We start from the raw sequence: 288,358 nt of genomic DNA, 5'->3' as shown, positions 1-288,358 counted from the left end.
CCAGGCTCACCTATGGCTGCGCCCCTGCCCAGTCATGTGAAATCCATAGATTAAGGCTTAATTTATTCATTTCCATTGATTGATTTCCTTATACGAACTGTAACTCAGTAAAATCGTTGAAATTGTTGCATGTTGCGTTTATATTTTTGCTAAGTATATAAATATTGGATTTCTGTGGTCTGAATTTCATAATAACTTTCGTTTTCAGACGTTTTCCGTTGTTAGGCCTACCCATGTGTCTCTCCTCACTCAGAAAGCCTGCTCACTGATGTCAATACCAAAGCTGATAATTGTGACTTGATTGAATTGGAATGATGTGAATAATGATACTGATGATGATGGTGAGAGCCCAGTATAGCCTAACCCTTTAATCATGGGCTATTGTTACTTTGTGTCTCTAAAATCACAATGTTTCCATTTCTATAGTCATGTGACAAAGAGTTTTTATTTTTATTTGAAACATCCAAATGTTGAGTGCGCGAGGGAGTCTGTGTGCTGCATAGTACCTTCCACAAAAAGTTTTGCTTGACAAAAAGACAAGTAAACATTTGGGACGCAGCCCAAGACAGACCAATTAAGTCCTCTTAGCTACTGAATCCTGAGCTCTCATGATGGTGTCATTGTGAAAAAGCACAGTGCGTTTCGGCTTTCCCCCTCAATATGATCTGTAGAGGGGACTGAGTATAAAGGGGTGGCTATGGACCCAGTAAAAAACAGACCAGAGTCCAAGAGGAGTAACACACAACACACTCTCAGCATTGTGTCATTGTGAAAAAGCACAGTGCGTTTCAGCTTTCCTCTGTCTGGGCAGTTATTCGGAAGCTGAGACTGAAAATCATCACCCTGGTCTCTTCCCACCTGATATGTTCTGCTCTGCTGGACTAGAGATTTGTCAATGTGACTGAGAGACACTATGCAAGAGCCTACTCTCCCTGAACTAAAGAAGTCTGAGATTAGAGGGCAGAGATCACAGAGAGACACAAAGTTCAGAGGGTGGCTGCAGAGCATGAATAGAGAGAGAGAGAGAGAGAGAGAGAGAGAGAGAGAGAGAGAGAGAGAGAGAGAGAGAGAGAGAGAGAGGCCTGTGGTGTTGATGGTATCCTCAATGAAATGATAAAATATACAGACCACAAATTTCAATTGGCTATACTTAAACTCTTTAATATAATCCTTAGCTCTGGCATCTTCCCCAATATTTGGAACCAAGGACTGATCACCCCAATCCACGAAAGTGGAGACAAATTTGACCCCAATAACTACATTTTACATTACAGTTATTTAGCAGACGGTCTTATCCAGAGCGACTTACAGTTAGTGAGTGCATACATTTTCATACTGGCCCCCCCGTGGGAAACGACCCCACAACCCTGGCGTTGCAAGCGCCATGCTCTACCAACTGAGCTACAGGGGGTGTCACTACTGTGGGATATGCGTCAACAGCAACCTTGGGAAAATCCTCTGCATTATCATTAACAGCAGACTCTTACATTTCCTCAGTGAAAACAATGTACTGAGAAAATGTCAAATTGGCTTTTTACCAAATTACCGTACGACAGACCACGTATTCACCCTGCACACCCTAATTGATAAACAAACAAAACAAAACAAAGGCAAAGTCTTCTTATGCTTTGTTGATTTCAAAAAAGCTTTTGACTCAATTTGGCATGAGGGTCTGCTATACAAATTGATGGAAAGTGGTGTTGGGGAAAAACACAATACATTATAAAATCCATGTACACAAACAACAAGTATGCGGTTAAAATTGGCAAAAATCCCACACATTTCTTTCCACAGGGCCGGGGGGTGAGACAGGGATGTAGCTTAAGCCCCACCTTCTTCAACATATATATCAATGAATTGGCGAGGGCACTAGAACAGCCTGCAGCACATCGCCTCACCCTACTAGAATCTGAAGTCAAATGTCTTCTGTTTGCTGATGATCTGGTGCTTCAGTCCCCAATATATTCAGTCCCCTATAGCAGCACCTAGATCTTCTGCACAGATTCTGTCAGACCTGGGCCCTGACAGTAAATCTTAGTAAATAAAAAATAATGGTGTTCCAAAAAAGGTCCAGTTGCCACGAACACAAATACAAATTCCATCTAGACACCGTTGCCCTAGAGCACACAAAAAAACTATACATACCTCGGCCTTAACATTAGCGCCACAGGTAACTTCCACAAAGCTGTGAACGATCTGAGAGACAAGGCAAGAAGGGCCTTCTATGCCATCAAAAGGAACATAAAATTCGACATACCAATTAGGATCTGGCTAAAAATACTTGAATCAGTTATAGAACCCATTGCCCTTCATGGTTGTGAGGTCTGGGGTCCGCTCACCAACCAAAAATTCACAAAATGGGACAAACACCAAATTGAGACTCTGCATGCAGAATTCTGCAAATATATCCTTTGTGTACAACGTAAAACACCAAATAATGCATGCTGAGCATAATTAGGCCGATCCCCACTAATTATCAAAATCCAGAAAAGAGCCGTTAAATTCTACAACCACCTAAAAGGATGTGATTCCCAAACCTTCCATAACAAAGCCATCACCTACAGAGAGACGAACCCCTAAGCAAGCTGGTCCTGGGGCTCTGTTCACAAACACAAACAGAGCCCACAGAGCCCCAGGACAGCAACACAATTAGACCCAACCAAATCATGAGAAAATAAAAACATAATTACTTAACACATTGGAAATTATTAACCAAAAAGAACGAGCAATCTGGAGCACACAGCGCACACAGTGGCAGAATACCTGGCCAGAATATCTGACCACTGTGACTGACCCAAAATTAAGTCAACGTTTGACTATGTACAGACTCAGTAAACATAGCCTTGCTATTGAGAGAGGTCGCCATAGGCAGACCTGGCTCTCAAGAGAAAACAGCACAATGCCCACAAAATGAGGTGGAAACTGAGCTTAGATTACAGACCCACAAATAATTTGAAAACAAATCCAATTTTGATATCTCCCATATCTATTAGGTGAAATACCAGTGTACCATTTTTATTTATTTTTATTATTTTGACATTTAGCAGACGCTCTTATCCAGAGCGACTTACAGGAGCAATTAGGGTTAAGTGCCTTGCTTAAGGGCACATCGACAGATTTTTCACCTTGTCGGCTCGGGGATTAGAACCAGCAACCTTTCAGTTACTGGCACAACACTCTTACCCACTAAGCTACTTGCCGCCCCGTCACTGCTGCCATCACAGCAGCAAGATTTGTGACCTGTTGCCACAAGAAAAGGACAACCAATGAAGCACAAACACCATTGTAAATACAACCCATATTATTTATTTTCCCTTTTTGTACTTTAAATATTTGTCCATCGTTACAACACAGTACATAGACATTATATGACATTTGAAATGTCTCTATTCCTTTGGAGCTTTTGTGAGTGTAATGTTTACTGTACATTTCTGATTGTTTATTTCACTTTTGTTTATCATCTATTTCACTTGGTTTGGCAATGTAAACATATGTTTCCCATGCCAATAAAGCCCCTTGAATTGAATTGAAATTGAGAGAGAGAGAGAGAGAGAGAGAGAGAGAGAGAGAGAGAGAGAGAGAGAGAGAGAGAGAGAGGAGGAAGAGTGTGTATTAGGGATGCACGATATATCGGTAAGCATATCGGAATCGGACGATATTAGCTAAAAATGTCAACATCGACATTGGCTCTATGTATAGTTTAACGCCGATGTGCAAAACCGATGTCAAAGCTGACGTGCATACCTGTATAATGTAGGTAGATGACGTAATGACGCCACGAAAAATACAGCGCTACACGTGCAACACAGCATTCCTAACCTAGCCCACAATGTCTGCTGTGTGGATCTATTCTGAAGTTTCAAAGGAAGATAACAGAAAGGCCATATGCAACGTGTGTGCTGCTATTATTTCCCAAGGAGGGGAGAAAGTGATATCTTTCAATACCACAAACCTAATTACTTATTTGAAAGTGCATCACCCCCAGACATTCAGCGACTACTTAGAACAAAAGCAGAAAAAAAGTCGAGCAGTCATTTGAAAGAGTAAGAAAATTTCAGCGTGACGACTCAAAGGCCAAATCCATTAACGCCAAGATAATGGAATTCATTGCCCTTGACATTCTACCGTTCTCTGTCGTGGATGATGTTGGCTTTCGCCGACTGGCCGAGCACCTCGAGCCCCGGTACACACTACCAACTAGGCGCTATTTTTCAAACGCACATCCATGAGCTACTTGCTATGGGCATCACTGCTATTAGCTTCACGACCCAGCCCCATGAGCATGCTGAGTCTGACAGCACAGTGGGTCGACGAGGATTTCGTACTGAGGAAAGCCGTATTGCATGCTCAAGAATGTGCAGGTTCTCATACCGCTGCTGCCATTTCAATGGCATTTGAGAACATGTTTGAAAGTTGGAAAATCCCCAAGAACAAAGTACACGCTGTGCTACGTGATAATGCACGTAACATGACAAAAGGCTTTGGAAGAATGCGGAGTCGCCAGTTTGCCATGCATGGCACACACGCTGCAACTGGCTATGAACGAAGGTGTTTTGGCCCAACGTAGCATATCTGACACAGTGGCAACAGGTAGGAAGATAGTGGGTCATTTTGAACACTCACAGCTAGCATACAGCCGCCTGCAAGCAATACAGGAGCAGCTTGCAGTGAAAACGAAAAGGCTTAAGCAAGACGTTTCCACCAGATGGAACAGTACTTTTTACATGATGGAGAGCCTGCTGGAACAAAAACGAGTGGTTGGCGTGTACGCAGCCGACTATGAGTTACCTGCAACAATCAGTACAAACCAGTGGACTCTCATTGAAAACGTGAACACACTCCTAGCTCCATTCGAAAAACTGGCTCGAGAAATAAGCTCATCAACTACGTCTGCAGCAGACGTGATACCCTCTGTCATGGCATTGAAACGCATGCTCAACAAAACTGCCGACACAGACCGTGGGGTTAAAACTTGCAAAAGTACTCTACTAGAGGCTGAACAAGTGACTCGGTGGCATTCTCTCTGAGCCTCTTTACTGTGTTGCCACCACGCTCGATGCTAGGTACAAGCACTTCGATGCAGACAAGAAACAGGGTTTACGTGAAATGTTACAGACACAGCTGGACAAGATGGAAACGGACACAGTGACAGTGTCACAGAGAGAGAGGAACCACGACAGAAGAGGCCACGGACAGACAGAGCTGAAACTTCACTGCTTGACATGTATGATGAAAAATCCTGGTTGAGAATGGAATGACTGAATAAATGAACAGCACAGCAAGTAAGTGAAATAAATAGGTTTTGATGATGTTTTACTGGTAATGGGGTCATACGTAAATGCCAACAAAATAACTTTTTGGTCAGTGTGTGTGTGTGTGTGTGTGTGTGTATGTATCTATGTGAGAGAGAGACGCGTTGTATTTTCATTTTGCCAATGTTGATCTATGCCAAATGATCATTTGGAATGCAAGAATAATGCAATATGTTGTATTAAATGTACTAAACCCCCCACCCCCCTTTTCCATTATTTGCAGATACTAGCATACCTGACAGAACCTACTATTCCCAGGAATGAAGATGCACTTGGATACTGGAGAAGTAACAAGCACCGTTTCCCCAAAATATTTGTGTCATGAATATTTGTTGTGCGATAAAATACCATGGATTTGTCATTTTTCTCATTTACAACTTATTAAACAATCTGTTCCTAAATGAACAAATGAACATATGACACTTTGTTTAAACTATTTAACTGTACTAAAATGCTTAAAAGACAGCTAAAAGTTTAAATATCGGTTATCGGTATCGGGTGTTTTGGCAAGGAAAATATTGGATATCGGTATCGGCCAAAAATGTAATATAGGTGCATCCCTAGTGTGTATCTGTGAAAGAGAGAGAGCAGGGTAAGTGAAGAAAGAGGGGCAGAGATGAGAGAAAACAATTACCAGAGAAGGAGAGAGAGAGCAAGGCAGCTGTGAAAAATATTAAGGTGACTGCTGGACTGGAGATCTTTAGAACAGCTGGAGGATCACTCAAGTTCAACAGAATGTCCTTTAAGGGGTTGGAGTCCAACACTCTGACCCCAGAGGTTGGCTGTGTTACATGGTCCCTACTGAAGTCCTCTGCAGAGGGGTTAGGCAGCACACAGGGTTTGAAAAATGCCTTATAACCTTTGACCTTAGGGTCTTAGTTCCTGGCTACTGTTTCTCTTTTGACCCCGGGAGTTCAGAGGGGGTTTGCTTTGCTGCAGTGAGTGAAAATTAGCATAGCAGGTCACAAGTTATAGCAGGAGTTCTAACTTCATCAGCCATTGGAGAGTGGCTCAGTCAGACATGTTACCAAGGCAACACAACCACAAAACAAAGATGGCCGCTCCACCACATCTCTGCTGTGATGTCACTACATCCTGTTGAGAGTTTCATAGAGAAGTGAATGATTTCATATCCTATACTCAAAGACATTTTCAGATAAATAAACCCCACCTCAAAAACATGCATACGTTAGGCCTAGGCTAAATCATGTGAGTCAGTCCAGGACAAAGCAAGTCAGCCAAGGAGAAGAAACTAGGAAAAGTCAATCATTATTCATTCTAACAATAGTGCAAGGCTCAGCAGAAGCAACAGTAAGAATTCACTGAAAATGGTAGGCTAATATAGGAACACAGGAGGCTGGTGGCAACTGAATTGGGGAGGACGGGCTCGGAGCGGAATGAGTGGAATGGTATCAAATACATCAAACACATGGTTTCTAAGTGTTTGATGCCATTCCAATTTCCCCGTTCCAGCCATTATTATAAGCCGTCCTCCACTCAGCAGCCTCCACTGTATAGGACATAGGATAAGCCTTGCTTGAATACAATGTAATCTTCTCTATGTTATGGTAATAGACTCTTGGGCCTAAGGGCAGATTCATGCAGCCCATATTGTAGTAGAGCTCTATCCATGTTAGAGGAGACTGTTCTGCAGTGACCACTGACCAGTGGCCAAGGACATAGGAAAAAGACTCAAGGGAGAGAGAGACTCAGTCAGCCAACATGTTAGAGAACCACCAGGTCCCTCTCTAGGACTCTCGCTCACACACCCTGCCACAGTTCAGTGCACAGCTGTAAGTGTGTCCCACCTGGCACTCCTCCATAATTCCATTAAAGGCAGAGGGTCTTTGTACAGCTGTCCAGGGTGTTAGGGAGTGAGGGGAGAGGACATGCTCTACTTTAGATCAACTACTTCCCTTTCAGCTGGTGCACAGTGATTCTCCCTCTCTTTCTCACTCCTCCCCTCCCCCAGTCATTGTTCTGTCTCACACACACGCACACGCATGTGTATTCATATACATGGTAAACAACATAGTCGCTGGGCCTCACAATCAGCTAGGTAGGCCCTGCTGCCTGCTCAATTCATTACTTCTAGCAGCTCAGAGGAGAGCAGCAGCTTCCTGTCATGTGCAACAGGCTGGGCAGCAGTGGAACCACAGAACCAGAAGATACAGTTCCATTGCGACAGAGATTGTGTTACAGAGAGACAGAGAGAGAGAGAGAGAGAGAGAGAGCGAGAGAGAGAGAAAGAGAGAGAGAGAGAGAGAGAGAGAGAGAGAGAGAGAGAGAGAGAGAGAGAGAGAGAGAGAGAGAGAGGGGAGATATAGAGAGAAGGGGGAGAGAGAGAGAGGGGGGGAGAGAGAGAGGGGAAAGATAGAGAGAGAAGGGGGAGAGAGAGAGAGAGATTGAGTTCTGGCTCAGCTCCTTTAGAGAGGAACAGCCTGGGAGAGAAAGAAACAGAAAGAGAGAAGAAGAAACACAGAGGAACAAAGGAAGAAGAAGGGGTTAGCTCTGGTTGGGGCGTAGCCGCCTGCCCGCTACATTCGCCCATACAGTTGAAGTCGGAAGTTTACATACACTTAGGTTGGAGTCATTAAAACTTGTTTTTCAACCACTCCACACATTTCTTGTTAACAAATTATAGTTTTGGCAAGTCGGTTAGGACATCTACTTTGTCCACGACACAAGTAATTTTTCCAACAATTGTTTACAGACAGATTATTTCACTTATAATTCACTGTATCACAATTCCAGTGGGTCAGAAGTTTACATACACTAAGTTGACTGTGACTTTAAACAGCTTGGAAAATTCCAGAAAATGATGTCATGGCTTTAGAAGCTTCTGATAGGCTAATTGACATCATTTGAGTCAATTGGAGGTGTACGTGTGGATGTATTTCAAGGCCTACCTTGAAATGTGTAGACCACCACAAGTCTGGTTCATCCTTGGGAGCAATTTCCAAACGCCTGAAGGTACCACGTTCATCTGTACAAACAATAGTGCGCAAGTATAGACACCATGGGACCACCCAGCCGTCAAACCGCTCAGGAAAGAGACGCGTTCTGTCTCCTAGAGATTAACATACTTTGGTGCGAAAAGTGCAAATCAATCCCAGAACAACAGCAAAGGACCTTGTGAAGATGCTGGAGGAAACCGGTGCAAAAGTATCTATATCCACAGTAAAACGAGTCCTATATCGACATAACCTGAAAGGCCGCTCAGCAAGGAAGAAGCCACTGCTCCAAAACCGCCATAAAAAAAGCCAGACTACGGTTTGCAACTGCACATGGGGACAAAGATCGTACTTTTTGGAGAAATGTCCTCTGGTCTGATTTAACAAAAATAGAACTGTTTGGCCATAATGACCATTGTTATGTTTGGAGGAAAAAGGGGATGCTTGCAAGCCGAAGAACACCATCCCAACCGTGAAGAACGGGGGTGGCAGTATCATGCTGTGGGGGTGCTTTGCTGCAGGAGGGACTGGTGCACTTCACAAAATAGATGCCATCATGAGGAAGGAAAATTATGTGGATATATTGAAGCAACATCTCAAGACATCAGTCAGGAAGTTAAAGCTTGGTCGCAAATGGGTCTTCCAAATGGACAATGATCCCAAGCATACTTCCAAAGTTGTGGCAAAATGGCGTAAGGACAACAAAGTCAGGTACTGGAGTGGCCATCACAAAGCCCTGACCTCAATCCTATAGAAAATGTGTGGGCAGAACTGAAAAAGCTTGTGCAAGCAAGGAGGCCTACAAACCTGACTCAGTTACATCGGCTCTGTCAGGAGGAATGGGCCAAAATTCACCCAACTTATTGTGGGAAGCTTGTGGAAGGCTACCCGAAACGTTTGACCCAAGTTAAACAATTGAAAGGCAATGCTACCAAATACTAATTGAGTGTATGTAAACTTCTGACCCACTGGGAATGTGATGAAAGAAATAAAAGCTGAAATAAATCATTCTCTCTACTATTATTCTGACATTTCACATTCTTAAAATAAAGTGGTGATCCTAACTGACCTAAAACAGGGAATTTTTACTAGGATTAAATGTCAGGAATTGTGAAAAACTGAGTTTAAATGTATTTGGTTAAGGTGTATGTAAACTTCCGACTTCAACTATATATAGTCACTTTCTCATCTCTTTATGGGACTTTACGTCACATCGCTTTTTCAACTCAGCTATCAATCTGGCCCCGGACACTCCAAACACCATCACTGGCTTTGGCTATAATGTTAGCGAGATAAGTACTTTTCCAGATTTCTGTGTGTCTTATACAGTTCAGTGGAAAGACAGAGGAGAAGTCTATCTCTAGCAGATGGGCTTTACAACTGGCGTTTATGTGTGTGTGTATACACACGCACGCAAACACACACAAACACAAACACACACACAAAAACACACACACACACATGCATCCACAGTTCCAGTGTCCTCCCCCTGACCCCAGTAAGTGCTTTAGTCTGTGTGTTTACTGTGAACACAGACTCCCCATTTCCCACAACCCTTGACCTGACCTGAATTTAGTAAATACACAATCTTATATGTATATCTTTCATCTAGACTAGATCAAAACAACACCTCTTGAGACTCTTCAGGAGCTTCCTTTTGATCTAAGAGACCCTAGTCACTTATAGTAGGTTCCTTTCAGCTAACATTCAAAATGTCTCAATGTCTTATGAGCTGAAAGGACTGCAAGTGAAACTGGTGGGCCTCAGTAATATGCCGTTATTACTAGGCTAAGACTTTTAATTGAGCTTTCAGGTCACAGAGAACTGGCCTCAGAACAAAGGAAATACCCAGCCCTCCAATTGAATGTAGGAAAGGTCATTTCTAGACACACCAACTGGGAGATACAGGAATATGGAAAGAGCAGAAAACGTTTAATTCCAGGAAGGAGAATAAGACAGCAGCCCCATTGACATAAGTGACACACACACACGCACACACACACACACACACACACACACAACACACACACAGGAAGCATAGTTGGAGCATGCCTCCAGGGAATCCCCATGTGAGAATGCCAGCTCTGCGACCTCCACAAAAAAGCGCTTGTTCTCCATTACCACGGCGACCATTACCCTGAGGATCATCTGCTCAACCAGACACAACACACTTCGGAACCTGTGTTGCCTAGCACACGTCAGGCAGCGTCAAACCTCATCACAAGATTACTAGGCCTGTTGACCACTCCCTCACTTGACTGGAGATGTTTGCAAACAAAAAGATCTGGGCTAAGAGGTCTGCAAAAGTCCACTGAATATTTTCTTGGCTGGGATTTGCATTGGTTGTATCATATGAGAAAGAGAGAGAGGTCTGGTGAATCAGATGACATTGACAGTGTGGGAGAGTTTACAGTGGAGAAACATCATGATAGCAGTCATGAGGTCAGACACTCCTAGAGGTTGTACACACACACACACACACACACACACACACACACACACACACACACACACACACACACACACACAGTCTTGCGCAGCTAACCTTGTGGGGACATACAATTCAGTCCCATTCAAAACCCTATTTTCCCGTAACCCCTAACCCTAACCCATACCCTTACCCTAATCTTAACCTTAACCCAAAAACCTAACCTTAACCCTAACCCTAAATCTAACCCTAGCTCCTAACCCTAAAACTAACCCTAATTCTAACCCTAACAATAATTCTAACCTTAACCCTAAACCCCCTAGAAATAGCATTTGACCTTGTGGGGACCAACAAAATGTCCCCAGTTGGTCAAATGTTTCTTGGTTTACTATTCTTGTGGGAACTTCTGGTCCTCACAAGTATAGTTAAACACGTTCACATACACACACACACACACACACCAAAGAGAACCCAAAGGAGCCCTGTGTGAGTGATTAAATCTCAGTGCCTCATCAGCATTATATGCAATTTATCTCTAGCCATACCCTGCATCATCACACGGTTTCAGGCCAATACTACACACAGTCCAACTGTAGCACAAAACCCAACCAGTGCTCAAATCATGATCCATGATACATCACTTACTATTATCCTTTCAACAAAGAAAGAGGACATGCTTCTAACTAGATTGAACTGTTACTGTAGGCACAGCTATAATCAAAGACCACCAGGATCCATAGTGATACTTTACATGCCTGGGCCATCAAATATTCAGTACTGGGAAAAGAAAGGACCAGAAAAGAAAGGACCAGACTACAGGACAGGGAAAAGGGATAGCTTGGGAAACCATGCAGTCTAGCTGCCCATTCAACCTCAGAACTGGCACTGCTCAAATCCTCAAGCGCACAAAAGCCGCCGCTGGAGCTGAAGCCAAGAGAAATGGAATACCATGTGTTCTCTCTTCTGCTCTGCCTGAACAATGTCACACCACTAGCCGCAGGAAAAAGACACACATACTGCAAATACGATACTCCCTTTATATGGACATCATCCTGTTTCATTATGGTCATTTTCTGCCAACCGTCACTGCTTAATTACCAACTAATTACGACGTCATACGCAAGTTTACATTTTAAAGAGGTAGCTAGTAGCCTAATCAAATGTAGCAAGCTCTGCTCAGTGGGTGACGTATAGGAAACGGTGAGACGCTGACACGCGTCTTCGATAAAACTAGAATAAAATTGTCCTTCGATATTCAGACATTCAAGTAACGTTATGAACTAAAAGTACACAGGCTTTTCTGGATGAAACAGAATAAACGGACCGGAGCCTCGGGCTATGGTTTCGTGAGCGGGTTTGGACAGCAAGGTAAATTAGGCTACCGTTAGCTAGCTAAAGAAGAGATTATTAGCCATCATCATACTAACCACAATCACCGATGTCCTCACAGCCTCCGAGACACTTTGCCTGAGTTCCGCCGCCGTTCCTGGTTTACTCAACCTTTTGGTAAATTTCCGTACCTCCGACATAGCTATATTTCTCGTGAAAACCACCACCTAAATCCGGGTATAACTGAGGGCATGCCACGGAGCTCAAGCAGCTGCAGACAGTTGTGAAAGATGCGGATGGACCAGGCAGGCAGCGGTGGCGTAGTGAGGCGGGGCTGTTGCTAGTGAGGAGGACTGAACAGGATTGTCGAGCATCTCGCGCGCCTCCTGCCTGTGCCATCTCATTCGATAGGGGAACAGGTACACACCTCAAATACCTGACCAACCACTGTTAAAAATAGTAACCTACAAATTGCATGAACACCTGTACTAATATTCCTGGGATAAATTCATAGAACAGTTTATTTATTTATGTGTTGGTCTACTATGAATCGGAGATTATCAGTATTTTGGGTAGATTGCAGGTGTGAATTCTTATTAGATGGGTTGGTTGTTAAGCAACACAACCGAGGCATACTCAACTCTGGGGCAAAACAGATGGAGTTGGTTTAGGTTGTTGACAACATGTAAACTATATTTCGTCTCCAATGTTTATTGAAAACATAAATAATTGTGCACAATGAGCACTTGTTGTCTCTCAAATACATCCTTACAGTAGTTGGGTAGCTAGCTAGTAAATTTTTTCCATATTTGACATGAAATAAGTCAAAACACCTCAAAACAAGACATGGTATCAAGTACAAGATGCAACTAACTGCAATGAGCCACTTACGATTCCCCACATGGCAGTTTCTTGTCATTGTTGCTATCTTTCCATCCAGAATCACAACAAAACACAAGGACCGCTGCCTCATGAAAGCGTGCGCATCATTTTCGTGACGTTGTCAGCGAATCATCAATAACTATCCATATTATAGGTGAAATATGATAGAATGCCGCACTCTAGTGGACAAGGATGAGAACCACAGCAGGTCATCAAGTTCAAATTCTGTAGGGATTTAAACAATTTCTATTTTCTCTTTCAGACCCCCAAATTATAAATAGAAAAGTTACATTGATTTGCACTCATAAATTAACAAATAATAGTTAATGTTTATATGTAACCTAATGATGATGATAATGATGATGATGCAACTGTCATAAGGGGCCAACAAACCACATGCCTTACTCTACAGTAATCAGATTAGATTCCGGAACACAGGGCCTGTTGTTCTGAGTTCTGAGTTAGCCTGTGTCAGATTAGCCACCATTAAAGTCAAGGCAACCAATACACAAACAGTTAGTTTCTGGATAACATTATTCAGAGAAGTTTGTGAGCCACAACCAAATTCTGATTCCATTAAGCCTTGTCATCATCCATCTATTTATATCTCTGGGCTGACTTTACTAGAGATTTACTAGGGGTATAGTAGGTTCCTACCCACCCAAACCATGTATTTGCAAAAGAAAAGTGCACTATACAGCCACCGGGCAACAAGCAGTAAAGGGTGGGTAAGTGATGAGATCTTACAGACTGTACACTGTTCGAGAGGTCATGGGTATTCTCCCTATTTGTTCGATCTAGGCACACTTTTAGATAGGGTTTACTCATCTTATGGCATATCTACAAATGTGTTTATTTGCCACATAGGGGCCTAGGATGAAAACCAAGAGCATGCTGGATATGCAGCTTTTATGCTATGGTGGGTAAATTCCCATTGAGGGTTAGTTGAACCTGTACTATGTGGTCCTCTGTAGCTCAATTGGTAGAGCATGGCGCTTGTAACGCCAGGGTAGTGGGTTCGATCCCCGGGACCACCCATACGTAAAAATGTATGTGCACATGACTGTAAGTCGCTTTGGATAAAAGCGTCTGCTAAATTGCAGATTATTATTATTATTGAACCTCTGCTGGACACAGTAGTACCCGAGGTACTAGCTCTAGAGAAGTGGAATGAGACCCTTCTCTGTTTCCTGTCCAAACCTCAAAAGAAAAATGATTTCAGTAAAAGTTTCATTTCTCAAAAAAAAAGAAGCAGCCGTATCAAGCCAATATTTGACTGGGCAGGATCCAGTAACTCTGACTTACTTTACAATGTCTTCTTTAAAAGTTTTTTTCCGGGCTGTTCAAACTGTGCTAAGCCAGAGGACACATTTCTTAGATTGTAGTCAGCCAATAAAATCTCTCATTTCAGTGTTCCCTCCTACTGTGTGACGGCTACATGTAAAGTGTCATCATATATAAGGTGCCCCACTGTCAGACCCACACACTATACAGTGCAGAAGGGACTGATGTAAAAATGATGGTCAGACACTTATTTTTGTTTTACATCAACTTGGGTAAGTGTAAGGCATTTTAATTGAGTTCCTTTTTTAATAATTTTTTGTAGTATGTAGTTTGAATATGATAAGTGAAGTGGATGTTCTTTCTGTAATGGGTAGAAATGGTTTATCCATGTCTTTGTCTTTGATCCATTTTGTTTGCTTTGACAGTTTGTGCTTTTACCAAACCAAACGTAATCCAACCAGACCCTGTGATGGTTACTGAGCTGGGAGGCACTGTGACTCTCACTTGCTTTTGTCCCAACGTGTCAGTGACCAGGTTTGATTGGTTCAAGCAGAGTTTTGGACAGAAACCCCTCCGCATGGCATCATCTCTTTATGTTGGCCAAGACAGTTATTATTCCAACAACTTTATCAAGGACTTTACTGAGACCAAACGTTTGGGTGTGAGGAGAAGAGTCTACAGCTATAACTTGACCATATCCAAGACAGAGCCAGGGGACTCAGCTAAATACTATTGTTCCATTACAGCCATCTATGAGCAAACATTTGGAGAGGGAACTGTTTTAATTGTCAAAGGTAACTAAACATTTGCTTCTTCAATTTAAAGTTTTCAGTGGTGTAAAGTACTTAAGTATAAATACTTTAAAGTACTACTTAAGTAGTTTTTTAGGGTATCTGTACTTTACTTTACTATTTATATTTTTGACAACTTTGACATTTGCTCCACTACATTCCTAAAGAAAATATCTACGTTTTACTCCCATAAATCTTCCCAGACACCCAAAAGTACTTGTTACATTTCGATAGCTCAGGCAGGACAGCAATATGGTCCAATTCATGCACATACATGTATCAATATAACACTTTGTCATCCCTACTGCCTCTGATCTGGCAGACTCACTACTGGGTTTGTAAATTATGTCTGAGTGTTGGAGTGTTGGAGTGTGCCGTCTAGTTTGCTTAATATAAGGAATTTGATGTATAGCATTTACTTTACAGTTGAGTACTTTTTCCCTCACTGTACTTAAGTACGTTTAAAACCAGATACTTTTAGACTCTCAAGTACTCAAGTAGTATTTTACTATGTGACTTTCAATTTTACTTGAGACATTTTCTATTAAGGTATCTTTACTTTTACTCAAGTATGACAATTGAATAATTTTTGACCATTGCATATTTTGTGGCCCTGTATGTTGATATGTTCGTACAACTGGTTCATCAAATGCTAGTAATGAATACATGGCTTTTCATGTGTTTCACCCACTTAGTCTTACTTTAATTACTCACTCTCTTCAGACTCAGAGTCCAACAGCATGTCTGTGCTCCAGCAGCCTGTGTCTGAGTCAGTCCAGCCAGGAGACTCTGTAACTCTGAACTGTACAATACACACTGAGACCTGTGTAGGAGAACACAGTGTCTATTGGTTCAGACATGGCTCAGGAGAATCCCGTCCAGGAATCCTTTACTCCCATGGAGACAGGAGTGATCAGTGTGAAAAGAGCCCTGAGACTGGGTCTCCTACACAGAGCTGTGTCTACAACCTCCCCAAGAGGAACCTCAGCCTCTCTGATGCTGGGACTTACTACTGTGCTGTGGCCTCATGTGGAGTGATACTGTTTGGGAACGGGACCAAGCTGGACATTCATGGTAAATCCGATTTAATCTGTAAATTTAAACTATACTGTATATTCATGCAAACGGCATACCTCAAAACAACCCCATACATTTGTCTCAACAAGCTACACAATATCACTGTTAGCTTTTGATTCCATATTTTACTGTTTGATGGTCTTCCTAAGCGCTCATGAATACAATATGAATTCCCTGATATCCTTTCCACAGTTCCAGAGCATGATTCTCCATTTGATCTGAGTCCTACTGTTCTGGCCTTGGTCGTCTCCAACATCGTTCTGGGGATAGTGACCCTTCTACTTGTCTGGGTGCTGTGCAAGACTCAGAACAGAGATAGCAGAGGTAGTACTTTATATCTAATGCATCCAATGTATCTAACGTTATAGCTGATGTATCTAATGTTTCATGCATCTCTATGCGATGTACCTTCTGTAAATATCAGTTAAATAACCAAAGTATAAGCATTGTTAATTAACTACATGAAGTTAAAAAGAGATAGATTGTCATAAAAAATAATAGCTGGCCATCCTCTATTTCAATCTCTTTGAAGGGAGGACAGATGTCCCAACGTCCCAGGGTAATCAGGTACATTTGTCAACATTTATAAATACAGTATATTTTTCGTTTTTACAAGAAACTGCCATTTAATTTTTCTTACAGCTAATATTCAGCTTATTTGTGCTTTTTATGTTATGAAGCTTTCTTGGAAGTAATAGGTCACTGTACTAGATGAAGCCTTCTGATCTTTGTGATCGTTGTTAATTTTTACATGGAACTTCTGTCTGTCACTGTTCCACTGACTGTCAGGTCATTGTAGTGGGTGTACAGTCTGAACAGTCATGTCTTTTGTAGAGTGTTTTCTTCCACAGGAGAATAGAAACATTATATAATAGATCACGCTATCATCATAATGTATTTTCCCATGGCTCCACCCCCCTCAGAATCAAGACAGTGACGTGTTGAACTATGCAGCTGTGAGTTTCACCCCCAAGAAGAACTCCTCCTCTAGAAGAGCAAGAGAGAAGACCAGCAGAGAGGATGCAGTGTACTCTGAGGTCAGATACCTGCAGCAGCAGTGAAAGATATCACCACTGTCACAAAGACTATTTGTAGCCTAATGAAACTGCTTTTAGTAACTGAAATTAGTATCCAATTTTCAAAGTAGCAATGAAAATGTATTTTTAACATTGTCTGTATGTTAGAATTATATAATGATCCTGTAATGCCTTAAATAGCCATAACTTTTTACAGCTTTTTATTGTAAGAAATCATCTGATAGAGAATTCAATTTTTGCTTTATGACTGTGTGTTTTTAACATAATAAACCATTAATTTATACACTCCGTACATCTCTATTCTCTGTCTACAGTACATCTCTGCTACCACATATACAAATATACAATATCATTAAAGGGAGTAGCAGTTTAGCTGAATATGTATCAGGCTCCATCACACCATTAGAAATGGAGGAACACCAACACACATCTATTTCTTATCACAGAAGAGGTGCTTTTTATTTAACCAAGTGTAGAGTTGCTGAGATACAAATACATTTTTCAGGAGAGACAATGAGAATCTCTCTGACTCCACATACCGCAAACGTATATGATTTACAATAAATGCTCTCTTTGTAAGAAGTGCAGTGTCGGTTTACACACCTACCAGGCAGTAGCGGTGCATGGGTAAAATCACTGGGGAAGCCAAGCCCCCCCCCCCACCTCCCCCCAAAAAGCCATATTACAACCTATGTGTTGTGATAATTGCGTTGTTTGCTCTATAACCTGTTAGTTCATATGCCTTGCGATCGTGATACATAGGCCTAAGGCCGAGACAATAAGAAGACACAGTGGCAGAATAAATTCAACCACACCTTTGTTTTATCACAAAACAGGATAGCAACCTCTGTCCGGTGAAGTCCACTATGCATATTGCATGTAACAGACAGCATGGTTAAGCAAGTTAATGTTTCGGACATTTTCGGACTACTAAACAATTATTGATTTAGAACCACAGAGAGTTACCGCAAGTCGCAAAGAAAACAGGAGCTACCTCCACTATTCCAGCACCATTTAAACTTCAACATTTCAACATCATCAAGTCACCTCTGCTTAGTCTAATACAGTGACAACTAAAAGATACCAAAAACAATTTAGTCCAATCAACGTAAGCTACATTAAATATGATGTGGCTGTCCATGGTTCTGATTTCTGTGTGTGCATGTGTGTGTGAGTGCGTGTTCGTGCAAGTAGAAAAACATGTTGACTAACCTTACGCCAATGCCATCCTCCTCTCTTTCATGTTGACAAAACGGTCTATCACTCTGTCATACAGTACACGCTTACATTTTTTGTTGTCCTAGGCTACCTGGCTAAAATGCTTGCTCGTTAGCCTAACTTCCATTCATGGGCAACATTAGCTAATTAACATTAGCCTTCTACATCTACCTACATATTGAACTTCCATCCTCTCAGGCCAGGGTCACAACAATGTATGAATTAATGGTTGGATCAGAATCTCCGTTATAATCATTGGCCAGTATGGAGAATTAAGTAAAACCACAAGTCCAATTCCCTATCTCCATCGATGGCTAATTTAGAAAAGGGACAATTTTAACTAGCTGGCTAGCTAGCCACCGGAGGACAACAACACAACGAGATGCAACAATTCAAGTTTTTCTGTCAATGACATATGCTCTCAATGGGATTTGATAGAAGTGACGACAAATCCAATCTGGCTTCCCTTGACAATTTATTTTGGTGCGCCAGGAACATTCACAGTTGAGCTCGCTCAGTTTAGCTCAACGCTGATTGGCTCATTTTTAATACTTTTTTTGCTGGCTTCCGTTGCCTTCAATGCTACGGGCGGCAACAATGTCATACTAAATTAGTTTGGACCAGACAGCATCAGATAGATGGCCTACACGTAGAGAGACAGAGGGGCACTGTTTCACTCGCTCGGATGCTTTCTCCTGTGAGATACATTCGGCCTCTTGCGAATTCAAGGAAAATTATGAAACAAAGAGAGATGAAAGATACATTTTATTAATCAATTTTTTGGGGAAGCCTGGCTTTCCTTGGCATCCATGAATACACACCACTCCTACCAGGAAGGGTGTGATTTGATGTATCTCCCACCAATCAGAGAAAAAAGGTTCATTTTTCTGTAACTGTCAGGCAAGAAGCCTACTGATGACATTACTGCACCAGTCCATTTGGTTCAGGGCAGGGGAGGGTAACCACTCAGGACGGACTGCAAGATGACACCACTATTCATCTGAATGGTGATTCTGCATCTCACTTGTAGACTGCCTAGTCCATTTCTCCTGTGTTTCAGTAGCTATTTACTGTAAGATAACTGACATTGTCCTGTACCTTGGCTCAACTTATTAACATGGCTTTACTGTAACTCTTATGCAAATTAGGATGTGAATTGATTAATTTTACGCATACATCAATTAGCCAAACATGAGCTCTTTACCTCTGGATGATTTCAAATCAAATCAAATCAAATCAAATGTTATTGGCCACATGCACCGAATACAACAGGTGCAGACATTACAGTGAAATGCTTACTTACAGCCCTTAACCAACAGTGCATTTATTTTTATTAAAAAAGTAAAATAAAACAACAACAAAAAAGTGTTGAGAAAAAATTACAGTAGGGAGGCTATATATACAGGGGGGTACTGGTGCAGAGTCAATGTGCGGGGGCACCGGCTAGTTGAGGTAGTTGAAGTAATATGTACATGTGGGTAGAGTTAAAGTGACTATGCATAAATAATTAACAGAGTAGCAGCAGCGTAAAAAGATGGGGTGGGGGGGCAGTGCAAATAGTCTGGGTAGCCATGATTAGCTGTTCAGGAGTCTTATGGCTTGGGGGTAGAAGCTGTTGAGAAGTCTTTTGGACCTAGACTTGGCACTCCAGTACCGCTTGCCGTGCAGTAGCAGATAGAACAGTCTATGACTAGGGTGGCTGGAGTCTTTGACAATTTTGAGGGCCTTCCTCTGACACCGCCTGGTATAGAGGTCCTGGATGGCAGGAAGCTTGGCCCCAGTGATGTACTGGGCCGTACGCACTACCCTCTGTAGTGCCTTGCGGTCGGAGGCCAAGCAGTTGCCATATCAGGTGGTGATGCAACCAGTCAGGATGCTCTCAATGGTGCAGCTGTAGAATTTTTTGAGGATCTGAGGACCCATGCCAAATCTTTTCAGTCTCCTGAGGGGGAATAGGCTTTGTCGTGCCCTCTTCACGACTGTCTTGGTGTGTTTGGACCATGATAGTTCGTTGGTGATGTGGACACCAAGGAACTTGAAGCTCTCAACCTGTTCCACTACAGCCCCGTCGATGAGAATGGGGGCGTGCTCAGTCCTCTTTTTTTTCCTGTAGTCCACAATCATCTCCTTTGTCTTGGTCACGTTGAGGGAGAGGTTGTTATCCTGGCACCACACGGCCAGGTCTCTGACCTCCTCCCTATAGGCTGTCTCATCGTTGTCGGTGATCAGGCCTACCACTGTTGTGTCGTCGGCAAACTTAATGATGGTGTTGGAGTCGTGCCTGGCCATGCAGTCATGGGTGAACAGGGAGTACAGGAGGGGACTGAGCACGCACCCCTGAGGGGCCCCCGTGTTGAGGATCAGTGTGGCAGATGTGTTGTTAGTCCAGGATCCAGTTCCAGAGGGAGGTGTTTAGTCCCAGGATCCTTAGCTTGGTGATGAGCTTTGAGGGCACTATGGTGTTGAATGCTGAGCTGTAGTCAATGAATAGCATTCTCACGTAGGTGTTCCTGTTGTCCAGGTGGGAAAGGGCAGTGTGGAGTGCAATAGAGATTGCATCATCTGTGGATCTGTTGAGGCGGTATGCAAATTGGTGTTGGTCTAGGGTTTCTGGGATAATGGTGTTGATGTGAGCCATGACCAGCCTTTCAAAGCACTTCATGGCTACAGACGTCAGTGCTGCGGGTCGGTAGTCATTTAGGCAGGTTATCTTAGAGTCCTTGGGCACGGGGACTATGGTGGTCTGCTTGAAACATGTTGGTATTACAGACTCAGTCAGGGACATGTTGAAAATGTCAGTGAAGACACTTGCCAGTTGGTCAGCACATGCTCGGAGTACACGTCCTGGTAATCCGTCTGGCCCTGCGGCCTTGTGAATGTTGACCTGCTTACACCATGGGCAAATATTTCCCTCTCCAACTATGTCCTCTGTCCTGTGTGTTCCAGATGGTACCTTGCATCCCATTGTATCTCAGCCTGTGCTGACAGAATTGATGCCCCTAGGGGGATCTGTGACTCTGGAGTGTTTCTCCACTGTAGAGTCAGTGTTACCCTGGATAGGGCTGAAACACACACCAGGACATGGACTTGTACCCATGTAACAACCTACTATGAAAAAGTGCAATTCCAGGGAGATTTTGCAAATACGTCTCATTTTGAGCTGCAAAGGATGATTTGAGTTTTAATTTGACCCTATGGAATGTTGCCCATACTGATGTTGAATCGTATCTTTGTGGAATATTCTGGTAAATGAATAATATTTTGGAGAAGGTGAGTATCTCATGAGTCAAGTTAAGTGAAGAAACAGAACGTTTAGTAGCAATGTATGAATGCCAAACAATAATACACTAAAAATATATATTTTTTGTTTTTTAATTAGGGGTGACCATGGACACTTCACTCACAGTCCAAGTGAGTAATTTGGCAATATATTTTTTCTTGCCGTTATGCTGCTTCACATTCTCAATACAATCTCATGCTTCATATAGGTCGCTGGGGTACGTATCTCTCTTTCTTTATTTTAGAATCTGAACATGGACACAGAAAATTACGCTGCACTGAGCTTCTCAATAAACAAATCATAGCATGGAAGTGGGAGAGGGCAGGGTGGAGATGTTTCGGAGACAAGTTGTGTATGCTCCCATAAAGCAATAACCGCGAAATACTTACCATCAGAGTATGTTAATATATAATACTGTATTTAAAGCGTAGTTTTGTCAGTATTGAATACAAAATTGATTTTCAATAAAGATTCATTTATTTAATGAAAGTCTAAACAGAAATATAAAAAAAAGTATTACAAGCAAATCTGCATCATCAACATGTGGGCATTTTACCTTGACATTGTCAACTAAGCTGACGAGCACTGAAACATTTGAACAGACAGTAAACCACATTTGTGCTTGTAACAGCTGAAGGATTGAGAAACTGAATCATTGAATTGATCTATTTCCTGATGAGGTAGATGATGAAGAGGATGGTCAGACAGCAGAGGAGGGCTCCAGTTCTTATGATGGAGAGGAGGACAAGGATCCTCATATCTGCTTCAGTCGCCACATGAATGTCACCACCTGAAAGAATTAAACCTTTTATATTTCCCATTTTTGTATCATTGTATATAATATAGTATTGGCTATCCTGGATGGGATTTTCCTGAGCCATGTCTGAACCAATATACACTGTGTTCTCCTACACAGGTCTCAGTGTGTATTGCCAGTTCAGAGTCACAGTCTCCTTGCTGGTCTGACTCAGACTGTCCCATTGTCACATTGAACCAGTTGTAGTAGTTGCTAAGGTCCCCAGTGATGAAGTATTCCAAATTAACTGTGTCTCAAGGGATACAGGTCTTCAAACATCAGACTGAGGAAGAGCAAGAGACAAAGAAAGATAAGTTTTGATTAATCGAAGACCTCAATATTAATCTAGTTCATGCGTGTTCAGGTACTATACTGAAAATTGTTAAAAAGTGTAGTGTCGGACAACATATATTTCAATCTTAAATACATAGGCATGATCCTCCGTTTCAATAGTACATTTCCACTATTACAGATGGCTCTACATGCTCCAAATAACTGAGAGATGGCCAGACAGAGTTTAGTCATTGTCCCCCTCTGTAGATACATCCCCATCATGTATCTACCAGTGGAGGCTCCTCAGAGGAGGACGGGGAGGACCATCCTACTCAGTGAATTTCAGAAAAGATAAATAGTGAAACATTAAACAAGTTATCCTTTTTAGATAAAACTATAGTAAATATATTGTCACCAAATAATTGATTAAAATACACTGTTTTCAATTAAGTTCTACAGTATTCTCAGCAGCACTCTGTAGGGCAGCACCATGGTGTAGCTGGAGGACAGCTAGCTTCCGTCCTCCTCTGGGTACTTTGACTTGAATACAAACCCTAAGAGGTTCATGGTTCTCACCCCCTTCCATAGACTTACACAGTAATTATGACAACTTCCAGAGGACGTCCACCAACCTATCAGAGCTCTTGCAGCATGAAATTACATGTTGTCTACCCAATCAAAGGATCAGATAATTAATCTAGAATAGTACTGAAAGCATAAGCTACAGTTAGCTAGCACTGCAGTTCATAAAATGTGGTGAGTAGTTGACTCAAAGAGAAAGACGATAGTTGAACCGTTTTGAACAAATGTATTTATTTTAAATTGAAGGAGAAGCAAGAAAGAGAGCGAGAGAGAGAGCGAGCTAGCTATATTTCGAAGTATATTTTATTTCACTTTCACTTTCACTTACTTAGCTAGCTTCGAATGCAGCTAGCAAGCTTAGCTTACTCAAACACCCGGCTCAAACAGAGAGGGATGCTATGTTAGCTAGCTGGCTATGGCTATCCAACACTGGAACTCTCCAGTCAAGGTAAGCTTTTGGTTTTTATAAATGTTTGCCACCGGGGCCCACCAGTGTAACAGCTAAACTGATTGCTGCTGACTGCAGACACTGTCAGAGCTGCCAACTCTCACGCTTTCGCCGTGTGACACACGTTTTTGCCTGTTTTCACACGCACTCACGCCACACATCCAATTTCTCACGCAAAAAAAATCGGCCGAGACTCGTTCGTTCCTTTTTTCAAACTCCCCGATGGTAGATGGCGCTGATGAGCGCCACTGAACCATATGCGCTGCACCCCGAAGTTAGCGACAGAAGAAGAGATACCATTGCCGCGAATGACAACAGGAGAAGAAACGGTCACTACCTCAAGAAGTCTGATATGGAGCTGAGACTAGGTATGTAACAATGAAATGTCGTCCAATTGAGTACTCACTCTCTTAAACTTTAAATCTTGAAATACATTATTTGTTTGTGTGTGTGAACATGATTTAGTGTGGTGAATGTAAACTCAGCAGATTTCGAACAGGTAAGATGTATTCCAAAGAATTTAACATAAATACAGGAAATGTGTGCAATAGAAGTAGGTATGTTTTTGTAACTGAGAGTAGAGTTATTAAACCAACATGACCATTTGAATTGTTTAAGGTTTCAAAGATGTCCCGTAAGAGAACTTTGCCAGGACAAAAGTGAAACCTTTTATTTTATTTAAAGAACCAGCCAAGTGAGAAAAGACAGACAAACACACTGACAGAACAGCCAGAACGATTGATAGAAACGACAGGACAACAGACAGAGGAGCAACACAAAGGACAGAGAGAGCAGGAGACAGGACAGACTGACAAACAAGCAGAGGAGCAACAGACAGGACAGATTGACGCACATGCAGAGGAGCAACAGACAGGACAAATAGAACAACCAACAGGGCAGATGGAAGGAGACACAGAGGGACAGACAGAAGAGGCCCCCCCAATCCAACAGCAGGGCCAGAAGAGTCGTGCTCTGGCTGGAGCAGCAACATGCAAGCAAGATGTAGTGCGCCATATAAAAAGCAAAGGCCACCAAGATAAGCAACGAGCTCTCCAGTCCACAGCCACAATATCCCAATATGCAATGGCCGTTCCATCTGTTGGGGGTATGTCTGCACAAGAGGTTAAGGTATGATATGTGTAATGATTCTGTCAAGGTTCAGTCAAGAGTTTTGTGTTCTAGTTGATCACGGTAAAGACATGGTTGATAGTTTTGACTAATTTGTGGTTTGTATTTCAGTGTAGTACAGTCCAGTTTTCTTAATTTGAGATCTTAGTTGCTGAATGTGTTTTTTACCTGTGCCCTATTATCGCAGGTGTCTATTTTAAATAAACTATGGTCTTTTGGGAGGATTTATAATTTTTAATTTCTTACAGACAAGAAGGGCTGAGGTCAATATGACAGCTGGGTTAATAGTTCACAACGTCCCCCTAGCCTTTGCGGACCACCTGGGGCCTCTCCTAAATGAATGTTTCGGAGATTCGAAGACAGCGCAGGAGTACAGGTGTGCCAGGACTAAGTCATCCTGCATTATCAATGAAGCACTCGCACCATATTTCACACAGGAGCTTGTGAAGGAGATGAAAAAAGCCCCGTATACCCTTGTTACGGATGGGTCGAATGACACTGGTATTTCACAAACTATTTGAGATTTTTCTCCTCTGCAAAACATGTGCTTTGTGCATTTTTAAACATCTAATAACATGAACATCTGTATGATTCTAACTTGTCATTATAGGAGTGGAAAAGATGAACCCGCTTACTGTCCGGGTCTTCATGGGCAGAAAAGTTGTCCACCAGTTTTTAAATATGTGCACAACAAGTGGGAACAGATGTGGGACAGCAAGTGAGATCTTCACCAAAATTAACTCCACCATAGAGGAGCATGGCATCCCTTGGGAGAACTGCATTGGTCTCTCAGTTGACAATGCAGCTGTGAACATTGGACCACGTAATTCCATTGCCTCTAGGGTGCTCCAGAAGCATCCCAACACCTATATTCATGGTTGTCCTTGTCATGTGGCACATAACACCGCCAAAGCTGCAGGAGTGGGATTTTTTAAAGTGAGTTAAGGCCTGATTTATCTTTACATGTAACTTTTTATTTGTATCCTAATTACGTGCATTGACTGAATGTGTTATGATTGATTTATGCATTGCAGGTGTCCGGTTTTGATTTGGAGGATATGGTAGTGGACATCGGTTACTGGTTCAAGGGTAGCACAAATCGGAAAGGATACCTGACAGGTATGCATGTTTGATACTATTAAGTGTAATACTGAAATGCTGAGCTGTAGAAAATATATGATATGGATTTAATGTCTAAAACAGAGTTTTGTGAGCTCCATGAAGCGGAGTACATGGAGGTCCTCCTGCATATCTCGGTCCGTTGGCTAATCCTTGAACGTTGTGTGACCAGGATCCTGAGGCTGTATGAACCTCTGGCCAGCTACTACAAATCTGCTAGTATGGTTATTAGGGGTGTAACGATTCGTTTTAACAACGATTCGATTTGTATCACGATTCGTGGTTGTCGATACGATTCAAGGACGATATTGGTTCATTTAGAACGATACGATCCGAAACGATTCAGTGACTTGAAATCGATTCAGTAACCTTTTAGCCAAAAATTCAACCAGTGTGACTGAAATAAATACCTGGATACTGGACAGTGCAGGTGAAGTTTCCTAGATTCCTGTTTCTTGTAAGGACCGCAATGGTGGCTTGATAATTTCTCGCTCGTCGGCTTCTCCTCTGTCATCCGCCATGCTATGCTTTGTTGTCTTGGCGCCTTTGCGCTGCTGCTGGCGCGATGACGTCACGGATAGGCAGACTGAATCGAGTAATGTTTAAAGCCTTTATCATTAAAAGTGCTAAGAAAAAACATCCATATAAAGTCTGACGTGCTTAAATCCAATGGGTTATTTCCTAGTATCGATACAATCGATTTATTACATTTTAAAACGATGTTAGATCGATATATGTTGTCCAAAAGGCCAACTCGCCGAGCACAGATCGATGTAGTTGGATCATAGGAATATAAATCGATACATCGATGTAGTAGATGGATCGTTACACCCCTAGTAAAAACACTCCAGTGCGCAAAACAGGGGCACTGGAAAATACAAGGCACACAGGGAATATTCCCAGCGATACAAAATACATGGAGCTCCACCGAGCTTCTCTCTCCTCCACAATAAACAATCACACACAAAGACAAGGGGGCAGAGGGAACACTTATACAGGTACTAATGAAGGGATATGAACCAGGTGTGTGTAATAAACAAGACAAAACAAATGGAATGATGAGATGAGGAGCGGCAGTGGCTAGAAGGCCGGTGACGACAAACGCCGAAGCCTGCCCGAACAAGGAGAGGGGCAGCCTCGGAGGAAGTCGTGACAGATACTGTATATTTTTGAAAGAATACTATATTTCCCTTGACAGAGTAATGCTGAATGTAAAAAATGGCTCAACTTACCCCACTCTCCCCTACACATGATGTAACATTTGTTTACGATTGACAGATAATGTTTAAATGCAAAACACTTTATTTTGTGATGGGGCCCTGAGCTCAGTTTGGGAACCTTAATCCAGGCTGGACAGCAGGAACTCAACCTGTATTTCTAGATTCCCCATCACCTCCCCCGAGAGCCTCTCTGGGCTTTCATAGATTGACTCATTGAGGTTGAAGATGGATTCTAGCCATGCCTTCATCTGGCCCTGTTGACAACAGACACATCATCAACTATTATTGAGAGAGAGAGAGAGAGAGAGAGAGAGAGAGAGAGAGAGAGAGAGAGAGAGAGAGAGAGAGAGAGAGAGAGAGAGAGAGAGAGAGAGAGAGAGAGAGAGAGAGAGAGACAAATGTACCTTAACGAGGAGGTAGAAGTTCCCAGCAGCCTCTGTCCAGGCTCCTCCAGGAGGGTGAATCCTCATTATGACTTGGAGGAGCAGATAAAGGAAGCTACCAGGCTTCTGGAGAAGGAACAGGGGACATGAGTGAGTGTCTACAGATCTGATATGACAACAGTGTGTATAGCATAGATAAACAACAGGATGTTCCATTCTTAGGGCCACTTACAGATATAGGAAGAGATGTCTTTCCTTCTAGAAGGCTTAGTAGAACCAATTCATAAAAAACATCTGCGAAGTTGATGCGGTCGATCTGAAGTCAAACAAATAGGATAATTACATAATCTTCATTGACAAGCACTTTAGAAAGTCTCATTGAGTAGATGTTAGATGAGAAGACGGTGCCTGCAGCTAACGCTCAAGCTTGCATGTAGACCTACTCCTACGAGAGCCATCTCCTGCTCTAGTCGCTCCCTGTTTGCTGGCTCATTAATGAAGTTCACCAGTAGGTCGTAGGCCTGCTGAAACTGCCTCACATCCTCAAAACAAAACAATCATAAAATTCCTTAAAACTTAGATCATAAACTCAAAGATTCAGGTCTGTAATTCAAAGGGCCTCCGATTGTTTGGCTAGTATGACGTTGAAACTTTTCAACTAAACCCTATGAATCACTGTTGCCTAAAGGTAACCCACTGTGCAAGAACTGTTTGAATCAATGTCGTATCAATAAAAAATGTCAATGTGATGATGTTGAATCAAAGTGGGAAACTGATTGGATTTGAAAGAAGTCATCAACGTAAGGGAATTTCGTCTTTTAACCTAAATCCAATTCCGTTAATGTTTGGGGGGATTTCACATTGAATTCACATTAATTGACAACTCAACCAAATGTAAATCAAAACGAGACGTTGAAATGACATCTGTGCCCAGTGGGAACTATATATCTGGTCGTTGCACAATATGTAATTGGTTACCTGCTGGTTGAGCTCGGATAGTCCACTCAACACCATCCTCCCAGCGTGGGTGAGGTAATTGAGGGAGGTACTGTCTGAGGATGTCAGAGCCTGTGAGAACAAGACAGTACATTTACAAATAGTCCAGAAATGTTCATGAAGTGAAATACAAAAAGGTGCTAAATTCACATTTTCTCACCTCCATAGCACGTCTGATACCGGCCAGCCTCAGAGAGAAGTTGGTTGTCCCTTGGTTTTCAAAGTAACGCCTGTAAATAGAAATGTTCAATAACAAATGTTCAACCTAAGAAGCTAAAACATCAGTGCCATGAAATTAAGAAATAATTGTATGTTAGCCTATATTATAACTGCAGGATTCAGAAAGACCATACCAATGTAGGATCTTAATTTGATCACTCTTTTGTTGCTGAGAATTTTCCTGCACGGCAGGAAATGCAAACTTGTAGCGTATTTGGAATTTTCAAGTTTGGAATTTCTTAATTTTAGACTCGATTTGCCCTAACGAAAAATGTATCCTGTTGCTGCAGGATTATTTTCCTGCTGTAGCAAACTGTCTCAAATTAAGATCCTACATCTGTATAACTACAATATTGGGCAGATTATTTCAAAGCAAAGGTTTTTACTATAGATGAACACATGAAAGCGAACCCACCGCAACTGGGGCACATCTGCAGCATTATTTTGCTCCTCCACAAACTCCTCCTCAAACTCCTAAAACAGACATCACATTAACTTAAACTACTAAACTGCATTTAACCTGCAACATCAACTGAAGCAGACAAAACATTCAGTGACATCATAACAATACTTTCATCTTGACCTAACAACTTGACCCTTGACAGACAACACAAACCTATCGATACCAAAACAATGACACACACCTGTACACACAAGTACAAATGAAATAAGAATTATTGACTGTAGAAAGAGTTTTACCTGAGGAGTGCTGTCAGGGGTCTGGTCCTGGTCCTGGGTGGAGTGGTAAGGTGGAGGGGGACTGGGAGGGGAATCGGAAGGGAAAGGGGGAGGCGGAGAATTCTGGGGGAACTGGTGAGAGGAGCCAGAGGACGGCTCATGAGGGGTGGTGATGATGTCAGAGGTGGAGAACTGATATGCCATCATCTCATCCCCCCTCTCCTGGTACCCCTCCACTGTGGTGGAGATATCCACCTGCTGTTTAACACACAACATGTGACACTGTCAGCCCAACACTGAAAACCACCGTATTGAAAACCCCTCAACCAAACACTGAAATAAATCATAACACAGAGAAAAAACGGGGTGTACCTGGGCATCCTCATAATAGGTGAACTCAGACCTCCTCTTGACAAGGCAGGACATGAGTCCATGGATCCTTCTACCAAGGAACTAAAAATGAGGCAAGAGATTAGAACGTGTAATTTCATTTTCTGTCAACATGTATTTATTCAAATAGGTAAATGGACATTTGCCACTTTACATTTTTTCTGTGAAAAATTGCCTGACTGTACCTTAATACCAGTCAGCTTCTTGTTGGTGAGGACCACCTGGACGAGACCCTTTAAAAGAGACAGAGAAACATTACATTTCATGCAGGAAATATAAGTAGACCTATAGCATGTGCGTCATTTGACACAAATCAGGTGCATTTGAGACGAAAGACCAGTTGAGAATCTCTCACCCATGGGTCCAGGATTTTTTCCTGGATGACTCTGCTCCACCACAGCTGCTTCTCCACTCCCCTCACAATGCACAGGTGATGCATGTCCTCTTCATTTTGCTATAAAGAAAAAACTCCTTCAGTCTCCAGACCTCTCTCTATATGTTAGCTGTAGATGTCTATAACATTTGGCAGGCGATTTCAGTTCTGAGTATAATCCCTGGCAGTGATATAGAGCCTACATGATGTTCGTACGACAAGTTTCCCCTAGGTTTCAATTAGGGACAGACATACAAAAGAAAACCCAGAGACAATTGGGAGTTCAAATACACAGGTGTGTTCATAAATGTTAAGAATATGTCTGAAGTACCTGCACTCGTCCATAATGGATATTCCAGTAATGGAAATGAAACGAACCCCAGTTCCCAACCAGCTGCAACTTCTCATAGGGAAAACCAGAGTCTTCCCTATTTGGCTGAAAAACAAAGACATCCCCTAATTATAGAGATTTCTCTGTGATTAATAAGACACACAATTGTGGAGATAGAGGACATGGTAATGTGTACTATTACTAATCAGCTATGACTGTCTAATAATGTGATAGACTACCTGTGAATGGCTATCTGAAGGTGCTGACAGTTCGTCAAGCACTAGCCTCCCAGCTTCAGTGAGGTGAATGGTAGGCTCCTCAATAACCAATTTGGAAGTCTGTGAAAAAAAAGGGAACAGGGTCAAGTAAATTCTCCCTATAAGATCAGATGAGCTTTGGTTAATAATGTGTTTGGTTACCTGTGTGTTTAACACTGCAAGCTCTGTTACCAGCATTCTCCCAGCACGAGTTAGGTAGTAGACTGGTTTGGCCTTGGAGAAGACAGGCTATGAAGACAAGGGAATATGTTTTTTCATTATGTGGTTTTATAGAAAACTAGTGACTTGATGTTAATCTTTAATATCCTCTAAAGACCAGAGAGTATCAGAATGGATAGACTCACAAAGATAGGAACACACAAGGGTCCAGACCAAGGGATTAAAGCCAGACAGGACCGGTGCCCAACCTCCTCATCCACATACTAAGGAACAAGACAGGATTAAATTAAGAGTCAGTTTGAATGATAGACAGGTAGCCTATAGGACTGACAGACTGGAATAGGGAGGATCGCAAGAGGAGGCCACTGCATGATAGATTCTGAGACACTACACAGGTCTGTGTTGAAAGGTTAAGGAAACATCTGAGGTACCTGCATATGAATGGCTACCTGTTCATTTTGAGAGGACAGTTCATTCCATACCATCCTCCTAGCAGGAGTGAAACAGATGAAAATGGGCTGCTCCACTGTGAATATCTGTGAGAAAATGAGGGAACGAACATCAAAGTATTTCACTACCGTAGTGGATACTGAAGGTAATCCTGCCTATTAGATCAGATGAGCTTTGTCCAATAATCTGCATGGTTACCTGCGTGTTTAACACTGCCAGCTCTCTCACCAGCATCCTCCCAGCATGGGTAAGGTAATATGTTGGCTGCAGTTATAAAAAATAGGGAATATGTTTACAGAAATGTATTTCCATATTGTTCTTCAGAAAACGTCATGTTTATGTTTAAAGTACATAAACCAGTTTTAAGACCAGAGAGAAGACCAAAGAGTATCAGAATGGATGGACTTACAGAGCTGGGAACCCACAGAGGTCCAGACCAAGGGATTAAAGCCAGACAGGGCCGGTGCCCAACCTCCTCAACCACATACTAAGGAAGAAAATCAGAATCAATTTATGAGTCAGTAAAATTACAGTTTGAATGACAGATTGTTATTGAACCAATCCTGCTAATGAAGCAGTATTGTTATAGCCTGGGTGCCAGTCTGTTTCAGCTCTCTGTCCACTCCTTATGGGATTGTGATGCCAATATCATATTGCCACGATGGAATTGGCAAGAGAGCAGAAAGACTGGCACCCAAGCTATTGATAGGCCTGCAGCATTCTTACCTGAACAAGGACTGGGTCCTCCTGGTCCAGGGTGGGCTCATTATCTTTATGAAAAACAATAAAGGATTGTTTTCTCTAAGTTTAAGAAATACTAGCTACAAGACACCAGACATCTGTCCATGTAGTTAGGCTGATCATATATTTACTTGTGTTTTATATTGTATGACATCAAATGTATTTATGTGTCTGCATAATGTACCAACATGTTCAATTAAACCTAAAGCAACGGTTTGGTTTCAAAGGAGCAAGTTTGTTTGTTGTTGTTAATCTAGGGCTACACTGTAAAAAATGTCATCACCATGATTGCTACCTAAATGACACCCTATTCCCTATTTAGTGCACTACTTTTGACCAGCGCCTTTTAACCATATAACTATGGGTCCTGGTCAAAATAAGAAATAGGGTATTGGGTGGCATTTGGGACTATTACTATTTAGACATTGTCAAATATGTAAACTTACCCTCCTCAACCGTGACAACACGGTCCACGCTCTCCACGGTGGCCAGTGCATCCTCACCGATACCGTAATATTTGCTATATGTGGTCCTCTGTAGCTCAGCTGGTAGAGCACGGCGCTTGTAACGCCAAGGTAGTGGGTTCGATCCCCCGGACCACCCATACGCAAAAAAAATGTATGCACGCATGACTGTAAGTCGCTTTGGATAGAAGCGTCTGCTAAATGGCATATTATTATTATTATTATGAAAGTAGACTGCCGAACCGGTCGCAAACAACAGGTCAGCTGCACACAGAAGCGACCTCTCGCGGAGGAATCTCTGCGGGGTCGCTTTCAACAAACGACTGAACATAGACCTACTCATTATCGCTCTACATACTGCAGTGATTTTGACTGAGTTCAAAACCATCTGACAATTCTTTCTTAGAATTACAGGGTTTTATAGGGACCATTAATACGTCAAAGTCTTCCATAAGTCATGGTTGGCTATGTCACAATGGGATAAACATGTTTATCAAACTGATTAAAAAACACTCAACAGTGACATCAATTAAATTGAATTTTGAGCATGATTTGGGAGTTTATACAATTGTAAACTATGAAACCATTGTTTAGAGAACAGTAGGAGTATAACCATTTAGAAAATACTGTATCTATGGCTCTGAGTAGGAGTAGAAGGACAGCGTCACAATGCGCTCGCCATGGTTCTGAAAAAGAACGTTGCTGCGTTCATCAGCTCTGTGATGTTCTAGGCGGAGACACTCACTGAACCACTCACTTTCACGTTCAAGGTGTCAAAGCGTTCAACCAACATGCATTGGACTAAAACATCATTCAAATAGTTACTAAAAAGCCTACAGATATGTTTTACATTATTATTTTAAATCTCCTGCATAAATCAGCTGAGATAGCCTACTCTTCTCATCTCTTCGCCCTCCTGCCCTGGTGGTTATATCAGAGCGTTTTGATAACTGATTGATAATTTGGATTATTCATATCCAAAGTGAAATGCTGATTGTGTCATATTTATAATGTAGGCCTAGTAGCCCACGTTTCATGACATAACCCTAATCCTAAAATAGACTAAAATTGAAACCCTGGGCGAGCACACAAGCTCTGGCTGTACAGCCGGCAACAATAATACATCCAAAGAGGGTGGCTGTTAAGGAAAACCAGTACACCAACACAAATCTTCATTAGGAGATAAAAGTAATCAGAGGCTAAAAGAAAATGGCAGACAATAGAAATCGAATGCGTATGTTACGGCTGGTTAGTGTTTTAATTACGAAGGACTCCCACAAATCTATTGTCTCTCTAAAAAACTGTAGGCTGCATATTGGTGGTCAAAGTGGTCGAAACGGTGTAGTGATCCTCGCTAATACAGTGAGCCACATTACAATTCTGACCAAGTGGGTTAAATCTGTTGGAACGATGCGTAGGGTGTGTGCCTTTCACGCATGTAACCTGGGTTCGCTTCCCCGCCCCTTGTTTGCTACACTATTTTAGGAAAGGGACATCTTCATGACCAACAATCTTACTCTAAAAACGTTTGTGAAAAAAGTTTGGTCAGTCTGTGAAAGTTATAAAGGTTGGTTAGTCTGTGAAAGTTAGAAACTTCCAGCAGGAATTGACAGTCATCAGTCAAGGTGGTTGGATTATATAGCTACAGTGGTGCTATGGTTCCAAAAGTGCTGGTGATAAAATTAACATAACTGGCATACACATTTCAAAACAAAAGCCTATGATCAGGTATGGAGTTTTGGAAATGTTGTTAAACCCAACAGTCTATACTCTATAGCACAAAGTGTGATGACCCCAATGATAAAATTGCATGTTACTCTAATTGTGAGATGTGTTACAGTTTACAATAGGCTACTTGGGTCTACTATACCTTCATCCTTTATTAAAGCATTCGGTTGCTAGCATTATCTCCACAAGCAAGGGTATCCTGGGGAAAGACAAATCTTCTCCTCCCAGTAGACTAACTGGATCAAAGCCAGTAGCCTCTAACATTACTGCTAGATAGCCATGTAAACACGAACCTCAGGGGCAGAGCTAAAGCTCATCTGAGATCTTGCATAGGCTGCTGTTTACCATAATCAGGATATTTTTTTACAAACCTTGGCGATACTTTCTTTGTTCTCGATTCGGAAGAAACTTGTCTCTTATGAACATCTGTGTGCAGTTGCATTTGGAACTCCAAAAAACAAAGAATATTCAGAAAAATATTAAATCCACTTTTTGTATTGAGCGATAAATACCGCTTTCATATGTGTAGATCTTTCTTTTGGTCGCACTGTGGGAAGTGCTGTCATTAAGGCTACTTCTACAAGCGGCCGCAGCCGCTTCGCATAGAAACGACTAGTTACTGCAACGGTGTTGGGAAATGTGAGATGTGCACAGCTAAAATGCCGAGGACTGTGCAAAAGGTGGATTTAATATATTTTTTGTCGAATTTTCTCTAGTTTTTGGAGTATGCTACCTGTAACTGCACACAGACGTTTATAAGAGACACATTTCTTCCTAGGTTAGGGGTCTATAATTGTAAAATAAATGTGTTTGATTGAATAACTAGCCTAATCTAACTATCGTGGTCATACATCTGGACACTTCATCATCATCATCAACACTTTGAATTACTAAGGAATATTCCTATAGCAACTGGTTGCTAGGGGAAACGAGACACTAGCATTATCCTCTTGTTGTGAGACTGAGAGGGAGGATTGGAGAAGTGCACGAGGAGGGGTGGGAAGCAGAGAAGACGAGCATGGTTGAAATTCCACCAAATGGATAAGAAGAGGCAGACAAAGTTTGACACATTTATGTTTTCAGTGGTTGACCGACACGAATGAACGAGTAAACCTTGTTTTAGCCTAGTGAAGTATCACAAATTAATACCTCAGTATTAATTATCCACTGCACGGAATCTCCATGAGGGCACAAGTCTGCATGACGATTTTCGCGTAAAGAGAGGCAGCGCGGGAGAGCTGACTTGTCGCCTGGGAGGTATGTTCTGCTATTTTGAATAAAGCTAGCCATACAGCTAATATAAGTTTTAGGCTATTATTAATTTCGTATAGCTAACTAAATAAATGAAGCTATCTAACAGCAATGCTGTTGTGGGCTTACACATGTAATAATTACAACCAGGAGCCTATAATGAAGGAAGTCAGATTTTCAGTCAGTCCTATCATTTATATTGAAAATAGGTTATTATAACACAAGGTAAACACACATTTACAATAATTGTTAGGTCTATGTTATTAGCCAAAAATTTACTGATACAAGTACAGAAACATTCATAGTGTTGGGTTCTATTTTTCTCATAATTGGATCTGTATGTGATGAATAGCTTGGAAGGAATGCATTAATGAGGAGCACTGTACTGATATGGATTGTTTCACATAACCGCCTGTTATTCATGTGGGGAACGTTAGGGGCTAGGATGAGATAAGACTTGTATTTCTCACAGATACGAACACTCTCTCTTTGTTGTCTGTGAAACTGTCCTTGAACGTGGGTACATGGAGTACAGTGGAATGGTGTCTTTTGGGTGCTGACTCCACAGGTTATTATGATAGCAACTTATGCCTGGCAACAGTGTGCAATAAATGGAGAAGAGGAGTTGGGACCAACCCCTGCGCCAACGGATTGGCTAAACCACACTCAGTCCTTTACTCTGATTGGCCAACAGAAGAGGTGGGAACTATCTGTCAGAGTATTTGAGAAAATAACCTGTAAACAGTTTTTTAGTTCTCTGAGTGCCCTGCGTGGTATTTCAGTGGACCCGTATACAGTGAGGGAAAAAAGTATTTGATCCCCTGCTGATTTTGTACGTTTGCCCACTGACAAATAAATTATCAGTCTATAATTTTAATGGTAGGTTTATTTGTAAAGTGAGAGACAGAATAACAACAAAAAAATCCAGAAAAAACGCTTGTCAAAAATGTTATTAATTGATTTGCATTTTAATGAGGGAAATAGGTATTTGACCCCCTCTCAATCAGAAAGATTTCTGGCTCCCAGGTGTCTTTTATACAGGTAACAAGCTGAGATTAGAAGCACACTCTTTAAGGGAGTGCTCCTAATCTCATCTTGTTACCTGTATAAAATAACACCTGTCCACAGAAGCAATCAATCAATCAGATTCCAAACTCTCCACCATAGCCAAGACCAAAGAGCTCTCCAAGGATGTCAAGGACAAGATTGTAGGCCTACACAAGGCTGGAATGGGCTACAAGACCATTGCCAAGTAGCTTGGTGAGAAGGTGACAACAGTTGGTGCGATTATTCGCAAATGGAAGAAACACAAAAGGACTGTCAATCTCTCTCGGCCTGGGGCTCCATGCAAGATCTCACCTCATGGAGTTGCAATGATCATGATAACGGTGAGGAATCAGCCCAGAACTACACAGGAGGATCTTGTCAATGATCTCAAGGAAGCTGGGACCATAGTCATCAAGAAAACAATTGGTAACACACTACGCCGTGAAGGACTGAAATCCTGCAGAGCCCACAAGGTCCCCCTGCTCAAGAAAGCACATATACAGGCCCGTCTGAAGTTTGCCAATGAACATCTGAATGATTCAGAGGAGAACTGAGTGAAAGTGTTGTGGTCAGATGAGACCAAAATCGAGCTCTTTGGCATCAACTCAACTCGCCGTGTTTGGAGGAGGAGGAATGCTGCCTATGACCCCAAGAACACCATCCCCACCATCAAACATGGAGGTGGAAACATTATGCTTTGGTGGTGTTTTTCTGCTAAGGGGACAGGACAACTTCACTGCATCAAAGGGTTGATGATGGACGGGGACATGTACCGTCAAATCTTGGGTGAGAACCTCCTTCCCTCAGCCAGGGCATTGAAAATGGGTCGTGGATGGGTATTCCAGCTTGACAATGACCCAAAACACACGGCCAAGGCAACAAAGGAGTGGCTCAAGAAGAAGCACATTAAGGTCCTGGAGTGGCCTAGCCAGTCTCCAGACCTTAATCCCATAGAAAATCTGTGGAGGGAGCTGAAGGTTCGAGTTGCCAAACGTCAGGCTCGAAACCTTAATGACTTGGAGAAGATCAGCAAAGAGGAGTGGGACAAAATCCCTCCTGAGATGTGTGCAAACCTGGTGGCCAACTACAAGAAATGTCTGACCTCTGTGATTGCCAACAAGGGTTTTGCCACCAAGTATTAGTCATGTTTTGCAGAGGGGTCAAATACTTATTTCCCTCATTAAAATGCAAATCAATTCATAAATTTTTTGACATGCGTTTTTCTGGATTTTGTTGTTGTTATTCTGTCTCTCACTGTTCAAATAAACCTACCATTAAAATTATAGACTGATCATGTCTTTGTCAGTGGGCAAACGTACAAAATCAGCAGGGGATCAAATACTTTTTTCCCTCACTGTATACGAACCTTCATACCTATCATACATACATTTTGCATATAATAAATTAAGCTTGGATTGAAGATCTCTTGATTCTTACTCCAATACCAGATTTGAATTACGCAATTTCTAACAATAGCCAGAGGCAACCTAGGCTACACTGCAATTAACACTATACTTATTATACACGCTATGTTCTACAGTGCTGATTCTAAGAACAGGGTTAATTCCCATAAAGTATTAGTATCTCTGTCTCTATCACATACATGCATGGCCAAGGAAGATAGGTTGCATAAACAGATACAAATATAGAGCGATAAGGCGCAAGGGGGACAGGGGAAGAGAATAAACAGTGAGAGGGAAAGAATTGGTGAGTACGCTCTGTCCTGCAAATGCCAGAGCACATCAGCGCCGGAGCTACATCTAGTTTGATGTAAGGAAGTAGCCTACTCGATTGCCTATCCAGGGGCCTTGTATGTGATCAGACCTGTTGAAGGTGGGGTTCGTGTGTGAATGTGAGTATGAAAGTGTGAGTATGTATAGCTGTAAGTATGAGAACGTATCAGTGTAAACTAGGGGTGTAACGATTCGTTTTAACAACGATTCGATTTGTATCACGATTCGTGGTTGTCGATACGATTCAAGGACGATATTGGTTCATTTAGAACGATACGATCCGAAACGATTCAGTGACTTGAAATCGATTCAGTAACCTTTTAGCCAAAACATTCAACCAGTGTGACTGAAATAAATACTTGGATACTGGACAGTGCAGGTGAAGTTTCCTAGATTCCTGTTTCTTGTAATGGAATCAGGTATCAATTAATTATGAATATAAATAAACAAGTAAACAACAATGAATGGCAAATGCATTCACATTTTATTTGAATAAAGTGCAAACAACACTTTAGGTTGAATTAACAGGAAGTTAAAATTGTCTGATCTCATTTTCAATATTCAATACATTTTCAATAAAAGTACAGTAAGTGCAACCAACATTTCAACAGTAGGTTTACCTGCTACTTCTGCTTTTGTTTTTCAACATAAAAATATTACAATATTAATATCAAAAATAAAGTGCAACCAACATCTCTTCAGGTTGAATAAAGAGTAGGTTTACCTGCTACTTCTGCTTTTGTTTTTCAACATTACAATACAAATACAGTATTAATATCAAAAATAAAGTGCAACCAACATTTCTTCAGGTTGAATGAGCAGTGGATGAACCTGCTACTACTCTCATTTTAATAAACAAACAATATTCAACAAAAGATCAAGTGTAACCTACTAGGCTACTCTTCAATGACTACAGATTTTTTTTCAAAAATATCAACTGATCAACATGATCTGGCTGCAGAACACTTCTCTGTGCGTTCACTATGTCGCCAGCAGTACTAAAAACTCGTTTTGCTGGCACACTGGTGCCTGGAATGCACAGGTACCGTTTAGCAAGGGTGGAAAGTACAGGTAGCTCTTTCTCCTGAGATCTCCACCACTTCATGGCATTTTCAGTCAAAGGCAACGCATCTTTTGCTCGGTACTTTAACACCTCTGCTCTGGCTGTCTCGCTTGTGGATTTTCTTTCTCTTTGGGTGAAGGAATCGCCAAACAGCGCATCTAAGGCTTTCTTCTTACAAGGAGGTGACTCATTTGGAGCTACAATATAAGAAATATATTTCAAAATATAGTCATGTTTCTCATTAATACAAAACAACAACAATATTTTATTGGTATCACATGAAACACACCTGTGGTCTCTTCATTGAATCCTGACAGCTTTGTGCTTGAGCTTCCCTCGTCTTCCTCCTGATTTCCCATTGCTTGCATCTATTGATGTAAGAATGTGTGAACTGTTCAAATTTCTGCTCTGTAATACTGCACACATAAATTTAGAGGAAGATAAAGAACAGATGAGATTTGAGAGAGGACAAATGAAAGGGGAGAAGAGAAAAGAGCAGAGGAAAGAGGAGAGAAGAGTTACCTGGTGGGACACTTCTGCCTCAAAAACCAGTTTTGTGTAGACCTGTTCTCTGTCCTCTTTTTCCAGGTAGGGCAGTTCTTTAAATCGCGGGTCCAACGCTGATGCTGTTTAAAGAACAAGAATATTGCATTCATTGCATTATTAAATTAAGTTGACCTGAAATTGCAAGTGATGACCACCTCCTCATACACAAAATAATCAGAAGATTAAACTTTAGTATGTTTAAAATAAATGTGGCACAGTGATGATATAAAGCCACCATGAACTAAGAATTATATTGCAGATATCTTGTTTACTTTTCCATATGAAAAAACAACTCAAATTCAAACTTGAAAACGCAAAGGTGTGGCATTTTACAAATTAATACAGTCTAATAACCTAAAATATTAACCAAGTTGATTTTAATTAAGACTCCAAATTAATTACCTATGTTGAGAGCATCTTGGGTGCCTCTGTAGCGTGTGGAGAGGTCACTGGCCATCACCCTCTTAATCTCTGCAACCAGGGTTGAGTCGTCTTCGCATGGCTGTAGGTGTTTCAGCAGTTTTGCTTGAAGAGGAGCAATTACAGAGAGAGTTGGCTGGTCTTCTTCACACATCACAGTGGTTGCTATTTTGACAGGACCCATCAACTGAACAATGTCATCCATGTTGGCAATATCACTCTCACTCAGCGTGCCTACATCTGTGACCCCCTTTCGTAGATCCTTGGACATCAGAGTTGCCATTATAGCTGGCTGTTGTTCCAAAAAACGTTCAAGCATTTCGAATGAACTGTTCCATCTGGTGATTATGTCTTGGATCAGTTTATGTTTTGGTAAATCCATCAGAGTTTGTTTTTCCTATAGGGCGTGACATGCAATCGGGCTGCGGTGAAAATATCCAACAATTTTTCGCACTTTCCCCAACAACCTGGAAGCACGGTCCACCCCCAAACCCTTCTGCGAGGCAAGGTTGAGTGTATGTGCGAAGCAGGTAATGTGTGGACTGAACTGGGCTTCTGCACCGGCCACAATCATATTCCTGGCGTTATCTGTGACGATGGCAGGATTCTTGTCGTGGATTTTCCACTCCATGCAGGCTTCACGCAGTAACGCGCCAATATTTTTACCAGTATGGGCTTCATTTAAAACTCTGGTTAGCAGAACAAAGGTCTTCATTTTCCACTCCGGATCAATGTGATGAGAGGTAATTGTCACATACCCTTGATTTGAGCATGACGTCCAGCCATCTGTCGTTATCGCTACTCGTTCAGCTTGAGAAAGCGACAGCTTCACATCATTCTTAGTACTTTCGTACAATGCAGGAATAACCTTTTCTGAGAAGTGTGGTCGGCTTGGTATTGTGTACCTTGGCTCCAATGTTTGAATCATTTCACGGAATCCCGGATTTTCAACCACATTGTAGGGTCGCATGTCTTTGCAGATAAACTTGGCAATTGTTGCCGTGATGTTTTTCGCCCGAGCTGAGTTTTGGCCTCTGACTAAACATGCAGGCGAGACCTGAGGCTTCTGCGGAGTTGACTTTACCTTTCGCTGCTGTAGCAGCGGGAACGCTGCAAAAGGTGCCTGGACGGTCGGTGTTGTGTGAAATCCCATGGCGCCTTAGTAGGTGGTTGGAGAGATTTGTCGTGTTGCCGTTGTACTTTACTTGACCTTTACATATCCTACAAACAGCGAGCGACTTATTTAGAACATCTCCGTCTTTGCAAAAGCCAAACTGTTTCCACACACTGGACCGCAATGGTGGCTTGATAATTTCTCGCTCGTCGGCTTCTCCTCTGTAGTCCGCCATGCTATGTTTGGTTGTCTTTGCGCTGCTGTTGGCGCGATGACGTCACGGATAGGCAGACTGAATCGAGTAATGTTTAAAGCCTTTATCATTAAAAGTGCTAAGAAAAAACATCCATATAAAGTCTGACGTGCTTAAATCCAATGGGTTATTTCCTAGTATCGATACAATCGATTTATTACATTTTAAAACGATGTTAGATCGATATATGTTGTCCAAAAGACCAACTCGCCGAGCACATATCGATGTAGTTGGATCATAGGAATATAAATCGATACATCGATGTAGTAGATGGATCGTTACACCCCTAATGGTTATCAATTTTCAATTTCATTATGCAGCAACTACATGGATTGTTAGTCACATACTTGTATTAATGACAACCTCTTGTTTTGTGTTATTTATTGATTGATTCAAGATGAAAATCAGGCCAGGTTCAAGAGACTTGGGCAGACATTCACTGACCCCATGACAGAAGTGTACCTGCTGTTCTTCCAAGCCACCGTACCAACTTTCACTTCTTTCAACTTGCTGCTTCAGAGAGAGCAGTCATCAATATTTTTGTTACATGATGAGGTGGGATTGGATTTAGCAGTTTTTTTCCATTCTGTGTTTCTTGCTGATATCTGCAGGGATCCTCTAAAACAGGTTTCACCTACTATTTTAGTAAATGTCTGTTATAGATGGTGAAATTCGTACGCAAGCTATGTTCCAAGTTTATGGTTCCAGCAGCTCTGCAGTGCCATGAGGAGCCTTGTGAAATTGCCTTTAAAGAAAAGGCAAACCATTTACCAGGTTAGTATTTGACTATTATTATGATCAAACACTGTGATATGTGATATTTAGCCTTGTACCTTATACCGATATGCTGTATCTGTGACAGGAAGAAAGTTGAACATTGGGTTCACAACCAGGGCTAAACTTAACAGATTACTCGACGAGGGTGACATCACACCACAGCAGGTGGATTCATTCCATGAAGCTGTGTTGTGTTTCCTGACAAGTGCTGTGGACTATGCACTTAAGAAGCTGCCACTGGAAGAGCCACTGATCAAGCACGCACAATTTGTAGATGTACGGTAGAGGGCTGAAAGTGACATCGAAGATGTCCTGTACTTTGTTGAAAGGTTAGTTTTTTTTCTCTAATTATTGTCTATCATCTTAGCTAAAATACCCTGTGTTTTATGATGAGGTGTGTTCACTCCTAAACTGCACATGAGATATTCTTATGTGGCTTCTCCTCAAAGATGTGTATGAACTGCTGCTGGTTGATGACTATATACCTAAAACGTAACAACTTGTAACTCTACTTTCATAAATAGGTTTCCCCATCTCCTCCCATACCATGGGCCAGAGGAGCATGACCTTCTGGGTGAGGAGTTTCTAAATTATCAGACCATGCCAATGATATCCTTGCAGGACGAAACTGAAATGGAAAGCTTCTGGGCTGAAATGGCAACCCGGAAGCATAAGGTAGACATTTTTTCATTTTTTGTCTTTCCTTTTGGCAGGTGTGGCTTGGCTACATCTGTTGCTTAAAATTGTTGCATGCATATATGTGTCATGCATGTTGCAAATTATGCATGTTTTTATCTGAACTTTGTTAATGGATCAACCTACAGCATACTTACAGTATTAATCAATCAAAAATCAAGGTATGTTTTTCCATTGTGTTTTGGTGCATTTTCCATAGGTGACAGGAGCCAAAGAATTCGAGAGGCTTGCTGCCGTCGCCAAGCTTGTCCTGGTGTTGCCCCATGCAAACGCAGATGATGAGAGGGTGTTTTCAGTTGTGGGACTGAACAAAACCAAGAGAAGAAACAGCCTAGCATTGGATGGCACCCTGTCCTCAATAATGACCATAAAGATGGCCAATCTGGAGCCCTGCTTCAAATGGGAGCCCCCCTCCGATATCATCAAGGCCTCCAAGAAGGCCACAGGCCAGTATAACCATGCCGACAGATCATAGACAAGAGGCTCATTTGAGATGAGCCAGGTCTGCGCAGAATCGATCACCGGCGATCACCGCCCAATGCATGCTGGTTAGATTTGTGTCTGACTTGATCCCGACTTTCTCTGACGTCATGCACACGTGGGCAACGATAACCTCATGAGATCAAGGCGGCCGCAGTTCTGAGACGCAGGCAGTGCAATTGCTTTTCACCGACTGCAGGACCCAGGCGGACCCAGGACAAAATCTCACTCCAAGGTTTTTTGGAAAGTTGGCAGGTATGCACTGTACTGTATAATTGAAGCGGGTTTACTAACGCGTTAGTTCTAGTTGCTACAGTGCCTTCGCAAAGTATTCAGACCCCTTGACTTGTTCCACATTTTGTTACGTTACAGCCTTATTCTGAAATGGATTAAATAAAACAATTTCCTCAGCAATCTACACACAATACCCCATAATGACAAAGCAAAAACAGATTTTGGGGAATTTTTGCAAATGTATTAAAAACAAAAAACAGAAATACCTTATTTACATACAGTAAGTATTCAGACCCTTTGCTATGAGACTCGAAATTGAGCTCAGGTGCATCCTGTTTCCACTGGTCATGCTTGAGATCTTTCTACTACTTGATTGGAGTACACCTGTGGTAAATTAAATTGATTGGACATGATTTGGAAAGGCACACACCTGTCTATATAAGGTCCCACAGTTGACAGTGCATGGCAGAGCAAAAAACAAGCCATGAGGTCGAAGGAACTGTCCGTAGAGATCCGAGACAGGATTGTGTTGAGGCACAGATCTTGGGAAGGTTACCAAAACATTTCTGCAGCATTGAAGGTCCCCAAGAACATAATGTCCTCCATCATTCTTAAATGGTCGAAGTTTGGAACCACCAAGACTCTTCCTAGAGCTGGCCGCCCGGCCAAACTGAGCAATCAGAGGAGAAGTGCCTTGGTCAAGGAGGTGACCAAAAACCCGATGGTCACTCTGACAGAGCTCTAGAGTTCCTCTTTGGAGATGAGAGAACCTTCCAGAAGGACAAGCATCTCTGCAGCGCTCCACCAATTAGGCCTTTATGGTAGAGTGGCCAGATGGAAGCCACTCCTCAGTAAAAGGCACATGACAGCTCGCTATGAGTTTGCCAAAAGGCACCTAAAGACTCACAGACCATGAGAAACAAGATTCTCTGCTGTGATGAAACCAAGATTGAACTCCTTGGCCTGAATGCCAAGCGTCACGTCTGGAGGAAACCTGGCACCATCCCTAAGGTGAAGCTTGGTGGTGGCAGCATCATGCTGTGGAGATGTTTTTCAGTGGCAGGGACTGGGATATCAATCAGGATCAAGGCAAAGATGAACGGAGCAAAGTACAGAGAGATCCTTGGTAAAAACCTGCTCCAGAGCGCTCAGGACCTCAGACTGGGGCGAAGGTTCACCTTCCAACAGGACAACGACCCTAAGCACACAGCCAAGACAACGCAGGAGTGGCTTCGGGACAAGTCTCTGAATGTCCTTGAGTGGCCCAGCCAGAGCCCGGACTTGAACCTGATCGAACATCTCTGGAGAGACCTGAGAATAGCTATGCAGCAACGCTCCCCATCCAACCTGACAGAGCTTAGGAGGATCTGCGGAGAAGAATGGGAGAAACTCCCCAAATACAGGTGTGCCAAGCTTGTAGCGTCATACCCAAGAAGACTCGAGGCTGTAATCGCTGCCAAAGGTGCTTCAACAAAGTACTGACTAAAGCGTCTGAATACTTATGTAAATGTGATATTTCCGGGTATATCACAGCGGGTAGATAGGAGAAGGAATTATATGTATACCACAACCTGTTTGGCTTCTATGAAAGTTAACTGTGTTTGCGTTTGATCAGGGGTGTATTCATTGCATTGATTCAACTGAAAAAAACGGAAGCAAACGGAACGAAACAAGGATAAACATACCTGAATTCGTCCATGAGAAACTCTTGTTTGCAACTGTTGACTAATGATTACACCCTAGATCAGCTAGATGCAGGCAAGAGTGTGCAAGTCGGTATTGAATGTGTCACTGTCTGTCACCTTGATTAGTAAACATTATCTCGACCTGTGCACCTACGTTGTAAACTTTCATTCATAGGCTAGGTTGTAGCAACCTCATGATGGGTATAGGGGAAATTAGAGTATCATGTAGTAGCCTAAATCTATCGATGTTACATTGAGCTGGTTGAATGGAATATGAATGACAGTCATCCAATATGCTCTAATAGAAATAAGGCCATGTTCATTAAAAAATATAATCCTCCCCCATTTTAAACGGCACCGACACCACTGGTGTATACTAGTCATTCTGTCTGTCAGATTAGAGTGAGAGGCAGGGGATTGGCTGTCTTACATGGCTGGAATGATGGTCACTAGGCCTGATTGTCTGTTCTGAGATCAGCAGAGAGAAGGAAGAGGACAACCTACTGTATCATCAGTCCTGCTTCTAACAGTGAACTCTGAAGTTAATAAAGTCATGAATAATCAGTGTGTGATTGGTCTCTTCAACCGCAGTATATTGCGGCATCAGAGTTTGACTCAAACGTGTGAAAATAGTACTCTATAGGTGTCAGCTAATGGCCATTTCCTGCAGTTTGTTTTTTAACTGACATTAGAAAGGTGACAAGTGCATCAACCACAGTGTGAGGTGACAGGAACTACAAGGCTTGAGCCAGTGATGACCTGATATTATTGGTTAGTAAAGCATTTCCCAAACTAGGGGTCACCTGAAATGGAGTCACCTGATTTTCAAAAAGGGTCGAGAGAGAAACTCTGAAATAAAATGAAAACATTTGCGTTTGGTTCATAGTAACGGATTTTCGTCAATAACCCCGGGAGCCGCTTTATGCGGTTGTAATAAATAGAGTGGTTTCAGTTTTCCTCCTAGAAATGTGGCTCTATCTTTGGAATGGTTTAAGCTACAAAATATTATGACCCCATTACTGAAGGATAATACTCTCAGGAACATGTATGTTTCTTCTGTTTACCTCTACAATTCCCAGAAGCCAGAATAGACTGGACAAGACCAGGCATTCCAGAGTGGCGCAGTGGTCTAAGGCACTGCATCGCAGTGCCAGCTGTGCCACTAGAGAGACTGGTTCGAGTCCAGGCTCTGTCGCAGCCGGCCGTGACCGGGAGACCCATGGGCAGCGCACAATTGGTCCAGCGTCGTCCAAGGTAGGGGAGGTTTTGGCCAGCAGGGATGTGGGTTCGTTTCCCACGGGGGGCCAGTATGAAAAAAACAAAACATGTATGCATTCACTAACTGTAAGTTGCTCTGGATAAGAGCGTCTGCTAAATGACGTAAATGTACATCAGACTGGGGGAAAATGAACATCATCAATGATGATGTTGTTTTCTACACACAATATCATGCAAAATTACTGCCTATCATCTGAACTTCCAAATACCTTTCTGATGCATTTCAGTCACTTCAAACCATACTTCCTTCATATTTAAATACTGTCAAAAGTACTGTCAGACTGATTTGTAATAGACTGTCATAGCTCTAATTCATAAATGTAAACATTGGCCTTTGATTACATAACTGTAACTGGTGTATGGGCGAGTGGGTGTGTCGAAAGGAGTGGGTGTATGGAAAGCGAATCAGCTAATTGGGCAGATTTGTTGCCACTCAAGACCGTTTTGCATGGCTGATTTGGCTGAATAATGAGTTGATAAGCCGGTGACCAGTGCACCGGTGCTGTATCGAAGTGCCTGCTGACCTGAGGTGCTTCTTACTGAGGAGCTATATCATGGTCGTATCGCCAGCGGTAGCTAACGTGGTCATGTTTTACCATCACAGAATTTTATTTCAAGTAGGATAGCAGCATACACAATAACTATTATTGATAACCATCTAGATGTCACCTTGATACATACATACAGTCTACTACTCAATGGGGAGGGCATGAACAGCAACAACACCGGGACACACTGCCCTTTGCTCCCGTTTGCCAAGCACTAATGTCCGGCAACGGCGTGGGAAGTAGCTACCTACTGTAGTAGCCAATATCAGAGTGACACTACACCCATCACCAGTACTTTTAATAACAAATAAACAATTGTCAGTTTCATAACTGAACATTTTAAATTATTTGTGTAAAACTAACAATGCAATATGACTCAGAGTCATGCTCTGGCTTTAAAACAGACGTCCAAGCTCCTGCGGTATGGTAGCTCAATGTATGGTAGCTGCGTGGTAAGAAACGGAAGAAAAAGAAACACAGCTCAATCAAAACACTCTAACCTATAGCAGAGAGCTTTTGACACACCAACTCCTTTCCACACACCCACTCGGCCATTCTCCAGTCACCATATTGGACTACAGCTACACCCTTCTCGCAAAAACTTCTGTCTCTGAAAATACCTTTCTACCTTTGTAGCTGTATCTACAGTCAGGATAGGGTTAGGGTTAGGATTAGGGTTAGGGTTAGGGTTAGGGTTAGGGTTAGGGTTAGGGTTAGGATTAGGGATAGGGTTAGGGTTAGGACTGGGGTTAGGGCTGAGGTTAGGGGTAGGGTTCGAGTTAGGTTAGGGATGGGGTTAAGGGTTAGGGCTGGTGGATAGTTAGTTTGAACATGCATAATCCATCTGTAGGGTGAAGCCTTGTGGTCCTCTATGAACCCCACCAAACCCAAACACCTACAGTACCAGTCAAAAGTTTGGACACACCTAGAGTTTTTCTTTATTTCTTTACTTTGTAGAATAATAGTGAAGACATCAAAACTATGAAATAACACATATGGAATAATGTAGTAACCAAAAAAGCGTTAATCAAATCAAAATATATTTTATATTTGAGATTCTTCAAATAGCCACCCTTTGCCTTGATGACAGCTTTGCACACTCTTGGCATTCTCTCAACCAGCGTCACCTGGAATGCTTTCCAACATTCTTGAAGGACTTCCCACATATGCTGAGCACTTGTTGGCTGCTTTTCCTTCACTCTGCGGTCCGACTCATCCCAAACCATCTCAATTGGGTTGAGGTCGGGGGATTGTGGAGGCCAGGTCATCTGAGGCAGCACTCCATCACTCTCCTTCTTGGTCAAATATCCCTTAAACAGCCTGGAGGTGTGTTGGGTCATTGCCCTGTTAAAAAACAAATGATAGTCCCACTAAGCCCAAACTAGATTGGATGGCGTATCACTGCAGAATGCTGTGGTAGCCATGCTGGTTAAGTGTGCCTTGAATTCTAAATAAATCACAGACAGTGTCACCAGCAAAGCACCCCCACACCATAACACCTCCTCCTCCATGCTTTACGGTGGGATATACACATGTGGAGATCCTCCGTTCACCCATACCCCGTCTCACAAAGACACAGCGGTTGGAACCAAAAATCTCAAATTTGGACTCCAGACCAAATGACACATTTCCACTGGGCTAACGTCCATGGCTCATGTTTCTTGGCCAAGCAGGTCTCTTCTTCTTATTGGTGTCCTTTAACAGTGGTTTCTTTGCAGCAATTTGACCATGGCCTGATTCGCACAGTCTCCTCTGAACAGTTGATGTTGAGATGTGTCTGTTACTTGAACTCTGTGAAGCATTTATTTGGGCTGCAATTTCTGAGGCTGGTAACTCTAATGAACTTATCCTCTGCAGCAGAGGTAACTCTGGGTCTTCCATTCCTGTGGCGGTCCTCATGAGAGCCAGTTTCATCATAGCGCTTGATGGTTTTTGCGACTGCACTTAAAGAAACTTTAAAAGTTCTTGAAATGTTCCGTATTGACTGACCTTCGTGTCTTAAAGTAATGATGGACTGTTGTTTCTCTTTGCTTATTTGAGCTGTTCTTGCCATAATATGGATTGGTCTTTTACCAAGTATTTTCCTTTTTAATGCGTTTGAGCCAATCAGTAGTGATGTGACAAGGTACCTTGTCACATCACAACTGATTGGCTCAAACGCATTAAAAAGGAAATAAATTCCACAAATTAAATGACATATCTTTGAGTACAAGTTTAAATCTTGCTATTTTGTATCTGTGTAGTTATATCAAATATATTGACATGTAAATCAATCAATCTCTGTTGTGTGTGTTAGTGATTAAAAATAAATAAATTATAGGGTGTCCCTGAGGGGCAAAGTACGCAGCAGTTGACAATTACATTATACTGATCACTTCTAAAGACAAATAAAGAGTTCAACCAAAATTGCCTTTGTCATGATAGTATTTCCTGTCTTGGCTTTGCACTGATTGGGGTCTGAGGTAGAGGAGGGGCCAGTGAGGTTATGCATCACTTCCTGTGGTGTGAGTGACAGGAAGGAGCAGCTCAGTGTAGAGGGAGACCTGCTGAGGTGAACATCACTGGGCCTCTTATAGACTAACACTGGGGGATGAAATGTACCTTATGCTCTCTCTCTCTCTCTCTCTCTCTCTCTCTCTCTCTCTCTCTCTCTCTCTCTCTCTCTCTCTCTCTCTCTCTCTCTCTCTCTCTCTCTCTCTCTCTCTCTCTCTCTCTCTCTCTCTCTCTCTCTCTCTCTCTCTCTCTCTCTCTCTCTCTCTCTCTCTCTCTCTCTCTCTCTCTCTCTCTCTCTCTCTCTCTCTCTCTCTCTCTCTCTCTCTCTCTCTCTCTCTCTCTCTCTCTCTCAGTATGACATGCCAGATTTCCAGTCCATCAGATTGTGTGGTTGGTGATGCATTTAATCGTTAGTTGGGGGGGCTAGTGCACACCCTATTTTCACACCTCTCTCTCTTCATCTGGATGGTAAACACCAGACCTACACTTTGCAGGGTTTCTTAAACTATGGGTCCTGAGTTATGAGAATGCATCTATAATCACACACTATTTATTCCTACTTTTGATTGTTGTAGGACGATTTGGGTCACGGGAGGACAGTCAATTTCTCATTTGGGTCTCGAGTTGAAAACGTTTAAGAACCCTAAAGCATTCAACAAGAGGATAAAGTGCAGCTAAGGATTTAGTGTAATCTCAATAGTTCTGTGAACTCTTCCTTCATGAAAAAAAGAAGGTATTGGCAGTGCATTCGGAATGTATTCAGACCCCTTCCCTTTTTCCACATTTTGTTACATTACAGCCTTATTCTAAAATACTCCATAATGACAAAGCAAAAACAGGTTTTTAGAAATGTTTGCAAATTGATTAAAAATAAAAAAAACAGAAATACCTTATTTACATACGTATTCAGACCCTTTGCTATGAGACTCGAAATTGAGCTCAGGTGAATCCTGTTTCCATTGATCATCCTTGAGATGTTTCTACAACTTGATTGGAGTCCACCTGTGGTAAATACAATTGATTGGACATGATTTGGAAAGACACACACCTGTCTATATAAGGTCTCACAGTTGGCAGTGCATGTCAGAGCAAAAACCAAGCCATGAGATCGAAGGAATTGTCCGTAGAGCTCCGAGACAGGATTGTGTCGAGACACAGATCTGGGGAAGGGTACCAAAAAATGTCTGCAGCATTGAAGGTCCCCAAGAACACAGTGGCCTCCATCATTCTTAAATGGAAGAAGTTTGGAACCACCAAGACTCTTCCTAGAGCTGGCCGCGTGGCCAAACTGAGGAATCGGGGGGGAAGGGCCTTGGTCTGGGAGGTGACCATGAACCCGATGGTCACTCTGACAGAGCTCCAGAGCGCTCAGGACCTCAGACTGAGGCAAATGTTCACCTTCCAACAGGACAACAACCCTAATCACACAGCCAAGACAAAGCAGGAGGCTTTGGGACAAGTCTCTGAATGTCCTTGAGTGGCCCAGCCAGAGCCCGGACTTGAACCTGATCTAAAATCTCTGGAGAGACATGAAAATAGCTGTGCAGCGACGCTCCCCATCCAACCGACAGAGCTTGAGAGGATTTGCAGAGAAGAATGGGAGAAACTCCCCAAAAACAGGTGTGCCAAGCTTGTAGTGTCATACCCAAGAAGACTTGAGGCTTTAGTTGCTGCCAACGTTGCTTCAACTAAGTACTGAGTAAAGGGTCTGAATTTTCTTTTTATACATTTGCAAAAATGTCTGAAAACCTGTTTTCGCTTTGACATTAGCTTTGGGGGGGGGGGGGGGGGGGGGGGGGGAGTGAAAAGTAAACGGGTCTGAATACTTTCCAAATGCACTGTAACTAAATTACTTGAAAAGTACTACTTAAGTCGTTTTTATGGGTATCTGTACTTTACTTTACTATTGATATTTATTACAACTTTTACTTCACTACATTCCTAAAGAAAATGATGTACTGTTTACTTCATACATTTTCCCTGACACCCAAAGTACTTGTTACATTTTGAATGCTTAGCAGGACAGGAAAATGCTCTAATTCACACACTTATCAAGAGAACATCCCTGGTCATCCCTACTGCCTCTGATCTGGCGGAATCCCTAAACACACACTTAGTTTGTAAATGATATCTGAGTGTTGGAGCATGCCCCTGGCTAGTCGTAAATTTAAAAAACAAGAAAATGTGCTGTCTGGTTTGCTTAATATAAGGAATTTGTAATTATTTCTACTTTTGATACTTAAGTATATACAAAACCAAATACTTTTAGACTTATACTCAAGTTGGATTTTACTGGGTGACTTTCACTTTTACTTGAGGCATTTTCTATTAAGGTAGCTTTACTTTTACTCAAGTATGACAATTGGGTACTTTTTCCACCACTGGGTATTGGTAACAAACAAAGGTTTGAAATTTGGCCAACAAAAATATATATTATTCAACGTTACTAGCAGCACTAGAGATTCTTCACTGTTTACTGTCCAAACATCAAAAGAGAAATCATTTCAGTAAATGTTTCATTTCTCTCAAAAAAGATGCAACCATATCAAGCCAATATTTGATTGCCTTGATCCAGTAACTCTGACTTGATTTATAATGTCTTCTTAAAAAAGCAATTCCCGGGAAGCTCAAACTATGGTAAGCTAGAGGACACACATCTAAGATTGTAGTCAGCCAATAAAATCTCTTGTTTCAGTGTTCCCTCCTACTGTATGATGGGTACATGTTAAGTGGCATCATATATATAAGGTGCATATAAAGTGTTCCACTGTCAGACCCACACACTATACAGTGCAGAAGGGACTAATGTTACAGTGATGAATAGAGAGGTATTTTTGTTTTACATCAACTTGGGTAAGTGTAAGACGTTTGAATTGAGATCATTTTTTAATAATTTGTAGTATGTAGTTTGAATATGATAAGTGAACTGGATGTTCTGTCTATAATGGGTAGAAATGGTTTATCCATGTCTTTGTCTTTGATCCATTTTGTTTGTTTGCTTTGACAGTTTGTGCTTTTACCAAACCAAACGTAATCCAACCAGACCCTGTGATGGTTACTGAGCTGGGAGGCACTGTGACTCTCACTTGCCTTTGTCCAGATGAGTCAGTGAGCAGGTTTGATTGGTTCAAGCAGAGTGTTGGACAGAAACCCCTCCACATGGCATCATCTCTTTATGTTGGCCAAGATAATTATTATTCCAACAACTTTATCAAGGAATTTACTGAGACCAAACGTTTGGGTGTGAGGAGAAGAGACGACAGCTGTAACTTGACCATATCCACGACAGAGCCAGGGGACTCAGCTACATACTATTGTTCCACTACAGCCATCTATGAGCATTTGGAGAGGGAACTGTTTTAATTGTCAAAGGTAACTAAACATTTGCTTCTTCAATTTCAAATTGTGTGGCCCTGTATGTTCATATGTTCCTACAACTGCTTCATCAAATGCTTGTGATGAATACATGGCTTTTCATATTTTTCACCCACTTAGTTTTACTTTAGTTTTAACTCTCTTCAGGTTCAGAGTCCAACAGCATGTCTGTGCTCCAGCAGCCAGTGTTTGAGTCAGTCCAGCCAGGAGACTCTGTTACTCTGAACTGTACAATACACATTGAGACCTGTGTAGGACAACACAGTGTCTATTGGTTCAGACATGGCTCAGGAGAATCCCATCCAGGAATAATTTACACCCATGGAGACAGGAGTGATCAGTGTGAGAAGATCCCTGAGACTGGGTCTCCTACACAGAGCTGTGTCTACAACCTCCCCAAGAGGAACCTCAGCCTCTCTGATGCCGGGACTTACTACTGTGCTGTGGCCTCATGTGGGGAGATACTGTTTGGAAACGGGACCATGCTGGACATTGACCGTAAGTGATACTTCTGATATTCAGTTATATTAAAATCTATATAATCAAAGTTCTTTAGATTGTAGGCAAGGTATCATTCAAATACCTTTGTTTTTCTATATCATTCAGATACTTTTGTTTTCCTATATCCTTCAGATATCTTTGTACATGAGAGAAGAAAGTATGACTCTCAGATCAGGCCGAGTCTTGTTGGTGTCTTAAACATTGTCATGGCTTTATCCCTCAGTGTCTCTATTCCTATTTGATATTTCACAGATGGTTGTAAGGAGGACCATCTTCCTTTCATGTACTTCCTGGGAGTAGCGTTGGGTCTGTGTGTCATCCTCATCATTGTCCTTACTTGTGTTTTTTACAAGATGAGCAAGTGCACAGGTAAGCAATATTATTGTCCATTATACAGTATGCTTATCAATTGTTGGTACAGTAACATTATTTTACATGTTTTGGTCAAAGTTGGTCATAAAGGCTCTTCGTTGTATGATGATGATGATATTGATTATTGTGTTTGATTAAAAGGAACGCACCCTCAGCCAAGTGCTCCTGCAGTCCCCAGTCATGATAACCAGGTAACCTGACCTAACACTTGGTTAGCTGTTGCAGAATCAATGTATTTTTCCTTCAATCAAAATATGAAAATATGCATTTTATTAGAAGGGTTGTTTCACAATACCGCAATACTTAGACTAATATTTTTTTAAGAACATAAAAAAAAAAAATGTAGTCATTTAGCAGACACTCTTATCCAGAGCGACTTACAGGAGCAATTAGGGTTAAGTGCCTTGCTCAAGGGCACCGACAGATATTATTATTATTATTATATATATATTTTTTTTCACCTAGTCGGCTCGGGGATTAGAACCAGTGACCTTTCGGTTACTGGCACAACGCTCTTAACCACTAACCACCTGCTACCAAATATTTTGATTTTGATTTTTGCTATTCCTCTCAGGATCAAGACCCTGATACTCTCCATTACGCCGCTCTGAACGTCATCCACCAGAAACCGAATGCCGGGAGACAAAGGAACGCCATGGAGAGAGACACTGTGTACTCTGGGGTGAGACGCCAAAACATGGACTGAAATGTCAACTTTTCCTCTTTAATAACTTGCATTGATGTATTGTGTTCTACACTGTATGCATGTATGACTGTGGCTTTTTCATTGTAAGTCACAATTACTTGTATTTTGTCAAGCTCCTTTTTACATTGATACTGTTGTTCAATTTTGAACAAATAAAACATTCAACTGCTTTCATATAGAGGTATTGATTGATTTTCATTCATATTTTTCTCTGTCCTTACATTTATACAACGCTTTAACCCACATATTCAGTGTGCAACAACCATATCAAGCCTATGCTCAATGTAAAGAAGATGGTTGGCTGCATAATAACTGTTAATATGTATCTAATGCTGGTGTTTTAGCCTGTTAAAGTGTCTTATTTTAGCTGTATCTTGTTTCACAGCTCTCTGTGGTGTTGTGACTGCCCTAAATAGATTTTCCACTCACGTAAACTCAACTCTAACCCCCAGCATGTCACGTTCGTCTAATGACGGGTCAGACCAAGGCGCAGCGTGATATACGTACATGTTTATTAAACCAAATAAACACAACGACAAAACAACAAACTAAACGAAACGTGAAGTCCAAGGTAGCGCGCGCACACAACATACCTTACACGGAACAAGATCCCACAACCCACTAGTGCCAATAGGCTGCCTAAGTATGATCCCCAATCAGAGACAACGAGCTACAGCTGCCTCTGATTGGGAACCACACCGGCCAACATAGATCTACACATAATAGATCAAAACATAGAAAACACCACAAAGAATATACACACCCTGACTCAACATTTAAGAGTCCCCTGAGTCAGGGCGTGACACAGCAATGACCGTCAGTCCTCACCACACTCTCTTTTCACACACCATCAAAACCACAAACATCCATGTCACTAAAAGCACAACTCTCTCTCTCCATAAGAAAAGACTGAACTAAAAATAAACTTCTTAGCTGAATATACTTTGAACAGAATTGATATGGTTGAGAGACTGATTTCAAATATGACAATGTTCACATTGTAACTGAGCAGTTTTCACAACCTATTGACAAAATGTGAATATGTATAAGTGCACCTTGTAGGACTGCAATCCATTTCTTTTTCAACCGGGAGCAGCAGTGTACATGGAAGTCCCCATAACTGCCTCAACAGTAGAGTTGGCAGCAACATGTAGTTGTCAAAATGTTTAAAATGTTCACTAATTTGATGAAGTATCATTGACAACTTGCTTTTCTGTGATAGTTCATGTGTCTAGCCGAAATAGCAGTCAAGTAAATGCCAAAAAAGACAATGTGTGGCAATGAAGAATCTATAACAATGTAATATAGTTATTAAATGCTTATTACACATCTATAACATGTTAGAAATAATTTACAGTTGCTTTAAGTAGCAACCATCTAAAAAGCCAGGCAGTCATCATCACTGGATCATTACTACTAACCTCAACATAGTTATAATAAAGTGTAACTTAGTAACAAGGAGCAACAATCATTCAAAATGAAACAGGTAGTAGAGTGATCTGTATGATGAAGACAATGACTCATGTGTTTGAGTGTGTAGTTTTGTCATTGAGTTCCAGAGTGTTTGTATAAGTAAGGCACACAACCTTGGTCATATCTCCTCTGAAATGTCTTGACCTTCTTTTAGATGTGTTGATAGCATGACACTCACATCCACCCACACACAGCTAACAAGTTCACAGGTACTTGCGATCTGCTCGAGGCCATATCTAGGCTTTGGTTAGGCCTGCTGGCTTTGTACACACAGGACCCTCCTACCTGCTCTCTGTGTCTCTGTGGTTTTCAGCAGGATGTCTATCTGGTGTCAGTCTGTTGTTTTCACATTTGTTACTGTTGTTCGTGTTCCTACTGACAGCTTGCAGTCACAGCAAACCAGTTCTTTATAAACTTACTCTGATATATATATAGTTATCTGAAATCAGTTACAAACCACAAAGAACTGCTAATGAAATCTATTTGAACTCTCCGAGTTAAGCATCTCATGTCATGTGTAATACAGCACCATCTATACTATATCTATGGGCTCAGGGGGATGGGCCTTTTTATGATGATGTCATGGCAGAAATAGTACCTTCTCAATCAGTCAAGTGTTCTAGGACTTCTGCAGGGTTCTCTGTAAGGAGACCAATAGAGGAGGATTCTCCTTCTGATAGATTGCCTCCTATGAGAACCACACTAACCAGACAGTGATACAGAGTGGATAAAGTGTGTCGTGTATTGGTTATATTAGGCTGGGGTGTCCAATCAGTCATGCACTCTCAGGTGTTATATTTCAGTTAGTGCATGTTTCTGTGAATGATAGGGAATGAGACTGACATACAATTGACTTGTTTCATTCTATAGTTGTTTATCTCATATACACTCCCACAGCTCCCACATGTTCGTCATTTAGAAGATGCTCTTATCCAGAGCAAATTACCGGAGCAAGTAGGGTTAAGTGCCCTGTGCATGGGGACATGCACTGATTTTTCACCTAGTTGGCTCGGGGATTTGAACCAGCGACTTTTCGGTTACTGTCCCAATGCTCTTAACCGCTAGACAGGACAATATATGTTCTATGTATAACAGCCCTCCTATGGGTCATCTGGAGTACTGTAACTGTTGAATGACTTGTTCAAAATAATAATAGTTTTCTTTCAAATAATTTAGGTACACTTGGTTTTGCTGGTCTTCTGCAATGGAGGCAAGATAAATCAAGTGTAACTAAAGTATGTGTAGAAAACGAATAGTCTACTATTTTGACCCAGTGTTCTCCAGAGAGGTGAGAAAACTAATAGTCTACTATTTTGACCCAGTGTTCTCCAGAGAGGTGAGAAAACGAATAGTCTACTATTTTGACCCAGTGTTCTCCAGAGAGGTGAGAAAACTAATAGTCTACTATTTTGACCTAGTGTTCTCCAGAGAGGTGAGAAAACGAATAGTCTACTATTTTGACCCAGTGTTCTCCAGAGAGGTGAGAAAACTAATAGTCTACTATTTTGACCCAGTGTTCTCCAGAGAGGTGAGAAAACTAATAGTCTACTATTTTGACCCAGTGTTCTCCAGAGAGGTGAGAAAACGAATAGTCTACTATTTTGACCCAGTGTTCTCCAGAGAGGTGAGAAAACTAATAGTCTACTATTTTGACCTAGTGTTCTCCAGAGAGGTGAGAAAACGAACAGTCTACTATTTTGACCCAGTGTTCTCCAGAGAGGTGAGAAAACTAATAGTCTACTATTTTGACCCAGTGTTCTCCAGAGAGGTGAGAAAACGAATAGTCTACTATATTGACCCAGAGTTCTCCAGAGAGGTGAGAAAACTAATAGTCTACTATTTTGACCCAGTGTTCTCCAGAGAGGTGAAAAAACGAATAGTCTACTATTTTGACCCAGTGTTCTCCAGAGAGGTGAGAAAATAAACCACGAAACAAGTAAAACCTTCAAGACAGTTACTTACATTCTACAGCATCCTGTGTCTCAGTGAGTCCAACCAGTAGACTGTGTGACTCTGTAGGGTGCAATAGACCACAAGACCATGGTCGTCTGAATCAGGCATTAACAAAGAAGATTGGTTCCAGTTCAACCAATCAAATCAAATCAAATCAAATTAGCCCATTGTTGAAGTGTTATACATGGGTAGACTTTCTCCACGCAAGATGATATATTCAAAGATGGTGTCCCTGTTTATGATATTTCTAATTCTGAAACAAATTGTTAAGTTATATAACTTTACCAAGGACTTCAATGGGACTAATCGTCTGAGTGTGAAGAGAGGAGTTGACAACTTTAACCTGACCATCTCCAAGACACAGTTAGGGGACTCAGCTATATACTACTGCGGTGCTATTGAAGTGGGCAAAGTCAAATTTGGACAAGGAGCTGTTTTGATTGTCAAAGGTAAACTAACTTAGTTCTTTATTTTGGAAGTTCATTTTGCATCCATGAAATTCTAAATATACTTTAGAAATGGTATATTGTAATTGTAAATAAATCTAGCAGGACATTAATCATGATATTAATCTGTTACTCTTTTCAGGTTCAGAGTCCAACAGCATGTCTGTACTCCAGCAGCCTGTGTCTGAGTCAGTCCAGCCAGGAGACTCTGTGACTCTGAACTGTACAATACACACTGAGACCTGTGTAGGAGAACACAGTGTCTATTGGTTCAGACATGGCTCAGGAGAATCCCATCCAGGAATCATTTACACCCATGGAGACAGGAGTGATCAGTGTGTGAAGAGCCCTGATGCTGGGTCTCCTACACAGAGCTGTGTTTACAACCTCCCCAAGAGGAACCTCAGCCTCTCTGATGCTGGGACTTACTACTGTGCTGTGGCCTCATGGGGAGATACTGTTTGGGAACGGGACCAAGCTGGACATTCAAGGTAGGATTTTTATATATTTTACTAATCTACTGTGTAGAATATACATTTACTTGCTGTTCTGAGTGTCCTCAAATAATGTTTGAATCTCCACAGGCCGTAGGGCAGACCTTCTTCTCTTGGAGTACTGCCTGGGTGTAGCATTGGCTTTCTCCTTAATCCTGATCATTGTCCTTGCTTGCATCATGTATAAGATGAACCAGAGAAAGTGTAGAGGTAAGTGACTTTTTCTTAGAGGTTGCTCTTCTTTAATATTACCATCTCTGGATGTATCTGTAGTGGAAGAAGGGACTGTATCTTTATCTTTGGGGTATTTCCTTTCAGGACCCGTCTCTATGACAACATGTCCAGCAGTCTCTTCTACAGATGCAGGGGTAAGTAGAATTCCTTACATTTTGTATTACCGTAAAAATATGTATGAAAATGTTTATAGTGAATAATATTTCTCCTTCCCCCCTTGTTTCTCACTGGCTCAAGATGCAGACAATCTCCATTACGTAGCTCTGAATCTGAGAAAGAAGAAGAACAGGTCTGGAAGACAGAGAAGCCAAATGGAGGAAGAGACAGTGTATGCTGGGATCAGACAGTAGAACTGGATGAATGAAACAGTCCAATGAATTAGCTTTTTATTAACTCTCACTTTATTAACATTATTAGCTGAATTACTGTAACTAATAATTACTGTAGCTACTTGAATTAAGTGCCTTGCTTCTCTGCCAAACTAATTTGAAATGGACTTGCTTGTGATGAGATCAATAAAGCATTTAGCAGCAGTCAAGACAAAGGAAGTTGAATGTATTTATTTAGGCCATACTCAGGAATCTTTAAAGGTGAAATATGCAGAAATCGCTACGCCATTTCCTGGTTGCTAAAATTCTAATAGTTTGCCTAATTTCAGTTTATGTGACAAAACAACCAATGCATAGTGTAGAGAAGCATTGTACCATCTAAACCGCTGTGAAATATAATTTCAATAACCAAAAATATTGTATTTTCAGCTGTTTAAAACTGGTGTACAAAACCGAAAGTAAAAGATGCAAAAACAAAACTTAAGAACGGAAAGCTTAGAAATAGTGCACTTAGATCAGAACTACCGCTTCTTAGACTTGCATTAATTGAGAATGACACATCTATAACTCACATTTCTATTGGTCAGGTCGCCCAAAAAGTTACATATTGCAGCTTTAATTTGTAGTGTTAAACCGTTTTTTCTCTTCTCATGCCAGTAACACGCCCTCAAACACACAGCAACCTATTTACAGTTAGTTTGCGGTCAGTGATGAACACAAGATGAGAATGTATCTATGCTTTGTTAGGGCCTGCTGGCTTTGAACATAGGACCCTCTGCTCTCCTTCTTTCTCTCTGCTGTTGCTCTCTCTCTCTCTCTCTCTCTCTCTCTCTCTCTCTCTCTCTCTCTCTCTCTCTCTCTCTCTGTGGTTTTCAGACGGATGTCTCAGAACTCTTAGCTCTCTCATACCGTAGGCTATACTACTTGCTCTTCAAGTTGACCATTTTAACAACAGTAAACCAACTTTTTTGATGAGGCAGCTCATCTATACATAGTCTACTGAAATCTGTGAAAAAACACAATGAGCTATTTATGAGGTCATTTCACCTAGATCTGTAGTTCTTAGTCAAACACAACACAGTTTTAACTGTGAAGTATTATCATCACCTATAGGCCTAGAGGAATCTGCCTCCTCAATAACAAAATCATGGGAAGGGATTCTATCCATCCAATCCAATCGAGTGTAAATCCTGAATTAGAGATTTTTTTCCAGAGATGTTTTTAGTGAGGTGAAGTGACCGTGGTGATAGAAGCCCTAGTGCATATATGTTGTATTGTTCATGTTCTTTAATACATGTGGTAGCTGGTACTGAGTCCTCATCCATACTTCAGGACAGTGGGCTCATATCAGCCAATGTTGGAGACGCAGTGATTGTGCACTGCTTCTATGAAGGCCACATGGACATGCATTTCTCCTGGTACAAGCAACCCTTGAGAGATAAGCTTCAACTCTTATCAACCGTCTATAAGTTTGACAGGAACACAACATTTTACCATGAGTTTAAGGATAACCCTCGCTTCTCAGTGGAAAATTGCCAAGAAAAGAATCACCTAAGGATCTCAGACATGCAGCATAGAAATAGCGCACTTAGAACAGAACTACAGCTTCTTAGACTTGCATTAATTGAGAATGACACATCTATAACTCACATTTATATTGGTCAGGTCGCCCAAAAAGTTACATATTGCAGCTTTAATTTGTAGTGTTAAACCGTTTTTTCTCTTCTCATGCCAGTAACACGCTCTCAAACACAGAGCAACCTATTTACAGTTAGTTTGCGGTCAGTGATGAACACAAGATGAGGATGTATCTATGCTTTGTTAGGACCTGCTGGCTTTGAACATAGGACCCTCTGCTCTCTTTCTTTCTCTCTAATGTTGCTCTCGCTCTCTCTCTCGCTCTCTCTCTCTCTCTCTCTCTCTCTCTCTCTCTCTCTCTCTCTCTCTCTCTCTCTCTCTCTCTCTCTCTCTCGCTCTCTGTGGTTTTCAGACGGATGTCTCAGAACTCTTAGCTCTCTCATACCGTAGGCTACACTACTTGCTCTTCAAGTTGACCATTTTAACAACAGTAAACCAACTCTTTTGATGAGGCAGTTTATCTATACATAGTCTACTGAAATCTGTGAAAAAACACAATGAGCTATTTATGAGGTCATTTCACCTAGATCTGTAGTTCTTAGTCAAACACAACACAGTTTTAACTGTGAATAATTATCATCACCCATAGGCCTAGAGGAATCTGCCTCCTCAATAACAAAATCATGGGAAGGGATTCTATCCATCCAATCCAATCGAGTGTAAATCCTGAATTAGAGATTTTTTTCCAGAGATGTTTTTAGTGAGGTGAAGTGACCTTGGTGATAGAAGCCCTATTGGATAACAGTGTCATAGCCTGCACGTTCCCAACAAGTTCACAACTATGAGTGTCTTGACGTAGACAACAGTAGCTGTAGTAATAAAGAATAAGGGATGCCAAACTTGAATGATTATTACTAAATTTGTACTAAATATATAAGGATAAGAATATAGCTATAATAAAATCTTTGTGTGTCTGATTCAGTCCAGCCACGAGACTCTGTGACTCTGTACAATGTGAAGAAGATTGTCTTAACGGAATAAGGCGTCAACAAAAATGAAGCGTCCAGTTTGACCAATCATCTGTAACTCCATTGTTGAAGTGTTGTCTACATAGGTTAACTTTTTCCACTCAAGACAGGTTGTGAGGAGGATGACAACTTCAAAGAGGATCACACTGTGTCTGATATTTCCAGTTCTTGTAGAGATGGGTAAATCCAACTTTTATATTTCTCTGCTTAGGTGATGTCCACCTTTGATTTGGATGCATGAGATATCACATTAAATACTTTACAGGAACTTTGAATATTCTAAGTTGTATTTGGGGTATGTAACAGCAAAAACGTTGTATTGTTCATGTTCTTTAATACATGTGGTAGCTGGTACTGTGTCCTCATCCATACTTCAGGACAGTGGACTCATATCAGCCAACGTTGGAGACGCCGTGATTGTGCACTGCTTCTATGAAGGCCACATGGCCATGCATTTCTCCTGGTACAAGCAACCCTTGAGAGATAAGCTTCAACTCTTATCAACCGTCTATAAGTTTGACAGGAATGCAACATTCTACCATGAGTTTAAGGATAACCCTCGCTTCTCAGTGGAAAATGGCCAAGAAAATAATCACCTAAGGATCTCAGACATGCAGCATAGAAATAGCGCACTTAGAACAGAACTACAGCTTCTTAGACTTGCATTAATTGAGAATGACACATCTATAACTCACATTTATATTGGTCAGGTCGCCCAAAAAGTTACATATTGCAGCTTTAATTTGTAGTGTTAAACACTTTTTTCTCTTCTCATGCCAGTAACACGCTCTCAAACACAGAGCAACCTATTTACAGTTAGTTTGCGGTCAGTGATGAACACAAGATGAGGATGTATCTATGCTTTGTTAGGACCTGCTGGCTTTGAACATAGGACCCTCTGCTCTCTTTCTTTCTCTCTAATGTTGCTCTCGCTCTCTCTCGCTCTCTCTCTCGCTCTCTCTCTCTCTCTCTCTCTCTCTCTCTCTCTCTCTCTCTCTCTCTCTCTCTCTCTCTCTCTCTCTCTCTCTCTCTCTCTCTCTCTCTCTCTCTCTCGCTCTCTGTGGTTTTCAGACGGATGTCTCAGAACTCTTAGCTCTCTCATACCGTAGGCTACACTACTTGCTCTTCAAGTTGACCATTTTAACAACAGTAAACCAACTCTTTTGATGAGGCAGTTTATCTATACATAGTCTACTGAAATCTGTGAAAAAACACAATGAGCTATTTATGAGGTCATTTCACCTAGATCTGTAGTTCTTAGTCAAACACAACACAGTTTTAACTGTGAATAATTATCATCACCCATAGGCCTAGAGGAATCTGCCTCCTCAATAACAAAATCATGGGAAGGGATTCTATCCATCCAATCCAATCGAGTGTAAATCCTGAATTAGAGATTTTTTTCCAGAGATGTTTTTAGTGAGGTGAAGTGACCTTGGTGATAGAAGCCCTATTGGATAACAGTGTCATAGCCTGCACGTTCCCAACAAGTTCACAACTATGAGTGTCTTGACGTAGACAACAGTAGCTGTAGTAATAAAGAATAAGGGATGCCAAACTTGAATGATTATTACTAAATTTGTACTAAATATATAAGGATAAGAATATACCTATAATAAAATCTTTGTGTGTCTGATTCAGTCCAGCCACGAGACTCTGTGACTCTGTACAATGTGAAGAAGATTGTCGTACCAGAATATGGCGTCAAAAAAAATGAAGCGTCCAGTTTGACCAATCATCTGTAACTCCATTGTTGAAGTGTTGTCTACATAGGTTAACTTTTTCCACTCAAGACAGGTTGTGAGGAGGATGACAACTTCAAAGAGGATCACACTGTGTCTGATATTTCCAGTTCTTGTAGAGATGGGTAAATCCAACTTTTATATTTCTCTGCTTAGGTGATGTCCACCTTTGATTTGGATGCATGAGATATCACATTAAATACTTTACAGGAACTTTGAATATTCTAAGTTGTATTTGGGGTATGTAACAGCAAAAACGTTGTATTGTTCATGTTCTTTAATACATGTGGTAGCTGGTACTGTGTCCTCATCCATACTTCAGGACAGTGGACTCATATCAGCCAACGTTGGAGACGCCGTGATTGTGCACTGCTTCTATGAAGGCCACATGGCCATGCATTTCTCCTGGTACAAGCAACCCTTGAGAGATAAGCTTCAACTCTTATCAACCGTCTATAAGTTTGACAGGAACGCAACATTCTACCATGAGTTTAAGGATAACCCTCGCTTCTCAGTGGAAAATGGCCAAGAAAAGAATCACCTAAGGATCTCAGACATGCAGCTCTCTGATTCAGGCACATACTACTGTGGAAGTGCTTATGGCAACAAGGTGGAGTTTGGAGAAGGAGCCATTCTCATAGTAAAAGGTACGTTTTTGAAAAACTTAATTTACAGATATGCGGTATTATCTTAATCAGATGAAATGTTGAGGTTGAACACTTTCTACAGTAATATTCTAGAGATTAAATGGGTTATTTGAACTTCTTGTCAGGATCAGGGTCCAGAAACATGTCTGTACTCCAGCAGCCTGTGTCTGAGTCAGTCCTCCCAGGAGACTATGTGACTCTGAACTGTACAATACAGACTGAGACCTGTGTAGGAGAACACAGTGTCTATTGGTTCAGACATGGCTCAGGAGAATCCCATCCAGGAATCTTTTACACCCATTGTCACGGAATCCCGCCGAGGCTGCTTCCTCCTTGTTCGGGCAGGCTTCGGCGTTCGTCGTCCCCGGAGTACTAGCTGCTACCGTTTGATGCTATCTATGTTTGTTTGGTTTTGTCTGATTAGTGCACCTGTTCTATATCACATATTGATTATGTCACCTATACGTTTCCTTTGGTTGTGTTTGTAGTTGTGTGTTGTTGTTCTCCCGTCGGTTGGTTTAAGTTTATGTGTTTTCTTATTGTTAGTGCTGTGCGCACTTTATGCACTGTTTTGCGTATTCGCTCGTCTCCTGTTTAGGAGGCCCGTTGTATTTTGTATTTTTGCTCCTGTGACTATTAAAAGTCGGATCAACTAAGCTTCTGTGTCCTGCGCCTGACTCCAACACCGCATCCACATCAGCCTTGTGACAGAACAACACACCATACATGGAGTCAGCAGGAGCAGCGGCGGCGACCGAGTCGCTGGAGGATCGGGTCAGCTGCCAGGACGCCATGATCCAGCAACTCGGCTCCGCCATGCAGGAGGTTATGAACACTCTGCGCCGATGGGAGAGGGGAGGCCTGCCCACACCTCCTCCTACATTACCACCACCATCGGCCAGCCCCACCAGACCAGCTCCGGAATCCAGTGGGATTCAGCTCTCGCTCCCGAGGGCGTATGACGGCACCGCAGCCAGGTGTCAGGGGTTCCTCCTTCAGGTGGAACTCTACCTGGCCAACATACACCCGGCGCCCTCGGGATACGAGAGCGTTTCCGCCCTCATCTCCTGTCTCTCCGGCAAGGCGTTGGAGTGGGCCAACGCCGAATGGAGGGGAATAGACGCCGCCACCATCAGCTACGCTGTGTTCTCCCGCCGCTTCAGGGCAGTTTTCGATCACCCTCCTGAGGGTAAAGCGGCGGGGGAGCATCTGTTCCACCTCCGACAGGGGAAGAGGAGCGCACAGGAGTTCGACCTGGATTTCCGGACGCTAGCGGCGGATGAGGGGTGGAATGAGAGGGCCCTCATCGATCACTATCGGTGTAGCCTGCGTGAGGACGTTCGTCGAGAGCTGGCCTGCAGGGACACCAATCTGTCCTTCGACCAGCTAGTGGACATGTCCATCCGTTTGGATACCCTGCTGGCTACCCGCGGACGTCCCGAGATGGGGCCGTCCATTCCATCCCCCAGCACCTCCGAGCCGAGCCCAATGGAACTCGGGGGTGCTGGCGCCAGGGAGAGTAGGAGAGAGAACCCGAGGAGGGTCGTCCCCTGCACCAGCTGTGGCCGTGGAGGACACACTGCGGCTAGGTGCTGGGGAGGGTCTCAGAGGAATCGAGGCAACAGGTCGCGCACTGGGGAGTCATTTCAGGTGAGTAGGCGCCCCACTCACCCAGAGCTCTCTGTTGTTCACTTGTGTATACCTGTGGTATTTCCTCAGGTTGCACCTCATTCCCAGCATAAGGCGCTAGTCGATTCAGGCGCAGCTGGGAATTTTATTGATCGGCAATTTTGTTCTAAGTTAGGGATTCCCCTCCTGCCCGTTGATGCACCCTTTCCTGTCCATGCCCTAGATAGCCGCCCGTTGGGATCTGGGTTGATTAGGGAGGTCACAGCGCCACTAAAGATGAAGACGCAGGGGGGTCATGAGGAGATTATCCAGTTGTACCTCATTGACTCTCCTGCGTATCCCGTGGTGCTGGGGCTTCCTTGGTTAATCACCCATGACCCTACCATTTCGTGGCAACAGAGGGCTCTCAAGGAATGGTCTGGCCAGTGTGTTGGGCGATGTTTAGGTGTTTCCGTTGGGGCGACCACGGTGGAGAGTCCGAACCAAGTTCCCGCAATGCACATTCCCCCTGAGTATGAGGATTTGGCACTCGTGTTCAGTAAGACGAGGGCGACGCGAATGCCACCTCATAGACAGGGAGATTGTGCGATAAACCTCCAGACAGGTGCGGCACTTCCGCGGAGCCATGTGTATCCTCTGTCTCAAGAGGAGACGGTGGCTATGGAAACATACATAGCGGAGTCCCTGAGACAAGGATACATACGGCCCTCCACTTCCCCTGCGTCCTCAAGTTTCTTTTTTGTGAAGAAGAAGGACGGAGGTTTGCGCCCATGTATTGATTATCGTAGTCTCAATCAGATTACGGTGAAGTACAGTTACCCTCTACCTCTGATTGCGAGTATGACTGAATCATTACGCGGAGCGCGTTTCTTCACAAAACTGGATCTCAGGAGCGCTTATAACTTGGTGTGCATTAGGGAGGGGGATGAATGGAAGACGGCATTTAGTACTACCTCAGGTCATTATGAGTATCTTGTCATGCCATACGGGTTAATGAATGCTCCTTCAGTCTTCCAATCATTTGTGGACGAGATCTTCCGGGACCTGCATGGGCAGGGAGTGGTAGTGTACATTGACGACATCCTAGTGTACTCTGCTACATGAGCCGAGCATGTAGCCCTAGTGCGTCGAGAGATGGGTAGGCTGTTGGAGCATGACTTGTATGTCAAGGCAGAGAAATGTCTGTTTTTCCAGGAGTCCACCTCCTTCCGGGCTGGCGCACCCGGACCCCACTTTAGCGTTCCAGGTAGAGGTGGATGCGTCAGAGGCCGGTATTGGGGCAGTACTATCGCAACGCTCCGGCACGCCTCCTAAGCTCCGTCCCTGTGCTTTTTATTCTAAGAAGCTCAGCCCGGCGGAGCGTAATTATGACGTAGGGGACAGGGAGCTGTTAGCCGTGGTTCAGGCTCTAAAGGTGTGGAGGCATTGGCTTGAGGGGGCTCAACACCCTTTTCTCATTCTGACTGACCATCGCAACCTGGAGTACATCTGGGCAGCGAGGAGATTGAACCCTCGTCAGGCTAGGTGGAACATGTTCCTGACCCGGTTCGTTTTTAATATCACTTACATCCCAGGGTCCCAGAACGGTAAGGCAGACGCCCTGTCCCGGCGGTATGACACAGAGGAGAGGTCCATTGAGCCCACTCCCATACTGCCAGAGTCTTGTCTGGTGGCACCGGTGGTATGGGAGGTCGATGCGGAAATTGAGCGGGCATTACGCACCGACCCTCTCGGTGGACTTTGTCACAGACCTTCCCCCCTCTCAGGGGAATACCACTATTCTGGTCGTTGTGGATCGGTTCTCTAAGGCCTGTCGTCTCATTCCAATGCCGGGTCTCCCTACTGCCCAACAGACCGCTGAGGCCTTGTTCACCCACGTCTTCCGGCACTACGGGGTTCCCGAGGATATAGTGTCTGATCGGGGTCCCCAATTCACCTCTAGAGTCTGGAGGGCATTCATGGAACGCTTGGGGGTCTCGGTTAGCCTTACCTCGGGTTACCACCCGGAGAGTAATGGGCAGGTGGAGAGAGTGAACCAGGATGTGGGTAGGTTTCTGAGATCCTATTGCCAGGGCCGGCCGGAGGAGTGGTCGGGGTATATCCCCTGGGCAGAGATGGCTCAGAACTCTCTCCGCCACTCCTCTACTAACCTGACCCCCTTTCAGTGTGTGTTAGGTTATCACCCGGTTCTGGCACCATGGCATCAGAGCCAGATCGAGGCTCCGGCGGTGGATGAGTGGTTTCGGCGCTCGGAGGAGACGTGGAACGCTGCCCACGTACATCTGCAGCGGGCCATCCGCAGGCAGAAGGCGAGCGCCGACCACCACCGCAGTGAGGGTCCAGTCTACGCCCCTGAAGATCGAGTCTGGCTCTCGACTCGAAACCTGCCCCTTCGCCTGCCCTGCCGGAAGCTTAGCTGGCGGTTTGTGGGGCCATTTAAAGTCCTGAGGAGATTGAATGAGGTGTGTTACAGGTTGCAACTGCCTAATGACTATCACATTAACCCCTCATTCCATGTGTCTCTCCTCAGGCCGGTGGTAGCTGGTCCACTCCAGGAGAATGAGATAAGAGAGACCCCTCCGCCCCCACTGGACATCGAGGGGGCTCCGGCATACTCAGTCCGGTCCATCGTGGATTCGAGACGTCGGATGGGGGGTCTACAATTTCTCGTGGAGTGGGAGGGGTACGGTCCGGAGGAACGGTGCTGGGTGCCTAGGAGGGACATTCTAGATCCATCCCTCCTGACTGAGTTCCATCGTAGTCATCCTACGCGCCCTGCTCCACGTCCTCCTGGCCGTCCCCGAGGCCGGGGTCGGCGCACGGCTGGAGCCGCGCGTCAAGGGGGGGGTACTGTCACGGATTCCGCCGAGGCTGCTTCCTCCTTGTTCGGGCAGGCTTCGGCGTTCGTCGTCCCCGGAGTACTATCTGCTACCGTTTGATGCTATCCATGTTTGTTTGGTTTTGTCTGATTAGTGCACCTGTTCTATATCACGTATTGATTATGTCACCTATAAGTTTCCTTTGGTTTTGTTTGTAGTTGTGTGTTGTTGTTCTCCTGTCGGTTGGTTTAAGTTTATGTGTTTTCTTATTGTTAGTGCTGTGCGCACTTTACGCACTGTTTTGCGTATTCGCTCGTCTCCTGTTTAGGAGGCCCGTTGTATTTAGTATTATTGCTCCTGTGACTATTAAAAGTCAGATCAACTAAGCTTCTGTGTCCTGCGCCTGACTCCAACACCGCATCCACATCAGCCTTGTGACACCCATGGAGACAGGAATGATCAGTGTGAGAAGTTCCCTGAGACTGGGTCTCCTACACAGAGCTGTGCCTACAACCTCCCCAAGAGGAACCTCAGCCTCTCTGATGCTGGGACTTACTACTGTGCTGTGGCCTCATGTGGGGAGATACTGTTTGGGAACGGGACCAAGCTGGACATTCAAGGTAAATCCCATTTAATCTGTAAATATCCCCAACAATACTGTATATTTATGCAAATGGCCTACATCCAAATGATCATATACATTTGTCTCAACAAGCTATACAATAACACAATTAGCATTTGATGCCATATTTTACTGTTTGATGATCTTCCTAAGCACTCATGAATACAATATGAATTCCTTGATGCCCTTTCCACAGTTCCAGAGCATGATCCTCCATTTGATCTGAGTCCTACTGTTCTGGCCTTGGTCGTCTCCAACATCGTCCTGGGGATAGTGACCCTTCTACTTGTCTGGGCGCTGTGCAAGACTCGGAACAGAGATAGCAGAGGTATTACTGTATATCTAATGTATCCAATGTATCTAACGTTATAGCTGATGTATCTAATGTTTCATGCATCTCTATGCAATATACCTTCTGTAAATATCAGTTAAATGCCCAACGTATAAGCATTGTTAATTAACTACATGAAGTTAAAATGAGATAAATTGTCATAAAAAAATAATAGCTGGCCTTCCTCTATTTCAATCTCTCTGAAGGGAGGACAGATGTCCCAACATCCCAGGGTAATCAGGTACATTTGTCAACATTTATAAATACAGTATATTTTCAGTTTTTACAAGAAACTGCTATTTAACTTTCCTTGCAGCTAGTATTCAACTTATTTGTGCTTTTTATGTTATGAAGCTTTCTTGGAGGCAATAGGTCACTCTACTAGATGTAGCCTACTGATCTTTGTGATCGTTGTTTAATTTTCCCATGGAACTTCTGTCTGTCACTGTTCCACTGACTGTCAGGTCATTGTAGTGGGTGTACAGTCTGAACAGTCATGTCTTTGTGTTTTCTTCCACAGGAGAATAGAAACATTATATAGTAGATCATGCTATCATCATAATGTATTTTCTCATGGCTCCACCCCCCTCAGAATCAAGACAGTGACGTGTTGAACTATGCAGCTGTGAGTTTCACCCCCAAGAAGAACTCCTCCTCCTCTAGAAGAGCAAGAGAGAAGACCAGCAGAGAGGATGCAGTGTACTCTGAGGTCAGATACCTGCAGCAGCAGTGAAAGGTATCACCACTGTCACAAAGACTCCAAGAAGAACCATTTAACTATTTGTAGCCTAATAAAACTGCTTTTAGTATCTAAAATTGGTATGGAATTTACAATGCAACAAAGAAACTGTAATTTTAACATTGTCTATATGTTAGATGTATATAATGATCCTGTAATGTCTTGAATAGCCATAACTTTTTACAGCTTTTTATTGTAAGAAATCATATGATAGAGAATCCCATTTTTGCTGTATGACTGTGTTATTAACATAATAAACCATTCATTTTTACACTCCGTATATCTCTATTCTCTGTCTACACTACATGTCTGCTACCAAATATACAAATACACAATATCATTAAAAGGAGTAGCAATGCACCACATACACCTTGGCCAAATGCATTTAAACTCAGTTTTTCACAGTTCCTGACATTTAATCCTAGTACAAATTCCCTGTCTTAGGTCAGTTAGGATCACCACTTTATTTTAAGAATGTGAAATGTCAGAATAATAGTAGAGAGAATGATTTATTTCAGCTTTTATTTCTTTCATCACATTCCCAGTGGGTCAAAAGTTTACATACACTCAATTAGTATTTGGTAGCATTGCCTTTAAATTGTTTAACTTTTGTCAAACGTTTCAGGTAGCCTTCCACAAGCTTCCCACAATAAGTTGGGTGAATTTTGGCCCATTCCTCCTGACAGAGCTGGTGTAACTGAGTCAGGTTTGTAGGCATCCTTGCTCGCACACACTTTTTCAGTTCAGCCTACACATTTTCTATAGGATTGAGGTCAGGGCTTTGTGATGGCCACTCCAATAACTTGACTTTGTTGTCCTTAAACCATTTTGCCACAACTTTGAAAGTATGCTTGGGGTCATTGTCCATTTGGAAGACCCATTTGCGACCAAGCTTTAACTTCCTGACTGATGTCTTGAGATGTTGCTTCAATATATCCACATAATTTTCCTTCCTCATGATGCCATCTATTTTGTGAAGTGCACCAGTCCCTCCTTCATCAAATCACCCCCACAGCATGATGCTGCAACCCCCGTTCTTCACGGTTAGTATGGTGTTCTTCGGCTTGCATGCATCCCCCAGTTTCCTCCAAACATAACGATGGTCATTATGGCCAAACAGTTCTATTTTTGTTTCATCAGACCAGAGGACATTTCTCCAAAAAGTATGATCTTTGTCGCCATGTGCAGTTGCAAACCGTAGTCTGGCTTTTTTATGGCGGTTTTGGAGCAGTGGCTTCTTCCTTGCTGAGTGGCCTTTCAGGTTATGTTGATATAGGACTTGTTTTACTATGGATATAGATACTTTTGTTTCCTAGATACTACCTGTTTCCTCCAGCATCTTCACAAGGTCCTTTGCTGTTGTTCTGGGATTGATTTGCACTTTTCGCACCAAAGTACGTTCATCTCTAGGAGACAGAACGCGTCTCCTTCCTGAGCGGTATGATGGCTGCGTGGTCCGATGGTGTTTATACTTGCATACTATTGTTTGTACAGATGAACGTGGTACCTTCAGGCGTTTGGAAAGGATGAACCGGACTTGTTGAGGTCTACAAATTTTTTTCTGAGGTCTTGGCTGATTTCTTTTCATTTTCCCATGATGTCAAGCAAAGAGGCACTGAGTTTTTTGAAGGTAGGCCTTGAAATACATCCACAGGTACACCTCCAATTGACTCAAATTATGTCAATTAGCCTATCAGAAGCTTCTAAAGCCATTACATCATTTTCTGGAATTTTCCAAGCTCTTTAAAGGGACAGTCAACTCAGTGTATTTAAACTTCTGACCCACTGGAATTGTGATACAATGAATTATAAGTGAAATAATCTGTCTGTAAACAATTGTTGGAAAAATTACTTGTGTCATGCACAAAGTAGATGTCCTAACCGACTTGCCAAAACTATAGTTTGTTAACAAGAAATGTGTGTAGTGGTTGAAAAACTAGTTTTAATGTCTCCAACCTAAGTGTATGTAAACTTCCGACTTCAACTGTAACTATGTTTTGTCTCGTTGATTACAAATACATTTTTCAGGAGAGACCTGGTTCTCGCACACCTTGAGAATCTCTCTGATTCCACATACCGCATAGATATGTAGTCCCGTGTAGCTCAGTTGGTAGAGCATGGCGTTTGCAACGCCAGGGTTGAGGTTTCGATTCACACGGGGGACCAGTATGAAAATGTATGCACTCACTAACTGTAAGTCGCTCTGGATAAGAGTGTCTGCTAAATGACTAAAATGTAAATATACATGTATATGATTTACAATAAATGCTCTCTTTGTAAGAAGTGCAGTGTCGGTTCGCACACCTACCAGGAAGGGTGTGATTTGATGTATCTCCCACCAATCAGAGAAAAAAGGTTCCTTTCTGCCTTTTTCTGTAACTGTCACTGAAGAAGCCTACTGATCACAGTACTGCACCAGTCCATTTGGTCCAGGGCAGGGGAGAGTAACCACTCATGACGGACTGCAAGATGACACCACTATTCATCTGTATGGTGATTCTGCGTCTCACAAGTACTGTATGTGCATATTTAAACTGCCTAGTCCATTTTTCCAGTGTTTCAGTAGCTATTTACGGTAAGATAACTGATATTGTTCTCTACCTTGGCTCAACTTATAGACATGGCTTTACTGTAACTTTTATGCAAATTGGGAATGGATTAATTTACGTCTACATCAACTAGCCAAACATGAGCCCTTTACCTCTGGATGATTTACACCGTGAGCAAATATTTCCCTCTCCAACTATGTCCTCTGCCCTCTGTCCTGTGTGTTCTAGATTTGTATTTGTATTTTTATTTATTAAGGATCCCCATTAGCTGCTGCTCTTCTTGGGGTCCTGCAACATTAAGGCAGTTATAAACAATTTAAAATAATACATGACATTGTATTTCATAACGCTTTACCCAATACATTTAGTGTGTTCCCTCAGGCCACTATTTATTATTGTTATTTATTTTTTATTAGTCGTTTAGCAGACGCTCTTATCCAGAGCGACTTACAGTTAGTGAGTGCATACATTTTTCATACTGGCCACCCGTGGGAATCAAACCCACAAGCCTGGCGTTGCAAGCACCATGCTCTACCAACTGAGCTACAGGAGGCCTACTCCACTATCACATATTTACAATACAACATCCATGTGTACATGTGTGTAGAGTGTCTATATGTATGTGTGTATGTACCTGTGTGTGTGTCTCTTCACAGTCCCCGCTGTTCCACAAGGTGTATTTTTATCAGTTTTTAAAATCTGATTCTACTGCTTGCATCAGTTACCTGATGTGGAATAGAGTTCCATGTAGTCATGGCTCTATGTAGTACTGTGCGCCTCCCATAGTCCGTTCTGGACTTGGGGACTGTGAAGAGACCTCTGGTGGCATGTCTTGTGGGGTATGCATGGTTGTCCGAGCTGTGTGCCAGTATTCCAAACAGACAGCTCGGTACATTCAGTTCGTCGACACCTCTCACAAAAACATGCAGTGATGAAGTTCATCTCTCTTCCACTCTGAGTCAGGAGAGACTGACATGCATGTCATCAATGTTAGCTCTCCGTGTACTTTTAAGGGCCAGCCGTGCTGCCCTGTTCTGAGCCAACTGCAATTTTCCCATGTCCCTCTTTGTGGCACCTGACCACACTACTGAAAAGTAGTCTAGGTGCGACAAACCTAGGGCCTGTAGGACCTGCCTTGCTGATAGTGTTGTTAAGAAGGCAGAGCAGCGCTTAATTATGGACATACTTCTCCCCATCTTAGCTACTATTGTATCAATATGCTTTCACCATGACAGTCTACAATCCAGGGTTACTCCAAGCACTTTAGTCACCTCAACTTGCTCAATTTCCACATTATTTATTATGAGATGTAGTTGAGGTTTAGGGTTTAGTGAATGATTTGACCCAAATACAATGCTTTTAGATTTTGAAATATTCAGGACTAACTTATTCCTTGCCACCCATTCCGAAACTAACTGTAACTCTTTGTTAAGTGTTGCAGTTATTTCAGTTGCTGTAGTAGCTGACGTGTAAAGTGTTGAGTCATCCACATACATAAGATGGAAAAAAGCAAGGGGCCTAGACAGCTGCCCTGGGGAATTCCTGATTCTACCTGGATTATGTTTGAGAGGCTTCCATTAAAGAACACCCTCTGTGTTCTGTTAGACAAGTAACTCTTTATCCACATTATATTAGGGGGTGTATAACCATTACACATACGTTTTTCCAGCAGCAGACTATGATCAATAATGTCGAAAACCGCACGGAAGTCTAAAAAAACAGCTCCCACAAACTTTTTATCATCAATTTCTCTCAGCCAATCATCAGTCATTTGTGTAAGTGCTGTGCTTGTTGAATGTCCTTTTCTATAAGCACGCTAAAAGTTTGTTGTCAATTTGTTTACAGTAAAATAGCATTGTAGCTGGTCAAACACCATTTTTTCCAATAATTTACTAAGGGTTGGTAACAGGCTAATTGGTCGGCTGTTTGAGCCAGTAAAGGGGGCTTTACTATTCTTAGGTAGTGGAATTACTTTTGCTTCCCTCCAAGCCTGGGGGCACACACATTCTAGTAGGCTTAAATTGAAAATATGGCAAATAGGAGTGGCACTATCGTCCGTTATTATCCTCAGTATATTTCCATCCAAGTTGTCAGACCCCAGTGGCTTGTCATTGTTAATAGCCAACAATAATTTGTTCACCTCTTCCACACTCACTTTATGGAATTCAAAATTACAGTGCTTGTCTTTCATAATTTGGTCAGATATACTTGGATGTGTTGTGTCAGCAATTGTTGCTGGCATGTCATGCTTAAGTTTGCTAATCTTGCCAATGAAACAATTATTAAAGTAGTCGGCAATATCAGTTGGTTTTGTGATGAATGAGCCATCTGATTCAATGAATGATGGAGCTGAGTTTATCTTTTTCTGTCACGCCCTGGCTCTGGGGACACTGTTATGTTGAGCCAGGGTGTGTAATTCTATGTTTGTATTTCTATGTTGGCCTGAGTGACTCCCAATCAGAGGCAACGAGTGTCAGCTGGTTGTCTCTGATTGGGAGCCATATTTAACTGTCTGTCTTTCACTTTGTGTTTGTGGTTTCTTGTTCGTGTTGGTTTGTGTTGAAACCATAGACGTCACGTTTTTCGTTTGTTGTTTTGATCGTGTGATCATTAAATAAATATAAATATGTTCACCTTCAACGCTGCGCATTGGTCCTCCTCCTTAGACGATCGTGACAGAAGAAACCACCAAAACTGGACCAAGCAGCGTGTCCAGGAGCCATCGCCTGGGGAATCGCTTGCAGATCTCCGTGGCAACCTCGACTGGGTCCAGCCTTGTAAAGAGCAGAGTGGATGGACTTGGGAACAGTGGAGGAAGAGTTTCGACTGGGTCAAGCCTAATGAAGAGCAGAATGGCTGGAATTGGGGGCAGATGAGCGAGAGTTGGGCGAGAACGATAGAGGCCTGGCCCACGGGGAGGAGAGACCCCCAGAAAATTTTTAGGGGGGGGCTCACGACGTCGGGGCAGCAGGATGCCGCGATAGAGCGGTCCAGCGGGTTGGCAGAGGAGGCCGCCAGGTTACGGGGGCCACTGGTCGAAGAGGGGATGGAAGGTGGAGAGGCACGGCGAGAGGTACTGGGGTGTGTTACCAGCCCGGCTCGGCCCGTTCCTGCTCCCCGCACCAAGTCTGTGGTGTGCGTCGTCAGTCCAGCACGGCCCGTGCCTGTTCCCCACACCAAGCCAGTGGTGTGCGTCGTCGGTCCGGCACGGCCCGTGCCTGTTCCACTGGTGCCTGGTCCGGCACCGGTCAGATGCGTTACGCCGGAGCTAGAGCAATCCGCTCCATCAGGGTGCAGTCCAGCTCCGGCCAGCGGGGCCAGACCAGACCAGGGGTACTTTGGGGGGTTGGAGAGGGAGTGGGGATCAGGCCCGGAGCCAGATCCGCCGCCAAGGCGGAGTGCTCACCCGGTCCCTCCCCTGTGGTATTTAGTTGGCGCGGTCGGAGTCCGCGCCTTTAGGGGGGGGTACTGTCACGCCCTGGCTCTGGGGACACTGTTATGTTGAGCCAGGGTGTGTAATTCTATGTTTGTATTTCTATGTTGGCCTGAGTGACTCCCAATCAGAGGCAACGAGTGTCAGCTGGTTGTCTCTGATTGGGAGCCATATTTAACTGTCTGTCTTTCACTTTGTGTTTGTGGTTTCTTGTTCGTGTTGGTTTGTGTTGAAACCATAGACGTCACGTTTTTCGTTTGTTGTTTTGATCGTGTGATCATTAAATAAATATAAATATGTTCACCTTCAATGCTGCGCATTGGTCCTCCTCCTTAGACGATCGTGACATTTTCCCCAAAATTTCATTTAAGGTGCTCCAAAGCTTTTTACTATCATTCTTTATGTCATTTATCCTTGTTTCATAGTGTTGTTTCTTCTTCTTTCTCTTCAGTTTAGTCACATGATTCCTCAATTTACAATACGTTTGCCAATCGGTTGTGCAGCCAGACTTATTTGCCATTCCTTTTGTCTCATCCCTCTCAACCATACAATTCCTCATCAATCCACAGGGATTTAACCGTTTTTACAGTCATTTTCTTAATGGGTGCATGCTTATAAGTAACTTGAATAAGCAATTTCATAAATGTGTCAAGTGCAGTGTCTGTTTGCTCCTTATTACACACCACGGACCAACATATATTCTTTACATCAACAAGATAGGAATCACTACAAAACTTATTGTATGACCTCTTATACACAATATTAGGCCCAGCCTTTGGAACTTTGGTTTTCCTAGATATGGCTACTATATTGTGATCACTACATCCAATGGATTTGGATACTGCTTTCAAACAAATCTCTGCAGCATTAGTAAAGACATGATCAATGCATGTTGATGATTTAATTCCTGTACTGTTTGTAACCACCCTGGTAGGTTGACTGATAACCTGAACCAGGTTGCAGGCACTAGTTACAGTTTGAAGCTTTCTCTTGAGAGGGCAGCCTGATGACAGCCAGTCAATATTTAAATCACCCAGAAACCTCTCTATTGATATCACATACATTATCAAGCATTTCACACATGTTATCCAGATACTGACTGTTAGCACTTGGTGGTCTATAGCAACTTCCCACCAGAATTGGCTTTAGGTGAGGCAGATGAACCTGTAGCCATATTACAATAGTGTTTAACATGAGATCCTCTCTAATCTTCACAGGATTGTGGTTCTGTATATAAACAGCAACACCTCCACTATTGGCATTTCTATCTTTTCTGTAAATGTTATAAGCTTGTATTGCTACCACTGTATCATCAAAGGTATTATCTAAGTGAGTTATAGAAATCGATAGAATCGATTTCCAGCTTAGTAATGTTATTTACTCTAGCTCCAGGATAGGACATTGTTTTTGCACCAGGAACGGTCACATTTCTTACCATGGAGCTGCCCCAAATCACGGCTGGCGAGAAGGACGAGGAAATTTGCCCACTCTCACGCTTCACAGGATGCAGGCCTCCGACAGATGGAAAAGCCCCGCTCGATCCAGAGCAGGGATGGAAGGTTGCAGACGTCGACTTCGAAATCGTAGTAGTAGGCACTGCGGCCGCAGACACAGGCACCCCCAGCGACGAAGGTGCAGGAAGATCAAGCTCCAGTACGGCGAAACTATTCGTTGTTTGTATCCGCTCCGGGCCTCTCGTTGGGAGTGTAGACTGCTTTGCGGGAGGTCGCTGTCTTCGGCTTCCATGGCTCGTGACATGCGACAATCGTTGACTGCCTTTCTCCTCATGCTGTGCTCCTTCAACGGCGCTATCAGATGGTGGAGCTCCGGGCAACACCGGCCAGTCGGATAACGACAAACGACAAGGCAGAGATGTATCCAACAAGCATGAACGTCGTCCAGCCACCGGCGTAGAAAATGTAAACATTCCACTCTGCGTTTTCCCCAGCTTCTTACGTAGGCTGGCGACCTGCGTGATCAAGGAAGCCACCTCAAGCCTATAATCCTCGGCAAGTAAACAATTGCCGCATTGGAACCGAGTGATCCGGTTTGTCCCGAAACAAAGCGTAATAGATACAGCTCCTACGTCACTGGAACCGTTCATTTAGTTCTCCAGACAAAGAGCTCCATTGCAAAAGTCATCAGGTACCAACTTTGTTAGCTTGATGGCTAGCAGCTTAGCATCTCTGTTAAGCAGGTTTCAACCTGTCTCTTGATGGCTAGCAGCTTAGCTAGGTTAGCGACTCTTTCAAGCAGACTTTAACCTGTCAGTTAAGCGAGATTCCGGGACAAGAGATAGTGATCCTAGCTGGTAAAAGCTAACCGCGATGCGGAATCCAAGCAAAAACACGTTCTGTATTTATATTTAACAAAGATTGGTTATGTTTTAGTTAAAATAACAAACCAAGTGTTTCCAGCATACAGTGTTCAGCAGCGCACTCTGATGGTACTATGCATCCCATTGTATCTCAGCCTGTGCTGACAGAATCGGTGCCCCTAGGGGGATCTGTGACTCTGGAGTGCTTCTCCACTGTAGACTCAGTGTTATCCTGTATATGGCTAAAACACACACCAGGACATGGACTTGTACACATTGTAACAAACTACTATGAAAAGGTGCAATTCCAGGGAGATTTCGCAAATACGTCTCGTTTTGAGCTGCAAAGGATGATTCGAGTTTTAATTTGACCCTATGCAATGTTGCCCATACTGATGTTGAATCGTACCATTGTGGAATACTCTGGTATAATGAATATTATTTTGGAGATGGTGCATATCTCATAATTCAAGGTCAGTGAAGAAACAGAGAGTTTAGTAGCAAACTATGTTTCCAATTTCAATTTCAGATTTTCTTCCATCAGAATGTCTAAATGTTGTGTGGTTTTCTTTAGCCAATGAATCAACTCAAGTGAACGGAACCAAGCTGGACATTGAGGATAAGACATTCTAAGAGCAGATTATATATATATATATATATATATATATATTTTATCAAATTCTGAAAAGTATATATTCTGCTAACACAGGGCACTAAATGTAGGTACAGTTATTATAAATGAATGTGCAGGGTTTTCTGGTCAGCAAACTTAAGCATTCCCTCTAATTTAGTAATTCTGGATGAAGTACGTATCTCTCTTTCTTAATTTTAGAATCTGAACATGGACACAGAAAAAAAACTGAGCTTCTCAATAAACAAATCATAGCGTGGAAGAGGGAGTGGGCACGGTGGAGACGTTTCTGAGACAAGTTGTGTATGCTCCCATAAAGCGATAGCCGCGAAATACTTCACATCAGTCTTGTTTGAGTATGATAATATATCATACTGTATCTACTGTGTAATTCTGTCAGTATTGAATACAACATTTATTTTCAATAAAGATTCATTTATTTATTGAAAGTCTAAACAGAAATATAAAAAAGTATTACAAGCAAATCTGCATCATCAACACGTGGGCATTATACCTTGACATTATGTCACCTAAGCTGACGAGCACTGAAACATTTGAACAGACAGTAAACCACATTTGTGTTTGTAACAGCTGAAGGATTGAGAAACTGAATCATTGAATTGATCTATTTCCTGATGAGGTAGATGATGAAGATGATGGTTAGACAGCAGAGGAGGGCTCCAGTTCTTATGATGGAGAGGAGGACAAGGATCCTCATATCCACTTCAGTCGCCACTTGAATGTCACCACCTGAAAGAATTAAACCTTTTATATTTCCCATTTTTTTATCATTGTATATAATATAGCATTGGCTAATACAGTGTAATAACTAAGGGTCATCTTTGTATATTGTTAATAAACAAGCATAATAGACTTACCATGAATGTCCTGCTTGATCCCTTCCCTGAACAGTCTCTCCCCACATGAGGCCACAGCACAGCAGTAAGTCCTAGCATCAGTCAGAGAGGCTGAGGTTCCTCTTGGGGAGGTTGTAGACACAGCTCTGTGTAGGAGACCAAGCCTCAGGGCTCTTCTCACACTGATCACCACTGTCTCCATGGGTGTAAATGATCCCTGGACGGGATTCTCCTGAGCCATGTCTGAACCAATACAGTGAGGGAAAAAAGTATTTGATCCCCTGCTGATTTTGTACGTTTGCCCACTGACAAAGAAATGATCAGTCTATAATTTTAATGGTAGGTTTATTTGAACAGTGAGAGACAGAATAACAACAAAGAAATCCAGAAAAACGCATGTCAAAAATGTTATAAATTGATTTGCATTTTAATGAGGGAAATTAGTATTTGACCCTCTCTCAATCAGAAAGATTTCTGGCTCCCAGGTGTCTTTTATACAGGTAACAAGCTGAGATTAGGAGCACACTCTTAAAGGGAGTGCTCCTAATCTCAGCTTGTTACCTGTATAAAAGACACCTGTCCACAGAAGCAATCAATCAATCAGATTCCAAACTCTCCACCATGGCCAAGACCAAAGAGCTCTCCAAGGATGTCAGGGACAATATTGTAGACCTACACAAGGCTGGAATGGGCTACAAGACCATTGCCAAGCAGCTTGGTGAGAAGGTGACAACAGTTGGTGCGATTATTCGCAAATGGAAGAAACACAAAATAACTGTCAATCTCCCTCGGCAAATCATGTCTTTGTCAGTGGGCAAACGTACAAAATCAGCAGGGGATCAAATACTTTTTTCCTTCACTGTAGACACTGGAGACCAACACAGGTCTCAGTGTGTATTGTCCAGTTCAGAGTCACAGAGTCTCCTGACTGGACTGACTCAGACTTTCCCATTGTCACGTCGAACCAGTTGTAGTAGTTGCCAAGGTCCCCAGTGTTGAAGCGTTCCAAATTAACTGAGACTCCAGGGATAAAGGTCTTCAAACATCAGAGCAAGAGACTGAAAAAGATAAATGTTTTGATTAATCGAAGACCTCAATATTTATCTAGTTCATGCATGTTCAGGTACTATACTGAAAATAGTGAAGTGTCGGACAACATATATTTAAATCTTAAATACATAGGCATGATCCTCCGTTTCAATAGTAAGTTTCCACTATTACAGATGGCTCTACATGTTGCAAATAACTGAGAGATGGCCAGACAGAGTTTAGTCATTGTCCCCCTCTGTAGATACATCCCCATCATGTGTATACCAGTGGAGGCTCTTCAGAAGGGGAGGACCATACTCCTAAATGAATTTTATAAAGATACAAACTATGAAACATTAAAAAAGTTATCATTTTTAGATACAAATATACTATATAAGTATATTTACATGTCACCAAATAATTAAGTAAAACACACTGTTTTGCAATGAAGGTCTAAAGTAGCCTCAGCAGAACTCCGTAGGGTAACACCATGGTTGTGATGAGTGTGATAGAAGGAGTCAGGCGCAGGAGGGTAATCACCGAATGCAGAGTTTATTCCATTGTACACACATAGCGCTGGATAGCGACAAACGAAACAGGCACAAGGGAAATATCTACCCTGGCAATACAAGGTAACGGTAGCTCCAACAATAACAGGCACAGGGGAAATATCTACCCCAACAATAACAAGGTACGAGTAGCTCCACCGAGCTACACAACTCTCACAAAGAAACAATCACCCACAAGGACAAGGGGGACAGAGGGAACACTTATACATGGACTAATGAGGGGATAAGAACCACGTGTGTGTGATTGACAAGACAAGACAAATGGAATGATGAATAATGGAGCGGCAGTGGCTAGAAAGCCGGTGACGACGTACGCCGAAGCCTGCTCGAACAAGGAGGGGAGGCAGCCTCGGCGGAAGTCGTGACAATGGTGCAGCGTGAGGCCAGCTAGCTTCTGTCCTCCTCTGGGTACATTGACTCCAATACAAAACCTAGGAGGCTCATGGTTCCCACCCCCTTTCATAGACTTACACAGTAATTATGACAACTTCCGGAGGATGTCCACCAACCTATCAGAGCTTTTGCAGCATGAACTGACATGGTGTCCACACAATCAAAGGATCAGAGAATGACTCTAGTACTGAAAGCATAAGCTACAGCTAGCTAGCACTGCAGTGCATAAAATGTGGTGAGTAGGTGACTCAAGGAGAGAAGAATACAATAGTTGAACAGTTTAACAAATTCAGTTCTTCCAAAAGTAAGGAGAAGCAAGAGAGAGAGAGAGAGAGCGAGAGAGAGCAAGCTATATTTTTTCCCACTTTTATTTACTTAGCTAGAATCGAATGCAGCTAGCTAGTTTAGCCTACTCAAACACCCAGCTATTTGAGAGGAGGAGAACGCGTAGATAGATGTGAGAAGGATTTATATATTATATATATATATGTGGCTGAATGAAAGTGAACTGTGTTTGCGTGTGACCAGGGGTGTATTCGTTGTGCCGATTCTGTTGAAAAACGTTCTTAAACTTTCTTAAATGGAACGAAATGGGGATAAACATACCTGAATTGGTCCAATAGAAACTCTAGATCCAATAGAAATAGTCCAATAGAAATCAGCTAGATGCAGGCAAGAGTGTGCAAGGCGGTATTGAATGTGTCACTGTCTGGCACCTTGATTACTCAAAATTCTCTCAACTTGTGCACCTACGTTGTAAACTTTCATTCATAGGCTAGGTTGTAACAACCTCATGATGGGTACAGGGAACATTTGAGTATCATGTAGTAGCCTAAACCTATCGATGTTACATTGAGCTGGGTGAATGGAATGTGAATGACAGTCATCCAATATGCTGTAACAGAAATAAGGCCATGTTCATTAAAAAAATGATCATCCTGTGTCACATGCAGTTTGTTTTTAACCAGATTTTTAAATGAGGTCGCGAGAGAAACTAGTCGCTAGATGTGGTTGTAATAAATAGAGCAGTTTCGGTTTTCTTCCTACAAATGTGGCTCTATCCTTGGAATGGTTTAAGCTCCAAAATATTATGACCCCATCAATGACAGATAATACTCTCAGCAACACATACAGTGGGGAGAACAAGTATTTGATACACTGCCGATTTTGCAGGTTTTCCTACTTACAAAGCATGTAGAGGTCTGTAATTTTTATCATAGGTACACTTCAACTGTGAGAGACGAAATTTAAAACAAATATCCAGAAAATCACATTGTATCATTTTTAAGTAATTAATTTGCATTTTATTGCATGACATAAGTATTTGATACATCAGAAAAGCAGAACTTAATATTTGGTACACAAACCTTTGTTTGCAATTATAGAGATCATACGTTTCCTGTAGGTCTTGACCAGGTTTGCACACACTGCAGAAAGGATTTTGGCCCACTCCTCCATACAGACCTTCTCCAGATCCTTCAGGTTTCGGGGCTGTCGCTGGGCAATACGGACTTTCAGCTCCCTCCAAAGATATTCTATTGGGTTCAGGTCTGGAGACTGGCTAGGCCACTCCAGGACCTTGAGATGCTTCTTACGGAGCCACTCCTTAGTTGCCCTGGCTGTGTGTTTCGGGTCGTTGTCATGCTGGAAGACCCAGCCACGACCCATCTTCAATGCTCTTACTGAGGGAAGGAGGTTGTTGGCCAAGATCTTGCGATACATGGCCCCATCCATCCTCCCCTCAATACGGTGCAGTCGTCCTGTCCCCTTTGCAGAAAAGCATCCCCAAAGAATTATGTTTCCACCTCCATGCTTCACGGTTGGGATGGTGTTCTTGGGGTTGTACTCATCCTTCTTCTTCCTCCAAACATGGCGAGTGGAGTTTAGACCAAAAAGCTCTATTTTTGTCTCATCAGACCACATGACCTTCTTCCATTCCTCCTCTGGATCATCCAGATGGTCATTGGCAAACTTCAGACGGGCCTGGACATGCGCTGGCTTGAGCAGGGGGACCTTGCGTGCGCTGCAGGATTTTAATCCATGACGGCGTAGTGTGTTACTAATGGTTTTCTTTGAGACTGTGGTCCCAGCTCTCTTCAGGTCATTGACCAGGTCCTGCCGTGTAGTTCTGGGCTGATCCCTCACCTTCCTCATGATCATTGATGCCCCACGAGGTGAGATCTTGCATGGAGCCCCAGACCGAGGCTGATTGACCGTCATCTTGAACTTCTTCCATTTTCTAATAATTGCGCCAACAGTTGTTGCCTTCTCACCAAGCTTGCCTAATGTCCTGTAGCCCATCCCAGCCTTGTGCAGGTCTACAATTTTATCCCTGATGTCCTTACACAGCTCTCTGGTCTTGGCCATTGTGGAGAGGTTGGAGTCTCTTTGACTGAGTGTGTGGACAGGTGTCTTTTATACAGGTACGAGTTCAAACAGGTGCAGTTAATACAGGTAATGAGTGGAGAACAGGAGGGCTTCTTAAAGAAAAACTAACAGGTCTGTGAGAGCCAGAATTTTTACTGGTTGGTAGGTGATCAAAAACTTATGTCATGCAATAAAATGCAAATGAATTACTTAAAAATCATACAATGTGATTTTCCGGATTTTTGTCTCTCACAGTTGAAGTGTACCTATGATAAAAATTACAGACCTCTACACGCTTTGTAAGTAGGAAAACCTGAAAAATTGGCAGTGTATCAAATACTTGTTCTCCCCACTGTATATGTCTTCGGTTTCACTCTACAATGCCCAAAAACCAGAACAGAGTGGACTAGACCAGGAACTAACTCAGACTGCGGGAAAACGAACATCATCAATGATGATGTTCTTTTCTACACACAATATCATACAAAATTATTGCCTGGTGATCTTCTGAACTTCCCAATACCTTTCTGGTGCATTTCAGTCACTTCAAACCATACTTCCTTCAGATTAAAAAACGGTCAAAAGTACTGTTAGACTGATTTGTAATAGACTGTCATAGCTCCAATTCATAAAAGTAAACATTGGCCTTTGATTACATAACTTTCTGTACATGGTTGGGTCGCAAAAAATGTTTGATATCAAAATGGGGTCGCGGGCAAAAAGGTTTGGGTACCCCATGGTTAGTAGCTCTGACACCCAGACAGATCTGCATGCTATGATCATGAGCTAAAAACAAGTATGGGTAGTTGCAGCCCAATATGGCAACAGGAGTATGGGCGAGTGGGTGTGTCGAAAGGAGTGGGTGTATGGAAAGCGAATCAGCTAATTGGGCAGATTTATTGCCACTCAAGACCGTTTTGCATGGCTGATTTGGCTGAATGATGAGTTGATAAGCCGGTGACCAGTGCACCGGTGGTGCGTCGATGTGCCTGTCGACCTGAGGTGCTTCTTACTGGGGAGCTATATCAAGGTTGTGTCGCCAGCGGTAGCTAACGTGGTCATGTTTTACCATCACATTATTTTATTTCAAGTAGGATAGCAGCATACACAATAACTAATATTGATAACCATCTTGATGTCACCTTGATACATACATACAGTCTACTACTCAATAGGGAGGGCATGAACAACAACAACACCGGGACACAGTGCCCTTTGCTCCCGTTTGCCAAGCACTAATGTCCGGCAACGGCGTGAGAAGTAGCTACCTACTGTAGTAGCCAATATGAGGGTGACAGTCACAGTAAGCACACACATACAACACATTAAGCAACAGTACACCCATCATCAGTACTTTTAATAACAAATAAACAATCGTCAGTTTTATAACTCAAAATGTACAATTATTTAAGTAAAACTAACAGAGAAATACGACTCAAACTTATGCTCTGGCTTCAAAACAGACGTCCAAACTCTCACGGTATGGTAGCTCAATGTATCGTAGTTGCGTGGTAAGAAACGGAAGACAAAAAACCACACCGCTCAATCAAAACAGTCTAACCTACAGCAGAGCACATTCCACACACCAACACCTTTCCCCACACCCACTACTTTCCTTTCGACACACCCACTCGCCCATACCCCAGTCGCCATCTTGGACTGTAGCTACCCCCTTCTCGCAAAAACTCCTGTCTCTGAAAATACTTGTCTACCTTTGTAGCTTTATCTACAGTCATGCTGGGGTTAGGGTTACGCTAAGGTTACGTTCAGGGTTAGGGCTGAGGTTAGGGCTAGGGTTAGAGTTAGGTGTTGGGGTTAAGGGCTGGGGTTGAGGTTAAGGGTTAAGGCTAGTGGATACTTATTTTGAACATGTATAATCCATCTGTAGGGGACTATACAAATAAAGCATTACCATCACTAATCATGATAGGGAGAAGTGTTGTGGTCACCTATGAACCCCTCCTAACCCAAATACCTATATCAGTTGTTCCCAAATCTCACTGTGATCTCAGAGTGAATGAAGAGATGTTCTCTGATTCACAACCAGACAGAGTAGAATAGATCTACATACAGAATGGCCAGAACCTTCTTACAAGCTCTACTGCTCTGTGGATTGAGTAAGCAAGCTATTGTTAAATCTATCAAATCAAATCACATTTTATTTGTCACATACACGTGTTTAGCAGATGTTATTGGGGGTGCAGCGAAATGCTTGTTCTTCTAGCTCCGACAGTGCAGTAATGTCTGACAAGTAATATCTAACAATTTCACAACATATACCCAATACACACAAATCTAGTAAGGAATGGAATTTAAGAATATATACATATATGGACAAGCAATGACAGAGCGACATGGACTAAGATACAGTATAATATTATAGAATACAGTATATACATATGAGATGAGTAGTGCAAGATATGTAAACCTTATTAAAGTGACTAGTGTTCCATTTCTTAAAGTGGCCAGTGATTTTAATAGGCAGCAGCAGCCTCTAATGTGCTAGTGATGGCTATTTAACAGTCTGATGGCCTTAAGATAGAAGCTGTTTTTCATTCTCTCTGTCCCAGCTTTGATGCACCTGTACTGACCTCGCCTTATGGATGATACCAGGATGAACAGGCAGTGGCTCGGGTGGTTGATGTCCTTGATGATCTTTTTGGTCTTCCTGTGACATTGGGTGCTGTAGGTGTCTTGGAGGGCGGGTAGTTTGCCCCCGGTAATGCGTTCGGCAGACCGCACCACCCTCTGGAGAGCCCTACGGTTGCCGGCGGTGCAGTTGCCGTACCAGGCGGTGATACAGCCCGACAGGATGCTCTCAATTGTGCATCTGTAAAAGTTTGTGAGGGTTTTAGGTGCCAAGCAAACTTTCTTCAGCCTCCCAAGGTTGAAGAGGCTCTGTTGCGCCTATCATGGAGACAGAGTAAGATTGACTGCATCCGTCAAGTATAACTAGAATGTTCAGTGCAGCACTTCTTCCTGATTTCTAACATGTACATGTGATATCAGCTATTATAATAATTAACATAGGACTTTGTACTTTGTGTTTCAGGTTTGGTCTCTGTTTCGGTTTCTCAGTCTCAGACTATGGTGGTCCGTACTGGAGAGACCATCACCTTGCAGTGCTCCAATGTTACAACGGCTTTAGGACACACAGCATGGTTCAAGCACGTCTTCTTTTGAATTGGTCTAGTACAAATCTAGTACAAATCAGTGTAGAGGGAAACAGAAGACACGTAAGTGTTCCTAAGAGTCTTATCTTTGAGGGATGGGGTCGGAATATGCTGTAACTTAAACCGTTCAAAAGATAGAGACACATTTGTAGGAAGAAAACAGAAGCCACTCTGTTTACTACAACCTCAACTTGTGGCTACCGGAGGTTACTGACGTAACCCCGGTTCTATGAACTAAGAGCGATTTTGTACATTTTATTTTATTTTTAATTCTCGTGACCCCATTTTTAAATCAGGGGAGACTACATGTAGTCGCAACCACTAGTTTGGGAAAAGCTGACCTATATGAACCCAACCGAACCCAAACACCTATGTCTATTTTGATTCAACACAAATGTGCTACACTTCTGTTTTTACACTCCACATAAAACGTCTGTCAATTCTGCTTTCTGTAAATAGACATTGTGGTCCAATACCAACTACCACACCCCCTACCAATAAAATCCCCTTTGATCTCACTGTGATCTCAGAGTGAATGAAGAGGTGTTCTCTGATTCACAACAAGACAGAGCAGGATAGATCTACACACAGAATGGCCAGAACCAGCTCTACTGCTCTATGGATTGAGTAACTAAGCTACTTACTGTTAAATCTAACATGGAGACTGAGAGTAAGATTGACTGCATCCGTCAAGTATAACTAGAATGTTCAGTGCAGCACTTCTTCCTGATTTCTAACATGTACATGTGATATCAGCTATTATAATCATCAACTTTCTTCTCTGTGTTTCAGGTTTGGACTCTGTTTTGGTTTTTCAGTCTCAGACTGTAGAGGTCCGTACTGGGGATACCATCACCTTGCAGTGCTCCAATGTTACAACGGCTGTGGGACACATTTTTACATTTACATTTTAGTCATTTAGCAGACGATCTTATCCAGAGCGACTTACAGTTAGTGCATACATAATTTTTTTTTCATACCCCCTGTGGGAATCGAACCCACAACCCTGACGTTGCAAACGCCATGCTCTATCAACTGAGCTACATCCCTGCCGGCCATTCCCTCCCCTACCCTGGGCGACGCTGGGCCAATTGCACGCCGCCCCATGGGTCTCCCGGTCGCGGCCGGCTACGACAGAGCTTGGATTCGAACCAGGATCTCTAGTGGCACAGCTACCACTGCGATGCAGTGCCTTAGACCACAGCATGGTTCAAGCAAGTCAACGGATCAGAGCCTGTCTGTATCTCGTCTATGTACGGCTTTACTTCAATACCTGATCTCCGGTTTTCAAAGGAGCCATTTTGAAATGTTCAGCAACAACACCACTGTTTTCTCAAAATCTCAAAATTGGAAATAGCTGATTGTGGTTTGTATTTCTGTGGATTGTATCCACATAGCCACATGTTCTTAGTCAAGGCATCAGTTCTAAAAATTCAATGTAAGTTTTCAACTATTTATCGGCTTTTGATACATTTGAAAATGTTTATCAACCTAATCAGGAGATATCATGAAACAAAGGCAAACCATTGCTGGACATATATTTAATCATTATAATTCTGAGAAAAAATACTTCCCTATTCTTACTAATTTCGATGTTATAGGGCACAACGGACGTGAGGAAATACCAGAGTCATCTAAAGAGAATGAGTTTATCTTTCTTTCTCAAGTAGATGAAAAAATAATAATTAAGAAACAAAAACGCAAAATGTTTATATTTAATCTAATAGGACATTGTAATGGAACTATCAGTCGAGTATGAGAGGATGATGATGGAACCATGTACCTACTTCCCCTGGTTGTGATCCTGGGTGTTGTGACTGCTGTTCTACTGATAGTCATCCTCATCCTGGTCCTCAAGATCAGATGAGACGCAAACAGACGCAACACAGGTAGGAGCCCATTTCATGATAATGGGGGACCTGTGAACTACACCTTTAATGTGGATGTTTTTCCCATGACATACTGTAAACTGATGATCAGAAGAGTCAGTGAGTACACTAGAATGGAACAATCCGTCAATCCGTTCTCTCGTCTCTCTTTTACAGTGCATTCGGAAAGTATTCAGACCCATTGAATTTTTCCACATTTTGTTACGTTACAGCCTTATTCTAAAATTAATTAAATTGTTTTTTCCCCTCATCAATCTACACACAATACCCCATAATGACAAAGTAAAAACAGGTTTATAGATTTTTTTGCAAATGTATTAAAAATAAAAAAATGAAATATTACATTTACATAAGTATTCAGACCGTTTACTCAGTACTTTGTTGAAGCACCTTTGGCAGCGATTACAGCCTCAAGTCTTCTTGGGTATGACGCCACAAGCTTGTCACACATGTATTTGGAAAGTTTCTCCCATTCTTCTCTGCAGACCCTCTCAAGCTCTGTCAGGTTGGATGGGGAGCGTCGCTGCACGGCTATTTCCAGGTCTCTCCAGCAATGTTCGATTGGGTTCAAGTCCGGGCTCTGGCTGGGCCACTCAAGGTTATTCAGACTTGTCCCGAATGCCACTCCTGCGTTGTCTTTGTTGTGTGCTTAGGGTCGTTGTCGTGTTGAAAGGTGAACCTTTGCCCCAGTCTGAGGTCCTGAGCGCTCTGGAGCAGGTTTTTATCAAGGATCTCTCTGTACTTTGCTTTGTTCATCTTTCCCTCGATCCTGACTAGTCTCCCAGTCCCTGCCGCTGAAAAACATCCCCACAGCATAATGCTGCCACCAACATGCTTCACAGTAGGGATGGTGCCAGGTTTCCTCTAGATGTGACGTTTGGCATTCAGGCCAAAGAGTTCAATCTTGGTTTCATCAGACCAGAGAATTTTGTTTCTCATGGTCTGAGAGTCTTTAGGTGCCTTTTGGCAAACTCCAAGTGGGCTGTCATGTGCCCTTTACTGAGGAATGGATTCCGTCTGGCCACTCTACCATAAAGGCCTGATTGGTGGAGTGCTGCAAAGATGGTTGTCCTTCTGGAAGGTTCTCCCATCTCCACAGAGGAACTCTGGAGCTCTGTCAGTTTGACCATCGGGTTCTTGGTCACCTCCCTGACCAAGGTCCTTCTCCCCCGATTGCTTAGTTCGGCCCAGCGGCCAGCTCTAGGAAGAGTCTTGGTGGTTCCAAACTTCTACCATTTAAGAATGATGTAGGCCACTGTGTTCTTGGGGACCTTCAATGCTGCAAAAATGTTTTGGTACCCTTCCCCAGATCTGTGCCTCGACACAATCCTGTCTTGGAGCTCTACGGACAATTCCTTCGACCTCATGGCTTGGTTTTCGCTCTGACATGCACTGTCAACTGTGGGATCTTTTAAAGACAAATCATGTCCAATCAATTGAATTTACCACAGGTGGACTCCAATCAAGTTGTAGAAATATCTGAAGGATGATCAATGGAAACAGGATGCACCTACTGTAAGCTCAATTTCGAGTCTCATAGCAAAGGGTCTGAATAATTATGTAAATAAGGTATTTCCGTTTTTTTACATTTTTACATTTTACATTTTAGTCATTTAGCAGACGCTCTTAACCAGAGCGACTTACAGGAGCAATTAGGGTTAAGTGCCTAGCTCAAGGGCACATTAACGTCATTTAGCAGACGCTCTTAGCCAGAGCGACTCACAAATTGGTGCGTTCACCCTATAGCCAGTGGGATAACCACTTTACAATTTGGGGGGGGGGGGGGGGGGGGGGGTTAGAAGGAATACTTTAGCCTATCCCAGGTATTCCTTAAAGAGGTGGGGTTTCAAATGTCTCCGGAAGGTGGTGAGTGACTCCGCTGTCCTGGCGTCGTGAGGGAGCTTGTTCCACCATTGGGGTGCCAGAGCAGCGAACAGTTTTGACTGGGCTGAGCGGGAGCTGTGCTTCCGCAGAGGAAGGGGAGCCAGCAGGCCAGAGGTGGATGAACGCAATGTCCTCGTTTGGGTGTAGGGACTGATCAGAGCCTGAAGGTACAGGGGTGCCGTTCCCCTCACTGCTCCAAAGGCAAGCACCATGGTCTTGTAGCGGATGCGAGCTTCAATTGGAAGCCAGTGGAGTGTGCGGAGGAGGGGGGTGACGTGAGAGAACTTGGGAAGGTTGAACACCAGACGGGCTGCGGCATTCTGGATGAGTTGTAGGGGTTTAATGGCACAGGCAGGGAGCCCAGCCAACAGCGAGTTGCAGTAGTCCAGACGGGAGATGACAAGTGCCTGGACCAGGACCTGCGCCGCTTCCTGTGTAAGGCAGGGTCGCACTCTCCGAATGTTGTAGAGCATGAACCTGCAGGAGCGGGTCACCGCCTTGATGTTGGCGGAGAACGACAGGGTGTTGTCCAGGGTCACGCCTAGGCTCTTCGCACTCTGGGAGGAGGACACAGCGGAGTTGTCTACCGTGATGGCGAGATCATGGAACGGGCAGTCCTTCCCCGGGAGGAAGAGCAGCTCCGTCTTGCCAGGGTTCAGGTGTATTATTTTATTTGTAATACATTTTCAAATCTGTTTTTGCTTTGTCATTTTGGGGTATTGTGTGTAGATTGATGAGGAAAATAATAGATTCAATCAATTTTAGAAAAGGGCTGTAACATAACGAAATGTGGAAAAATAAAAGGGTCTAAATACTTTCAGAATATACTGTATATCATAGTCAGGACCTGATTCTTAAAGACAACCAGAAAATGATCTGTTAAATACTGCATGATTAAGTACTGAAATACAGGCAATTCAAAAATCATGAAAATAACATATGTTGGTTATGTCATGGTGTTTGCAAATCTACAGAACTAAGATCCAGATGCATTGAATTATGCCGCCCTGAATTTCACCTCCAAGAAGAGGAAGATGGAGAGGAGAAGAGAGAAGGAGCTGGACACCCATGTAGTGTATGCTGCTACAAGATGACAAAGTGGAGGAGGATGGAAGAGGAGGAAAATTGGTTGGCCATATCTTTGAATACAAGTTTAAATCTAGCTCTATTGTATGTGTAGTTAAATTAAATGTATTGAAATGTTAATCAGTAAATATCTCTGTAGTGTTTTTGAGTTGTACATTAGGGCCACTGTACCTCTCAGTTAAGCCACACAGCTCAGTGGTACAGGGTGTGGTTAGAGAGGAGGAGTTGAAAGTCAAAACACAACTGTTTAATGGCTGCAGAGGAGTAGTTGCCTCTTTTGGCGTCTCTTAGCTTAGATCTCTGTTGTGTGTGTCAGTGATTTGGTAATTTTTTTACAGGGTGACCCTGAGTGGCAAAGTACCCAGCAGTTGACAATTGCATTATACTGATCACTTATAAAGACACATAAAGAGTTAAACCAAAATTGCCTTTGTCATGATAATATTTCCTGTCTTGGCTTTGCACTGATCACAGCCCCCTATTCCGAGAATCACCTTATAAGGAGAATATGATTGGGGTCTGAGGTAGAGGAGGGGCAAGTGAGGGTTCGCAGATAAAGATTGAGTGTCATCTCAATAGTTTTGCCAACTCTTCCTTCATGGAAAAAAAAGAAGGTATATTATTCAATGCTATTGCGATTACAACTAATATTAGTATTTAATGTTGGAGGCTTATGATGAAAACCAAGAGCCAGAAACTTAGAATTTTTCAATTTAAATTATTATACAGAATTCTTGCTACCAATAGAATGTTATTTATATGGGGGATACAATCTTCCCAGCTCTGCAGATTTTGCTGCGAAGAGACAGAATCATTAGATCATTTGTTTTGGTACTGTCCATTTGAAGCTTGGTTCTATATCGTGGAGCTCCGCCCCATAGGGGAGCTCTGCTCCTAGTGGTTTACCCTCTGCCCTAAGGCAGCAGCAGCCTGAGACAAAATTATGCACACACCTACAGCCAATAGGAGTACAGGTGTCCCTATAAGAGGGGATGCCTCCCCTCAATCAGCCTCCCTTTTTCTTCAGCGACTGGATGACTAGACTGAAGAGCCAAGAAGAGACGAAGCACGAAGACTCAGGACGAAAAAAACGCTGTTGATATTCCAGTCATCAACGTCGTCTAAATGAGCACACCGGGAGATTTTCCACCCCCAAAAGCTCTTTTCAGAGCTCAGTGCAGATGCACTTCCATGGCGGCCGGTGACCACCACGACCTATGTTTCGTGTGTTTGGGATCCCAGCATGCCAAGGAAGGCGTCTGCAGTCCCCCGAATTGCGCCTCCTGCGCCCTCCTTTCTTTAAAGGAGAGGAAGCAGCATTGGGCGTTTTTCAGGGAGGACATCCCCCTTGAGGATGTGCTGTCGATACTAGCCTCTGCTTCAGAGGCGTCGTCCGACGGCGCAGACTCGGGGGAAGATAGGGACTTTGAGGAGGGGTCTGGCATTCCAATGGAACAGTCGGACCCCGTCCCTCATACTTTCAAGCCCCCCTTTCCTTTGGAGAGCGAGAGGGCTTGTAGTCCCTATAGCGAAGGGGATACGAGCTCTGAGAGATCAGAAGCTCTCTCTTTCGCTGCAGCCTCTCTGAGATCGGATTTTCCGGGTCTCATTGAGAGAGCTGCCCAACGGCTGGTAATAAGGCTGCCCCCTCTTCCCTCCGCACCGGAGGTTGATATGATGGAGGGCGGTCCTTATTCCAGGCCAAGGAAGGCGGCAGAGCCAGTGGCTCCTGCCATGCCTTCTTTGGCTAGGTACGTTGAGGGCTCGTGGGAGGCACCTTTAGCGGCGCGTTCGCCTGTAAAAGCGTATCTCCCATTCACGAGAGTGGAAGGAAGGTTTCAGGGTCAGGGAATCCCCAGGTTAGAGAGCGCCATGGCGGCGTATCTCGTACCGGGTTCGAGCCCTTGGCCCTCTTCCAAGAAGGCCACGTTGCCATCCCAGAAGGACCGACTCACAGCGTCGCTGTTAGAGAAGTCCTTTGGGTTGGGAGCCCAAGCTGTAGCAGCAGCTAACAACATTGCCCTCTTGGCGGCCTCTCTGTCCCGTTTAACCATGGGTAAGACAGAGCTGGCACCGGAGGAGGTGGAGGAGGCGTCCAGGATTTCTGGCGCCATACTCCACCTGACACAGGCGTCCGCAGACTGCGCGGGGAGGTCCATGGCCACTTCGGTGGTCGGGGAACGACACCTCTGGTTGTCATTGACATCCATGAAAGAGGCAGACAGGACGTCTCTCTTGAACGCCCCCCTCTCTGACGACGTCCTCTTTGGGGTTGCAGTCAAAGAGGCGACGGAGCGTTTTTCTAAGTTAGAGGAGGAGAAGAAGCAGTTGGCCAAGCACCTGCCGTTGGCAGGACGACTCGGCCCCCCTCCTCCCCAAAGGCCATCTACCTCCGCCCCTCTAAGTAGACCGGGGTCTACGACGAGGCGGCGTAATCGGCGTCATCCGGCGGCCACGAGCAGCAAGGGAACGGGCCTCCCAGCAGCTACGGTAGCCCCACTACAGCCGGCGAGGGAGGTGACGAGGACGCCGACCTGGCCCTCCAAGGGAGGCAAGAGGAGGCGTACGTGACGGGACGCGGGGGAGAGGATGGAGGACGCATCGATGGTGTCGAACGTGCCCACTGTTCCCCCCCACCCTTCGGTTGAAGGGATGGGTGTTGATGTAATAGCTTTGTTGATGTGTTTAATAAAGAGTTGGCTCCACCTGACTTTGTCAAAAAAGAGCCTCTTTTCCATAATACGTCCGAGAGCGTTCAAATCTCACCCTCTCTTCCTTACCACTCTAAGAGCCGTTCAGCCCACCGAGGGTGCGTTGCTGAACAGGCACTAAGAGTAGGTATCCAGAAGACCTCAATCAGGTCGTCACATCACACTTCACGTATAAGAAGTGCTTTACATAGAAGGCAGCAGTCCCGGTCAGATTCTGACATGAGGACGCAGCCGCTATTTGGGGATGGCGCACTAGCACAGACTAAGGTCTCCACTAGTACGAGCCAGACCCATGCTGCGTTCACGGAGGGCCCGATTACCGCGGTCACCAAGGTGCCCAGAGTATCGGCGCCCCCAGGCATTGTAACACAGCAGCTATCTGGGGACGGCGCATTATCGCAGACCAAGGTCTCGGTTAATGCGATTCAGACCCATGCTACGTTCACGGAGGGCAGGATTACTAGCGTTATGGGTATAACCAAAGTATCAGCTCCCCTGACAGAACGAGCCAGTACTCACCACACTGAGCGTGAATCAACCTACCAGGGGTGCAGAGTTGAACACACACAGAAGGTGAAAGTTAAGAAGGTATCAAGGCGCCGCCTTGTTTTACCTCATAGAGACCTCATACTACAGACTTCTAGGAGTACTGTAGTGAAGGGCTCTGATAGCGAATTGCAGTCACCTAAGATGACGCAATCGCTTGCTGGGGATGGTGCCCTGCCGCAGGCTGTGGCCTCGGTCAGCGCAATTCAGACCCGCGATGCGTTCAAGGAGGGCAGGAATACGACGGTTACGGGTTTAACCGACGTCCCTACTCCTCTTTCTTTCTCAGAACGCATTGATAGTTCCTCTCCCTTTCACGGGAGGCCCACCTTGGGCTGTTCCACCACTTCAATGTTGGGGAACAGTGGCGGTAAGGGCCCTAGAGGAATACAGGTCCTTCCTACTGGATGCACCACAGCTTCGCGCCCAGCCACTTTCTCTGCATTGTTGGCAGTGGCGAAGAAGCTGCACCCTCTCACGCTGGCTAGAACAGACGTTGCAGAAGGGTTATGCTCTCCAATTCCACCGGACCCCACCCCCGTTCAGGGGAGTGGTGGAGACGGTGATGAAAACGCCAGACAAAGTGGCCGCTCTGATGGCAGAGATTACGGAACTTTTGGTGAAGGAGGCGGTGACAGTAGTTCCCCGGGAGCAAAGGAACAAAGGGCTATATTTGCCTTATTTCCTAGTGCCCAAAAAGACGGGGGTAGTGAGGCCTATTTTGGATTTACGCATTCTCAACGAAAGCATAACCAAACGGCCCTTCCGAATGCTAACGACAAAACGTCTGCTGGAATGTGTCCAGAGAGGGGACTTTTGTACGAGCATAGACCTAAAGGACGCGTACTTTCATGTGCCGGTTCAGCCGCGTCACAGGAAGTTTCTGCGGTTCGCCTTTCAAGGGGTGGCGTACGAATACACGAGGATGCCATTTGGGTACGCCCTGGCACCTCGCACATTTTCCAAGTGTGTGGAGGCGGCATTGGAACCGTTGCGTCGTCAGGGAATACGGCTACTAGCCTACCTGGACGACCTACTGGTTCTCGCCCCGTCAGCAGAGCTGGCGATCACTCACACAACACAGACAGTGATGCATCTCACAAGTCTGGGGTTTGCTGTGAATTGGAAAAAGAGCGCGCCCTGGCCCACTCATCAGATTGTCTACCTGGGGATACAGCTAGACACTGTGAGGATGAGGGCTCGAATTTTGGACCCCCGAAGGGTAGCCTTGTTGCTAGCCCTAAGGAAGTGTCGTCCGAATCACACGGTGACGGCGCTGTCGATCATGTCACTTTTGGGTCTCATGTCGTCAGCCCACTCTGTGGTTCCGCTGGGACTCCTGCATATGCGCAGGATGCAGCGATGGTTCGCCCAACTAAGACTAGACCCATTGCGTCAACGTCATCGGTTGGTGGTGGTTCCCCTCTCGCTCAGTGCAGACCTAAACTATTGGAGAAACTCGCGCGTTCTCACGCACGGAGTCCCGATAGGAAAGGTGTCCTCTCACATCCCAGTATTCACGAATGCGTCCCTGACGGGATGGGGAGGGACATGTCAGACACAAGCGATAGGAGGTGTGTGGCCTCAATCAGGTCATCACATCAACCTCCTGGAGTTGGAAACGGTTCGACTGGTTCTGACCCACTTCGCGTCTACCCTTCGGGGTCGCAATGTGCTGGTCTGGTCAGACAACCGGACCACAGTAGCCCACATAAATCGCCAGGGAGGAGTCAGGTCTCCTGCTCTCCATCGGGCGGCAGAGGAATTGTGGCTGTGGGCTCACGAGCACCTTCGCTCATTGAGAGCAGCACACATTCGGGCTACTTGAACGTAGGAGCAGACCTCATGTCAAGAGGGGGTCCTCGAAACGACGAGTGGTGTCTGCATCCAGACATTGTTCTCCAGATTTGGGAACAATACGGGAGAGCCGAGGTGGACCTATTCGCGTCACGCGTGAATGTGCAATGTCCTCTGTGGTTCTCTCTGAGGGAACAGGACGAACCGCCACTGGGAAGGGACGCCTTTGTGCACCAACCGTGGCCGAGAGTTCTCCTGTATGCATTCCCTCCGCTGTCCTGCATTCTCCCACTGCTAGCCAGGGTGAGGTCAGGGGGGCTGTCAGTGATACTGATAGCGCCCGATCGCCCGGGGGCTCCTTGGTTTGCGGAGATGAGTCAGATGTTGATTGTGCCACCTTGGCCAATTCCACATCGACGGGACGCGTTGTCTCAGGCGGCTGCCACGATAGGGAAATTGCCCATAATCGGCCAACCACTGAAGGCCTGGCTGCTGAGAGGGACAGGCTAGAGCGCCGTGGGTTATCTGATGCAGTGATCAGGACCATACAGGGTTCACGTGCCAGTTCCACTTCTAAGATGTATGCCAGTAGATGGAACGTGTTTTCACGATGGTGTGTCACACAAGGTGTAGACCCCATGAGCTGTCAGGTGGAGAGTATTCTCTCTTTTCTACAGCTCATGTTTGATAAGCAAAAATCGCCTGCCACGATTAGAGTGTTTGCAGCAGCGATTTCAGCTTGTCATGAGGGTTTTGGCAGAGACAATGTCTTTAGCCACCCTCTAGTGAAACGCTTCCTATTAGGAACGCGGCGACTTAGGCCAACACCTAGAGTCACGCTTCCTCAGTGGGATTTGGCTTTGGTACTCGAAGCGCTATGTAAGTCGCCGTTCGAGCCATTGAATCAAATACCCCTCAAGATGCTGTCTATAAAGACAGCACTGTTGCTCGCTTTGACTACAGCTAAGCGGGTCAGTGATTTGTGTGCTCTTTCGACGAGACCTGACTGCTTGGCCATCAATGGTGACCTGAGCAGAGCAGTGTTACGTCTTAACCCGGCATTTGTGCCGAAGGTTATTAAGAGTTCATATAGGTCACAGACCGTGGAGCTGTGGGCTTTTTCTCCTCCTCCTCATTGAGAGAGGAGTGAGGAAAAGCTCCATCGCCTGTGCCCGGTACGCGCTTTGGCGTGTTACGTCGAGCGCACAGCAGCGATTAGGTCATCGCCTCAGTTGTTTGTGTGTCACGGTGCGGCTGCACTAGGTAGACCACTTTCAAAACAGAGGTTGTCTCACTGGCTTTGTGAAGGCATTGAGACAGCTTATGAGGCAGCAGGGCGGCAATTGCCTCAGGGTATCAGAGCTCACTCCACTCGTGGAGTAGCGGCTTCTACTGCCCTTTTCAGAGGAACAGGAGTAGAGGATATCTGTAGAGCAGCATCCTGGTTGACGCCGTCTCCATTTATCAGTTTCTATCTCTTAGATATGTCTTCTAATTCTCTGGCTCGATCTGTACTCAGCGTGGCTGAAGGGAGATCTTGAGCAAGAAAGAGAGGAGAAGCAGGACTGTGGACACAGGTTTCCATCAGGTCCGCTTTGGTTAGGAAGACGTGTTTTGGACAGATGTGTTTTCTAACTCTTTGGCTCGGTCTGTACTCAGCATAGCTGAAGGGAGATCTTGAGCTAGGAAGAGAGGGAAAAGCAGGACTATGGACAGGGTTTCCATCAGGTCCGCTTTGGATAAGAAAACATATTTTGTGGCATGAATCCTGACTGACAGGGTCAGTACAGTAGAGGCATGCGTTGATTAACAGAATGTGAGGTCATCTATCTGCTTGTTCAGTTAGTATGACTCATGTTTTTGTTCCTGTCCACTAATCTCTGGGATTCCATTGAGTGAGTGAGGCGGCTACCGCGTTTACAATGTAGAGTGACACTTGGTGTCATTCCATTAGTGGTCGGTAGTGTTTTCACAGGATATTGAGGCACATCTATCTGCTAGTACAGATTAGTATGGCTTCTATTCTGGTGATCTGCCCACTAGTCATTGGCATTGCCATTGGACTAGGTGGGGCGGGTCTTTTAACCGATGACGCGGTATATTGTGACGCCCGTAGGGGTTTTTAGTTGCAGTACTGCGGGACTCGGTTGCAGCCATTGCTAGGCCTGACTTTCTCGTTTCGATGGGAAGTGTTAGGCTCGGCAGGGAGTACATTTTGGAGTGCTACGCTCCGCCTTAAACCACTAGGAGCAGAGCTCCCCTATGGGGCGGAGCTCCACGATATAGAACGATTAGTTACCGGAGTGTAACTCCAGTTCTATGAGTGGAGCGGAGCCCCATAGGACTTAAGGCCCTGCCGACCCTCTCTAGTCTCGCTGAAGAAAAATATCTCGGGAGGCTGATTGAGGGGAGGCATCCCCTCTTATAGGGACACCTGTACTCCTATTGGCTGTAGGTGTGTGCATAATTTTGTCTCAGGCTGCTGCTGCCTTAGGGCAGAGGGTAAACCACTAGGAGCAGAGCTCCCCTATGGGGCTCCGCTCCACTCATAGAACTGGAGTTACACTCCGGTAACTAATCGTTTTGGTCACAGGTCCAGGAATGGCTGAAGGATTGCAATATTTACCTGGAGCTAAAAGGATGTGTATATATATGTATGTATATGTATTTATATGTATGTATGTGTATATGTATGTAAATATGTATATATATATATATATATATATATATATATATATATATATATATATATACTGCTCAAAAAAATAAAGGGAACACTTAAACAAAACAATGTAACTCCAAGTCAATCAAACTGTCCACTTAGGAAGCAACACTGATTGACAATACATTTCACATGCTGTTGTGCAAATGGTATAGACAACAGGTGGAAATTATAGGCAATTAGCAAGACACCCCCAATAAAGGAGTGGTTCTGCAGGTGGTGACCACAGATCACTTCTCAGTTCCTATGCTTCCTGGCTGATGTTTTGGTCACTTTTGAATGCTGGCGGTGCTTTCACTCTAGTGGTAGCATGAGACGGAGTCTACAACACACACAAGTGGCACAGGTAGTGCAGCTCATCCAGGATGGCACATCAATGCGAGCTGTGGCAAGAAGGTTTGCTGTGTCTGTCAGCGTAGTGTCCAGAGCATGGAGGCGCTACCAGGAGACAGGCCAGTACATCAGGAGACGTGGAGGAGGCCGTAGGAGGGCAACAACCCAGCAGCAGGACCGCTACCTCCGCCTTTGTGCAAGGAGGAGCAGGAGGAGCACTGCCAGAGCCCTGCAAAATGACCTCCAGCAGGCCACAAATGTGCATGTGTCTGCTCAAACGGTCAGAAACAGACTCCATGAGGGTGGTATGAGGGCCCGACGTCCACAGGTGGGGGTTGTGCTTACAGCCCAACACCGTGCAGGACGTTTGGCATTTGCCAGAGAACACCAAGATTGGCAAATTCGCCACTGGCGCCCTGTGCTCTTCACAGATGAAAGCAGGTTCACACTGAGCACATGTGAGAGACGTGACAGAGTCTGGAGATGCCGTGGAGAACGTTCTGCTGCCTGCAACATCCTCCAGCATGACCGGTTTGGCGGTGGGTCAGTCATGGTGTGGGGTGGCATTTATTTGGGGGGCCGCACAGCCCTCCATGTGCTCGCCAGAGGTAGCCTGACTGCCATTAGGTACCGAGATGAGGTGGTCCTCTGTAGCTCAGCTGGTAGAGCACGGCGCTTGTAACGCCAAGGTAGTGGGTTCGATCCCCGGGACCACCCATACACAAAAATGTATGCACGCATGACTGTAAGTCGCTTTGGATAAAAGTGTCTGCTAAATGGCATATTATTATTATTATTATTATTATTTATGAGATCATCAGACCCCTTGTGAGACCATATGCTGGTGCGGTTGGCCCTGGGTTCCTCCTAATGCAAGACAATGCTAGACCTCATGTGGCTGGAGTGTGTCAGCAGTTCCTGCAAGAGGAAGGCATTGATGCTATGGACTGGCCCGCCCGTTCCCCAGACCTGAATCCAATTGAGCACATCTGGGACATCATGTCTCGCTCCATCCACCAACGCCACGTTGCACCACAGACTGTCCAGGAGTTGGCGGATGCTTTAGTCCAGGTCTGGGAGGAGATCCCTCAGGAGACCATCCGCCACCTCATCAGGAGCATGCCCAGGCGTTGTAGGGAGGTCATACAGGCACGTGGAGGCCACACACACTACTGAGCCTCATTTTGACTTGTTTTAAGGACATTACATCAAAGTTGGATCAGCCTGTAGTGTAGTTTTCCACTTTAATTTTGAGTGTGACTCCAAATCCAGACCTCCATGGGTTGATAAATTTGATTTCCATTGATAATTTTTGTGTGATTTTGTTGTCAGCACATTCAACTATGTAAAGAAAAAAGTATTTCATAAGATTATTTCATTCATTCAGATCTAGGATGTGTTACTTTAGTGTTCCCTTATTTTTTTGAGCAGTGTACTAGATAACTCTTTATTAACTAGTTTTAGCTTCATTAACTCTATCTACGAATGCATAAGTAGTCAAATGTGATGAAAACAGTGGTCATAGCTTTTTTGTTATACAAAGTTGAAATAATTGATTGCATTGCTTCTCTGACAAACATTTAATAATTTGGGGGGTGCTTATATTTGTCTTGGTACACACAAGTGTAATGAATTATTTATTTTTTTTGCTAATCCCAGCATTCGCAGGGAGTGGGTTCACAGCCAGGGTCTCCATTGTACAGCACCCCTGGAGCAATAAGGATTAAGTGCCATGCTCAAGGGCACAGTGACAGATTATTATTTTTTTTTTTTTATTTGTGTTGCCCATTTTAGCAACAGTAAACCAATTGCTCGTGTAAAGAAAAATAAAGTGTTTCCAACTGTTTGAATTTGAATATTTTGAACTCAATGCATAAAATTAGGATATGGCTTTTTGTACAGACGGATGCTCTTAACTGTCATTATGGTCTGTTTACAAAGCTTTGTGGTGAAGGTGGAGGTGTTGCAGTAACTTTCCACTGATGGAAACTAACCTCTTATAGACATTTAACACAGGAAGACTGACCTTCAGCCACACTGCTCTCTACTTTGTCCTTTAGGGCCCCTTACTGTTCACACCAGTTAGTGGGTGTGAAACAGCCCCTTAGTGCAACAAAGGCCTCTCAACACAAATGTGTAGGTCAAAGCTGACTTAATTATGTGAAGTCTAGCAGTACAACATCATGTTATGGTAAATTCTTTAGGCCTCCTGCAACAGAACTACTCATAGTGAAAGTTGCACAACAGCCACTACCACAGAAGGAGGACAGGCCATAGTCAGGCCTCATTCTGTTGCAGTGTTAGTGACCTGCTGAGGTGAACATCACTGGGTCTCTCATAGACGAACACTGGGGGATGAAATGTCCCTTATGCTCTCTCTCTCTCTCTCTCTCTCTCTCTCTCTCTCTCTCTCTCTCTCTCTCTCTCTCTCTCTCTCTCTCTCTCTCTCTCTCTCTCTCTCTGTCTCTCTCTCTCTCTCTCTCTCTCTCTCTCTCAGCAGGATGTCTCAGTAGTGTCAGTCAGTTGTATCACATACTCTATACTTGCTCTTCAAGATGCCCATTTTAGCAACAGTAGACCAATATTTTCATGACAGTTTTAAGTGTGATGTCAAGTTTCATCATCATCATCATCTGGTCCAAGAAGAAAGAGCCTCCTTAAAGGATAAATACACAGTAGTCACATTCAGTAAAAAAAATAAAAATAAACATAGTCATATGTTGCAAGTCACTACTTCACAGGAGAGCCATTTGAACGTAAACAATTTTTAAAAAAATCTAAATTAGTTTTTGGGCAGAAATGCCTTCTGGAACATGTGAACTTTAATGTGCCTTAATAACACATTTGTATGCCATCTGTAAATATGAATAAAATGGTTAAATTACGAGCCTAGTTGGTTAAGCCACAGAAAAAGACAGCAACCTTCCCTCTAGCCATGATTGGCTGAGATAATGAGTGGGCTGGACATGCCGAGAGATGAGTTCGGATTGGTATGCCATGTAGCACGCTTCTGTCTATAACAAAGCTGGTCAGTATGTGTAGGTAATCCAAACTAACCCGGCTTTTTCGAAAGATATGACGTAGTAGAACTGCATACAGTGGGGAGAAAAAGTATTTAGTCAGCCACCAATTGTGCAAGTTCTCCCACTTAAAAAGATGAGAGAGGCCTGTAATTTTCATCATAGGTACACGTCAACTATGACAGACAAAATTGAGAAAAAATATCCAGAAAGTCACATTGTAGGATTTTTAATGAATCTATTTGCAAATTATGGTGGAAAATAAGTATTTGGTCAATAACAAAAGTTTCTCAATACTTTGTTATATACCCTTTGTTGGCAATGACACAGGTCAAACGTTTTCTGTAAGTCTTCACAAGGTTTTCACACACTGTTGCTGGTATTTTGGCCCATTCCTCCATGCAGATCTCCTCTAGAGCAGTGATGTTTTGGGGCTGTCGCTGGGCAACACAGACTTTCAACTCCCTCCAAAGATTTTCTATGGGGTTGAGATCTGGAGACTGGCTAGGCCACTCCAGGACCTTGAAATGCTTCTTACGAAGCCACTCCTTCGTTGCCCGGGCGGTGTGTTTGGGATCATTGTCATGCTGAAAGACCCAGCCACGTTTCATCTTCAATGCCCTTGCTGATGGAAGGAGGTTTTCACTCAAAATCTCACAATACATGGCCCCATTCATTCTTTCCTTTACACGGATCAGTCGTCCTGGTCCCTTTGCATGATGTTTCCACCCCCATGCTTCACAGTAGGTATGGTGTTCTTTGGATGCAACTAAGCATTCTGTCCTCCAAACACGACGAGTTGAGTTTTTACCAAAAAGTTCTATTTTGGTTTCATCTGACCATATGACATTCTCCCAATCCTCTTCTGGATCATCCAAATGCACTCTAGCAAACTTCAGACGGGCCTGGACATGTACTGACTTAAGCAGGGGGACATGTCTGGCACTGCAGGATTTGAGTCCCTGGCGGCGTAGTGTGTTACTGATGGTAGGCTTTGTTACTTTGGTCCCAGCTCTCTGCAGGTCATTCACTAGGTCCCCCCGTGTGGTTCTGGGATTTTTGCTCACCGTTCTTGTGATCATTTTGACCCCATGGGGTGAGATCTTGCGTGGAGCCCCAGATCGAGGGAGATTATCAGTGGTCTTGTATATCTTCCATTTCCTAATAATTGCTCCCACAGTTGATTTCTTCAAACCAAGCTATTGCAGATTCAGTCTTCCCAGCCTGGTGCAGGTCTACAATTTTGTTTCTGGTGTCCTTTGACAGCTCTTTGTTCTTGGCCATAGTGGAGTTTGGAGTGTGACTGTTTGAGGTTGTGGACAGGTGTCTTTTATACTGATAACAAGTTCAAACAGGTGCCATTAATACAGGTAGCGAGTGGAGGACAGAGGAGCCTCTTAAAGAAGAAGTTACAGGTCTGTGAGAGCCAGAAATCTTGCTTGTTTGTAGGTGACCAAATACTTATTTTCCACCATAATTTGTAAATAACTTCATAAAAAATCCTACAATATGATTTTCTGAAAAAAAAAATCTCAATTTGTCTGTCATAGTTGACGTGTACCTATGATGAAAATTACAGGCCTCTCTCATCTTATTAAGTGGGAGAACTTTCACAATTGGTGGCTGACTAAATACTTTTTTTCCCCACTGTAAGTGTTGCTCTCCACTTTCTGGAGGAACGCGTTTTGAAATCATTGGAATTAGAGTATGATAGCTAAGGAGATGGAGAAAATTCTGGAGTTTGATTGCAAATATGCAGACGGAGTTGAAAAGAGAACACACAGAAGGCTGTTGTATAAAACACCTGTCTCCGGATTACATCTTCAAACTAAGGGCAACCATGGCGTCCATGACAAAGAGGGAGAAGCGTCCATCTATGTATACGGGTAAGATAGTGTAGCTAGCTACATTTTCAGATGTTACACATTTCTAATTTTGTCAGAAAGTAGTTTTCATTTCAAGTTAAATTGAACTGTTAGCTAGATAGCTAACGTTAGCTGGCTGGCTCACTAGCTAACGTTACGTGTATGATCTGTGTAGTTATATTATTCATATCTCAGAGCCATTTGCTTTGCTAGTTATAGCCTAATATTAGCAAGCTAGCTAGCTAGCTAACATTGAACCTGGTTGGTTAGCTACCTGCAGATTCATGCAGGGTAGTAACGTTATGAGTTGGGATTCTGGTTCATTGTTTAACTAGCTAGCTACATGTCTAAACAAAAGACTCCACTATGCAAGTAACCATTTCAATAGAATGCTCATGATGTCAATGCGACAACTGTCAATAGATGTAGCAGGTAAATTCACTCTGGCTATCTATTCCGATTTCAGAGCACTCTCGTCTGAGTGTGCCAGAGCGCAGAATAACTGACACATTTCCGAACGCTCAACACCCGTTGAATATGGCCGGTGTCAGTAAACGTTGGCAAAAAGCGTAATTCAATTGTTGCCAGCAGCACAGTTGCAGTCACCAATGCTCTGGATAACATAAAAACAGCCTACCCAGCTCTGCTAGGGCGAGCAAAATACACCCGTAGTATATACCAGCCTTTAGGCTTTAAATCTTTGGTTGTTTAGTACATGGTCTCATATGTTAATCCTTAAAGAGATGGGTGGGGCTAAGACTTCAGAGGGTGTGAACAATGCTGAATGGGTGTAGACAAAGAAGAGCTCTCCAGTAGGTGTACCAAAACATTCAAGTGCCATTTTCTCAAAAGTGAGGTTACAAGTTTATCAACTTTCAAAGTAGAATTACTTTCCCATTGTTCCTCAACTGTAGTGTATGATATACCATTTTCTAGCTCTGAGTCTCTAATTTTATTCATTGTAAAAAACACAATTTAAAATTTTGCTTCAGAAGACCGAATCGAGCTGGTCGGTCACGTATTCAAACTTGCAATGTGACGAAGTTGTGCAACACATGTTCAAGCTGTACAACAACATGAATGGACAGTGTTTGTTAAATTCGTGACCTACCAGCCAGCCAATCAAATCTGATCATCCAGATCAGACGGTAACGGAGATCAAACAATGAAAGCAAACGCAAGTTTCCTTTCTCTTCAGTAGAGAGACTGCATTTCACACAGGTCAATCTCATCACTTGAAGAAACAAGCAAGATGAACAAACTTCATCTTTCTTTTCATTTGGAAAGCTTGTAAGTAACATTTAAATATCTTATAACTGTTAAACATACATTACAGGTTCTTACTATATTTGGTATGTGTTTTCAACATGGTACATTTATTATTTTAATTCAGGTGCATCTCAAACACAAATCATTGTTCAGCCTGCTTCTTTCCAGAAGGAGGCAATGTGACTATTGATTGCCACATGACCAGTGAGAACATCAACTAAATGGTATGGTACAAACTCACCACCGGCATAGTGCTTCAATTCATTGCTAAATCTTCCAAGTACCAGAGTGATGTGCAATTCTACAATGAATTTGATGATGGGCGATTCTCTGTGTTGGCTGGCAAAAACACATTTCACCTCAACATTTCTGCCACAAGGCAAGAGGACATTGGGACATACAATTGTGGGAAGATTTTCTTGAATAATTTGCTGTTTGCTGATGGAATCTTGTTAATGCTGACAGCTGAACATATAACAAAATACTTTATTTTGTTTATATGCTGTATGTACTCAGCATATTTGTAATTAGTTATTTTATTCCGTTGTATCTATTATTTAACTTTCTTATCAGGCACAACTTAAAAGAGAAAGACTGTTATACAACAACCTGTGTCTGAGTCAGTCCAGCCAGGAGACTCTGTGACTCTGAACTGTACAATACACACTGAGACCTGTGCAGGAGAACACAGTGTCTATTGGTTCAGACATGGTTCAGGAGAATCCCGTCCAGGAATCATTTACACCCATGGAGACAGGAGTGATCAGTGTGAGAAGAGCTCTGAGGCCGGGTCTCCTACACAGAGCTGTTTCTACAACCTCCCCAAGAAGAACCTCAGCCTCTCTGATGCTGGGACTTACTACTGTGCTGTGGCCTCATGTGGGGAGATACTGTTTGGGAACGGGACCAAGCTGGACATTCACGGTAATTCTTTGACTTCGTTTGTGTCATGTTACCTGAAGAAATGACTATTACTATATTCATTTAATGTTGCATTGATAGATAATGACCATAATAAATCATGTAATCCTTTGGTTTCAGAGTATGATTTCCCCCTGACTCACACTGCTCTTGCACTGGTCACATCAAACATTGTGTTTGTGATTGTCATCATTCTACTGACATGTGGGATATGCAATGAAAGGACCAGAGGGCCTAAAGGTAGAGTCAGACTTGCTGTTGTTCTGCATGTTTCATGCATATTACTAGTTACACTAATATACTTGCTGTTGTGGAATTTTTCGTTGACTAAAATTGTTTACGCTGTCCAAGCCATATTGATTGTTTTAGCGAGATATCTTGTATATGTAAAAAAAAAACATGGTCTTCTTGTTTTTTATTTTAAGATGCAACTGATAGATCACCATCCCCAACAGTCGATCAGGTAAACTCTTTGTTGTATCACTTTTCTAGTAGATGTGACCAATATAATGTATTGCTATGGCTCCACCTCTCTCACACAGAATCAAGACAGTGACGTGTTGAACTATGCAGCTTTGAGTTTCATCCCCAAGATGAACTCCTCCTCCTATAGAAGAGCAATAGAGAAGACCAGCAGAGAGGATGCAGTGTACTCTGAGGTCAGTTAACTGCAGCAGGAGTGAGACGGGGCTGTAGTGGAACAGGTTGAGAGCTTCAAGTTCCTTGGTGTCCACATCACCAACGAACTATCATGGTCCAAATACACCAAGACAGTCGTGAAGAGGGCACGACAAAGCCTATTCCCCCTCAGGAGACTAAAAAGATTTGGCATGGGTCCTCAGATCCTCAAAAAATTCTACAGCTGCACCATCGAGAGCATCCTGACTGGTTGCATCACCGCCTGGTATGGCAACTGCTTGGCCTCTGACCGCAAGGCACTACAGAGGGTAGTGCGTACGGCCCAGTACATCACTGGGGCAAAGCTCCCTGCCATCCAGGACCTCTATACCAGGCGGTGTCAGAGGAAGGCCCTCAAAATTGTCAAAGACTCCAGCCACCCTAGTCATAGACTGTTCTCTCTGCTACCGCACGGCAAGCGGTACCGGAGTGCCAAGTCTAGGTCCAAAAGACTTCTCAACAGCTTCTACCCCCAAGCCATAAGACTCCTGAACAGCTAATCATGGCTACCCGGACTATTTGCACTGCCCCCCCACCCCATCCTTTTTACGCTGCTGCTACTCTGTTAAGTATTTATGCATAGTCACTTTAACTCTACCCACATGTACATATTACCTCAACTACCTCAACTAGCCGGTGCCCCCGCACATTGACTCTGCAACGGTACCCCCCTGTATATATAGCCTCCCTACTGTCACTTTATTTTACTGTATATATAGCCTCCTTACTGTCACTTTATTTTACTTCTGCTCTTTTTTTCTCAACACTTTTTTGTTGTTGTTGTTTTATTCTTACTTTTTTTGTTTAAAATAAATGCACTGTTGGTTAAGGGCTGTAAGTAAGCATTTCACTGCAATGTCTGCACCTGTTGTATTCAGCGCATGTGACCAATAAACTTTGATTTGATTTGATTTGATTTGACATGTGAAGAACCTCACCACATTGAATGGAAACCACATCCATATACATTAGAAATAACTTTGAAGGCCTTGTGATGACTGGTAAAACAACTGCTTTCAGTACATAAATAACAGCTAAGTAAAATGGGAAATAGCTCTACTTGTAACCTAGAAAAGCAACTTGTATTAGAATATTCGATGAGTAGGCTTTCATTGTTTCTCTACTGTCGTAAATATGCAAATTGCCTCTTAATTGAATAAAGGTTGCTGATCATAAATTACTGCTTCCTTTATGAGTTTGTTATTACACCCTAGTGTATTTTCATAATATGTTATGCTAAGATATATTAAACTGTTAAAAAAATGACCCTCTAGTTGAACTGTGAAGTCAAAGTGTAGACAGGAAAGTCCCTAAGTAGGATTGAGTTTACTAGCTCACAACATGGGTGACCCTCTGATCCTAACGTCATATTTTCAGGTTGTCTTTTCTTGTATCCATTCTTGCAAAGTGACACTGATTCAAACTTCATAGAAAGACTGTTCCTGTTCCACATATGACCTACTGGGCAGCCAATCAGGTGTTCAGCGGAACAAACAATCTGACAGACCAATCAGACACAACCTAGATCTGAACAATCAGACATAAGATGTGTGAGTCTGTGACAGTACAGGATGCACTAAACAAATCACTCCTGCTCCAGAAAAGCTAGGGTCGAGGTCAAGATGGTTGAGCTCTTGGTCTTTCTCCTTCTCTGCAACTCTTGTAAGTGACACATTTCCTAAGAAAGTCTACTTTCAAGCTAGGTTCAATAATATGTGTTTGGTATACTGTCTTTTTGTCAATGGAAATACCTGATTTTGTTTCAGATGTGACTAAATCATCTGAGATTTCTCAGCCTGCTCCATTCCTAGCAGCAAAGTTGGGGGACAACGTGACAGTTGAATGCCATGTAACCAGTAATGTTGATCACATGGTGTGGTACAAGATGACCACTGGCAAGAAACTACAGTGTGTGGCAAAGGCAGACATTTATTATAAATATCTCAAATATTTTGATGAATTCAAGGATGGGCGTTTTGCTGTATTGATAGAAACAAGAAAATGTCACCTAACTATATCTGCTATGAAGCCAGAGGACATTGGAATATACTACTGTGGAGTTTCGCGCTTACACTTTGTAGAGTTTGGACCTGGAACTGCCTTGATGGTTAAAGGTAACGATCACACAGTATTTACAATGAGTACGTTTACATGCACACTAATAATTTGATATTAACTGATTATGGCAGAAGGCTGAGTATGGTTTTAGTCTTGTAAACACCTTACTCTGCTTATCTTAATTGGCTTACGGTCATTATCGTAGCAAGGATACGCCGATTAAAACACCTGGTTTTCTGAGCAATCTTTAGAATTATTAGGACATGTAATCACTTTAATCTGCGTTCCAGCGGTGTGTTTGATCTGTGCATGTGCTAGCACCAGCCGAGCGAGCCTACCCCTTTAGCGCGAGTGAAGTGAGTTCAGAACAACTGAATGTATGCATCTTAAAAGTAGTTTTCACATAGCTACAAACTTTGTATGTCCTAACTCAGAATGACATATGCTTCCCAAAAATAACATGTTCGCTGTGGTCAAACTTTTATTTTGATTGCCGATTTTCTGCATTTATCAGAGTGCTATCAGGTAGCCTGATTTCAGATGTGTCCATGTAAACAGGATTATTAGGGAAATCGTCATTTTTGCAAAGCATGTAAACTTTTTATTCAAACTGTTATATTAATCTGACTATCCACAATAATCACATTATTGTGTGCATGTGACCGTACTCAGTATTAGGAGAATCACTTGTAAGAGTAAAACAAATGCTGGTAAATTATTTTAAATTTTTTTGTGGATGTAATATTTAATAATTATTTATTAATTTCAAAGGTGCACAGTTGAACACTGATACTGTTGTACAGCAGCCTGTGTCTCAGTCAGTCCAGCCAGGAGACTCTGTGACTCTGAAGTGTACAATACACACTGAGACCTGTACAGGAGAACACAGTGTCTATTGGTTCAGACATGGCTCAGGAGAATCCCGTCCAGGAATCATTTACACCCATGGAGACAGGAGTGATCAGTGTGAGAAGTTCCCTAACGCTGGGTCTCCTACACAGAGCTGTGTCTACAACCTCCCCAAGAGGAACCTCAGCCTCTCTGATGCTGGGACTTACTACTGTGCTGTGGCCTCATGTGGGGAGATACTGTTTGGAGACGGGACCAAGATGGATATTGAAGGTAATTCCCATTTAATCTGTAAATTGCCACAATGAAATATGCATGAGAATAAAAAATGTATATATTACATACTTTTGTCTGAACAAGATAAAGCTATACCATCATTAGTTTATTGGTGCAATATTTTACTGTTTGATGATCTTACTAATAAGAGTTAATTAATACAATATGAATTTACCAATACCTTCTCCACAGTTCCAGAGCATGATTCCCCATTTGATCTGAGTCCTACTGTTCTGTCGTTGGTGGTGTCCAACATCGTTTTGGGGATAGTGACCCTTCTGCTGGTCTGGGCACTGTGCAAGACTCGGAACAGAGATAGTAGAGGTATTTCTTTATATCATGTGTAATGTTTCATGTCAATAAAATGTGACCGATCGGCTCAAATCGGTCTTATGTAGCACAATTTGAAATTGTGTTTTTTACATTGGATAAAAGTAGAGACTCAGAGCTAGAAAATTGTATATCACACACTACAGTTGAGGAACAATGGGAAAGTAATTCTGCTTTGGAAGTTGATAAACATGTAACCTCACTTTGGAGAAAATGGCCTTTGAATGTTTTGGTACTACTACTGGAGAGCCCTTCTTTCTCTACACCCATTCAGCATCGTTCACACCCTCTTAAGCTTTAGCCCCACCCATCTCTTTAAGGGTTGATCAGAGCGTTCTGTCCTAACACCAGCAGTCAAGCACCAAAGCTAACTGGCTAACGTTGGCTAGCTTGCTAGCTACTTCCAGACACAAATGAGAGGACAGCTCACTGACCATTTTACTTGCCCTAGCAGAGCTGGATAGGCTGTTTTTATGTTATCCAGAGGGTTGGTGACGGCAACTGTGCTACTGGCAACAATTTATAATTTTTTGCCAACGTTTACTGACACCGGCCATATTCAACGGGTGTTGAGCTTTCGTAAATTCGTCAGTTATTCTGCGCTCTGGCACACTCAGTCGAGAGTGCTCTGAAATCGGAGTAGCTAGCCAGAGCGAATTTACCAGCTGCGTCTATCAACAGTTTTCATTAACATTTTATTGAAATGGTTACTTGCATAGTGGAGTCTTTTGTTAAGAAATGTAGGTAGTTAGCTAGCTAAACAATTAACCATAATCCCAACTCATGATGTTACTACCCTGCATGTGTAAGGGGTGGTGTGAGGTGTGACCCAGGTGCGGTGCAGGATAGGCAAAGATGGTGAAACAAGGATCTTTACTTGTGGTCCCAAAGCCAGGATACAAAATAACAGACTTATCACAAAAAATAAAGGTGGAGCAAATTGGTCTCCAAAAACAGGCTGACAGCAACTAACTATGACTGAAAACAACAATGAAACAGGGAGAATACTTCTCACGTACCTGTACTTCCGTATCGTGATCAGACACTGATTTGTACTGCTTGACATCAAGAAACTAGCAGAGAAAACTGAGCAAGGGAAGACAGGGAAGTGAGGACATAAATACACAGGTGACCAGATAGACACAGGTGACACCAATAGGATGATGATTAGTCCAGACTGTGAGTGAGGAGGTGCATAAGGTTGTCGGAGGATGACACGTAGTGGGTCGCTCCGGAACTGTAACCCCCTCCTGTAACATGCATGAATCTGCAGGTAGCTAACCAACCAGGTTCAATGTTAGCTAGCTAACATTAGGCTATAACTAGCAAAGCAAATGGCTCTGAGTTACGAATAATATTACTACACAGATCATACACATAACGTTAGCTAGCGAGCTAGCCAGCTAACGTTAGCTAGCTAGCTAACAGTACACTTTAACTTGAAATGAAAACTACTTTCTGACAAAATAAGAAATGTGTAATATATGAAAATGTAGCTAACTAGACTATCTTACCCGTATCCATGGACGGACGCTTCTCACTCTCTGTCACGGATGCCATGGTTGCCCTTAGTTTGAAGACGTAATCCGGAGACAGGTGTTTTCTCCATCTCCTTAGCTATTATACTCTAATTCCACTGATTTCAAACCTCGGTCCTCCAGAAAGTGGAGAGCAACACATATGCAGTTCTACTACGCTATATATATTTTTAAAAAGCAGTGTTAGACAGAATTACATTTAAGTCATTTAGCAGACACTCTTATCCAGAGCGACTTACAGTTAGTGCATACATTTAATTTTTAATACCCCCCTTGGGAATTGAACCCACAACCCTGGCGTTGCAAACGCCATGCTCTACAAACTGAGCTACATCCCCTGCCAGCCATTCCCTCCCCTACCCTAGACGACGCTGGGCCAATTGTGCGCCGCCCCATGAGTCTCCCGGTCACGGCCACCTACGACAGAGCCTGGATTCGAACCAGGATCTCTAGTGGCACAGCTAGCACTGCGATGCAGTGCCTTAGACCACTGCGCCACTCGGGAGACTGAGTGGGAAAGTACTGACCAGCTCAAATAGACAGAAGTGTGCAACATGGCAGACCAAGCCCACTCATTATCTCAGCCAATCATGGCAAGCAGGAAGGTTGCTGTCTTTTCTGTGGCTAAACCGACTAGGCTCGTAATTTTAAATGTTTATTCTTATTTACAGATGGCATACAAGTTTGTTATTAAGGCACATGAAAGTTCACATGTTCCAGAAGGCATTTCTGCCAAAAAACGCATTTTGATTTAATTAAAAAGTTTGCGTTCAAATGGCTCTCCTGTGAAGTAGTGATGTGCGACATACGCCTCGTTTCCTGAAATGAGTCACAAATGTACATTTTGCAAACATCAATTCAACATCAAACTTATAAGCAGGTTAAACAGAAAAATAGATTGTCTTCACATTAACAGCTGGCATTCCTCTATTTCAATCTCTTTCAAGGGAGGACAGATGTCCCGAAGTCCCAGGGCAATCAGGTAATTTTGTCAATATGTATACATACAGTATATATTCAGTTTGTACAAGAGTGTTTCTTTACAACTGCTATTTAACTTTCCTAACAGCTAGTATTCAGCTTATGTGTGCTTTTTATGTTATTAAGCTTTTTTTGGAAGTAACAAGATGTAGCCTACTGATCTTTGTGATCGTTGTTCATTTTTCCATGGAACTTCTGTCTGTCACTGTTTCACTGACTGTCAGGTCATTGTAGTGGGTGTACAGTCTGAACAGTCATGTCTTTTGTAGAGTGTTTTCTTCCACAGGAGAATAGAAACATTATATAGTAGATCATGATATCATCATAATGTATTTCCTCATGGCTCCACCCCCCTCAGAATCAAGACAGTGACGTGTTGAACTATGCAGCTGTGAGTTTCACCCCCAAGAATAACTCCTCCTCTAGAAGAGCAAGAGAGAAGACCAGCAGAGAAGATGCAGTGTACTCTGAGGTCAGATACCTTCAGCAGCAGTGAAAGGTATCACCACTGTCACAAAGACTCCAAGAAGAACCATTTAACTATTGGTAGCCTAATAAAACTGCTTTTAGTAACTGAAATTGGTATGGAATTTACAATGCAACAAAGAAAATTTTACTTTAACATTGTCTATATGTTAGATTTATATAATGATCCTGTAATGTCTTAAATAGCCATAACTTTTTACAGCTTTTTATTGTAACAAATCTTTATTGTAACATCTGATAGAGAATCCCATTTTTGCTGTATGACTGTGTTTTTTTAAACATAATAAACCATTAATTTTTACACTCCGTACATCTCTATTCTCTGTCTGCAGTACATTTCTGCGACCACATATACAAATATACAATATGATTAATAACCTGTTAAGGATCAGACTCTTCTTTTCAATTTCTGCCTAAAATGACATACCCAAAATCGAACTACCTGTAGCTCAGGACCTGAAGCAAGGATATGAATATTCTTGATACTATTTGAAAGGATACACTTTGAAGTTTGCGGAGATGTGAAATTAATGTAGGAGAACATAACAAAATAGATCTGGTAAAAGATAAAACAAAACAAAAACATACGATTCCTATATTTATTTTGGCTGCATCATCTTTGACATGAAAAAGAAAAGCCATACATTCAGATAGGAAGCTGGATGTAATGTAGATGTTGTCTACAAGAGGGCAACAATGTATGTGCAAAGTTTCAGACTGATACCTTCAAGAATGAGGGAGCTACATAATATTTAGTATGAAGTTACCCAGCTGTCCCTCACGAGTTTGCCCAAATGTACCCAAGTGGCCTCCAAGTGGCCGAATTGGTAAATTGATACATTTTCAAGTACATAACTATAGAGGACATACAAAAATGCTATGGTAATACAAAATACAAGTTTAAACACTCCCAGGAATGTCATACATGATGGATCATTAGCTTCCCTACATAAAAGGTACTGACAGGAGATGCGACGAGAATGCTGATCCAATGCCTCCCAACAGAGAAGTTGATGCTGGATCGTATCATTGTCGAATATTCTGGTATAATGAATAAGGTTTTGGTGATGGTCCATATCTCATGATTCAAGGTCAGTGAAGAAACAGAAAGTTTAGTAGTAAACTATGTTTCCAAATTGAATTTCTGAATGTCAAAATGTTGTGTGGTTCTCTTTAGCCAATGAATCATCAACTCAAATAAATGGAACCAGGCTGGACATTGAGGGTAAGACCTTTTAAGAGCTGATTTTATATATATAGAGATATTTTTTTATAAACATTCTGAAAAGTATGTCTTCTCCTCAAACGGGGCACCAAATGTAGGTACAGTTATTTTAAATTATATGTGGGGGTTTCTGGTCAGCAACGTTAAGAATTCCCTCTTTTTAAACATATGTATGTATTTTTCTCTTTCTCAAGAGAATCAAGCAGGATTGCTGAATTACATCATGTTTGTTCTGATTGTTATCATTATTTTTTTGATAGCAACATACATTATCTTGTGGAGGAGAGCGCTGCAAAAAAGTAAGTAGTGTGATTAAGTTGTTATACTTTATACAAAATATATGATATATGAATGCCATATATTAATGTAATGAATTAATATTATATCATGTATGAATGCCAAACAATAATACACAACAAATATATGTTTTGTTTTTCAATTAGGGGTGACCATGGACACTTCACTCACAGTCCAAGTGAGTAATTTGGCAATATATTTTTTTCTTGACGTTATACTGCTTCACATTCTCAATAAAATAAAATGCTTCATATAGGTCACTGGGGTAATTTAGTAACTGTGGATGAAGTACGTACAGTGGGGAAAAAAAGTATTTAGTCAGCCACCAATTGTGCATGTTCTCCCACTTAAAAAGATGAGAGAGGCCTGTAATTTTCATCATAGGTACACGTCAACTATGACAGACAAAATGAGTAAAAAAAATCCTGAAAATCACATTGTAGGATTTTTCATGAATTTATTTGCAAATTATGGTGGAAAATAAGTATTTGGTCACCTACAAACAAGCAAGATTTCTGGCTCTCACAGACCTGTAACTTCTTCTTTAAGAGGCTCCTCTGTCCTCCACTCGTTACCTGTATTAATGGCACCTGTTTGAACTTGTTATCAGTATAAAAGACACCTGTCCACAACCTCAAACAGTCACACTCCAAACTCCACTATGGCCAAGACCAAAGAGCTGTCAAAGGACACCAGAAACAAAATTGTAGACCTGCACCAGGCTGGGAAGACTGAATCAGCAATAGGTAAGCAGCTTGGTTTGAAGAAATCAACTGTGGGAGCAATTATTAGGAAATGGAAGACATACAAGACCACTGATAATCTCCCTCGATCTGGGGCTCCACGCAAGATCTCACCCCGTGGGGTCAAAATGATCACAAGAATGGTGAGCAAAAATCCCAGAACCACACGGGGGGACCTAGTGAATGACCTGCAGAGAGCTGGGACCAAAGTAACAAAGCCTACCATCAGTAACACACTACGCCGCCAGGGACTCAAATCCTGCAGTGCCAGACGTGTCCCCCTGCTTAAGCCAGTACATGTCCAGGCCCGTCTGAAGTTTGCTAGAGTGCATTTGGATGATCCAGAAGAGGATTGGGAGAATGTCATATGGTCAGATGAAACCAAAATATAACTTTTTGGTAAAAACTCAACTCGTCGTGTTTGGAGGACAAAGAATGCTGAGTTGCATCCAAAGAACACCATACCTACTGTGAAGCATGGGGGTGGAAACATCATGCTTTGGGGCTGTTTTTCTGCAAAGGGACCAGGACAACTGATCCGTGTAAAGGAAAGAATGAATGGGGCCATGTATCGTGAGATTTTGAGTGAAAACCTCCTTCCATCAGCAAGGGCATTGAAGATGAAACGTGGCTGGGTCTTTCAACATGACAATGATCCCAAACACACTGCCCGGGCAACGAAGGAGTGGCTTCGTAAGAAGCTTTTCAAGGTCCTGGAGTGGCCTAGTCAGTCTCCAGATCTCAACCCCATAGAAAATCTTTGGAGGGAGTTGAAAGTCTGTGTTGCCCAGCGACAGCCCCAAAACATCACTGCTCTAGAGGAGATCTGCATGGAGGAATGGGCCAAAATACCAGCAACAGTGTGTGAAAACCTTGTGAAGACTTACAGAAAACATTTGACCTGTGTCATTGCCAACTAAGGGTATATAACAAAGTATTGAGAAACTTTTGTTATTGACCAAATACTTATTTTCCACCATAATTTGCAAATAAATTCATTAAAAATCCTACAATGTGATTTTCCAGATTTTTTTTTCTCATTTTGTCTGTCATAGTTACAGGCCTCTCTCATCTTTTTAAGTGGGAGAACATGCACAATTGGTGGCTGACTAAATACTTTTTTTCCCCACTGTATGTGTGTTCCTACCCCTATGAGCATCCACACACCATTCACTATTTCTCTCCTGATGTGAGACCGGGTGCGTTCCTCCTACCAGGTTACACTTAAGTAACGGTCCAGGAAAGGTGCGTCAACCTTTCCCCACCAAGGACAGAGATTTTCACACTCACTTGCACTCTCACACTTTCACGCACTTGTCTAAGTTACCTGTAAACTTAACCCCTTCTTGATACACTTCCTCGACACAAGAAAACAGTTTTATACAGGATTTCTATTTATTTAGCCCCCTAGGTGATACACTTCCTCGACACACCTGGACTTCTACCTATCCTACTCTTTCCTAAGTGACCTGTAAATTCTGCCCTCTTTCTCTGATTCACTTCCTCGACACAGAGAAAAAGCGATATTTGTACAGGATTTCGCCTACCTAAGCAGTCCTAAAAAACGATTCACTTCCCCGACACGTTTTAGAGCGGTATCCGTAGGACTTTCTAACATGATATTGTCTGATCGCTCAACCAGATGGACAGCCGCCCGTGCCGAAATGACCCAGACAAAGTGATCAGCAAGATTAATCAAATGAATCGACCGAATCGAACAAATGCATCAGATGAGCAGCCGAGTGACCCCGATGATTGAATGCACGAATTGAGCAATCGAATCAAACAGATCGATCAGACTGTCCAGATGAGCAACCTGAATGAGACAGATGAATCATCCAACTTGACCACAACCAATCAAATCACAATGGATTAAACAGAATGACCAGCAGGACGAACAATTGAATCAAATCATTTGAACAAACGGTTCAGACGAACAACCGAGTGACATCGACGAGTACAAGACGTGTCAAAACAGTCGTTCTAGTCAAACAGATGCAATCACACTGACCAAATGATCAACTCAAACGAGACAGATAACCCACCCCACTCAACCACAATGATTGATCCACACCAACCCAAGCAGACCATCCACCTACCGAGCAGATCTACTTAAACTATTTTCTACTTATTGCAACCCTCGAGGCTTTTCATCATTTTAACATGCATTTTAAATGCAAAAGCTCCCAGTTGCTAATTTTCTGGTTCTTAAATTTGGAGAGACCTACTTGGTATTCTGCAGCTGAGGCCGGGCCACGGATCGAACCACACAAACTTTATACTATATAAGTAAGAACTTGGCTTACCTTTTTTACAAGTGGCCGCTTTGTTTGTATGGTCCGTCCAAGCCGTCTCACAGCCGCAGGTGTTCACCATCTCTGGTCCTTGTTGTCAACTCCTGGCAAAGCACGCTAAATATGTCGTAGAAATATTTGACTCAAAAGTAGTCAACTCAAAAATATCTCTCAAGAAACTGGAGCTTGTGAATCCAAAAATTAGACTTTTATTATCTAATAACAAAAGCCGAGCAGTTCCATGGAATGACTGTCTCTCTTTGGCTTAGCGCTCCCTTTTATACACACACAAATGCACAAACATGCTTACATGGCATATACAGTTACCCCCTTATGGCAAATTCCTAACTTATTTTAGTTCTGCACCACCCTTCTTTTTCAACGTCCAGCTGTCACACAATGTCCACTCCAAAAGGTCATGAATGCTTTTTCTATATGAAGCCTCTCCTTCTATCATTCTATTGGTTGCGTGGCTCAGGCCCCTTCTTAAAAAAGAACTAATGTAAAGCATACTATGTCCATAATAAGTATATAGGTTATAGGTTGAGAGCTTTTGTGAAAGAGCACATACATTCATTTAATAACTCAGTTATATACTGCATGGCTATATTCCTTATTTAAGCATGCATCTGGATTATAAAATATCAAACATGTTTATTATATTTTACCTTTGGCATCTCCCTACATTTGCCTTAATGATACATAAAATATTTCTATACTCCTCAGCTGGCTCGTCAGGTTCCCGTGTCTCAGCTGGCTCAACAGTCTTCCATGCCTCGGCTGGTTTAACAGTCTTCCGTGCCTTGGCTGGTTTAACAGTCTTCCATGCCTCGGCTAGCTCGACAGGTTCCCACGCCTCGGCTGGCTCGACAGGTTCCCGCGCCTCGGCTGGCTCGACAGGTTCCCGCGCATCGTGGGGTAGGGGTACTTTCATGTCTACTCCCGTTCCCCCTCTTCGGCGCTCGAGGTCGCCAGTTGACTGTTCATTACCCACACTTGCCACCATCATTACGCGCGGTATTATATGACTCACCTGGACTCCATCACCTTCCTCATTACCTCCCCTATATATGACACTCCCTTTGGTTCATTCCGTAGGCGTTATTGATTCTGTTCCTGTGTTTCATGTCTGTACGCTACTCATGTTTCTTGTTTTGTTCCGTGTATTATGTATTATTAAATTCACTCCCTGTACTTGCTTACCGACTCCCAGAGTACACGTTACACTAAAAGTCTTATCTTTCAGTAATAGGGTCATAATATTTTGTAACTTAAACCGTTCAAAAGATAGACACATTTGTAGGAAGAAAACTGAAACTGCTCTGTTTATATCAACCGCAATTAGCAGCTACCGGAGGTTACTGAAGTAATCCCAATTCTATGAACAAAGGTTTTGTAAATTGTTTCTTTTGAACCCATTTTTAAATCAGGCGACACTACATGGGGTCGCAAACTCTAGCTTGTAAAACACTGACCTATATGAACCCAACCGAACCCAAACAGCTATCTCCATTTTGATTCAACACAAATATGCTACACTTCTGTTTTTACACTCCATATAAAACATCTGTGTCAATTCTGCTTTCTGTAAATAGACATTGTGGTCCAATACCAACTACCACGCCCCCTACCAATGAAATCCCTGTTGATCTCACTGTGATCTCAGAGTGTATGAAGAGGTGTTGTCTGATTCACAACCAGAATAGATCTACACACATAATGGCCAGAACCTTCCTACAAGCTCTACTGCTCTATGGATTAAGTAAGTAAACTACTTACTGTTAAATTTAACATGGAGACTGAGAGTAAGATTGACTGCATATGTCAAGTATAACCAGAATGTTCAGTGCAGCACTTCTTCCTGATTTCTAACATGTACATGTGATATCAGCGATTATAGTCATTAACTTTGTTCTCTGTGTTTCAGGTTTGGTCTCTGTTTTGGTTTCTCAGTCTCAGACTATGGTGGTCCGTATTGGGGATACCATCACCTTGCAGTGCTCCAATGTTACAACGGCTGTGGGACACACAGCATGGTTCAAGCAAGTCAACGGATCAGAGCCTGTCTGTATCTCATCTATGTACGGCTTTAATTCAACACCTGATCTCCACAATGGATTTCAAAGGAGCCATTTTGAAATATTCAGCAACAACACCACTATCTTTCTCAAAATCACAAAAGTGGAAATAGCCTACTGTGGCATGTATTTCTGTGGATTGTATCCACATAGCCACGTGGTCTTTGTCAATGCAACAGTTCTAAAAATTCAAGGTACGTTATCAACTATTTATCTGGCTTTTGATACATTTGAAAATGTTTATCAACCTATTCAGGAGTTATCATGAAACACAGGCAAACCATTGATGGACATATTTTTTATCATTATTATTTTGAGAAAAAATACTTATTTATTCATAATTATTTCGATGTTATAGGGCACAACAGAGGTGAGGAAATACAGGAGTCATCTAAAGAGAGTGAATTTGTCTTTCTTTCTCATGTAGATAAAACATAATAATAATAATAAACAAATATGCAAAATGTTGAGGTCTGTCATTAAAGGTTCACCAAGTGATTTAATAAAATGTCATCTAACAGGACATTGTAATGGAACTATCAGTCTAGTAGGAGAGGATGGTGATGGAACCATGTACCTCCTTCCCCTGGTTGTGATCCTGGGTGTTGTGACTGATGTTCTACTGATAGTCATCCTCATCCTGGTCCTCAAGATCATACGAGACACAAACAGACAAAACACAGCAGGAGCCCATTTCATGATAATATGGGACCTGTGAACTACACTTCAAATGTGGATGTTCTTCCCATGATATACTGTAAACTGACGATCAGAAGAGTCAATGAGTTCACTAGAATGGAATGATCCGTTAATCCATTCTCTCGTCTCTCTTTTATATCATATTCAGGACCTGATTCTCAAAGACAACCACAAAATGATCAGGTAAATACTGTATCATTAAATACTGAAATATAAGCAATTCAGAAACTGTGAAAATTACAACTTTGGTCTTTGTCATGATGTTTGCAAATCTACAGAACCAAGATCCAGATGAATTATGCCGCCCTGAATTTCAGCTCCAAGAAGAGGAAGATGGCGAAGAGAGAATGAGCTGGACCCCCATGTAGTGTATGCCGCTTTAAGATGACAAAGTGGAGGAGGATGGAAGAGGAGGAAAATTGGTTGGCCATATCTTTGAATACAAGTTTAAATCTAGCTCTATTGTATCTGTGTAGTTAAATTAAATCTATTGAAATGTCAATCAGTAAATATCTCTGTAGTGTTTTTGAGTTGTACAGCAGGGCCACTGTACCTCTCAGTTAGGCCACACAGCTCAGTGGTACAGGGTGTGGTTAGAGAGGAGGAGTTAGAAGTAAAAACACAACTGTTTAATTGCCGCAGAGGAGTAGTTGCCTCTTTTGGCCTCTCTTAATTTAGATCTCTGTTGTGTGTGTTAGTGATTTGGTAAATTTTTTATAGGATGACCCTGAGGGGCAAAGTACCCAGCAGTAGACAATTGCATTGTATTGATCACTTATAAAGACAAAGAGTTAAACCAAAATAGCCTTTGTCATGATGTTATTCGCCCCTTAGTATTTCCTATCTTGGCTTTGCACTGATCAAAGCCCCCTATTCCGAGAAGGAGAATATGATTGGGGTCTGAGGTAGAGGAGGAGCGAGTGAGGTTATGCATCACTTCCTGTGGTGTGAGTGACAGGAAGGAGCAGCTAAGTGTAGAGTGAAACCTGCTGAGGTGAACATCACTGGGTCTCTCATAGACTAACACTGGGGGATGAAATGTACCCTATGCTCTCTCTCTCTCTCTCTCTCTCTCTCTCTCTCTCTCTCTCTCTCTCTCTCTCTCTCTCTCTCTCTCTCTCTCTCTCTCTCTCTCTCTCGCTCTCTCGCTCTCTCTCTCTCTCAGTATTTCTCACCAGATTTCCAGTCCACCTGCCAACAGATAATATGGGCAAAATATTTGTGTGTAAGAGTAAATGCCTGGGTGAGGGCATGGGGGGGAGGGGGTACTATTCACACCTCTCTTCAACTGTTCATCTGGACGGTAAACACCATACCCCTGCCCTTCAGTTAGATGTGCAAATAATGTCAAGAACACAAACAACAAGCTAAATGCATTTTACAAACCCTAAACTGTGCAGGGTTTCTTAAACTATGGGTCCAAAGTTATGAGAATACATCTATAATCACACACTAGTTCTTCTTACTTTGGGTCATTGGGGGTCGATTTTGGTCACGGGAGGAGAGTCAATTTCTCAGTTGGGTCTCGAGTTGAAAACGTTGAAGAACCCTAAAGCGTTCAACAAGAGGACAAAGTGCAGATAAGGATTGAACAAAGGTTTAAAATTAGTCCAACAAAAACACATATTATTCAATGGTATTGCTGTTAAAACTAATATTAGTATTAATGTTGGAGGCTTATGATGAAAACCAAGAGCCAGAAATGCAGCTTTTATGCAGTGGTGGGTAAATTTACATTATGGATTACTTTAACCCTTGGGCTGGGCTGGGTTGGGGTTGTTAGTGTTAACAGCACTAGAGATCATTCACTGTTTCCTGTCCAAACATCAAAAGAGAAATCATTTCAGTAAATGTTTCATTTCTCTCAAAAAATAAACAGACGTATCAAGCCAATATTTGATTGTCTTGATCCAGTGACTCTGAATTGCTTTATAATGCCTTCTTAAAAAGTCGTTCCCGGGAAGCTCAAACTATGGTAAGCTAGAGGACACACTTCTAAGATTGTATTCAGCCAATAAAATCTTGTTTTAGTGTTCCCTCCTACTGTATGACGGCTACATGTAAAGTGCCTTCATATATAAGGTGCATATAAAGTGCTCCACTGTCAGAACCACACACTATACAGTGCAGAAGGGACTGATGTTACAATGATGAATAGAGAGGTATTTTTGTTTTACATCAACTTGGGTGAGTGTAAGACATTTTAATTGAATTCCTTTTTAATAATTTGTAGTATGTAGTTTGAATATAAGTGAAGTGGGATATTCTGTGTGTAATGTGTAGAAATGGTTTATCCATGTCTTTGTCTTTGATCCATTTTGTTTGTTTGCTTTGACAGTTTGTGCTTTTACCAAACCAAACGTAATCCAACCAGACCCTGTGATGGTTACTGAGCTGGGAGGCACTGTGACTCTCACTTGCTTTTGTCCCAACGTGTCTGTGACCAGGTTTGATTGGTTCAAGCAGAGTTTTGGACAGAAACCCCTCCGCATGGCATCATCTCTTTATGTGGGTCAAGACAGTTATTATTCCAACAACTTTATCAAGGACTTTCCTGAGACCAAACGTTTGGGTGTGAGGAGAGGAGTCTACAGCTATAACTTGACCATATCCAAGACAGAGCCAGGGGACTCAGCTACATACTATTGTTCCATTACAGCCATCTATGAGCAAACATTTGGAGAGGGAACTGTTTTAATTGTCAAAGGTAACACAATGTCTTTCTTCAATTTCAAATTGTGTGGCCCTGTATGTTGATATGTTCGTTCAACTGCTTCATCAAATGCTAGTGATGATTACATGGCTTTTCATGTTTTTCACCCACTTAGTCTTACTTGAGTGACTCACTCTCTTCAGGTTCAGAGTCCAACAGCATGTCTGTGCTCCAGCAGCCTGTGTCTGAGTCAGTCCAGCCAGGAGACTCTGTGACTCTGAACTGTACAATACACACTGAGACCTGTGTAGGAGAACACAGTGTCTATTGGTTCAGACATGGCTCAGGAGAATCCCGTCCAGGAATCATTTACACCCATGGAAACAGTCTTGATCAGTGTGAGAAGTTCCCTAACGCTGGGTCTCCTACACAGAGCTGTGTCTACAACCTCCCCAAGAGGAACCTCAGCCTCTCTGATGCTGGGACTTACTACTGTGCTGTGGCCTCATGTGGAGTGATACTGTTTGGGAACGGGACCAAGCTGGACATTGACCGTAAGTGATACTTCTGACATTCTGTTATATTATAATCTATATAATCAATGTTATTTAGGTTGCAGGCAAGGTATCATTCATATACTTTTGTTTTTCTTTATCATTCAGATATCTTTGTATCTGAGAGAAGAAAGTATGACTCTCAGATCAGGCCGAGTCTTGTTGGTGTCTTAAACATTGTCATGGCTTTATCCCTCAGTGTCTCAGTGTCTCTATCCCTATTTGATATTTCACAGATGGTTGTAAGGAGGACCATCTTCTGTTCATGTCCTTCCTGGGCGTAGCGTTGGGTCTGTGTGTCATCCTCATCATTGTCCTTACTTGCGTTCTGTACAAGATGAGCAAGTGCACAGGTAAGCAATATTATTGTGCAAGATACAGTATGCTTATCAATTGTTGGTGCAGTTACATTATTTGACATGTTTTGGTTAAAATTGGTCATAAAGGCTCTCCATTGTTTGGTGATGATTATTATATTGATTAATGTGTTTTATTAAAAGGAACGCAACCTCAGCCAAGTGCTCCTGCAGTCCCCAGTCATCATAACCAGGTAACCTGACCTAACACTTTTTTAGCTGTTGCTGAATCAATGTATTTTTCCTTCAATCAAAATATGAAAATATGTGTTTTATTAGAAGGATTGTTTCACTATACCGCAATATTTAGTCTGATACCAAATATTTGGATTGACATTTTTGCTATTCCTCTCAGGATCAAGAGCCTGATACTCTCCATTACGCCGCTCTGAACGTCGTCCACCAGAAACTGAAGGCCGGGAGACAGAGGAACGCCATGGAGAGAGACACTGTGTACTCTGGGGTGAGACGCCAAAACATGGACTGAAATGTCAACTTTTCCTCTTTAATAACTTGCATTGATTTTGGGTGTTCTACACTGTATGTATGTATGACTGTGGCTTTTTCATTGTAAGATACAATTACTTGTATTTTGTAAACCTCCTTTTTACATTGATACTTTTGTTCAATTTGGAACAAATAAAACATTCAAATGCTTTCATATACAGGTATTGTTTGATTTTCATTCATTTTTTGTCCTTACATTTCTACAACACTTTCACCCACATATTCACTGTGCAACAACCATATCAAGCCTATGCTCAATGTAAAAAATATGGTTGGCTGCATAATAACTGTAAATATGTATCTATTGCTGGTGTTTTAGCCTGTCAAGGTGTCTTATTTTAGCTGTATCCTTTTTCACAGCTCTCTGTGGTGTCATGACTGCCCTAAATAGATTTTCCACTCATGTAAACTCAACTCTAACCCCCAGCAATGACCGTCAGTCCTCACCACACTCTCTTTTCACACACCATCAAAACCACAAACATCCATGTCACTGAGAGCACAACTCTCTCTCTCTCCATAAGAAAAGACTGAACTAAAAATAAACTTCTTATCTGAATATACTTTGAACAGAATTGATATGGTTGAATGACTGATTTTCAATATGACAATGTTCACATAGTAACTGAGCAGTTTTCACAAACTATTGACAAAATGTGAATATGTATAAGTGCACCTTGCAGGACTGCAATCCATTTGTCTTTCAACAGGGAGCAGCAGTGTACATGGAAGTCCCCATAACTGCCTCAACAGTAGAGTTGGCAGCAACATGTAGTTGTCAAAATGTTCAAAATGTTCACTAATTTGATGAAGTATCATAGACAACTTGCCTTCCTGTGATAGTTCATGTGTCTAGCCGAAATAGCAGTCAAACAAATGCCAAAAAAGACAATGTGTGGCTATGAAGAATCTATAACAAGGTAATATAGTTATTAAATGCTTATTACACATCTATAACATGTTAGAAATAATTTCCAGTTGCTTTAAGTAGCAACCACCTAAAAAGCCAGGCAGTCATCATCACTGGATCATTACTACTAACCTCAACATAGTTATAATAAAGTGTAACTTAGTAACAAGGAGCAACAATCACTCAAAATGAAACAGGACAGAGTGATCTGTATGATGAAGACAATGACTCATGTGTTTGAGTGTGTAGTTTTGTAATTGAGTTCCAGATAGTCTTTGCATAAGTAAACCTTTTTTTCAAGTCATATCTCCTCTGAAATGTCTTGACCTTCTTTTAGATGTGTTGATAACATGACTCTCCCATCCACCCACACACATCTAACAAGTTCACAGGTACTTGCGATCTGCTCGAGGCCATATCTAGGCGTTGGTCAGGCCTGCTGGCATTGCACACACAGGACCCTCCTATCTGCTCTCTGTGTCTCTGTGGTTTTCAGCAGGATGTCTATCTGGTGTCAGTCTGTTGTTTTCACATTTGTTAATGTTGTTCATTTTCCTACTGAAAGCTAGCAGTCACAGCAAACCGGTTCTTTATCAACTTACTCGGATGTACATAGTTATCTGAAATCAGTTACAAACCACAAAGAACTGCTAATGAACTCCATGTGATCTCTCCGAGTTAAGCATCTTATGTTGTGTAATACAGAACCATCTATTCTATATCTATGGGCTCAGGGGGAGGGGCCATTTTATGATGATGTCATGGGAGAACTAGTACATTCTCAATCAGACAAGTGTTCTAGGACTACTGCAGGGTTCCAATAGAGACCAATAGAGGAGGATCCTCCTTCTGATAGATTGCCTCCTATGAGAACCTCACTAACCAGAGAGTGATGCAGACTGGATAAAGTGTGTCATGTGTATTGGTTATGTTTTTATTTATTTTTATTTATCTCACCTTTATTTAACCAGGTAAACCAGTTGAGAACAAGTTCTCATTTACAACTGCAACCTGGCCAAGATAAAGCAAAGCAGTGCGATAAAAACAACAACACAGAGTTACATATGGGGTAAAACAACACATAAAGTCAAAAATACAACAGAAAATATATATACAGTGTGTGCAAATGTATCAAGTTATGGAGGTAAGGCAATAAATAGGCTATAGTGCAAAATAATTACAATTAGTATTAACACTGGAATGATAGATGTGCAAGAGGTGATGTGTGAATAGAGATACTGGGGTGCAAATGAGCAAAATAAATAACTATATGGGGATGAGGTAGTTGGGTGGGCTAATTTCAGATGGGCTGTGTACAGGTGCAGTGATCGGTAAGGTGCTCTGACAACTGATGCTTAAAGTTAGTGAGGGAGATAAGAGTCTCCAGCTTCAGAGATTTTTGCAGTTCGTTCCAGTCATTGGCAGCAGAGAACTGGAAAGAATGGCGGCCAAAGGAGGTGTTGGCTTTGGGGATGACCAGTGAGATATACCTGCTGGAGCGCATACTACGGGTGGGCATTGCTATGGTGACCAATGAGCTAAGATAAGGTGGGGATTTGCCTATCAGTGATTTATAGATGGCCTGGAGCCAGTGGGTTTGGCGACGAATATGTAGTGAGGACCAGCCAACAAGAGTGTACAGGTCACAGTGGTGGGTAGTATATGGGGCTTTGGTGACAAAACGGATGGCACTGTGATAGACTACATCCAATTTGCTGAGTAGAGTGTTGGAGGCTATTTTGTAAATGACATCGCCGAAGTCAAGGATCGGCAGGATAGTCAGTTTTACGAGGGCATGTTTGGCAGCATGAGTGAAGGAGGCTTTGTTGCGAAATGGGAAGCCGATTCTAGATTTAACTTTGGATTGGAGATGCTTAATGTGAGTCTGGAAGGAGAGTTTACAGTCTAACCAGACACCTAGGTATTTGTAGTTGTCCACATACTCTAGGTCAGACCCGTCGAGAGTAGTGATTCTAGTCGGGTGGGCGGGTGCCAGCAGCGTTCGATTGAAGAGCATGCATTTAGTTTTACTTGTGTTTAAGAGCAGTTGGAGGCTACGGAAGGAGTGTTGTATGGCATTGAATCTCGTTTGGAGGTTTGTTAACACAGTGTCCAATGAAGGGCCAGATGTATACAAAATGGTGTCGTATGCGTAGAGGTGGATCTGAGAATCACCAGCAGCAAGAGCGACATCATTGATATACACAGAGAAAAGAGTCGGCCCGAGAATTGAACCATGTGGCACCCCCATAGAGACTGTCATAGGTCCAGACAACAGGCCCTCCGATTTGACACATTGAACTCTATCTGAGAAGTAGTTGGTGAACCAGGCGAGGCAGTCTTTGAGAAACCAAGGCTATTTAGTCTGCCAATAAGAATGCGGTGGTTGACAGAGTCGAAAGCCTTGGCCAGGTCGATGAAGATGGCTGCACAGTACTGTCTATTATCGATTGCGGTTATAATATCGTTTAGGACCTTGAGCATGGCTGAGGTGCACCCATGACCAACTCGGAAACCGGATTGCATAGCGGAGAAGGTACGGTGTGATTCGAAATGGACGGTGATCTGTTTGTTAATTTTGCTTTCAAAAACGTTCGAAAGGCAGGGCAGGATGGATATAGGTCTGTAACAGTTTGGATCTAGAGTGTCACCCCCTTTGAAGAGGGGGATGACCGCGGCAGCTTTCCAATCTCTGGGGATCTTAGACGTTACGAAAGAGAGGTTGAACAGGCTGGGGGGTCCAATCAGTCATGCAGTCTCAGCTGTTACACTTCAGTTAGTGCATGTTTATGTGAATGATAGGGAATGAGACCGACATATATTTTACTTCTTTCATTCTATCGTTGTTTATCCCATATACACTTCCACAGCTCTACCCCTTTTCACCCTTATACATTTACATGTTAGTCATTTAGAAGATGCTCTTATCCAGAGCAACTTAACGGAGCAAGTAGGGTTAAGTGCCTTGCGCAAGGCCACATCCATTGATTTTTCACCTAGTCGGCTCGGGGATACGAACCAGCGACCTTTCGGTTACTGTCCCAATGCTCTTAACTGCAAGACAAGACATGTTCAATGTATAACAACCTTCCTATGGGTCATCTGGAGTACTGTAACCACTGAATGACCTGTTCAAAATAATTATAGTTTTCTTTCAAATAATGGTGTTCTGCAATGGATGCAAGAAAAATCAAGTGTAACTAAAGTAAGTATGAGAAAACAAATAGTCTACTATTTTGACCCAGTGTTCTCCAGAGAGGTGAGAAAAAAATAGTCTACTATTTTGACCCAGTGTTCTCCAGAGAGGTGAGAAACTAATAGTCTACTATTTTGACCCAGTGTTCTCCAGAGAGGTGAGAAAACTAATAGTCTACTATTTTGACCCAGTGTTCTCCAAAGAGGTGAGAAAACAAATAGTCTACTATTTTGACCCAGTGTTCTCCAGAGATGTGAGAAAACTAATAGTCTACTATTTTGACCCAGTGTTCTCCAGAGAGGTGAGAAAACGAATAGTCTACTATTTTGACCCAGGGTTCTCCAGAGAGGTGAGAAAACTAATAGTCTACTATTTTGACCCAGTGTTCTCCAGAGGGGTGAGAAAACTAATAGTCTACTATTTTGACCCAGGGTTCTCCAGAGAGGTGAGAAAACTAATAGTCTACTATTTTGACCCAGTGTTCTCCAGAGAGGTGAGAAAACTAATAGTCTACTATTTTGACCCAGGGTTCTCCAGAGAGGTGAGAAAACTAATAGTCTGCTATTTTGACCCAGTGTTCTCCAGAGAGGTGAGAAAACTAATAGTCTACTATTTTGACCCAGTGTTCTCCAGAGAGGTAAGAAAACAAATAGTCTACTATTTTGACCCAGTGTTCTCCAGAGAGGTGAGAAAAAAATAGTCTACTATTTTGACCCAGTGTTCTCCAGAGAGGTGAGAAACTAATAGTCTACTATTTTGACCCAGTGTTCTCCAGAGAGGTGAGAAAACTAATAGTCTACTATTTTGACCCAGTGTTCTCCAAAGAGGTGAGAAAACAAATAGTCTACTATTTTGACCCAGTGTTCTCCAGAGATGTGAGAAAACTAATAGTCTACTATTTTGACCCAGTGTTCTCCAGAGAGGTGAGAAAACGAATAGTCTACTATTTTGACCCAGGGTTCTCCAGAGAGGTGAGAAAACTAATAGTCTACTATTTTGACCCAGTGTTCTCCAGAGGGGTGAGAAAACTAATAGTCTACTATTTTGACCCAGGGTTCTCCAGAGAGGTGAGAAAACTAATAGTCTACTATTTTGACCCAGTGTTCTCCAGAGAGGTGAGAAAACTAATAGTCTACTATTTTGACCCAGGGTTCTCCAGAGAGGTGAGAAAACTAATAGTCTGCTATTTTGACCCAGTGTTCTCCAGAGAGGTGAGAAAACTAATAGTCTACTATTTTGACCCAGTGTTCTCCAGAGAGGTAAGAAAACAAATAGTCTACTATTTTGACCCAGTGTTCTCCAGAGAGGTGAGAAAACTAATAGTCTACTATTTTGACCCAGTGTTCTCCAGAGAGGTGAGAAAACTAATAGTCTACTATTTTGACCCAGTGTTCTCCAGAGAGGTGAGAAAACAAATAGTCTGCTATTTTGACCCAGTGTTCTCCAGAGATGTGAGAAAACTAATAGTCTACTATTTTGACCCAGTGTTCTCCAGAGAGGTGAGAAAACTAATAGTCTACTATTTTGACCCAGGGCTCTCCAGAGAGGTGAGAAAACTAATAGTCTACTATTTTGACCCAGTGTTCTCCAGAGGGGTGAGAAAACTAATAGTCTACTATTTTGACCCAGGGTTCTCCAGAGAGGTGAGAAAACTAATAGTCTACTATTTTGACCCAGTGTTCTCCAGAGAGGTGAGAAAACTAATAGTCTACTATTTTGACCCAGGGTTCTCCAGAGAGTTGAGGAAACTAATAGTCTGCTATTTTGACCCAGTGTTCTCCAGAGAGGTGAGAAAACTAATAGTCTACTATTTTGACCCAGTGTTCTCCAGAGAGGTGAGAAAACTAATAGTCTACTATTTTGACCCAGTGTTCTCCAGAGAGGTGAGAAAACTAATAGTCTACTATTTTGACCCAGTGTTCTCCAGAGAGGTGAGAAAACTAATAGTCTACTATTTTGACCCAGTGTTCTCCAGAGAGGTGAGAAAACAAATAGTCTACTATTTTGACCCAGTGTTCTCCAGAGAGGTGACAAAACAAATAGTCTACTATTTTGACCCAGTGTTCTCCAGAGAGGTGAGAAAACTAATAGTCTACTATTTTGACCCAGGGTTCTCCAGAGAGGTGAGAAAACTAATAGTCTACTATTTTGACCCAGTGTTCTCCAGAGAGGTGAGAAAACTAATAGTCTACTATTTTGACCCAGGGTTCTCCAGAGAGGTGAGAAAACCACAAACCACCAAACAATTAAAACCTTCAAGACAATGACTTGCATTCTACAGCATCCTGTGTCTCAGTGAGTCCAGCCAGTAGACTGTGTGACTCTGTAGGGTGCAATAGACCACAAGACCATGGTCGTCTGAATCAGGCGGTAACAAAGAAGATTGGTTCCAGTTCAACCAATCACCCATTAGCCCATTGTTGAAGTGTTGTACACATGGGTAGACTTTCTCCACCCAAGACGGTATATTCAAAGATGGTGTCACTGTTTATAATATTTCTAATTCTCAAACAAATTTGTAAGATATATAACTTTACCAAGGACTTCAATGGGACTAAACGTCTGAGTGTGAAGAGAGAACATCTCCAAGACCCAGTTAGGGGACTCAGCTACATACTACTGCGGTGCTATTGAAGTGGGCAAAGTCAAATTTGGAGAAGGGGCTGTTTTGATTGTAAAGGTAACCTGACTTAGCTTTTTATTTGGGATTTTCATTTTGCATCCATGAAATTCTAAATATAAGAAATTGTCGAAAAATAAATCTAGTAGGCCAAAACAATTGACACAACATGATCTTAATCTGTCACTCCTTTCAGATTTAGAGTCCAACAGCATGTCTGTTGCACAGTAGCCTTTGTCTGAGTCAGTCCTCCCAGGAGACTCTGTGACTCTAAACTGTACAATACACACTGAGACCTGTGCAGGAGAACACAGTGTCTATTGGTTCAGACATGGCTCAGGAGAATCCTGCTCAGGAATCATTTACACCCATGGAGACAGGCGTGATCAGTGTGAGAAGAGCCCTGAGTCTGGGTCTCCTACACAGATCTTCGTCTACAACCTCCCCAAGAAGATCCTCAGCCTCTCTGATGCTGGGACTTAGCATTGTGCTGTGGCCTCATGTGGGGAGATACTGTTTGGGAACGGGACCAACCTAGATGTTGAGTGTGGTCACTCTGACGATCCACAAATGAGAATCCTGGTCCTTCTCTCCATCATAAGAACTGGAGTTCTCCTCTGCTGTCTGACCTTCTTCATCATCATCCATACCACCAGGAAACAGAAATCTAAGACATATTTCGATAGACTTTGGTTTTGCAGTAAATGTTGGAAATATCATCACTATGTTTTGGGAATGAGTATTTATTGAGATTACTGAGTTGTTTCATATTGCATTTTTTTAATGAATGGCCTGTGACCTTGTATAAAAAGTTGTATGTCAGTTGATAAAATTGCTCTCCTGAAATCTCTGTATATGTTGCTTCTTTTAGCATCAATAAATATCAATTTAAACAACTGCTACTGACTAAAATAGACTTGTTCCTTCTCTTGTGTTCTGTACATAGAGTATGTCTGTATGCATGTGTGCAGAGGGCTTCTGCAGACCCAACCTACTGATAAATGCTAAACCCACCCATGCTTGCACCCACACAGTGAGATGTTCACAGGTACCTGTACAGTGTGGTCTGCTGTGAGCACAAAACAAGGCCGTCTCTATGCTTTGGACAGGCCTGCTGGCCTTTTACATACCCTGCGTCTCTATGTGGTTTTCAGCAGGATGTCTATGTGGTGTCACTCTGTTTTCTCTCATTCTTTCATTGTTGTTCACAACCAAGACAATTAGCAACGCAGTCCACTTATATACTGTATGCCATGTAGCCTGTATCTTGTCACAAGATCATAGGTTTAATTAGTTCAAACTACAATCATTTGTTTACAGAGTTTAAAGTAGAACTTGTATCAATGTATGCTAGGCTACAGCCAAGAGGCCTACCCGACGAGGTACACCCCTACTAACCGCTCAACTAGTAGCCTACACTTGAGTTAGTACATGAATGACAGGGATAAGACTGACTTTCACTCTGTAGGTGTTTCCCCCACATACCCTCACAGTAATGCTCCACCCTTGTTCACCCCACATATCAGGATATGTTCTATGTATAACAGTCCTCCTATAGGTCATCAGGAGTACTGTCTGTAACTGTTGCATGGGGTGGAGGTACATTTATCTAAGGCACACAACTGAGTTTGACACCAAGAGCATACAGGTACATGTATGTGTAATGTATGCTTGAAAATGTACTGCATACTTACCAGATATCATTATAATTTTAACCCACTTTACTGAAGGATATTAACAAATTATTTTTACACACTGCCTCAGCATTAGACATCTTTGATTCAGCTGGTACCTAAATAGCAAGCTATACATTGTATGTAAAAATAATCAATTATCATCTAGACACCACAAAGTGTGTATGCTTCATCCACCCTCTAGAAAATATCCTATACAGTAAACATTGGTTGACTTTGCATGCATTATATGAGTGATTTTCAGTTACGAAGACCATGGTGGGCTGAATAAGGTGTTAACAAAAATGACGCGTCCAGTTCGACCAATCACCAATAACACCATAGTTGAAGTGTTGTCTACATGGAGGACTTTTTCCACTCAAGACACAGGTTGTGAAGAGGACAACTTCAAAGATGATCACACTGTGTCTGTTACTGGCACTTCTTGTAGAGATGGGTAAGTCCAACTTTTATATTTCTCTGCTTAAGGGATGTACGCTAAGTTACTATATTGATGCAATTCATAGATTTATATTTTTTGTATATAAAGGACTTGTGTAAGTAATGGATGATGTCTCTGTGTGTATTCTAGCTGCTGCACAATCCTCTGAAATTCATCTTGTTACAGCCAATGTTGGAGAGACAGTGACTTTGCAATGCTTCTATGGCAACCTGGCACTGTACTTTATGTGGTACAAGCAAACAATGGGTGACAATCCTCAAATCGTATCAACCTTTTACAAGTATAACAAGAATGCAACATTTTACCATTAATTTAAGAGTAACCCTCGCTTCTCAGTGCAAAGCGGTGAAGGAATGAATCACCTAAAATAATAATAAAATAATAAATAATTAATCATTTAGCAGACGCTCTTATCCAGAGCGACTAAAGATCTCAGACGTTCAGCTCTCTGATTCAGCCACATATTACTGTGGGAACTCTTATGCCAACCAGGTGGAGTTTGGAGAAGGAGCCATTCTGATTGTGAAAGGTACAACATCTTAATTTAGAATGAAAGGAAATAGTAACTAATGTTCTGCAACTATAATCTTGAGTGCTTTTTCCACATTACGTTTTGGATACAATGGCTTAATTATGCTGTATTTGCATCATCAGATATTACTGTGTATTTTTTCAACATTGTTAAGTTGGGACACAACATAGGGAACATATTTACTGACTTATAAACCCTCTTGTCAGGATCAGGGTCCAGAAACATGTCTGTGCTCCAGCAGCCTGTGTTTGAGTCAGTCCAGCCAGGAGACTCTGTGACTCTGAACTGTACAAACACATTGAGACCTGTGTAGGACAACACAGTGTCTATTGGTTCAGACATGGCTCAGGAGAATCCCATCCAGGAATCATTTACACCCATGGAAACAGGAGTGATCAGTGTGAGAAGAGCTCTGATGCTGGGTCTCCTACACAGAGCTGTGTCTACAACCTCCCCAAGAGGAACCTCAGCCTCTCTGATGCTGGGACTTACTACTGTGCTGTGGCCTCATGTGGGGAGATACTTTTTGGGAACGGGACCAAGCTGGACATTCAAGGTAAAACCCACTTAATCTGTTAATGTCCCCAACAATACCGTATATTCGTGCAAACGGCCTACCTCCAAATGATCATATCCTTTTTTCTCAACAAGCTTTATAATAACACCATTAGCTTTTGATGCCATATTTTAATGTTTGATGATCTTCCTAACCACTCATGAATACAATATGAATTCCCTGATACCCTTTCCACAGTTCCAGAGCATGATCCTCCATTTGATCAGAGTCCTACTGTTCTGGCCTTGGTCGTCTCCAACATCGTTCTGGGGATAGTGACCCTTATACTTGTCTGGGTGCTGTGCAAGACTCGTAACAGAGATAGCAGAGGTATTACTGTATATCTAATGTATCCAATGTATCTAATGTTATGCTGATGTATCTAATGTTTCATGCATCTCTATGCAATGTACATTCTGTAAATGTCAGTTAAATAACCAAAGTATAAGCATTGTTAATTAACTACATGAGGTTAAAAAGAGATAGATTGTCATAAAAATAATAGCTGGCCTCCCTCTATTTCAATCTCTTTGAAGGGAGGACAGATGTCCCAACATCCCAGGGCAATCAGGTACATTTGTCAACATTTATAAATACAGTATATTTTCAAGAAACTGCCATTTAATTTTCCTTACAGCTAATATTCAGCTTATTTGTGCTTTTTATTTTATGAAGCTTTCTTGGAAGCAATAGGTCACTGTTCTAGATGAAGCCTTCTGATCATTGTGATCGTTGTTAATTTTTCCATGGAACTTCTGCCTGTCACTCTTCCACTGACTGTCAGGTCATTGTAGTGGGTCTACAGTCTGAACAGTCCTGTCTTTTGTAGAGTGTTTTCTTCTACAGGAGAATTGAAACATTATGTAATAGATCATGCTATCATCATAATTTATTTTCTCATGGCTCCACCCCCCTCAGAATCAAGACAGTGACGTGTTGAACTATGCAGCTGTGAGTTTCACCCCCAAGAAGAACTCCTCCTCCTCTAGAAGAGCAAGAGAGAAGACCAGCAGAGAGGATGCAGTGTACTCTGAGGTCAGATACCTGCAGCAGCAGTGAGAGGTATCACCACTGTCAAAAAGACTCCAAGAAAAACCATTTAACTATTTGTAGCCTAATGAAACTTTTAGTATCTGAAATTGGTATGGAATTTACAATGCAACAAAGAAACTGTTATTTTAACATAGTCCATATGCTAGATTTATATAATGATCCTATAATGCCTTAAATAGCCATAACTTTTTACAGCTTTTTATTGTAAGAAATTATCTGATAGACAATCCCATTTTTGCTCTATGACTGTGTTTTTAACATAATAAACCATTAATTGATACACTCCGTACATCTCTATTCTCTGTCTACAGTACATCTCTGCTACCACATATACAAATATACAATGTCATTAAAGGAATAGCAGTTTAGCTGAATATGTGTCAGGCTCCATCACACCATTAGAAATGGAGAAACACCAACACACATCTATTTCTTATCAAAGAAGAGGTGCCGTTTTATTTCACCTTTATTTAACCATGTTTAGTCTCGTTGATATACAAACACATTTTTCAGGAGATACCTTGTTCTCGCACACCATGAGAATCTCTCTGACTCCACATACCGAATAGATAGACATGTACAGTGGGGGAAAAAAAGTATTTAGTCAGCCACCAATTGTGCAAGTTCTCCCACTTAAAAAGATGAGAGAGGCCTGTAATTTTCATCATAGGTACACGTCAACTATGACAGACAAAATGAGAAAAAAAATCCAGCAAATCACATTGTAGGATCTTTAATGAATTTATTTGCAAATTATGGTGGAAAATAAGTATTTGGTCAATAACAAAAGTTTCTCAATACTTTGTTATATACCCTTTGTTGGCAATGACACAGGTCAAACGTTTTCTGTAAGTCTTCACGAGGTTTTCACACACTGTTGCTGGTATTTTGGCCCATTCCTCCATGCAGATCTCCTCTAGAGCAGTGATGTTTTGGGGCTGTCGCTGGGCAACACGGACTTTCAACTCCCTCCAAAGATTTTCTATGGGGTTGAGATCTGGAGACTGGCTAGGCCACTCCAGGACCTTGAAATGCTTCCTTCGATGCCCGGCCAGTGTGTTTGGGATCATTGTCATGCTGAAAGACCCAGCCACGTTTCATCTTCAATGCCCTTGCTGATGGAAGGAGGTTTTCACTCAAAATCTCACGATACATGGCCCCATTCATTCTTTCCTTTACACTGATCAGTCGTCCTGGTCCCTTTGCAGAAAAACAGCCCCAAAGCATGATGTTTCCACCCCCATGCTTCACAGTAGGTGTGGTGTTCTTTGGATGCAACTCAGCATTCTTTGTCCTCCAAACACGACGAGTTGAGTTTTTACCAAAAAGTTATATTTTGGTTTCATCTGACCATATGACATTCATCCAAATGCACTCTAGCAAACTTCAGACGGGCCTGGACATGTACTGGCTTAAGCAGGGGGACACGTTTGGCACTGCAGGATTTGAGTCCCTGGCGGCGTAGTGTGTTACTGATGGTAGGCTTTGTTACTTTGGTCCCAGCTCTCTGCAGGTCATTCACTAGGTCCCCCCGTGTGGTTCTGGGATTTTTGCTCACCGTTCTTGTGATCATTTTTACCCCACGGGGTGAGATCTTGCGTGGAGCCCCAGATCGAGGGAGATTATCAGTGGTCTTGTATGTCTTCCATTTCCTAATAATTGCTCCCACAGTTGATTTCTTCAAACCAAGCTGCTTACCTATTGCAGATTCAGTCTTCCCAGCCTGGTGCAGGTCTACAATTTTGTTTCTGGTGTCCTTTGACAGCTCTTTGGTCTTGGCCATAGTGGAGTTTGGAGTGTGACTGTTTGAGGTTGTGGACAGGTGTCTTTTATACTGATAACAAGTTCAAACAGGTGCCATTAATACAGGTAACGAGTGGAGGACAGAGGAGCCTCTTAAAGAATAAGTTACAGGTCTGTGAGAGGCAGAAATCTTGCTTGTTTGTAGGTGACCAAATACTTATTTTCCACCATAATTTGCAAATACATTCATTAAAAATCCTACAATGTGATTTTCTGGAAAAAAAATTCTCATTTTGTCTGTCATAGTTGACGTGTACCTATGATGAAAATTACAGGCCTCTCTCATCTTTTTAAGTGGGAGAACTTGCACAATTGGTGGCTGACTAAATACTTTTTTTCCCCACTGTATATGATTTACAATAAATGCTCTCTTTGTAAGAAGTGCAGTGTCGGTTCACACACCTACCAGGAAGGGTGTGATTTGATGTATCTCCCACCAATCATAGAAAAAAGGTTCATTTCTGCCTTTCTCTGTAACTGTCAGGGAAGAAGCCTACTGATCACAGCACTGCACCAGTCCATTTGGTTTAGGGAGGGGGAGAGTAACCACTCAGGACGGACTGCAAGATGACGCCGCTATTCATCTGTACGGTGATTCTGCATCTCACTTGTAAGTATTGTATGTAGATATTTAAACTGCCGTGTCCATTTTTCCTGTGTTTCAGTAGTTATTTACGGTAATATAACTGCCATTGTCCTCTACCTTGGTTCAACTTATTGACATGGCTTTACTGAAACGCTTATGCAAATTGTGAATTGATTAATTTACGTCTACATCAATTAGCCAAACATGAGCCCTTTACCTCTGAATGATTTACACCATTAGCAAATATTTCCATCTCCAACTATGTCCTCTGTCCTGTGTGTTCCAGATGGTACCATGCATCCCAATGTATCTCAGCCTGTGCTGACAGAAGTGATGCTCCTAGGGGGATCTGTGACTCTGGAGTGTTTCTCCACTGTAGACTCAGTGTTACCCTGTATATGGCTAAAACACACCGGGACATGGGCTTGTACCCATATAACAATCTACTATGAAAAAATGCAATTGCAGGGAGATTTCGCAAATACGTCTTGTTTTGAGCTGCAAAGGATGATTCGAGTTTTAATTTGACCCTATGGAATGTTGCCCATTCTGATGTTGGATCGTATCATTGTGGAATACTCTGGTATAATGAATAGTATTTTGGAGATGATACAAGGTCAGTGTAGAAACAGAAAGTTTAGTAGCAAACTATGTTTCCAATTTGAATTTCAGATTTTCTTCCATCAGAATGTCTAAATGTTGTTTGGTTCTCTTTAGCCAATGAATCAACTCAAGTGAACGGAACCAGGATGGACATTGAGGGTAAGACATTCTAAGACCTGATTTTTATTTATATTTATTTTTGACAAATTCTGAAAAGTATGTATTCTCCTCACACGGGGCACCAAATGTAGGTACAGTTATTATAAATGAATGTGTAGGGTTTTCTGGTCAGCAAACTTAAGAATTCCCTCTAATTTAGTAATTGTGGATGAAGTACCTATCTCTCTTTCTTTATTTTTGAATCTGAACATGGACACACAAAATTATGCTGCACTGAGCTTCTCAATAAACAAATCATAGCGTGGAAGAGGGAGTGGGCACGGTGGAGACGTTTCTGAGACAAGTTGTGTATGCTCCCATGAAGCAATAACCGTGAAATACTTCCCATCAATCTTGTTTAATAATAATAATAATAATATGCCATTTAGCAGACGCTTTTATCCAAAGAGACTTACAGTCATGTGTGCATACATTTTTACGTATGGGTGGTCCCGGGGATCGAACCCACTATCCTGGCGTTACAAGCGCCATGCTCTACCAATTGAGCTACAGAGGACTGTAAAAAAACTTGACTGGCCTGCACAGAGTGCTGACCTGAATCCCATCAAACACCTTTGGGATGAATTGGAACGCCAACTGCAAGCCAGGTCTAATCACCCAACATCAGTGCCCGTCCTCACTAATGCTCTTGTGGCTGAATGGAAGCAAGTCCCTGCAGCAATGTTCCAACATCTAGTGGAAAGCCTTCCCAGAAGAGTGGAGGCTGTCAACTCCATATTAATGGCCATGATTTTGGAATGAGATGTTCGATGAGCAGGTGTCCACATACCTTTGGTAATGTAGTGTACTTTGCAAACTGCTAGTGCCATTGAGAATTGGTTAGCCTAGGCTCTAACCCCCCTAAACCTAGTCAAGTTCCACACTGAAAATATGCATTAACATTAGTTTGATAAAGACTGAGCATATTTTCGTCAGAATCATTAAGCAAATGCCTACTCACCAAACAGACGTAGTGGCCGTAATTTATCACCATGCAGTGTTCAATGTGGAATGATTCATTAATTTAGAAAATTCCAAAGAACAGGCAGGTTTAAGTAAGTTAATATATCATACTGTAGCTATCTTCTGTATACCCCCCCCTACCTTGGCACAGCACAACTGATTGGCTAAAATGCATTAAGAAGGGAAGAAATTCCACAAATTAACTTTTAACAAGGCACCCCTGTTAATTGAAATGCATTCCAGGTGACTACCTCATGAAGCTGGTTGAGAGAATGCCAAGAGTGTGCAAAGCTGTCATCAAGGCAAAGGGTAGCAAAGGGTAGCAAAGGGTAGCAAAGAATCTCCAATATAAAATATATTTTGATTTGTTTAACACTTTTGATTCCATGTGTGCTATTTCATAGTTTTGATGTCTTCACTATTATTCTAAAATGTAGAAAATAGTAAAAATAAAGAAAAACCCTTGAATGAGTAGGTGTTCTAAAACTTTTGACTGGAAAGTGTATATTGTTAAAAAACAAGCATAATAGACATACCATGAATGTCCAGCTTGGTCCCTTCCCTGAACAGTATCTCCCCACATGAGGCCACAGCACAGTAGTAAGTCCCAGCATCAGAGAGGCTGAGGTTCCTCTTGGGGAGGTTGTAGACACAGCTCTGTGTAGGAGACCCAGTCTCAGGGATCTTCTCACACTGATCACCTCTGTCTCCATGGGTGTAAATTATTCGTGGCTGGGCTTGAGCAAGAGCAACAGACAAAGCTGAAAAAGATACATGTTTTGATTAATCGAAGACCTCAATCTCAATCTAGGTCATGCATGTTCAGGTACTATACTGAAAATTGTTACAAAGTGTAGTGTCGGACCACATATATTTAAATCCTAAATACATAGGCATTATCCTCCGTTTCAATAGTAAATGTCCACTATTACAGCTGGCTCTACATGCTCCAAATAACTGAGAGATGGCCAGACAGAGTTTAGTCATTGTCCCCCTCTGTAGATACATCCCCATCATGTATCTACCAGTGGAGGCTCCTCAGAGGAGGACGGGGAGGACCATCCTACTCAGTGAATTTCAGAAAAGATAAATAGCGAAACATTAAATAAGTTATCATTTTTAGATAAAACTAAACTAAGTATATTCACATCACCAAATACTTGAGTAAAACACACTGGTTTGCAATGACGGTCTATAGTAGCCTCAGTAGAACTCTGTAGGGTAACACCATGGTGCAGCCGGAGGCCAGCTAGCTTCTGTCCTCCTCTGAGTACATTGACTTCAATACAAAACCTAGGAGGCTCATGTTTCCCACCCCCTTCCATAGACTTACACAATAATTATGACAACTTCCGGAGGCTGTCCACCAACCTATCAGAGGTCTTGCAGCATGAGCAGACAAGTTGTCCACCCAATCAAAGGATCAGAGTCAGTGAAAGCATCTACTACTGAAAGCATAAGCTACAGCTAGCTAGCACTGCAGTGCATAAAATGTGGTGAGTAGTTGACTCGAGGAGAGAGAAAGACAATAGTTGAACAGTTTTGAACATTGTATATATTTTTTTCACTTTTATTTACTTGGCTAGAATCGAATGCAGCTAGCTAGTTTAACCTACTCAAACACCTGGCTATTTGAGAGGAGGAGACCGCGTAGATAGACACGAGAGGGAACTATATATACAACAAGCTGTTTGTATGTGGCTGCTATGAAAGTGAACTGTGTTTGCGTGTGATCAGGGCTGTATTCATTGCGCCAATTCTGTTGAAAAACGTTCTTAAACGGAAGCAAATGGAACGAAATGGGATAAACATACCTGAATTGGTCAAACAGAAACTCTCGTTTCCAACTGTTGGACTAATGATTACACTCTTCATCAGCTAGATGCAGGCAAGAGTGTGCAAGGCGGTATTGAATGTGTCACTGTCTGGCACCTTGATTACTCAAAGTTCTCTCAACCTGTGCACCTACATTGTAAACTTTCATTCATAGGCTAGGTTGTAGCAACCTCATGATGGGTACAGGGAAAATCTGAGTATCATGTATTAGCCTAAACCTATCAATGTTACATTGAGCTGGGTGAATGGAATATGAATGACGGTCTTCCAATATGCTCAAATTAAAATAAGGCCATGTTATTTAAAAAAAGTATCATCCTCCCTCATTTTAAACGGCCCCGACCACCACTGGTGTAGACTAGTCGTTCTGCCATCAGATTAGAGTGAGAGGCAGGGGGTTGGCTGTTTTGCATGGTTGGAATGATGGTCCCATGTTCTGATTGGCTGTTCTGAGACCAGCAGAGAGAAGGAAGAGGACAGCCTACTCTATCATCAGTCCTGCTTCTAAAAGTGAACTCTGAAGTTAATAAAGTCATGAATAATCAGAGGATGATTAACATTCTTATATGTTTCAGATTTTTGCACTGTATCTACACTTACAGTTGAAGTCGGAAGTTTACATACACTTAGGTTGGAGTCATTAAAACTCGTTTTTCAACCACTCCACACATTTCTTGTTAACAAACTATAGTTTTGGCAAGTCGGTTAGGACATCTACTTTGTGCATGACACAAGTAATTTTTCCAACAATTGTTTACAGACAGATTATTTCACTTATAATTCAATGTATCACAATTCCAGTGGGTCAGAAGTTTACATACACTAAATTGACTGTGCCTTTAAACAGCTTGGAAAATTCCATGTGGGCATTTTAGAGGGAAATATAAGACACATAAGTGTTCCTAAGAGTCTTATCTTTCAGGGATGGGGTCGGAATATGTTGTAACTTAAACCGTTCAAAAGATAGAGACGCATTTGTAGGAAGAAAACAGAAACTGCTCTGTTTATTACAACAGCAACTCGCGGCTACCGGACGTTACTGACGTAACCCCGGATCTATGAACCAAGAGCGATTTTGTACATCTTATTTCAGATTTTTTCTTGTGACACCATTTTTAAATCAGGGGACAGAGACTACATGGGGTCGCAACCTTTAGTTTGGGAAACGCTGACCTATATGAACCCAACCGAACCCAAACACCTATCGCAATTTTGATTGAACACAAATATGCTACATTTCTGTTTTTACACTCCACATAACACATCTGTGTCAATTTTGCTTTCTGTAAATAGACATTGTGGTCCAATACCAACTACCACGCCCACTACCAATGAAATCCCCTTTGATCTCACTGTGATCTCAGAGTGAATAAAGAGGTCTGAATCACAACCAGACAGAGCAGAATAGATCTACATACAGAATGGCGATAACCTTCCTACCAGCTCTACTGCTCTATGGATTGAGTAAGTAAGCTACTTACTGTTAAATCTAACAAGATTGACTTCATCCATCAAGTATAACCAGAATGTTCAGTGCAGCACTTCTTCCTGATTTCTAACATGTACATGTGATATCAGCGATTATAGTCATTAACTTTGTTCTTTGTGTTTCAGGTTTGGACTCTCTTTTGGTTTCTCAGTCTCAGACTGTGGAGGTCCGTACTGGGGATACCATCACCTTGCAGTGCTCCAATGTTACAACGGCTGTGGGACACACAGCATGGTTCAAGCAAGTCAACGGATCAGCGCCTGTCTGTATCTCATCTATGCATGGCTTTAATTCAACACCTGATCTCCACAATGGTTTTCAAAGGAGCCATTTAGAAATGTTCAGCAACAACACCAGTATCTTTCTCAAAATCACAAAAGTGGAAATAGCTGACTGTGGCCTGTATTTCTGTGGATTGTTTCCACATAGCCACATGTTCTTTGTCAACGCAACAGTTCTAAAAATTCAAGGTACGTTATCAACTATTTATCTGGCTTTTGATACATTTGAAAATGTTTATCAACCTATTCAGGAGTTATCATGAAAGAAAGGCAAACCATTGATGGACATATTTTTTATCATTCTAATTTTGAGAAAAAATACTTATCTATTCTTACTAATCTCAATGTTATAGGGCACAACAGAGGTGAGGAAATACAGGAGTCATCTAAAGAGCGTGAGTTTCTTTTTTCATTGTCATGTAGATTATTATTTTTGAAATGAAGAAACAAAAACGCATAATGATGAGGTCTGTCATTAAAGGGCCACCAAATGATTTAATAACATGTCATCTAATAGGACATTGTAATGGAACTATCAGTCTAGTAGGAGAGGAAGTTGATGGAACCATGTACCTCCTTCCCCTGGTTGTGATCCTGGGTGTTGTGACTGCTGTTCTGCTGATAGTCATCCTCATCCTGGTCCTCAAGATCATACGAGAGGCAAAAACACACAACACAGGTAGGAGCCCATTTCATGATAATATGGGACCTGTGAACTACACTTCAAATGTGGATGTTTTTCCCATTACATACTGTACACTGATGATCAGAAGAGTCAGTGTGTACGCTAGAATGGAATGATCCGTTAATCTGTTCTCTCATCTCTCTTTTATATCATATTCAGGACCTGATTCTCAAAGACAACCACAAAATGATCAGGTAAAAACTGCATGATTAAATACTGAATTATAAGCAATTCAGAAACGCTGAAACTTACAACTGTAGTCTATGTCATGATGTTTGCAAATCTACAGAACCAAGATCCAGATGCATTGAATTATTCCGCCCTGAATTTCACCTCCAAGAAGAGGAAGATGGAGAGGAGAAGAGAGAAGGAGCTGGACACCCATGTAGTGTATGCTGCTACAAGATGACAAAGTGGAGGAGGATGGAAGAGTAGGAAATTTGGTTTGCCATATCTTTGAATAAACATTTAAATCCTTCTATTGAATGAATGTGTACTTGAATGTGTAGTTAAAATAAATGTTTTGAAATGTAAATCAGTAAATATCTCTGTATCCCTCTCCAACTCAGTTAGGCCACACAGCTCAGTGGTACAGGGTGTGGTTAGAGAGGAGGAGTTAGAAGTAAAAACACAACTGTTTAATGGCTTCAGAGGAGTAGTTGCCTCTTTTGGCCTCTCTTAACTTAGATCTCTGTTGTGTGTTTTAGTGATTTTTTTTATAGGGTGACCCTGACGGGCAAAGTACCCAGCAGTAGACAATTGCATTATACTGATCACTTATAAAGACAAATAAAGAGTTAAACCAAAATTGCCTTTGTCATGATGTTAAACGCCAATTAGGATTTCCTGTTTGGGCTTTGCACTGATCACAGCCCCCTATTCCAAGAATGACTTATAAGGAGAATATGATAGGGGTCTGAGGTAGAGGAGGAGCGAGTGAGGGTATTGCTCACTTCCTGTTGTGTGAGTGACAGGAAGGAGAAGCTCAGTGTAGAGTGAGACCTGCTGAGGTGAACATCACTGGGTCTCTCATAGACTAACACTGGGGGATGAAATGTACCTTATGCTCTCGCTCTCTCTCGCCCGATTTTCAGTCCACCTGCCGTCAGATAGAATTGGCAAAATATTTGTGTGTAAGAGTAAATGCCTGGGTGATTTGAGGGCGTGGGGGGTGGGGTGGGGTGGCTCTTTACACACCTCTCTTCATTTGTTCATCTGGACGGTAAACACCAGACCCCTGCCGCTCAGTTAGATGTGCAAAGTATGTCAAGAATACAAACAAGCTAAAAGCATTTTCCAAACCCTGAACTATGTTGGGTTTCTTAAACTATGTGTCCTGAGTTATGAGAATACATCTGTAATCACAAACTATTTATTCTTACTTCGGGTCATTGGAGGTCGATTTGGGTCACGGGAGGACAGTCAGTTAGTCATTTGGGTCTCGAGTTGAAAACATTTAAGAACCCAATGCATTCAGGAAGAGGACAAAGTGCAGATAAAGATGGCGTGTCATCTCAATAGTTTTGTCAACTCTTCCTTCTTCAACAAAAAGAAGGTATTGGTAACAAACAAAGGTTTGAAATTAGGCCAACAAAAACATATATTATTCAATGCTATGGCGGTTACAACTAATATTAGTGTTTAATGTTGGATGCTTGTGATGAAAGCCAAGAGCCAGAAATGCAGCTTTTATGCAGTGGTGTATACATTTACATTATGGATGTCACGTTGTAGAATGGTTAGAAGACAGGCTCAGGAATACGTATTAGGGATTTTACTACTCCACCCAACACAAACACGTATATATATATACACACAAAAGGGATGTAACCCAAACAAAGAGTGAGGTGTAACACACGGGACGAGACCCGTAAACAACCAGAGCACAATACACGGTACTCACGAGACCAACAGACATGGGACAATAATCGACAAGGACAATGGGGAACAGAGGGTACATATATACACATACTAATCAGGGAGAATGGGAACCAGGTGTGCGTAATGAGACAAGTCAGTACAGGGTTGGTGGTAATGATCCATGTCAGTTTCGCCTAGAAAGCCGGTGACGTAGACCTCCGGAACTGGTGAACGGCATGAGCAGCAGTACCGGGGGGATCCGTGACAGGAGTGATCAGTGTGAGAAGAGCTCTAAGGCTGGGTCTCCTACACAGAGCTGTGTCTACAACCTCCCCAAGAGGAACCTCAGGCTCTCTGATGCTGGGACTTACTACTGTGGCCTCAAGTGGGGAGATTCAATTTGGGAAAGGGACCAAGCTGAACATTAAAGGTAATTTATTTCACTTAGATTTTGATAGGAAACTGTTTGTGTCATCTTACCTGAATAAATGACTATTACTATATTCATTTAATATTGCATTGATAGATAATGAGCATAGTAAATCATGTAATCCTTTGGTTTCAGAGTATGATTTCCCCATGACTCACACTGCTCTTGCACTGGTCACAAACATTGTGTTTGTGATTGTCATCATTCTACTGACATGTGGGATATGCAATGAAAGGACCAGAGGGCCTAAAGGTAGAGTCAGACTTGCTGTTGTTCTGCATGTTTCATGCATATTACTAGTTACACTAATATACTTGCTGTTGTGGAATTTTTCATCGACTATAATTTTTGAAGATGGCTAAACCATATTGATTGTTTTAATGAGATAGCTTGTATATTTAACGTTATTTTCTTCTTGTTTTTAATTTGAAGATGCAACTGATAGATCACCAACCCCACCAGTTGATCAGGTTAACTCTTTGTTGTATCACTTTGTTCTCCAACTCAAAAGGGTTTATCTAGTAGATAAAAGTAGATAAATGACCAGTATAATGTCTTGTTATGGCTCCACCTCTCTCACACAGAACCAAGACAGTGACATGGTAAACTATGCAGCTGTGAGTTTCACCACCAAGAAAAGCTCCTCCTCCAGAAGAGAGAGAGCCAAGACCAGCAGAAAGGACGCAGAGTACTCTGAGGTCAGGTTCTTTCAGCAGAAGTGAGACATGTGAAGACCCTCACCACATTGAACGGAAACTACATCCATATACGTTAGAAATAACTTTGAAGGCCTTGTGATGACTGGTAAAACAACTGCTTTCAGTGCATAACAGCTAAGTAAACTTGTCACGGTTCAGACAGACGACCAGAGGACCACAATTGCGTCACACCAGAAAGTTTATTAAACTTAAGGGAAAAGGGAAGTAGGGAGTGAATGAAGGCTCCAGGGGTAACAGGGATCCCGTCCAATGCGCTGGGTCTGTGCCCCCCCCAGTGGCAGCGATGCGTCCTATGAAGCCGGTGGTGGGTGGTCCAGAAGTCCTGGGGGGGGGAGACACAGACACAACAGGGCGGAATGAAACCAGGCAGCAGTACAGTTCAAGGGAAATCCAAAATACGTAGTAGCAAGGCAGAAGGCTGGTCAGAGTTACCGGGATTGAAGAGTAGTCAGGAGTCGTAATGGCAGAAGCAGGTCTGGATCTCCTGAGGCAGAAGAGTATCCAAAAAAACAGGCAGGTCCGGGGTCACAAAACCAGGGTGAGCCAGAAGCGCGAGCAAACAGGTTCCGGGTGTGAGCTTTGCAGACGATCTGACACCGGAGAGCTGAAAGACAGGGCCTTAAATACTGGGAGAGGTAGTGGGTAATGCAGCGCAGCTGGCAGAGTAATTAGAGCAGAGCAGAGCAGGGACAGGTGGAGCTAGTTAGGCTGAGTAGAGAGAGTGGTGAGCAGAGTGGAAGAAAATTAAGGTGGTAACCCGGTGGAGTGAGAGGCCCATGACAGAACCCCCCCCCCAAGGGACGGCCCCAGAAGTCCCAAGAGCAACACCACGCCGGGCGGGAGGAGGGGAGCCGGAGGAGGGCTAGAACTCCTCCGAACGGTCCGAGTGAACGTCCTCATCCTCGGAGGAAGCCGGAGGGCCGTGGTCGGGAGATGGGACAGGTCCCGAGACAGGATCAGGCACAGGACAGGAAGCCGAGCGGGCCGGACGGTTAGGGACCCCTCTGGGGCGGCCCCTACGGATTGCAGGTTGATCAGGATGCCGTTGGTGGAAAGCGGTGATGAGAGTCCTATCCACAATCCGACTAGCTGGCACCCAGGTCCTCTCCTCAGGTCCATAGCCCTCCCAGTCAATGAGGTACTGGAGACCCCTACCCCTCCGTCTGGACCGAAGCAGGCGGCGGACGGTGTAAACCAGACCACCATCGACGAGCCGTGGAGGAGGAGGACCAGGCGCAGCAGGGACCAGCGGACTCTCATGGATGGGCTTAATCTTAGACACATGGAAAGTGGGGTGCACCCTCAGGGAATTAGGCAGTTGGAGCCGGACAGCAGTTGGGCTAATCACTCTTATGATAGGGAATGGGCCAATGAACCGAGGTGCCAGCTTCTGCGACTCCACCCTGAGTGGCAGGTTCTTCGATGACAACCACACCCTTTGACCAACATGGTAGGTGGGAGCAGGAATTCTCCGACGGTTGGCCCCGGTAGTGTAGCTGGCAACGGATCTGAGGAGTGTGGCTCGGGCTTGTGACCAGGTGCGGCGACATCGACGGGCAAAAGCAAGTGCAGATGGGCAAGTAACCTCCTCTTCCTGGCTGGCAAATAGAGGAGGCTGGTATCCATAAACACATTGGAAAGGGGACATACCGATGGCAGAGCAGGTCAGAGAATTGTGTGCGTACTCCACCCATGTCAATTGCTGCGACCAGGAGTGGGGGTTGCGTGAAGTCATGCATCGCAGTGCCTTCTCGAGCTCCTGATTAGCCCGCTCTGACTGCCCATTGGATTGGGGATGGAATCCGGAAGTCAGACTGACTGTGGCTCCCAGCAGGTGACAGAACTCCTTCCAAAAAGCGGAGGAGAATTGTGGACCACGGTCAGAAACTACATCCCTTGGCAGTCCGTGGATCCGGAAGACGTGTTCCAGGACCACCTGGGCGGTCTCCTTGGCGGTTGGGAGCTTGGGGAGGGGAATGAAGTGTGCCATCTTGCTGAAACGGTCAACGATGGTGAGAATGACGGTCATGCCACTTGAAGGGGGCAGCCCCGTGACAAAGTCAAGGGCGATGTGAGACCAGGGACGTCTGGGCACAGGCAGGGGCTGCAGCAATCCGGCTGGGGGCTGGCAGGACGACTTGTGTTGGTTGCAGATGGGGCAGGCTTGGACGAATTCCCGTACATCCTTCCTCAGAGAGGGCCACCAGAACCTCTGGGCGAGCAGGTTGTAAGTGCGGGTGGAGCCAGGGTGACAAGCTAGGCGGGAGTCATGTCCCCACTGAACGACCTGGGACCTCAGGTCTTCGGGGACAAAAAGGCGGTCAGCTGGGCAAGTGCTGGGACCTGGCTGGTTACGGAGAGCCTCCAGCACCTGTTCCTCAACAGCCCAGGTCAGAGCTGCAACGATGCAGGGACTTGGCAGAATCGACACAGGGTCCTTGGAGGGGGTGTCATCCTTCTGGAATTGACGGGAGAGGGCGTCTGGCTTGGTGTTGCGTGATCCAGGCCGGTATGACAGAGTGAAATTAAACCTGGTGAAGAACAGGGCCCAGCGGGACTGCCTGGAGTTCAACCGTTTGGCCGTGCGGATGTACTCCAAGTTCTTATGATCGGTCCAAACGAGAAATGGAATGGTGGACCCCTCCAGCCAGTGACGCCACTCCTCCAAGGCAAGCTTCACAGCCAGCAGCTCACGGTTCCCTATGTCGTAATTGCACTCAGAGGGGGACAACCGACGTGAGAAAAAGGCACAGGGATGGAGCTTCCTATCCTCCGCAGCCCACTGAGAAATCACAGCACCAACTCCCACATCCGAGGCGTCCACCTCCACAATGAATTGCCGGTCCACATCAGGCATCTGGAGGATGGGAGCGGAGGTGAACCTCACCTTGAGGGTACTGAAGGCTTTGTCGGCTGCTGGGGTCCAGGTGAAGGGTTGCTTGGTGCTGGTTAGAGCAGTGAGAGGGGCAGCAACGGTACTGTAGTTCCGGATAAACTTCCTATAGAAGTTAGCAAACCCCAGAAACTGTTGCAGCTTCTTTCTGTTCTCCGGAACAGGCCATGAAGTGACTGCTGATACTTTGGCAGGATCCATTTGGATACTTCCCTCTGCCACTATGTACCCCAGGAAGGCCACTGTCTTGACGTGAAACTCACATTTCTCTGCCTTGGCGTAGAGGGAATTCTCCAGAAGACGATGAAGGACTTGCTGGACATGGCGGGTGTGTTCAGACAGGTTTCTGGAGTAGATTAAGATGTCATCCAGGTAAACGAAGACAAACTTGTTTAACATGTCCCGCAGTACATCATTCACTAGAGCCTGGAACACAGCAGGAGCATTGGTGAGGCCAAAAGGCATAACCAGATACTCGTAGTGGCCTGTTGGTGTATTGAATGCGGTTTTCCATTCATCTCCCTCCCGGATCCGCACTAGGTGGTAAGCGTTTCTGAGATCCAACTTGGTAAAAACAGTGGCTCCCTGGAGCAACTCAAAAGCAGAGGTGAGCAGAGGCAGAGGGTAACGGTTTTTCACTGTGATGTCGTTGAGTCCCCTGTAGTCGATGCAGGGGCGAAGAGATCCGTCCTTCTTCCCCACAAAGAAGAAGCCAGCACCAGCAGGAGATGAAGATGAACGGATTAATCCTGCGGACAGAGAGCCATTGATGTAGTCCTCCATGGACTTTCTTTCAGGAGCAGACAACGAATAAAGACGACCCTTTGGAGGAGCTGTTCCAGGGAGGAGGTCGATGGCACAGTCGTACGGTCGGTGAGGGGGCAGAGATGTGGCTCTTGCTTTGTTAAACACCTCTCTGAGACCATGGTAGCATTCTGGGACATTGGAGAGGTCAGGAGCGGAGTTAGTAGGTACTGGCCGAGGGGGTAGTGCGGCAGCAAGCAGGCAGGTTCGGTGGCAGTCCTCTCCCCACTCCCTGATCACCCCGGTCACCCAGTCGAGCTGAGGGTTGTGCCGGCGGAGCCATGGGTAACCCAGGATGAGGGGTTGGCCTGGAGAGGGGAGCAGGTGAAACTGGATAGTTTCTTGATGGTTTCCGGACAGACCCATCGAGACCGGGGCCGTGACATGAGTGACCGATCCGAGTAAGTGTCCGTCCAGTGCCCGGGCAGGAATAGGAGGTGTCAAACGGAGGTTCTCCAGTCCCAGTTGGCGTGCCAGCTTGATGTCCATTATGTTGGCTTCGGCGCCAGAATCCACCAGAGCAGCCAGGGTGTGAGTTGAGTCAGAGAGGCGGAGGTGAACTTGCAGCAGGGGTTTGCGGTCGGAGGACTGGATGGTCATTGAACTCAACCGGACTCCCCCTATGCCCGGTGAGCTTCGGCCCTTTAAAGGGCAGGTTACCACACGATGTCCCTCACCTCCACAATAGAGGCAGAGGTTTGAGGTGAAGCGGCGCTGGCGCTCTGCAGGAGTGAGGGAGGCTCGCCCAATCTCCATAGGCTCAGACTGATCAAGCTGACCTGGGTGAGTGGCAGTAGATGACAGGAGCCCAGTCGGATCTCTCCGAATGCCGGTAGTAGGTGGACCTTGGCGCCCCCTCTCACGACGACGGGTCTGTATCCTTCTGTCGATCCTGACAGTCAGTGCGATGGCTTCATCAAGAGTGGAAGGCAGTTCATGGGAGACCAACTCGTCCTTGATATAGTCAGCCAAACTATGGAAGAACGCGTCCACCAACGATGGTGTGTTCCAAGAACTTCGTCTAGCCAGGGTTCGGAAGTCGATGGAATGGTCTGCGACTGTACGTCTGCCTTGTCGAATACTGAACAGTTCACGAGACGCCTCTGCGGTGGGTGAATCCAGGTCAAACACCTTCAGCATCTCCTCAGCAAACAGGTCGAAGGTTGCACATGCGGGGGTTTGACGTTCGAACTCTGCTGTTCCCCAGAGTCGAGCTCGGCCCGTCAGGTGAGTGATGGCATACCCAACTTTAGCCCCCTCCGTGGCGAAGGTCCTTGGCTGCAAGGAGAACTGAAGTCGGCAGCTAGTCAGGAATGGCCGGACCTGGGTTGAATCGCCGTTGAACCGCTCGGGGTTTCCAATCTTGGGTTCCGGAGCAGCGGCTGCAATGACCGGGGCAGGTAACTCGGGGGCTGGGCTGGTGGGCAGACTGGCTGGGGTAAGGTTGGTGAGGAGTTGAATGATCATGGCGAGTTGTTGTTGCTGCTGCTGGAACTGCTGCTCATGCTCATCGGTTTCCATGTCGGGGAAAGTGTGCGCTGAGTCCATAATGGTCAGATCGTACTGTCACGGTTCAGACAGACGACCAGAGGACCACAATTGCGTCACACCAGAAAGTTTATTAAACTTAAGGGAAAAGGGAAGTAGGGAGTGAATGAAGGCTCCAGGGGTAACAGGGATCCCGTCCAATGCGCTGGGTCTGTGCCCCCCCCAGTGGCAGCGATGCGTCCTATGAAGCCGGTGGTGGGTGGTCCAGAAGTCCTGGGGGGGGGAGACACAGACACAACAGGGCGGAATGAAACCAGGCAGCAGTACAGTTCAAGGGAAATCCAAAATACGTAGTAGCAAGGCAGAAGGCTGGTCAGAGTTACCGGGATTGAAGAGTAGTCAGGAGTCGTAATGGCAGAAGCAGGTCTGGATCTCCTGAGGCAGAAGAGTATCCAAAAAAACAGGCAGGTCCGGGGTCACAAAACCAGGGTGAGCCAGAAGCGCGAGCAAACAGGTTCCGGGTGTGAGCTTTGCAGACGATCTGACACCGGAGAGCTGAAAGACAGGGCCTTAAATACTGGGAGAGGTAGTGGGTAATGCAGCGCAGCTGGCAGAGTAATTAGAGCAGAGCAGAGCAGGGACAGGTGGAGCTAGTTAGGCTGAGTAGAGAGAGTGGTGAGCAGAGTGGAAGAAAATTAAGGTGGTAACCCGGTGGAGTGAGAGGCCCATGACAAAACTAGGATATACCTCTACTTGTAACCTAGAAAGGCAACTTGTATTAGCATTTTTGATGTGAAGGCTTTCATTGTTTCTCTAATGTCATAAATATGCAAATATCCTCTTAATTGAATAAAGGTTGCTAATCAGAAATCACTGCTTCCTTTATGAGTTTGTTATTACACCCTAGTGTATTTTCATCACATTATATGTGAAGTTTAGATATATTAAACGGTTAAAACAAATTACCCCGTAGTTGAACTGTGAAGTCAAAGTGAAGACAGAAAAGTCCCTAAGTTGGATTGAGTTTACTAACTACCAACATGGGTGACCCTCTGATCCAAACATCATATTTTCAGGTTGTCTTTTCTTGTATCCATTCCTGCAAAGTGACACTGATTCAAACTTAATAGAAAGACTGTTCCTGTTCCACATATGACCTATTGGGCAGCCAATCAGGTGTTCAGCGGAACAAACAAATCTGACAGACCAATCAGATGCCACTGAGATCTGACCAATCAGACATAAGATATGTGAGTCTGTAACTTAGTACAGGATGCACGAAACAAATCACCTCTGCTCCAGAAAATCTAGGGGCGAGAACAAGATGGTTGAGCTCTTGGTCTTTCTTCTTCTCTGCAGCTCTTGTAAGTGACACATTTCCTAAGAAAGTCTACTTTCAAGCTAGGTTCAAAAGTATGTGTTTGGTAAACCATCTTTTCGTCAATGGAAATACCTGATTTTGTTGTGACTAAATCATCTGAGATTTCTCAGCCTGCTCCATTCCTAGCAGCAAAGTTGGGGGACAACGTGACAGTTGAATGCCATGTAACCAGTAATGTTGATCACATGGTGTGGTACAAGATGACCACTGGCAAGAAACTTCAGTGTGTTGCAAAGGCAGACATTTATTTCAAATATCTCAAATATTTTGATGAATTCAAGGATGGGCATTTTGCTGTATTGATAGAAACAAGAAAATGTCACCTAACTATATCTGCTATGAAGCCAGAGGACATTTGAATATACTACTGTGGAGTTTTGCGCTTACACTTTGTAGAGTTTGGACCTGGAACTGCCTTGATGGTTAAAGGTAACGATCACACAGTATTTATAATGAGTATGTTTACATGCACACTAATAATTTGATATTAACTGATTATGGCCAAAGGCTGAGTATGGTATTAGTCTTGTAAACACCTTACTCTGCTTATCTTAATCGGCTTACGGTCATTATCGTAGCAAGCATACGCCGATTAAAACACCTGGTTTTCTGAGCAATCTTTAGAATTATTAGGACATGTAATCACTTTAATCTGCGTTCCAGCGGTGTGTTTGATCTGTGCATGTGCTAGCACCAGCCGAGCGAGCCTACCCCTTTAGCACGAGTGAAGTGAGTTCAGAACAACTGATTGTATAAGTCTTAAAAGTAGTTTTCACATAGCTACAAACTTGTATGTCCTAACTCAGAATGACATATGCTTCCCAAAAATAACATGTTCGCTGTGGTTGAACTGTTATTTTGATTGCCGATTTTCTCAATTCATCAGAGTGCTATCAGGTAGCATGATTTAAGATGTGTCCATGTAAACAGGATTATTAAATAAATCGTTTTTCTTGCAAAGCATTTTTTTTCAAACTATTATATTAATCTGACTATCCACAATTATCACATTATTGTGTGCATGTGACCGTACTCCGTATTAGGAGAATCACTTGTAAGAGGAAAATTAATGCTGGTAAATTATGATATATTTATTTGTGGATGTAATATTTAATAATTATTTATTAATTTCAAAGGTGCACAGTTGAACACTGATACTGTTGTAAAGCAGCCTGCATCTAATTCAGTCCAGCCAGGAGACTCTGTGACTCTGAGCTATACAATACACATAGAGACCTGTGCAGGAGAACGCAGTGTCTATTGGTTCAGACATGGCTCAGGAGAATCCCGTCCAGCAATAATTTACACCAATGGAGAGTGATCAGTGTGAGAAGTTCCCTAACGCTGGGTCTCCTACACAGAGCTGTGTCTACAACCTCCCCAAGAGAAACCTCAGCCTCTCTGATGCTGGGACTTACTACTGTGCTGTGGCCTCATGTGGGGAGATACTGTTTGGAGACGGGACCAAGATGGATATTGAAGGTAATTCCCATTTAATCTGTAAATTAACACAATGATATATTCATAAGAATTAACCAAAAAAAAAAAATTACATACTTTTGTCTCAACAAAATAGAGCTATACCACTATTAGATTATTGGTGCAATATTTTACTGTTTGAAGATCTTACTACTAGCGTTAATTAATACAAAATTAATTTACCAATACCTTCTCCACAGTTCCAGAGCATGATTCTCCATTTGATTTGAGTCCTACTGTTCTGTCGTTGGTGGTGTCCAACATCGTTCTGGGGATAGTGACCCTTCTGCTGGTCTGGGTACTGTGCATAACTTGTAACAGAGAAAGCAGAGGTATTACTTTATATCATATCTAACGTTTCATGTCAATAAAATAAAATCGGTCTTATGTAGCAAAATATGAAATTGTGTTTTTTACATTGGATAAAAGTAGAGAGACCTAGAAAATGGTATATCACACACTACAGTTGAGGAACAATGGGAAAGTAATTCTGCTTTGAACGTTGATAAACTTGTAACCTCACTTTTGAGAAAATGGCCTTTGAATGTTTTGGTACTACTACTGGAGAGCCCTTCTTTGTCTACACCCATTCAGCATCGTTCACACCCTCTTAAGCTTTAGCCCCACCCATCTCTTTAAGGGTTGATCCGAGCGTTCTGTCCTAACAGAAGCAGTCAAGCACCCAAGCTAACTGGCTAACGCTGGCTAGCTTGCTAGCTACTTCCAGACACAAATGAGAGAACAGCTCACTGACCACTTTACTCGCCCTAGCAGAGCTGGTTAGACTGTATTTATGTTACCCACAGTGTTGGTGACGGCAACTGTGCTGCTGACAACAATTTACCATTTTTTTGCCAACAGTTACTGACACAGGCCATTTTCAACGGGTGTTGCGCGTTCGTAAATTCATCAGTTATTCTTCGCTTTAGCACACTCAGAAGAGAGCTAAAATCGGAGTAGATATTCAGAGCGAATTTACCAGCTTCATCTATCAACAGTTTTCACAGTGACATCATTAACATTCTATTTCAATGTTTACTTGCATAGTGGAGTCATTTTTTAAAGACATGTAGATAGCTAGCTAGCTAAACAATTAACCATAATCCCAACTCATGACATTACTACCCTGCATGAATCTGCAGGTAGCTAACCAACCAGGTTCAATGTTAGCTAGCTAATGTAGTATCTGAACATTTATAGCTTTTCATATTTTCATATTGTTGGTTAAATGAACTCTGCTTTGCTGAAACATCTGGAAAGTATTACTATAGGGGCCCCCTAAAACAGTGGACATGGGGATATGTGGAGGCCAGGGATTGATCTATCCAAAACACCCATCTTATGTTACATAGGATATATACCAGGTTTTGAACAAAGGACGGGGAGAATAATCATATTTGAGATTGGGTTAGTTGTTCTCCAGATTCTGCAGAAATCTGTAAATTGATGCTGAAATCCTTGATGTAATAAAAGTTATAATCAAGTACAGTTTCAGCGGATTCCTTGTCAACGCAGCATATCAGCATCGTTGTCTCGACACCACAGAAATTGGCGACGAGGATTTTGGGACGAGTTGCGTCTGTTCAGCGTTGCATCATGGGCTCCGAGCTGACTCCCGCTACAGAGGCCGGCAGATAAGGGTGAGCTTTCTCACAACTTTGGGCGCTGGTCAGTTCATGTGACTGTGTGTGCGTTGGGGGATGCACCGTTAAGAACTTGTGTGTGCGCCTTGCTGTTATTTGCTGTGGGATGAGAATCCGTTCTAAATTTCTAAAGTTGTTTGCGTTGGAAACAACGCAAACAGGGGGGAGTGTCTATAGGAATTGATAACACTGGGACCAGGGATATTTGGCTTGAATAAAATTAAAGGGAAAAAGAAATAGAATTAAGGAATAAGAGACAAGGAACTAAGGAAAAACGTATACTGTTAGGACGTCGCTGATCTACGGAAGCCCTCAAACGAGGCGATCATTAGATGGGCCACAAATCCTGTGAATTCACTAGGTGGATTTTCGGGTCAGTTCAAGGAACTGGAGATTGTAGAATATACATTCAATTGTATGTTACCTCTCGGTATATAGTTGACGAGGTATATGTCCGAAGTAGCCTCTCATTGAATATCTGCAACTCAAGGTAGCAAAAATTTAGGAAGGACTATAAAGGAAATAGGAGCGATGGAAGCATGCTTTTAGGACCGTATAAATGGATGCATTCTTGTTGATTGTGTGTGTGAGAGAAAGAGAGTGTGTGTGTTTGTGGAAATAAAGAGGTCTCTGCTGTGTTTCAGCTGTGTGTCGACTCATGCTATGATAAGATTCATGTTAGAGATATATACATATATATGTTTTGGTTGAGAACTGGGGTTTTAGTTTTTGCAAGGAAATATGTTAATTACGGTTAAAACCTTATGAGTCTCCATTTGAGAGAACATTTTCAAAATTGTTAAAATCTATGAGCCCCCGGGAGGACGTTATGATTGTATAGAGAGGATTCGTTTTCAACATTGTTAAAATCTATGAGCCCCCGGGAGGACGTTATGATTGTATATAGAGGATTTGTAATGGATAAGAAAATAACTATAAATCTGCAGATTAGAGTAGAATAAGTGAAGATAGTAAAGTTAAGAAACTTCGAAGTAGGATTTGTGTTCTATGTTTTGTGTTGGTTTGTGCATTTTGTTCAGTGTACTGTTTGTCTGTGTTGGAAAAAAAACGGAGGGACAGCTGGTCTGTCTGCTGTTTGACTTAGAGGAAAGTTACTTGCAGGAGAGCTCCTCTCAACCTGAAATCGCACAAGTAAATGAGCTGCGCATATGTGGGATTTTATGAGTTTAGAGTTGCGCGGAGCGAATGTGCCACTCCCCTGCCTGCACTGAGCTGCTGTGACATGCAGACTTATAGCTGCAAAAATAAGAAAGGGGGAGACTTACACACAAATAAAGTATTCTGTTTGTTAAGTGGCTGTTGCTTAACTATTAAACTATTTGATTGAGATCCATTGAATTTATAAATGAGAGCTATGTTGACGGATTAAAAATAAAATTAAAATAAAAAAATAAATAAAATGTTATTGTGCTATTTATAATATTCCTGAGTTAAGCTGTTTGCTTATTTCTTAGCGCGAATGTGAACATAGGTATGTCTAAAAGGTTGTTGTATGGTTGAAATAACCCAGTGAGTACATAAAAGACTAAAATGTTGTCTGTTTCTTTTGTTCTCCTGTGGTGTGAGAAACGAGAAGGAGGAGACAGAGAGAGAGGAGGTGCTGACCAGTGCGACACGCGACAGCATGTGCTGCCCCGGATCCAGTCCAATTAAGGCCAGTACTGTTCTATCCACAGACTTACTTTCCCTTACAGGATATAATAGATACATTGTGTATGCATAGAATATTTCATGTTGTGGCCATTTGACAGGGATTTGGCAACAGACTGATCAATTGATGTAATTGAGAATTGCACATTGAAGTTTTTTGTGCATGGGTTGTTTTGATTAGAGTTGTGTTGGAAATCCAGCACTGAGATTATTCTGTAAAATTAAAGTGATTGGGTGCTTATTAAGCAATTGGTTTGTGGGTGCTGTAGTGTTGCTGGATTACAGGTCTTTCTTTTTGATTGCTCTAAAGTTGACTAGTTTCCTTTACTTTTCTTTATCGGATGTGGTAAGATTGCCACTAATCAATAATTTGGTAGAAAAAAAAAATAGAAAAAAAAAATAGGAGGGAATGATAAGCTACATACAGTGGGGAAAAAAAGTATTTAGTCAGCCACCAATTGTGCAAGTTCTCCCACTTAAAAAGATGAGAGAGGCCTGTAATTTTCATCATAGGTAAACGTCAACTATGACAGACAAAATGAGAAAAAATAATCCAGAAAATCACATTGTAGGATTTTTGATGAATTTATTTGCAAATTATGGTGGAAAATAAGTATTTGGTCAATAACAAAAGTTTCTCAATACTTTGTTATATACCCTTTGTTGGCAATGACACAGGTCAAACGTTTTCTGTAAGTCTTCACAAGGTTTTCACACACTGTTGCTGGTATTTTGGCCCATTCCTCCATGCAGATCTCCTCTAGAGCAGTGATGTTTTGGGGCTGTCGCTGGGCAACACAGACTTTCAACTCCCTCCAAAGATTTTCTATGGGGTTGAGATCTGGAGACTGGCTAGGCCACTCCAGGACCTTGAAATGCTTCTTACGAAGCCACTCCTTCGTTGCCCGGGCGGTGTGTTTGGGATCATTGTCATGCTGAAAGACCCAGCCACGTTTCATCTTCAATGCCCTTGCTGATGGAAGGAGGTTTTCACTCAAAATCTCACGATACATGGCCCCATTCATTCTTTCCTTTACACGGATCAGTCGTCCTGGTCCCTTTGCAGAAAAACAGCCCCAAAGCATGATGTTTCCACCCCCATGCTTCACAGTAGGTATGGTGTTCTTTGGATGCAACTCAGCATTCTTTGTCCTCCAAACACGACGAGTTGAGTTTTTACCAAAAAGTTATATTTTGGTTTCATCTGACCATATGACATTCTCCCAATCCTCTTCTGGATCATCCAAATGCACTCTAGCAAACTTCAGACGGGCCTGGACATGTACTGGCTTAAGCAGGGGGACACGTCTGGCACTGCAGGATTTGAGTCCCTGGCGGCGTAGTGTGTTACTGATGGTAGGCTTTGTTACTTTGGTCCCAGCTCTCTGCAGGTCATTCACCGTGTGGTTCTGGGATTTTTGCTCACCGTTCTTGTGATCATTTTGACCCCACGGGGTGAGATCTTGCGTGGAGCCCCAGATCGAGGGAGATTATCAGTGGTCTTGTATGTCTTCCATTTTCTAATAATTGCTCCCACAGTTGATTTCTTCAAACCAAGCTGCTTACCTATTGCAGATTCAGTCTTCCCAGCCTGGTGCAGGTCTACAATTTTGTTTCTGGTGTCCTTTGACAGCTCTTTGGTGTTGGCCATAGTGGAGTTTGGAGTGTGACTGTTTGAGGTTGTGGACAGGTGTCTTTTATACTGATAACAAGTTCAAACAGGTGCCATTAATACAGGTAACGAGTGGAGGACATAGGAGCCTCTTAAAGAAGAAGTTACAGGTCTGTGAGAGCCAGAAATCTTGCTTGTTTGTAGGTGACCAAATACTTATTTTCCACCATAATTTGCAAATAAATTCATTAAAAATCCTACAATGTGATTTTCTGGAATTTTTTCTCTCAATTTGTCTGTCATAGTTGACGTGTACCTATGATGAAAATTACAGGCCTCTCTCATCTTTTTAAGTGGGAGAACTTGCACAATTGGTGGCTGACTAAATACTTTTCCCCCCCACTGTTGTTTCGGTTATTTCTAATTGTACTATATCACTGTAGACCCCCCAGCCTAGCTAAACCTGCCTTAGATAGCTCCTTTGCACCTCCCCCTATACACGCGGAGACCGACTCAATTGATGCCTCCAGCGATGCTATCTCTTTCATTGTTACCCAACGCTTAGGTTTACCTCCACTTTACTCATATCCTTCCCTATCCTTGTCTGTACATAATGCCCTGAATCTTTTCTATAACACCCGGAAATCTGCCCCCTTTATTCTATGTACCCAACGCACTAGAAGACCAGTTCTTAAAGCCTTTAGCCGTATCCTTATTCTAGTCCTCCTCTGTTCCTCTGGTGATGTAGAGGCTAACCCAGGCCCTGCAGCCCTCAGTATCACTCCTACTCCCCAGGCGCTATCATTTGATGACTTCTGTAATCGCAAAAGTCTTGGTTTCTTGCACATAAATATCAGAAGTCTACTTCCTAAGTTTGAGTTATTCACTGCGTTAGCACACTCTGCCAACCCTGATGTTCTAGCAGTGTCTGAATCCTGGCTCAGGAAGGCCACCAAAAATTCTGAAATTTCCATCCCCAACTATAACATTTTCCGTCTAGATAGAACTGCCAAAGGGGGTGGAGTTGCAATCTACTGTAGAGATAGCCTGCAGAGCTCTATCATACTATCCAGGTCTGTGCCCAAACAGTTTGAGCTTCTACTTCTAAAAATCCACCTTTCCAGAAATAAGTCTCTCAATGTTGCCGCTTGCTACAGACCCCCCTCAGCCCCCAGCTGTGCCCTGGACACCATATGTGAATTGATTGCCCCCCATTTATCCTCAGAGTTTGTACTGCTTGGTGACCTAAATTGGGATATGCTTAATACCCCAGCCATCCTACAATCCAAGCTAAATGCCCTCAACCTCACGTAAATTATCAACGAACCTACCAGGTACAACCCTAAATCCGTAAACATGGGTACCCTCATAGATATCATCCTGACTAACATACCCTCTAAATACACCTCAGCTGTCTTCAACCAGGATCTCAGCGATCACTGCCTTATTGCCTGCGTCCGTAACGGGTCCGCGGTCAAACGACCACCCCTCATCACTGTCAAACGCTCCCTAAAACACTTTAGCGAGCAGGCCTTCCTAATTGACCTGGCCCAGGTATCCTGGATGGATATAGATCTCATTCCGTCAGTAGAGGATGCCTGGTTGTTCCTTAAAAGTAATTTCCTCTCAATCTTAAATAAACATGCCCCATTCAAAAAATACAGAACTAAGAACCGATATAGCCCCTGGTTCTCCTCAGACTTGACTGCCCTTGACCAGCACAAAAACATCCTGTGGCGTACAGCATTAGCATCAAATAGCCCCCGCGATATGCAACTTTTCAGGGAAGTTAGGAACCAATATACACAAGCAGTCAGGAAAGCAAAGGCTAACTTTTTCAAACAGAAATTTGCATCCTGTAGCACTAACTCCAAAAAGTTTTGGGACACTGTAAAGTCCATGGAGAATAAGAGCACTTCCTCCCAGCTGCCCACTGCACTGAGGCTAGGAAACACTATCACCACCGATAAATCTACAATAATCGAGAATTTCAACAAGCATTTTGCTACAGCTGGCCATGCTTTCCATCTGGCTACCACTAACCCGGCCACCAACTCTGCACCCTCTGCTGCAACTTGCCCATGCCCCCCCCCCCGCTTCTGCTTCACACAAATTCAGACAGCTGATGTTTTGAAAGCGCTGCAAAATCTGGACCCCTACAAATCAGCTGGGCTAGACAATCTGGACCCTTTCTTTCTAAAACTAGCCGCCGAAATTGTCGCAACCCCTATTACTAGTCTGTTCAACCTCTCTTTCATAACGTCTGAGATCCCCAGAGATTGGAAAGCTGCCGCGGTCATCCCCCTCTTCAAAGGGGGTGACACTCTAGATCCAAACTGCTACAGACCTATATCCATCCTGCCCTGCCTTTCGAAAGTATTTGAAAGCCAAGTTAACAAACAGATCACCGACCATTTCGAATACCACCATACCTTCTCCGCTATGCAATCCGGTTTCTGAGCTGGTCACGGGTGCACTTCAGCCACACTCAAGGTCCTAAATGATATTATAACCGCGATTGATAATAGACAGTACTGTGCAGCCGTCTTCATCGACCTGGCCAAGGCTTTCGACTCTGTCAACCACCGCATTCTTATTGGCAGACTAAATAGCCTTGGTTTCTCAAATGACTGCCTCGCCTGGTTCACCAACTACTTCTCAGATAGAGTTCAGTGTGTCAAATCGGAGGGCCTGTTGTCTGGACCTATGGCAGTCTCTATGGGGGTGCCACAGGGTTCAATTCTTGGGCCGACACTTTTCTCCGTGTATATCAATGATGTCGCTCTTGCTGCTGGTGACTCTCAGATCCACCTCTACGCAGACGACACCATTTTGTATACATCTGGCCCTTCATTGGACACTGTGTTAACAAACCTCCAAACGAGCTTCAATGCCATACAACAATCCTTCAGTAGCCTCCAACTGCTCTTAAACACTAGTAAAACTAAATGCATGCTTTTCAATCGAACGCTGCTGGCACCCGCCCACCCGACTAGAATCACCACTCTCGACGGGTCTGACCTAGAGTATGTGGACAACTACAAATACCTAGGTGTCTGGTTAGACTGTAAACTCAACTTCCAGACTCACATAAAGAATCTCCAATCCAAAGTTAAATCTAGAATCGGCTTCCTATTTCGCAACAAAGCCTCCTTCACTCATGCTGCCAAACATGCCCTCGTAAAACTGACTATCCTACCGATCCTTGACTTCGGCGATGTCATTTACAAAATAGCCTCCAACACTCTACTCAGCAAATTGGATGTAGTCTATAACAGTGCCATCCGTTTTGTCTCCAAAGCCCCATACACTACCCACCACTGTGACCTGTACGCTCTTGTTGGCTGGTCCTCACTACATGTTCGTCGTCAAACCCACTGGCTCCAGGCCATCTATAAATCACTGCTAGGCAAATCCCCGCCTTATCTTAGCTCATTGGTCACCATAGCAGCACCCACCCGTAGTCTGCGTTACAGCAGGTATATCTCACTGGTCATTCCCAAAGCCAACACCTCCTTTGACCGCCATTCCTTCCAGTTCTCTGCTGCCAATGACTGGAATGAATTGCAAAAATCTCTGAAGCTGGAGACTCTTATCTCCCTCAATAACTTTAAGCATCAGTTGTCAGAGCACCTTACCGATCACTGCACCTGTACACAGCCCATCTGAAATTAGCCCACCCAACTACCTCATCCCCATATTGTTATTTATTTAGCTCTTTTGCACCCCAGTATCTCTATTTGCACATAATCTCTTGCACATCTAGCATTCCAGTGTTAATACTATTGTAATTATTCTGCACTATAGCCTATTTATTGCCTTACCTCCATAACTTGCTACATTTGCACACACTGTATATATATTTTCTGTTGTATTTTTGACTTTATGTTTTTTACCCCATATGTAACTCTGTGTTGTTTTTATTGCACTACTTTGCTTTATCTTGGCCAGGTCGCAGTTGTAAATGAGAACCTGTTCTCAACTGGCTTACCTGGTTAAATAAAGGTGAAATAAAATAAAAAAATAAAAAAAATGGCTGAGTGGTTTAAGTATTTTATGATTTAAAAATTATTTAGTTTAAAATAATAATTCACAATAAAGGAATATAAAAGAGTTGTTAGAATGCGGAAAAAGGACATCAAAACTATGAAAGTAATTACTCCTGTTGATGTGGTACAAAATTGAAATCCTCTAGTTAATGGTTTTGCAAGGTTATCTGGAAATGGAATAAACGTTGGCCTGACATTGAACAACCATGGCCAGTGGAAGGGACTCTTAACCCATAAGTAATTAAGATAATGCAAATGCTTGTGTCGACGTATAAGGCAGATCAAAAGAAGGGGAAAAAGTGGGAACACAGTGCCATAGGAGACATTAAGATACTTTTGGCTAATCTCCTTTGGATTCCAGGTATGGAAGAAATTTTTCAGAGAGCTGGACTTAATCGATATGTGGGGACTGCGGTGAATGATCCTGAGTTGTTAGCTGCAAGTAGAAATCGGCTGTGAAGAGCACTGAAAGATACGTTTCCAACAAATGTGCATCCTGACAACATTCTGATTGACCCACTAGGACAACAAGAAAATCTGAGAGCCTATATGTCAAGAGCTCATCATGTGTGGAGAAATATTACTGGAAATGATGTGAGTCAAATTGAACAGTCAATTTTGCGAGCTAAACTGCAGATGGGGCTGCCCTCACCAGTAAGGAGCAAACTGGCAGAGGTGGTTGGACTTGGAAGCATGGAGAAAGGTATCTATACAGATCATATAGCCCATCAAGTGGATCTGTACCGGAAAAAGGAACACAACCAGAAAGAACAGGACCAAGAAACTCTCCGAAAACTCAATCAAATACAACTGGTGGAGAATAAGAAGAAGGAGAAGAAACAGGCTTTGGTTTTGCAGAATCAGTGTTCACCAAATCAACAATCACTGCCACAGCTTCAACCGAACCAGGTCCAACCGCAATTGTACCAGCCACCACTAGTGGTACCAGTTGTTTCATATCCACAGCCAGTTTCTGGACAGACAAAGAATTGGAGAGGAAGAGGATGAGAAGGCTTAGGAAGAGGAAGAGGAGGAAGATTCAAGCCATACTTCCAGCAATCTTCAGAAGTGTGTTATAATTGTGGACAGGATGGTCACTTTGCCCGTGAGTGTAATGGGCCAGGAGGAAACACCAGAGGGAATTTCAGAGGAAGATACAGGGGCCAGTCAAGATCATTTGGAAGACCGGTGAACCCTTATAGGGGTCCGGAGCAAGGATTCTAGAGGTGCCCAGAAGATCCAAAAGGGGGGTGTCAGCTGGTAGCATCAGGACCGGAAAAAGTTCCAACAATTGAGGTGAAAGTAAACAACCGACCATTGGAAGTGATGGCGGATAGCGGAGCTGCTTTCACCTGTGTTCGGCCTGAAGATGCTACACATCTCCCCATGTCCAATCAACTGATTCGGACAATCGGATTTGAGGGAGTAAAACAGCTGATTCCTCTTACGGAACAAATTGAGCTCTGCTATAAAAATCAGAAAATTACAATACCCATACTGGTATCGGAACATACACCTATTGCATTGTTGGGAAGAGATGCATTGTGTAGATTGAATTGTACAATAAAATGTACGCCAGACGGCTGTCTGGTAGCAGTGCCAAAAGATAAGGTTTACCAATTGTTGATGACGACAGATATTGACTCTTCTTCAGTATTTTGGATTGGAATTCTCAGTGCAGATTTTTTGAAGCAGGCTAAGATATGGGAGAAAATCATTGTGGCAAACATGCCAGGTGCGAGGCTTCCGGAATATCCATTTCATTGTACGCTCAAGTATTTCAAGAATGCTGCCCAATCGAACTCAGAGGAATGGTTGAGTCATCAACCAAAGAAATTTCAATTCAGCTCATGTTGCATAATTTTAGGACCACAAGGAGCAGCTATGAAGATAAACTCAGACGATTATCTGGATAAAGAATTTGAGATTGAGAAGAGTGTGCCACATGTGACCTTGTTGGTTTTTGAAGACTATGAGCAGAAGCATATAGGATAAATGATGACAGAAGCAGAGAAAGCTGTTTTCGTACCGATGAAAGAGAATTTGGCGATTTGGAGGAGTGAAGATCAGCGATTTCTCAAAATCATGATTTCGGCTCAAGGACAATGACAGCCACAACCTGTACGGATGACACATTAATCTATTTGCAGTGCGAAGATGGATTCAGACCCTATGAAAGAGGAGATGTTGCAACAAGTTCCAGAATGTTTGTGGTCTCAACACAGTACCGATATTGGACTTGTGAAATCAGCCCAACCGGTGAAAGTTGAACTTCGACCAGGAGCCAGACCTCCTTGGAAGAATCAGTATCCATTGAAAGATGAAGCAATCCAGGGGATCGAACCACAAATTGAAGGACTTTCGAAAGCAGGTGTTTTGAGGACAATAAAAAATCCTCAGAGTAACACGCCTTTGTTGCCTGTGAAGAAACCCGATGAAACTTATCATGTGGTTCATGACTTGAGAGCGGTGAATGAGGTAGTGACTGATTTTCCAGCAGAAGTGCCAGACCCGCATACCTTGTTAGCCCAAATTCCTCCTGATGCGACCCATTTCACAGTGTTAGACTTATGTGGTGCATTTTTTAGTGTTCCACTTAGTGTAGAAAGTCAGGGTTTATTTGGGTTCACATATAAGGGACAGTTCTATGAGTACAGTCGATTACCACAGGGGTTCAAGCATAGCCCTCACATTTTCAATAAAGTACTGAAGGAAGATTTGGTAGGGATAGATCAGATATTGCAAAGCACTGTCATTCAGTACATGGATGATCTAATTATCTGCTCACAGAATGAGGAAACATGTCATAAAGACTCAATTAAATTGCTACAGGTGTTGGCAGAAAAGGGGCATAAAGTTTCACAGAAAAAGTTGCAATATTGCCAGGAGAAGGTTGTTTATTTGGGTCAGAAAATAACGCATGGACACAGAAGCATTTCGGACAGTCAATTGGAAGCTATTCGTAAGGCTCAGAAGCCTAGAACTGTCAGAGAGATGATGACATTTCTTGGTATTGCTGGTTATTCTTCAGCTTGGGTTGAGAGCTATGCTAGTTTGACAGGACCTTTGAGAGCTATGGTTAAAGATACTGGGAATGGTCAACTCCATAGCAATCTTTCCTGGACACAAGAAGGCCTTGTGGCATTTGAAACGATCAAACAGAGGCTACAGGAGGCACCTGCACTCACACTACCAGACTACTCTAAGAATTTCTTGCTATATGTGTCTACTTCTACTGGAGGTAAATATGCATGTGCAGTTCTTTGTCAGCCGACAGGTACAGGGACAAATCCTCAACCTATTTCCTACTACTCTACTGCCTATTCAGAAGTAGAACTAGGGCTACCACTGTGCTACAGAGCAATGGTGGGAGTATATTCAATGTATGACAAAGCGTAATCTGTTACGATGGGTTACCCAGTAGCAATTCTTACCCATCATAGTCTCAGAAATCTTCTGAACTAGGGAAAATATACATTGACTATGCCTAAGCTCAGAGACTATCATAGGCTCTTAGAGCAGGAAGATGTCACCCTAGTGAGGTGTGATACGGTGAATCCAGCCGAGAATTTGCCAACTTCAGAGGATGGTGAGCCACATGATTGTGTTCAAGAAGCAGAGAAATTCTCGAGGCTCAGATCAGATTTGCAAGCCTTTCCATTACGTGAGGCAGACCTGGAGTATTGGACTGATGGGTCTTGTTATCGTGTGGGAGATAAATTGTGTGCTGGCTATGCAGTAGTTAAAGCCCAAGGAACTGGATTTGTTGTTGAAAAGGCTGAAGTAATACCACAGCCTGCGTCCGCACAACTTGCTGAACTTGTGGGGCTAAGAGAAGCGTGTTCGTTAGCAGAAGGAAAGCGAGTGATGATATATACTGATTCTGCATATGCACATAGTGTATGTCATTTGTTTGGAGCAGTGTGGAAAGGACGAGGGTTTAAGAAAACGGATGGTTCTCCGATACAACATCACGCGCAAATAATGAAATTGTTGCATGCTATGATGAAGCCTAAAGAGATAGCGATAGCTAAGTGTGCAGCTCATAAAACAGATGTGTCAAAAGTCACACAAGGGAACAAAGCTGCTGATGAAGCTGCAAAAGCCGTCACAGGAGCGAACAAATTGGGCAAGGTTTTTCTGGTCACTCATGGAGTGGACTTGGAAGACAAAATTACGCTTAAGGATGTGATTTTGATGCAGGAAGCTGCTTCTACGATTGACTAACAGTTATGGCTAGACCGAGGTGCCGTCAAAGATGCTACTGGTCTTTGGAGAAACCATGAGGGGTTGATAGTAGCGCCTCTAGACCTATTAGGCCTGATGATTCAGGAAGCACATGGGTTAGCTCATGTTGCAAGGGGGGAGGTTAGGAGAAAGATCACAAAGGAGTATGGTTTTTGGGCACCATATTTGCTTGAACAGGTTGACTATGTCATAGGCAGGTGCACAATCTGTCTGAAAAATAATGTTTGCAGGGGTGTGACTGTTCTTCCTGGTCACATTCCTACACCGAGAGGTCCTATGCGTGAGTTGGTTATCGACTTTGTTGATATGATAATGCCAGTTGAAGGGAAAAGATATATGCTGGTGGTTGTGGATAGATTTTCACGATGGCCGGAGGCCTGTCCGACTAAGCGAAAAGACGCTCAGTCGATGCCAAGTTCTTGTGTAAAGAAGTCATAAGCAGGTGGGGACTTCCCGATCGAATATCCTCAATTAATGGGAAGGAATTTGTGGATAAATCAGTCAAATTGATGTTGCAAAAAATTGGGAATTAAGCAACGTCTTGGAGCAGTTTATCACCCACAAAGTCAAGGGATTTGTGAAAAAATTAACGGTGTTTTGAAAAATCGCATTGTCAAAATTTGCCAGCATACGGGTCTAAACTGGATAGCAGCGCTTCCTTTAGCATTAATGGTGTGTCGCTCAAGTGAGTTGCGTGATCTACGTATGACACCCCATGAACTGGTCACAGAAAGAAGGATGCCTACGCCTTGTTTGCGAACAAGCGGAAAGGGTCCAAGTTTGGCTCTTTTGGAAGATGAAATGAGAGCGTACGTTACATATATGGCCAATTTTCATAAAAAGTTGTCCACATATGTTTCTGACAGGCAAAGAAAAGAAGAGGTGCAGGAGAAGCTCGATGAGCAAAAAAGGAGTACAGTGCAACCTGGGGACAAGGTGTTCATGAAGGTATTTAGAAGGAAGTGGTATAACAAACGTCGTGAGGGACCATTTGAAGTTGTTCGTAGTACTGGAACGGCTGTCCAGGTTAAAGGGTCTCCAACGTGGTATCATTTGTCACATTGTGTTAAAGCGCCTAGAGAAGAGGTGCCACGCGCAGAGAGACAGGATGTTGAAGGCTCAAGAGAGCAGGATGAAGATAGGGAAGAACAGGCAGAAGGAGAGATGCATGACAATATCCTGAGTCAAAACCCAGAAGGAGAGATTGTCTATGCTGTGGACAACGTTGATGATCATGTGTACACTTCTGATGATGCCAGAGATGACTCTGCAATGGATGGACAGGAGATTTGGGGACATTGATTTTCAATGCGTCCCAGAAACAACAGGGCATATTTCAGTGGAATGTGAAACCGCAGAGATCACCAAGGGCAACTCTGTTACAGGAGAAGCTGGTGATTCGGTTAGACAAAGTAGCCCCAGACCAATTAGGAAAAAAGTCAGACCAAAACGTTACGAAAACTAGGGTTGAAGTAACTCTAGGAAAGTCAGCTCAGCTCCCATGTCAGTGTACGAGAGAGAACAGTGGTGAAGGGAAATTTAGAGTTCAGTGGGAAGATAGCTATGGCAGGAGTTTAGATCTGTTAGGAGCAGTTGCATTGAGAAAGTATGCGTTGCTGAATGATAAAAGAAGACTGAAGATTGAGGGTGATTGTAGTCTCTATGTGTATAATTCCCAGCAGGAAGATCAAGGTGATTATAAATGTACTTTTTATAATCCACAGTTTGAAAGTGAGGGATTAGAGTCGGGACTGAGAGTTAATGTAGTGACACTAGTGGTGATAGATGGAAATACAAGTAAAGAGCTCCAAGCTGTAGGGAAAATATATGAATCAACAACAATGACATCAACACTTCAGCCTAATACAACAACAATGAGAAGCAATTCAACTCTTTTAACATTGACAGTTATTAAAGCTATAAATGTATCACATTTGATTACAATGGCGCCTCGGAAAATCGCTCCAACACCAATTTTAGAAAAGACTGTGATTAGGGTTATGATGGGTGGTACAGCTCATCTTCCTTGTAGATGTGAGAGACGGAATGGGGGTGGTGACATTCCTCCAACGTGGAGAGATAATTATGGAGAAGAAGTGTTGTTATCAGGACCAGAAGTAGAAGCTGTGCCCCCTAGTCAAAGGAAATATATTTTGTACAACGATATGAAGTGGAAGAGGGTTATGAGTGATTGCTCACTTCTTTTGCGTAATACTACATGGGAAGATCAGGGAGAATATACTTGTACTTATTTAGAGCCAGCGTTCAAATTTGTTCCGGTTAAGAATTACTGGTTAGAAGGCTACGTAACTCGTAAGGTGACGCTTATGATGAAAGATTTAAAGTCTGTTGAAGTTTCCACAGTCACCAAAGGAGTTCAGGAGCAGTATATTACAGTAGTCACTCCAAGAGTAAATAATACACAGAGGACATCTGCCACTTTGCCCTTGGAAATAATCAAGAGTGTTAATACATCAACTAAAGCCACTATTTTAACAGTAACTCTGACAGAGATGAATGTTACGACGGCGATAACAAATTTCGGAAATGTGACACAGACACCAACAACAACTTTTCTGAAATTAAAGGATGCAGTAAATGTGACTCAGAAGTCTATGATACAGATGGAGATTGGTGTAAATGGTAGTGAGGACAGTGTTGAAATAGGAGAGCAGATGGTAGCAGAGAATGATGAAGATTCATCTGAAATAGTGCAGAATACTATCCTGGAGGTACAGGATGAGTTCTTTAATTTTGATGGAACACCAGAAGATATATATCTGATCAATACCGCTCGTTAGAGAAGAGAGAAACTAAATGGAAGGCATATGGATTTGATTCTTCTGTTTTGCAAATTACAGATGGATGGGCAGGTAGGAATCTATGGTTCCAGCAGTTAACTCATTCTGTAAGATCAGTGAGGAAACTGGAGGGTCCATGTCTGTTGAGAATTCCAGCACCAGGCACATGGGGTTCAATTTTAGAGACGGTGGCTCAACCTCTATCAACTGCGTGTCAATCTTATGCTTTATCATGGCTGTTGTATCAGCAACAATCATTAACAGATATAATGATGTCTTTGTCGAAGCATTTGTTTAGGCCTAGGTTTAATTGTTCTTGGTTAAATGAATTACCCTATGTGAATTTGTTAGATCGGAAGGAAAATAAGTTAACAGTGATTCCTGAAGCACTGGAGGTAAAACCCGTGAGGGCTAAAAGCTGTTTTTGTTCAAATAAAACATATGATGGACCGGGTATGTTTATGGGAATATCAGATTGTGATGATTATATGATGACTTTGGGTAAGCATGAACGTAAGGTTAGTGATGACACATATAAAGTAACTTTTTCTGTTCCATTTAGTAAGAAGAGCAGGACTTTGATGGTAAAAGATCAGCTTTTGCCTGGCAATGTGACTATAGGGAATTTTCGAGATATTTGGTGGGTTTGTGGTGATAAAGCCTATATATTCTTACCCTATGGATGGACAGGATGTTGTTACATGTCGACGTTGAAGCTTCCATATTGTCACGCTCTGGCTCCGGGACTTTGTATGTTGAGCCAGGGTGTGTTCGTTTTGTTGTGTTTGGTTTGGTTTTGGTTGTGTTTCCTTGTTTGGTCGTGTGACTCCCAATCAGTGGTAACGAGTGTCAGCTGTCGGCTCGTTATCTCTGATTGGGAGCCATATTTAAACTGTCAGTGTTCACCTTAGTGTTGTGGGTTTTTGTTCCGTATTCAGTCTTTGTCACTGTGGACTTCACGTATCGTCATTGTTTGTTGTTTTGGCATTGAGTACTTTAATTTAATAAAGTCATGTTCACTCAACGCGCTGCGCTTTGGTCTCATTCGTCAGACGATCGTGACAGAAAAACCCACCGTACCAGGACCAAGCAGCGTGTCCAGGAACACACGCAGGAGGTAACGCTGGTGGATGTCCTCCTCGGCTGGGGGCATATTACGAAGGAGGAGGCCGTCCGGTACCGGAGGGCGATGAATGGGGAGACCCAGGATGGAGAGGAGCAACGGCGTCAGCAGGGTCATCGTCGGAAGGACGAGAGGCAACCCCAAAAAGTTTTTGGGGGGGGCACATGGCTTGGGCGGCGGGGCAGCAGGAGGCTGCCACAGGGAGACGTGGAGAGAAGGCTACCGGATTACGGGAGCCATTGGCGAGTAGAGGGAGGGAAGTAGTTGAGGCACGGCGTGAGAGACTGAGGTGTGTTACCAGTCCGGTCCGGCCCGTTCCTGATCCCCGGTTAAGGCCAGTGGTGTGTGTTCCCAGTATGGACCGGCCTGTTCCTACTCCACGCACCAAGTCCACGGTGTGCGTCGCCAGCCCAGCCCGGCCTGTTCCTGCTCAACGCACAAAGCCTACGGTGTGCGTCGCCAGCCCAGCCCGGCCTGTTCCTGCTCCACGCACAAAATCTACGGTGTGCGTCGCCAGCCCAGCCCGGCCTGTTCCTGCTCAACGCACAAAGCCTACTGTGTGCGTCGCCAGCCCAGCCCGGCCTGTTCCTGCTCCACGCACAAAGCCTACGGTGTGCGTCGACAGCCCTGCCCGGCCTGTTCCTGCTCCACGTACCAGACCTACGGTGTGCGTCGCCAGCCCAGCCCGGCCTGTTCCTGCTCAACGCACAAAGCCTACGGTGTGCGTCGCCAGCCCAGCCCGGCCTGTTCCTGCTCCACGCACAAAACCTACGGTGTGCGTCGCCAGCCCAGCCCGGCCTGTTCCTGCTCAACGCACAAAGCCTACTGTGTGCGTCGCCAGCCCAGCCCGGCCTGTTCCTGCTCCACGCACAAAACCTACGGTGTGCGTCGCCAGCCCAGCCCGGCCTGTTCCTGCTCAACGCACAAAGCCTACTGTGTGCGTCGCCAGCCCAGCCCGGCCTGTTCCTGCTCCACGCACAAAACCTACGGTGTGCGTCGCCAGCCCAGCCCGGCCTGTTCCTGCTCAACGCACAAAGCCTACGGTGTGCGTCGCCAGCCCAGCCCGGCCCGTTCCTGCTACTCGCACCAAGCCAAGGGTGCGAGTCGTCAGCCTGGTCCAGCCCGTTCCTGCTACTCGCACCAAGCCAAGGGTGCGAGTCGTCAGCCTGGTCCAGCCCGTTCCTGCTACTCGCACCAAGCCAAGGGTGCGAGTCGTCAGCCTGGTCCAGCCCGTTCCTGCTACTCGCACCAAGCCAAGGGTGCGAGTCGTCAGCCTGGTCCAGCCCGTTCCTGCTACTCGCACCAAGCCAGGGGTACGAGTCGTCGGCCTGGTCCAGCCCGTTCCTGCTACTCGCACCAAGCCAAGGGTGCGAGTCGTCAGCCTGGTTCAGCTCGTCCCTGCTACTCGCACCAAGCCAAGGGTGCGTATCGTCAGCCAGGTCCGGTCCGTTCCTGCCTCACGCGCCAAGCCAGGGGTGCGCGTCGTCAGTCCAGATCCTACCAGCTGGGTCAGATCGGACCGGGGGCGCTACGGGGGGATTGAAGAAGGGTGGTGGTCAAGCCCGGAGCCGGAGCCGCCTCCGAGGAGTAATGCCCACCCAGCCCTCCCCTGTTTGGGGTTTTTGAGGCGCGGTCGCAGTCCGCGCCTTTAGGGGGGGGTACTGTCACGCTCTGGCTCCGGGACTTTGTATGTTGAGCCAGGGTGTGTTCGTTTTGTTGTGTTTGGTTTGGTTTTGGTTGTGTTTCCTTGTTTGGTCGTGTGACTCCCAATCAGTGGTAACGAGTGTCAGCTGTCGGCTCGTTATCTCTGATTGGGAGCCATATTTAAACTGTCAGTGTTCACCACACTGATCCTCAACACGGGGGCCCCTCAGGGGTGCGTGCTCAGTCCCCTCCTGTACTCTCTGTTCACCCATGACTGCATGGCCAGGCACGACTCCAACACCATCATTAAGTTTGCCGACGACACAACAGTGGTAGGCCTGATCACCGACAACGATGAGACAGCCTATAGGGAGGAGGTCAGAGATCTGGCCGTGTGGTGCCAGGACAACAACCTCTCCCTCAACGTGACCAAGACAAAGGAGATGATTGTGGACTACAGGAAAAAAAAGAGGACTGAGCACGCCCCCATTCTCATCGACGGGGCTGTAGTGGAACAGGTTGAGAGCTTCAAGTTCCTTGGTGTCCACATCACCAACGAACTATCATGGTCCAAACACACCAAGACAGTCGTGAAGAGGGCACGACAAAGCCTATTCCCCCTCAGGAGACTAAAAAGATTTGGCATGGGTCCTCAGATCCTCAAAAAATTCTACAGCTGCACCATCGAGAGCATCCTGACTGGTTGCATCACCGCCTGGTATGGCAACTGCTTGGCCTCTGACCGCAAGGCACTACAGAGGGTAGTGCGTACGGCCCAGTACATCACTGGGGCAAAGCTCCCTGCCATCCAGGACCTCTATACCAGGCGGTGTCAGAGGAAGGCCCTCAAAATTGTCAAAGACTCCAGTCACCCTAGTCATAGACTGTTCTCTCTGCTACCGCACGGCAAGCGGTACCGGAGTGCCAAGTCTAGGTCCAAAAGACTTCTCAACAGCTTCTACCCCCAAGCCATAAGACTCCTGAACAGCTAATCATGGCTACCCGGACTATTTGCACTGCCCCCCCACCCCATCCTTTTTACGCTGCTGCTACTCTGTTAAGTATTTATGCATAGTCACTTTAACTCTACCCACATGTACATATTACCTCAACTAGCCGGTGCCCCCGCACATTGACTATGCAACGGTACCCCCCTGTATATATAGCCTCCCTACTGTCACTTTATTCTATTGTATATATAGCCTCCCTACTGTCACTTTATTTTTTACTTCTGCTCTTTTTTTTTTCTCAACACTTTTTTGTTGTTGTTTTATTCTTACTTTTTTGTTTAAAATAAATGCACTGTTGGTTAAGGGCGGTAAGTAAGCATTTCACTGTAATGTCTGCACCTGTTGTATTCGGCGCATGTGACCAATAAAATTTGATTTGATTTGATTTGATTTAGTGTTGTGGGTTTTTGTTCCGTATTCAGTCTTTGTCACTGTGGACTTCACGTATCGTCATTGTTTGTTGTTTTGGCATTGAGTACTTTAATTTAATAAAGTCATGTTCACTCAACGCGCTGCGCTTTGGTCTCATTTGTCAGACGATCGTGACACATATGAGGTTTATACCTTTCAAAAGGGGGAAGCACCGGACACAGCTCAATCTGATTCTAGGTCTGAAAATAGGGTGAAAAGGGAAATGGCGCAATTTCATAATCTGGAATCCTACCATTGGAGGATAAGTCTAGGAGAGAAGTGGGGACTTTGACTTTTTCCATGGTATGGTGTAACATTTTTTGGCAGATCACATTGATAATATTACCTATACTTTGCAGGGTTTTGCAAACGAAACAATACGAGGGTTTAACCTTCTGTCAAATACTCAAAGAAGTCACAGACTGACGCTGTTGAAACATGACATGGCTCTTGACTATATTTTAGACAAACAGGGTGGCTTATGTGTGGCTATGAACTTGACGGGGGACGATTGTTATACTTTGATCCCCGATAGTTCCGATAATATCACTAGTGTTATAGATGCATTGAAGAGTATAAGGGATGCGTTTGGTCGATCTGAAGGAGCTGGATGGTCAGCGAAGGCTTGGTTGCAAGATCAGTTAGGCCCAGTGGGAGCAGTGATAGTTCAGATTTTAGTAGCAGCTCTTGTAGCGCTGTGTGTGATGTTTTGCTTTTGTACTTTGTTATTGACTTTTGCGAAGGCTATGATATTGAGATGGGTTGGAGTTGTGATGCCTGGAGACAACACTCAGATGCCGTTGTTAACTGTTACTGATCTAGATGGGGATAAACAAGTGGGACTGGATGGAGTATTGATGGATAGATATCCATTTTGAATATCTGATTGTTCGATCATTTTTCACATTTCTTTGCATATTATTGTTAGTCTTTTCTTATGAATCAAAGGGGGGAAATGGAATGCGATTCATTTATATATATATCATTTTTATATATTATTTTTTATATTGATGTTTTAATTTTCATGTGTTGCTTTGCAAAAGATACTGGTTGGTGTTTTCTTTTCTTCCAGAAGTAGGGGGAATGTGTAGAGTGGGATTCAAATACTCAAACATGGACAATATGAATGGACTGGAGGAAGTTGAACAAGGACGGTGTGGAAATGTTCAGATTCCATCATCGACGTTGCATTGAAAGTCGACACTGCTGAGGAGCTGCAGTGTAGTGGACTACATTCCAGTGTCATATTCTTTCTGTATAAATTTTTTGAAGAATGATGTTTTTGTGGTTGGGTACATGTGGGGACCTCAGATGTTTTTGTTTTTTTCGTGGATGCTTAGGGATATTGGGTCTAGGCAGGGACAGAGAGAATCCACAGGAGGGTCCGATGGGTCGACCAGCCTGAATGTGGATGGGTTTTTGATTGTATTTTGTTTTCTGAGGTTTTCATGTGTATTCAATTGCATCATAGCTTAAAATGCATTGATAAAGATTTATAAATTGATCTGGAGTACTTAGGTGGTCGCCTGGGGCAGAGGGGCCGTGAGAGAATTTTCCTGTCTTGATTGATTGATGGATATTTGGAATGAAAGCTGCCAGACAGGTTTTTCGCTCTCACACTCCATAAAAATGTGTCTAAACTCCATTTAAAAAAAATGTGTTTACACTCCATACATTTTGTTTTATTGCTAAAGTTACTCAAGAAGCCTGATGTAATAAAAATTGTTATTTATCATAATCCTATTATTTTGGTTTTCGAGACTTAATTAGTCTCGAAAGGGGGAAATATGTAGTATCTGAACATTTATAGCTTTGGCTGAGGTTTTCATATGGTTGGTTAAATGAACTCTGCTTTGCTGAAACATCTGGAAAGTATTACTATAGGGGCTCCCTAAAACAGTGGACATGGGGATATGTGGAGGCCAGGGATTGATCTATCCAAAACACCCATCTTATGTTACATAGGATATATACCAGGTTTTGAACAAAGGACAGGGAGAATAATCATATTTGAGATTGGGTTAGTTGTTCTCCAGATTCTGCAAAATCTGTAAATTGATGCTGAAATCCTTGATGTAATAAAGGTTATAATCAAGTACAGTGTCAGGGGATTCCTTGTCAACACAGCATATCAGCATCGTTGTCTCGACACCACACTAACATTAGGCTATAACTGGCAAAGCAAATGGCTCTGAAATATGAATAATATTACTACACAGTTCATACACATAACGTTAGCTAGCTAGCTAACAGTACAATTTAACTTGAAATGAAAACTACTTTCTGACAAAATTAGAAACGTGTAATATATGAAAATGTAGCTAGCTACATTATCTTACCCGTATACATGGATGGACGCTTCTCCTTCTCTGCCACGGTTGCCATGGTTGCCCTTAGATTGAAGATGTAATCTGGAGACAGGTGTTTTCTCCGTCTCCTTAGCTATCATACTCTAATTCCACTGATTTCAAAACGCGGTCCTCCAGAAAGTGGAGAGCAACACTTACACAGTTCTACTACATGATATCTTTAAAAAAAGCCATGTTAGAAAGGATTACCTACACATACTGACCAGATCATGTTATAGACAGAAGCGGGCTACATGGCAGACCAATCCAAACTCATCTCTCGGCATGTCCAGCCCACTCATTATCTCAGCCAATCATGGCTAGAGGGAAGGTTGCTGTCTTTTTCTGTGGCTAAACCAACTAGGCTCGTAATTTAACAATTGTATTCGTATTAACAGATGGCATACAAGTTTGTTATTAAGGCACATGAAAGTTCACATGTTCCAGAAGGCATTTCTGCCAAAAATAAATGCGTTTTGATGAATAAAAAAAGTTTACGTTCAAATTGCTCTCATGCGAAGTAGTGATGCGCGCCATACGCCTCATTTCCTGAAACGAGTCAGAAATTTACATTCTGCAAACATCAATTCAATATACAACTTATAAGCATAGTTAATTAACTGCATGAAGTTAAACAGACAAATAGATTGTCTTCACATTAATAGCTGGAATTCCTCTATTTCAATCTCTTTCAAGGGAGGACAGATGTCCCAAAGTCCCATGGCAATCAGGTAATTTTGTCAATATGTATAAATACAGTATATTTTCAGTTTTTACAAGAGTGTTTCTTCACAACTGCTATTTAACTTTCCTTACAGCTAGTATTCAGCTTATGTGTGCTTTTTATGTTATTAAGCTTTTTTTGAAAGTAACAAGATGTAGCCTACTGATCTTTGTGATCGTTGTTCATTTTTCCATGGAACTTCTGCCTGTCACTGTTCCACTGACTGTCAGGTCATTGTAGTGGGTGTAGAGTCTGAACAGTCATGTCTTTTGTAGAGTGTTTTCTTCCACAGGAGAATAGAAACATTATATAGTAGATCATGCTATCATCATCATTTATTTTCTCATGGCTCCACCACCCTCAGAATCAAGACAGTGACGTGTTGAACTATGCAGCTGTGAGTTTCACCCCCAAGAAGAACTCCTCCTCCTCTAGAAGAGCAAGAGAGAAGACCAGCAGAGAGGATGCAGTGTACTCTGAGGTCAGATACCTGCAGCAGCAGTGAAAGATATCACCACTGTCACAAAGACTCCAAGAAGAACCATTTAACTATTTGTAGCCTAATAAAACTGCTTTTAGTAACTGAAATTAGTATCCAATTTTCAAAGTAACAATGAAAATGTAATTTTAACATTGTCTATATGTTAGATTTATATAATGATCCTGTAATGCCTTAAATAGCCATAACTTTTTACATTTTTTTATTGTAAGAAATCATCTGATAGAGAATCCCATTTTGGGATTTTGGATTAAGTTTTGTAGTGGAAATTTAGTAAATATGGATTAAGTATTGTAGTGGAAATTCAACACCAGGGACACCTGAAGTCAAACTTAAATTAATCTTTCTTTATTGTCAGTTAACTGGAGAGATCCTGACCGACGTGTGTACTATGCGTCAACGAACAGGATAGTTGATTCAGCCTGTGGAACTTTCCAATGGGGGTCTGCGACGGAAAACCTGTGGCGCATTAAGGCGTGAGGGAAATTCCCGTCTGACCAAAAGACGACGAGGACCCGCCCAGACCAGATCCTTACTACGAGCTTCCCAGGAGGAGACACATCATCCGCAACAATTTTTTATGGATTTGTGTTAAAAAAAAGAAAAGAAAATGAAGAAATGACATCTATGTGGTCTGGGACTACTAGAAAGATACTATAGTCTCTGGTGAGGCTAGAGTAGTCTTTTACTACTGAGTGAGGGTAGAGAAGCCCCACCAACAGCTGTCTATAGGCATTTCTAGGAATTGTCTATGTGGTCTGGGACCACTGTGGTCTGGGACTTCTGTAGTCTGGGACTACTGAGTGTGTTTGGGAATAGTACTAAGTGAATGTGGATGTGAGAGCTCCTGACAGACATGTACTACTTGATGCAGTAAGTTTGTTGGAACCTCTCCATCTTGCTGATAATAAAGAATGATTCATTTAAATTTGACTTCAGGTGTCCCTGGTGTTGAATTTCCACGACAGTATGTATCTCTGTCTCTTTCTTTATTTTAGAATATGAACATGGACACAGAAATGTACGCTGCACTGAGCTTCTCAATGAACATATCAGACTGTGGAAGAGGGAGAGGGCAGGATGGAGACGTTTCTGAGACACGATGTGTATGCTCCCATAATGCAATGGCTGTGAAATACTTCCCATCAGTTACCATATCATACTGTAACTACTATGTAATTATGTCAGTATTGAATAAAACAATTGCATTTTCAATAACGATTCATTTATTTATTGAAAGTCTGAATAGAAATATAGAAAAAGTATTACATGCGAATCTGCATCATCAACATGTGGGCATTTTACGTTGACAATATGTCACCTAAGCTGACGAGGACTGAAACATTTGAACAGGCAGTAAACCACATTTATGTTTGTAACAGCTGAAGGATTGTGAAACTGAATCATTGAATTGATCTATTTCCTGATGAGGTAAATGATGAAGATGATGGTCAGACAGCAGAGAAGAATTTCAGTTCTTATGATGGAGAGGAGGACAAGGATCCTCATATCTGCTTCAGTCGCCACTTGAATGTCACCACCTGAGAGAATTTAACCTTTTATATTTCCACATTTTTAAAATTGTATATAATATAGTATTGGCTAATACAGTGTAATAACTAAGGTTCATGTTTGCATATTGTTAATAAACAACCATATTATATTTACCATGAATGTTCAGCTTGGTCCCTTCCATAATCACGTGCAGCATAGTAATACATCCCCATGTTGGATGGCCTGGCATCTGATTTGTTCAGCAATCTGTCGCGTGTGAGCAATACTGTAAAATGAACAAGTTGTCCAGGGATATGCTCTATGAGGTGGTCAAGGAGGTCCAGGCGGGATCCCTGGCCAAGCCACGCAAGTTCAAGGAATCTGTAGAACTCCAGATCAGCTTGAAGAACTACGATCCCCAGAAGGACAAGCGTTTCTCTGGCACCGTCAGGTTCGGCCCCTTTCCCGTATCACCCATCCTTCTGCCTGTCTGCCCCTCCTAGTCCTGAGTGAACTGGCCTGGTTTGGCACTTCGATCTGGACATTCATAACTTACTTGCTCACACCCAGTCCCATTCATGCACACTCAAAGACACTTATGCAGTCAAGTACCCTCCCGAGTGGCGCAGTGGTCTAAGGCACTGCATCGCAGTGCTAGCTGTGCCACTAGAGATCCTGGTTTGAATCCAGGCTCTGTCGTAGCCGGCCGTGACCCGGAGACCCCTGGGGTGGCGCACAATTCGTCCAGGGTAGGGGAGGGAATGTCCGGCAGGGATGTAGCTCAGTTGGTAGAGCATGGCGTTTGCAACACCAGGGTTGTGGGTTCGATTCCCACGGGGGGCCAGTAAGAAAAATTCAATACAAAAATAATGTATGCACTCACTAACTGTAAGTTGCTCTGGATAAGAGCGTCTGCTAAATGACTTAAATGTAAATAGTCCGGGTAGCCATGATTAGCTGTTCAGGAGTATTATGGCTTGGGGGTAGAAGCTGTTGAGAAGCCTTTTGGACCTAGACTTGGCGCTCCGGTACCGCTTGCCATGCGGTAGCAGAGAGAACAGTCTATGACTAGGGTGGTTTGAGTCTTTGACAATTTTTAGGGCCTTCCTCTGACACCGCCTGGTATAGAGGTCCTGGATGGCAGGAAGCTTGGCCCCAGTGATGTACTGGGCCGTACGCACTACCCTCTGTAGTGCCTTGCAGTCAGAGGCCGAGCAGTTGCCATACCAGGCGGTGATGCAACCAGTCAGAATGCTCTCGATGGTGCAGCTGTATAACTTTTTGAGGATCTGAGGACCCATGCCAAATCTTTTCAGTCTCCTGAGGGGGAATAGGTTTTATCGTGCACTCTTCACGACTGTCTTGGTGTGTTTGGAGCATGATAGTTCGTTGGTGATGTGGACACCAAGGAATTGAAGCTCTCAACCTGTTCCACTACAGCCCCATCGATGAGAATGGGGGCGTGCTCAGTCCTCTTTTTTTTCCTGTAGTCCACAATCATCTCCTTTCTCTTGATCACTTTGAGGGAGAGGTTGTTATCCTGGCACCACACGGCCAGGTCTCTGACCTCCTCCCTATAGGCTGTCTCATCGTTGTCGGTGATCAGGCCTACCATTGTTGTGCCGTCGACAAACTTAATGATGGTGTTGGAGTCGTGCCTGGCCATGCAGTCATGGGTGAACAGGGAGTACAGGAGGGGACTGAGCACGCACCCCTGAGGGGCCCCCATGTTGAGGATCAGCGTGGCAGATGTGTTGTTACCTACCCTTACCACCTGGGGGCGGCCCGTCAGGAAGTCCAGGATCCAGTTGCAGAGGGAGGTGTTTAGTCCCAGGATCCTTAGCTTAGTGATGAGCTTTGAGGGCACTATAGTGTTGAACGCTGAGCTGTAGTCAATGAATAGCATTCTCACATAGGTGTTCCTGTTGTCCAGGTGGGAAAGGGCAGTGTGGAGTGCAATAGAGATTGCATCATCTGTGGATCTGTTGGGGCGGTATGCAAATTGGAGTGGGTCTAGGGTTTCTGGGATAATGGTGTTGATGTGAGCCATGACCAGCCTTTCAAAGCACTTCATGGCTACAGTGTGAGTGCTGCGGGTCAGTAGTCATTTAGGCAGGTTATCTTAGTGTCCTTGGGCACAGGGACTATGGTGGTCTGCTTGAAACATGTTGGTAATACAGATTCAGTCAGGGACATGTTGAAAATGTCAGTGAAGACACTTGCCAGTTGGTCAGCACATGCTCGGAGTACTTGTCCTGGTAATCCGTCTGGCCCTGCGGCCTTGTGAATGTTGACCTGCTTAAAAGTTTTACTCACATCGGCTATAGAGAGCGTGATCACATAGTCATCCAGAACAGCTGATGCTCTCATGCATGCTTCAGTGTTGTTTGCCTCGAATCGAGCATAGAAGTGATTTAGCTCATCTGGTAGGCTTGTATCACTGAGCAGTTCGTGGCTGTGCTTCCCTTTGTAGTCTGTAATAGTTCCCAAGCCCTGCTACATCCGACGAGCATCAGAGCCGGTGTAGTACAATTCAATCTTAGTCCTGTATTGACTCTTTGCCTGTTTGATGGTTCGTCGGAGGGCATAGCGGGATTTCTTATAAGCCTACGGGTTAGTGTCCCGCCCCTTGAAACGGCAGCTCTACCCTTTAGCTCAGTGCGGATGTTGCCTGTAATCCATGGCTTCTGGTTGGGGTATGTACGTACGGTCACTGTGGGTACGACGTCATCGATGCACTTATTGATGAAGCCAGTGACTGGTGTGGTGTACTCCTCAATGCTATCTGAAGAATCCCAGAAGATATTCCAGTCTACGCTAGCAAAACAGTCCTGTAGCTTAGCATCTGCGTCATCTGACCACTTTTTTATTAACCGAGTCACTGGTGCTTCCTGCTTTAGTTTTTGCTTATAAGCAGGAATCAGGAGGATAGTTATGGTCAGATTTGCCAAATGGAGGGCGAGGGAGAGCTTTGTATGCGTCTCTGTGTGTGTAGTAAAGGTGGTCTAAAGTTTTTTTCCCTCTGGTTGCACATTTAACATGCTGGTAGAAATTAGGTAGAACTGATTTAAGTTTACCTGCAGTAAAGTCCCCGGCCACTAGGAGCGCTGCCTCTGGATGAGCGTTTTCCTGCAATCTTAGTGCCAACATCGGTGCAATCTTAGTGCCAACATCGGTTTGTGGTGGTAGATTGATGGAAGAGGCAGTTTACTCGCTCGCCGTCGGATCCTTACAAGGCACCCCGACCTACGTCCACGACATCTCCGTCTCTTTCTCATGCGAATGAGAAAGAGACATATGTTTTACATATGTTTTACACTGTATCTAAAATTACATGTACATTAATGAACCATTTTTTCAAGTTAAATGAAATTGAACAGTAATAATTACTGTACCTTTTCTCCAAAGTCCATCATGAACAACATGCCTATGTGTGATCAGTCTCTTCAACCGCAATATATTGCGGCATCAGAGTTTGACTCAAATGTGTGAAAATAGATCTCTGTAGATCACAGGAGATTGGTGGCACCTTAATTGGGGAGGACGGACTCGTGGTAATGGCTGGAGCGGAATAGGTGGAATGGTATCAAATACACTAAACACATGGTTTGATGTCATTCCATTCACTCCGTTCCAGCCATTATTATGAGCTGTCCTACCCACAGCAGCCTCCACTGCCTCCGCTGCTATAGATGTCAGGTAATGCCCATTTACTGCAGTTTGTTCTTCATGGTCTAACTGACATTAGAAAGGTGACAAGTGCATCAACCACAGTGTGAGGTGACAAAAACTACAAGGCTGGGGCCAGTGATTACCTGATATTATTGGTTAGTAAAGCGCGTCCCAAACTAGTTGTCGCTTGTTTTGGGGTCGGCTGATTTGAAAAAGGGGTCGTGAGAGAAATTCTAAAATAAAATAAAACAATTTGCACTTAGTTCATAGTACCTTGGTTACGTTAGTAAACAGAAAGATGTGGTTGTAATAAAAAGGTTTCTGTTTTCTTCCTACAAAGGTGGCTCTATCTTTTGAATGGTTTAAGCTACAAAATATTATGACCCAATCACTGAAAGATAATTCTCTCAGGAACACGTATGTGTCTTCAGCTTCCCTCTACAATGCCCAGATGCCAGAACAGAGTGGACAAGACCAGGCACTAAATCAGACTGGGGGTGCTTCTTACCGGGCAGCTATATCACGGTCATGTCGCCGGCGGTAGCTAATGTGGCCATTTTTTACCATCACATCTATTTTTTTCAAGTAGGATAGAAATAACTAATATTGATAACCATCTAGATGTCACCTTGAGACATACAAATTGTCTACTATTCAACGACAATAACACCGGGACATAGTGCCCTTTTCTCCCACTTGCCAAGCACTACTGTCTGGTAATGGCTTGGGAAGTAGCTACCTAGTAGTTAACATCAGGGTGACAGTCACAGTATGCACATGCATACAACACATGAAGCAACAGTACACCCATCATCAGTTTTATGAATGAAAATACACAATTATTTGTTTAAAACTAACAGTGAAATACATCTCAGACTCATCCTCTGGCTTTAAAACAGAAGTCCAAACTATCGCAGTATGGTAGGGTTAGGGCTGGGGTTGGGGTTAAGGGTTAGGGTTAAGGCTAGTGGATAGTTAGTTTGAACATGTATAATCCATCTGTAGGGGTTTATACAAATAAAGCCTTACCAGCACTAACCCTGATAGGGTGAAGCCTTGTTGTCACTTATGAACCCAACCAAACCCAAACCCAAACACCTATCTCCATTTTGATTCAACATACAGTCAAAAGTTTGGACACACCTCCTCATTCAAGGGTTTTTCTTTATTTTTACCAAGAGTGTGCAAACTGTCATCAAGGCAAAGGGTGGCTATTTGAAGAATCTCCAATATAAAATATATTTTGATTTGTTGAACACTTTTTTGGTTAATACATGATTCCATATGTGTTATTTCATAGTTTTGATGTCTTCACTATTATTCTACAATGTAAAAATTTTTAAATATAAAGAAAAACCTTGAATGAGTAGCTGTGTCCAAACATTTGACTGGTAGTGTATAAATTCTGATTTGTTTGAATGTCTGAAAATATCAAAATACATTTCTCAGTACTGTACCTTTTACATTGAGAATTGTTCCTTTTCCAAATTCCACCACATTTGAGTGCGTGCTTCCACAGTAGTACATTGCTGAATCCGAGCTTATCATGTCTGAGAAGTGAGGGTTACCCTTGAACTCATGGTAAAATGTTTCACCTTTGTCATTCAGTACTTATAGATGGTTGAGATGAGTTGAGGTTTTTCTCCCAAGGGTTGCTTGGATCAGGAGAAGTGCATCGCCATGCCACCCTAATAGAAGCACTGAAAAGACACTGTAAAGACTACAAAATTGGCTGACATGAGACCACTCTCCTGTTGTATGGCAGAGGACTCAGTCTCAGCTAACGCATGAACTGCAACAAAACAAAAGACAAAAACGTACACAAATATATTAAACCTTATATAGATTAAAATACAAGGTTGGATTGCCTCAAAGTGTCTGTGAATGTTAATAAATAAATTGTGTCCTTGTACTCCCTCGTGAAGGCTATGCTGAACGTGTCTGAGTAAAAAAATAAATGTTTTTGAACATGCTATCATAATAAAGGTAAATAAACGTGCCCATTTCTCCTAGAAGAAGAAATACACACAGTGTGGTGAACATCCTAATCAAATCAAATGTTATTGGTCACATACACATATTTAGCAGATGTTATTGCGGGTGTAGCGAAGTAGTTGTGTTCCTAGCTCCAACAGTGCAGTAATATAAATAAATTGGTCATTTAGCAGACGCTCTTATCCAGAGCGACTTACAGGAGCAATTAGGGTTAAGTGCCTTGCTCAAGGGCACATGGACAGAATTTCACCTAATCGGCTCAGGGATTAGAACCAGCGACCTTTCAGTTACTGGCATAACACTCTTAACCACTAAGCTACCTGCCGCCCCAATATCTAACAATTCACAACAATACACAAATCTAAAAGTAAAATAATGAAATTAAGAAATATATAAATATTAGGACGAGCAATGTTGGAGTGGCATTGACTAAATACAGTAGAATATAATATGGTATATACATATGAGATGAGTAAAGCAGTATGTAAACATTATTAAAGTGACTAGTGTTCCATTATTAAAGTGGCCAGTGATTCCATGTCTATGTATATAGGGCAGCAGCCTCTAAGGTGCAGGATTGAGTAGCTGGGTGGTACCCGGCTAGTGATTGCTATTTATCAGTCTGATGGCCTTGAGATAGAAGCTGTTTTTCAGTGTCTCGGTCCCAGCTTTGATGCACCTGTACTGACCTCGCCTTCTGGATGATAGCGGGGTGAACAGGCCGTGGCTCGGGTGGTTGATGTCCTTGATGATCTTGTTGGCCTTCCTGATGCTGTAGGTGTCCTGGAGGGCAGGCAGTGTGCCCCCGGTGATGTGTTGGGCAGACCGTACCACCCTCTGGGGAGTCCTGCGGTTGCGGGTGGTGCAGTTGCCACGCAGTCATGGGTGAACAGGGAGTATAGGAGGGTGCTGAGCATGCACCCTTGTGGGGCCCCTGTGTTGAGGAGGAGCGAAGTGGAGGTGTTGTTTCCTACCTTCACCACCTGGGGGAGGCCCGTCAGGAAGTCCAGGACCCAGTTGCACAGGGCGGGGTTCAGACCCAGGGCCCCGAGCTTAATGATGAGCTTGGAGGGTACTATGGTGTTGAAGGCTGGGCTATAGTCAATGAACAGCGTTCTGACGTAGATATTCCTCTTGTCCAGATGGGATAGGGCAGTGTGCAGTGTGATGGCGATTGCATCGTCTGTGGATCTATTGGGGTGGTAAGCAAATTGAAGTGGGTCTAGGATGTCAGGTATGGTAGAGGTGATATGATCCTTAACTAGCCTCTCAAAGCACTTCATGATGACAGAAGTGAGTGCTATGGGGCGATAGTCATTTAGTTCAGTTACCTTTGCTCTCTTGGGTACAGGAACAATTGTGGACATCTCAAAGCAAGTGGGGACAGCAGACTGGGATAGGGAGAGATTGAATATGTCCGTAAACACTCCAGCCAGCTGGTCTGCGCATGCTCTGAGGACGCGGCTAGGGATGCCGTCTGGGCCGGCAGCCTTGCGAGGGTTAACATGCTTAATGTCTTACTCACGTCGGCCACGGAGAACGAGAGCAAACAGTCCTTGGGAGTCGGTGGCACTGTGTTATCCTCAAAGCAGGCGAAGAAGGTGTTTAGCTTGTCTGGGAGCAAGACGTCGGTGTCTGCGACGTGGCTGGTTTTCCCTTTGTAATCTGTGATTGTTTGTAGACCCTGCCACATACGTCTCGTGTCTGAGCCATTGAATTGCGACTCCACTTTGTCTTTGTACTGACGTTTTGGCCTGTTTTATTGCCTTGCGGAGGGAATAACTACACTGTTTGTATTGGACCATATTCCCAGTCACCTTGCCATGGTTAAATGCGGTGGTTTGCGCTTTCAGTTTTGCGCGAATGCTACAATCTATCCACGGTTTCTGGTTTGGGTAGGATTTAATAGTCACTGTGGGAACAACATCCCATATACTTCCTAATGAACTCAGCCACCGTGTCCGTGTAAGCGTCAATGTTATTCTCAGAGTGCCCAGAACATATCCCAGTCCGCGTGATCAAAACAATCTTAAAGCATGGATTCCGATGGTCAGACCAGCATTGAATAGACCTTAGCATGGGTACTTCCTGTTTGAGTTTCTGCCTATAGGAAGGGAGGAGTAAAATGGAGTCGTGATCTGATTTGCCGAAGGGGGAGGGCCTTGTAGGTATCTCGAAAAGGCGAGTAGCAGTGATCTAGTGTTTTCCCTAAACGAGTACAACAGTAAATGTGTGGATAGAACTTCGGTAGCGTTTTCTTCAAATTTGCTTTGTTAAAATCCCCAGCTACAATAAACGCGGCCTCAGGATATGTGGTTTCCAGTTTGCATAAAGTCCAGTGCAGTTCCTTGAGGGCCGTCGTGGTATCGGCTTGAGGAGCAATATACAAGGCTGTAACTATAACCGAAGAGAATTCTCTTGGGAGGTAATACGGTCAGCATTTGATTGTGAGGTATTCTAGGTCAGGTGAACAAAAGGACTTGAGTTTCTGTATGTTATCCCAATCACACCATGAGTAGTTAATCATGAAGCATACACCCCCACCTTTCTTCTTCCCGGAGAGTTCTTTATTCATCTGCGAGATGAACTGAGAACCCAGCTGGCTGTATGGATGGGGACAGTATTTCCTGAGAGAGCCATGATTCCATGAAACAGAGTATGTTACAGTCTCTGATGTCTCTCTGGAAGGAGATCCTCGCCCTGAGCTCGTCTACTTTATTGTTCAGAGACTGAACATTAGTGAGTAATATACTCAGAAGCGGTGGATGGTGTGCCCGCCTCCTGAGTCGGACCAGAAGTCCACTCCGAATACCTCTTCTCCGCCGGCGGTGACTTGGAGCAGCATATGGGATAAGTTCAATTGCCCTGGGGGAACGAACAAAGGAACCAATTCGGGAAAGTCGTATTCCTGGTCATAATGATAGTGAGTTACCTGCGCTCTGATATCCGAAAGTTTTTTCCGGCTGTATGTAATAACACATTCAACCACATGTAGTACGTAAATAATAGCTAAATAAATCTTGCTATATTGTATTTGTGTAGTTATATTAAATGTATTGAAATGTTAGTCAATCAATCTCTGCAATGTATGTTTGTTAGTTGTACCTCAGGGCTAATTTAGCTCTCTCTAACTCAGTTAGGCCACACAGCTCAGTGGTACAGGGTGTGGTTAGAGAGGAGGAGTTAGAAGTCAAAACACATCTGTTTAATGGCTTCAGAGGAGTAGTTGCCTCTTTTAGCCTTAGTATTTCCTTTCTTGACTTTGCACTGATCAAAGCGTCCTATTCCGAGAAACACCTTATAAGGAGAATATGATTGGGGGCCAATGAGGGTACGCATCACTTCCTGTGGTGCGGGTGACTGGATGGAGCAGCTCAGTGTAAATTGAGACCTGATGAGATGAACATTACTGGGTCTCTCATAGACTAACACTAGGGGATGAAATGTCCCTTATGCTCTCTCTCTCTCTCTCTCTCTCTCTCTCTCTCTCTCTCTCTCTCTCTCTCTCTGCATGTCTCGCCAGGCTTGTTTTTGTTTTGCATATTTCATGCATATGACTAATTACACTAATATACTTGCTGTTGTGGAATTTTTAATTGACTATAGTTTTTGACGATGTCTAAAACATATTGATTGTTTTAGCGAGATAGCTTGTATATGTAACACGTTATTTTCTTCTTGTTTTTCATTTAAAGATGCAACTGAGAGATCACCAACCCAACCAGTCGATCAGGTTAACTCTTTGTTGTATCACTCCACTTTGTTATGGCTCCACTTCTCTCACACAGAACCAAGACAGTGACGTGGTAAACTATGCAGCTGTGAGTTTCACCACCAAGGAAAGCTCCTCCTCCAGAAGAGCAAGAGCCAAGACCAGCAGAGAGGACGCAGAGCACTCTGAGGTCAGGTTCTTTCAGCAGGAGTGAGACGTGAAGAACCTCACCACATTGAACAGAAAACACATCCATATACATCAGAAATAACTTTGAAGGCCTTGTGATGACTGGTAAATCAACCGCTTTTAGTACGTAAATAATAGCTAAATAAAATAGGAAATAGCTCTACTTGTAACCTAGAAAAGCAACTTGTATTAGAATATTAGGTGAGTAGACTTTAATTATTTCTCTACTGTCTTAAATATTGGAATAGCATCTTAATTGAATAAATGTTGCTGATCAAAAATCACTGCTTCCTTTATGAGTTTGTTATTACACCCTAGTGTATTTTCATCATGTTATATGTTACATTTAGATATATTAAACTGTTAAAAAGAATGACCCTCTAGTTGAACGGTGAAGTCAAAGTGAAGACAGGAAAGTCCCTAACTAGGATTGAGTTGTGTTTCACTATATTAGATCACTCCAATATATTGGTATCACTCCGCGGCGGAGGGATACATCCGAGGATAGGATTTACAGATTTACTCCCGTGTACACCTGTGTCACGGCTGTGGTCTGCCCCTATATATAGACACCATGGCCGCGACACACGTTCTCTTTAATTTTCTCGCCGGACGTCTGTATGGTTTGAGGTACAAACTTTCTGTAGTTCGCTTGGTAAGTCACTGTTAAGTGTAATATCTTGCATGGAAGTATACTCACTGGCCAGCCCCTCCTCTTGAGTGCTCCACTCGCTGTGCGCGGTTGATCTGTATCTTCCGCCCGTGGTTTATCGTACTTGTGTTTCGTTGGCGTTACACTACGACTCCGTGTGCATCCATTAGTATGGTGGCTCTTGCTGCACAAACTGTCTCAGGCCGGGGGAACTTTGTGGCATCTGAGACTGCACCGCCTCAGTCTGTGGGCTTCGCTGCTGAACGGCACCAATGGTCCATGTTAGGACTACAGGAGGGCGTAATGAACACCATGCAGAGCACAAGGGCACCGGCTACAACCGCAGCATACCAGTTACGCTGGCGGTTGTTCTGCTCTTGGTGCACTGGTATTGAGGTTGTGCCTGAGTCATGCGGGGTGCAGTATGTCCTCCAATACCTGCAGTCTCGCTTGGATGAGGGCTTGGCAGCCTCTACACTGAGAGGGTATTTGGCCGCTATATCTGCCTGCCATGTGGGGTGGATGGACAGGCCAGTGGGGCGCCGTCCCATGGTCTCCAGGTTTATAAAGGGGGTTTGTCGCCTGCGTCCAGCTAGGACCCGCTCAATGGCGAGCTGGGATCTGGATGTGGTCTTGGCAGCTTTGGCAAAGCCGCCTTTCAAACCGTTGGAGTCTGCCTCCCTGAAACGCCTCTCTATGAAGGTGTTTTTTTTGGTAGCGATTACTTCCATGAAGAGCGTGGGTGAGCTCCATGCTTTTCCGGTAAGTTCTGAGTGCTAACGGATGGACCCCGGTGGGAGGAGTATGTCTTCCTCCCGAAGGTTCTGTCAGACAGGCATGTGAACCTCCCTTTTATCCTGTCTGCTTACGACCCCCCGGCAGTGGCCGGGGACTCTGGGCCTCCCTCCGGCATGCTGTGCCCTGCGCTGGCACTGGCTGCCTATGGGGAGCGGACACTTTAAGTGAGAACAACAGACCAGCTCTTTGTCTGCTATGGTGAGAGAGTCCTAGGGGCTGGGCTAACAAAGCAGAGGCTCTCTCACCGGATCGGGGACACGATTACGACAGCATACCGCCTGGCTGGCAGGCCAGTGCTGGGATCTGTGGTGGCACATTCAACACAAGGTGTGGCTGCGTCCTGAGCTCTACTGAGAGGAGTGCCCCTCGCTGATATCTGTGCTGCAGCCAGCTGGGCTTCCTCTTGCACCTTTGCTAGGTACTATCGGGTAAATGTGGCACCTCCCTCTGCGGTTGGTTCAGCGGTCCTGGGCGTCGCCTCCCCTTCTGGGGACAGAGCCAGGACTCCCCTTCCACATTGACGGCCCCTGCGTCTCGGTTCCGTGCTGGGACTTCGCCCACTGGCTTGTAAGGTCCCTCTAGCACTGAATAAATCTGGTACGGGTATACCAATATATCGGAGTGATCCATATAGCTCACATAACTGTGGTTACATACGTAACCTTAATTTCCTAACTCACAACATGGGTGACCTTCTGATCCAAACATTATATTATCAGGTTGTATTTTCTTGTATGCAATCTTGCAAAGTGACACTGATTCAAACTTCATAGAAATACTGTTTCTGTTCCACATATGACCTACTGAACAGCCAATAAGGTGTTTAGCAGAACACATTTAATAGACCAATCAGACCCCACCTAGATCTAACCAATCAGACCACAGATGTGTGATTCAATGTATTTTTTACAAGTTGCACACTACAAATCACTCCTGCTCCAGAAAAGCTAGGGTCGAGGTCAAGATGGTTGAGCTCTTGGTCTTTCTTCTTCTCTGCAACTCTTGTAAGTGACACATTTCCTAAGAAAGTCAACTTTCAAGCTGGGTTCAATAATTTGTGTTTGGTATACTGTCTTTTTCTGAATGGAAATACTTGATTTTGTTTCAGGCGTTTTATGTATTGATGAAAGTAGGGATATTTCACCTAAATATATATTCAACAAAGCAAGAGGACGTTGGGATGTACTACTGTGGATTGGTGCGCTTAAACTTCATAGAGTTTGGACCTGGAACCACCTTGATGCTTAAAGGTAATGCAATTACTTGTAAGTTTAAAGTCATACGCTGATAAATTATATGCTGAAATATAATATATGACATGATTTAAAAAATAATTTTTAGGGATTATGATAAGTCAATAACATTTCATTTCAAAGGTACAAAGTTAAATAGTAATACTGTTGTCCAGAGAGCATTTGTCTGAGTCAGTCCAGCCAGGAGACTCTGTGACTCTGAACTGTACAATACACACTGAGACCTGTGTAGGAGAACACAGTGTCTATTGGTTCAGACATGGCTCAGGAGAATCCCGTCCAGGAATCATTTACACCCATGGAGACAGGAGTGATCAGTGTGAGAAGAGCCCTGAGGCTGGGTCTCCTACACAGAGCTGTTTCTACAACCTCCCCAAGAGGAACCTCAACCTCTCTGATGCTGGGACTTACTACTGTGCTGTGGCCTCATGTGGAGAGATACTGTTTGGGAACGGGACCAAGCTGAACATTCATGGTAAATCCCATTTAATCTGTAAATATCCCCAACAATACCGTATATTTATGCAAACGGCCTACCTCCAAATGACCCCATACATTTGTCTCAACAAGCTATACAATAACACCATTAGCTTTTGATTCCATATTTTTCTGTTTAATGAAATTCCTAAGCGCTCATGAATACAATATGAATTCCCTGATACCCTTTCCACAGTTCCAGAGCATGATTCTCCATTTGATCAGTCCAACTGTTCTGGCCTTGGTCGTCTCCAACATCGTCCTGGGGATAGTGACCCTTCTACTTGTCTGGGTGCTGTGCAAGACTCAGAACAAAGATAGCAGAGGTATTACTGTATATCTAATGTATCCAATGTATCTAATGTTTTAACTGATGTATCTAATGTTTCATGCATCTCTATGCAATGTACCTTCTGTAAATATCAGCTAAATAACCAACGTATAAGCATTGTTAATGAACTACATGAGGTTAAAAAGAGATAGATTGTCATAAAAAATAATAGCTGGCCTTCCTCTATTTCAATCTCTTTGAAGGGAGGACAGATGTCCCAACATCCCAGGGTAATCAGGTACATTTGTCAACATTTATAAATATAGTATATTTTCAGTTTTTACAACAAACTGCCATTTAACTTTCTTTCCACCTAATATTCAGCATATTTGTGCTTTATGTGTTATTAAAATGTATTGGAAGCAATAGGTCACTGTACTAGATGAAGCCTTCTGATCATTGTGATCGTTGTTAATTTTCCCATGGAACTTCTGTCTGTCACTGTTCCACTGACTGTCAGGTCATTGTAGTGGGTGTACAGTCTGAACAGTCATGTCTTTTGTAGAGTGTTTTCTTCCACAGGAGAATATAAACATTACATAGTAGATCATGCTATCATCATAATGTATTTCCTCATGGCTCCACCACCGTCAGAATCAAGACAGTGACGTGTTGAACTATGCAGCTGTGAGTTTCACCCCCAAGAAGAACTCCTCCTCCTCTAGAAGAGCAAGAGAGAAGACCAGCAGAGAGGATGCAGTGTACTCTGAGGTCAGATACCTGCAGCAGCAGTGAAAGATATCACCACTGTCACAAAGACTCCAAGGTGAAATTAGTATGGAATTTACAATTTTAACATTGTCTGTATGTTAGATTTATATAATGATCCTGTAATGCCTTAAATAGCCATAACTTTTTACAGCTTTTTATCGTAAGAAATCATCTGATAGAGAATCCCATTTTGGCTGCATGACCGTGTGTTTGTAACATAATAAACCATTCATTTTTATGCTGTGTGGGTAAAATCACTGGGGAAGCCAAGCCATATTACAACCTATGTGTTGTGATAATTGCATTGTTTACTCTATAACCTGTTAACTCATATGCCTTGAGACCATCATATATAGGCCTAAAGACCAAGACAATAAGAAGACACAATGCCAGAATAAATTCAACCACACCTTTGTTCTTTCACAAAACCGGATAGCAACCTTTGTCCAGTGAAATCCACAAAGCATACTGAATGTACAGTAACAGACAGTTGCATGACCACAGCATGGTCAAGGAAGTTAATGTTTCCCACATTTTCGGACCACTAAACAACTACTGATTTAGAACCACAGAGAGTTACCGCAAGTCACAAAGAAAACAGGAGCTGCCTCCACTATTCCAGCACCATTTCAAATTCAACATTTCAACATCATCAAATCACCTCTGCTTAGTCTAATACAGTGACAACTAAAAGATACCAAAAACTATTTAGTCCAATCAACGTAAGCTAAATATTATGTGGCTGTCCATGGTTCTGATTTCAGTGTGCGTGTTTGTGTGTGTGTGTGTGTGTGAGTGTGTTCGTGCAAGTAGAAAAACATGTTGACTCACCCTACTTGTAGAGAAACGCCAATGCCACACGCTTTAATTTTTTGTTGTCCTAGGCTACCTGGCTAAAATGCTTGCTCGTTAGCCTAACTTCCATTCATGGGCAACATTAGCTAATTAACATTAGCCTTCTACATCTAGCTACATATTGAACTTCCATCCTCTCAGGCCAGGGGCACAACAATGTATGAATTCATGGTTGGATCAGAATGGCCGTTATAATCAGAATTAAGAAAAAACATGAATCCAAATCCCTATCTCCATCCGTTGCTAATTTAGGCAAGGGACAATTTTAGTCAGCTGGCTATTCACCGGAGGACAACAACACAACAAGATGCAACAATACAAGTTTTTCTGTCAATGACGTATACTCTCAATGGTATTTGAAAGGAGTGATGTTCAGGTGCATCCTGTTTCCATTGATCATCCTTGAGATGTTTCTACAACTTTATTGGAGTCGACCTGTGGTAAATTCAATTGATTGGACATGATTTGGAAAGGCACACACCTGTCTATAGAAGGTCGCTGTCACGCCCTGGCTCTGGGGACTCTTAAATGTTGAGCCAGGGTGTGGATTTTTCTATGTTTAGTTTTCTATGTTTTTTGTTCTAGATCGTTTAGATCTATGTTGGCAAGGGTGGTTCCCAATCAGAGGCAGCTGTAGCTTGTTGTCTCTGATTGGGGACAATACTTAGGCAGCCTGTTGGCACCAGTTAGTTGGTGGGATCTTGTTCCGTAAAGGTTTGTGTTGTTGTAACCTCAGGACTTCACGTATCGTTCGTTTTGTTGTTTTGTTCGTGTGTTGTGTACTAAATAAAATGTACGCTTATCACGCTGCGCCTTGGTTCCACGAGTCATCAGTCAACGTGCGTGACAGTCGCACAGTTGAATGTGCATGTCAGAGCAAAAACCAAACCATGAGGTTGAAGGAATTGTCCGTAGAGATCCGAGACAGGATTGTGTCGAGGCACAGATCTAGGGAAGGGTACCAAAACATTTCTGCAGCATTGAAGGTCCCCAAGAACACAGTGGCCTACATAATTCTTAAATGGAAGAAGTTTGGAACCACCAAGACTCTTCCTAGAGCTGGCCGCATGGCCAAATTGAGCAATCGGGGGAGAAGGGCCTTGGTCAGGGATTTGACCAAGAACCCGATAGTCACTCTGAAAAAGCTCCAGAGTTCCTCTGTGGAGATGGGAGAACCTTCCAGAAGGACAACAATTTCTGCAGCACACCACCAATCAGGGATTTTTGGTAGAGAGGCCATATGGAAGCCACTCCTCAGTAAAAGGCACATGGCAGCCCGCTTGGAGTTTGCCAAAAGGCTCCTAAAAGGCTCTCAGACCATGAGAAACAAGATTCTCTGGTCTGATGAAACCAAGATTGAACTCTTTGGCCTGAATGCCAAGTGTCACGTCTGGAGGAAACCTGGCACCTTCCCTATGGTGAAGCATTGTGGTGGCAGCATCATGCTGTGGGGATATTTTTCAGCGGCAGGGACTGGAAGACTAGTCAGGGTCAAGGGAAAGATGAACGGAGCAAAGTACAAAGAGATCCTTGATGAAAACCTGCTTCAGAACGCTCAGGACCTCAGACTGGGGCTAAGGTTCACCTTCCAACAGGACAACAACCCTAAGCACACAGCAAAGACAACGCAGGAGTGGCTTCGGGATAAGTCTCTGAATGTCCTTGAGTGGCCCAGCCAGAGCCCAGACTTGAACCAGATCGAACATATCTGGAGAGACCTGAAAAAAGCGGTGCAGCGATGCTACCAATCCAATCTGACAGAGCTTGAGAGGATCTGCAGAGAAGAATGGGAGAAACTCCCCAAATAGAGGTGTGCCAAGCTTGTCAATATTTCCGTTTTTTATTTTTAATACATTTGCAAAAATGTCTAGACACCTGTTTTTGCTTTATCGTTATGGGGTATTGGGTGTAGATTGATGAAGATTTTTTTTTTAATCTAATCCATTTTAGAATAAGGCTGTAACATAACAAAATGTGGAAAAAGTCAAGGGGTCTGAATACTTTCCGAAAGCACTGTATATTTCAATCTGAAATACATGGTTTGCATAGTTCAATAATAAGTTTGCACTATTACAGCTGGCTCTACCTGCTCCAAATAAATGAGAGATGGTGTCGTAGAAATGTAGATAGATTTTATTACACAAATCAACAAAAGCCGAGCTGGTCTGCAGAGCAACTGCCTTCCCAACACTCAGCCCTCAGTTTCTATACAATTCTATTCCTGCTCATTTTACATACTTTTTAGCTTAAACCCTCCCAGTTTAGTTCCTCCACCATTGTTTCCAAGCTTTCATCTTTTGACCGCTCAGCCCACTCTCTTAATTTATGATAGCGGCGAAATCTGACTTCTCCTCCTCCTATGTATTCAGTCTCCTCCTTCTAGTGGAAGAACCAAGCTTTCTCATGTAAAAAATAACAGAGCCATCTCCTGGCTCTGCTCTGTTTATTCTAAAACATATAAATCGATACTTAAATATGGTTTAAACATGGCAGGTGCATAACCCATTCTCAACCATATACATTTAAGACATTCCTCATGCATTGCCTCATGCATAACAGTATTTCCCACACATAGTAAGAATGAGCAGGCCCATTCCAAAGAGCCATGTCCTGACTCTGGCTCAGCCTCCCTCCTTGTGTACCACTCGGTACCACCCTCTGTATTCACTTAGTCATACTGCTTGTCTTTATGATTAACTATGGTTTAACTTTATAGTCTAAAAAGATTTACTATGTTTAACATATAGTCTACAGAAAAATACCCAATAATGGCCAGACAGAGTTTTGTCGTTGTCCTCTGTAGATAGATCCCTATCATGTGTGGCTCCTCAGAGGAGGAAGGGGAGGACCATCCTACTCAGTGAATTTCAGAAGGAAAGAAAATTGTGAAACATTAAAAAAGTTATCCTTTTTAGATAAAACTATACTAAATATATTCACAACACCAAATCATTGACTAAAACACACTGTTTTGCAATTAAGTTCTACAGTAGTCTCAGCAGCACTCTGTAGGGCAGCACCATGGTGTAGCCGGAGGAAAGCTAGCTTCTGTCCTCCTCTGGGTACATTGACTTGAATACAAAACCTAGGAGGCTAATGGTTCTCACCCCCTTCCATAGACATACACAGTAATTATGACAACTTCTGGATGACGTCCACCAAACTATCAGAGCTCTTGCAGCATGAAATGACATGTTGTCCACCCAATCAAAGGATCAGAGAATGAATATATATCTGACACCCAGATAGATATGCATGCTATGATCATGAGCTAAAAACAAGTATGGGTAGCTGCAGCCCAACATGGCGACCGGAGTATGGGCGAGTGGGTGTGTCAAAAGGAGTGGGTGTATGGAAAGCAAATCAGCTAATTGGGCAGATTTGTTGCCACTCAAGACCGTTTTGCATGGCTGATTTGGCTGAATGACGAGACGATAAGCCGGTGACCAGTGCACCGCTGTTGTATCGACGTGCCTGCTGACCTGAGGTGCTTCTTACTGGGCAGCTATATCACTGTCGTGTCGTCAGCAGTAGCTAACGTGGCCATGTTTTACCATCACATTATTTTATTTCATGTAGGATAGCAGCATACACAATAACTAATATTGATAACCATCTAGATGTCACCTTGATACATACATACAGTCTACTACTCAATGGGGAGACCATGAACAGCAACAACACCGGGACACACTGCCCTTTGCTCCCGTTTGCCAAGCACTAATGTCCGGCAACGGCTTTGGAAGTAGCTACCTACTGTAGTAGCCAATATCAGGGTGACAGTCACAGTAAGCACACACACACAACACAAACTCTCATGGTCCAAACACGCCAAGACAGTCGTGAAGAGGGCACGACAACACCTTTTCCCCCTCAGCAGACTGAAAAGATTTGGCATGGGTCCCCAGATCCTCAAAAAGTTATACAACTGCACCATCGAGAGCATCCTGACCAGTTGCATCACCGCCTGGTGTGGTAACTGCTTGGCTTCCGACAGTAAGGCGCTACAGAGGGTAGTACGTATGTCCCAGTACATCACTCGGGCCAAGCTTCCTGCCATCCAGGACCGGTATACTAGGCGTTGTCAGAGGAAGGCCCAAAAAATTGTCAAAGACTCCAGTCACCCAAGACACAGACTGTTCTCTCTGCTACCGCATGGAAAGTGGTACCGGAGCGCCAAGTCTAGGTCCAAAAGGCTCCTTAACAGCTTATACCCCAAAGCCATAAGCCTGCTGAACAATTAATCAAATTAACTCTATTTCTTGAACTGCATTGTTGGTTAAGGGCTTGTAAGTAAGCATTTCACAGTAAGGTCTACCTGTTGTATTCGGCGCATGTGACAAATACAATTTGACTTGATTTGATTTGAAGCAATAGTACACCCATCTTCAGTACATTTGATAAAAAATTAACAATCGTCAGTTTCATAACTGAAAATTTACAATTATTTGTGTAAAACTAACAGTGAAATACGACTCAGAGTCATGCTCTGGCTTCAAAACAGATGTCAAAACTCCCACGGTATAGTAGCTCAATGTATGGTAGCTGCGTGGTAAGAAAAACATTTAAATAACGGTCAATCAAAACAGTCTAACATATAGCAGAGAGCTTTTGACACACCAACTCCTTTCCACACGCCTACTACTTTCCTTTCGACACACCCACTCGGCCATTCTCCAGTCACCATATTGGATTGCAGCTACCCCTTCTCGCAAAAAGGCCTGTCTCTGAAAAGTTATGTCTACCTTTGTAGCTGTATCTACAGTTAGGCTAGGGTTAGGATTAGGCTAGGGTTATGGCTAGGACTAGGGTTAGGGCTGAGGTTAGGGCTAGGGTTAGACTTAGGTTAGTGGTTAAGGGTTAGGGCTGGTGGATAGTTAGTTTGAACATGTATAATCCATCTGTAGGGTGAAGCCTTGTGGTCATCTATGAACCCCACCAAACCCAAACACCTATATCAGTTGTTCCCAAACTTTTTTGGCCTGCGACCCCATTTTTATATTCAACATTTTTTGAGACCCAACCATGTAAAAAAAGTGATGTAATCAAAGGCCAATATTTACTTTTTAATTGGTGACAGTCTAGTACAAATCAGTCTGAAGGAATGTCTGAAGTATGCTTTGAAGTGACTGAAATGCATCAGAAAGGTATTAGGAAGTTCAGAAGATCACCAGGCAATGAAGTTGTATGATCTTTTGTGTAAAAAAGAACAATGTATGATGTTTTTTTCCCACCAATGTTATTTGGTGCCTGGTCTTGTCCTCTCTGTTCTAATGAGTCCTGAGTGCTTGTTGGCATTTTAGAGGGAAACAGAAGACACAAACGTGTTCCTAAGAGTCTAATCTTTCAGGGATGGGGTCAAAATATTTTGTAACCTAAACCACTCCAAAGATAGAGACACATTTGTAGTAATAAAACAGAAACAGCTCTGTTTATTACAAACGGAACTAGCAACTACCGGAGGTTACTGACTTTGTACATTTTATTTCAGATTTCTTCTTGTCACCCCATTTTTAAATCAGGAGACACTACATGGTGTCGCAAACTCTAGTTTGGGAAACGCTGACCTATATGAACCCAACCGAACCCAAACACCTATCTCCATTTTGATTCAACACAAATATGCTACAATTATGCTACATTTTCAACTTCTTATCAACCTAATCAGGAGTTATCATAAAACAAAGGCAAACCATTGATGGACATATTTTTTTATAATTATAATTTGGAGAAGAAATACGTATTTATTCTTACTAATCTCGATTTTATAGACCACAATGAGGTGAGGAAATACCAGAGTCATCTAAAGAGAGTGAGTTAATTTTTCTTTGTCATGTAGGGGAAAATAAATAAGCAAGAAACAAAAACGATTAGTTACCGGAGTGTAACTCCAGTTCTATGAGTGGAGCGGAGCCCCATAGGGGAGCTCTGCTCCTATTGGTTTACCCTCTGCCCTAAGGCAGCATCAGCCTGAGACAAAATTATGCACACACCTGCAGCCAATAGGAGTACAGGTGTCCCTATAAGAGGGGATGCCTCCCCTCAATCAGCCTCCCGAGATATTTTTCTTCAGCGAGACTAGAGAGGGTCGGCAGGGCCTTAAGTCCTATGGGGCTCCGCTCCACTCATAGAACTGGAGTTACACTCCGGTAACTAATCGTTCTATATCGTGGAGCTCCGCCCCATAGGGGAGCTCTGCTCCTATTGGTTTAAGGCGGAGCGTAGCGCTCCAAAATGTACTCCCTGCCGAGCCCAACACTTCCCATCGAAATGAAAAGGTCAGGCCTAGCAATGGCTGCGACCAAGTTCCGCAGTACTGCAACTAAAAACCCATACGGGCGTCACAATATACCGCGTCATCGGTTAAAGACCCGCCCCACCTAGTCCAATGGCAATGCCAATGACTAGTGGGCAGATCACCAGAATAGAAGCCATACTACTCTGTACTAGCAGATAGATGTGCCTCAATATCCTGTGAAAACACTACCGACCACTAATGGAATGACACAAAGTGTCACTCTACATTGTGAATGCGGTAGACCGCCCCACTCACTCAATGGAATCCCAAGATTAGTGGGCAGGAACAAAACATGAGTCATACTAAACTGAACAAGCAGATAGATGACCTCACATTCTGTCAATCAACGCATGCCTCTACTGTACTGAACCTGTCAGTCAGGAGTCATGCCACCAAATATGTTTTCTTATCCAAAGCGGACCTGATGGAAACCTTGTCCATAGTCCTGCTTTTTCTCTCTTCCTAGCTCAAAATCTCCCTTCAGCTATGCTGAGTACAGACCGAGCCAAAGAGTTAGAAAACACATCTGTCGAAAACACGTCTTCCTAACCAAAGCGGACCTGATGGAAACCACGCTGAGTACAGATCGAGCCAGAGAGTTAGAAGACATATCTAAGAGATAGAAACGGATAAATGGAGACGGCGTCGACCATGATGCTGCTCTACAGATATCCTCTACCCCTGTTCCTCTGAAAAGGGCAGTAGAAGCCGCTACTCCACGAGTGGAGTGAGCTCTGATACCCTGAGGCAATTGCCGCCCCGCTGCCTCATAAGCTGTCTCAATGCCTTCACAAAGCCAGTGAGACAACCGCTGTTTTGAAAGTGGTCTACCTAGTGCAGCCGCACCGTGACACACAAACAACTGAGGCGATGACCTAATCGCTGCTGTGCGCTCGACGTAACACGCCAAAGCGCGTACCGGGCACAGGCGATGGAGCTTTTCCTCACTCCTCTCTCTATGAGGAGGAGGAGAAAAAGCCCACAGCTCCACGGTCTGTGACCTATATGAACTCTTAATAACCTTCGGCACAAATGCCGAGTTAGGACGTAACACTGCTCTGCTCAGGTCACCATTGATGGCTAAGCAGTCAGGTCTCGTCGAAAGAGCACACAAATCACTGACCCGCTTAGCTGTAGTCAAAGCGAGCAACAGTGCTGTCTTTATAGACAGCATCTTGAGCGGTATTTGATTCAATGGCTCGAACAGCGACTTACATAGCGCTTTGAGTACCAAAGCCAAATCCCACTGTGGAAGCGTGACTCTAGGTGTTGGCCTAAGTCGCCGCGTTCCTAATAGGAAGCGTTTCACTAGAGGGTGGCTAAAGACATTGTCTCTGCCAAAACCCTCATGACAAGCTGAAATTGCTGCTGCAAACACTCTAATCGTGGCAGGCGATTTTTGCTTATCAAACATGAGCTGTAGAAAAGAGAGAATACTCTCCACCTGACAGCTCATGGGGTCTACACCTTGTGTGACACACCATCGTGAAAACACGTTCCATCTACTGGCATACATCTTAGAAGTGGAACTGGCACGTGAACCCTGTATGGTCCTGATCACTGCATCAGATAACCCACGGCGCTCTAGCCTGTCCCTCTCAGCAGCCAGGCCTTCAGTGGTTGGCCGATTATGGGCAATTTCCCTATCGTGCCTCCCGCCTGAGACAACGCGTCCCGTCGATGTGGAATTGGCCAAGGGGGCGCAATCAACATCTGACTCATCTCCGCAAACCAAGGAGCCCCCGGGCGATCGGGCGCTATCAGTATCACTGACAGCCCCCCTGACCTCACCCTGGCTAGCAGTGGGAGAATGCAGGACAGCGGAGGGAATGCATACAGGAGAACTCTCGGCCACGGTTGGTGCGCAAAGGCGTCCCTTCCCAGTGGCGGTTCGTCCTGTTCCCTCAGAGAGAACCACAGAGGACATTGTGCGTTCACGTGTGACGCGAATAGGTCCACCTCGGCTCTCCCGAATTGTTCCCAAATCTGGAGAACAATGTCCGGATGCATGATCGACAGCGCCGTCACCGTGTGATTCGGACGACACTTCCTTAGGGCTAGCAACAAGGCTACCCTTCGGGGGTCCGAAATTCGAGCCCTCATCCTCACAGTGTCTAGCTGTATCCCCAGGTAGACAATCTGATGAGTGGGCCAGGGCGCGCTCTTTTTCCCATTCACAGCAAACCCCAGACTTGTGAGATGCATCACTGTCTGTGTTGTCTGAGTGATCGCCAGCTCTGCTGACGGGGCGAGAACCAGTAGGTCGTCCAGGTAGGCTAGTAGCCGTATTCCCTGACGACGCAACGGTTCCAATGCCGCCTCCACACACTTGGAAAATGTGCGAGGTGCCAGGGCGTACCCAAATGGCATCCTCGTGTATTCGTACGCCACCCCTTGAAAGGCGAACCGCAGAAACTTCCTGTGATGCGGCTGAACCGGTACATGAAAGTACGCGTCCTTTAGGTCTATGCTCGTACAAAAGTCCCCTCTCTGGACACATTCCAGCAGACGTTTTGTCGTTAGCATTCGGAAGGGCCGTTTGGCTATGCTCTCGTTGAGAATGCGTAAATCCAAAATCGGCCTCACTCCCCCCGTCTTTTTGGGCACTAGGAAATAAGGCGAATAAAGTCCTTTGTTCCTTTGTTCCCAGGGAACTACTGTCACCGCCTCCTTCGCCAAAAGTTCCGTAACCTCTGTCATCAGAGCGGCCACTTTGTCTGGCGTTTTCATCACCGTCTCCACCACTCCCCTGAACGGGGGTGGGGTCCGGTGGAATTGGAGAGCATAACCCTTCTGCAACGTCTGTTCTAGCCAGCGTGAGAGGTTGCAGCTTCTTCGCCACTGCCAGCAATGCAGAGAAAGCGGCTGAGCCCGAAGCTGTGGTGCATCCAGTAGGAAGGACCTGTATTCCTCTATGGCCCTTACCGCCACTGTTCCCCAACATCGAAGTGGTGGAACAGCCCAAGGTGGGCCTCCCATGAAAGGGAGAGGAACCATCAATGCGTTCTGAGAGAGAAAGAGGAGCAGGGACGTCGGTTAAACTCGTAACCGTCGTATTCCTGCCCTCCTTGAACGCATCGCGGGTCTGAATTGTGCTGACCGAGGTCACAGCCTGCGGCAGGGCACCATCCCCAGCAAGCGATTGCGTCATCTTAGGTGACTGCAATTCACTATCAGAGCCCTTCACTGCAGTACTCCTAGAAGTCTGTAGTATGAGGTCTCTATGAGGTAAAACAAGGCGGCACCTTGATACCTTCTTAACTTTCACCTTCTGTGTGTGTTCAACTCTGCACCCCTGGTGGGTTGATTCACACTCAGTGTGGTGAGTACTAGCTCGTTCTGTCAGGGGAGCCGATACGTTGGTTATACCCATAACCTTAGTAATCCGCTCCTCCGTGAACGTAGCATGGGTCTGAATCGCATTAACCGAGACCTTGGTCTGCGATAATGCGCCGTCCCCAGATAGCTGCTGTGTTACAATGCCTGGGGGCGCCGATACTCTGGACACCTTCGTGACCGCGGTAATCGGGCCCTCCGTGAACGGAGCATGGGTCTGGCTCGTACTAGCGGAGACCTTAGTCTGTGCTAGTGCGCCATCCCCAACAAGCGGCTGCGTCCTCATGTCAGAATCTGACCGGGACTGCTGCCTGCTATGTAAAACACTTCTTATACGTGAAGTGTGATGTGACGACCTGATTGAGGTCTTATGGATACCTACTCTATGTGCCTGTTCAGCAACGCACCCTCGGTGGGCTGAACGGCTCTTAGAGTGGTAAGGAAGAGAGGGTGAGATTTGAACGCTCTCGGACGTATTATGGAAAAGGAGCTCTTTTTTGACAAAGTCAGGTGGAGCCAACTCTTTATTAAATACATCAACAAAGGCATTTACATCAACACCCATCCCTTCAACCGAAGGGTGGGGGGGAACAGTGGGCGCTTTCGACACCATCGATGCGTCCTCCATCCACTCCCCCGTGTCCCGTCACGTACGCCTCCTCTTGCCTCCCTTGGAGGGCCAGGTCGGCGTCCTCGTCACCTCCCTCGCCGGCTGTAGTGGGGCTACCGTAGCTGCTGGAAGGGCGGGGCCCGTTCCCTTGCTGCTCGTGACCGCCGGATGACGCCGATTGCGCCGCCTCGCCGTAGACCCCGGTCTACTTGGAGGGGCGGAGGTAGATGGCCTTTGGGATGGAGCGGGGCCGAGTCGTCCTGCCAACGGCAGGTGCTTGGCCAGCTTTTTCTCCTCCTCCTCCAGCTTAGAAAAACGCTCCGTCGCCTATTTGACTGCGACCCCAAAGAGGCCGTCGTCAGAGAGGGGGGCGTTCAAAAGAGACGTCCTGTCTGCCTCTTTCATGGATGTCAAGGACAACCAGAGGTGTCGTTCCCCGACCACCGAAGTGGCCATGGACCTCCCCGCGCAGACTGCGGACGCCTGTGTCAGGTGGAGTATGGCGCCAGAAATTCTGGACGCCTCCTCCACCTCCTCCGGTGCCAGCTCTGTCTTGCCCGTGGTTAAACGGGACAGAGAGGCCGCCAAGAGGGCAATGTTGTTAGCTGCTGCTACAGCTTGGGCTCCCAACCCAAAGGACTTCTCTAACCGCGACGCTGTGAGTCGGTCCTTGTGGGATGGCAACGTGGCCTTCTTGGAAGAGGGCCAAGGGCTCGAACCCGGTACGAGATACGCCGCCATGGCGCTCTCTAACCTGGGGATTCCCTGACCCTGGAACCTTCCTTCCACTCTCGTGAATGGGAGATACGCTTTTACAGGCGAACGCGCCGCTAAAGGTGCCTCCCACGAGCCCTCAACGTATCTAGCCAAAGAAGGCATGGCAGGAGCCACTGGCTCTGCCGCCTTCCTTGGCCTGGAATAAGGACCGCCCTCCATCATATCAACCTCCGGTGCGGAGGGAAGAGGGGGCAGCCTTATCACCAGCCGTTGAGCAGCTCTCTCAATGAGACCCGGAAAATCCGATCTCAGAGAGGCTGCGGCGAAAGAGAGAGCTTCTGATCTCTCAGAGCTCGTATCCCCTTCGCTATAAGGACTACAAGCCCTCTCGCTCTCCAAAGGAAAGGGGGGCTTGAAAGTATGAGGGATGGGGTCCGACTGTTCCATTGGAATGCCAGACTCCTCCTCAAAGTCCTTATCTTCCCCCGAGTCTGCGCCGTCGGACGACGCCTCTGAAGCAGAGGCTAGTATCGACAGCACGTCCTCAAGGGGGATGTCCTCCCTGAAAAACGCCCAACGCTGCTTCCTCTCCTTTAAAGAAAGGAGGGCGCAGGAGGCGCAATTCGGGGGACTGCAGACGCCTTCCTTGGCATGCTGGGATCCCAAACACACGAAACACAGGTCGTGGTGGTCACCGGCCGCCATGGAAGTGCATCTGCACTGAGCTCTGAAAATAGCTTTTGGGGGTGGAAAATCTCCCGGTGTGCTCATTTAGACGACGTTGATGACTGGAATATCAACGCCGTTTTTTCGTCCTGAGTCTTGTGCTTCGTCTCTTCTTGGCTCTTCAGTCTAGTCATCCAGTCGCTGAAGAAAAAGGGAGGCTGTACTCCTATTGGCTGCAGGTGTGTGCATAATTTTGTCTCAGGCTGATGCTGCCTTAGGGCAGAGGGTAAACCAATAGGAGCAGAGCTCCCCTATGGGGCGGAGCTCCACGATATAGAACGCAAAATGTTTGTCTTTAAAGGGCCACCAAATGATGTAATAACATGTCATCTAATAGGACATTGTAATGGAGCTATCAGTCTAGTAGGAGAGGAAGTTGATGGAACCATGTACCTCCTCCCCCTGGTTGTGATCCTGGGTGTTGTGACTGCTGTTCTACTGATAGTCATCCTCATCCTGGTCCTCAAGATCAGACGAGAGGCAAAAGCACACAACACAGGTAGGAGCCCATTTCATGATAATATGGGACCTGTGAACTACACTTCAAATGTGGATGTTTTTCCCGTGACATACTGTACAATGATGATCAGAAGAGTCAGTGTGTACGCTAGAATGGAATGATCCGTTAATCTGTTCTCTCATCTCTCTTTTATATCATATTCAGGACCTGATTCTCAAAGACAACCACAAAATGATCAGGTAAATACTGTGTCATTAAATATCTACAGAATCAAGATCCAGATGCATTGAATTAAGCCACCCTGAATTTAACCTCCAAGAAGAGGAAGATGGAGAGGAGAAGAGAGAAGGAGCTGGACCCCCATGTAGTGTATGCTGCTACAAGATGACAAAGTGGAGGAGGATGGAAGAGGAGGAAAATTGGTTGGCCATATCTTTGAATACACGTTTAAATCTTGCTATATTGTATATTTGTAGTTATATTAAATGTATTGAAATGTAAGTCAATCGATCTCTGCAGTGTATGTTTGTTAGTTGTACCTCAGGGCTACTTTAGCTCTCTCTAACTCAGTTAGGCCACACAGCTCAGTGGTACAGGGTGTGGTTAGAGAGGAGGAGTTAGAAGTCAAAACACAACTGTTTAATGGCTTCAGAGGAGTAGTTGCCTCTTTTGGCCTCTCTTAACTTAGATCTCTGTTGTGTGTGTTAGTGATTTGGTTATTTTTTTACAGGGTGGCCCTGAGGGGCAAAGGACCCAGCAGTAGACAATTACATTATACTGATCACTTCTAAAGACAAATAAAGAGTTAAACCAAAATTGCCTTTGTTATGATGTTATCTCTCCTCAGCATTTCCTGTCTTGGCTTTGCACTGATCACAGCCCCCTATTCCGAGAATCACCTTATAAGGAGAATATGTTTGGGGTCTGAGGTAGAGGAGGGGCCAGTGAGGGCACGCATCACTTCCTGTGGTGTGAGTGACAGGAAGGAGAAGCTCAGTGTAGAGGGAGACCTGCTGAGGTGAACATCACTGGGTCTCTCATAGACTAACACTGGGGGATGAAATGTCCCTTATGCTCTCTCTCTCTCTCTCTCTCTCTCTCTCTCTCTCTCTCTCTCTCTCTCTCTCTCTCTCTCTCTCTCTCTCTCTCTCTCTCTCTCTCTCTCTCTCTCTCTCTCTCTCTCTCTCTCTCAGTATGTCAGTATTTCCAGTCCACCTGTCAACAGGTTGGTAATGCATTTAATCGTTGATCGGGGTGGTAGTGCACACGCTCTTCTCACACCTCTTTTCATCTGTTCATCTGGACGGTGAACACCAGACCGCTGCCGCTCAGTTAGATGTGCAAAGTATGTCAAGAATACAAACAAGCTAAAAGCATTTTCCAAACCCTAAACTGTGCAGTGTTTCTTAAACTATGGGTCCTGAGTTATCAGAATACGTCTATTATCACTAACTATTTCTTCTTACTTCGGGTCGTTGGAGGTCGATTTTGGTCATGGGAGGACAGTCAATTTCTCATTTGGGTCTCGAGTTGAAAACGTTTAAGAACCCTAAAGCACTCAGGAAGATGTGCTTTAGGGTTAAGATGTACTGTCATCTCAATAGTTTTGTCAACTCTTCCTTCATGAAAAAAAATAAGGTATATGCAGTGGTGTATTCAGTTTGCCAATAGGCACCTAAAGGACTCTCAGACCATGAGAAACACGATTCTTGAACCAAGATTGAACTCTTTGGCCTGAATGCCAAGCGACAAATCTGGAGGAATCCTTGCACATTTACATTTACATTTACGTCATTTAGCAGACGCTCTTATCCAGAGCGACTTACAAATTGGTGCATTCACCTTATAGCCAGTGGGTTAACCACTTTACAAGTTTCTCAATACTTTGATATATACCCTTTGTTGGCAATGACACAGGTCAAACGTTTTCTGTAAGTCTTCACAAGGTTTTCACACACTGTTGCAGGTATTTTGGCCCATTCCTCCATGCAGATCTCCTCTAGAGCAGTGATGTTTTGGGGCTGTCGCTGGGCAACACCGATTTTCTATGGGGTTGAGATCTGGAGACTGGCTAGGCCACTCCAGGACCTTGAAATGCTTCTTACGAAGCCACTCCTTCGTTGCCCGGGCGGTGTGTTTGGGATCATTGTCATGCTGAAAGACCCAGCCACGTTTCATCTTCAATGCCCTTGCTGATGGAAGGAGATTTTCACTCAAAATCTCACGATACATGGCCCCATTCATTCTTTCCTTTACACGGATCAGTCGTCCTGGTCCCTTTGCAGAAAAACAGCCCCAAAGCATGATGTTTCCATCCCCATGCTTCACAGTAGGTATGGTGTTCTTTGGATGCAACTCAGCATTCTTTGTCCTCCAAACACGACTAGTTGAGTTTTTACCAAAAAGTTTTATTTTGGTTTCATCTGACCATATGACATTCTCCCAATCCTCTTCTGGATCATCCAAATGCACTCTAGCAAACTTCAGACGGGCCTGGACATGTACTGGCTTAAGCAGGGGGACACGTCTGGCACTGCAGGATTTGAGTCCCTGGCGGCGTAGTGTGTTACTGATGGTAGGCTTTGTTACTTTGGTCCCAGCTCTCTGCAGGTCATTCACTAGGTCCCCCTGTGTGGTTCTGGGATTTTTGCTCACCGTTCTTGTGATCATTTTGACCCCACGGGGTGAGATCTTGCGTGGAGCCCCAGTACGAGGGAGATTATCAGTGGTCTTCTATGTCTTCCATTTCCTAATAATTGCTCACACAGTTGATTTTTTAAAACCAAGCTGGTTACCTATTGCAGATTCAGTCTTCCCAGCCTGGTGCAGGTCTACAATTTTGTTTCTGGTGTCCTTTGACAGCTCTTTGGTCTTGGCCATAGTGGAGTTTGGAGTGTGACTGTTTGAGGTTGTGGACAGGTGTCTTTTATACTGATAACAAGTTCAAACAGGTGCCATTAATACAGGTAACGAGTGGAGGACAGAGGAGCCTCTTAAAGAAGAAGTTACAGGTCTGTGAGAGCCAGAAATCTTGCTTGTTTGTTGGTGACCAAATACTTATTTTCCACCATAATTTGCAAATAAATTCATTAAAAATCCTACAATGTGATTTTCTTGATTTTTTTTCCTCAATTTGTCTGTCATAGTTGACGTGTACCTATGATGAAAATTACAGGCCTCTCTCATCTTTTTAAGTGGGAGAACTTGCACAATTGGTGGCTGACTAAATACTTTTTTCCCCCACTGTATCTTTGTATCTGAGAGAAGAAAGTATGACTCTCAGATCAGGTAGAGTCTTGTTAGTGTCTTAAACATTGTCATAGCTTTATCCCTCAGTGTCTCAGTGTCTCTATCCCTATTTGATATTTCACAGATGGTTTTAAGGAGGACCATCTTCTGTTCATGTACTGCCTGGGCGTAGCGTTGGGTCTGTGTGTCATTGTCACGCCCTGACCTATAGAACTCTTGTTTGTTGAGTCAGGGTGTGGAATTCTATGTTAGACATTCTATGTTTAGGTTCTAGTTTTTCTATTTCTATGTCTGGCCGGGTATGATTCCCAATCAGAGGCAGCTGTCGCTCATTGTCTCTGATTGGGGATCATACTTAGGTAGCCCATTGCCTGCTGTGTATTGTGGGATCTTGTTCCTGTTAGGCTGGTATGTGTATAGCCCTTTGGACGTCACGTCACGTCACGTCACGTCACGTCACGTCACGTCACGTCACGTCACGTCACGTCGTTTCTTGTTTTGTTGAATGTTTATTTAGTTAATAAACATGTACGCTCTTCACACTGCACCTTGGTCTGACCCATCTCTCAACGTTCGTGACAGTCATCCTCATCATTGTCTATACTTGTGTTTTGTACAAGATGAGCAAGTGCATAGGTAAGCAATATTATTGTGCAAGATACAGTATGCTTATCAATTGTTGGTACAGTTACATTATTTTACATGTTTTGGCCAAAAATGGTCATAAAAGCTCGTCATCGGCACTGTGTAGCTCAGTTGGTAGAGCATGGCTTTTGCAACGCCAGGGTTGTGGGTTCGATTCCCACGGGGGGCCAGTATGAAAATGTATGCACTCACTAACTGTAAGTTGCTCTGGATAAGAGCGTCTGCTAAATGACTAAAATGTAAATGTTGATTGTATTGATTCTTGTTTGATTAAAAGGAACGCACACTCAGCTATGTGCTCCTGCAGTCCCCAGTCATTATAACCAGGTAACCTGACCTAACACTTGTTTAGCTGTTGCTGAATCAATGGGTTTTTCCTTCAATCAAAATACGAAAATATGCATTTTATTAGAAGGGTTGTTTCACTATACTACAATACTTAGTCTAATACCAAATATTTGGATAATCATTTTTTGCTATTCTTCTCAGGATCAAGAGCCTGATACTCTCCATTACGCCGCTCTGAACGTCGTCCACCAGAAACTGAAGGCCGGGAGACAGGGGAGCGCCATGGAGAGAGACACTGTGTACTCTGGGGTGAGACGCCAAAACATGGACTGAAATGTCAACTTTTCCTCTTTAATAACTTGCATTGATTCTGTGTTCTCTACACTGTATGTATGACTGTGGCTTTTACATTGTAAGTTACAATGTCTTTTTACATTGATACTGTTCAATTTTGATCAAATAAAACATTAAACTGCTTTCATATAGAGGATTTTCATTCACATTTTTCTCTGTCCTTACATTTCTACAACACTTTCACCCACAGATTAAGTGGGCAACAACCATATCAAGCCTATGCTCAATGTAAAGAAGATGGTTGGTTGCATAATAACTGTTAATATGTATATATTGCTGGTGTTTTAGCCTCTCAAACTGTCTTCTTTTAGTTGTATCCTGTATCACAGCTCTCTGTGGTGTTCTGACTGCCCTAAATAGATTTTCCACTCACGTAAACTCAACTCTAACCCCCAGCAATGACCGTCAGTCCTCACCACACTCTCTTTTCACACACCATCAAAAACCACAAAAATCTATCACTGAGAACACAACTCTCTCTCTCTCCATAAGAAAAGACTGAACTAAAAATAAACTTCTTAGCTGAATATACTTTGAACAGAATTGATATGGTTGAGAGACTGATTTCCAATTTGACATAGTAACTGGGCAGTTTTCAAAAATGATTGACAAAATGTGAATATGTATAAGTGCACCTTGTAGGACTGCAATCAATTTCTTTTTCAACCGGGAGCAGCAGTGTACATGGAAGTCCCCATAACTACCTCAACAGAGTTGGCAGAAACATGTAGTTGTCAAAGTTCATTAATTTGAAGTATCATAGACAACTTGCCTTTCTGTGATAGTTCATGTGTCTAGCCGAAATAGCAGTCAAACAAATGCCAAAAAAGACAATGTGTGGCTATGAAGAATCTATAACAAGGTAATATAGTTATTAAATGCTTATTACACATCTATAACATGTTAGAAATAATTTCCAGTTGCTTTAAGTAGCAACCACCTAAAAAGCCAGGCAGTCATCATCACTGGATCATTACTACTAACCTCAACATAGTTATAAAGTGTAACTTAGTAACAAGGAGCAACAATCATTCAAAATGAAACAGGTAGTAGAGTGATCTGTATGATGAAGACAATGACTCATGTGTGTAGTTTTGTAATTGAGTTCCAGGGAGTCATTGCATAAGTAAGGCAACAAACATATTTTTCAAGTAATATCTCCTCTAAAATGTCTTGACCTTCTTTTAGACGTGTTGATAGCATGACACTCACATCCACCAACACACAGCTAACAAGTTCACAGGTACTTGCGATCTGCTCGAGGCCATATCTAGGCTTTGGTCAGGCCTGCTGGCTTTGTACACACAGGACCCTCCTACCTGCTCTCTGTGTCTCTGTGGTTTTCAGCAAGATGTCTATCTGGTGTCAGTCTGTTGTTTTCACATTTGTTACTGTTGTTCATGTTTCTACTGACAGCTTGCAGTCACAGCAAACCAGTTCTCGGATGTATATAGTTATCTGAAATCAGTAACAAACCACAAAGAACTGCTAATGAACTATTTAAACTCTCCAAGTTAAGCATCATGTGTAATACAGCACCATTCATTGTATAGCTATGTGCTCAGGGGGAAGGGCCATGTTATGAGGATGTCATGACTCATGGGAGAACTAGTACATTCTCAATCAGACAAGTGTTCTAGGAATACTGCAGGGTTCTCTGTAAGGAGACCAATTGAGGAGGATCCTCCTGATAGATTGCCTCCTATGAGAACGGTGTGTCATGTATATTGGTTATATTAGGCTGGGGTGTCCAATCAGTCATGCACTCTCAGGTGTTATATTTCAGTTAGTGCATGTTTCTGTGAATGATAGGGAATGAGACTGACATACAATTGACTTGTTTCATTCTATAGTTGTTTATCTCATATACCCTCCCACAGCTCTACCCCTTTTCACCCGTATACATTTACTTGTTAGTCATTTAGAAGATGCTCTTATCCGGAGCAAGTAGGGTTAAGTGCCTTGCGCAAGGGCACATCAGCTGATTTTTCGACTAGTCGGCTCGGGAATTCAAACCAGCAACCTTTCGGTTACTGTCCCAATGCTCTTAACGTCTAGACAAGACAAGACATGTTCTATGTATAACAGCCCGCCTATGGGTCATCTGGAGGACTGTAACTGTTGAAGGACTTGTTCAAAATAATAATAGTTTTCTTTCAAATACTTTAAGTACACTTGGTTTTGCTGGTCTTCTGCAATGGAGGCAAGATAAAGTAAGTGTGAGAAAACAAATAGTCTACCAATGGCAGGTATCTTAGTGGGTAAGAGCGTTGTGCCAGTAACCGAAAGGTTGCTGGTTCTAATCTCAGAGCCGACTAGGTGAAAAATCTGTAGGTGTGCCCTTAAACAAGGCACTTAACCCTAATTGCTCCTGTAAGTCGCTCTGGATAAGAGCGTCTGCTAAATGACGTAAATGTTTCATATTGCATTTTTAAAATGAGTGACCTGTGACCTTGTATATCAATTGATTAAATTGCTCTTCTGAAATCCCTGTATATGTTGCTTCTTTTAGCATCAATAAATATCAATTTAAACAACTGATACTGACTAAAATAGACTTGTTCCTTCTCTTGTGTTCTGTACATACATTATGTCTGTATGAATGTGTGCAGAGGGCTTCTGCAGACCCAACCTACTGATAAATGCTAAACCCACCCATGCTTGCACCCACACAGTGAGATGTTCACAGGTACCTGTACACTGTGGTCTGCAGTGATAACAAAACAAGGCCGTCTCTATGCTTTGGACAGGCCTGCTGGCCTTTTACATACCCTGTGTCTCTATGTGGTTTTCAGCAGGATGTCTATGTGGTGTCACTCTGTTTTCTCTCATTCTTTCATTGTTGTTCACAACCAAGACAATTAGCAACGCAGTCCACTTATATACTGTATGCCATGTAGCCTGTATCTTGTCACAAGATCATAGGTTTAATTAGTTCAAACTACAATCATTTGTTTACAGAGTTTAAAGTAGAACTTGTATCAATGTATGCTAGGCTACAGCCAAGAGGCCTGCCCCCCGAGGTACACCCCTACTAAACGCTCAACTAGTAGCCTACACTTGAGTTAGTACATGAATGACAGGGATAAGACTGACTTTCATTCTGTAGGTGTTTCCCCCACATACCCTCACAGTAATGCTCCACCCCTGTTCACCCCACATATCAGGATATGTTCTATGTATAACAGTCCTCCTATAGGTCATCAGGAGTACTGTCTGTAACTGTTGCATGGGCTGGAGGTAAATTTACAAGGCACACAACTGAGTTTGACACCAAGAGCATACAGGTACATGTATGTGTAATGTATGCTTGAAAATGTACTGCATACTTACCAGATAACATTATACTTTTAACCCACTTTACTGAAGGATATTAACACATTATTTTTACACACTGCCTCAGCATTAGACATCTTTGATTCAGCTGGTACCTAAATAGCAAGCTATACATTGTATGTAAAAATAATCAATTATCATCTAGACACCACAAAGTGTGTATGCTTCATCCACCCTCTAGAAAATATTCTATACAGTAAGCATTGGTTCACATTGCATGGATTATATGAGTGAATTTCAGTTACGAAGACCATGGTTGGGCTGAATAAGGTGTTAACAAAAATGACGCGTCCAGTTCGACCAATCACCAATAACCCCATAGTTGAAGTGTTGTCTACATGGGAGGACTTTTTCAACTCAAGACACAGGTTGTGAAGAGGACAACTTCAAAGATGATCACACTGAGTCTGTTACTGGCACTTCTTGTAGAGATGGGTAAGTCCAACTTTTATATTTCTCTGCTTAAGGGATGTACACTCAGTTACTATATTGATGCAATTCATAGACGTATGTTTTGGGTATATAAAGGACTTGTGTAAGTAATGGATGATGTCTCTGTCTGTATTCTAGCTGCTGCACAATCCTCTGAAATTCATCTTGTTACAGCCAATGTTGGAGAGACAGTGACTTTGCACTGCTTCTATAAAGGCAACCTGGCACGGTACTTTATGTGGTACAAGCAAACAATGGGTGACAATCCTCAAATCGTATCAACCTTTTACAAGTATAACAAGAATGCAACATTTTACCATGCATTTAAGGGTAACACTCGCTTCTCAGTGCAAAGCGGTGAAGGAATTAATCACCTAAAGATCTCAGACATGCAGCTCTCTGATTCAGCCACATATTACTGTGGGAACTCTTATGCCAACCAGGTGGAGTTTGAAGAAGGAGCCATTCTGATTGTGAAAGGTACAACATCTGAATTTAGAATGAAAGGAAATAGTAACTAATGTTCTGCAACTATAATCTTGAGGGCTTTTTCCACATTACGTTTTGGATACAATGGCTTAATTATGCTGTATTTGCATAATCAGAAATGAGAATGATTTCAAAAATGTTAAGTTGGGACACAACATACGGAATAGATTTACTGACTTATAAACCTTCTTGTCAGGATCAGGGTCCAGAAACATGTCTGTGCTCCAGCAGCCTGTGTCTGAGTCAGTCCAGCCAGGAGACTCTGTGACTCTGAACTGTACAATACACACTGAGACCTGTACAGGAGAACACAGTGTCTATTGGTTCAGACATGGCTCAGGAGAATCCCTTCCAGGAATCATTTACACCCGTGGAGACAGGAGTGATCAGTGTGAGAAGAGCCCTGAGGCTGGGTCTCCTACACAGAGCTGTGTCTACAACCTCCCCAAGAGGAACCTCAGCCTCTCTGATGCTGGGACTTACTACTGTGCTGTGGCCTCATGTGGGGAGATACTGTTTGGGAACGGGACCAAGCTGGACATTCAAAGTAGGTGATACGGCTTGTATCTTTTTATATATTTTACTAATCTACTGTGTAGAATATACATTTACTTGCTGTTATGAGTGTCTTCTATCAATGTTTTAATCTCCACAGGCCATAGGGCAGACCCTCTTCTCTTGGAGTACTGCCTGGGTGTAGCATTGGCTTTCTCCTTAGTCCTGATCATTGTCCTTGCTTGCATCATGTATAAGATGAACCAGAGAAAGTGTCTGCAGTGCAGAGGTAAGTGACTTTGTCTTAGAGGTTGCTCTTCTTTAATATCAATATCTACAGATTTATCTTTAGTGGAAGAAGGGGTTGTATATTTATCTTTGTTGTATTTATTTTCAGGACCCCTCTCTCTGACAACATGTCCAGCAGTCTCTTGTACGGATGCAGGGGTAAATAGAATTCCTTACATTTTTTATTACCGTAAAAATATGTTTGAAAAAGTTCATATTGAAAAATAACATATAGTAATATTTCCCCCTCCCCCCATTATAATTGTTTCTCAAAGGCCCAAGATGCAGACAATCTCCATTATGTAGCTCTGAATCTGAGAAACAAGAAGAACAGGTCTGGAAGACAGAGAAGCCAAATGGAGGAAGAGACAGTGTATGCTGGGATCAGACAGTAGAACTGGATGAATGAAACAGTCCAATGAATTCTCTTTTTATTAACTCTCACTTTATTAACATTATTAGCTGAATTACTGTAACTAATAATTACTGTAGCTACTTGAATTAAGTACATTGCTTCTCTGCCAAACTAATTTGAAATGGACTTGCTTGTGATGAGATCAATAAAGCATTTAGCAGCAGTCAAGACAAAGGAAGTTGAATGTATTTATTTAGGCCAACATCAGGCATCTTTAAAGGTGAAATATGCAGAAATCGCTAGGCCATTTCCTGGTTGCTAAAATTCTAATAGTTCGCCTAATTTCAGTTTATGTGACAAAACAAGCAATGCATAGTGTACAGAATCATTTGAAACATATTTTCAATAACCACAAATATTGTATTTTCAGCTGTTTAAAACTGGTGTACTAAACCGAAAGTAAAAGATGCAAAAACTAAACTTAATAACTGAAAGCTGAGAAATAGAGCCAATAGAACAGATCTACCGCTTCTTAGACTTGCTTTCAATGAGAATGAAAGATCTATAACTCACATTTCTATGTGAATTTGTTCGGGTCGCACAAAAAGTTATACATTGTTGCTTTAAGAACGGGAAGCATAGAAATAGCGCACTTAGAACAGAACTACTGCTTATTAGACTTGCTTTCAATGAGAATGACAGATACATAACTCCCATTTCTATGTGAATTTGGTCAGGTCGCCCAAAAAGTTACGCATTGTTGCTTTAAGAACTAGAAGCATAGAAATAGCACACTTAGAACAGAACTACCGCTTCTTAGACTTGCATTAATTGAGAATGACACATCTATAACTCACATTTCTATTGGTCAGGTTGCCCAAAAAGTTACATTTTGCAGCTTTATTTTGTAGTGTTAAACCGTTTTTTCTCTTCTCATGCCACTAACACGCCCTCAAACACACAGCAACCTATTTACAGTTACTCTGCGGTCTGTGAAGAACACCAGATGAGGATGTATCTGTGCTTTGTTAGGGCCTGCTGGCTTTGTACACAGGACCCTCTGCTCTCTTTCTTTCTCTCTGTTGTTCTCTCTCTCTCTCTCTCTCTCTCTCTCTCTCTCTCTCTCGCTCTCTCTCTCTCTCTCGCTCTCTCGCTCTCTCTCTCTCTCTGTGGTTTTCAGACGGATGTCTCAGAACTCTTAGCTCTCTCATACCGTAGGCTATACTACTTGCTCTTCAAGTTGACCATTTTAACAACAGTAAACCAACTCTTTTGATGAGGCAGCTTATCTATACATAGTCTACTGAAATCTGTGAAAAAACACAATGAGCTATTTATTAAATCATTTGACCTAGATCTGTAGTTCTTAGTCAAACACAACACAGTGTTAACTGTGAAGTATTATCATCACCTATAGGCCTAGAGGAATCTGCCTCCTCAATAACAAAATCATGGGAAGGGATTCTATCCATCCAATCCAATCGAGTGTAAGTCCTGAATTAGATTTTTTTTTCCGTAGATGTTTTTTAGTGAGGTGAAGTGACCGTGGTGATAGAAGCCCTAGTGGATGACAGTGTCATTGCATGCATGTTCCCAACAAGTTCACAACTATGAGTGTCTTGACGTAGACAACAGTAGCTGTAGTGATAAAGAATAAGGGATGCCAAACTTGAATGATTATTACTAAATTTGTACTAAATATATAAGGATAAGAATATACCTATAATAAAATGTTTGTGTGTCTGATTCAGTCCAGCCACGAGACTCTGTGACTCTGTACAATGTGAAGAAGATTGTCGTACCGGAATATGGTGTCAAAAAAAATGAAGCGTCCAGTTCGACCAATCATCTGTAACTCCATTGTTGAAGTGTTGTCTACATAGGTTAACTTTTTCCACTCAAGACAGGTTGTGAGGATGATGACATCTTCAAAGAGGATGACACTGTTTCTGATATTTCCACTTCTTGTAGAGATGGGTAAGTCCAACTTTTATGTTTCTCTGCTTATGTGATGTCCGCCCTTGATTTGGATGCATGAGATATCACATGTAATACTTTACAGACATTTTGAATATTCTAAGTTGTATTTGGGGTATGTAACAGCAAATATGTTGTATTGTTCATGTTCTTTAATACATGTGGTAGCTGGTACTGAGTCCTCATCCATACTTCAGGACAGTGGACTCATATCAGCCAACGTTGGAGACTCCGTGAATGTGCACTGCTTCTATGAAGGCGACATGGCCATGCATTTCTCCTGGTACAAGCAACCCTTGAGAGATAAGCTTCAACTCTTATCAACCGTCTATAAGTTTGACAGGAACACAACATTTTACCATGAGTTTAAGGATAACCCTCGCTTCTCAGTGGAAAATGGCCAAGAAAAGAATCACCTAAGGATCTCAGACATGCAGCTCTCTGATTCAGGCACATACTACTGTGGAAGTGCTTATCGCAACAAGGTGGAGTTTGGAGAAGGAGCCATTCTCATAGTAAAAGGTACGTTTTTGTCAAACTGAATTTACAGATATGAAGTGTAAATATAAGGTATTATCTAATATGATTAAATGTTGAGTTTGAAAACATTCTACAGTAATATTCTATAGATTCACTGGGTTTATTGAACTTCTTGTCAGGATCAGGGTCCTACAGCATGTCTGTGCTCCAGCAGCCTGTGTCTGAGTCAGTCCTCCCAGGAGACTCTTTGACTCTGAACTGTACAATACACACTGAGACCTGTGCAGGAGAACACAGTGTCTATTGGTTCAGACATGGCTCAGGAGAATCCCTTCCAGGAATCATTTACACCCATGGAGACAGGAGTGATCAGTGTGTGAAGAGCCCTGAGGCTGGGTCTCCTACACAGAGCTGTGTCTACAACCTCCCCAAGAGGAACCTCAGCCTCTCTGATGCTGGGACCTACTACTGTGCTGTGGCCTCATGTGGAGAGATACTGTTTGGGAACGGGACCAAGCTGGACATTCAAGGTAAAACCCACTTAATCTGTTAATATCCCCAACAATACCGTATATTCTTGCAAACGGCCTACCTCCAAATGATCATATCCTTTTTTCTCAACAAGCTTTATAATAACACCATTAGCTTTTGATGCCATATTTTACTGTTCGATGATCTTCCTAACCACTCATGAATACAATATGAATACCCTGATACCCTTTCCACAGTTTCAGAGCATGATCCTCCATTTGATCAGAGTCCTACTGTTCTGGCCTTGGTCGTCTCCAACATCGTTCTGGGGATAGTGACCCTTCTACTTGTCTGGGCGCTGTGCAAGACTCGGAACAGAGATAGCAGAGGTATTACTTTATATCCAATGTATCCAATGTATCTAACGTTATAGCTGTGTCTAATGTTTCATGCATCTCTATGCGATGTACCTTCTGTAAATATCAGTTAAATAACCAAAGTATAAGCATTGTTAATTAACTACATGTTGTTAAAAAGAGATAGATTGTCATAAAAATAATAGCTGGCCTTCCTCTATTTCAATCTCTTTGAAGGGAGGACAGATGTCCCAACATCCCAGGGCAATCAGGTACATTTGTCAACATTTATAAATACAGTATATTTTCAAGAAACTGCCATTTAATTTTCCTTACAGCTAATATTCAGCTTATTTGTGCTTTTTATGTTATGAAGCTTTCTTGGAGGCAATAGGTCACTCTACTAGATGAAGCCTTCTGATCTTTGTGATCGTTGTTCATTTTTCCATGAAACTTCTGTCTGTCACTGTTCCACTGACTGTCAGGTCATTGTAGTGGGTGTACAGTCTGAACAGTCCTGTCTTTTGTAGAGTGTTTTCTTCCACAGGAGAATAGAAACATTATATAGTAGATCATGATATCATCAAAATGTATTTTCTCATGGCTCCACCCCCCTCAGAATCAAGACAGTGACATATTGAACTATGCAGCTGTGAGTTTCACCCCCAAGAAGAACTCCTCCTCCTCTAGAAGAGCAAGAGAGAAGACCAGCAGAGAGGATGCAGTGTACTCTGAGGTCAGATACCTGCAACAGCAGTGAGAGGTATCACCACTGTCAAAAAGACTCCAAGAAAAACCATTTAACTATTTGTAGCCTAATGAAACTTTTAGTATTTGAAATTGGTATGGAATTTACAATGCAACAAAGAAACTGTTTTTTTTAACATTGTCCATATGCTAGATTTATATAATGATCCTGTAATGCCTTATATAGCCATAACCTTTTACAGCTTTTTATTGTAAGAAATTATCTGATAGACAATCCCATTTTTGCTCTATGACTGTGTTTTTAACATAATAAACCATTAATTGATACACTCCGTACATCTCTATTCTCTGTCTACAGATCATCTCTGCTACCACATATACAAATATACAATGTCATTAAAGGAATAGCAGTTTAGCTGAATATGTGTCAGGCTCCATCACACCATTAGAAATGGAGAAACACCAACACACATCTATTTCTTATCAAAGAAGAGGTGCCTTTTTTATTTAACCTTTATTTAACCATGTTTAGTCTCGCTGATATACAAACACATTTTTCAGGAGATACCTTGTTCTCGCACACCATGAGAATCTCTCTGACTCCACATACCGAATAGATAGACATGTACAGTGGGGAAAAAAAGTATTTAGTCAGCCACCAATTGTGCAAGTTCTCCCACTTAAAAAGATGAGAGAGGCCTGTAATTTTCATCATAGGTACACGTCAACTATGACAGACAAAATGAGAAAAAAATATCCAGCAAATCACATTGTAGGATCTTTAATGAATTTATTTGCAAATTATGGTGGAAAATAAGTATTTGGTCGATAACAAAAGTTTCTCAATACTTTGTTATATACCCTTTGTTGGCAATGACACAGGTCAAACGTTTTCTGTAAGTCTTCACGAGGTTTTCACACACTGTTGCTGGTATTTTGGCCCATTCCTCCATGCAGATCTCCTCTAGACCAGTGCTGTGTTGGGGCTGTCGCTGGGCAACACAGACTTTCAACTCCCTCCAAAAATGTTCTATGGGGTTGAGATCTGGAGACTGGCTAGGCCACTCCAAGACCTTGAAATGCTTCCTTCGTTGCCCGGGCGGTGTGTTTGGGATCATTGTCATGATGAATGATCCAGCCACGTTTCATCTTCAATGCCCTTGCTGATGGAAGGAGGTTTTCACTCAAAATCTCACGATACATGGCCCCATTCATTCTTTCCTTTACACGGATCAGTCGTCCTGGTCCCTTTGCAGAAAAACAGCCCCAAAGCATGATGTTTCCACCCCCATGCTTCACAGTAGGTATGGTGTTCTTTGGATGCAACTCAGCATTCTTTGTCCTCCAAACACGACGAGTTGAGTTTTTACCAAAAAGTTCTATTTTGGTTTCATCTGACCATATGACATTCATCCAAATGCACTCTAGCAAACTTCAGACGGGCCTGGACATGTACTGGCTTAAGCAGGGGGACACGTCTGGCACTGCAGGATTTGAGTCCCTGGCGGCGTAGTGTGTTACTGATGGTAGGCTTTGTTACTTTGGTCCCAGCTCTCTGCAGGTCATTCACTAGGTCCCCCCGTGTGGTTCTGGGATTTTTGCTCACCGTTCTTGTGATCATTTTGACCCCACGGGTTGAGATCTTGCGTGGAGCCCCGAATCGAGGGAGATTATCAGTGGTCTTGTATGTCTTCCATTTCCTAATAATTGCTCCCACAGTTGATTTCTTCAAACCAAGCTGGTTACCTATTGCAGATTCAGTCTTCCCAGCCTGGTGCAGGTCTACAATTTTGTTTCTGGTGTCCTTTGACAGCTCTTTGGTCTTGGCCATAGTGGAGTTTGGAGTGTGACTGTTTGAGGTTGTGGACAGGTGTCTTTTATACTGATAACAAGTTCAAACAGGTGCCATTAATACAGGTAACGAGTGGAGGATAGAGGAGCCTCTTAAAGAAGAAGTTACAGGTCTATGGGAGCCAGAAATCTTGCTTGTTTGTAGGTGACCAAATACTTATTTTCCACCATAATTTGCAAATAAATTCATAAAAAATCCTACAATGTGATTTTCTGGAAAAAAAAATCTCATTTTGTCTGTCATAGTTGACGTGTACCTATGTTGAAAATTACAGGCCTCTCTCATCTTTTTAAGTGGGAGAACTTGCACAATTGGTGGCTGACTAAATACTTTTTTTCCTTACTGTATATGATTTACAATAAATGCTCTCTTTGTAAGAAATGCAGTGTCGGTTCACACACCTACCAGGAAGGGTGTGATTTGATGTATCACCCACCAATCATAGAAAAAAGGTTCATTTCTGCCTTTCTCTGTAACTGTCAGGGAAGAAGCCTACTGATCACATCACTGCACCAGTCCATTTGGTTCAGGGAGGGGGAGAGTAACCACTCAGGACGGACTGCAAGATGACCCCGCTATTCATCTGTACGGTGATTCTGCATCTCACTTGTAAGTATTGTATGTAGATATTTAAACTGCCGTGTCCATTTTTCCTGTGTTTCAGTAGTTATTTACGGTAATATAACTGGCATTGTCCTCTACCTTGGTTCAACTTATTGACATGGCTTTACTGAAACACTTATGCAAATTGTGAATTGATTAATTTACGTCTACATCAATTAGCCAAACATGAGCCCTTTACCTCTGGATGATTTACACCATTACCAAATATTTCCCTCTCCAACTATGTCCTCTGTCCTGTGTGTTCCAGATGGTACCTTGCATCCCATTGTATCTCAGCCTGTGCTGACATAATCAGTGCCCCTAGGGGGATCTGTGACTCTGGAGTGCTTCTCCACTGTAGACTCAGTGTTATCCTGGATAGGGCTGAAACACACACCAGGACATGGGCTTGTATCCATATAACAATCTACTATGAAAAAATGCAATTCCAGGGAGATTTCGCAAATACGTCTCGTTTTGAGCTGCAAAGGATGATTCGAGTTTTAATTTGACCCTATGGAATGTTGCCCATTCTGATGTTGGATCGTATCATTGTGGAATACTCTGGTATAATGAATAGTATTTTGGAGATGGTGCATATCTCATGATTCAAGGTCAGTGTAGAAACAGAAAGTTTAGTAGCAAACTATGTTTCCAATTTGAATTTCAGATTTTCTTCCATCAGAATGTCTAAATGTTGTTTGGTTCTCTTTAGCCAATGAATCAACTCAAGTGAACGGAACCAGGATGGACATTGAGGGTAAGACATTCTAAGACCTGATTTTTATTTATATTTATTTTTGACAAATTCTGAAAAGTATGTATTCTCCTCACACGGGGCACCAAATGTAGGTACAGTTATTATAAATGAATGTGTAGGGTTTTCTGGTCAGCAAACTTAAGAATTCCCTCTAATTTAGTAATTGTGGATGAAGTACCTATCTCTCTTTCTTTATTTTTGAATCTGAACATGGACACACAAAATTATGCTGCACTGAGCTTCTCAATAAACAAATCATAGCGTGGAAGAAGGAGAGGGCAGGGTGGAGATGTTTCTGAGACAAGTTGTGTATGCTCCCATGAAGCAATAACCGTGAAATACTTCCCATCAATCTTGTTTAATAATAATAATAATAATAATAATATGCCATTTAGCAGACACTTTTATCCAAAGAGACTTACAGTCATGTGTGCATACATTTTTACGTATGGGTGGTCCCGGGGATCGAACCCACTACCCTGGCGTTACAAGCGCCATGCTCTACTAATTGAGCTACAGAGGACTGTAAAAAAACTTGACTGGCCTGCACAGAGCGCTGACCTGAAACCCATCAAACACCTTTGGGATGAATTGGAACGCCAACTGCAAGCCAGGTCTAATCACCCAACATCAGTGCCCGTCCTCACTAATGCTCTTGTGGCTGAATGGAAGCAAGTCCCTGCAGCAATGTTCCAACATCTAGTGGAAAGCCTTCCCAGAAGAGTGGAGGCTGTCAACTCCATATTAATGGCCATGATTTTGGAATGAGATGTTCGATGAGCAGGTGTCCACATACCTTTGGTAATGTAGTGTACTTTGCAAACTGCTAGTGCCATTGAGAATTGGTTAGCCTCTAACCCCCCTAAACCTAGTCAAGTTCCACACTGAAAATATGCATTAACATTAGTTTGATAAAGACTGAGCATATTTTCGTCAGAATCATTAAGCAAATGCCTACTCACCAAACAGACGTAGTGGCCGTAATTTATCACCATGCAGTGTTCAATGTGGAATGATTCATTAATTTAGAAAATTCCAAAGAACAGGCAGGTTTAAGTAAGTTAATATATCATACTGTAGCTATCTTCTGTATACCCCCCCCTACCTTGGCACAGCACAACTGATTGGCTAAAATGCATTAAGAAGGGAAGAAATTCCACAAATTAACTTTTAACAAGGCACCCCTGTTAATTGAAATGCATTCCAGGTGACTACCTCATGAAGCTGGTTGAGAGAATGCCAAGAGTGTGCAAAGCTGTCATCAAGGCAAAGGGTAGCAAAGGGTAGCAAAGAATCTCCAATATAAAATATATTTTGATTTGTTTAACACTTTTGATTCCATGTGTGCTATTTCATAGTTTTGATGTCTTCACTATTATTCTAAAATGTAGAAAATAGTAAAAATAAAGAAAAACCCTTGAATGAGTAGGTGTTCTAAAACTTTTGACTGGAAAGTGTATATTGTTAATAAACAAGCATAATAGACATACCATGAATGTCCAGCTTGGTCCCTTCCCTGAACAGTATCTCCCCACATGAGGCCACAGCACAGTAGTAAGTCCCAGCATCAGAGAGGCTGAGGTTCCTCTTGGGGAGGTTGTAGACACAGCTCTGTGTAGGAGACCCAGTCTCAGGGATCTTCTCACACTGATCACCTCTGTCTCCATGGGTGTAAATTATTCGTGGCTGGGCTTGAGCAAGAGCAACAGACAAAGCTGAAAAAGATACATGTTTTGATTAATCGAAGACCTCAATCTCAATCTAGGTCATGCATGTTCAGGTACTATACTGAAAATTGTTACAAAGTGTAGTGTCGGACCACATATATTTAAATCCTAAATACATAGGCATTATCCTCCGTTTCAATAGTAAATGTCCACTATTACAGCTGGCTCTACATGCTCCAAATAACTGAGAGATGGCCAGACAGAGTTTAGTCATTGTCCCCCTCTGTAGATACATCCCCATCATGCATCTACCAGTGGAGGCTCCTCAGAGGAGGACGGGGAGGACCATCCTACTCAGTGAATTTCAGAAAAGATAAATAGCGAAACATTAAATAAGTTATCATTTTTAGATAAAACTAAACTAAGTATATTCACATCACCAAATACTTGAGTAAAACACACTGGTTTGCAATGACGGTCTATAGTAGCCTCAGTAGAACTCTGTAGGGTAACACCATGGTGCAGCCGGAGGCCAGCTAGCTTCTGTCCTCCTCTGGGTACATTGACTTCAATACAAAACCTAGGAGGCTCATGTTTCCCACCCCCTTCCATAGACTTACACAATAATTATGACAACTTCCGGAGGCTGTCCACCAACCTATCAGAGGTCTTGCAGCATGAGCAGACAAGTTGTCCACCCAATCAAAGGATCAAAGTCAGTGAAAGCATCTACTACTGAAAGCATAAGCTACAGCTAGCTAGCACTGCAGTGCATAACATGTGGTGAGTAGTTGACTCGAGGAGAGAGAAAGACAATAGTTGAACAGTTTTGAACATTGTATATATTTTTTTCACTTTTATTTACTTGGCTAGAATCGAATGCAGTTAGCTAGTTTAACCTACTCAAACACCTGGCTATTTGAGAGGAGGAGAGCGCGTAGATAGACACGAGAAGGAACTATATATACAACAAGCTGTTTGTATGTGGCTGCTATGAAAGTGAACTGTGTTTGCGTGTGATCAGGGCTGTATTCATTGCGCCAATTCTGTTGAAAAACGTTCTTAAACGGAAGCAAATGGAACGAAATGGGATAAACATACCTGAATTGGTCAAACAGAAACTCTCGTTTCCAACTGTTGGACTAATGATTACACTCTTGATCAGCTAGATGCAGGCAAGAGTGTGCAAGGCGGTATTGAATGTGTCACTGTCTGGCACCTTGATTACTCAAAGTTCTCTCAACCTGTGCACCTACATTGTAAACTTTCATTCATAGGCTAGGTTGTAGCAACCTCATGATGGGTACAGGGAAAATCTGAGTATCATGTATTAGCCTAAACCTATCAATGTTACATTGAGCTGGGTGAATGGAATATGAATGACGGTCTTCCAATATGCTCAAATTAAAATAAGGCCATGTTATTTAAAAAAAGTATCATCCTCCCTCATTTTAAACGGCCCCGACCGCCACTGGTGTAGACTAGTCGTTCTGCCATCAGATTAGAGTGAGAGGCAGGGGGTTGGCTGTTTTGCATGGTTGGAATGATGGTCCCATGTTCTGATTGGCTGTTCTGAGACCAGCAGAGAGAAGGAAGAGGACAGCCTACTCTATCATCAGTCCTGCTTCTAAAAGTGAACTCTGAAGTTAATAAAGTCATGAATAATCAGAGGATGATTAACATTCTTATATGTTTCAGATTTTTGCACTGTATCTACACTTACAGTTGAAGTCGGAAGTTTACATACACTTAGGTTGGAGTCATTAAAACTCGTTTTTCAACCACTCCACACATTTCTTGTTAACAAACTATAGTTTTGGCAAGTCGGTTAGGACATCTACTTTGTGCATGACACAAGTAATTTTTCCAACAATTGTTTACAGACAGATTATTTCACTTATAATTCAATGTATCACAATTCCAGTGGGTCAGAAGTTTACATACACTAAATTGACTGTGCCTTTAAACAGCTTGGAAAATTCCATGTGGGCATTTTAGAGGGAAATATAAGACACATAAGTGTTCCTAAGAGTCTTATCTTTCAGGGATGGGGTCGGAATATGTTGTAACTTAAACCGTTCAAAAGATAGAGACGCATTTGTAGGAAGAAAACAGAAACTGCTCTGTTTATTACAACAGCAACTCGCGGCTACCGGACGTTACTGACGTAACCCCGGATCTATGAACCAAGAGCGATTTTGTACATCTTATTTCAGATTTTTTCTTGTGACACCATTTTTAAATCAGGGGACAGAGACTACATGGGGTCGCAACCTTTAGTTTGGGAAACGCTGACCTATATGAACCCAACCGAACCCAAACACCTATCGCAATTTTGATTGAACACAAATATGCTACATTTCTGTTTTTACACTCCACATAACACATCTGTGTCAATTTTGCTTTCTGTAAATAGACATTGTGGTCCAATACCAACTACCACGCCCACTACCAATGAAATCCCCTTTGATCTCACTGTGATCTCAGAGTGAATAAAGAGGTCTGAATCACAACCAGACAGAGCAGAATAGATCTACATACAGAATGGCGATAACCTTCCTACCAGCTCTACTGCTCTATGGATTGAGTAAGTAAGCTACTTACTGTTAAATCTAACAAGATTGACTTCATCCATCAAGTATAACCAGAATGTTCAGTGCAGCACTTCTTCCTGATTTCTAACATGTACATGTGATATCAGCGATTATAGTCATTAACTTTGTTCTTTGTGTTTCAGGTTTGGACTCTCTTTTGGTTTCTCAGTCTCAGACTGTGGAGGTCCGTACTGGGGATACCATCACCTTGCAGTGCTCCAATGTTACAACGGCTGTGGGACACACAGCATGGTTCAAGCAAGTCAACGGATCAGCGCCTGTCTGTATCTCATCTATGCATGGCTTTAATTCAACACCTGATCTCCACAATGGTTTTCAAAGGAGCCATTTAGAAATGTTCAGCAACAACACCAGTATCTTTCTCAAAATCACAAAAGTGGAAATAGCTGACTGTGGCCTGTATTTCTGTGGATTGTTTCCACATAGCCACATGTTCTTTGTCAACGCAACAGTTCTAAAAATTCAAGGTACGTTATCAACTATTTATCTGGCTTTTGATACATTTGAAAATGTTTATCAACCTATTCAGGAGTTATCATGAAAGAAAGGCAAACCATTGATGGACATATTTTTTATCATTCTAATTTTGAGAAAAAATACTTATCTATTCTTACTAATCTCAATGTTATAGGGCACAACCGAGGTGAGGAAATACAGGAGTCATCTAAAGAGCGTGAGTTTCTTTTTTCATTGTCATGTAGATTATTATTTTTGAAATGAAGAAACAAAAACGCATAATGATGAGGTCTGTCATTAAAGGGCCACCAAATGATTTAATAACATGTCATCTAATAGGACATTGTAATGGAACTATCAGTCTAGTAGGAGAGGAAGTTGATGGAACCATGTACCTCCTTCCCCTGGTTGTGATCCTGGGTGTTGTGACTGCTGTTCTGCTGATAGTCATCCTCATCCTGGTCCTCAAGATCATACGAGAGGCAAAAACACACAACACAGGTAGGAGCCCATTTCATGATAATATGGGACCTGTGAACTACACTTCAAATGTGGATGTTTTTCCCATTACATACTGTACACTGATGATCAGAAGAGTCAGTGTGTACGCTAGAATGGAATGATCCGTTAATCTGTTCTCTCATCTCTCTTTTATATCATATTCAGGACCTGATTCTCAAAGACAACCACAAAATGATCAGGTAAAAACTGCATGATTAAATACTGAATTATAAGCAATTCAGAAACGCTGAAACTTACAACTGTAGTCTATGTCATGATGTTTGCAAATCTACAGAACCAAGATCCAGATGCATTGAATTATTCCGCCCTGAATTTCACCTCCAAGAAGAGGAAGATGGAGAGGAGAAGAGAGAAGGAGCTGGACACCCATGTAGTGTATGCTGCTACAAGATGACAAAGTGGAGGAGGATGGAAGAGTAGGAAATTTGGTTTGCCATATCTTTGAATAAACATTTAAATCCTTCTATTGAATGAATGTGTACTTGAATGTGTAGTTAAAATAAATGTTTTGAAATGTAAATCAGTAAATATCTCTGTATCCCTCTCCAACTCAGTTAGGCCACACAGCTCAGTGGTACAGGGTGTGGTTAGAGAGGAGGAGTTAGAAGTAAAAACACAACTGTTTAATGGCTTCAGAGGAGTAGTTGCCTCTTTTGGCCTCTCTTAACTTAGATCTCTGTTGTGTGTTTTAGTGATTTTTTTTATAGGGTGACCCTGACGGGCAAAGTACCCAGCAGTAGACAATTGCATTATACTGATCACTTATAAAGACAAATAAAGAGTTAAACCAAAATTGCCTTTGTCATGATGTTAAACGCCAATTAGGATTTCCTGTTTGGGCTTTGCACTGATCACAGCCCCCTATTCCAAGAATGACTTATAAGGAGAATATGATAGGGGTCTGAGGTAGAGGAGGAGCGAGTGAGGGTATTGCTCACTTCCTGTTGTGTGAGTGACAGGAAGGAGAAGCTCAGTGTAGAGTGAGACCTGCTGAGGTGAACATCACTGGGTCTCTCATAGACTAACACTGGGGGATGAAATGTACCTTATGCTCTCGCTCTCTCTCGCCCGATTTTCAGTCCACCTGCCGTCAGATAGAATTGGCAAAATATTTGTGTGTAAGAGTAAATGCCTGGGTGATTTGAGGGCGTGGGGGGTGGGGTGGGGTGGCTCTTTACACACCTCTCTTCATTTGTTCATCTGGACGGTAAACACCAGACCCCTGCCGCTCAGTTAGATGTGCAAAGTATGTCAAGAATACAAACAAGCTAAAAGCATTTTCCAAACCCTGAACTATGTTGGGTTTCTTAAACTATGTGTCCTGAGTTATGAGAATACATCTGTAATCACAAACTATTTATTCTTACTTCGGGTCATTGGAGGTCGATTTGGGTCACGGGAGGACAGTCAGTTAGTCATTTGGGTCTCGAGTTGAAAACATTTAAGAACCCAATGCATTCAGGAAGAGGACAAAGTGCAGATAAAGATGGCGTGTCATCTCAATAGTTTTGTCAACTCTTCCTTCTTCAACAAAAAGAAGGTATTGGTAACAAACAAAGGTTTGAAATTAGGCCAACAAAAACATATATTATTCAATGCTATGGCGGTTACAACTAATATTAGTGTTTAATGTTGGATGCTTGTGATGAAAGCCAAGAGCCAGAAATGCAGCTTTTATGCAGTGGTGTATACATTTACATTATGGATGTCACGTTGTAGAATGGTTAGAAGACAGGCTCAGGAATACGTATTAGGGATTTTACTACTCCACCCAACACAAACACGTATATATATATACACACAAAAGGGATGTAACCCAAACAAAGAGTGAGGTGTAACACACGGGACGAGACCCGTAAACAACCAGAGCACAATACACGGTACTCACGAGACCAACAGACATGGGACAATAATCGACAAGGACAATGGGGAACAGAGGGTACATATATACACATACTAATCAGGGAGAATGGGAACCAGGTGTGCGTAATGAGACAAGTCAGTACAGGGTTGGTGGTAATGATCCATGTCAGTTTCGCCTAGAAAGCCGGTGACGTAGACCTCCGGAACTGGTGAACGGCATGAGCAGCAGTACCGGGGGGATCCGTGACAGGAGTGATCAGTGTGAGAAGAGCTCTAAGGCTGGGTCTCCTACACAGAGCTGTGTCTACAACCTCCCCAAGAGGAACCTCAGGCTCTCTGATGCTGGGACTTACTACTGTGGCCTCAAGTGGGGAGATTCAATTTGGGAAAGGGACCAAGCTGAACATTAAAGGTAATTTATTTCACTTAGATTTTGATAGGAAACTGTTTGTGTCATCTTACCTGAATAAATGACTATTACTATATTCATTTAATATTGCATTGATAGATAATGAGCATAGTAAATCATGTAATCCTTTGGTTTCAGAGTATGATTTCCCCATGACTCACACTGCTCTTGCACTGGTCACAAACATTGTGTTTGTGATTGTCATCATTCTACTGACATGTGGGATATGCAATGAAAGGACCAGAGGGCCTAAAGGTAGAGTCAGACTTGCTGTTGTTCTGCATGTTTCATGCATATTACTAGTTACACTAATATACTTGCTGTTGTGGAATTTTTCATCGACTATAATTTTTGAAGATGGCTAAACCATATTGATTGTTTTAATGAGATAGCTTGTATATGTAACGTTATTTTCTTCTTGTTTTTAATTTGAAGATGCAACTGATAGATCACCAACCCCACCAGTTGATCAGGTTAACTCTTTGTTGTATCACTTTGTTCTCCAACTCAAAAGGGTTTATCTAGTAGATAAAAGTAGATAAATGACCAGTATAATGTCTTGTTATGGCTCCACCTCTCTCACACAGAACCAAGACAGTGACATGGTAAACTATGCAGCTGTGAGTTTCACCACCAAGAAAAGCTCCTCCTCCAGAAGAGAGAGAGCCAAGACCAGCAGAAAGGACGCAGAGTACTCTGAGGTCAGGTTCTTTCAGCAGAAGTGAGACATGTGAAGACCCTCACCACATTGAACGGAAACTACATCCATATACGTTAGAAATAACTTTGAAGGCCTTGTGATGACTGGTAAAACAACTGCTTTCAGTGCATAACAGCTAAGTAAACTTGTCACGGTTCAGACAGACGACCAGAGGACCACAATTGCGTCACACCAGAAAGTTTATTAAACTTAAGGGAAAAGGGAAGTAGGGAGTGAATGAAGGCTCCAGGGGTAACAGGGATCCCGTCCAATGCGCTGGGTCTGTGCCCCCCCCAGTGGCAGCGATGCGTCCTATGAAGCCGGTGGTGGGTGGTCCAGAAGTCCTGGGGGGGGGAGACACAGACACAACAGGGCGGAATGAAACCAGGCAGCAGTACAGTTCAAGGGAAATCCAAAATACGTAGTAGCAAGGCAGAAGGCTGGTCAGAGTTACCGGGATTGAAGAGTAGTCAGGAGTCGTAATGGCAGAAGCAGGTCTGGATCTCCTGAGGCAGAAGAGTATCCAAAAAAACAGGCAGGTCCGGGGTCACAAAACCAGGGTGAGCCAGAAGCGCGAGCAAACAGGTTCCGGGTGTGAGCTTTGCAGACGATCTGACACCGGAGAGCTGAAAGACAGGGCCTTAAATACTGGGAGAGGTAGTGGGTAATGCAGCGCAGCTGGCAGAGTAATTAGAGCAGAGCAGAGCAGGGACAGGTGGAGCTAGTTAGGCTGAGTAGAGAGAGTGGTGAGCAGAGTGGAAGAAAATTAAGGTGGTAACCCGGTGGAGTGAGAGGCCCATGACAGAACCCCCCCCCCAAGGGACGGCCCCAGAAGTCCCAAGAGCAACACCACGCCGGGCGGGAGGAGGGGAGCCGGAGGAGGGCTAGAACTCCTCCGAACGGTCCGAGTGAACGTCCTCATCCTCGGAGGAAGCCGGAGGGCCGTGGTCGGGAGATGGGACAGGTCCCGAGACAGGATCAGGCACAGGACAGGAAGCCGAGCGGGCCGGACGGTTAGGGACCCCTCTGGGGCGGCCCCTACGGATTGCAGGTTGATCAGGATGCCGTTGGTGGAAAGCGGTGATGAGAGTCCTATCCACAATCCGACTAGCTGGCACCCAGGTCCTCTCCTCAGGTCCATAGCCCTCCCAGTCAATGAGGTACTGGAGACCCCTACCCCTCCGTCTGGACCGAAGCAGGCGGCGGACGGTGTAAACCAGACCACCATCGACGAGCCGTGGAGGAGGAGGACCAGGCGCAGCAGGGACCAGCGGACTCTCATGGATGGGCTTAATCTTAGACACATGGAAAGTGGGGTGCACCCTCAGGGAATTAGGCAGTTGGAGCCGGACAGCAGTTGGGCTAATCACTCTTATGATAGGGAATGGGCCAATGAACCGAGGTGCCAGCTTCTGCGACTCCACCCTGAGTGGCAGGTTCTTCGATGACAACCACACCCTTTGACCAACATGGTAGGTGGGAGCAGGAATTCTCCGACGGTTGGCCCCGGTAGTGTAGCTGGCAACGGATCTGAGGAGTGTGGCTCGGGCTTGTGACCAGGTGCGGCGACATCGACGGGCAAAAGCAAGTGCAGATGGGCAAGTAACCTCCTCTTCCTGGCTGGCAAATAGAGGAGGCTGGTATCCATAAACACATTGGAAAGGGGACATACCGATGGCAGAGCAGGTCAGAGAATTGTGTGCGTACTCCACCCATGTCAATTGCTGCGACCAGGAGTGGGGGTTGCGTGAAGTCATGCATCGCAGTGCCTTCTCGAGCTCCTGATTAGCCCGCTCTGACTGCCCATTGGATTGGGGATGGAATCCGGAAGTCAGACTGACTGTGGCTCCCAGCAGGTGACAGAACTCCTTCCAAAAAGCGGAGGAGAATTGTGGACCACGGTCAGAAACTACATCCCTTGGCAGTCCGTGGATCCGGAAGACGTGTTCCAGGACCACCTGGGCGGTCTCCTTGGCGGTTGGGAGCTTGGGGAGGGGAATGAAGTGTGCCATCTTGCTGAAACGGTCAACGATGGTGAGAATGACGGTCATGCCACTTGAAGGGGGCAGCCCCGTGACAAAGTCAAGGGCGATGTGAGACCAGGGACGTCTGGGCACAGGCAGGGGCTGCAGCAATCCGGCTGGGGGCTGGCAGGACGACTTGTGTTGGTTGCAGATGGGGCAGGCTTGGACGAATTCCCGTACATCCTTCCTCAGAGAGGGCCACCAGAACCTCTGGGCGAGCAGGTTGTAAGTGCGGGTGGAGCCAGGGTGACAAGCTAGGCGGGAGTCATGTCCCCACTGAACGACCTGGGACCTCAGGTCTTCGGGGACAAAAAGGCGGTCAGCTGGGCAAGTGCTGGGACCTGGCTGGTTACGGAGAGCCTCCAGCACCTGTTCCTCAACAGCCCAGGTCAGAGCTGCAACGATGCAGGGACTTGGCAGAATCGACACAGGGTCCTTGGAGGGGGTGTCATCCTTCTGGAATTGACGGGAGAGGGCGTCTGGCTTGGTGTTGCGTGATCCAGGCCGGTATGACAGAGTGAAATTAAACCTGGTGAAGAACAGGGCCCAGCGGGACTGCCTGGAGTTCAACCGTTTGGCCGTGCGGATGTACTCCAAGTTCTTATGATCGGTCCAAACGAGAAATGGAATGGTGGACCCCTCCAGCCAGTGACGCCACTCCTCCAAGGCAAGCTTCACAGCCAGCAGCTCACGGTTCCCTATGTCGTAATTGCACTCAGAGGGGGACAACCGACGTGAGAAAAAGGCACAGGGATGGAGCTTCCTATCCTCCGCAGCCCACTGAGAAATCACAGCACCAACTCCCACATCCGAGGCGTCCACCTCCACAATGAATTGCCGGTCCACATCAGGCATCTGGAGGATGGGAGCGGAGGTGAACCTCACCTTGAGGGTACTGAAGGCTTTGTCGGCTGCTGGGGTCCAGGTGAAGGGTTGCTTGGTGCTGGTTAGAGCAGTGAGAGGGGCAGCAACGGTACTGTAGTTCCGGATAAACTTCCTATAGAAGTTAGCAAACCCCAGAAACTGTTGCAGCTTCTTTCTGCTCTCCGGAACAGGCCATGAAGTGACTGCTGATACTTTGGCAGGATCCATTTGGATACTTCCCTCTGCCACTATGTACCCCAGGAAGGCCACTGTCTTGACGTGAAACTCACATTTCTCTGCCTTGGCGTAGAGGGAATTCTCCAGAAGACGATGAAGGACTTGCTGGACATGGCGGGTGTGTTCAGACAGGTTTCTGGAGTAGATTAAGATGTCATCCAGGTAAACGAAGACAAACTTGTTTAACATGTCCCGCAGTACATCATTCACTAGAGCCTGGAACACAGCAGGAGCATTGGTGAGGCCAAAAGGCATAACCAGATACTCGTAGTGGCCTGTTGGTGTATTGAATGCGGTTTTCCATTCATCTCCCTCCCGGATCCGCACTAGGTGGTAAGCGTTTCTGAGATCCAACTTGGTAAAAACAGTGGCTCCCTGGAGCAACTCAAAAGCAGAGGTGAGCAGAGGCAGAGGGTAACGGTTTTTCACTGTGATGTCGTTGAGTCCCCTGTAGTCGATGCAGGGGCGAAGAGATCCGTCCTTCTTCCCCACAAAGAAGAAGCCAGCACCAGCAGGAGATGAAGATGAACGGATTAATCCTGCGGACAGAGAGCCATTGATGTAGTCCTCCATGGACTTTCTTTCAGGAGCAGACAACGAATAAAGACGACCCTTTGGAGGAGCTGTTCCAGGGAGGAGGTCGATGGCACAGTCGTACGGTCGGTGAGGGGGCAGAGATGTGGCTCTTGCTTTGTTAAACACCTCTCTGAGACCATGGTAGCATTCTGGGACATTGGAGAGGTCAGGAGCGGAGTTAGTAGGTACTGGCCGAGGGGGTAGTGCGGCAGCAAGCAGGCAGGTTCGGTGGCAGTCCTCTCCCCACTCCCTGATCACCCCGGTCACCCAGTCGAGCTGAGGGTTGTGCCGGCGGAGCCATGGGTAACCCAGGATGAGGGGTTGGCCTGGAGAGGGGAGCAGGTGAAACTGGATAGTTTCTTGATGGTTTCCGGACAGACCCATCGAGACCGGGGCCGTGACATGAGTGACCGATCCGAGTAAGTGTCCGTCCAGTGCCCGGGCAGGAATAGGAGGTGTCAAACGGAGGTTCTCCAGTCCCAGTTGGCGTGCCAGCTTGATGTCCATTATGTTGGCTTCGGCGCCAGAATCCACCAGAGCAGCCAGGGTGTGAGTTGAGTCAGAGAGGCGGAGGTGAACTTGCAGCAGGGGTTTGCGGTCGGAGGACTGGATGGTCATTGAACTCAACCGGACTCCCCCTATGCCCGGTGAGCTTCGGCCCTTTAAAGGGCAGGTTACCACACGATGTCCCTCACCTCCACAATAGAGGCAGAGGTTTGAGGTGAAGCGGCGCTGGCGCTCTGCAGGAGTGAGGGAGGCTCGCCCAATCTCCATAGGCTCAGACTGATCAAGCTGACCTGGGTGAGTGGCAGTAGATGACAGGAGCCCAGTCGGATCTCTCCGAATGCCGGTAGTAGGTGGACCTTGGCGCCCCCTCTCACGACGACGGGTCTGTATCCTTCTGTCGATCCTGACAGTCAGTGCGATGGCTTCATCAAGAGTGGAAGGCAGTTCATGGGAGACCAACTCGTCCTTGATATAGTCAGCCAAACTATGGAAGAACGCGTCCACCAACGATGGTGTGTTCCAAGAACTTCGTCTAGCCAGGGTTCGGAAGTCGATGGAATGGTCTGCGACTGTACGTCTGCCTTGTCGAATACTGAACAGTTCACGAGACGCCTCTGCGGTGGGTGAATCCAGGTCAAACACCTTCAGCATCTCCTCAGCAAACAGGTCGAAGGTTGCACATGCGGGGGTTTGACGTTCGAACTCTGCTGTTCCCCAGAGTCGAGCTCGGCCCGTCAGGTGAGTGATGGCATACCCAACTTTAGCCCCCTCCGTGGCGAAGGTCCTTGGCTGCAAGGAGAACTGAAGTCGGCAGCTAGTCAGGAATGGCCGGACCTGGGTTGAATCGCCGTTGAACCGCTCGGGGTTTCCAATCTTGGGTTCCGGAGCAGCGGCTGCAATGACCGGGGCAGGTAACTCGGGGGCTGGGCTGGTGGGCAGACTGGCTGGGGTAAGGTTGGTGAGGAGTTGAATGATCATGGCGAGTTGTTGTTGCTGCTGCTGGAACTGCTGCTCATGCTCATCGGTTTCCATGTCGGGGAAAGTGTGCGCTGAGTCCATAATGGTCAGATCGTACTGTCACGGTTCAGACAGACGACCAGAGGACCACAATTGCGTCACACCAGAAAGTTTATTAAACTTAAGGGAAAAGGGAAGTAGGGAGTGAATGAAGGCTCCAGGGGTAACAGGGATCCCGTCCAATGCGCTGGGTCTGTGCCCCCCCCAGTGGCAGCGATGCGTCCTATGAAGCCGGTGGTGGGTGGTCCAGAAGTCCTGGGGGGGGGAGACACAGACACAACAGGGCGGAATGAAACCAGGCAGCAGTACAGTTCAAGGGAAATCCAAAATACGTAGTAGCAAGGCAGAAGGCTGGTCAGAGTTACCGGGATTGAAGAGTAGTCAGGAGTCGTAATGGCAGAAGCAGGTCTGGATCTCCTGAGGCAGAAGAGTATCCAAAAAAACAGGCAGGTCCGGGGTCACAAAACCAGGGTGAGCCAGAAGCGCGAGCAAACAGGTTCCGGGTGTGAGCTTTGCAGACGATCTGACACCGGAGAGCTGAAAGACAGGGCCTTAAATACTGGGAGAGGTAGTGGGTAATGCAGCGCAGCTGGCAGAGTAATTAGAGCAGAGCAGAGCAGGGACAGGTGGAGCTAGTTAGGCTGAGTAGAGAGAGTGGTGAGCAGAGTGGAAGAAAATTAAGGTGGTAACCCGGTGGAGTGAGAGGCCCATGACAAAACTAGGATATACCTCTACTTGTAACCTAGAAAGGCAACTTGTATTAGAATTTTTGATGTGAAGGCTTTCATTGTTTCTCTAATGTCATAAATATGCAAATATCCTCTTAATTGAATAAAGGTTGCTAATCAGAAATCACTGCTTCCTTTATGAGTTTGTTATTACACCCTAGTGTATTTTCATCACATTATATGTGAAGTTTAGATATATTAAACGGTTAAAACAAATTACCCCGTAGTTGAACTGTGAAGTCAAAGTGAAGACAGAAAAGTCCCTAAGTTGGATTGAGTTTACTAACTACCAACATGGGTGACCCTCTGATCCAAACATCATATTTTCAGGTTGTCTTTTCTTGTATCCATTCCTGCAAAGTGACACTGATTCAAACTTAATAGAAAGACTGTTCCTGTTCCACATATGACCTATTGGGCAGCCAATCAGGTGTTCAGCGGAACAAACAAATCTGACAGACCAATCAGATGCCACTGAGATCTGACCAATCAGACATAAGATATGTGAGTCTGTAACTTAGTACAGGATGCACAAAACAAATCACCTCTGCTCCAGAAAATCTAGGGGCGAGAACAAGATGGTTGAGCTCTTGGTCTTTCTTCTTCTCTGCAGCTCTTGTAAGTGACACATTTCCTAAGAAAGTCTACTTTCAAGCTAGGTTCAAAAGTATGTGTTTGGTAAACCATCTTTTCGTCAATGGAAATACCTGATTTTGTTGTGACTAAATCATCTGAGATTTCTCAGCCTGCTCCATTCCTAGCAGCAAAGTTGGGGGACAACGTGACAGTTGAATGCCATGTAACCAGTAATGTTGATCACATGGTGTGGTACAAGATGACCACTGGCAAGAAACTTCAGTGTGTTGCAAAGGCAGACATTTATTTCAAATATCTCAAATATTTTGATGAATTCAAGGATGGGCATTTTGCTGTATTGATAGAAACAAGAAAATGTCACCTAACTATATCTGCTATGAAGCCAGAGGACATTTGAATATACTACTGTGGAGTTTTGCGCTTACACTTTGTAGAGTTTGGACCTGGAACTGCCTTGATGGTTAAAGGTAACGATCACACAGTATTTATAATGAGTATGTTTACATGCACACTAATAATTTGATATTAACTGATTATGGCCAAAGGCTGAGTATGGTATTAGTCTTGTAAACACCTTACTCTGCTTATCTTAATCGGCTTACGGTCATTATCGTAGCAAGCATACGCCGATTAAAACACCTGGTTTTCTGAGCAATCTTTAGAATTATTAGGACATGTAATCACTTTAATCTGCGTTCCAGCGGTGTGTTTGATCTGTGCATGTGCTAGCACCAGCCGAGCGAGCCTACCCCTTTAGCGCGAGTGAAGTGAGTTCAGAACAACTGAATGTATGCATCTTAAAAGTAGTGTTCACATAGCTACAAACTTGTATGTCCTAACTCAGAATGACATATGCTTCCCAAAAATAACATGTTCGCTGTGGTTGAACTGTTATTTTGATTGCCGATTTTCTCAATTCATCAGAGTGCTATCAGGTAGCATGATTTAAGATGTGTCCATGTAAACAGGATTATTAAATAAATCGTTTTTCTTGCAAAGCATTTTTTTTCAAACTATTATATTAATCTGACTATCCACAATTATCACATTATTGTGTGCATGTGACCGTACTCCGTATTAGGAGAATCACTTGTAAGAGGAAAATTAATGCTGGTAAATTATGATATATTTATTTGTGGATGTAATATTTAATAATTATTTATTAATTTCAAAGGTGCACAGTTGAACACTGATACTGTTGTAAAGCAGCCTGCATCTAATTCAGTCCAGCCAGGAGACTCTGTGACTCTGAGCTATACAATACACATAGAGACCTGTGCAGGAGAACGCAGTGTCTATTGGTTCAGACATGGCTCAGGAGAATCCCGTCCAGCAATAATTTACACCAATGGAGAGTGATCAGTGTGAGAAGTTCCCTAACGCTGGGTCTCCTACACAGAGCTGTGTCTACAACCTCCCCAAGAGAAACCTCAGCCTCTCTGATGCTGGGACTTACTACTGTGCTGTGGCCTCATGTGGGGAGATACTGTTTGGAGACGGGACCAAGATGGATATTGAAGGTAATTCCCATTTAATCTGTAAATTAACACAATGATATATTCATAAGAATTAACCAAAAAAAAAAAATTACATACTTTTGTCTCAACAAAATAGAGCTATACCACTATTAGATTATTGGTGCAATATTTTACTGTTTGAAGATCTTACTACTAGCGTTAATTAATACAAAATTAATTTACCAATACCTTCTCCACAGTTCCAGAGCATGATTCTCCATTTGATTTGAGTCCTACTGTTCTGTCGTTGGTGGTGTCCAACATCGTTCTGGGGATAGTGACCCTTCTGCTGGTCTGGGTACTGTGCATAACTTGTAACAGAGAAAGCAGAGGTATTACTTTATATCATATCTAACGTTTCATGTCAATAAAATAAAATCGGTCTTATGTAGCAAAATATGAAATTGTGTTTTTTACATTGGATAAAAGTAGAGAGACCTAGAAAATGGTATATCACACACTACAGTTGAGGAACAATGGGAAAGTAATTCTGCTTTGAACGTTGATAAACTTGTAACCTCACTTTTGAGAAAATGGCCTTTGAATGTTTTGGTACTACTACTGGAGAGCCCTTCTTTGTCTACACCCATTCAGCATCGTTCACACCCTCTTAAGCTTTAGCCCCACCCATCTCTTTAAGGGTTGATCCGAGCGTTCTGTCCTAACAGAAGCAGTCAAGCACCCAAGCTAACTGGCTAACGCTGGCTAGCTTGCTAGCTACTTCCAGACACAAATGAGAGAACAGCTCACTGACCACTTTACTCGCCCTAGCAGAGCTGGTTAGACTGTATTTATGTTACCCACAGTGTTGGTGACGGCAACTGTGCTGCTGACAACAATTTACCATTTTTTTGCCAACAGTTACTGACACAGGCCATTTTCAACGGGTGTTGCGCGTTCGTAAATTCATCAGTTATTCTTCGCTTTAGCACACTCAGAAGAGAGCTAAAATCGGAGTAGATATTCAGAGCGAATTTACCAGCTTCATCTATCAACAGTTTTCACAGTGACATCATTAACATTCTATTTCAATGTTTACTTGCATAGTGGAGTCATTTTTTAAAGACATGTAGATAGCTAGCTAGCTAAACAATTAACCATAATCCCAACTCATGACATTACTACCCTGCATGAATCTGCAGGTAGCTAACCAACCAGGTTCAATGTTAGCTAGCTAATGTAGTATCTGAACATTTATAGCTTTTCATATTTTCATATTGTTGGTTAAATGAACTCTGCTTTGCTGAAACATCTGGAAAGTATTACTATAGGGGCCCCCTAAAACAGTGGACATGGGGATATGTGGAGGCCAGGGATTGATCTATCCAAAACACCCATCTTATGTTACATAGGATATATACCAGGTTTTGAACAAAGGACGGGGAGAATAATCATATTTGAGATTGGGTTAGTTGTTCTCCAGATTCTGCAGAAATCTGTAAATTGATGCTGAAATCCTTGATGTAATAAAAGTTATAATCAAGTACAGTTTCAGCGGATTCCTTGTCAACGCAGCATATCAGCATCGTTGTCTCGACACCACAGAAATTGGCGACGAGGATTTTGGGACGAGTTGCGTCTGTTCAGCGTTGCATCATGGGCTCCGAGCTGACTCCCGCTACAGAGGCCGGCAGATAAGGGTGAGCTTTCTCACAACTTTGGGCGCTGGTCAGTTCATGTGACTGTGTGTGCGTTGGGGGATGCACCGTTAAGAACTTGTGTGTGCGCCTTGCTGTTATTTGCTGTGGGATGAGAATCCGTTCTAAATTTCTAAAGTTGTTTGCGTTGGAAACAACGCAAACAGGGGGGAGTGTCTATAGGAATTGATAACACTGGGACCAGGGATATTTGGCTTGAATAAAATTAAAGGGAAAAAGAAATAGAATTAAGGAATAAGAGACAAGGAACTAAGGAAAAACGTATACTGTTAGGACGTCGCTGATCTACGGAAGCCCTCAAACGAGGCGATCATTAGATGGGCCACAAATCCTGTGAATTCACTAGGTGGATTTTCGGGTCAGTTCAAGGAACTGGAGATTGTAGAATATACATTCAATTGTATGTTACCTCTCGGTATATAGTTGACGAGGTATATGTCCGAAGTAGCCTCTCATTGAATATCTGCAACTCAAGGTAGCAAAAATTTAGGAAGGACTATAAAGGAAATAGGAGCGATGGAAGCATGCTTTTAGGACCGTATAAATGGATGCATTCTTGTTGATTGTGTGTGTGAGAGAAAGAGAGTGTGTGTGTTTGTGGAAATAAAGAGGTCTCTGCTGTGTTTCAGCTGTGTGTCGACTCATGCTATGATAAGATTCATGTTAGAGATATATACATATATATGTTTTGGTTGAGAACTGGGGTTTTAGTTTTTGCAAGGAAATATGTTAATTACGGTTAAAACCTTATGAGTCTCCATTTGAGAGAACATTTTCAAAATTGTTAAAATCTATGAGCCCCCGGGAGGACGTTATGATTGTATAGAGAGGATTCGTTTTCAACATTGTTAAAATCTATGAGCCCCCGGGAGGACGTTATGATTGTATATAGAGGATTTGTAATGGATAAGAAAATAACTATAAATCTGCAGATTAGAGTAGAATAAGTGAAGATAGTAAAGTTAAGAAACTTCGAAGTAGGATTTGTGTTCTATGTTTTGTGTTGGTTTGTGCATTTTGTTCAGTGTACTGTTTGTCTGTGTTGGAAAAAAAACGGAGGGACAGCTGGTCTGTCTGCTGTTTGACTTAGAGGAAAGTTACTTGCAGGAGAGCTCCTCTCAACCTGAAATCGCACAAGTAAATGAGCTGCGCATATGTGGGATTTTATGAGTTTAGAGTTGCGCGGAGCGAATGTGCCACTCCCCTGCCTGCACTGAGCTGCTGTGACATGCAGACTTATAGCTGCAAAAATAAGAAAGGGGGAGACTTACACACAAATAAAGTATTCTGTTTGTTAAGTGGCTGTTGCTTAACTATTAAACTATTTGATTGAGATCCATTGAATTTATAAATGAGAGCTATGTTGACGGATTAAAAATAAAATTAAAATAAAAAAATAAATAAAATGTTATTGTGCTATTTATAATATTCCTGAGTTAAGCTGTTTGCTTATTTCTTAGCGCGAATGTGAACATAGGTATGTCTAAAAGGTTATTGTATGGTTGAAATAACCCAGTGAGTACATAAAAGACTAAAATGTTGTCTGTTTCTTTTGTTCTCCTGTGGTGTGAGAAACGAGAAGGAGGAGACAGAGAGAGAGGAGGTGCTGACCAGTGCGACACGCGACAGCATGTGCTGCCCCGGATCCAGTCCAATTAAGGCCAGTACTGTTCTATCCACAGACTTACTTTCCCTTACAGGATATAATAGATACATTGTGTATGCATAGAATATTTCATGTTGTGGCCATTTGACAGGGATTTGGCAACAGACTGATCAATTGATGTAATTGAGAATTGCACATTGAAGTTTTTTGTGCATGGGTTGTTTTGATTAGAGTTGTGTTGGAAATCCAGCACTGAGATTATTCTGTAAAATTAAAGTGATTGGGTGCTTATTAAGCAATTGGTTTGTGGGTGCTGTAGTGTTGCTGGATTACAGGTCTTTCTTTTTGATTGCTCTAAAGTTGACTAGTTTCCTTTACTTTTCTTTATCGGATGTGGTAAGATTGCCACTAATCAATAATTTGGTAGAAAAAAAAATAGAAAAAAAAAATAGGAGGGAATGATAAGCTACATACAGTGGGGAAAAAAAGTATTTAGTCAGCCACCAATTGTGCAAGTTCTCCCACTTAAAAAGATGAGAGAGGCCTGTAATTTTCATCATAGGTAAACGTCAACTATGACAGACAAAATGAGAAAAAATAATCCAGAAAATCACATTGTAGGATTTTTGATGAATTTATTTGCAAATTATGGTGGAAAATAAGTATTTGGTCAATAACAAAAGTTTCTCAATACTTTGTTATATACCCTTTGTTGGCAATGACACAGGTCAAACGTTTTCTGTAAGTCTTCACAAGGTTTTCACACACTGTTGCTGGTATTTTGGCCCATTCCTCCATGCAGATCTCCTCTAGAGCAGTGATGTTTTGGGGCTGTCGCTGGGCAACACAGACTTTCAACTCCCTCCAAAGATTTTCTATGGGGTTGAGATCTGGAGACTGGCTAGGCCACTCCAGGACCTTGAAATGCTTCTTACGAAGCCACTCCTTCGTTGCCCGGGCGGTGTGTTTGGGATCATTGTCATGCTGAAAGACCCAGCCACGTTTCATCTTCAATGCCCTTGCTGATGGAAGGAGGTTTTCACTCAAAATCTCACGATACATGGCCCCATTCATTCTTTCCTTTACACGGATCAGTCGTCCTGGTCCCTTTGCAGAAAAACAGCCCCAAAGCATGATGTTTCCACCCCCATGCTTCACAGTAGGTATGGTGTTCTTTGGATGCAACTCAGCATTCTTTGTCCTCCAAACACGACGAGTTGAGTTTTTACCAAAAAGTTATATTTTGGTTTCATCTGACCATATGACATTCTCCCAATCCTCTTCTGGATCATCCAAATGCACTCTAGCAAACTTCAGACGGGCCTGGACATGTACTGGCTTAAGCAGGGGGACACGTCTGGCACTGCAGGATTTGAGTCCCTGGCGGCGTAGTGTGTTACTGATGGTAGGCTTTGTTACTTTGGTCCCAGCTCTCTGCAGGTCATTCACCGTGTGGTTCTGGGATTTTTGCTCACCGTTCTTGTGATCATTTTGACCCCACGGGGTGAGATCTTGCGTGGAGCCCCAGATCGAGGGAGATTATCAGTGGTCTTGTATGTCTTCCATTTTCTAATAATTGCTCCCACAGTTGATTTCTTCAAACCAAGCTGCTTACCTATTGCAGATTCAGTCTTCCCAGCCTGGTGCAGGTCTACAATTTTGTTTCTGGTGTCCTTTGACAGCTCTTTGGTGTTGGCCATAGTGGAGTTTGGAGTGTGACTGTTTGAGGTTGTGGACTGGTGTCTTTTATACTGATAACAAGTTCAAACAGGTGCCATTAATACAGGTAACGAGTGGAGGACATAGGAGCCTCTTAAAGAAGAAGTTACAGGTCTGTGAGAGCCAGAAATCTTGCTTGTTTGTAGGTGACCAAATACTTATTTTCCACCATAATTTGCAAATAAATTCATTAAAAATCCTACAATGTGATTTTCTGGAATTTTTTCTCTCAATTTGTCTGTCATAGTTGACGTGTACCTATGATGAAAATTACAGGCCTCTCTCATCTTTTTAAGTGGGAGAACTTGCACAATTGGTGGCTGACTAAATACTTTTCCCCCCCACTGTTGTTTCGGTTATTTCTAATTGTACTATATCACTGTAGACCCCCCAGCCTAGCTAAACCTGCCTTAGATAGCTCCTTTGCACCTCCCCCTATACACGCGGAGACCGACTCAATTGATGCCTCCAGCGATGCTATCTCTTTCATTGTTACCCAACGCTTAGGTTTACCTCCACTTTACTCATATCCTTCCCTATCCTTGTCTGTACATAATGCCCTGAATCTTTTCTATAACACCCGGAAATCTGCCCCCTTTATTCTATGTACCCAACGCACTAGAAGACCAGTTCTTAAAGCCTTTAGCCGTATCCTTATTCTAGTCCTCCTCTGTTCCTCTGGTGATGTAGAGGCTAACCCAGGCCCTGCAGCCCTCAGTATCACTCCTACTCCCCAGGCGCTATCATTTGATGACTTCTGTAATCGCAAAAGTCTTGGTTTCTTGCACATAAATATCAGAAGTCTACTTCCTAAGTTTGAGTTATTCACTGCGTTAGCACACTCTGCCAACCCTGATGTTCTAGCAGTGTCTGAATCCTGGCTCAGGAAGGCCACCAAAAATTCTGAAATTTCCATCCCCAACTATAACATTTTCCGTCTAGATAGAACTGCCAAAGGGGGTGGAGTTGCAATCTACTGTAGAGATAGCCTGCAGAGCTCTATCATACTATCCAGGTCTGTGCCCAAACAGTTTGAGCTTCTACTTCTAAAAATCCACCTTTCCAGAAATAAGTCTCTCAATGTTGCCGCTTGCTACAGACCCCCCTCAGCCCCCAGCTGTGCCCTGGACACCATATGTGAATTGATTGCCCCCCATTTATCCTCAGAGTTTGTACTGCTTGGTGACCTAAATTGGGATATGCTTAATACCCCAGCCATCCTACAATCCAAGCTAAATGCCCTCAACCTCACGTAAATTATCAACGAACCTACCAGGTACAACCCTAAATCCGTAAACATGGGTACCCTCATAGATATCATCCTGACTAACATACCCTCTAAATACACCTCAGCTGTCTTCAACCAGGATCTCAGCGATCACTGCCTTATTGCCTGCGTCCGTAACGGGTCCGCGGTCAAACGACCACCCCTCATCACTGTCAAACGCTCCCTAAAACACTTTAGCGAGCAGGCCTTCCTAATTGACCTGGCCCAGGTATCCTGGATGGATATAGATCTCATTCCGTCAGTAGAGGATGCCTGGTTGTTCCTTAAAAGTAATTTCCTCTCAATCTTAAATAAACATGCCCCATTCAAAAAATACAGAACTAAGAACCGATATAGCCCCTGGTTCTCCTCAGACTTGACTGCCCTTGACCAGCACAAAAACATCCTGTGGCGTACAGCATTAGCATCAAATAGCCCCCGCGATATGCAACTTTTCAGGGAAGTTAGGAACCAATATACACAAGCAGTCAGGAAAGCAAAGGCTAACTTTTTCAAACAGAAATTTGCATCCTGTAGCACTAACTCCAAAAAGTTTTGGGACACTGTAAAGTCCATGGAGAATAAGAGCACTTCCTCCCAGCTGCCCACTGCACTGAGGCTAGGAAACACTATCACCACCGATAAATCTACAATAATCGAGAATTTCAACAAGCATTTTGCTACAGCTGGCCATGCTTTCCATCTGGCTACCACTAACCCGGCCACCAACTCTGCACCCTCTGCTGCAACTTGCCCATGCCCCCCCCCCCGCTTCTGCTTCACACAAATTCAGACAGCTGATGTTTTGAAAGCGCTGCAAAATCTGGACCCCTACAAATCAGCTGGGCTAGACAATCTGGACCCTTTCTTTCTAAAACTAGCCGCCGAAATTGTCGCAACCCCTATTACTAGTCTGTTCAACCTCTCTTTCATAACGTCTGAGATCCCCAGAGATTGGAAAGCTGCCGCGGTCATCCCCCTCTTCAAAGGGGGTGACACTCTAGATCCAAACTGCTACAGACCTATATCCATCCTGCCCTGCCTTTCGAAAGTATTTGAAAGCCAAGTTAACAAACAGATCACCGACCATTTCGAATACCACCATACCTTCTCCGCTATGCAATCCGGTTTCTGAGCTGGTCACGGGTGCACTTCAGCCACACTCAAGGTCCTAAATGATATTATAACCGCGATTGATAATAGACAGTACTGTGCAGCCGTCTTCATCGACCTGGCCAAGGCTTTCGACTCTGTCAACCACCGCATTCTTATTGGCAGACTAAATAGCCTTGGTTTCTCAAATGACTGCCTCGCCTGGTTCACCAACTACTTCTCAGATAGAGTTCAGTGTGTCAAATCGGAGGGCCTGTTGTCTGGACCTATGGCAGTCTCTATGGGGGTGCCACAGGGTTCAATTCTTGGGCTGACACTTTTCTCCGTGTATATCAATGATGTCGCTCTTGCTGCTGGTGACTCTCAGATCCACCTCTACGCAGACGACACCATTTTGTATACATCTGGCCCTTCATTGGACACTGTGTTAACAAACCTCCAAACGAGCTTCAATGCCATACAACAATCCTTCAGTAGCCTCCAACTGCTCTTAAACACTAGTAAAACTAAATGCATGCTTTTCAATCGAACGCTGCTGGCACCCGCCCACCCGACTAGAATCACCACTCTCGACGGGTCTGACCTAGAGTATGTGGACAACTACAAATACCTAGGTGTCTGGTTAGACTGTAAACTCAACTTCCAGACTCACATAAAGAATCTCCAATCCAAAGTTAAATCTAGAATCGGCTTCCTATTTCGCAACAAAGCCTCCTTCACTCATGCTGCCAAACATGCCCTCGTAAAACTGACTATCCTACCGATCCTTGACTTCGGCGATGTCATTTACAAAATAGCCTCCAACACTCTACTCAGCAAATTGGATGTAGTCTATAACAGTGCCATCCGTTTTGTCTCCAAAGCCCCATACACTACCCACCACTGTGACCTGTACGCTCTTGTTGGCTGGTCCTCACTACATGTTCGTCGTCAAACCCACTGGCTCCAGGCCATCTATAAATCACTGCTAGGCAAATCCCCGCCTTATCTTAGCTCATTGGTCACCATAGCAGCACCCACCCGTAGTCTGCGTTACAGCAGGTATATCTCACTGGTCATTCCCAAAGCCAACACCTCCTTTGACCGCCATTCCTTCCAGTTCTCTGCTGCCAATGACTGGAATGAATTGCAAAAATCTCTGAAGTTGGAGACTCAAATCTCCCTCAATAACTTTAAGCATCAGTTGTCAGAGCACCTTACCGATCACTGCACCTGTACACAGCCCATCTGAAATTAGCCCACCCAACTACCTCATCCCCATATTGTTATTTATTTAGCTCTTTTGCACCCCAGTATCTCTATTTGCACATAATCTCTTGCACATCTAGCATTCCAGTGTTAATACTATTGTAATTATTCTGCACTATAGCCTATTTATTGCCTTACCTCCATAACTTGCTACATTTGCACACACTGTATATATATTTTCTGTTGTATTTTTGACTTTATGTTTTTTACCCCATATGTAACTCTGTGTTGTTTTTATTGCACTACTTTGCTTTATCTTGGCCAGGTCGCAGTTGTAAATGAGAACCTGTTCTCAACTGGCTTACCTGGTTAAATAAAGGTGAAATAAAATAAAAAAATAAAAAAAATGGCTGAGTGGTTTAAGTATTTTATGATTTAAAAATTATTTAGTTTAAAATAATAATTCACAATAAAGGAATATAAAAGAGTTGTTAGAATGCGGAAAAAGGACATCAAAACTATGAAAGTAATTACTCCTGTTGATGTGGTACAAAATTGAAATCCTCTAGTTAATGGTTTTGCAAGGTTATCTGGAAATGGAATAAACGTTGGCCTGACATTGAACAACCATGGCCAGTGGAAGGGACTCTTAACCCATAAGTAATTAAGATAATGCAAATGCTTGTGTCGACGTATAAGGCAGATCAAAAGAAGGGGAAAAAGTGGGAACACAGTGCCATAGGAGACATTAAGATACTTTTGGCTAATCTCCTTTGGATTCCAGGTATGGAAGAAATTTTTCAGAGAGCTGGACTTAATCGATATGTGGGGACTGCGGTGAATGATCCTGAGTTGTTAGCTGCAAGTAGAAATCGGCTGTGAAGAGCACTGAAAGATACGTTTCCAACAAATGTGCATCCTGACAACATTCTGATTGACCCACTAGGACAACAAGAAAATCTGAGAGCCTATATGTCAAGAGCTCATCATGTGTGGAGAAATATTACTGGAAATGATGTGAGTCAAATTGAACAGTCAATTTTGCGAGCTAAACTGCAGATGGGGCTGCCCTCACCAGTAAGGAGCAAACTGGCAGAGGTGGTTGGACTTGGAAGCATGGAGAAAGGTATCTATACAGATCATATAGCCCATCAAGTGGATCTGTACCGGAAAAAGGAACACAACCAGAAAGAACAGGACCAAGAAACTCTCCGAAAACTCAATCAAATACAACTGGTGGAGAATAAGAAGAAGGAGAAGAAACAGGCTTTGGTTTTGCAGAATCAGTGTTCACCAAATCAACAATCACTGCCACAGCTTCAACCGAACCAGGTCCAACCGCAATTGTACCAGCCACCACTAGTGGTACCAGTTGTTTCATATCCACAGCCAGTTTCTGGACAGACAAAGAATTGGAGAGGAAGAGGATGAGAAGGCTTAGGAAGAGGAAGAGGAGGAAGATTCAAGCCATACTTCCAGCAATCTTCAGAAGTGTGTTATAATTGTGGACAGGATGGTCACTTTGCCCGTGAGTGTAATGGGCCAGGAGGAAACACCAGAGGGAATTTCAGAGGAAGATACAGGGGCCAGTCAAGATCATTTGGAAGACCGGTGAACCCTTATAGGGGTCCGGAGCAAGGATTCTAGAGGTGCCCAGAAGATCCAAAAGGGGGGTGTCAGCTGGTAGCATCAGGACCGGAAAAAGTTCCAACAATTGAGGTGAAAGTAAACAACCGACCATTGGAAGTGATGGCGGATAGCGGAGCTGCTTTCACCTGTGTTCGGCCTGAAGATGCTACACATCTCCCCATGTCCAATCAACTGATTCGGACAATCGGATTTGAGGGAGTAAAACAGCTGATTCCTCTTACGGAACAAATTGAGCTCTGCTATAAAAATCAGAAAATTACAATACCCATACTGGTATCGGAACATACACCTATTGCATTGTTGGGAAGAGATGCATTGTGTAGATTGAATTGTACAATAAAATGTACGCCAGACGGCTGTCTGGTAGCAGTGCCAAAAGATAAGGTTTACCAATTGTTGATGACGACAGATATTGACTCTTCTTCAGTATTTTGGATTGGAATTCTCAGTGCAGATTTTTTGAAGCAGGCTAAGATATGGGAGAAAATCATTGTGGCAAACATGCCAGGTGCGAGGCTTCCGGAATATCCATTTCATTGTACGCTCAAGTATTTCAAGAATGCTGCCCAATCGAACTCAGAGGAATGGTTGAGTCATCAACCAAATAAATTTCAATTCAGCTCATGTTGCATAATTTTAGGACCACAAGGAGCAGCTATGAAGATAAACTCAGACGATTATCTGGATAAAGAATTTGAGATTGAGAAGAGTGTGCCACATGTGACCTTGTTGGTTTTTGAAGACTATGAGCAGAAGCATATAGGATAAATGATGACAGAAGCAGAGAAAGCTGTTTTCGTACCGATGAAAGAGAATTTGGCGATTTGGAGGAGTGAAGATCAGCGATTTCTCAAAATCATGATTTCGGCTCAAGGACAATGACAGCCACAACCTGTACGGATGACACATTAATCTATTTGCAGTGCGAAGATGGATTCAGACCCTATGAAAGAGGAGATGTTGCAACAAGTTCCAGAATGTTTGTGGTCTCAACACAGTACCGATATTGGACTTGTGAAATCAGCCCAACCGGTGAAAGTTGAACTTCGACCAGGAGCCAGACCTCCTTGGAAGAATCAGTATCCATTGAAAGATGAAGCAATCCAGGGGATCGAACCACAAATTGAAGGACTTTCGAAAGCAGGTGTTTTGAGGACAATAAAAAATCCTCAGAGTAACACGCCTTTGTTGCCTGTGAAGAAACCCGATGAAACTTATCATGTGGTTCATGACTTGAGAGCGGTGAATGAGGTAGTGACTGATTTTCCAGCAGAAGTGCCAGACCCGCATACCTTGTTAGCCCAAATTCCTCCTGATGCGACCCATTTCACAGTGTTAGACTTATGTGGTGCATTTTTTAGTGTTCCACTTAGTGTAGAAAGTCAGGGTTTATTTGGGTTCACATATAAGGGACAGTTCTATGAGTACAGTCGATTACCACAGGGGTTCAAGCATAGCCCTCACATTTTCAATAAAGTACTGAAGGAAGATTTGGTAGGGATAGATCAGATATTGCAAAGCACTGTCATTCAGTACATGGATGATCTAATTATCTGCTCACAGAATGAGGAAACATGTCATAAAGACTCAATTAAATTGCTACAGGTGTTGGCAGAAAAGGGGCATAAAGTTTCACAGAAAAAGTTGCAATATTGCCAGGAGAAGGTTGTTTATTTGGGTCAGAAAATAACGCATGGACACAGAAGCATTTCGGACAGTCAATTGGAAGCTATTCGTAAGGCTCAGAAGCCTAGAACTGTCAGAGAGATGATGACATTTCTTGGTATTGCTGGTTATTCTTCAGCTTGGGTTGAGAGCTATGCTAGTTTGACAGGACCTTTGAGAGCTATGGTTAAAGATACTGGGAATGGTCAACTCCATAGCAATCTTTCCTGGACACAAGAAGGCCTTGTGGCATTTGAAACGATCAAACAGAGGCTACAGGAGGCACCTGCACTCACACTACCAGACTACTCTAAGAATTTCTTGCTATATGTGTCTACTTCTACTGGAGGTAAATATGCATGTGCAGTTCTTTGTCAGCCGACAGGTACAGGGACAAATCCTCAACCTATTTCCTACTACTCTACTGCCTATTCAGAAGTAGAACTAGGGCTACCACTGTGCTACAGAGCAATGGTGGGAGTATATTCAATGTATGACAAAGCGTAATCTGTTACGATGGGTTACCCAGTAGCAATTCTTACCCATCATAGTCTCAGAAATCTTCTGAACTAGGGAAAATATACATTGACTATGCCTAAGCTCAGAGACTATCATAGGCTCTTAGAGCAGGAAGATGTCACCCTAGTGAGGTGTGATACGGTGAATCCAGCCGAGAATTTGCCAACTTCAGAGGATGGTGAGCCACATGATTGTGTTCAAGAAGCAGAGAAATTCTCGAGGCTCAGATCAGATTTGCAAGCCTTTCCATTACGTGAGGCAGACCTGGAGTATTGGACTGATGGGTCTTGTTATCGTGTGGGAGATAAATTGTGTGCTGGCTATGCAGTAGTTAAAGCCCAAGGAACTGGATTTGTTGTTGAAAAGGCTGAAGTAATACCACAGCCTGCGTCCGCACAACTTGCTGAACTTGTGGGGCTAAGAGAAGCGTGTTCGTTAGCAGAAGGAAAGCGAGTGATGATATATACTGATTCTGCATATGCACATAGTGTATGTCATTTGTTTGGAGCAGTGTGGAAAGGACGAGGGTTTAAGAAAACGGATGGTTCTCCGATACAACATCACGCGCAAATAATGAAATTGTTGCATGCTATGATGAAGCCTAAAGAGATAGCGATAGCTAAGTGTGCAGCTCATAAAACAGATGTGTCAAAAGTCACACAAGGGAACAAAGCTGCTGATGAAGCTGCAAAAGCCGTCACAGGAGCGAACAAATTGGGCAAGGTTTTTCTGGTCACTCATGGAGTGGACTTGGAAGACAAAATTACGCTTAAGGATGTGATTTTGATGCAGGAAGCTGCTTCTACGATTGACTAACAGTTATGGCTAGACCGAGGTGCCGTCAAAGATGCTACTGGTCTTTGGAGAAACCATGAGGGGTTGATAGTAGCGCCTCTAGACCTATTAGGCCTGATGATTCAGGAAGCACATGGGTTAGCTCATGTTGCAAGGGGGGAGGTTAGGAGAAAGATCACAAAGGAGTATGGTTTTTGGGCACCATATTTGCTTGAACAGGTTGACTATGTCATAGGCAGGTGCACAATCTGTCTGAAAAATAATGTTTGCAGGGGTGTGACTGTTCTTCCTGGTCACATTCCTACACCGAGAGGTCCTATGCGTGAGTTGGTTATCGACTTTGTTGATATGATAATGCCAGTTGAAGGGAAAAGATATATGCTGGTGGTTGTGGATAGATTTTCACGATGGCCGGAGGCCTGTCCGACTAAGCGAAAAGACGCTCAGTCGATGCCAAGTTCTTGTGTAAAGAAGTCATAAGCAGGTGGGGACTTCCCGATCGAATATCCTCAATTAATGGGAAGGAATTTGTGGATAAATCAGTCAAATTGATGTTGCAAAAAATTGGGAATTAAGCAACGTCTTGGAGCAGTTTATCACCCACAAAGTCAAGGGATTTGTGAAAAAATTAACGGTGTTTTGAAAAATCGCATTGTCAAAATTTGCCAGCATACGGGTCTAAACTGGATAGCAGCGCTTCCTTTAGCATTAATGGTGTGTCGCTCAAGTGAGTTGCGTGATCTACGTATGACACCCCATGAACTGGTCACAGAAAGAAGGATGCCTACGCCTTGTTTGCGAACAAGCGGAAAGGGTCCAAGTTTGGCTCTTTTGGAAGATGAAATGAGAGCGTACGTTACATATATGGCCAATTTTCATAAAAAGTTGTCCACATATGTTTCTGACAGGCAAAGAAAAGAAGAGGTGCAGGAGAAGCTCGATGAGCAAAAAAGGAGTACAGTGCAACCTGGGGACAAGGTGTTCATGAAGGTATTTAGAAGGAAGTGGTATAACAAACGTCGTGAGGGACCATTTGAAGTTGTTCGTAGTACTGGAACGGCTGTCCAGGTTAAAGGGTCTCCAACGTGGTATCATTTGTCACATTGTGTTAAAGCGCCTAGAGAAGAGGTGCCACGCGCAGAGAGACAGGATGTTGAAGGCTCAAGAGAGCAGGATGAAGATAGGGAAGAACAGGCAGAAGGAGAGATGCATGACAATATCCTGAGTCAAAACCCAGAAGGAGAGATTGTCTATGCTGTGGACAACGTTGATGATCATGTGTACACTTCTGATGATGCCAGAGATGACTCTGCAATGGATGGACAGGAGATTTGGGGACATTGATTTTCAATGCGTCCCAGAAACAACAGGGCATATTTCAGTGGAATGTGAAACCGCAGAGATCACCAAGGGCAACTCTGTTACAGGAGAAGCTGGTGATTCGGTTAGACAAAGTAGCCCCAGACCAATTAGGAAAAAAGTCAGACCAAAACGTTACGAAAACTAGGGTTGAAGTAACTCTAGGAAAGTCAGCTCAGCTCCCATGTCAGTGTACGAGAGAGAACAGTGGTGAAGGGAAATTTAGAGTTCAGTGGGAAGATAGCTATGGCAGGAGTTTAGATCTGTTAGGAGCAGTTGCATTGAGAAAGTATGCGTTGCTGAATGATAAAAGAAGACTGAAGATTGAGGGTGATTGTAGTCTCTATGTGTATAATTCCCAGCAGGAAGATCAAGGTGATTATAAATGTACTTTTTATAATCCACAGTTTGAAAGTGAGGGATTAGAGTCGGGACTGAGAGTTAATGTAGTGACACTAGTGGTGATAGATGGAAATACAAGTAAAGAGCTCCAAGCTGTAGGGAAAATATATGAATCAACAACAATGACATCAACACTTCAGCCTAATACAACAACAATGAGAAGCAATTCAACTCTTTTAACATTGACAGTTATTAAAGCTATAAATGTATCACATTTGATTACAATGGCGCCTCGGAAAATCGCTCCAACACCAATTTTAGAAAAGACTGTGATTAGGGTTATGATGGGTGGTACAGCTCATCTTCCTTGTAGATGTGAGAGACGGAATGGGGGTGGTGACATTCCTCCAACGTGGAGAGATAATTATGGAGAAGAAGTGTTGTTATCAGGACCAGAAGTAGAAGCTGTGCCCCCTAGTCAAAGGAAATATATTTTGTACAACGATATGAAGTGGAAGAGGGTTATGAGTGATTGCTCACTTCTTTTGCGTAATACTACATGGGAAGATCAGGGAGAATATACTTGTACTTATTTAGAGCCAGCGTTCAAATTTGTTCCGGTTAAGAATTACTGGTTAGAAGGCTACGTAACTCGTAAGGTGACGCTTATGATGAAAGATTTAAAGTCTGTTGAAGTTTCCACAGTCACCAAAGGAGTTCAGGAGCAGTATATTACAGTAGTCACTCCAAGAGTAAATAATACACAGAGGACATCTGCCACTTTGCCCTTGGAAATAATCAAGAGTGTTAATACATCAACTAAAGCCACTATTTTAACAGTAACTCTGACAGAGATGAATGTTACGACGGCGATAACAAATTTCGGAAATGTGACACAGACACCAACAACAACTTTTCTGAAATTAAAGGATGCAGTAAATGTGACTCAGAAGTCTATGATACAGATGGAGATTGGTGTAAATGGTAGTGAGGACAGTGTTGAAATAGGAGAGCAGATGGTAGCAGAGAATGATGAAGATTCATCTGAAATAGTGCAGAATACTATCCTGGAGGTACAGGATGAGTTCTTTAATTTTGATGGAACACCAGAAGATATATATCTGATCAATACCGCTCGTTAGAGAAGAGAGAAACTAAATGGAAGGCATATGGATTTGATTCTTCTGTTTTGCAAATTACAGATGGATGGGCAGGTAGGAATCTATGGTTCCAGCAGTTAACTCATTCTGTAAGATCAGTGAGGAAACTGGAGGGTCCATGTCTGTTGAGAATTCCAGCACCAGGCACATGGGGTTCAATTTTAGAGACGGTGGCTCAACCTCTATCAACTGCGTGTCAATCTTATGCTTTATCATGGCTGTTGTATCAGCAACAATCATTAACAGATATAATGATGTCTTTGTCGAAGCATTTGTTTAGGCCTAGGTTTAATTGTTCTTGGTTAAATGAATTACCCTATGTGAATTTGTTAGATCGGAAGGAAAATAAGTTAACAGTGATTCCTGAAGCACTGGAGGTAAAACCCGTGAGGGCTAAAAGCTGTTTTTGTTCAAATAAAACATATGATGGACCGGGTATGTTTATGGGAATATCAGATTGTGATGATTATATGATGACTTTGGGTAAGCATGAACGTAAGGTTAGTGATGACACATATAAAGTAACTTTTTCTGTTCCATTTAGTAAGAAGAGCAGGACTTTGATGGTAAAAGATCAGCTTTTGCCTGGCAATGTGACTATAGGGAATTTTCGAGATATTTGGTGGGTTTGTGGTGATAAAGCCTATATATTCTTACCCTATGGATGGACAGGATGTTGTTACATGTCGACGTTGAAGCTTCCATATTGTCACGCTCTGGCTCCGGGACTTTGTATGTTGAGCCAGGGTGTGTTCGTTTTGTTGTGTTTGGTTTGGTTTTGGTTGTGTTTCCTTGTTTGGTCGTGTGACTCCCAATCAGTGGTAACGAGTGTCAGCTGTCGGCTCGTTATCTCTGATTGGGAGCCATATTTAAACTGTCAGTGTTCACCTTAGTGTTGTGGGTTTTTGTTCCGTATTCAGTCTTTGTCACTGTGGACTTCACGTATCGTCATTGTTTGTTGTTTTGGCATTGAGTACTTTAATTTAATAAAGTCATGTTCACTCAACGCGCTGCGCTTTGGTCTCATTCGTCAGACGATCGTGACAGAAAAACCCACCGTACCAGGACCAAGCAGCGTGTCCAGGAACACACGCAGGAGGTAACGCTGGTGGATGTCCTCCTCGGCTGGGGGCATATTACGAAGGAGGAGGCCGTCCGGTACCGGAGGGCGATGAATGGGGAGACCCAGGATGGAGAGGAGCAACGGCGTCAGCAGGGTCATCGTCGGAAGGACGAGAGGCAACCCCAAAAAGTTTTTGGGGGGGGCACATGGCTTGGGCGGCGGGGCAGCAGGAGGCTGCCACAGGGAGACGTGGAGAGAAGGCTACCGGATTACGGGAGCCATTGGCGAGTAGAGGGAGGGAAGTAGTTGAGGCACGGCGTGAGAGACTGAGGTGTGTTACCAGTCCGGTCCGGCCCGTTCCTGATCCCCGGTTAAGGCCAGTGGTGTGTGTTCCCAGTATGGACCGGCCTGTTCCTACTCCACGCACCAAGTCCACGGTGTGCGTCGCCAGCCCAGCCCGGCCTGTTCCTGCTCAACGCACAAAGCCTACGGTGTGCGTCGCCAGCCCAGCCCGGCCTGTTCCTGCTCCACGCACAAAATCTACGGTGTGCGTCGCCAGCCCAGCCCGGCCTGTTCCTGCTCAACGCACAAAGCCTACTGTGTGCGTCGCCAGCCCAGCCCGGCCTGTTCCTGCTCCACGCACAAAGCCTACGGTGTGCGTCGACAGCCCTGCCCGGCCTGTTCCTGCTCCACGTACCAGACCTACGGTGTGCGTCGCCAGCCCAGCCCGGCCTGTTCCTGCTCAACGCACAAAGCCTACGGTGTGCGTCGCCAGCCCAGCCCGGCCTGTTCCTGCTCCACGCACAAAACCTACGGTGTGCGTCGCCAGCCCAGCCCGGCCTGTTCCTGCTCAACGCACAAAGCCTACTGTGTGCGTCGCCAGCCCAGCCCGGCCTGTTCCTGCTCCACGCACAAAACCTACGGTGTGCGTCGCCAGCCCAGCCCGGCCTGTTCCTGCTCAACGCACAAAGCCTACTGTGTGCGTCGCCAGCCCAGCCCGGCCTGTTCCTGCTCCACGCACAAAACCTACGGTGTGCGTCGCCAGCCCAGCCCGGCCTGTTCCTGCTCAACGCACAAAGCCTACGGTGTGCGTCGCCAGCCCAGCCCGGCCCGTTCCTGCTACTCGCACCAAGCCAAGGGTGCGAGTCGTCAGCCTGGTCCAGCCCGTTCCTGCTACTCGCACCAAGCCAAGGGTGCGAGTCGTCAGCCTGGTCCAGCCCGTTCCTGCTACTCGCACCAAGCCAAGGGTGCGAGTCGTCAGCCTGGTCCAGCCCGTTCCTGCTACTCGCACCAAGCCAAGGGTGCGAGTCGTCAGCCTGGTCCAGCCCGTTCCTGCTACTCGCACCAAGCCAGGGGTACGAGTCGTCGGCCTGGTCCAGCCCGTTCCTGCTACTCGCACCAAGCCAAGGGTGCGAGTCGTCAGCCTGGTTCAGCTCGTCCCTGCTACTCGCACCAAGCCAAGGGTGCGTATCGTCAGCCAGGTCCGGTCCGTTCCTGCCTCACGCGCCAAGCCAGGGGTGCGCGTCGTCAGTCCAGATCCTACCAGCTGGGTCAGATCGGACCGGGGGCGCTACGGGGGGATTGAAGAAGGGTGGTGGTCAAGCCCGGAGCCGGAGCCGCCTCCGAGGAGTAATGCCCACCCAGCCCTCCCCTGTTTGGGGTTTTTGAGGCGCGGTCGCAGTCCGCGCCTTTAGGGGGGGGTACTGTCACGCTCTGGCTCCGGGACTTTGTATGTTGAGCCAGGGTGTGTTCGTTTTGTTGTGTTTGGTTTGGTTTTGGTTGTGTTTCCTTGTTTGGTCGTGTGACTCCCAATCAGTGGTAACGAGTGTCAGCTGTCGGCTCGTTATCTCTGATTGGGAGCCATATTTAAACTGTCAGTGTTCACCTTAGTGTTGTGGGTTTTTGTTCCGTATTCAGTCTTTGTCACTGTGGACTTCACGTATCGTCATTGTTTGTTGTTTTGGCATTGAGTACTTTAATTTAATAAAGTCATGTTCACTCAACGCGCTGCGCTTTGGTCTCATTTGTCAGACGATCGTGACACATATGAGGTTTATACCTTTCAAAAGGGGGAAGCACCGGACACAGCTCAATCTGATTCTAGGTCTGAAAATAGGGTGAAAAGGGAAATGGCGCAATTTCATAATCTGGAATCCTACCATTGGAGGATAAGTCTAGGAGAGAAGTGGGGACTTTGACTTTTTCCATGGTATGGTGTAACATTTTTTGGCAGATCACATTGATAATATTACCTATACTTTGCAGGGTTTTGCAAACGAAACAATACGAGGGTTTAACCTTCTGTCAAATACTCAAAGAAGTCACAGACTGACGCTGTTGAAACATGACATGGCTCTTGACTATATTTTAGACAAACAGGGTGGCTTATGTGTGGCTATGAACTTGACGGGGGACGATTGTTATACTTTGATCCCCGATAGTTCCGATAATATCACTAGTGTTATAGATGCATTGAAGAGTATAAGGGATGCGTTTGGTCGATCTGAAGGAGCTGGATGGTCAGCGAAGGCTTGGTTGCAAGATCAGTTAGGCCCAGTGGGAGCAGTGATAGTTCAGATTTTAGTAGCAGCTCTTGTAGCGCTGTGTGTGATGTTTTGCTTTTGTACTTTGTTATTGACTTTTGCGAAGGCTATGATATTGAGATGGGTTGGAGTTGTGATGCCTGGAGACAACACTCAGATGCCGTTGTTAACTGTTACTGATCTAGATGGGGATAAACAAGTGGGACTGGATGGAGTATTGATGGATAGATATCCATTTTGAATATCTGATTGTTCGATCATTTTTCACATTTCTTTGCATATTATTGTTAGTCTTTTCTTATGAATCAAAGGGGGGAAATGGAATGCGATTCATTTATATATATATCATTTTTATATATTATTTTTTATATTGATGTTTTAATTTTCATGTGTTGCTTTGCAAAAGATACTGGTTGGTGTTTTCTTTTCTTCCAGAAGTAGGGGGAATGTGTAGAGTGGGATTCAAATACTCAAACATGGACAATATGAATGGACTGGAGGAAGTTGAACAAGGACGGTGTGGAAATGTTCAGATTCCATCATCGACGTTGCATTGAAAGTCGACACTGCTGAGGAGCTGCAGTGTAGTGGACTACATTCCAGTGTCATATTCTTTCTGTATAAATTTTTTGAAGAATGATGTTTTTGTGGTTGGGTACATGTGGGGACCTCAGATGTTTTTGTTTTTTTCGTGGATGCTTAGGGATATTGGGTCTAGGCAGGGACAGAGAGAATCCACAGGAGGGTCCGATGGGTCGACCAGCCTGAATGTGGATGGGTTTTTGATTGTATTTTGTTTTCTGAGGTTTTCATGTGTATTCAATTGCATCATAGCTTAAAATGCATTGATAAAGATTTATAAATTGATCTGGAGTACTTAGGTGGTCGCCTGGGGCAGAGGGGCCGTGAGAGAATTTTCCTGTCTTGATTGATTGATGGATATTTGGAATGAAAGCTGCCAGACAGGTTTTTCGCTCTCACACTCCATAAAAATGTGTCTAAACTCCATTTAAAAAAAATGTGTTTACACTCCATACATTTTGTTTTATTGCTAAAGTTACTCAAGAAGCCTGATGTAATAAAAATTGTTATTTATCATAATCCTATTATTTTGGTTTTCGAGACTTAATTAGTCTCGAAAGGGGGAAATATGTAGTATCTGAACATTTATAGCTTTGGCTGAGGTTTTCATATGGTTGGTTAAATGAACTCTGCTTTGCTGAAACATCTGGAAAGTATTACTATAGGGGCTCCCTAAAACAGTGGACATGGGGATATGTGGAGGCCAGGGATTGATCTATCCAAAACACCCATCTTATGTTACATAGGATATATACCAGGTTTTGAACAAAGGACAGGGAGAATAATCATATTTGAGATTGGGTTAGTTGTTCTCCAGATTCTGCAAAATCTGTAAATTGATGCTGAAATCCTTGATGTAATAAAGGTTATAATCAAGTACAGTGTCAGGGGATTCCTTGTCAACACAGCATATCAGCATCGTTGTCTCGACACCACACTAACATTAGGCTATAACTGGCAAAGCAAATGGCTCTGAAATATGAATAATATTACTACACAGTTCATACACATAACGTTAGCTAGCTAGCTAACAGTACAATTTAACTTGAAATGAAAACTACTTTCTGACAAAATTAGAAACGTGTAATATATGAAAATGTAGCTAGCTACATTATCTTACCCGTATACATGGATGGACGCTTCTCCTTCTCTGCCACGGTTGCCATGGTTGCCCTTAGATTGAAGATGTAATCTGGAGACAGGTGTTTTCTCCGTCTCCTTAGCTATCATACTCTAATTCCACTGATTTCAAAACGCGGTCCTCCAGAAAGTGGAGAGCAACACTTACACAGTTCTACTACATGATATCTTTAAAAAAAGCCATGTTAGAAAGGATTACCTACACATACTGACCAGATCATGTTATAGACAGAAGCGGGCTACATGGCAGACCAATCCAAACTCATCTCTCGGCATGTCCAGCCCACTCATTATCTCAGCCAATCATGGCTAGAGGGAAGGTTGCTGTCTTTTTCTGTGGCTAAACCAACTAGGCTCGTAATTTAACAATTGTATTCGTATTAACAGATGGCATACAAGTTTGTTATTAAGGCACATGAAAGTTCACATGTTCCAGAAGGCATTTCTGCCAAAAATAAATGCGTTTTGATGAATAAAAAAAGTTTACGTTCAAATTGCTCTCATGCGAAGTAGTGATGCGCGCCATACGCCTCATTTCCTGAAACGAGTCAGAAATTTACATTCTGCAAACATCAATTCAATATACAACTTATAAGCATAGTTAATTAACTGCATGAAGTTAAACAGACAAATAGATTGTCTTCACATTAATAGCTGGAATTCCTCTATTTCAATCTCTTTCAAGGGAGGACAGATGTCCCAAAGTCCCATGGCAATCAGGTAATTTTGTCAATATGTATAAATACAGTATATTTTCAGTTTTTACAAGAGTGTTTCTTCACAACTGCTATTTAACTTTCCTTACAGCTAGTATTCAGCTTATGTGTGCTTTTTATGTTATTAAGCTTTTTTTGAAAGTAACAAGATGTAGCCTACTGATCTTTGTGATCGTTGTTCATTTTTCCATGGAACTTCTGCCTGTCACTGTTCCACTGACTGTCAGGTCATTGTAGTGGGTGTAGAGTCTGAACAGTCATGTCTTTTGTAGAGTGTTTTCTTCCACAGGAGAATAGAAACATTATATAGTAGATCATGCTATCATCATCATTTATTTTCTCATGGCTCCACCACCCTCAGAATCAAGACAGTGACGTGTTGAACTATGCAGCTGTGAGTTTCACCCCCAAGAAGAACTCCTCCTCCTCTAGAAGAGCAAGAGAGAAGACCAGCAGAGAGGATGCAGTGTACTCTGAGGTCAGATACCTGCAGCAGCAGTGAAAGATATCACCACTGTCACAAAGACTCCAAGAAGAACCATTTAACTATTTGTAGCCTAATAAAACTGCTTTTAGTAACTGAAATTAGTATCCAATTTTCAAAGTAACAATGAAAATGTAATTTTAACATTGTCTATATGTTAGATTTATATAATGATCCTGTAATGCCTTAAATAGCCATAACTTTTTACATTTTTTTATTGTAAGAAATCATCTGATAGAGAATCCCATTTTGGGATTTTGGATTAAGTTTTGTAGTGGAAATTTAGTAAATATGGATTAAGTATTGTAGTGGAAATTCAACACCAGGGACACCTGAAGTCAAACTTAAATTAATCTTTCTTTATTGTCAGTTAACTGGAGAGATCCTGACCGACGTGTGTACTATGCGTCAACGAACAGGATAGTTGATTCAGCCTGTGGAACTTTCCAATGGGGGTCTGCGACGGAAAACCTGTGGCGCATTAAGGCGTGAGGGAAATTCCCGTCTGACCAAAAGACGACGAGGACCCGCCCAGACCAGATCCTTACTACGAGCTTCCCAGGAGGAGACACATCATCCGCAACAATTTTTTATGGATTTGTTTTAAAAAAAAAGAAAAGAAAATGAAGAAATGACATCTATGTGGTCTGGGACTACTAGAAAGATACTATAGTCTCTGGTGAGGCTAGAGTAGTCTTTTACTACTGAGTGAGGGTAGAGAAGCCCCACCAACAGCTGTCTATAGGCATTTCTAGGAATTGTCTATGTGGTCTGGGACCACTGTGGTCTGGGACTTCTGTAGTCTGGGACTACTGAGTGTGTTTGGGAATAGTACTAAGTGAATGTGGATGTGAGAGCTCCTGACAGACATGTACTACTTGATGCAGTAAGTTTGTTGGAACCTCTCCATCTTGCTGATAATAAAGAATGATTCATTTAAATTTGACTTCAGGTGTCCCTGGTGTTGAATTTCCACGACAGTATGTATCTCTGTCTCTTTCTTTATTTTAGAATATGAACATGGACACAGAAATGTACGCTGCACTGAGCTTCTCAATGAACATATCAGACTGTGGAAGAGGGAGAGGGCAGGATGGAGACGTTTCTGAGACACGATGTGTATGCTCCCATAATGCAATGGCTGTGAAATACTTCCCATCAGTTACCATATCATACTGTAACTACTATGTAATTATGTCAGTATTGAATAAAACAATTGCATTTTCAATAACGATTCATTTATTTATTGAAAGTCTGAATAGAAATATAGAAAAAGTATTACATGCGAATCTGCATCATCAACATGTGGGCATTTTACGTTGACAATATGTCACCTAAGCTGACGAGGACTGAAACATTTGAACAGGCAGTAAACCACATTTATGTTTGTAACAGCTGAAGGATTGTGAAACTGAATCATTGAATTGATCTATTTCCTGATGAGGTAAATGATGAAGATGATGGTCAGACAGCAGAGAAGAATTTCAGTTCTTATGATGGAGAGGAGGACAAGGATCCTCATATCTGCTTCAGTCGCCACTTGAATGTCACCACCTGAGAGAATTTAACCTTTTATATTTCCACATTTTTAAAATTGTATATAATATAGTATTGGCTAATACAGTGTAATAACTAAGGTTCATGTTTGCATATTGTTAATAAACAACCATATTATATTTACCATGAATGTTCAGCTTGGTCCCTTCCATAATCACGTGCAGCATAGTAATACATCCCCATGTTGGATGGCCTGGCATCTGATTTGTTCAGCAATCTGTCGCGTGTGAGCAATACTGTAAAATGAACAAGTTGTCCAGGGATATGCTCTATGAGGTGGTCAAGGAGGTCCAGGCGGGATCCCTGGCCAAGCCACGCAAGTTCAAGGAATCTGTAGAACTCCAGATCAGCTTGAAGAACTACGATCCCCAGAAGGACAAGCGTTTCTCTGGCACCGTCAGGTTCGGCCCCTTTCCCGTATCACCCATCCTTCTGCCTGTCTGCCCCTCCTAGTCCTGAGTGAACTGGCCTGGTTTGGCACTTCGATCTGGACATTCATAACTTACTTGCTCACACCCAGTCCCATTCATGCACACTCAAAGACACTTATGCAGTCAAGTACCCTCCCGAGTGGCGCAGTGGTCTAAGGCACTGCATCGCAGTGCTAGCTGTGCCACTAGAGATCCTGGTTTGAATCCAGGCTCTGTCGTAGCCGGCCGTGACCTGGAGACCCCTGGGGTGGCGCACAATTCGTCCAGGGTAGGGGAGGGAATGTCCGGCAGGGATGTAGCTCAGTTGGTAGAGCATGGCGTTTGCAACACCAGGGTTGTGGGTTCGATTCCCACGGGGGGCCAGTAAGAAAAATTCAATACAAAAATAATGTATGCACTCACTAACTGTAAGTTGCTCTGGATAAGAGCGTCTGCTAAATGACTTAAATGTAAATAGTCCGGGTAGCCATGATTAGCTGTTCAGGAGTATTATGGCTTGGGGGTAGAAGCTGTTGAGAAGCCTTTTGGACCTAGACTTGGCGCTCCGGTACCGCTTGCCATGCGGTAGCAGAGAGAACAGTCTATGACTAGGGTGGTTTGAGTCTTTGACAATTTTTAGGGCCTTCCTCTGACACCGCCTGGTATAGAGGTCCTGGATGGCAGGAAGCTTGGCCCCAGTGATGTACTGGGCCGTACGCACTACCCTCTGTAGTGCCTTGCAGTCAGAGGCCGAGCAGTTGCCATACCAGGCGGTGATGCAACCAGTCAGAATGCTCTCGATGGTGCAGCTGTATAACTTTTTGAGGATCTGAGGACCCATGCCAAATCTTTTCAGTCTCCTGAGGGGGAATAGGTTTTATCGTGCACTCTTCACGACTGTCTTGGTGTGTTTGGAGCATGATAGTTCGTTGGTGATGTGGACACCAAGGAATTGAAGCTCTCAACCTGTTCCACTACAGCCCCATCGATGAGAATGGGGGCGTGCTCAGTCCTCTTTTTTTTCCTGTAGTCCACAATCATCTCCTTTCTCTTGATCACTTTGAGGGAGAGGTTGTTATCCTGGCACCACACGGCCAGGTCTCTGACCTCCTCCCTATAGGCTGTCTCATCGTTGTCGGTGATCAGGCCTACCATTGTTGTGCCGTCGACAAACTTAATGATGGTGTTGGAGTCGTGCCTGGCCATGCAGTCATGGGTGAACAGGGAGTACAGGAGGGGACTGAGCACGCACCCCTGAGGGGCCCCCATGTTGAGGATCAGCGTGGCAGATGTGTTGTTACCTACCCTTACCACCTGGGGGCGGCCCGTCAGGAAGTCCAGGATCCAGTTGCAGAGGGAGGTGTTTAGTCCCAGGATCCTTAGCTTAGTGATGAGCTTTGAGGGCACTATAGTGTTGAACGCTGAGCTGTAGTCAATGAATAGCATTCTCACATAGGTGTTCCTGTTGTCCAGGTGGGAAAGGGCAGTGTGGAGTGCAATAGAGATTGCATCATCTGTGGATCTGTTGGGGCGGTATGCAAATTGGAGTGGGTCTAGGGTTTCTGGGATAATGGTGTTGATGTGAGCCATGACCAGCCTTTCAAAGCACTTCATGGCTACAGTGTGAGTGCTGCGGGTCAGTAGTCATTTAGGCAGGTTATCTTAGTGTCCTTGGGCACAGGGACTATGGTGGTCTGCTTGAAACATGTTGGTAATACAGATTCAGTCAGGGACATGTTGAAAATGTCAGTGAAGACACTTGCCAGTTGGTCAGCACATGCTCGGAGTACTTGTCCTGGTAATCCGTCTGGCCCTGCGGCCTTGTGAATGTTGACCTGCTTAAAAGTTTTACTCACATCGGCTATAGAGAGCGTGATCACATAGTCATCCAGAACAGCTGATGCTCTCATGCATGCTTCAGTGTTGTTTGCCTCGAATCGAGCATAGAAGTGATTTAGCTCATCTGGTAGGCTTGTATCACTGAGCAGTTCGTGGCTGTGCTTCCCTTTGTAGTCTGTAATAGTTCCCAAGCCCTGCTACATCCGACGAGCATCAGAGCCGGTGTAGTACAATTCAATCTTAGTCCTGTATTGACTCTTTGCCTGTTTGATGGTTCGTCGGAGGGCATAGCGGGATTTCTTATAAGCCTACGGGTTAGTGTCCCGCCCCTTGAAACGGCAGCTCTACCCTTTAGCTCAGTGCGGATGTTGCCTGTAATCCATGGCTTCTGGTTGGGGTATGTACGTACGGTCACTGTGGGTACGACGTCATCGATGCACTTATTGATGAAGCCAGTGACTGGTGTGGTGTACTCCTCAATGCTATCTGAAGAATCCCAGAAGATATTCCAGTCTACGCTAGCAAAACAGTCCTGTAGCTTAGCATCTGCGTCATCTGACCACTTTTTTATTAACCGAGTCACTGGTGCTTCCTGCTTTAGTTTTTGCTTATAAGCAGGAATCAGGAGGATAGTTATGGTCAGATTTGCCAAATGGAGGGCGAGGGAGAGCTTTGTATGCGTCTCTGTGTGTGTAGTAAAGGTGGTCTAAAGTTTTTTTCCCTCTGGTTGCACATTTAACATGCTGGTAGAAATTAGGTAGAACTGATTTAAGTTTACCTGCAGTAAAGTCCCCGGCCACTAGGAGCGCTGCCTCTGGATGAGCGTTTTCCTGCAATCTTAGTGCCAACATCGGTGCAATCTTAGTGCCAACATCGGTTTGTGGTGGTAGATTGATGGAAGAGGCAGTTTACTCGCTCGCCGTCGGATCCTTACAAGGCACCCCGACCTACGTCCACGACATCTCCGTCTCTTTCTCATGCGAATGAGAAAGAGACATATGTTTTACATATGTTTTACACTGTATCTAAAATTACATGTACATTAATGAACCATTTTTTCAAGTTAAATGAAATTGAACAGTAATAATTACTGTACCTTTTCTCCAAAGTCCATCATGAACAACATGCCTATGTGTGATCAGTCTCTTCAACCGCAATATATTGCGGCATCAGAGTTTGACTCAAATGTGTGAAAATAGATCTCTGTAGATCACAGGAGATTGGTGGCACCTTAATTGGGGAGGACGGACTCGTGGTAATGGCTGGAGCGGAATAGGTGGAATGGTATCAAATACACTAAACACATGGTTTGATGTCATTCCATTCACTCCGTTCCAGCCATTATTATGAGCTGTCCTACCCACAGCAGCCTCCACTGCCTCCGCTGCTATAGATGTCAGGTAATGCCCATTTACTGCAGTTTGTTCTTCATGGTCTAACTGACATTAGAAAGGTGACAAGTGCATCAACCACAGTGTGAGGTGACAAAAACTACAAGGCTGGGGCCAGTGATTACCTGATATTATTGGTTAGTAAAGCGCGTCCCAAACTAGTTGTCGCTTGTTTTGGGGTCGGCTGATTTGAAAAAGGGGTCGTGAGAGAAATTCTAAAATAAAATAAAACAATTTGCACTTAGTTCATAGTACCTTGGTTACGTTAGTAAACAGAAAGATGTGGTTGTAATAAAAAGGTTTCTGTTTTCTTCCTACAAAGGTGGCTCTATCTTTTGAATGGTTTAAGCTACAAAATATTATGACCCAATCACTGAAAGATAATTCTCTCAGGAACACGTATGTGTCTTCAGCTTCCCTCTACAATGCCCAGATGCCAGAACAGAGTGGACAAGACCAGGCACTAAATCAGACTGGGGGTGCTTCTTACCGGGCAGCTATATCACGGTCATGTCGCCGGCGGTAGCTAATGTGGCCATTTTTTACCATCACATCTATTTTTTTCAAGTAGGATAGAAATAACTAATATTGATAACCATCTAGATGTCACCTTGAGACATACAAATTGTCTACTATTCAACGACAATAACACCGGGACATAGTGCCCTTTTCTCCCACTTGCCAAGCACTACTGTCTGGTAATGGCTTGGGAAGTAGCTACCTAGTAGTTAACATCAGGGTGACAGTCACAGTATGCACATGCATACAACACATGAAGCAACAGTACACCCATCATCAGTTTTATGAATGAAAATACACAATTATTTGTTTAAAACTAACAGTGAAATACATCTCAGACTCATCCTCTGGCTTTAAAACAGAAGTCCAAACTATCGCAGTATGGTAGGGTTAGGGCTGGGGTTGGGGTTAAGGGTTAGGGTTAAGGCTAGTGGATAGTTAGTTTGAACATGTATAATCCATCTGTAGGGGTTTATACAAATAAAGCCTTACCAGCACTAACCCTGATAGGGTGAAGCCTTGTTGTCACTTATGAACCCAACCAAACCCAAACCCAAACACCTATCTCCATTTTGATTCAACATACAGTCAAAAGTTTGGACACACCTCCTCATTCAAGGGTTTTTCTTTATTTTTACCAAGAGTGTGCAAACTGTCATCAAGGCAAAGGGTGGCTATTTGAAGAATCTCCAATATAAAATATATTTTGATTTGTTGAACACTTTTTTGGTTAATACATGATTCCATATGTGTTATTTCATAGTTTTGATGTCTTCACTATTATTCTACAATGTAAAAATTTTTAAATATAAAGAAAAACCTTGAATGAGTAGCTGTGTCCAAACATTTGACTGGTAGTGTATAAATTCTGATTTGTTTGAATGTCTGAAAATATCAAAATACATTTCTCAGTACTGTACCTTTTACATTGAGAATTGTTCCTTTTCCAAATTCCACCACATTTGAGTGCGTGCTTCCACAGTAGTACATTGCTGAATCCGAGCTTATCATGTCTGAGAAGTGAGGGTTACCCTTGAACTCATGGTAAAATGTTTCACCTTTGTCATTCAGTACTTATAGATGGTTGAGATGAGTTGAGGTTTTTCTCCCAAGGGTTGCTTGGATCAGGAGAAGTGCATCGCCATGCCACCCTAATAGAAGCACTGAAAAGACACTGTAAAGACTACAAAATTGGCTGACATGAGACCACTCTCCTGTTGTATGGCAGAGGACTCAGTCTCAGCTAACGCATGAACTGCAACAAAACAAAAGACAAAAACGTACACAAATATATTAAACCTTATATAGATTAAAATACAAGGTTGGATTGCCTCAAAGTGTCTGTGAATGTTAATAAATAAATTGTGTCCTTGTACTCCCTCGTGAAGGCTATGCTGAACGTGTCTGAGTAAAAAAATAAATGTTTTTGAACATGCTATCATAATAAAGGTAAATAAACGTGCCCATTTCTCCTAGAAGAAGAAATACACACAGTGTGGTGAACATCCTAATCAAATCAAATGTTATTGGTCACATACACATATTTAGCAGATGTTATTGCGGGTGTAGCGAAGTAGTTGTGTTCCTAGCTCCAACAGTGCAGTAATATAAATAAATTGGTCATTTAGCAGACGCTCTTATCCAGAGCGACTTACAGGAGCAATTAGGGTTAAGTGCCTTGCTCAAGGGCACATGGACAGAATTTCACCTAATCGGCTCAGGGATTAGAACCAGCGACCTTTCAGTTACTGGCATAACACTCTTAACCACTAAGCTACCTGCCGCCCCAATATCTAACAATTCACAACAATACACAAATCTAAAAGTAAAATAATGAAATTAAGAAATATATAAATATTAGGACGAGCAATGTTGGAGTGGCATTGACTAAATACAGTAGAATATAATATGGTATATACATATGAGATGAGTAAAGCAGTATGTAAACATTATTAAAGTGACTAGTGTTCCATTATTAAAGTGGCCAGTGATTCCATGTCTATGTATATAGGGCAGCAGCCTCTAAGGTGCAGGATTGAGTAGCTGGGTGGTACCCGGCTAGTGATTGCTATTTATCAGTCTGATGGCCTTGAGATAGAAGCTGTTTTTCAGTGTCTCGGTCCCAGCTTTGATGCACCTGTACTGACCTCGCCTTCTGGATGATAGCGGGGTGAACAGGCCGTGGCTCGGGTGGTTGATGTCCTTGATGATCTTGTTGGCCTTCCTGATGCTGTAGGTGTCCTGGAGGGCAGGCAGTGTGCCCCCGGTGATGTGTTGGGCAGACCGTACCACCCTCTGGGGAGTCCTGCGGTTGCGGGTGGTGCAGTTGCCACGCAGTCATGGGTGAACAGGGAGTATAGGAGGGTGCTGAGCATGCACCCTTGTGGGGCCCCTGTGTTGAGGAGGAGCGAAGTGGAGGTGTTGTTTCCTACCTTCACCACCTGGGGGAGGCCCGTCAGGAAGTCCAGGACCCAGTTGCACAGGGCGGGGTTCAGACCCAGGGCCCCGAGCTTAATGATGAGCTTGGAGGGTACTATGGTGTTGAAGGCTGGGCTATAGTCAATGAACAGCGTTCTGACGTAGATATTCCTCTTGTCCAGATGGGATAGGGCAGTGTGCAGTGTGATGGCGATTGCATCGTCTGTGGATCTATTGGGGTGGTAAGCAAATTGAAGTGGGTCTAGGATGTCAGGTATGGTAGAGGTGATATGATCCTTAACTAGCCTCTCAAAGCACTTCATGATGACAGAAGTGAGTGCTATGGGGCGATAGTCATTTAGTTCAGTTACCTTTGCTCTCTTGGGTACAGGAACAATTGTGGACATCTCAAAGCAAGTGGGGACAGCAGACTGGGATAGGGAGAGATTGAATATGTCCGTAAACACTCCAGCCAGCTGGTCTGCGCATGCTCTGAGGACGCGGCTAGGGATGCCGTCTGGGCCGGCAGCCTTGCGAGGGTTAACATGCTTAATGTCTTACTCACGTCGGCCACGGAGAACGAGAGCAAACAGTCCTTGGGAGTCGGTGGCACTGTGTTATCCTCAAAGCAGGCGAAGAAGGTGTTTAGCTTGTCTGGGAGCAAGACGTCGGTGTCTGCGACGTGGCTGGTTTTCCCTTTGTAATCTGTGATTGTTTGTAGACCCTGCCACATACGTCTCGTGTCTGAGCCATTGAATTGCGACTCCACTTTGTCTTTGTACTGACGTTTTGGCCTGTTTTATTGCCTTGCGGAGGGAATAACTACACTGTTTGTATTGGACCATATTCCCAGTCACCTTGCCATGGTTAAATGCGGTGGTTTGCGCTTTCAGTTTTGCGCGAATGCTACAATCTATCCACGGTTTCTGGTTTGGGTAGGATTTAATAGTCACTGTGGGAACAACATCCCATATACTTCCTAATGAACTCAGCCACCGTGTCCGTGTAAGCGTCAATGTTATTCTCAGAGTGCCCAGAACATATCCCAGTCCGCGTGATCAAAACAATCTTAAAGCATGGATTCCGATGGTCAGACCAGCATTGAATAGACCTTAGCATGGGTACTTCCTGTTTGAGTTTCTGCCTATAGGAAGGGAGGAGTAAAATGGAGTCGTGATCTGATTTGCCGAAGGGGGAGGGCCTTGTAGGTATCTCGAAAAGGCGAGTAGCAGTGATCTAGTGTTTTCCCTAAACGAGTACAACAGTAAATGTGTGGATAGAACTTCGGTAGCGTTTTCTTCAAATTTGCTTTGTTAAAATCCCCAGCTACAATAAACGCGGCCTCAGGATATGTGGTTTCCAGTTTGCATAAAGTCCAGTGCAGTTCCTTGAGGGCCGTCGTGGTATCGGCTTGAGGAGCAATATACAAGGCTGTAACTATAACCGAAGAGAATTCTCTTGGGAGGTAATACGGTCAGCATTTGATTGTGAGGTATTCTAGGTCAGGTGAACAAAAGGACTTGAGTTTCTGTATGTTATCCCAATCACACCATGAGTAGTTAATCATGAAGCATACACCCCCACCTTTCTTCTTCCCGGAGAGTTCTTTATTCATCTGCGAGATGAACTGAGAACCCAGCTGGCTGTATGGATGGGGACAGTATTTCCTGAGAGAGCCATGATTCCATGAAACAGAGTATGTTACAGTCTCTGATGTCTCTCTGGAAGGAGATCCTCGCCCTGAGCTCGTCTACTTTATTGTTCAGAGACTGAACATTAGTGAGTAATATACTCAGAAGCGGTGGATGGTGTGCCCGCCTCCTGAGTCGGACCAGAAGTCCACTCCGAATACCTCTTCTCCGCCGGCGGTGACTTGGAGCAGCATATGGGATAAGTTCAATTGCCCTGGGGGAACGAACAAAGGAACCAATTCGGGAAAGTCGTATTCCTGGTCATAATGATAGTGAGTTACCTGCGCTCTGATATCCGAAAGTTTTTTCCGGCTGTATGTAATAACACATTCAACCACATGTAGTACGTAAATAATAGCTAAATAAATCTTGCTATATTGTATTTGTGTAGTTATATTAAATGTATTGAAATGTTAGTCAATCAATCTCTGCAATGTATGTTTGTTAGTTGTACCTCAGGGCTAATTTAGCTCTCTCTAACTCAGTTAGGCCACACAGCTCAGTGGTACAGGGTGTGGTTAGAGAGGAGGAGTTAGAAGTCAAAACACATCTGTTTAATGGCTTCAGAGGAGTAGTTGCCTCTTTTAGCCTTAGTATTTCCTTTCTTGACTTTGCACTGATCAAAGCGTCCTATTCCGAGAAACACCTTATAAGGAGAATATGATTGGGGGCCAATGAGGGTACGCATCACTTCCTGTGGTGCGGGTGACTGGATGGAGCAGCTCAGTGTAAATTGAGACCTGATGAGATGAACATTACTGGGTCTCTCATAGACTAACACTAGGGGATGAAATGTCCCTTATGCTCTCTCTCTCTCTCTCTCTCTCTCTCTCTCTCTCTCTCTCTCTCTCTCTCTCTCTCTGCATGTCTCGCCAGGCTTGTTTTTGTTTTGCATATTTCATGCATATGACTAATTACACTAATATACTTGCTGTTGTGGAATTTTTAATTGACTATAGTTTTTGACGATGTCTAAAACATATTGATTGTTTTAGCGAGATAGCTTGTATATGTAACACGTTATTTTCTTCTTGTTTTTCATTTAAAGATGCAACTGAGAGATCACCAACCCAACCAGTCGATCAGGTTAACTCTTTGTTGTATCACTCCACTTTGTTATGGCTCCACTTCTCTCACACAGAACCAAGACAGTGACGTGGTAAACTATGCAGCTGTGAGTTTCACCACCAAGGAAAGCTCCTCCTCCAGAAGAGCAAGAGCCAAGACCAGCAGAGAGGACGCAGAGCACTCTGAGGTCAGGTTCTTTCAGCAGGAGTGAGACGTGAAGAACCTCACCACATTGAACAGAAAACACATCCATATACATCAGAAATAACTTTGAAGGCCTTGTGATGACTGGTAAATCAACCGCTTTTAGTACGTAAATAATAGCTAAATAAAATAGGAAATAGCTCTACTTGTAACCTAGAAAAGCAACTTGTATTAGAATATTAGGTGAGTAGACTTTAATTATTTCTCTACTGTCTTAAATATTGGAATAGCATCTTAATTGAATAAATGTTGCTGATCAAAAATCACTGCTTCCTTTATGAGTTTGTTATTACACCCTAGTGTATTTTCATCATGTTATATGTTACATTTAGATATATTAAACTGTTAAAAAGAATGACCCTCTAGTTGAACGGTGAAGTCAAAGTGAAGACAGGAAAGTCCCTAACTAGGATTGAGTTGTGTTTCACTATATTAGATCACTCCAATATATTGGTATCACTCCGCGGCGGAGGGATACATCCGAGGATAGGATTTACAGATTTACTCCCGTGTACACCTGTGTCACGGCTGTGGTCTGCCCCTATATATAGACACCATGGCCGCGACACACGTTCTCTTTAATTTTCTCGCCGGACGTCTGTATGGTTTGAGGTACAAACTTTCTGTAGTTCGCTTGGTAAGTCACTGTTAAGTGTAATATCTTGCATGGAAGTATACTCACTGGCCAGCCCCTCCTCTTGAGTGCTCCACTCGCTGTGCGCGGTTGATCTGTATCTTCCGCCCGTGGTTTATCGTACTTGTGTTTCGTTGGCGTTACACTACGACTCCGTGTGCATCCATTAGTATGGTGGCTCTTGCTGCACAAACTGTCTCAGGCCGGGGGAACTTTGTGGCATCTGAGACTGCACCGCCTCAGTCTGTGGGCTTCGCTGCTGAACGGCACCAATGGTCCATGTTAGGACTACAGGAGGGCGTAATGAACACCATGCAGAGCACAAGGGCACCGGCTACAACCGCAGCATACCAGTTACGCTGGCGGTTGTTCTGCTCTTGGTGCACTGGTATTGAGGTTGTGCCTGAGTCATGCGGGGTGCAGTATGTCCTCCAATACCTGCAGTCTCGCTTGGATGAGGGCTTGGCAGCCTCTACACTGAGAGGGTATTTGGCCGCTATATCTGCCTGCCATGTGGGGTGGATGGACAGGCCAGTGGGGCGCCGTCCCATGGTCTCCAGGTTTATAAAGGGGGTTTGTCGCCTGCGTCCAGCTAGGACCCGCTCAATGGCGAGCTGGGATCTGGATGTGGTCTTGGCAGCTTTGGCAAAGCCGCCTTTCAAACCGTTGGAGTCTGCCTCCCTGAAACACCTCTCTATGAAGGTGTTTTTTTTGGTAGCGATTACTTCCATGAAGAGCGTGGGTGAGCTCCATGCTTTTCCGGTAAGTTCTGAGTGCTAACGGATGGACCCCGGTGGGAGGAGTATGTCTTCCTCCCGAAGGTTCTGTCAGACAGGCATGTGAACCTCCCTTTTATCCTGTCTGCTTACGACCCCCCGGCAGTGGCCGGGGACTCTGGGCCTCCCTCCGGCATGCTGTGCCCTGCGCTGGCACTGGCTGCCTATGGGGAGCGGACACTTTAAGTGAGAACAACAGACCAGCTCTTTGTCTGCTATGGTGAGAGAGTCCTAGGGGCTGGGCTAACAAAGCAGAGGCTCTCTCACCGGATCGGGGACACGATTACGACAGCATACCGCCTGGCTGGCAGGCCAGTGCTGGGATCTGTGGTGGCACATTCAACACAAGGTGTGGCTGCGTCCTGAGCTCTACTGAGAGGAGTGCCCCTCGCTGATATCTGTGCTGCAGCCAGCTGGGCTTCCTCTTGCACCTTTGCTAGGTACTATCGGGTAAATGTGGCACCTCCCTCTGCGGTTGGTTCAGCGGTCCTGGGCGTCGCCTCCCCTTCTGGGGACAGAGCCAGGACTCCCCTTCCACATTGACGGCCCCTGCGTCTCGGTTCCGTGCTGGGACTTCGCCCACTGGCTTGTAAGGTCCCTCTAGCACTGAATAAATCTGGTACGGGTATACCAATATATCGGAGTGATCCATATAGCTCACATAACTGTGGTTACATACGTAACCTTAATTTCCTAACTCACAACATGGGTGACCTTCTGATCCAAACATTATATTATCAGGTTGTATTTTCTTGTATGCAATCTTGCAAAGTGACACTGATTCAAACTTCATAGAAATACTGTTTCTGTTCCACATATGACCTACTGAACAGCCAATAAGGTGTTTAGCAGAACACATTTAATAGACCAATCAGACCCCACCTAGATCTAACCAATCAGACCACAGATGTGTGATTCAATGTATTTTTTACAAGTTGCACACTACAAATCACTCCTGCTCCAGAAAAGCTAGGGTCGAGGTCAAGATGGTTGAGCTCTTGGTCTTTCTTCTTCTCTGCAACTCTTGTAAGTGACACATTTCCTAAGAAAGTCAACTTTCAAGCTGGGTTCAATAATTTGTGTTTGGTATACTGTCTTTTTCTGAATGGAAATACTTGATTTTGTTTCAGGCGTTTTATGTATTGATGAAAGTAGGGATATTTCACCTAAATATATATTCAACAAAGCAAGAGGACGTTGGGATGTACTACTGTGGATTGGTGCGCTTAAACTTCATAGAGTTTGGACCTGGAACCACCTTGATGCTTAAAGGTAATGCAATTACTTGTAAGTTTAAAGTCATACGCTGATAAATTATATGCTGAAATATAATATATGACATGATTTAAAAAATAATTTTTAGGGATTATGATAAGTCAATAACATTTCATTTCAAAGGTACAAAGTTAAATAGTAATACTGTTGTCCAGAGAGCATTTGTCTGAGTCAGTCCAGCCAGGAGACTGTGTGACTCTGAACTGTACAATACACACTGAGACCTGTGTAGGAGAACACAGTGTCTATTGGTTCAGACATGGCTCAGGAGAATCCCGTCCAGGAATCATTTACACCCATGGAGACAGGAGTGATCAGTGTGAGAAGAGCCCTGAGGCTGGGTCTCCTACACAGAGCTGTTTCTACAACCTCCCCAAGAGGAACCTCAACCTCTCTGATGCTGGGACTTACTACTGTGCTGTGGCCTCATGTGGAGAGATACTGTTTGGGAACGGGACCAAGCTGAACATTCATGGTAAATCCCATTTAATCTGTAAATATCCCCAACAATACCGTATATTTATGCAAACGGCCTACCTCCAAATGACCCCATACATTTGTCTCAACAAGCTATACAATAACACCATTAGCTTTTGATTCCATATTTTTCTGTTTAATGAAATTCCTAAGCGCTCATGAATACAATATGAATTCCCTGATACCCTTTCCACAGTTCCAGAGCATGATTCTCCATTTGATCAGTCCAACTGTTCTGGCCTTGGTCGTCTCCAACATCGTCCTGGGGATAGTGACCCTTCTACTTGTCTGGGTGCTGTGCAAGACTCAGAACAGAGATAGCAGAGGTATTACTGTATATCTAATGTATCCAATGTATCTAATGTTATAACTGATGTATCTAATGTTTCATGCATCTCTATGCAATGTACCTTCTGTAAATATCAGCTAAATAACCAACGTATAAGCATTGTTAATGAACTACATGAGGTTAAAAAGAGATAGATTGTCATAAAAAATAATAGCTGGCCTTCCTCTATTTCAATCTCTTTGAAGGGAGGACAGATGTCCCAACATCCCAGGGTAATCAGGTACATTTGTCAACATTTATAAATATAGTATATTTTCAGTTTTTACAACAAACTGCCATTTAACTTTCTTTCCACCTAATATTCAGCATATTTGTGCTTTATGTGTTATTAAAATGTATTGGAAGCAATAGGTCACTGTACTAGATGAAGCCTTCTGATCATTGTGATCGTTGTTAATTTTCCCATGGAACTTCTGTCTGTCACTGTTCCACTGACTGTCAGGTCATTGTAGTGGGTGTACAGTCTGAACAGTCATGTCTTTTGTAGAGTGTTTTCTTCCACAGGAGAATATAAACATTACATAGTAGATCATGCTATCATCATAATGTATTTCCTCATGGCTCCACCACCGTCAGAATCAAGACAGTGACGTGTTGAACTATGCAGCTGTGAGTTTCACCCCCAAGAAGAACTCCTCCTCCTCTAGAAGAGCAAGAGAGAAGACCAGCAGAGAGGATGCAGTGTACTCTGAGGTCAGATACCTGCAGCAGCAGTGAAAGATATCACCACTGTCACAAAGACTCCAAGGTGAAATTAGTATGGAATTTACAATTTTAACATTGTCTGTATGTTAGATTTATATAATGATCCTGTAATGCCTTAAATAGCCATAACTTTTTACAGCTTTTTATCGTAAGAAATCATCTGATAGAGAATCCCATTTTGGCTGCATGACCGTGTGTTTGTAACATAATAAACCATTCATTTTTATGCTGTGTGGGTAAAATCACTGGGGAAGCCAAGCCATATTACAACCTATGTGTTGTGATAATTGCATTGTTTACTCTATAACCTGTTAACTCATATGCCTTGAGACCATCATATATAGGCCTAAAGACCAAGACAATAAGAAGACACAATGCCAGAATAAATTCAACCACACCTTTGTTCTTTCACAAAACCGGATAGCAACCTTTGTCCAGTGAAATCCACAAAGCATACTGAATGTACAGTAACAGACAGTTGCATGACCACAGCATGGTCAAGGAAGTTAATGTTTCCCACATTTTCGGACCACTAAACAACTACTGATTTAGAACCACAGAGAGTTACCGCAAGTCACAAAGAAAACAGGAGCTGCCTCCACTATTCCAGCACCATTTCAAATTCAACATTTCAACATCATCAAATCACCTCTGCTTAGTCTAATACAGTGACAACTAAAAGATACCAAAAACTATTTAGTCCAATCAACGTAAGCTAAATATTATGTGGCTGTCCATGGTTCTGATTTCAGTGTGCGTGTTTGTGTGTGTGTGTGTGTGTGAGTGTGTTCGTGCAAGTAGAAAAACATGTTGACTCACCCTACTTGTAGAGAAACGCCAATGCCACACGCTTTAATTTTTTGTTGTCCTAGGCTACCTGGCTAAAATGCTTGCTCGTTAGCCTAACTTCCATTCATGGGCAACATTAGCTAATTAACATTAGCCTTCTACATCTAGCTACATATTGAACTTCCATCCTCTCAGGCCAGGGGCACAACAATGTATGAATTCATGGTTGGATCAGAATGGCCGTTATAATCAGAATTAAGAAAAAACATGAATCCAAATCCCTATCTCCATCCGTTGCTAATTTAGGCAAGGGACAATTTTAGTCAGCTGGCTATTCACCGGAGGACAACAACACAACAAGATGCAACAATACAAGTTTTTCTGTCAATGACGTATACTCTCAATGGTATTTGAAAGGAGTGATGTTCAGGTGCATCCTGTTTCCATTGATCATCCTTGAGATGTTTCTACAACTTTATTGGAGTCGACCTGTGGTAAATTCAATTGATTGGACATGATTTGGAAAGGCACACACCTGTCTATAGAAGGTCGCTGTCACGCCCTGGCTCTGGGGACTCTTAAATGTTGAGCCAGGGTGTGGATTTTTCTATGTTTAGTTTTCTATGTTTTTTGTTCTAGATCGTTTAGATCTATGTTGGCAAGGGTGGTTCCCAATCAGAGGCAGCTGTAGCTTGTTGTCTCTGATTGGGGACAATACTTAGGCAGCCTGTTGGCACCAGTTAGTTGGTGGGATCTTGTTCCGTAAAGGTTTGTGTTGTTGTAACCTCAGGACTTCACGTATCGTTCGTTTTGTTGTTTTGTTCGTGTGTTGTGTACTAAATAAAATGTACGCTTATCACGCTGCGCCTTGGTTCCACGAGTCATCAGTCAACGTGCGTGACAGTCGCACAGTTGAATGTGCATGTCAGAGCAAAAACCAAACCATGAGGTTGAAGGAATTGTCCGTAGAGATCCGAGACAGGATTGTGTCGAGGCACAGATCTAGGGAAGGGTACCAAAACATTTCTGCAGCATTGAAGGTCCCCAAGAACACAGTGGCCTACATAATTCTTAAATGGAAGAAGTTTGGAACCACCAAGACTCTTCCTAGAGCTGGCCGCATGGCCAAATTGAGCAATCGGGGGAGAAGGGCCTTGGTCAGGGATTTGACCAAGAACCCGATAGTCACTCTGAAAAAGCTCCAGAGTTCCTCTGTGGAGATGGGAGAACCTTCCAGAAGGACAACAATTTCTGCAGCACACCACCAATCAGGGATTTTTGGTAGAGAGGCCATATGGAAGCCACTCCTCAGTAAAAGGCACATGGCAGCCCGCTTGGAGTTTGCCAAAAGGCTCCTAAAAGGCTCTCAGACCATGAGAAACAAGATTCTCTGGTCTGATGAAACCAAGATTGAACTCTTTGGCCTGAATGCCAAGTGTCACGTCTGGAGGAAACCTGGCACCTTCCCTATGGTGAAGCATTGTGGTGGCAGCATCATGCTGTGGGGATATTTTTCAGCGGCAGGGACTGGAAGACTAGTCAGGGTCAAGGGAAAGATGAACGGAGCAAAGTACAAAGAGATCCTTGATGAAAACCTGCTTCAGAACGCTCAGGACCTCAGACTGGGGCTAAGGTTCACCTTCCAACAGGACAACAACCCTAAGCACACAGCAAAGACAACGCAGGAGTGGCTTCGGGATAAGTCTCTGAATGTCCTTGAGTGGCCCAGCCAGAGCCCAGACTTGAACCAGATCGAACATATCTGGAGAGACCTGAAAAAAGCGGTGCAGCGATGCTACCAATCCAATCTGACAGAGCTTGAGAGGATCTGCAGAGAAGAATGGGAGAAACTCCCCAAATAGAGGTGTGCCAAGCTTGTCAATATTTCCGTTTTTTATTTTTAATACATTTGCAAAAATGTCTAGACACCTGTTTTTGCTTTATCGTTATGGGGTATTGGGTGTAGATTGATGAAGATTTTTTTTTTAATCTAATCCATTTTAGAATAAGGCTGTAACATAACAAAATGTGGAAAAAGTCAAGGGGTCTGAATACTTTCCGAAAGCACTGTATATTTCAATCTGAAATACATGGTTTGCATAGTTCAATAATAAGTTTGCACTATTACAGCTGGCTCTACCTGCTCCAAATAAATGAGAGATGGTGTCGTAGAAATGTAGATAGATTTTATTACACAAATCAACAAAAGCCGAGCTGGTCTGCAGAGCAACTGCCTTCCCAACACTCAGCCCTCAGTTTCTATACAATTCTATTCCTGCTCATTTTACATACTTTTTAGCTTAAACCCTCCCAGTTTAGTTCCTCCACCATTGTTTCCAAGCTTTCATCTTTTGACCGCTCAGCCCACTCTCTTAATTTATGATAGCGGCGAAATCTGACTTCTCCTCCTCCTATGTATTCAGTCTCCTCCTTCTAGTGGAAGAACCAAGCTTTCTCATGTAAAAAATAACAGAGCCATCTCCTGGCTCTGCTCTGTTTATTCTAAAACATATAAATCGATACTTAAATATGGTTTAAACATGGCAGGTGCATAACCCATTCTCAACCATATACATTTAAGACATTCCTCATGCATTGCCTCATGCATAACAGTATTTCCCACACATAGTAAGAATGAGCAGGCCCATTCCAAAGAGCCATGTCCTGACTCTGGCTCAGCCTCCCTCCTTGTGTACCACTCGGTACCACCCTCTGTATTCACTTAGTCATACTGCTTGTCTTTATGATTAACTATGGTTTAACTTTATAGTCTAAAAAGATTTACTATGTTTAACATATGGTCTACAGAAAAATACCCAATAATGGCCAGACAGAGTTTTGTCGTTGTCCCTATCATGTGTGGCTCCTCAGAGGAGGAAGGGGAGGACCATCCTACTCAGTGAATTTCAGAAGGAAAAAAAATTGTGAAACATTAAAAAAGTTATCCTTTTTAGATAAAACTATACTAAATATATTCACAACACCAAATCATTGACTAAAACACACTGTTTTGCAATTAAGTTCTACAGTAGTCTCAGCAGCACTCTGTAGGGCAGCACCATGGTGTAGCCGGAGGAAAGCTAGCTTCTGTCCTCCTCTGGGTACATTGACTTGAATACAAAACCTAGGAGGCTAATGGTTCTCACCCCCTTCCATAGACATACACAGTAATTATGACAATTTCTGGAGGACGTCCACCAAACTATCAGAGCTCTTGCAGCATGAAATGACATGTTGTCCACCCAATCAAAGGATCAGAGAATGAATCTAGTACTGAAAGCATAACATTTCAAAATGGGGTCACGGGCAAAAAGGTTTGGGAAGCCCTGGGTTAGTATATCTGACACCCAGACAGATATGCATGCCATGATCATGAGCTAAAAACAAGTATGGGTAGCTGCAGCCCAATATGGCGACCGGAGTATGGGCGAGTGGGTGTGTCGAAAGGAGTGGGTGTATGGAAAGCAAATCAGCTAATTGGGCAGATTTGTTGCCACTCAAGACCGTTTTGCATGGCTGATTTGGCTGAATGACGAGACGATAAGCCGGTGACCAGTGCACCGCTGTTGTATCGACGTGCCTGCTGACCTGAGGTGCTTCTTACTGGGCAGCTATATCACTGTCGTGTCGTCAGCAGTAGCTAACGTGGCCATGTTTTACCATCACATTATTTTATTTCATGTAGGATAGCAGCATACACAATAACTAATATTGATAACCATCTAGATGTCACCTTGATACATACATACAGTCTACTACTCAATGGGGAGACCATGAACAGCAACAACACCAGGACACACTGCCCTTTGCTCCCGTTTGCCAAGCACTAATGTCCGGCAACAGCGTGGGAAGTAGCTACCTACTGTAGTAGCCAATATCAGGGTGACAGTCACAGTAAGCACACACACACAACACAAACTCTCATGGTCCAAACACGCCAAGACAGTCGTGAAGAGGGCACGACAACACCTTTTCCCCCTCAGCAGACTGAAAAGATTTGGCATGGGTCCCCAGATCCTCAAAAAGTTATACAACTGCACCATCGAGAGCATCCTGACTGGTTGCATCACCGCCTGGTATGGTAACTGCTTGGCTTCCGACAGTAAGGTGCTACAGAGGGTAGTACGTATGTCCCAGTACATCACTGGGGCCAAGCTTCCTGCCATCCAGGACCGATATACTAGGCGTTGTCAGAGGAAGGCCCAAAAAATTGTCAAAGACTCCAGTCACCCAAGACACAGACTGTTCTCTCTGCTACCGCATGGAAAGTGGTACCGGAGCGCCAAGTCTAGGTCCAAAAGGCTCCTTAACGGCTGAGGTGAACATCACTGGGTCTCTCATAGACTAACACTGGGGGATGAAATGTACCTTATTCTCTCTCTCTCTCTCTCTCTCTCTCTCTCTCTCTCTCTCTCTCTCTCTCTCTCTCTCTCTCTCTCTCCTCTCTCTCTCTCTCTCTCTCTCTCTCTCTCTCAGTATGTCAGTATTTCCAGTCCACCTATCAACAGGTTGGTAATGCATTTAATCGTTGATTGGGGTGGTAGTGCACACGCTCTTCTCACACCTCTTTTCATCTGTTCATCTGGACGGTGAACACCAGACCGCTGCCGCTCAGTTAGATGTGCAAAGTATGTCAAGAATACAAACAAGCTAAAAGCATTTTCCAAACCCTAAACTGTGCAGTGTTTCTTAAACTATGGGTCCTGAGTTATCAGAATACATCTATTATCACTAACTATTTCTTCTTACTTCGGGTCGTTGGAGGTCGATTTTCGTCACGGGAGGACATTCAATTTCTCATTTGGGTCTCGAGTTGAAAACGTTTCAGAACCCTAAAGCACTCAGGAAGATGTGCTTTAGGGTTAAGATGTAGTGTCATCTCAATAGTTTTGTCAACTCTTCCTTCATGAAAAAAAATAAGGTATATGCAGTGGTGTATTCAGTTTGCCAATAGGCACCTAAAGGACTCTCAGACCATGAGAAACACGATTCTCTGGTCTGATGAAACCAAGATTGAACTCTTTGGCCTGAATGCCAAGCGACAAATCTGGAGGAATCCTTGCACATTTACATTTACATTTACGTCATTTAGCAGACGCTCTTATCCAGAGCGACTTACAAATTGGTGCATTCACCTTATAGCCAGTGGGTTAACCACTTTACAAGTTTCTCAATACTTTGTTATATACCCTTTGTTGGCAATGACACAGGTCAAACGTTTTCTGTAAGTCTTCACAAGGTTTTCACACACTGTTGCAGGTATTTTGGCCCATTCCTCCATGCAGATCTCCTCTAGAGCAGTGATGTTTTGGGGCTGTCGCTGGGCAACACAGACTTTCAACTCCCTCCAAAGATTTTCTATGGAGTTGAGATCTGGAGACTGGCTAGGCCACTCCAGGACCTTGAAATGCTTCTTACGAAGCCACTCCTTCGTTGCCCGGGCGGTGTGTTTGGGATCATTGTCATGCTGAAAGACCCAGCCACGTTTCATCTTCAATGCCCTTGCTGATGGAAGGAGATTTTCACTCAAAATCTCACGATACATGGCCCCATTCATTCTTTCCTTTACACGGATCAGTCGTCCTGGTCCCTTTGCAGAAAAACAGCCCCAAAGCATGATGTTTCCACCCCCATGCTTCACAGTAGGTATGGTGTTCTTTGGATGCAACTCAGCATTCTTTGTCCTCCAAACACGACGAGTTGAGTTTTTACCAAAAAGTTCTATTTTGGTTTCATCTGACCATATGACATTCTCCCAATCCTCTTCTGGATCATCCAAATGCACTCTAGCAAACTTCAGACAGGCCTGGACATGTACTGGCTTAAGCAGGGGGACACGTCTGGCACTGCAGGATTTGAGTCCCTGGCGGCGTAGTGTGTTACTGATGGTAGGCTTTGTTACTTTGGTCCCAGCTCTCTGCAGGTCATTCACTAGGTCCCCCCGTGTGGTTCTGGGATTTTTGCACACCGTTCTTGTGATCATTTTGACCCCACGGGGTGAGATCTTGCGTGGAGCCCCAGTACGAGGGAGATTATCAGTGGTCTTCTATGTCTTCCATTTCCTAATAATTGCTCACACAGTTGATTTCTTCAAACCAAGCTGGTTACCTATTGCAGATTCAGTCTTCCCAGTGTGGTGCAGGTCTACAATTTTGTTTCTGGTGTCCTTTGACAGCTCTTTGGTCTTGGCCATAGTGGAGTTTGGAGTGTGACTGTTTGAGGTTGTGGACAGGTGTCTTTTATACTGATAACAAGTTCAAACAGGTGCCATTCATACAGGTAACGAGTGGAGGACAGAGGAGCCTCTTAAAGAAGAAGTTACAGGTCTGTGAGAGCCAGAAATCTTGCTTGTTTGTTGGTGACCAAATACTTATTTTCCACCATAATTTGCAAATAAATTCATTAAAAATCCTACAATGTGATTTTCTTGATTTTTTTTCCTCAATTTGTCTGTCATAGTTGACGTGTACCTATGATGAAAATTACAGGCCTCTCTCATCTTTTTAAGTGGGAGAACTTGCACAATTGGAGGCTGACTAAATACATTTTTCCCCCACTGTATCTTTGTATCTGAGAGAAGAAAGTATGACTCTCAGATCAGGTAGAGTCTTGTTGGTGTCTTAAACATTGTCATAGCTTTATCCCTCAGTGTCTCAGTGTCTCTATCCCTATTTGATATTTCACAGATGGTTTTAAGGAGGACCATCTTCTGTTCATGTACTGCCTGGGCGTAGCGTTGGGTCTGTGTGTCATTGTCACGCCCTGACCTATA

General features: G+C 43.4%; 6 protein-coding genes, 1 long non-coding RNA gene and 3 pseudogenes across 10 annotated transcripts in view; 8 read left to right on the top strand and 2 right to left on the bottom strand.

The window, feature by feature from the left end:
- Positions 1-12,277, bottom strand: part of dock11 (dedicator of cytokinesis 11) — a 117,949-nt gene extending 105,672 nt beyond the window's left edge. The window contains exon 1 of the mRNA XM_084166043.1: positions 12,122-12,277. Within this exon, the coding sequence (XP_084022169.1) occupies positions 12,122-12,223 (102 nt within the window). The 5' untranslated portion in view covers positions 12,224-12,277. The remainder of the gene's footprint in view (positions 1-12,121) is intronic.
- A 3,443-nt stretch (positions 12,278-15,720) lies between these two features.
- On the top strand, positions 15,721-17,118 carry LOC311132580 (uncharacterized protein; the record flags this gene model as incomplete). The annotated part of the gene is made up of 4 exons (XM_084165837.1): positions 15,721-16,054; positions 16,250-16,381; positions 16,590-16,624; positions 16,981-17,118. The coding sequence occupies 4 exons, from the start codon at positions 15,721-15,723 to the stop codon at positions 17,116-17,118; spliced, it is 639 nt and encodes a 212-aa protein (XP_084021963.1).
- A 22,393-nt stretch (positions 17,119-39,511) lies between these two features.
- On the bottom strand, positions 39,512-40,564 carry LOC311131794. Its single transcript, XR_014613469.1, has 4 exons — positions 40,391-40,564; positions 39,965-40,068; positions 39,732-39,810; positions 39,512-39,639 (listed from the first exon to the last, which is right to left on the bottom strand). It is a non-coding gene; the product is annotated as an uncharacterized lncRNA (long non-coding RNA).
- A 7,280-nt stretch (positions 40,565-47,844) lies between these two features.
- On the top strand, positions 47,845-59,870 carry LOC311132579 (immunoglobulin kappa light chain-like; annotated as a pseudogene). Its single transcript has 6 exons — positions 47,845-47,899; positions 52,974-53,209; positions 58,663-58,795; positions 58,935-59,283; positions 59,377-59,496; positions 59,758-59,870. The product of its transcript is annotated as an immunoglobulin kappa light chain-like (transcript).
- Positions 53,506-54,920, top strand: LOC311131832 (uncharacterized protein; the record flags this gene model as incomplete). Its single annotated transcript, XM_084164961.1, has 4 exons — positions 53,506-53,839; positions 54,095-54,211; positions 54,356-54,405; positions 54,789-54,920. 4 exons carry the CDS (start codon positions 53,506-53,508, stop codon positions 54,918-54,920), a joined length of 633 nt encoding a protein of 210 aa, XP_084021087.1.
- A 4,394-nt stretch (positions 59,871-64,264) lies between the features above and the next one.
- LOC311133078 (uncharacterized protein) lies at positions 64,265-115,551 on the top strand (the record flags this gene model as incomplete). Its single annotated transcript, XM_084166513.1, has 7 exons — positions 64,265-64,322; positions 64,482-64,844; positions 64,970-65,025; positions 111,909-112,203; positions 112,399-112,530; positions 115,022-115,056; positions 115,414-115,551. The coding sequence occupies 7 exons, from the start codon at positions 64,265-64,267 to the stop codon at positions 115,549-115,551; spliced, it is 1,077 nt and encodes a 358-aa protein (XP_084022639.1).
- A 9,476-nt stretch (positions 115,552-125,027) lies between these two features.
- On the top strand, positions 125,028-134,156 carry LOC311132578 (uncharacterized protein; the record flags this gene model as incomplete). The annotated part of the gene is made up of 5 exons (XM_084165836.1): positions 125,028-125,064; positions 125,216-125,584; positions 125,734-126,084; positions 126,321-126,437; positions 133,978-134,156. The coding sequence occupies 5 exons, from the start codon at positions 125,028-125,030 to the stop codon at positions 134,154-134,156; spliced, it is 1,053 nt and encodes a 350-aa protein (XP_084021962.1).
- Positions 134,157-135,799: 1,643 nt separating this feature from the next.
- Positions 135,800-196,500, top strand: LOC311132577 (annotated as a pseudogene). The gene is made up of 7 exons: positions 135,800-135,803; positions 136,228-136,338; positions 136,548-136,615; positions 195,138-195,432; positions 195,631-195,760; positions 195,969-196,003; positions 196,360-196,500. The product of its transcript is annotated as an uncharacterized misc_RNA (transcript).
- A 24,828-nt stretch (positions 196,501-221,328) lies between these two features.
- LOC311133076 (uncharacterized protein) lies at positions 221,329-223,453 on the top strand (the record flags this gene model as incomplete). Its single annotated transcript, XM_084166511.1, has 6 exons — positions 221,329-221,386; positions 221,546-221,908; positions 222,046-222,396; positions 222,595-222,726; positions 222,931-222,965; positions 223,313-223,453. 6 exons carry the CDS (start codon positions 221,329-221,331, stop codon positions 223,451-223,453), a joined length of 1,080 nt encoding a protein of 359 aa, XP_084022637.1.
- Positions 223,454-277,944: 54,491 nt separating this feature from the next.
- Positions 277,945-280,809, top strand: LOC311132576 (tyrosine-protein phosphatase non-receptor type substrate 1-like; annotated as a pseudogene). The gene is made up of 6 exons: positions 277,945-277,977; positions 278,098-278,177; positions 279,422-279,741; positions 279,940-280,069; positions 280,278-280,312; positions 280,669-280,809. The product of its transcript is annotated as a tyrosine-protein phosphatase non-receptor type substrate 1-like (transcript).
- Positions 280,810-288,358: the final 7,549 nt, after the last annotated feature.

Source organism: Coregonus lavaretus (genome assembly GCF_964263955.1).
Source record: "Coregonus lavaretus genome assembly, chromosome: 7".
In the NCBI taxonomy this organism is placed as follows: domain Eukaryota; kingdom Metazoa; phylum Chordata; class Actinopteri; order Salmoniformes; family Salmonidae; genus Coregonus; species Coregonus lavaretus.
Note: the sequence above shows the minus strand (reverse complement) of the source record. Positions and strands in the feature narration are given on the sequence as shown.